Source organism: Ptychodera flava, chromosome 13 (assembly GCF_041260155.1).
Source record: "Ptychodera flava strain L36383 chromosome 13, AS_Pfla_20210202, whole genome shotgun sequence".
In the NCBI taxonomy this organism is placed as follows: Eukaryota; Metazoa; Hemichordata; class Enteropneusta; family Ptychoderidae; genus Ptychodera; species Ptychodera flava.
The window spans coordinates 31,816,339-32,104,696 of NC_091940.1; the positions used below are offsets into that span (position 1 = coordinate 31,816,339).

Sequence of the window (288,358 nt, forward strand, 5' to 3'; positions counted from 1 at the left end):
ACGTAACCCAATAATGACATTCTTTCATATTTAACTAAGCGATTGTGACTTATGTTGTTCAGACCGATTTAATTCGGTAAAAACACTTCTCCGTTTATATTCTGACTTGTGATTCCTGCGAGACATATTATATATCCTGAAAAGCACACTGTTAAAAGACATGAAAATATAGAAGTTGCACCATTTTAAGGTAGCTCTTTGATGAAATCCTTCCACAGCATCGTGATTTATCTTCAACAGACCTCCTTTTATTCACAAAATCCCTCTTCTTATTATAATTCCGTGTGTCTGAGGACCAATCTTCGGTTTAAAAATTAACCTTCATGTGTATCAAATAACAACCATTGTTTGATGTTGAAACATAGAAATATTCTGCTGGTTATCATCGCCTCTTTAAACACATCTTGAAGATTTTTAAGCGCTAATTTCGAGGTTTATGACAGGTAAGTATATAGGGAACAAAAGACAATCCATCTGTTAATATATTCATAAACTTTTGACTTAATTACAAAAATCTGATAGTATAAAAACGTGGCAATTAGTAAACATTGAATGTATATTCTCTCTTGTTTTTGCTTTTCTGGTCATGACAAGTATTTCAGTCATTTCTTGGAATGTGAATGGATGTCACGCTCTTTATAACGGTACAACTTTCTGTCTTCACAGAAGTGTAACCATTGCGCTGACTTTAATTTTCTACAACAAACCCATTCTACAATGGCAAATAAGGCACATTGGAAAGTTGTTTGACGTGCGCCTATTTACTTCTCTTATGGAACAAGCAATTTTGCTGGTGTTGCGGTGCTGTTTCCGCGAAACAAAAATGTTGATGTTGTTTCTGTCAAAAGTATCCTACAAGGTCGTTTACTGCATTTGCATGTTAAAATGGATGATATTTCCTATCATTTGCTCAATGTTTTTGCTCCTATCAATGGAGATGGTCGTTGCATTTTCATTCAAAGGCTTCGTACAGATTCATGAAATATGACTAAAACCTACCTACACCCCAAAGTTTAACATCGCAAATTACAGTGGATCGTAAATTCTACCAATTAATTGCTAGACATAATAAGAAATGCAATGCTTTGTATGAAATCTGTTTTATTTGCTACAGAAACATACCAGAAATATAAAATTGACTTTTAATAGAAAAAATATTTGGATTGTATAGCTGTAATAGCCATATTTTGAAGAGTAACGCATTATCACAGTACTGCAGACTGGCACCTTTTTTCAAATTGTTAAATTATTCTTGTGAGTCATCTACTGAGCTTAACCTGGCTTGTTTAGTATTAGAAAGGCAATTTATTAGTCTTCAAAATGGCGTATTGTAATGTTCAATATTGTCTATCTTTGTTTCTGAAATAAGACAAACATTTACCCGATACCCTAAAGTTTGTATCGGAAATTACTGTTACAGCTAATCTCAAATTTTACCAAAGTTTTACCTAGATATATTACAAAGACAATACTTTGTATGAAATCTGCTTTATTTGCTGCAGGGAAATGTCATAAATATATCAAGACTTTTAATAGCAAAAAAAAATGCCATACTTTTGCTACACATGATAAAAAAGGCAACGTTTATATAAAATCTGATTTGTTTGTTTGTTTCAAAAGTATGTCACAAATATGAAATAAACTTTTAATGGGAAGATAATATGATTTAGTAGCCATTTGGATCATTTTGGTGGGGCACCCAGATATGGCACATGTATTTCAGCAAATTTGCCATGATACGCGGGTACCCTTCCAAATATGATCCAAATGGCTACTAAATCATATCATATTCCTGTTAAAACTTATTTCATATTTGTGAAATAATCGTAATCATACCAATCCATAATCCGATAACACTAGGTCAGAATTCGTATGTACGTAATACAACAGTTGTAAACATAGACACAAAACAGCACAGAACAGAATAACCAGTATTCAAACAAAGTCAAATTCATGAAAGAAAGATAATGGACCTCTGGCCAAAAGACTAAGAAGTGCTGTCAGACGTTTCGAAAATACTAAGCGCATTCTACCCCACATGTGGTACCCGCCATATATCAATCGCCAAGTTAAGCTTATTGGTAACGAAGGCCCAATGTCATTGATGCTATCAGTGATCATTTGTCGAAGAGAGATATAATTGTATTTGTCTACCAGCTTGCGATACCTTCCAAAAAAGCGTTTGACATAATTCTGGAACAAAAACAGATTTCATATGAGCATAGCCTTCAGTATAAAAAGTTAAAGCATTGTAAAAAATGGTAGAGTTTGAGATTCGCTATTGCCTCCCTATATTTTTTTCTGTTAAAATTATTTCTTATTCGGGAGATCCCAAGATTTGTTACAACCGATAACATAGTAACTAACCGATAACGTAGTAATTTTTTCTAACCGATAACGTAGTAATTTTTCCTAACCGACAATGTATCAACAAATTTACCGATAACGTATCAAATCAACTGAGAATATATTGGATGAAGTGATTCCTGGGAATAGATTCATAGGGATAGATCTATCCTCGATCGAACGATCAATCCATTGATCAATCGATTGATTGACCGATTGATCTATCGATGAACTGATCTATCAATCGAGCAATATTTCTATCGATTGAATGAATTGATCGATTACTCGACTAATAGAACGATTGATAAATCTATATATGTATATATATGATATTATATATATATTTCGATGGATAGATAGATCGGTCGTTGCTTAGATAAATAGAGAGATAGTGTATCAAATCAACCCTTAATGTAGCCAAGTGAATAATAACGTATCAAATCAATCGATGATGTATATATTGAATCAACCAATTATATATTGAATCAACCAATAGCCTAGCCAAGTCAAGTAAACATTCCAATCAACTGATAATGCATCAAGCCAACAAATAAATTATTAATCGACCGATAAAGTATTAATAAATGGAAACCAACTGAATATAAATTAGTGGTGTATCTTTGTTTTTTTTTTCAAAATCAATCAGTTACACCTTCAAAGTTACATATACTTGAAGTATACTCTTTTCGTGATATTACTCAGACATCACGAATCGAATTCCATCAATTTGGGTAATGCGAACTAATTATTAGTATTCCTGCAGAATGAATTAAAGATACAACACACATGATGTGAGTGTCTTTATCGACACACTTTCTAAGTTGGGAGGACTTCGAAAAAAAGTCTTCAATATGACCGATTATAAAATTTCGTTACTTACAACGTCAGTATATCAAAATGACGATAAGCCTTTACAAAATAATTGCAATCATACCCATCCGTAATCCGATAAGACTAGGTCAAAATTCGTAATACACTAGTTATAAAACATAGACTCTTGACAGAACAGAACAGAGAGTAAAGTACCCGTACACACTCATGTAACTCTCATTCTAGGGCTGAATTACAGGTAAAATCTAGACTCATTGCTCAATTGAATTCCTTATAATCAAAATTAACTCCTGTATAAGCAAGCCAACAGATTTTGCAGACAACATATTGCTTTTTTCTTTCCTTTTTACCCTTTCTGTCGTTATTCACGTAAATAACTGACGCTAACATTCCATTCAGAACTGTACATATATTTCACTGTTATATTAAGCTGGCAAAATTGTGCGTTGCTGCACTAAAAGTCAAACCACAGAACTGTTGCTATACAAAAATACTAAAACAACACTACTGTGCATTAATCTCTGCGTGCATTCCTATGTCGTTTTCATGTTTTTTGCGCATTCTTGTTGGTTAAAGAGTAAAAAAATGAGGAGAAATTTAAAAAACCGCGTCACCGCATCATTTTTGCAATATGTCTAGTATGGGAACAAACTTAAATTTGTAACAATTTAGGCTAAACGGAAAAAATAAATTGAAGAAAAGAAAATTGGGTACGAGACAATGTGATTACAAATCGATCTATAGATATATCTATCCATCTATCTAATGACGAATTTATCGATCGATAAATCGATCTTTCAATTAATTGATCTATTTTTCTATCGAATTGATAGATCCTTCGTTCTATCGATCGATCTGCCCATCAATTTATCTACCGATCGATTGATCGATCGACCGACCATCTATCAAACATCAATATATAGATCGATCGATCTATCGATTGAGTGATCGATTTATCTAGCGATACATTGATCGACCTATCTATCTATCTATTCATCTATCTATCTATCTATCTAATATCTATCCATCTATAAATCGATCGATCTATCGCTCCCCATGAATCACTGAATTAGATATTATCAGTTAATTGATACAGTATTGGTTGACTTTTCTACGTTATCAGTTGATTCAATCCGTTATTGGTTTATTGATACGTTATCGGTAAATTTGTTGATACGTTATCGGTTAGGAAAAATTACTACGTTATCGGGTTTGATACGTTATTGGTTAGTAACAAAGTTATCGGTTGTAACAAGGCTTCTGAAAAATACAGGTTTGTTATCCGGGGAGTGCATGTAGCCCCTCTAGCCCACGGCACATAAACGTATACTTTCAACTAATGCTGATGATATAAATACTCTTGTTACTCGTAAAACTGAATTTAGGGTTAAAATATTGGTTTTCTGTTTACAAGCATGCCATCAAAAATTATCTATCGTAAGTCTCTCGGGTCTTTTGGTTGGCCCTTGGCGTGGGCGTACTGATCACCTGCTTGAATTTTTTTGGAATAGTATTGGTCTCACGGTCCTTGGTACTTATTTGGGTAACAGTAGTGAGTATTAAAAAAACTGGATTGACTGTGTTAATAATGGTGGGATAGATATGCTCCAGCTATGCCATTCCAAGGCCGCGTCATGTAATAATCCCCTTGCTGTAACAAAACTCTTCCATCTTTTGATTTGCCTCTGTTCTCCTGCTTTTATCATCGATGAAATTCAACATATTTTTCTTGATTTCCTCTTGCAAGGAAAACTTTGGTTACCGAATCAATCAGTTTTTGCTCCATTGAAGTTAGGAGGGCAAAACCTTATCGATATCTTTTAACGTTTGAAAGCTTTTAGGTGAAAATATCTTCAAAAAAATCTGTATTTAGGTCTGGATAATCCTTCATTTTTGTTCTCTGTTACACCTCTCAACTTTTTATAGTCAGTTTTCAGTATGTTTCTGGATGTCTACCTAGATTTTATCTTTAGCTTTTGAATATTATATGGTCTGGCTTACTAAACCACGAAAGAATTTCGTCGATAAGACACAATTGCTTCCAAAAAAAACGTGAAATAATTTCATTAATAAGTTATGGTAAGATGGTGCAATTTCTTTATATTTTCATGTTTTTAATAGTGTGCTTCTAAGGATACAAAATATGTCTCGCAAGAAGCACAGGTCATAATTCAATAGGAAAGTGTGGTTTTTTTTGAATTATTAAAATTGGTCTGTGGAAGATAAGTCACAATTGCTTCATTAAACGTGACATAATTTCATCAATAAGTTATGGTAAAATGGTGCAATTTCTTTGTATTTCCATGTTTTTCTTAGTGTGCTTCTAAGGACACAAAATATGTCTTGCAAGAAGCACAAATCGGAAGATAAGAGGAAAAAATGTTTTTTTTTGAATTAAAATTGGTGTGTAAAAGATAAGACACATTTTTTTGATAAAATATGAAAGATATTCATCAGTAAGGTAAGTTAAAATGGAGTAATTTCTTTAGATTTTCCTGTTTATAATGGTGTGCTTCTAAGGACACAAAATATGTCTTGCAAGAAGCACCAGTCATAATTCAATAGGAAAAAGTGGGTTTTGTTTTGTTTTTTGAATGATTAAAATCGGTGTGTAGAAGATAAGTCAAATTGCTTCAAATAACGTGAAATACTTTAGGCATTCTAAACACTTTAGGCATTCTAAATTTAACTAGGGCGAAAAAGACATCAAATAGTCTACAACGTTTGTTTAAACGTTAAATATTCTGTATATTTTTCTTATTGTGCTTCTTAGAGTACAAAATATATATCTCAAGAAGCACATGTAATTATAGAGGGTTAGGAGAGATCTTTATGGTTAAATGGTGACCTACACTTTAGGTATTTTAAATGTTACAAAGCAGAAAAAGACATATTGTCTACAAAATTGGTTTTCATATTCAATTTTCCTATCTTTTTCGCATAGTGCTTCAAAGAGTACAAAATATATATCTCAAGAAGCACATGTATTAATAAAGGGGCCTAGCGGAAATTTTAATAGTTAAGAAGGGATGTGACCCAAACTTTAGCATTCTTAATTTAACTAATCAGGAAAAGACATCATATTATCTACAAAATTTGTTTTAACATTAAATATTATGTATATCTTACTAATTGTGATTCAAAGAGTAAAAAATATATATATCTCAAATAGATGTAATTATCATGAAAGAGCAGGAGCTAGGAAAGATTTTTATGTTTAAAAAGTTACACACACTTTACGCATAATATTCTTTTAACATTCACTGTTCTGTGTATTTGTATCATTGTGCTTCTTAGAGTCCAAAAAATGTATCTCAAGAAGCACATGTAATTATAGAAGGTAGCTAGGAGAGATCTTTATGTTTCAAAAGAGACCCACACTTTAGGCATTCTAAATTTAACTAAACAGAGTACAAAATGTATATCTCAAGAAGCACAAGACATCATTTTGTCTAAAAAATTGGTTTAAACATTCAATGTTCTGTATATTTTTCTCTTTGTGCTTCTTAGAGAACAATATATATATATATATATATATATATATATATATATATATATATATATATATATATATATATATATATATATATATATATATATATATATATATATATATATATATATATATATATATATATATATATATATATATATATATATCAAGAAGCAGATGTAAATATAGAGGGGAGGTAGGAGAAATTTTTATGGTTAAACAGTGGCCTGCACTTTAGGCATTCTAAATTTAACTAAACAGAAAAAGACATCATATTGTCTACAAAATTGGTTTTACTATTCAATTTTCCTATCTTTTTCTCATTGTGTTTCTTAGAATATAAAATACATATCTCAAGAAGCACAAGACATCATTTTGTCTATAAAACTGGTTTTAACATTCAATGTTCTGTATTTTTGTCTCATTGTGCTTCTTAGAGTGCAAAATATATATCTCAAGAAGCACATGTATTCATAGAGGGTAGCTAGGTGAGATATTTATGTTTAAAAAGTGACACACACTTTAGACATTCTAAATTTAACTAAGCAGGAAAAGACATATTGTCTACAGAATTGGTTTTAATATTCAAATTTTATATTTTTTTTCTCATTGTACTTTTTAGAGTACAAAATATATATCTCAACAAGCACAAGACATCACACAGGGGAGGGATTTTGGTTTAAACTGTGACCTAAAATATGCATATTAATTTTAACTGAACACAAAATGGCATGATTGCTTAAAAATTAGTTTTAACATGCAATTTTCCTAATTTTTCTCATTGTGATTGTTATGGTACAAAATATGTATCTCAAGAAGCAAGAGCCATAACAGAGGGGAGGAAAAAGATTTTTGTCTAAACTGTGATCACTTAGGCATTCTATATTTAACTATTATAGAATGACTTAATTTAACATAATAGGGTGTAATTGATGCGATTTTCCTATCTTTTTTCAGTGTGCTTCTAAGATTAAAAAATATGTATCTCAAGAAGCATTATATGTTAGTGATCCACACTAGGCATTCAAACTTTAACTACAAAGAAATTAAATAATTTTCAAAAACAATGCAATTTTGCTATACTTTCTGATTGAGTGCTTCTAAGGACAAAAAGTATATATCTCAAGAAGCACATCATAATTAGATAAGGGGGTGGGGGATGGTGTGGAGAGAGTGAGAGACATTGTTATGTTTAAAAGTAGGCATCTTACGTTTACCTTAATATAAATTGACAGCATTAAAAATGAGTTTAGCATGATATTCCCATATTTTCTGATTTAGTGCTTCTAAAGATACAAAATATATCTCTCAAGAAGCATGTCATAGAGGGAGGGGGAGAGATATTGTTATGTAGAAAATGTAGGCATTCTACGTTTACCTTAATAGAAATTGACAGCATTAAAAATGAGTTTAACACGCAATTTTCCTATATTTACTGATATTTACTGATTGTGCTTCAAAAGGTACAAAACAAGTATATCAAGAAGCACGTTCATCTTTGAAATGACATCTGCGTACGAGGATGCCCTTACACGCATGCGCACACTTATGCTTTCCCCCTGCTTCTAATCGTGCTTTTCGTACTGTTTTTGTAACCCTCCATTCCTGCACACACTGATGACGACGCCGTTCTTCAAGGCAAATTTGATGACGTTTTGCGGTTAATTTTGCGACAGTCCCATTTACCGTAAAACGAAGTTTGGTAACGCACGTACCGAGAAAAAGTGACACACATTATTTCACCATTCTCTCGAATTTACGCCTAACTATTGAAAAATAAACAGCTGCATGTTAGTTTTGTTTGTGTTCTAAAACGTAAACTGTGATTGGTGTGGCGTATTTCGAGGTCTATATAGGCTATATGGGAGAAGGCTGAATATGTGTTTCATACCCTGGTATATCTAAAACCTTCTCACTCGCTTCCGTGAGACAAGTCGAACGAACGCGCGCGCGCGACCATTTCCTAAAGACGAAACGTACACTTCAGATCATCGTCGAATGAACGCGCGCGCGTCCATAGTTACACCTAAAGACGAAACGTACAATTCAGATGGTTGTTGAGAGCGTCGCATATGCCATCTCTTGCTTTTCATTGTCCCAGGAGGCCCGTGCTACAACCAGAAAACCAATGGTATCTTACAGCAGGGTACTAGTATACATGTAATGACACTGTACAGTAAACTGACTTTGTCTACAAGATTCATATTCTATAATGCTACATGTACAACCAGTGGAATATTCCACACACACATGCATGGACAGTTTATATTCCACAGGCGGCTCTTTTGCCAACAAGCTGTTATGCCAACATGTGCATAATCCGTTTCAAAACCCCAAACCTCCACTTTAATATATGCCGTCAGCTGTTGGGAGATCCTAACAACATGCACACATCAAGTACCTATACACACTTCATAGGACATAAATTAGTGGGATTTTCAACTGAGTACATATAACATGCATGGATCGGTGTGAAAAGGGTACTTTACAAAGTATATGCTATTGGGATTTTCTATAAGTCATTTTATGGGGCTGTTTTATGTGAATCAACCTCATGCATCATGATTTGGCGTATTACATGTAACAGAAATGTTACTGGGATTCTACCTACTGACCTATCTTTTTAACCCCCTTAAGGAACACAATTGTACGAGCGGTACGCGCGCGTGGAATTTGTCACTTCCCATAGGATTACATTGAAATTTGCTGGAAAAGCAATTTCTACTAATGTCATTTTCATGAAAATATGCACAAAGCTCAGTCTAGAGAAATAAATAATACTGATCAAATAAAATTATATGGTCACCGCGCTAAATTTTGAGATAAACATCATTGAATTATTTCGTCCATAGAAAATGCATTGGTGAAAAAATGCTGACTCAGCATTTTTTCTCACAAATGGCAAAATTCATGGTCATTTATCTCAAAAACGAGCGCGGTGACCCCTATATTTTATCACACATTTTGATAATACTTACAAAGGAGAATCCAAAAAATTGACAATTTAGAGAATGACATTACTTTTAATTTTACCGATCGTACATCCTTAAAAATAAATAAAGCAACACAATTGGACAAACTCTGTCTTTATGTCAAATACTGATATAATACTCTGCCATCTACAATCACAGAGTTTTGATCTGCACTATGATCATCACACAGGTGGCACTTATATAACCATCACAATGCTAGCCAGTGTCTAATAAAACCCTAGATAAAATGACTTGCCGTCTGATGGCTGTCAAAATTTCATTTATTGCTTGCTTTTATGATTGTAAACAGCCTAGCTATGTATAAATAACTACTAAAATACGTCCCTCTTGATAGCAGTATAAATGGTACATAAATATTTGATGAATGCGGCCCTTTTCAGGAATGCTATAAAATCTCAAGTGATTGAATTAAATGCCAGATCTGCAGAGCTCAATATCCATTTTATGACAGAGCTGCATAACAAAATAACAAAAGAAAATGTTATAACTTTACATAATTTGTTTTCCCCTGGTAAAATTTAAGATAAATTTTCATATTATTTTCTGTTAAAACAGACATATCACCTCGTCTAACACTCCCAAATATTACCTTACCCACAGTAACCTTCAGTGTTGCACTTAATGAATTTGTGTTGAATATGTAATCCCTTCAGTATTTTTGAAAATTTTATTCATTTTTGCAGATATTTTCTTTGGTTTTTTGATAATTTTCGTCCCATACAACAAATACATTATGTTGAACTATGAAATATAAGCCCTGCAAAAGAAAACTCATTATGGGCACAATATGCAGCGAATTATGGAATTGTGAATTTTGTAATTATTAAATATCAAATTCTAGTCTAGACTAAAATCCAGCAGCCAACAATTGCATTGGACACAACATTACACATACAGCTGTGTCAACAAATTGAACAGGGGTTATTTTGGCATGAAATTTGGAGTAGAATAAGAAATTGCGTTTTTACGAACAGAGCAAAAATACAGGAAAATACATCAGAAGTTAGTATGAGCATGCTACATGCAAGTACATATGCCATGCAATGTAACTGGCATTTCACAGTCAGTAGCTCAGTCAGTCAGTAGCTCAGTAGTCTGTCACCTTATCATGTGTATTTTCCTGAGGTGTAAATGAATTAATTTTATTGCAGTTTGTACTATGATCTTGTATTTGCAGAACACTGGGAAGACGGAACGTTTTCATTATTTTGCCTAGGATCGCATGCTTAGACTTTAACCACCATCACATTGTGGTCCTCCTTCAGGGAAATACACAAAGACATAGAGATTCTATGCAAGTGGGGCTCGGGTTGAAATGGAGACATTTAAAGTTGCACAAGGTGTCAGTGGTTTGACATGATGTTTAAGACATTTATGCAGGCTCATTTTCTTTTGCATGATGTTGCATGGTCCTTGCTAAATAATGTGTTGCGGGCAATATGCCTACATGTATGGTCAGTGTGTGCCTTCGAAGATTTGAAATTTCTTGAAATTTCCTCCAGTCGGCCATCTACCAATATATGTAGACCTGTAAATTTTTGAGTCACAGAGAAAGCACCCGAGTCAATGACTTTTAAAATTGGCTTAGAGAACACTGATCATGTGTGTGTGTTTTTGCCTAGGTCTCTGTTCAGACTGAACAGTACCAGTTCATCAGATGATTGGTAAACCATACATGAACCTAAATTTTCTGTAAACCATGTCATATTCACCATTGATGACAATGAAGTTTAGGCCAAACCATAGTGGTGAAAGAATATGTAAACCACTATGGCAATTTGCAACTGTATCATGAAAAAAAAATACATGGCTCTACGCAAGACTACAATACAAGATCTTGAGATCTACTTTATACTGGTCAGGTCAAATGACAGCGGTTTAATCTGTGTTCACAACTGCTATAACACCATCAAGCATACATATCTCTCATGCAATAAATACAATACAGAAATCCACTGATGTACCTCTCAAAAAAAATACCTTCTCAAAGTTTTGATATTGTAATGTACAAGGGTAGTACTTTTTTATTACAAAACTCTGTATACGTGTAAATTTCTTGATGCAATGTCAAATTAAAACAAGATTTTTTTTTAACTGTACAGAACATGAAAAATACACAGGTAATTATAATAATAAATCAAATATCCTAATCACTGTACAACAATGTCTGCGGTGAAAATTTCAAAAAAAAAGATTGGGAAACCAAAAATTATTATTATGCATCTGAATCTGCAGACAACCAGTATTTTTACAGTTTGATTAGGTCCGTTATTGCGTGTATACACAAATGTTCAACAAGTTGAAGCAGTACTCTCTACCCTGTTACCGAGTCTGACTAAAAAATATACTTTTTTTTTTCAGAAAGACTACACCTCTTTTCAATAGAGAAAAAGTCCTAGGACTAAAATATATATTTGTTATTATGTAGAAGTACATTTAGGTGTTTAATTTCAAAACACTCAAGCGTTTTTTACACCGGTTTCCTATTTGAAAGCCAGTGTTTCACCAAAAGTATTGTATCACGATTATTTGCAATGTCAAATAGACTTCTTTCAATTTATTTTACTTTCCTGAGATATTTTCAACACAAATAAAACTGTCATTTGTGTGACAAGTTACACAAAATTTCGGCACAATGTGACACTTTGCCGAACAAAAGCTTCTCTGCCAAAACCTTTTCAGAGGCAGATTAATTTAAGTAAATCTAAAGTACCAGCTATTTGAAGACAGACCGTAGATTTCTGTCTGTTTTGTTGTGCCATTGTTTCAACTACGGTTGTATTGTGCAGACGTTTACTGATTATGCACACTTGAACATAAAACTTTTGAAATATTTGAAGTCTTTTTGATTCAGTCACAACAGTCATAACAAGTGCTCTATATAATTTCAAAATTTAGAGGGCATAATTTGCATGTTACATTCTCATGCAAATCTACTCTCTTGATGAACTTACAACATAAGGGGATACTCTGGCACCACAAGGCAAGGAGGGGACGCCTATTTTGCTGCAAGGCACTCTTGGAGCACAATCTATCATATCAAAGTTAACGGATGGAATGAAAGTACTTGTACATGTATTTTCAAAAATCTATGGCTGAGATGCAAAGCTAAAGCATCTGCATTGGTGTGGAGATAGCTTGGAAATATTTTGCAGATATTTCACTGTTAAGGTAGTATGCGCCTCGTAAGTGAGAAACTTGAACCTTTGCTCAAAATTTTTCTCAATGCAACTTTCAACCATATTCATACCAAATCAGGAATAGAAATTAGGGGTTACTGTACAAAGTTTGCCACAAGAGAAACAAATTACCTGATGTTTACCTATATTTGAATTTCAAAGTGGCTGCCATTCCTGCAAAAAGTCTAGACCGGAAAATGTAATTTTCGATTTTCGAAAAATACGTTAGTGAGCAAAATCCTTTCTTAAGCGCTTTAAAATGAGCTCCTACAAGTGGTAGATCAGAAATGAACTGTAAAAATATGAGATTTAATGCATCTGTCCCTGAAGCGCATTTTACCTTAATACAACGGTAGGCACGGATTTCATGGTTGATATTTTACCATTATCAACACATTTGCCTCTGGAGGAGAATCTGGCCATAAGCATTAAAAACCTAGTTTGGTAATGTACAGCTTAAATCATAAACTGACTATTCACGTTGTTAAAATAATACATGTATTATGCACAGATGTCAGCATTTAAAAAATATATATCAATCTTGTATATATCAATATTTCATTGTACCCATCCTTTGTGGAGAATGTCAAAACTTTGTTCATTGACAACTGCATGTTAGAAAGAATGGCTAATTTCTTTCCTTTAATGTAGGCAGTTTTACTCTTGATATTTCAAGGTGATGTTTCATAAAAGAAACAGATGATCTCATCCTGGTGTTTGCACAGGATTCAGAACACAATCAGTGCACAAGACTTCAACGAAAAAGTCCACACTTTTATCCAAGCAGACAGGGAAAACAAAATGAAAGCTAGCTCCCGTAGTTTTCAGTAAGCCAGTGGGAAACACAGAAGTTTTTATATTAAACAAAGTGATGATAAAGTGATGATAAATAAATAATTAATCTCAATTATTGATGAATTGTTTTCCTAGCTTTGCAAATTTTTGCTTGCAGTGGAAAGAAACACACAGATTGTGAGATATTTCTCAGAATTTATCAAGAAGTGGATCATTATCTGGCTGCATATGGGCTACTTTGAAGTGTTGATTGACCTGACATCTGGAGTTTCCTTTAAACGAGCACAGCTGACACTTCATCGGTCTCTCTTCTTGCCGCTGATGGCGATGCATCTTCTTCGGCTCTGCAGTGTGATAGTCACAGTTCCAACAGCAGAGAACTGTGCGTCCGGATTCTCTCAGGATTTGCCGGCTGCACTGGAGGACGATGTCTCCAAATTTGATGGGCTCGTCCGGCTGCGAGGTCTTGCTGCTCTGGCTGTTTGTGGTGGTGTTCTCAGTGGGTGCGGTGGACCCTGTTGTCATGCTGAGTTCTAGTGGCAGGTACTTGTCGTGGAATGATATCTGCTGAGTCACTGGCGCCATTTCAGTACTGGCAGCTGATGTGGAAGCAGGTATGTTCCTTGGCAACACTGGGCTACTGGACCCGGAAGTATACGCAGTCTGTGCATTTCTCTGTTGGACTCCATGTGTTTCCCTGGGTGGAAGCCTAAAGGTATCCCTGCTGTTGGCCGGTTGCTCTCTTCTGGGTTGATTACCGATGCACTCTGAGAACGACGAGGATGTGGGGGACGGCCCTGGCACTGGCAGACCCCCTCTGAAGTGGTGGTGCTGGCCGAATCTTGATGTCAGATTACGGTGATTTGAATGAAACTCGGCAATGCCATTTAGTGCTTGAGGAGGTGGTGGATGCGGAGGTGGTGGTGGTGGATGATGAAATGTAGGAGACTCGTATAGGAGTGTTGAATTCATTCTGTTTTCCACCATGTTTGGATTGGGATGCATGGTGAGGAGGCTCTCACTGACACTGGGAGGGCTTGGCAGAGTGGCATTAAAGGGAGGATTAAAAAGTGCTGCATCTTGCTGGAAATGTACCGGTGTGTATGTACGCGGTGACAGCAGACTAAACTCCGTAGGTCTCGGGCTTGGAGGCATGTACATGTGACGATGCATGTGTCCGTAATGTGGGGCGACGTAAACATGTCCAGGACCTTGGTGTGAAGGTGGATGTGCTGGCGCTGGTTGTGGTGCATGTGTTGCACTTGAGACTCCAGACGGTGGTGGTGGAGGTGGTGGGGGGCCTCCAGTGGGATGGGGTGGCGGCAGAGTATGCACATGGCCCTGCAGAGGATGACCATGCATGGGCATCCTGTGTAAATTGTCCAGGGACAAGTTGGCAACAGTTGGCGTAGATGTATTGCAGTAAATTGGATGCATGTACGGCAGATTGACCCGTTGCAAGGAATCAGACGAAACAATACTTGGCTGTGAAGCTGGAATATTGTTTGACACTCCTTGACTTGGTTTGTGGTGCACTGTAACTTTGGTGTTCTGAGGAAGATCAGGCTTGTTAGCAGTACTGCTGTTTCTGGAAGCTGCTGCGGTATGATGCGTCTGTTGTTCTGGCTCCTCAGAGCTTCCACTTTTGGCTTGTGCTGAACTTCTGGCTTTCTGTGAATTCCCTGTGTTTGGTATGGATGATGTCTTGCTGGATTTTGAGTTCTTTTGTTTAGTTCTAGTGGACCTTAATTCCCGTTTGCTACTTTTATCAGACTGCTTATTCTTTGCAGTATTGGGGACTGGGTTTTCTTGGAAGCTTTCCACGGGACCTGACTCAGTTTCAGGTTGGGTGTGACTCACTGACTCTTGCACTGGTGATGGTCTCATGGTTGTTTGTCTTGTCCTTACACCCTGCTCTCTGACTGAAGTTGGCATATTGGACATTTGGGGGATGGATGAACTTGGACTTGACTGATTCATTTGACTGGTCTGGACTCTCGGCTGCTGTCCAACATCTCTACTTTGGGCAACCCCTGACAGAATATTTGACAGTGTAGCTGTTCCTGTGGATGTCCTTGGGTTTTGTGGATTCATGCTGCTGGCACTGACTGATGAGTTTTCTTGCCGTGTGATGCTGCCGGCTGTTTCAGACACTGGAAATGAAGTCGTTGTAATAGGATGGTGAAGAGGAACACCCATTCTTGGCACGTGCTGGTTTGAAACACTGGAATTGCTTGACGAATGGCTGGGAAGTCTGGTAGTGTTCAAGAGCGGCTGACTGTATGAGTTCGCAAATGACGGCACAGTGGACGGTCCTTTCCTCAAGGTGTCACTTCTCGGCTCATTGTGCATGAACCTTGTAGCCCCAATGCCAAACGGGGGTTGTGGGGGCATGTACGTTGTATTTGGTCTGGGCGTTGTATTTGGTCTGGGAAATCTCTGTTGGGGAAAGGTTCTTGTTGTGGAAGGCACTGAGGATAGGGACGGGGAGGTGAAGATTGGCGTAACAGTTGTAGCGCTACTGGTGGTTGCTGCCAATGTATTTGAGTGAATACTGTCATTTTGAAGGATGAAGTGAGGTCCGTTTGACTGACTGCTGTATGGCAATGCTGCACTTGAAGACATAACTGGCACAGAGGGTGGCTGCAATGCACTGGTTGTTGATGCTGGCACGGCATTCTGTGATGACAACGTCACATGAGCAGGCCATGATAAAGTACTACGTACTGGGGCACTGGAAGTCGACGCTTGTGTCCCTGAAGGTAGACTAGGTGGTTGATACTGACTCTGCATATAAGGTGGAAAGCTTCCAATTCCATTTTCAATGTTCTGGGATGTTTGTGGCCTGGGAGGCACAGCCTGCTGGGGTCCCAGCTGGCCTAGAGATGACCTCTGAATTTGTCCTGGCATTGAAAATTGTGCTCTGTTTGTTTCAAGCCTGCCTGGCAACTGTGTTCCATTGCCAAGTGAAGGGCCCGCAGCAGGGCTTGGTTGGGAATAGTTACTGATATTCATGGGCAACGAGGTAGACAATGTTCTTGGAGGAGGCAGCATGTGCCTGGTTTGACTTCCACTGGTATCGTCAGTCCTAAGAGAATGAGCCGTGACATTCGGTACTCTTGGTGGAAAAGCTGAAACATTTTTGGCCATTGAACTCAGTGAAGCAGCAATGGGCATCCTTTGATAAACTGTACTGGTACGAGGCATCGCAATACTACTATGCGCAGAGTACTCACTGTTCAACTCTGACATTTGGTACGGTGCAATGGCAGTGGTAACAGCAATAGCCGAGTTTGCAGTAGTTGTCTGGGTGCTGTTGAAACTTGTCGATGGGACCACAACTGGTCTGGATGTGACAGGGTTTGTGGGAATGTTTGGCATCCTTGGATGATAGTCAGAATAACTATTGACACTGGTAGTGTTCAAACTGACTGGACTTGCCCGACATGTGACAGGCAATGTAGTACTTCCTTGCGGGTGATTCAAATTGGCAGATAGGTTTCCAGAAACACCAGCTTCATGCTGTGTGTTTTGTGCATCAGTGTTTTTCTGAGCAGACGACTGGGAACTTAGTACTGGAATATTATTGGGAAAGCCGGCATAGTTAGGTACTGCTAACGTTGGTCTTGTATCTGCTTCAAAACTTCTCATTGGTAAATGGGATACAAACATGGTAGGTGCTTTTTGCAGTGGTTCCTGCAGAGATATTGGAGTTCTGGCATTTGTAAAGACTGGCTGAAACTGTGTTCTCGGATATCGTGCATTTGTAGCCAGTGACGTAACCATCGTGTTCATGTTCCTTGGTTTGTACATAGTAACGATGGGTGCAGTAGAAACAGTATTTATGCTCTGTGCAGAAGTAGCGGTGTATGGTCCACTTGAACTGAAGGCATGGGTTGCAGTGGGGGCTTCTGTAGTCGCTTGCTTGCCTGTACATTGGAGTTCAGATCCAGCTGCAGTGGATGGAACAGACTCATGTGCTGCTGACATAACTCCTGAACCAGACAGACTTGTACCATCTTGCTGAGTGCTCATGGGAAAGTTCATTGACCTGTTGTGTTGTAGCGCGGTATGTAAGGACGACATGTGTGCATCACTTTGCGAGGCTTGCATTGAATTATTGCTTTTACTAACAACAGGATTGGGCTCCAAGAGGCCAATCGTTTGTTGATGATTTTCACCACTAAATGACTGCGTGTACCTGTTGGAGCCAGCAGGGACTGTGTATGTGGTATTGTTCAATGTTTGAGTCCCTGGTAAAGTTGCATAGGACATGATCTGCGGAGTGTAAACAACTCCTGTACTTGAAGAGACAGTGATGTTGGCAGTTTTACTGACGTCGGACGTCGACACTGGCACGGTACTCTCAGAACTTGAAGACTGAGAGACTTGAAAGTTTGTGGCAAGGTTCCCGCTAGGAATGGCAGCTACAAGTTGAATGCTGGAATTTTGCAATGCTGGTGAAACCTGAGCTGGGCTCACAACCGGTTTCAATACTGCCTGACCACTTGGCAACATGGCAAGCTGAACTTGATTTGTTGGTTGTACGGCCCCAAGCATAACTGGTGAAACGAGAGGCACAGCACTGTTAGTGTTTAATCCAGAGGTTGCCACTGTAACAGGTGGCACATTTATAGCGGAGTTTCCACAAATGGCAATGTTCCTTCCCATTCCGTATTGTTCTGGGATATAGCTCCCTTCTTGTCCAGCTATCATTGCTGGTAAACCCATAGCATTTTTAATGTTAGTGTATGCCGGACTGTTCAACAGCAGACTGTACTTGTACTTGCTTGGCCGCAATCTCAGTATATCCTTTATGTTAGGTGGTAGGTTTGCATTCACAGGAACCTTACCGCCATGCTTCGAAGTAACAGTGGCCGATGAATTTTCTTGGGAAGCTGGCAAATTTCCATATCTCTGTGCTATGGCAATCCCATTCATTAAAGTCTTTGAAGAATTGACATCAGGGCAGCTTGCAAGCTTGCTTTCCAGTTCATTATTGTTGTCGACTGGTATATGTCCCTGAAGAGTTCCGTTTAATACAGTATTGGGACTAGCCATGGCAGTGACATTTGCGTTATTGGCCGACACAGGCATGACCACCTGGATTCCGGTTTCTGAAGGCACACTTGATGCGGAGTTCAATGTAAACACTTTTGAAAGACAGCCATCCAGTTGCCCTCCTGGCTGCAGGATAAACGGGGTGCTGGTCAGAATTGGAAGCCCTGAGTTGAACACCAGCGTTTTGCAGTCAGAGTTCATCACATTTGTAGCTGATGCGGTGTTCTGCGTGGCAGCGGACGTCGTCACCAACTTGACCGGCAGAGTTGCCATGACCACTGGCTGGTGTTGGTCTTTGGCAAGCACAGGTTTTGGAGCAATGGGTTTGAACTTCTTCCGACAGAAATCATCAATGTCAGGACTGTTCAGTTTGTTCCCACTGCTACTTGTCTTTGACTTTTTGTTTTCCTGATCTTTATCATCGCCCTCGGTGTCAAGTTCAACTTGGATACTTCTTGTGAAAAAACCTGAAATAAAAGGGAATATAAGAGATATGTTAGCTGCAGTGTTACTGTATTATAGCTTGGCAAGTCTGTACATGTGCATATGCTTTCCTTCTAATCACATCCTATTTATTGCAAAATTCAAAACGACAAAGTAATAAATGTACATTATACAAATAAATATGTTGAAAATAGCTTTAGGTGACAATTGTAAACACTTGTACAAAATTGACTATGAAGAAGTGACATGTAATGTAAATGATATGTAGTTGAAAATAGCACAGATAGTAGAGTGAAAAGACCACTTTTCACTATCATTATCACTTTCAGTGGCTATTGTAGGAACTTGACAACAATATTACAGTCATCCTCACTCGCTTCCTATATTTCAGTTTGAAATTACTCTCTTCAACAGACTTCAAGAGTTTTGTACATCATGTTAGTTCTGTAAATACTGGCAACAGTATGTAGTGTGCTTCTCCAGTTTTGCACATTGGCATTTTAATTTTAGTTGTTGTGTGTGCACATTATTGAGTGTGATGTTAAGAAAAGAGTTGACACAAAAATTTCATGGAACTATACTGTGAAACGCCAAGAGCACATGTTTGCAGATTTGAGATGTTCGAAAATGTAATAATACTCTTTACTAGAGATAATTTCTTTGCAAGATTTTGTTTTATATGTATGTACAAAAATGACAGTAGTAAAACTTAAAAGGTAAAAGAAATCACATCATACTGTACATGTAACTATTTGGCTTCTTGTATTTTGATAGTACATGTGTTTTAACGCAGTTCAACTCACATCCGTACAAACGTTACTATGAGTATGGAGTACAGTGAAAATTAAAAGCTTTCACTAGCACTCGGTGATGTGAAAAACAAACATCCACAACTATTTTGAGCCAAGAGACACACCCTTCAAGGAAGTAATTTAAAGGCATGCCTGCTGCAGTCTTCTTGGAAAGCTGGTAAAATTATTTTGAGTGACTCATTTGTAGCTAGGAATGAGACCTGAACCTCGACTCGTACAGCCAGGACAGGAGATATTCACTGAAGCAGTGCAAAAATAGACTTTAAACAAGTCACACTTGGCAGGAAAATCGATCCTCTTTCGCCTATGGGGTTGCAGCTCACAATTGCTGGGATGATTTTGACTTAACCTGTTCACCCCCACATCCCTATAAACAGGTCCACACTCACCATTGATAACAATGGGGTTGGGCCAAACCATGGTGGTGAAAGGGTTAAAGTATATCAAGTTTTCAATGAACTTTGAGTCCATGTAATAACTCCACAAGTGCCAAAAATCCATTTCAATAACCATCAATACTAAATGTATATACTGATGTACATGTATTTTTCAATTTATCAAAAGTACGATTCACTATATTTGTTGTTTTGAACTTGATTGTGATATTTTTCGAGACGTCATGGGCACAAAAACAGACATTAAAAATATCAAACTTAGTATGAAGAGGATTAATTTTGCATGATATCAGAGGATTACATGTAATTTTGCATAATATCATGTGTGTTTTTGAGATATTCAAACACTGAACAACATGTTTCATTTTGGTAATATTCAAGACCCTGAACTGTTTTCATGATGTTTAAACACTGCAACTCATCACGGACATATCTCTAGCTAATACTAGAGGACATTTCATTCACACTTCAATCAAATCCTAGATAGGCCATTAAACCAGATGGGAAAACAGAGAAAACAGATGCGTTGGGAAAAATGTAGTCAGTTTGATTTGCACTCTATGGGAAACAAATCATGAAAACAAAAGAATCGCAGGCAGTGTATCCCCATTGTTTATTCCAGACACAAAGTCCCCCATCTGAAATTCACGTGTGGCAATACAAACAGGTGTAAAGTGCTCATGATAGCAAAATCTACAATGGGCAGAAGAATTTTTAAAAACGTATTTGATAGTGCTTTTCATGTCTTGTTATTCAATAAAATCAAGTTCTGTTAAGAACTAAAATTAAAGGTTTGCAGTATGTATGTTTTACTTTTTTATGACCTACCATTAATTTTGATCAAAGTCGTCCCGATAAAAGATTATATAATCCTGCATATTAATTGAAATATTTTCACTGGATTGGAAAACTTCATTCACTTTGAATTGCCAGAGCACTATTACACTACCCTGCTATGTATTTACATGAATGTGCAACTATTTCTGGCCTAGTTGGGTATTGTTGAACATGAGTTCTCTGCCCACAACACCTCAAAAAGTATTTCAAATCAAATTCAAAATAATGACAATATGTACATGTACAGTGAAATTTTTCAAGAACAAAATTGCATATTTAGGTTAGTGATAACAAATCAAAGAGGTTTTGGGAGCTGGAATGTATAGCTTGTTCATAGGTCTTAGTCTCAGCCAGTATTCAATGTTGTAATTGTGACAAATGACACTATGTGGTGGGTTCAACCTCCAATGGTAGATACATGTACATTTTGCTTGCTGGCAATGAAATTAAAAAATCATCACAGATATCATTAACACTCATGGCACTAAACTGTCAAATACATCTGAGAATTTCAGCTCCGTTAACCAAGCCCAGGAAATGCACTTCTACATTACACAAACTCTTGATATTGCTCCCTCCATCCCCAAGTAAAATGTACTGATAATCGACAAGACTGAATGTAATTGAATAGAAAAAGCAACATACGATTTCATAAAATGGCAGAAAAGGTTTGGTCTTCAAATGAGTGTAACACTATTTCCTGTATGGTGCACTTAATACAAGAAATTCTTAAAATTGTAGCAAGAGAGACAAAATCTAAGGGAGACATAGGGTATGGTCAATAGGACAACAGGGAAAATGAAATCCATTTAACTAACGATGTATACAATAATAATTTTACAACTGAGCAGTGTTTCTACAAGGATTTGGAAATCTTGGTGTGTGCTAAGGTAGGAAGCATGGTACCATTTCTGTTGAAAACCTGATAGGTTGCAATTGCATCAATATTTCACAGCCCATGGGAACCCAGGTATTGTGACTGGGTACCGCCCTCAACAGAACACTGCTGACCTTGAGCCTGAAAGTTGCAGTTGACAAGTAACATCTTAAAAGACATGCTGTCTTTTAATGTTTTGTGACTATTGCATCTCTTCCTAAGACGCTGAAGCCATTTACCAAAACTGAAGAACCGTTGAGGAATTGGTAAATAATTTTGATACGATTTTCCGTGAGTGCTATATTATTGCTGTGTGTATGCAGTGAGTGAAATGGGTTGAACGACATTTTGTAATACCGGTATTTCCTGCCATGTATAATATCATCCACAATGCTATTACAAATGGGGCGCAATACCATGTGAGATTCTGAAGAAAATGCAATCGTTGAAGTTCGTGCCAAGTCTATTGTTTCACTCAAAAGTGTGAGGTTGTGTAGTTTGGAAGTATAACTTTCATCTGCAAATTGTATCATTTTGATTTTATTAGTTCACGAGAAGGGTAAGTATTGACGCTTGAGTTGAACATGGAGGAGGTAAGTGCAAGGCTGGAATTTGGGAAAACTACCGAGTGTAGATGAAGCACCCTGAAAAACGTCTGACAATTCCATTTGCATTGATGGAACAACCTTGCTTTTACGAGTGCGGTAATTCCATGGCCACAAAACCACGCATTTATTTGTATACATCGTCCGTTTTCCCAGGCTAAATTACAGAGAAAACCTTGCGAAGCGCTTGATAAGTATGCAAATTTATACAAACTTTAATTGAATGCTGTGATACATGCCGTGTCTGGCGATAAGTGCTATTGAATTGAGCTGGATTTGTAGCCCTACCAGTTATCGCTGTTTTGATGGAGTTTCGTCACGTATTCAGCGTGTCAAGTAGGGGTCCAGACACTTCGCACCAAAACCAGTTCGCCCCACACAACTTCGCCCCCAAAACCATTTCGCACCAAACCACCTCGTCCCAAGTACTACCTCGTCCAAAGCCACTTCGCTCCAAGTACCACCTCGTACTAAAACCACTTTGCCCAAAGTATTATACCATCAACTCGTCCTAAAACAACGATGCCACGATTTATCATAACGTTGATGTTACATGCAACTTATTTTGGCTACCACGGAAACATTTATTGATGCATGAAACCATAAACAGTAGACTAAGAAAAGAAAAAACACCAAACTACTCAATGCTACAACTCGGGTGCCGTGCGCGGAATCGCACGATGTCATTTTCTCGAAATGTGTACAATTTCAAGATTTCACTGTGTCCTGGGATGATAGAAAGGTGATGGAAACTTCGATAGCAGTTGTTGGTTATTTTCAGCTTTACCGGGTGGCGATAAGTTTAGGGCAAAGTGGCATCGTTTGGGGGCGAAATGGTTTGGGGCGACGTGACTTTTGGGGCGAAGTGGTTTTGGTACGAGGTTATTTTGGTGCGAAGTGGTTTTGGTGCGAAATGGTATGGGACGAGATGGTATGGTGCGAAGTGGTTTTGGTGCGAAGTGTCTGGGAATCGTCAAGTACACCTATTCACTGAAGGGCTTCGCCGAGACAATGAAAGTTTGGGCAAAGCACAGCCACCAAAGCCAATAATCTCCCAAACTGTGGTAGAGGCAAGACACCGCCGCCGAAATTTCATTCAAAATTTACACAATTTTGTGCATAATTTAGTAACTTGCATACCGACAGCTTCTGTGCGAATTCCTATACATATGTCTTTGGACCTTCGAACGCTCACAGGGAACTTGGGGACCCCCAAAGCATCTTGACTCGCTCCCCTTTCCTCAGCATAATAAATAAGAGCTGAAATGAACAGTTAGCTACTTACTTTTACCATTTTTGATAAAATTGTCCCCAACTTGTGACTCTTGCAACATTCGTACTCCCTTTGTTGCTAGTTTCCTTTTCTTGCGGTCCATCAGTTGCTGAACGTCCGCTTGTACGGCTTTGCAGGAACCGCTGCCTTCAGAGGTATCCATTTTCCAAGCAAGCAGTAAGGTAAGAAGTTTCTTTTCCCACTCGTCCACGTTGTCGCGGACTACATAAAGTTTCACGTGTGGTGTCCCAAACAAAATTATCGATGCAAAAGTGTACACAGATTCGGCTGTCCTGTCGACAGATCGACCGCGATAGGCAGCTGACGACAAAAATGTCGGTTATATCCCTCGTTCACCGCGATATCCGCGTTGGATTCTTCACTTTTTATCACATGCCTCCTGCTTTCCCCTTCCCTTCGCAAACGAACGAATTTCGGACCGTTTTAGCCATTCTGACTCCGAACTACGTCTCCGAGTAAACTTTTGTTGCTCATAGTAAAATCCGCCATTTTGAACGCACTGCATGCTGGGGCGTAATTAATTAATTATTCATTATTTATTATACGCAACAGGTGCGTATTTTCAGTCACGGTCCCTGCATGCATGACCCACTTACGATACGATACTCACGTTAAAACGCCCTCGCTGTGGAGGGAACGTGTTGCAACTAAGAGAAGAAGCAATTTATTAAGTTGTCGCGTTCCTAAACTGTTCAGATCAGAGAGACAAGTTGTTGCACTGTAACAATACCATTGGCGATTACTTGTGTGCTAACAAAAGCTATTATTAGGCCTAAGGCGTGCAGAGCAATTCCGTAAACCGTGGAGATCCCTACCCCATCCCTACCCCATCATGCGTACACTTCATAGGTCTATAAAATGTGCAAATATGAAGAAAGAGAGATTCAAAGAATGAAAAAAAAGAGAGAAAAGGGGGCTGCGTTTTCATAAGCGTGTGTTTGCAACTTCGGAAATAATATGGTGGTTTCAGTCGGATTCGAACTCACAACGCACGGCACCCAGTCGCCTAGCGACCAAGTAAGAGCGCTTACGTTCAGAGAAGATGCTGCTATATCATATTCTTCATGGCATCCTAACTTGGAGGAAATATTTGCAAAATTATTCAATAAACCATAGACAGTCTCCACTCTCTATGCCAAAACCTCCGGATGAACACTTCTTTTTGTCGTTTACAGGATGGTGTTTTGTCCTATAGCTACTTAAAAGGCTGAGTGTCAATATTTCTGTGAAAGTTTCCCAATTACTCACAGCAGTGAGGTTGTAGACACAGGCCACCAACACTTAGATTACATCGATGATCAGTAAATGGAAAAATATGTAATTTTTAGCTTTAAAGGTATGTTATTTTCGAGCAGTTGTGTTAGTCCAGAATGCTAAATTACAAACTTGGTCAACTTAGACAGATGTCGCATTAGATTTCACAAGAAAAACAAACAAACAAACGAACGAACAATCTCATTTTGCAAACGAATTTAGTTTAGCAAACCTGGAACCAATATTAAGATACAGTTTGAGGAACGTTAAACGTCTGGAGTGAAATCGAAAAAAGATTGGTAAACAAATATTGAACAGAAAGTGAAAAGCTCTTGAAAGACACTTCACGTTCTTCCTATTCGAAAAAAAGATGCGCCAAATCCTGGAAGAAAGAAAAAGTGAATCTGTCACTAACCGTGCACCTCACCAACTTGAAGATATAACCGTACACAAGTTTTCTTTGTTTTTGTTTCTTGTGACGTAGTCGAAGGATACATGACTGAATACACTTTAACCTAATTAGACTAGAACACTTAGCAAAAGTCGATAGATATGGACAAACAGCACTTCGATAGTAAAGAAAGTAAAGGTGCTGTTGTTACGAAGGTATAGTTTATCTCACATAAAGGTTACACGTAAAGCTCCTAGCGGCAACATATCGACACTGGTATATTGAAACAATAAAGCACAACCAGCGACGGTATACCACGAGATTTTGACAAGTTCATGACATATATGCACGAGCGATAGCGAGTGCATATATGAAGTGAACTGGTCAAAATCGAGTGGTATACCGTTGCTGGGTGTGATTTATTGCTATTATATCATAACAGTATATTAAAATTCTGGCATGGAACGTCAAAAACGGGTTTTTGCTCAAGCTGAGAGCTCGCTCGTATACCAGCCATGGTGTATCGCCAATATACCACGGTTCCTTTTGCATCTTGACCAATCAGATCCCTGCATTTGCGCAATCAATATACTGGTATGATATAATAATTATTAAAGGGGAAGTTCACCAAGGATGATTTTTACATATGTGCTAGCTTTGTGGTCACTTACCCCGGAAAGCTATTTTCGCCATTTATAACTTGCACGATTTTTACAAAACCGATAGAAATAGTACAGGAAGTTGCTCATGTAATTTGAATCATGGGAAAAAAGCGCCAAACTTGGAGCTTGCATCATGTGATATGGAAGGCACCATTTTCCCATGGGTATGGCATTGTCCACTCACCCATGCTTAAACCAGGCTGTGCGTATTTACATAACTTTTGTTTATACTGAGTATCCTTGCATAAACGGTGAATCACTTATAATAAACTGTCCACTGTCAGATTTTGTGTTGCTGTTTACTACTGTGTTACTGTGAGTGGACAATGTGGGGGCCATACCCATCCGAAGATGGTCCCTTCCATATCACATGATGCAAGCTCCAAGCTTGGGGCTTTTTTCCCATGATTCAAATTACATGGGCAACTTCCTGTACTATTTTTATCATTTTCGTAGAAAATCGGGCGAGTTATAAATGGTGAAAATAGCTTTTCTGGGGTAAATGACCACAGAGCTACCACATATGTAAAAATCATCCTTGGTGAACTTCCCCTTTAATTAAAACATCAAGATCTTAATTATGGGTCGTTTTTCATACAAACTGGACACACACACAATGTTGGCGGCAAATGCACAAAGTTGAAGAAGCCAATTACCATTTACGAGGATATCGGATGTTTCCTGAGTTAGGACGTAACATATGTTCGAATGATATTAAAACAATGAAAAGAGTTCACACTTATTGAAGGGAACATGAAAATTTCACGTGAGGGGTTTATAAGAAAATAATTTCTTACTACACCCATTTAAACAGTCCAGTCTATGTATGCTTTCTAGACGCCACCAAAGCTTTTGATCGCGTCAACCACTGGTCCTTGTTTAAAAAACTTATAGACAGAAATGTGCCCTGGTATGTAATTCGAATAATAATGTTTTGGTATCGAACACAGTCTTTTTGTGTAAGATGGGGAAAATCCTTTTCCTCACTTTTTACTGTGAAAAATGGTGTCCGTCAAGGCAGTATTTTATCTCCATATTTATTTAATATTTATATGGATGATTTGAGTCTTCGTTTGAAAACTTTAAAAAAAGGTTGTAACATCGGCGGTCTTATTGTTAATCATCTCATGTATGCAGATGACATTGCTTTAATGTGCCCATCAGTCGGTGGGTTGCGTAATTTAGTGTAACTCTGTGAAACATACGGCATCGAACATGATATTGTTTTTCACCCAAAAAATCAGAATGCATGTATTTCATTCCATGTAAATTTGGTCTTGGTACAGATAAGGTCCTACCAATTTATTTAGGGGTAAGATATTAAATGTTGCATCCCAACACAAATATCTAGGTTATGTGTTCTCTGAAAAATTGACAGACGACGCTGATATTACGAGACAAGTGCGTAAATTCTATGGCCAGGCAAATTCACTGATTCGCAATTTTGCACATTGTAATAATCAGGTGAAGGTTTCGTTGTTTCGCTCGTATTGCACTAATATGTATTGTTCTCAGTTATGGTGGCAATATAGTGTAAAGAATATGCACAATATAAGAGTGGCTTTTAACAATGCCTTTCGTATTCTCCTGAGTCTACCACGGGATTACAGTGCTAGAGGAATGCTTGTATCAAACACTGTTCCATCTTTCGACTCTCTCAGACGGAACCTATTGTATAAATTCTCCGTAAGACTGCATAATAGTAACAATAGCATCTTGAGGAAAATAGTGAGCTCCGACGTATTTGTATTCTCAAAGTTTCATGAGTCTTACAGAAAGACAATGTATCTTTTACACCGGTAGTTGTATGTAGCTGGTCTTTTTAACACAGAAGCTTTAACTCTGATTGCGCTTTGTACCTTTTACTTCCCTGTTTTTTTAACCTCCTTTTTCCTTCTTTTTGTAGTTCCAATGGTCTGGGGGGTTTTTTTCTGTTAGATAGGTGTCTACGTGATTTTTTTTAGTGTTATATGGGATGTAGTTTACAAATCCTGATTTAAATAAATAAATAAAAAATAAATAAATAAATTGTCACATAGACTTTCAAATATTAATTGTTACATGTAAATTGACATATCAAGAGCTGTATTTATGTTTAAGATTGGATATATCTTTTTATTTTTACTATCCTATGATAAAAACCACATATAAAACGGCCATCCTATTCTAAAACATTACGGGAGTAGAAATATAACGGACAAGGCAGGAGGACAGAAAAAAACAACGAGTAACCCAAGCGTATCATATGCGATGCACCATGTCTAAGCTTGTTTATCGAGAAATAAAGTCTTTGTAGTACCAACGAACTTTCAACGTCTCGTGCTGTCAATATTGTAAAGATTCCGAGTACCTCTTCTTAGCAGGCCAAGTAATCAACTAAAAAGCACGAAAAAACTATTAGTAATGTACTGTCATGATCAGTACTTCTAGTAGCGAGATGCGCTTGGCAAACCGTGACCACAGTCTACACCTATGCGGTGACTCAAAACTTCCAAAGTGAGCTATGAGGGCGTCTGGGATGGAATTGTCATTTTATCCTGTTATGATATCTTCTCCATCCGGGTTCCTGGTCTTCAGTTTCAGATCAAACTGATCCAGTTTTTCAAGGCGTCATATTGCTAAGTACGCTCCTTTTATTGGAAAAATTGCACCTTTCTGCGCATTTTTCGATTTTTTACCTTCTGCTACGAGTACATGGGAGCCTATACACGTGAGCCTCGAAAGTTACTTTGCGGGAACATCCAAGAGATTGTAAAGCATTCCGGGTTCATCTTTTACCAAACTCAAACTATACCTCTTTAAGTTTAACCTAGCAAAAAGTCAACCCTTCAGTCGCTTACTTGAACATAAAACGTAGTGTGTTCATCCAAGAACAAAAGTTAGTAGTGCCAGTTGTGTACTTACATTAAGAAAGGATTGACGATGACTTCCATTCCATCAAGACAGCTTACAATCTCTTTTTCCAATTTGTAAATATTATATCAAGTATTAATGATGCATTGATTGTATGGAGAAACATTTTTTTATGTAATAGGAGTCTTTTCAAGCAAAAATTCATGTTGATGAATTCTATATGTATTTATTGACATCAAAATATTGGTGAAGTTTGTTGTCAATGATAAAATCTGCCAATGAAATGGAACACAAACAAAGGTTTACCGCACAGCGTAAGGCATCTACTTATAAGTCATGGTGTGCTTTTTATTTTTAAGATATTTAAGCATACGTATACAGTTAACTCTAGATTTAATTACCTATTACTCCTATAGGAGTAAGATCTGTGTATAAGCTGAATGTATAAAAATTATAAGGAATTCATTGACTATAGAAGAATAATTTTCATCGTAAGAACCTAGAAAACTTGGTGAACATTTCCAAATAAACTTACTCAAAGAAATCTTAGTCCCTTGTGAAAGGAAAATAAACACCCTCTTCTGAAGAGAGTCATAATGATGATTGATTTAATATTTTGCTGAATTGTCAAATACCCCGGTATTGATGGTTCAATATCTGACATTTTCAAGCGTACACATTGTAACGCGGTAATGGATTCCCAAAACAGTGATAAGGTCAACACGTGCATGCAGAAAATTGTTAAATTATGTCTTAATCACATATGCGCATTTTAGTTCTGAAAAGTGAACTGAAAGTTGTAATAGTGCCACTTCATGAAAAATACCCGGCCTGGTTTGTTATTTCCATGTCGATAGTGGAACCGAACCCCGTGAGATAAACAAAAAACGAAAATAAATCATAACGCTTGGGGACATAATTTATAAGAGACCGGGGATGAGAAACATACCGTTCCTTTGACCTAATTATGATTTAATCACAAAAGTTTATATTTTCCATCAACTGATTTAACCGTTAATTTGTGTTCAATGAGGACTGGAAATGTTAGAGTATCTTTGAGGCCAAATCATTGTCACTGACAGTGTATAGAATAGTCTCAGCCTCATCATGTATATATGTTGTTTAGGTTTACCGAGAGACGGAAAGGTCACACGACCAGACGAGGTCATGGAGAGTACAGCAGGTGCGGAACTACGATAGCGCCCCCTTACATTCGTCGGAATTTTTACAATCGTTCAGGGCATTATTTATTGAACAAATCAGTGATATTGCTGATATTACTGATATCACGATTCTGACGATTACATATAAACTAGGTTGGTAGGACTGGTTTGTAGACATTTGTTGTGTAAAGGAGCAAATTTTCCATGTGTCGCTGAATAAAAATCAACTGCTATACACCATGTAGTAAGCGAGCTTTGACAGTTTGGGGCCAAGTTCATTCCTCTTTTGCGGAACTTGTGCATGTGTAAATTGTGATACTGGGGGAGTGGCGCACGGTACGGACGTGTAGGTCAAGGGTCACAGAGGAACACCAATTACATGCAAACAACACAGATCAGACAATGCGTTCAAGTATCGAGTACTGGTAGTGGCATGCTCGTTGTATAGTGCGAGTTTCTGATACCCTCATCTATGGCATTGGAACTACCCAGTATCACTTGAGGCAACCAACTCTCAAACAAAAGCGGAATCGAGTGGAATACGAAAGGGCACAGATAAGTAGGCTTATCTTTAGTTTCGAGAGTTCGCCGTTCATATGCCTGTGAGCCTCATTGCACATCAACAACGCAGCGAAGAGCCTCGTAAGGTTGGTAAAAGCATGTTTGTGTTTTCAACAAAATCCTAGTAAATGTGTGTCAATGGAGTTCATCCACCTTCATGTTATGTAATTTGTAAATTTAAAAAAGCAGGATATGTACAATGGTTGACGAGTAGGAACACTCCGTGATGGCGTAGAACTATAGTTATCATACCAATACTTTATCCGCATGAGCGGAGTGTATGCTTTTATATAAACGAGAAGAGTTGCCGTGAGGTCCAAAGTCCGTGCAAGCTGCGTGCAAAATCCCTTTGCCTAGTCCAAAATAATCCTCCATGGTATGTTAGGCAGGGACGTTGGTGATGTCACTGCTTGAACCGACCTCCATGTATATCCAACTGCGAATATTGGATAAGCGTTATAGTATAGGTAGGCCTAACTGTTTTGTAACCATTGAGTACAAGAGTTGTTGAAAGCTATCCAGGGCTAGTCAAAGTTTGCGCTTTGCCTACTAGAAAGTTCAAATACACTACAAGTAGCTAAAGTGTAACATGCTAGTGCCATCATATGACCTTAAATTGTGATCAAAAAACTGATTTGCCATTGTATAATGAGGATATGCAATAAGACAAGATAGGAGACGTACATACGAAAGTACCGCGGGCGTATTACATTAATATTAAAATCACCAGTGCTCTTACGCCTATTTGCGAAGAGGCGTGCAACCATATACCTGGAGAGTGACTACTGTCATAGTGCAATTTCCCAGTCACGGGTACATGTACCATAGAGGAAGACTTCTACGCCCACACCAGGCCTACAGGCGAACAATCGTCCCGAGGAACGCCAGAACCATTGATAGTGGATGGTAGAACGTTGAGATGATGCTGACTTTTTGAACTTGGATTTTAACAGGTTGTTGGCAAACTTTACATTATTCCTAGTCTATTGTATAGTTTCAAATAACTGTACCGTACACTATTGTACTATTGCTATTGTAGTATGTACATTAAATTTTGATTCACTTCGCTGCGCCATATTCCACTTCCGAGCCTGTAGTAGAAAGTTTTTAGCACCACATTGTGAATTCGTTCAAATTTACTTTGTTAGACAAATCATAGAAAATGACTGGTGTTCAGAGCCATGAAGCCATAGCGGCAATAGCGCTGTAAAGTTTTCGTCCGCGCCGGTCTGACTGTGTACTACATGTATTATCGGCCGCCGGGCTGTTGGTATGGGGTTTGTGAACGAATTGTTGCACCGCTTAGACTGTGAATATGATAACTACAACATCGAAACAGATCTAAAAGTTGAACGAAAACATCACAGATCAGACGTTTAACAAATTTCAGCCTTGAGAGTTTTCGAACGGACCGCGTCGGCGGGCAGAACTGCGGGCGAATGCTCGGGCCTTGGAAGTTATAATATGCAGAAGATAGTGCAGGATATGCATTTTGACCAAAACAAGCAATAGATAACACATCTGTATTAAGATAGTCACGTGACCAATATTAACTCAGGCCGTGCCATATACGACGAGGTGCCATTCAAATCAAAGGTAACACGTAAGTCAAAGGGGTTTTTTTGTTCACTGTCCATGGAAATAGGTTGCTTCCGTGTTAGTCTTCCGACAATTGGTACGTTTTTATACTTACTATGAATTTTGTCGAACTATTTCTGAGATTATCATAGCGCGGGCTCACACAAATTTATTACAATGTCTTGATCTACCACCAAAAGATAAAGTAGGAGTTCCGCTTCGGGAAAACGCCATTGAGCAACAAACGCAATTCACGCAACTCGTTTTAAACACGGTCACTGGGGAAACAGTGCTTCTTAACTTTCACACTAATATGAAAAGCTGCTTTGATCAGCTTCTCGGATGTATACAGGCGCTGAAATTTTGAGGAACTTTTGACAACGAAGTCGAATTATTTGTTTCGACGGTATTTTGCTGAGAATTCACGTGAACTCCGCTGGCCGATCGCGACGTCCAGAAGCAAGTCAAATTACTGAACAACAATCGGTCGCCAATCCGCCCAGATTTTCGTTTCTTGTCATCGCCCTGCTTTTGCGTATCCCAGTATGCAGGTCGACATGATTTGATATCTATTAGGAGTACGAACCTGTTCACTGTACAATATGCTGGTACCTTTGTGTACAAGGGAAGGGCTACTGTGTCAGGGGGTGCCACACTCGTTTGAACTCTGCTTCGGAAAGTTTATTTTGTGGACGCTATGGGTCATTGCATACGTTGCATATTAAACACCTATTGCCTGGTCATGAGGGCTATAGCGACCGTCTATTGCCCCGAGGGCCGTGTGTTACCAGAAACACATCGCTATTCCCCGAGGCCGTAGGCCGAGGGGTATAGCGATGTGTTTCTGGTAACACACGGCCACGAGGGGTAATAGACGAGCGCTATAGCCCGAATAAAGACCAGGCTATAGGTGTTTTACAACACACCACATGCTCATGTTGTATTGTTATATAGTTTTTAATGTGTTTTGATATTTTGCACCACAACAATCCATTGTGACAAGTTTACCGGGCGATGTTTCCACAGCGGTTTCAGTTGTACGTACGTGGTACCACTATCCGAAAAACATTCTAAGCATACCTAGCGACATCCTTAGTTGCACTTTAATCTTTTCCGTCGATGAGCTGTTCAAGTTCCTACGCTGTTGGAATGTTGGAAAATGTTGGAAAATCTGTTTCAGAGAATGTGTCGTCACCTATCCCGGACGCACATCACGTTCTAGTCACCCGCCATTGTTGCAAAGCTGCAGACGACACTATGGTCACGTGACCGGGCACTTTTCCAAATTTGGTCAGAACTATTTCCCTAGGGAAATAGCTTTTCAAAAAATACCCTCTGACGTCACTTTTGTCGAACCGATGGGGACTAGACGTATCTATTTTCTCGTCACGTGACGTATTCTGGCGAATCGCGACACGGAATGAGCATGTGGTGTGTTATATTAACGTATAAGGGTTTGTTATCGCGTCGCGACCGCGATTATATGCCGGTGGGTCGCGACCGGTCGTAAACAAAGGTAAAACAATCCAGTGTACGTGTTAGCAGCCTATGATAAAAGTCTTGCGTGTGCAGTCAAGCTAGCCCCAAGTCCATGGTACGGGTGCGGAAGCGGTGCCTGATTGTTGTCTTTGAGTTATGTTTGGAGGGACTTTGGAAATTTGTCATTACTGTGGGCTGTTATGGTAAAGGGCCCAGCCGAGCCATCTCCACTAACCAAGTATGTTCATTCTATTAGGTTGGGCTTGGCTATTTAAATCACTGACCACTTTCCGTGTAGGACAAAGAAAAGGATGAGCTTGGGTCCACAGATTGAGAGTGAGACCATGTCTTTGTCAATGGAAGGTTCCCTTCATTGAAATGATATGTTCATGACAGGGGTAATTTTGTCAATAGAGAAGTATAGTAGTGTAGGGTGATCGAAATTGCAATTTCTGCCGGCAGTAGTCCTGATTTCGAAGTTAAAAATAAATACAACGAGATATCACCCTATACGCAACAACTCGTCACTGTTATAATTGGTTGTTTATCGAAAATCCCGTGTTGCTTTTATGACTCATATGCCTTATTTGGAAATTATTTCATTTTTACGTAAATAATTTTCTTATTTATTTATTTTTTTCTGTATTTCAGACAGTCTCTCTTGTGGACATTGCCGGACGATATTGCGCAAAATACAAAGACGCAATCGGAGTAATCTGTCTTTGTTAGTGTAAAAAGCGGTCGCAGATCGATACACATCATTTTACATGTTGTGACAACTTGTGTTAGACAATCACCCCGCGTCATCGTTTTCGCTCTGGAAACTGTCCTGTGATTTTACTTTCGGTTTCACTCGAAGAACTTTCCCCTTTGGTGTTGTACACTTGAAGCTTGTCGGTAAAGTTGTGCCGTTTGTTAATGGTGAAGTCTCCGTGAAGGTTGAAAATTGAACGATCTGATTTGTGCTCTTTGTTTGGATTTTATTACGAGTTGCTCTTTGTACCGGGATCCACACGATGGTTGCCTACGAGGGAATTCGATTTATCTCCGCGTTGTTGCTATCATCGTCGATGGTGTCGCTTACCGCGTCACAACAGTATGACTTGATTGGAAATACGACGGTCTCAGCCCTGACCACCCAACCCAAGCTGATGAGGTCACTGAGTCCGCTGCCGCCCCTTACATTGGTGGCGGGTGATACTACCGTAGTCAAGTTCAACTACTCGGGAATTTTGGAGGAGGGTTTGGTCTTGGAAGTGATGATCAGAGACCCTCTCGTCATCGGGTTTCTCGGTTCGAACTATTCAAAAATGGAATTCCCACTGGAGCAATATATCTTCGATTCAATAGAGGTTGACCTGGAAGCCCATGCAATCGGTATCACCGCGATCGAAACTAAAATCATTTTCACGGGCGCGAGCACCAGACTGGGCATGGAAGTCGCCGTACCTCTTGAACCGTACGCCGTCAAGGTGCTACGACCGTACATGGAGCTGAGCAAGGCCTACAATTACGTCCTGCTTCCGCTCATCGTCTGCAACAACATCGCACTCGGTTCCGCAGCCGACGTGAAAGTGATGTGGTCGAAGATCAAAAATCCCTTACACATGACCGTGGGAGCGTTCTGTCAGTTCGTCTTGATGCCACTGATGACATTCGGCTTGGCTTTCCTGTTCCAGCTGGATCCCTACACCGCCATTGGCCTGCTTACGGTTGGCTGTGTACCTGGTGACCGACTGAGCACAATTTTGACGTCTTTGATCGGTGCCGACCTGGAGCTCAGCATCACAATGACCATCATCTTCGCGGTCATTGCACTGGGGATGACGCCACTCAACATGTTCATCTATTCCCGTCCCTTCGTCAACAGATCCAATTTGCCCATACACGTCGTTATCCCCTTCTTTGAAATGTTTTTGCAGATTTTAGCCCTCGTCGTTCCCATCTCTGTCGGTTTGCTGATCAGTTGGAAGGTGGAGTGCCTTAAGAAGGCTTTGAAGAAGATCTTGAAGCTACTGTCACTCACTTGTTTGATCGCTACGCTCATACTGAACATGCTCACTAACAAATACGTGTTTTCCGCGCCACCTAATTTGATTCTTTGCGCGTTTCTGGTGCCTTTTCTAGGGTTCAACTTGGCCTACTTGATTGCTAGGATCGTACGCGTTAGTTACATCCCTGGTAAGACCATCGGCGTCGAAACTGGAATCCAGAACAACATCTTGGCAACGGCCATCCTGCGACATTCGTACCCCCAGCCAGAAGCCGATCTTCTGTCGCGGGTTTCAATACTTGCCATCGTGGCCTCGATAGTCGACGGGCTTGTGTGGGTCATCGTGCACAACATTCGGAGTTGCATAAATAACCAACTGAAGAAGCGGAGGGCGAAGAAGAAGCAACGCGGAGACGCCGACGACGATGCAGACCCTAAAACGGCGCCGATGGCGCCCGGCGAGGACACCGACTCCGACGAAGACTTTTACACAGTTAGCGATATAGAAGAGGACGCCGCGAACTACAATGCGCATGCGACGAAGAAACCGGACCAATGGTATAAGAAAGACAAGGAACAAGAAGTCACAGATATGAGAGAGTCAAATGTTTAAACAAAGCAGAGCTTTCCTTACAGTCGCAACACGGCGAAACGTGACAGCTGTGAAAACCGAAACTTTTGAGTGAAAAGCTTTCAGTCTATTTTATGATTTTGCCGCTTTATTTTATATTATAATTATACAGACTACTGTCTGCTCTTACAGTGTTCACAAAAATTCGAAAGTGTGCTTGAGCTCACCGTTTGTTAAAGGGATATAGTCGTCGGAACTGCGCCTGTGCGAGTTTCCGGTTTACAAACAATATATGTCGTGCATGATATCAGGATGCACCTCATTATCATAGCTGCAACATTTAAATTATACGATGATAGATTATGACAGACATGTTTTAACTGTCATCAATCACCATTGTGCCTTGGATACATTGTTGCCGTGGCTCGTATTGGTCCCATGCGACCTTTGAGCGCAGTTCCGACGACTATATCCCTTTAACTGTTTTTCACTGAGTCGAAGTTACGGTAAATTTAAATCTGGATAAAATATGTTTCTATCAGATAGAAAATTGAAGACAAAGCACACTTGTCATGAACATAGAATTAATAGAAAGTGTAATTTTTGTAATTTCATCGCGTAAAATTAACGGGAAAGTTTGTCGCTACCCTGGATCGCTCGGTAATTCAAGGTTCGATTTACAGGTAAAATGGGTATCGTCCTTTCTTGAATGGAATTTCAGTTTTTTTCTCTACAGACATGTAATAAGTTTTGATTTCCCGCCAAGGGATGGAGATGCAATAGTATGGTAGCTGCCAGATTCCTAACCTATTGTTTGTGGTGTTGGTTCTTGCAGAAAAAGCAACGCGCCGCGGATTATGCAAGCTTACATCGTCTTGTTCAACAACCAATGAAACTTACGTTTTTCACAACTTGGCGATACATGTTTCTCGTATTTTATGATAATAGCTCTGTTTTGTTGGCTAGCTTTGCTTTTGTTTTGTTTTGTTTTGAACAGCCCTGTTGTTTCTAAAATTAATACATAAATGTAAAGTTCTGGAATAAGAATTACCATATCATAGGACGCTTTTTCGAGGGCCGTGTCATTCGATTTTATGATGCACGTTCTACCGAAATCACTCGAACAATAAACACGAAATATTTGTCAACGAGTTGTGAAAACGTACGTTGAGCACGACGATGCATCTCATATCTTGAAAGTGCCCCTTACAATTATGCACTTGACTAGTCGCTCAGTCGAAATGTGTTTTTGTTTTTGTTGTGTTAAAGTATCTGTTCACATTCAAAGAATCCACAGCATTTCAAAAGTGAACTGTTTCAAGGTGAACGGCGTCTCTAAATAATCCCTCAGTTGTGATATTTTTTGGGGACTCAAAATCCAGTTATCTCGTGCTTGCCGGAAGGCGCCCTCAACGGGCATGCTGTGATTACATATACTTGACACCCAACAGAATATTTTTTGGACATATAATTTGTATGTAAGACCTGAAAATTACAAGTTTAGCATTTCAAAGACTCCGTGTTGTCATAGAAGGAAGGAATAACCAGAAATGTTACTCTTTGCTGGTAAATAATCGCAGAACCAGAACACTTGGAGAACACAGAGCCACATCCTCCTAAATGATATAAATCAGTGCTTGCCCGGGGGTCCTTTAATTATGAATAAATGTAAACTTAAATCCTAGGATAGTGTGGAATTATACTACAGCTTAGTATGGGCATAGTGTTCCTCAGTCATGTCCCAGAACCCAGATTAGTATTTCCCGAAATGTCAAAGTGAAATTGTGCATGTATAGTAACTATTGTACGATTTGAGTAAGCTTATGTATGACTTCGTTTGTTTAAAGTTTACGTTCGCGGCAATTTTTAAATCGATCACAGGACTGACAAGTTTGAAATATAGGCAGCTATTATTAATCCTCGATGACCCATCATCTTATCCCACTGCCAGAGTAATTTTCTGTAGAAATAATATTTTTGTGTAAATTGATTAAGTACTCTGACGCAATTATAATTGCATCGATTTTAATAATTCCATGTCATGAAAAATAGTTATATTTCATTTTATTGGAATACTATTATTCTGCCGTATCATTTTTCATCAAAAATGAATATTCAGCCCGCCTTCCCTCAGATATCTGTAAATGCACTCGTACTTCAGTTTTGCATGCTGTAGTCTCCTGATCAAAATATGTCTGAAAAAGCTTTCAAAAGAAGTGGCCGGAAAGGCACGACTCGTCCTGCAGACTAAATGAACTTTTTTTTTTGGACCAGCCACCTTTCACATCATGGGCAGTTCGCCGGTGTCTCCATAATCAGCGTTATCCACATACATGCCGGACAGTGTTCCGTCATCGATGAAAATTCATATATTAGTACTAACTTAATAAAATGAATGTCTATTTTGCAAAAATCATGAGTATGTAATGATAGATTGCTTTTTATGAAGGAAATGCATATTACATATAGACTTTGAAACCATTTTCTACTGAATATCGCAGCTGGATCTGTGACGTCATACTATCCCAGAATTATTATTCAATAATTGAAGTCAGGTGGCATTTTATAAAGCAAAAAGTTATTGTGTGTAGTCGTTTCCCAGCCAACAAACAACCAAACAGTAAAAGTTTCTCCATTTTCCAGAATACCTGTAGTTTTAGTTAGGCTACAAAAGCTGTGCAATAACGAGTTGTTATTGAAATCCATGGTGGTACAACAAATAATTGAAACATGTACTAAACGTCAACATTGATATTGTTATCATTTCAGAAATCAGTGCTGTAACAATTTATAGAAACGTAACGATTTTTTACCTTTTCTATGATATTTTAGTAATGTAAAACATAGCTTTAAGGTATTTGTAAAGATCTGGCATTGATATCAAGCAAACATAATTTAAAATTTTAAATAAAGTAAATTTTCGACGATTCACTAAAGAGTTGTGTTGTTTTTATTTTTGTTCATTGTTTATTATCAAGTAAGCCACGAAAACGGTTACATTCGGACACTGTTGATCCGTGGCACTTCACGGCAAATCGTAAATAAATTTGTGCTCTCAACAAATATGGCGGTATACATTGTACAACCTTCATCTGGTGTTATCGCCAAATAAGCTTACTAGATGATATTTCCATCACGGTACAGATGGACCCGATTCCTTAGATGAAATCAAAATTTTTGCGTAAAGGTGCAAACGTCGTTGATTAGTTTGCCGCTATGTGCCACGGTTCAAGGTTGACACAAACACGCCTGCCCAACCCCACTTGTTGAATTCGTGCGAACAGTGCATTGCGTGAAGAATAGAAAACAACCTGTTGGGCCACGCTGGTATTTAATTGTAATGGTAAAATTTAATGATCACCCTGCCATAGAGAAGGAAATCATTAGATTTCCTATTCATTCGGTAAAACATGATTACAACTATTTTGAGATAATTCCACGAGGTGACAATATTTCGTTTTACTTTGTTGATGGCGTATGGGAGAAAAAATGAGAATTTCAAGTTACAGATACCTGTCATTTTCGTGTACATATAAAACACTATGTATGATAAGAAAAAAGTTAACTTCACTTTCTATCGCCATGCCCTTTCCCTTACATCATTCCGGTCATGTTGGTCGTAAATTGCTTTTTACCAACAACGATATTATGTGTAACGCTCGCCGCCCTCTGGAATCGATGAATGAAGTGGACGATAGAGGGCGACCTTCCCATAGGCGTCCGGAAAGGGATTACTTCATGAGATATCGCTTCTCTTTACATTGGAATATATGGAGATATCATAATCTAGTACTCTGACCGCAAAACAATGAATTAAAAAGTAAAGACAGCGATGTAGTTTAGCTCTCTTTTTCACTGATCACAATCTGATACGTAGCAGAACTAGTGTAGGCCCAAAACACTGATGAACCTATGGCGTGTAGTTGATCAGAATATTCTTCACTTATGCTCAGTCTCCCATCGATACTGATCACGAAAAGCCTACAAATGTTTTACCTTTTCGGTGTTTTCGTGTTAAATAGGGTAGAAAACTTGCATTTGCTTCAGGTGTTCGAGTAGTGTCGTATCGATGTAGGCTTTCGGTATGAATGTGTGCACAGGGTACATGTGATGTAAATGCCTATCGTAGAGTATATCTCAAATAGCTTTCCATGTTAACACCTTGAATCTGTTTTCGACAAGAATATCACATCACAGAATTTGCAGAATGGAGTAGTTGATAGAATAATGCTCATCGGAAAACTGCTCTTGCCACAGCATATTCCTCATTTTAAATCCTTTCACAGACTCGTAACATGTCACCCAACAGTACATCTCACAGAACATTGCACTTTACTGTGTCTTGTAAATCCTCTCCATCTCATACAGATCTTTGTCTCTCATGTACAGTTTTGTACATTGCAGGTTACTGTATATCTCGAGTGTAGTTTTCGAATCTATATAAAATGGTTTATATCGTCGAGGGACCCTCTTTACAGCTGCCTGTGCGGGTCGGCTCTCCTTGTACACAGCACACTTCAATTCTGGGCGCATTTATGTGCAGAAGTTAGATTACGACCACAAACTGCCCAACTTGACACAATAAGCAAACAAAAAAAAAATAATAAATAAAGAAAGAAAAATTATGGTATGGATAAATAAATGGTTGTATGGACGCATAGAGGGATAAGGGAGGGATTAGGGATGGACTTATGGACAGGTTCGATAGTTAATAGGCACGGAAAATGTAGCCTTTGAGTGCAATATGTGTTCAGAGTAATGCGTGTCGATTTTTGTGTACCGACTTAAATTCTGTGCGGATCACGCTGCCAAAATTTAACGACGGCTACAGTTATTGTACCGAATACTCAAAAACTACGTAAAACCAAAGTGAAAGCACAATAAAGTAACTAAAATACATAAACCCAAAATTATAATTAAGAGAAAACTTCGCTGACGTTCATATATGAGAGGGGTTCACGCAATTCATGCGATCGCTTTAAACTTCCAGCTTGAATTTCCTGAACGGTCTAAAATTTATGGTGCAATGATGTATCTGTCATTTTCTTGACATCATGACTGATCTCCACTATTGTGACTTGTCTCAGTCCCCCATCCGTTGAATTTAGGGTCACTTTGTCCTCGCTGTATAGTGCCTCATCAATTATTCATGCTTGCCTGCATCTACCCAATGCTATTTACCCGATATCCGATATCATTTGCATAACACCTAGGGTACCGACAAGGAGAAGGTGATATTTCTTCTGGGTCACAAAAGGCAAAGCTCTTAACTTAACAAGTAACAAGTGATGGAGAGAGAGAGAGAGAGAGAGAGAGAGAGAGAGAGAGAGAGAGAGAGAGAGAGAGAGAGAGAGAGAGAGAGAGAGAGAGAGAGAGAGAGAGAGAGAGAGAGAGAGAAGAGAGAGAGAGAGAGAGGAGAGAGAGAGAGAGAGAGAGAGACAGACAGACAGACAGACAGACAGCAGACAGACAGACAGACAGACAGACAGACAGACAGAGGAACAGACAGTCAGTCAGTCAGAGAGACAGACAGAAAGAAGCAAATTGGAAAAATGTCGCGTGACGTGATAATATCAGGGATTTGAAAGGCTCTGTATAGGTTGCGCAAGAAACTATCTAGATAATTAATGCACCAGTATGTTTATTGATTAATTGTATGCATCAAAACATATATTATGACAAATTAAGCAGCCGGCTGTTTCTTTTTAAGAATTTCCTACTGTTATTGAGCTACCTCGTATTTTATTCATCGGCGAGATGCTGCGAGTCTGCATGTTAGCAGGTTTGTAGAAATGTACATAAAAACATACACACGCGTTCCCTTTGTCTGAATACCATCGCAATGCATAATTCAAGGCGTAAAGAAATAAAAATTGAAACAAACACATAAATAAAGGATCGCAAAGTAAGAAGGATGGATCGCGGTTGAGTCCTCAGAGGCAAAGCAATGATGGCAAACTTTGATGTGTTCACTGACTTCGATTGACTACGTGCACTGCTCTCGCTCGGGGTAAACGCAATTTATTCGATCGCTTTAAATGATACGGCCGCGGCAATCTCACGCTCGCGTCGAATTCCCGCAACGACGCACTTTCTGGCTTCGTCTGCCTGTTTGATATTCTAACGGCAGACCAGGCCAATTCCACTTGGACGCACTCTAATTTCGCCCCAATCTCCAAACTTGACATGCGTAATCTGGCCATACGCCAGGTTTGTTCGGATAAAAATTCCCGACTGGATTCGGAATTTGAGCCCTAATTGAAGTAGGCATGGTGGAAATATACATCGGACACGCTTATTGGAAATTAAATGTAAAATGATGTCAAACATAGCACCGTGCATATAAAAATACCCCGGTCACGTGACAATTACATCAACCCATTGTAAAATGTAAAACCAGACTTTTTCTTTCTCTACCGTACATGACGTAATGCCTACACCTCAAACTATCTTCAACTTGGTACATTGCAATGTACATTAGTATAACATGCCACCTTTAAGATAGAGCGCGCCGCGAAACTGAGATTGTAAAAGTCAAGTTTCATCGTACAAATTTTGATACAGGGTAAACAAATGACCAAAAAGTTAAAATTTTAGATATGCAAATTGACCATTATACCTGTGTAAACCCTATGTGGAAACATTAAATTTTCGATTTTCACGAAACAAGACGGCATTTCATTTTACTCTACATATTTCAAAATAAAACAATAAAAGCAGTAGAGACCAGAAAACCATTGTTACATTTGAGAGTCCGAATATCTTTCCTCGAGGTGTATTCTACATTAAAATATTCACCTTTTCATTTCTCTTATTTCAAAAACAATTAATTATGTATGTGATAACTGGTTTGTCATATATTAACTTTGTTCTTAGCTCGTCACATCTAGATAATTTATTAGGTGACATTTTAGTGTTGACAATTACTTTCGAGTGACAGATGCACTTTACTTCAATTGTGTTTACATTCACCATAGTCAAACACTGAAGTGTAAAACAGTCAAAGGTTGGTATACAGAAAATGCCAGGCGCCTAGTATCGTATGTTTGCATCTCAGTTTAATAATGATTCACAGGAAAAGCATGAGAGATATAAGTATTCTGAGTGTCAGAGAGAGAGAGAGAGAGAGAGAGAGAGAGAGAGAGAGAGAGAGAGAGAGGGGGGGAGAGAGAGAGAGAGAGAGAGAGAGAGAGGAGAGAGAGAGAGAGAGAGAGAGAGAGAGAGAGAGAGAGAGAGAGAGAGAGAGAGAGAGAGAGAGAGAGAGAGGGGGGGGAGAGAGAGAAGTATGTGTGTAATGTGTTCGGGTTCAGCAAATTTTAATGTGCCAAATCTTTGGTTTTTCCTCTATATTTTCTTCGCACAAAGAAATACCGCATTAGAAAACCCCGATAGTCATAGTGTGACAGAATACTCCATTATTTGAAACTATACACGGGGTCAAGATCAAAACTATTCGGCTTACGGGCTGAACAAAATGAATAACGCGATCTGCTTGACTAAAATTTCACTTGTACATTTTAGAAATTAAAAGAATCAGTATTACCGAAAGCATGCTCCCTTTGTATTTCGCCGAGAATTCAATGCGTCCTGCGTCAATCGGAGACGATCTCGCGGGAAACGACTCGAAATTACGGATAATTTGTACACTATCATTGAAAACATCGGTGGCGGCATGATAACGAGCAAATTTGTCTGCCAAGTTTATACCATATAGTGTGAACTGATCGATGCCGCTATCATCGCCAATATTCCGCCGCGTGTAACAGTTTTTAGCATGCAACGCTAGTACGGTCCGCATTTGATATACTAGTGTATACAACGGGGACTTGAAAAATCACTCTGGCGAATAACGATAAAGCCATCTACGTTAATTAAGATTCATTGAGAAATGGACCTTCGACACGCGCTGTACAAATCACCGTGACCGTGGCTTAGCGTCGAAAACCCCATTAGTGTTTTTTTTTCAAGAGAGGGAAACGCCGTATATTAATGAAGGAAACGTTTTAATAAGAATCGATTAGTGGATGTGAATTATTGCCATTTTCGCACATGTAGCAATTGGACATCAAACAATGTCAATATGCCATCGACCGACACGACGCGAAACCAACGCGGTCCGTCGCTCGTTGCTACTACTAGCTTGTGCGCGATACCCCTTCTACGATTGGATGTGTTTTTCGCCGAGTCTATGTAATATCTTTTTGATGAGCGCTCATTGTAGTTTGAACCAGTTCCGACAAATGGCATTACTCATCCAGATCAAAATGAGGAATAGTTAGATTCGAAGGCAATGACTTAGGTACATGGCAAAGGGTACCTACGGGGGAGGGGCGGAATCCAACCGACATTAGGGCCTATACAAACAGAAAATAATCTTCTCACGCACTGCCATCTTGCATGTGTGCTGCTCGCTTTTGTAATGACGACGTCAGTCACAAGTGATTTGAACATCGTTACTGTTTCTAATTACTTGTTTGAAAACCGTGGATTCAAGCCAGCGCTACTTTGTTTGGAATTAAATGTGCCCTATCAAAGGAAGAGTGCACATCATGCATGTCAAATCGGCCCCGTTCTACACCTCTACTTCAATGTATACTTATGTTTCTACTTCTTCTGTCTGAAGATTGCAGGATGCATGAAACTTAAGTTACAAATATCGTTATTTTGTACTTGAAGTAATTTTGTGTTATTATATATATATATATATATATATATATATATATATATATATATATATATATATATATATATATATATATATATATGTATACAAATATATCTTTAGGAAGCGCGCTAATAGTGTCATGGTTGTGAATTGCAAAAGTTTTATCATCAACTCCTCTAGTCTCTACCCACTCGCAGTAATGAATGGCCTTTCCCTTAAACAGAGGAGCTATACATTTGAAACAAATTGATGGCATCATCGCACTCAAATTACGATCAAGCGGATTGGAATAAAGACAGTATCAGGAATCTCTCGGGTTTCTGCAATGAAAATAAAAAATCTCCCAAAATAAAATGACGTTTGGGGAATATTGTCAATAAAAATGACATTGAAATCACAGTTGTGTTACATATCTTTTCAGACCTCTCTCCGATTCTGACTGTCTCTGTAGACCCCAAAAATCCTTGAGAAAATAAACAGGACGAGACCTGAATAGCAATTGGCGTGAATCAAGGTGAAACCTATTTTCTAGCCAGTAAATGTCCCCGTCACAAGACCGTATAATTTTACTATTTGGGATATAGACTTTCATTTTCGTCTCCTTCATGAGTGGGTGAAATTTCGACATTTAAGCGATTCTACTGATATAGGCCTCTCTGGGTTTCTAAATGTAATAACTCGTTTTACATTATTTTTTTGAAGTTGGATTTCAGATAATTGGCCACGTGCTCACTTTGGGTGTCAGAAAAGGGCCGGCATACATATTAATGTCCCTTTCTCGGTGCATTAGACAATGAAACAGTGAGCCCGCCTATAAATCACCAGCACGCGGAGGTGTTCGAGCCTATTCATTTAATTTAATACTCGGTTATATATTTGACACTAGACGTGTCACCTCTGCCGAAAATGGCAACGCCCCGTTCGGCAACCGATGCTGAGATGATGGAAAGACTTCTCCACTGCGCCAGAGGGAGGTTAGCCCTTTCAGCTCGACACCTCGAACCTGAAATACAAACCTATAACGCCAGAAAACGTGTAACATTTTTGCATTATCTCGCTTCTTGTGTTCAGCGGCACGCAGACAAAATGCTAAATAGGTGAAAATTGAATTTTCGGATGATTGAATCAGGCCAGCGGGCCCCGCTGTGGTCTAATTGGGATGATCCAGTGCTAGTCATATCCGTAATATCTTTCTCATTTCCATGTTTATTGTAAAGATAAATCACAAAAATACTCCAAAACGACACATATCCAATCTATTCGCACGTTGAGTTCATTACAGTTGTGCATAATACCTTTTTATTAGCAACACACCGTCTCGGGTGGCTTGTTCATTGTGCCGAGCAGACCGCCAGTGACGGTGATTCAAGGATAACGCAGAGTTCGTATGAATGGAGACATGATACCCGCATCTCCGTATTTGCAATACTGCACAGCCGGGGGTGCAGGGATTCCTCAATTCTAGAATACAGTGAACTACTCCAACCTGACACTTCATCGGCTCGAGTAACGAAACCCACGCGAAAAAAAAGCATATACTTCTGAAATTGACATTCATTCAGCGTCCACCCTAGCTTAAGCGCCCTAAGCCGCGTTGGGGATTTGCTCCGTGCGTGTAAGGCAGAAAGTGGCAGCCTCTCGTCAAGGAAGCATACATCGGATCGTTGAAGAGGGATCTTCGTGTTTTTCATCCGAGTACAAGGAGAAAAATGAATTCGGCGCCTATATTCGATCGGAGATATCACCTTCATCGCTAAAAGACCGCGAAATAATAGAGAAAAACTGTGTGTAATTGAGCTGATGGTTATCAAGCGAAAGGTTCGGTGGATTAGACTCGGCGTCGCGGGCGTTGATCAGCGTTGGCCGTACAAACTGGTGCTGTACTAATCAAAGATATTGCGTGCTATTGGTGATATTTTCCTCACGGGATTTCACCTGTCATTCTAAATTGAGACGGATCCCCTACCGCTGTCAGCGCGCAAGGAGCCCTTCAAGTCACCGAAATCAAGGTCACGGCTCGCCTCATCGCCATGGAAACGAACCCGGTCAAGAGGAAGAAAAGTCGAGATTCGACCTGAAGAATTGATCCGCCCGTATTTTTCTAAAACGGCGGAGGCTTTACTTGGGCGCGATCGAGCCAGGGGCACACCGCGAAGTGTCGGTTTCACCGCACCATAAAGAATCAACAAAAAACACATCATCCTCGCTTTTATCACTTTTGTTCGTTTCATTACATCGATACGCGTCCGTGCCGAAAACAATAGAATGGCACATTTACATACGCGTTGAATGTTATCATATGAAAATTACTTAAATATTGATTATTTTTAAAAAAGTAACTCACAGCTTCCATCGTCATTCTATGATTTTACCCGATATGTATAACTACCTACGCAGACACAGATATAAATTCTTTGCTGTCGTCTTCGTGTTTCTCTTTTCCTGGGGCTGGATCTTCCTGAACACAGGGCCAGTGTCTTTGCCAAATCCATCAAGTGGCGTTATGTAAGTACAGATTTTGCGCTTCTTGTTCAATTAATTGTCCCTTTATTTAAACTCTTGAAACAGAATACGGGCAACTGGTTATGTTTTCTTCATCGTAACTGGTAAAATTACTGTATTTGCGCGTTCCTTTGCAGATCTTGTTTGTCGGCATTGTCATTCGCTGTAGCATTTATAATCCGTGTGCACGTGAGATAAAGATGCGCCGATCTGAAAAATGAAAGCGTCTATCGTTAAAATGTAAAAAGCGTGGTTTCAGCCCATACGAAACCTACAATTGGAAATTTTAAGAGGAACACTCGAAAAATATAAAACGTTTCTTCTATAAGATTTGTAGTGAAAGCTATCTTTTGGATCTTTTCATCGACTGAAAAGACTTCAAGAAAATGATGTTTTATATCAGTTGAGTGATAGTAAGTATGAGGACAAATTTGATTTATTTCGAATTACTTGTATGCCCGTTTGTAGCCGCAGGCAACGCTGTAACCCGATCGATGCTGCGATAAAAGGGACGTTCGCATTCAGCTACACAATACCTTTATACATCTGCCCCGGATTTTCCTTTTCTGAAGTCGATGTTGATTCACTCTCATATCAAAGCGATCTCTATCAAGTTTCTACGATCATCGTACATATCGTCAAGAAACTGAATTTGTTTTTTCTGAATATAACATGACTCCAATCGGGCGTTCAAAATCGCAGCTTATCGTCTGATCGTCTCTCGCTTCTTCCCGCTTAGAATCTTTGACCCTATGATTGCCGAGAAATTCGCCTCTTTATCAAGTTCATCAATTCTGGCTGACTGAAGCCTCGGACTCGGCTCCCTCGCCGTGCAAACAAGGAGAGACGATTTCGAAAATACTTCCCCGCACCGGTTAACGGCCATTAGAGTCGAAGAGGGACTTATGTTTGTATTATAGTAAACACTACATTATGACAATGGATGACTTTCTAGGGAGAGCGAGAGTTGACGGCAACGCGAGAGTTGATGATGTTTTAAAGTCAACGCGTTTGTGTGCTGGAAATCGTCTTATCTTTAATATTACTGGGTATCGTTTTCATGTTAATATAAGCTATAGCAAACCTCGAAGTCGCTTCGCGGCTCTCCGGGATCCGCGTGTATCATCAAACCGATTTATCGCTAGCAACGTCATCATGTGGCCATGATCAAATAACGACACGTCGTACCGTGGTGTGAAAAATGAGAAAATGAGAACCGTTTTCTTTCTAACTCACAGTATTGAATTTCAAAGTCCTAGTTTTACCTGCGATGCAGAGATATATTTTCACGTTCATTATACGTTCATAGTGTCTAAGTGGCAGTGAAGACATGTGCGTATTAGAGCATTGCTGTTTGTCTACGGAAGTCTATCTCAATTTCTCCAATATTATCTCATTTCTACCATTTTCATACCTAAGCTTACTACTCATGTACTGTATACTGACACTATCTCGCTTGCCTCTCTTTCTTTCCCTTTACAACGATATATTCCTATCTTTCTCTGACTCTGTCTCTGTCTGTCTGTCTGTCTGTCAGTCTCTCTCTCTCTCTCTCTCTCTCTCTCTCTCTCTCTCTCTCTCTCTCTCTCTCTCTCTCTCTCTCTCTCTACCTGATACAGAGGTAACCATGCGTGTTCTCATTAGTATCGATGGCAATGTTGAATGCCGGCACATTTACGTGTTTTTGTTTGCCATTGAAAACCCCCATGAAAGCCCACATGAAATGAATGATACGCTTTATCTCTTTTGTCAGGCTGAGACATACAGTAGCTACTGGTAACAATGGCCAGGCATTCATTCCGGATGCTCCGCTATTGAACAGACAGCCTATAGAGGGCGTGCTAACACAGGCACGCAGTGGAGTAGCAGGCGACATTACCACTCTGCAGTTGGCAAGCGAAGAGGAGTATCTCACGCTGAAACCATTCAGGATATATGTGTACGATTTACCCCCGCGGTTTAATCGAGATCTCGCGGCGTGCGTTCAGAAAATCGATACTTGTTTCCAACTTGATGAGAATTTCTACGGCATGGGTCCCGAGTTGATAGGAAACAAATCCACAGTCATCAGTTACCGAGACACGCATCAGTTTTCGCTGGAGGTGATCTTACATCATAAAATGCTTCAATCGGAATATCGAACGCTCAACACCGACGAAGCGGACCTTTTCTACATTCCATTCTATCCAGGGATCGCATGCTTCTGTCGATCATATCAGAAGGGCAGTTTTGATTTGAAATCGTTGCATCAAGATTTATGGCGCAACATTACAAGTACATCTCCGTATTTCGAGGTGGGGAAACCGCACGTCATGGCGCTCGGCAAAATTGAGCGCGAACAGTGGAGCGACAGGTGCGGAATTTTAAGGGAATACAATTATGCCAACAGAATTCAGTTTATTGGAATTGAAGAGGAATATAAAAAAGCATATCGGAGTTACTTCAACAGAAGTGAGCAACAACTTCTCGTCGCCCCGTATCCAAGCTACGGACATTTCCTGGAAACGGGGCGCGAACTTGCCGAACAGCCAAATTTCAGCAATTTGCCAAGTGCCACCGAAAGAAAAGTGTTTGCTTTTATGGCGGCGAGCAGTTCGAAAAATCACGAAGTTAGAGCCATTCTCAAGGCCTGGTTGTACAAAACTGACCAGGATTACGAGACATACTTGAAATCAAATCCCACAGAGGACCGATACGAGGGGGTTTGGTACGTCACCCCCGAGTGCGATCACTCGACCAAACTGCCCACAATACAATGGATGCAACACAGTGTCTTCTGCCTACAGCCGCCGGGCGATTCACCAACACGGAAATCTTTCTACGACGCTGCCGTCACGGGTTGTATCCCCGTGACATTCTTACCAGAGCATCTTCTCGTGAAATATCCCTTCCAAAGATTTCTTAACTATAGTGAATTCACCGTGAATTTTGGTCTGGAAACATTTTTAGCCGAGAACGAGGACATCGTCGAACTATTGAAGGAGATCCCAGAAGACGAAATCGAACGTTTGCGAGAAAATCTTGCAAAAATTTCTCCCTTTTTGCAATACTCCTACCCATCAACTGTAAAAAGTCACGATGCTTTCCATATGATACTAAAAGAACTTGGTGCAATATTTAAATTATAGATTATATATATACATATGTGTAAAATACCACAACGTGGCAACAATCTTGTGCAATATTTATAGTTGTAGATTGTATAGGTAACTTCAACACGATGTGCCAATGGCTTTGCTTTCAATTGAGTCCTCCCACCGATGGTTTTCAGATATATTTACTTTGAAAAGTATAAGAGTATTATTCAAAATGATTTCCTTTACTAAAACTTTGTAAGTAAACATACTTTGTGCAATAGGGCAATTTTTCATAACCCAGGCAACAAGACTCTACACACGTCGCAGTGGTATTTTTAGTGGTATGCTGTACTCAAAATGGCCAGTCGCAAATCGGTTCATAATTCAATCAATATGAATAGCTTTTATAGATAGAGTATTCAATCGAACATGTTGGATTTCGATTTGCAAATACTAAGACGTAAACATGATAAAGAGGTAGTGCAAATGGTCAACGCTGGTACTTTTCAATTTCGCTGATTGGCCAATGGACAGGGAAAACCAGTGTCACGTGTTGCAGGGCCGGTTCCGTTCTATGGTCAAGAAAAGTAGCTTTGTCGCAATGGTGCTTATACTTCTGCGTGCCTTTGAAACAACAACGTTCCGCGCCCGCTCAACGCAGGTGATACTTTTACCGCATATCAAAAAGTCAAGCTCCTAAATGAAAATATGACAGGTCTTTTCTTTACTGTCAAATTTCACTTTTCGAGTCCAGATGCGAAATTCATTCTTCCCGCGCCGCGAAATCGCACCTCCAGTAAATTCTACAGCGCCCTCTTAATATTGAGAGAGGCAGCCAAAAATATTGTAACCTCCACCACAGGTGTCCGGAGTTGCCGGTGTACATGCATAGAGAGAATGGGAAGGTTTGACACGATTTTGCCCTCCGGAATCCTGTAGACGATAAAAATCAACGTATATTAACTCATGCAGTCAAAAAAGTACCGTCCTTCGATAAATAAATACCTTTGATGTTTAATGTCCAACTCTGAGACTCGTTCATCGTTATTAAGTCCCACTTTTGGCCCCAAACTGCTGGTCAAGTACATTATCAGGGTCTTACGTACGTCAGACATTTTGAGTTGGGCAAATTACCCATAGTTCAGTGTGGATTAATTGGTGTTATATTTGAACTCGTGACCTTTGCTAAAATATTTTCTAAAATACTTACAAGCTAATGATAGTAAAGGATCCACGACTTGGGTTTGTTCAAAACGCAAAGCTAGACGTTGTAAATCAGTATCTGTAGCCCGTTTGATGGCGGATTTAAATTTAGCGGTTGTGGGTCACGGGTTCATCTGGAATGCTAATGAGAACCGCGGTGCTGCTGTACGTAACAGCCTGATGACCGGGATAACCAGAGAGTTTTGGGCCGATATTGAGACTAAAGGCTGGTTTGCCCACTTGAAACTTGAGCGTTAAAGGCAAGAGGTATTTCGCTATCGGCGTAGACCTTTTATTTGACTCTAAACTCCTTATTTGTTTGGATTCACGGTCCGGCGGGCAAAATCGTGTCAAACCTTCCCATTCTCTATGCATGTACACCGGCAACTCCGGACACCTGTGCTCCCAAGGTCTAGCGGTCCTTCCCTTACAAGCACGTTTTCTAACTTCCTGGTCATTTTGCTCCTTGCAAGACTTGAACGGATTTTGTGAAAATTGGTTCCGTATCTTACCGCGGTGCTACTTCTACAAATTATCAAGCTTTCTTCAAACCCGGTTTGTGAATACTGAAAATGCGCATTAAAATATTAACAGTTGCCACTAGATATGTTTGGAAGGGACACAGGATATAGCGGATGAACAGCGGGCAGAATGGTACTTTTTACCTGTCCAACCACCATGACGTCATCGTGGTTTACCATTATGATTCTGACCCTCACCGATCCATGTCACATGTACCAACCGATTGAAGCTCGTCAGTAATACGCCACACGACACCAAATTCGTATTTTTTGTACGAGCATCGTGATTTCATTCACACAAAGTTTGTGTATATATCCACGGACGTAGCACACAGAGTACCTCCTTGAACCTTAAGGGAAATCAGTCTCCGATGTTTTATCGTTGTTTGTCTGTATTTTGTTTGTTAAAGAATACATGCAAAGAGTAAATAATAACACAGCTGAAACATGAAGAAGTATGTTTGTTTGAAATAAAGCAATGAATTAAAAATAACATGCAAAATGAAAGCCAGAAAGCACGCACACTCTGCCCTGAAAAGTATGTATTTGTCCGGGTTAAGTGCTGGGAACACGATTGGAACTAATTTGGGATAATTGGATTTTCATATTTTTCAAATTTGTCAAAAGTGTTAGGTGCCGTATAGCTGAATGTTGCAATATTGCAAATTACTCCTAAAAACAAGTGTGTAACGTAAAAAGAAAAGCAGATGAGATTGCATTTGTAGATGAAATCGACATTACTTCACCATCCAATTATCCCAAATTAGTTCCAATCGTGTTTAGGCTAAGTTAAAAAGACTGAGTTCCCCTGTGAACAAACCATCAAACATCAGGACAGTTCGTCGTGATCACAATGGTTACTTTTTCGCAGAGAAAGGAATTATATTGAACGTTTAAGCCGGATTATTTTTTTTAGTCAATAAATAAATAAATACATACATATATGTATTTACACATGCATACATGCATAAACATCCATAGCCATTCCTGTAGCGTGGAATATAGTAGAATATATCATTAAGAATGATTTATAAAGCAATAATGTATTCAAAAACTGTGATTATAGACATCTATTTCATAAATAAAGCCTTTAAGGTACAAAACGTCTCTCGTTTGTTTTGTTGGATGAATGCATCTTCAGACGTACAACACTAAACCTCACATACCCGACACAGTTGTAGACTATGAGAACCATACTGTGAATAAAACATAGGTGGATTATGCTTTTAAAACCTTCTCAGTGACTTGCTTCCTTGAGATAGTTGCCGCAAAAAGCCGTGTTTGAGGCAGAGTCTGTTAAATTATAAATCAGATGATGGATTACGGTGGCTATGAAAAGCTAAATCTTTCTGTCATCTGCACGTGTTAACTCACTACATCAAGTTGGCAGAGTGAGTTTCCCCTGAAACTACATTTAAAGTATTAAAACGGTAACAGGATAAAATGTACTTTTTAATTAAATATGAGAGAGAGAGAGTTTTTCTTTACTGATATTAATGTCATCACTGTTTATGGTCTTTACAAGGGTAATAATTTTTGGCCAACACCAGACACATTATTTCAATGTGCGTGGCACATATCAGCTTAAACTTTTTAAATGTAAACCACAGAGAACTCTGTCTGAATAATAGTAAACAAGCAAATAAAAAATAGAACACAAAAAGTAGGAAAAACGTTTCAATAAATGAGACTAGAATCTCCTTGCTATGGCATGACTTTCCTCTAGAGAGGATTGTTTGCTTCTTTACTAGTTTGTTTTTTTACTTGTTTTGCAAGAAATGTGTTTGCTTGTTTTGGTTCCTGACCGTTTTTCCTATTTTCTTTTTATTCTCTAGTTTTTATTTACTTGTTTACTGTTATTCAGTCAGAGTTCCCTGTGGGCAACCTATTATTTTCCTTCGTGTTTGTAAAAAAGTTTCTCCTCCCAAAATCATGTTAAAAACAGTTCAACTTGTCCATATACATTACCTCGAATTTGAATTTATTTGACAAGAGTACTATAATTGCACACTATGCGTTGTGTTGGCGAAGCTTATTTATGTTTCAGCAAATCTTGTGAGGAGTGGGAAGACAGCATCTTTGTTTTCTAAAACAAAGATAATGAACACAGATAATATTCCTTTAAAGGGACGATGGTTGTGATTATTGATGGTATAACCTGGTGTTTGTGTTTACAAGTGTAGTCACAGCTTTGCACGTTTTGACATATTGAGACCACATAATCCTTGACTGGACTGACGTGTATGAAGGGGATGTCTTGTCATTGCACAGTACCGCTACACAGTCCTGTATGAGTGACTTCACGAGTAATGTTAGACAAATCAGCAGGCCAGTAACTTTTAAGATTTCTCAACTCTTCAAGTCTATTTACTTCAGCCGAGTCATTCCCACACCAAATTCAGGCAATATTTAAAATTTCCTACATCAGAGGACATACTTCAAGTCCCAATAGCTGCACATTTTATGCATTATTTTCATTTTGTTTTCATACCAAAGTTGGTTCGTGTAAATGTGCTAATTGGAGGACATGTACAGAAGTATCACTGCACGCTAATTTGAACCATGCCTACGCGTTTTAACAGGTTAAATTATAAATGGGTGCCTCACTCATACAATGGCTCCCTCATGGAAAAGTACTAAAATTGCAGTATTTCGTACACATACACACCATCCATGATCATAAAAGAAACAAGCATTATGCCATTTACTTGACTGCACAACACACAATGGCCAACATTTTGCAATAGTAATCTTTATTTTCTCTGTCACATTAGTTTTTGAATATGGAGGGAAATCTAAAATAATGTTAAAACGTTTGTAATTATTTACAAGCTGCTTTCAACACTTATGACAGCGTTATACACTTTTTCAGTCTTTAATGGGTCTTATTCAAAGAAAACTCTTGGAAAACTCAGGATATTTTGAGATTGGTTTATTATACATTCGCAGCCATTTGGGCTTTAAGTCAGTCCAACATCAAATTTGCAGTGAGCGCACAGTTTGTACCACCATCCAATCATGTGTGTATGATCCCAGGCTATGATGCAGGACTGAACATGAATGCATCATCAGCCATACAGTGGATTGATCAAAAAGAGGCCTGAAAGACTTGTTATGAATGAAGAAACATCAAACAAATATCATATGTAAAATAATTTATTATAAAAAGTTGTATGTGTGCTCAAAGGGCACAGTGAAATACACATACAAGGAGAAAAAAAATTCTGTCACTGATTTCTGTGTATCTCAAATTAAAACATTTTAATAGGTTGAGATCATCAAACCATGGACATGCTTGCTTTTACCAAGTACAAGACAATGTGGAAAACCACCACATGTACAGGTGTGTAAACCTTTCAACAAGAAAGCTGGCACTATCATCTTCAATGTATCAGAGATTTCTGTTTAATGTACAGAACTTCAAGAAGTTCCTTACACTGAAGCCAACACAGCAGTGATTTTGTACAGGATTGAATCTGACATGTCATTGGGTATTTCTGGGAGTCTTCACCGTGGACTGTACAGGGCGGCACATTGTAACGAAGGCCATGTTATAAATTTCACACAACTGCAGAACATTGGGCCAAATTCTCCTTATAGGAGAAATCAGAGCTTGCCTAGGGGGCATAGTAAATACAGAAATACCCCTCAGATAAAGTTGAATAGTACTACAGCTCAGCCTGGTCCCAGTATTCTGCAGTTCTGTGTTCAATTTAAATATACAAAGTGAACATATATTGAATTCTGAAATACAGTTAATTTTTCATTGCATTAACCACTGTGCAAACTATGAAGACAAAGTTTCTCCTGGAGTTTCATGATAACATACCAATCTTTTAACGAAGTCTTGTAAACTTTGTTAACTTGTTATAGAATAAACTGGTTTTACAGTGGTTTGCACAATTGAAAATTTAAATGTTTCGCTCAAACTCTCTGTTGGAAAATTTTAAATCATTCTTCATTGGACTCATGAACAAATATCATGGGTCACTGACCAAATTTTGTCCCAGAGGACAAATTACCGAATATTTACCAACTCTTAACATTCAATATGAGTTGTTACTCTATAGGGAAAAACTGAATTTTTGATTCCAACAAAAATAAGCTGATGAACAGTTTAGTTAATCCATGAGCTTCAAAATTAGCCATAAATGACAGACAAAAAAAGTATTGTAAAAGTTTGAGTCCAAATATCTGTCACCGAGGTGCATTTTACCTTAAATAGTTTTCATCAACTTGTGTGTTACCTGAGCAAAAGTCGGTTTGGTGAGAGCCCTTTATGATTGTCATTGTTGTGACAACACTGCCATTGTTTCTTAAATCTCACCCAGGTAGTACCAGCCTACTGACAAAGCAAAACAGACACGGCAATTTGTGCTGCTAAAATTTGAAAACGCTATTTTCAACCTGGGTTGAAATCTGCCTAGGTGGTACAAATTAGCATGGTAAAAACTGAAACAGCATTGGTTGGCCAAACCATTAAAGCTAGGGTCTTCAATATACAATTGGAACAAAAATTTCAACTTCTGCAAGTATTTTGAAATGTGATTGTCCTTTCTCTTCAAACTGTTGGTGAGGTACTACCACTTTTGAAAGTGGAACAAAAGTCAGGCATCACATTTAAAAATACTGAATGTGTAAATCTGCTAACATAGGAACATAAGAACATTCACTCTTGTATTCATGCTGGTTATACACAGGAAGAAATACACAGGCAGATTTACAGGATATGCCCTATCAAGAGCCTGATCAGTGCCTGTTATAGGATATGAGTGACAACCCTTGTTACGGCTACGGGAAATTCAAGGACGCTTCATTGCTGTATTCACAGGCCTATTTCAGATCTGTCTATATTTACTGTATGATACAGTATTAAAGAAATTTCTACCTGGGCCCATTGCTGTATGTGGACACAGGTTTGAAATGTAACTTTACAGACAGACCTGTATCCAGTGAGGAATTTCAGGGCCTGTTATAGGGTCTATAAATTCACAAAGGTTTCAGAGTTTTGAATATTCTGAGAAATTACAAGTCAGTTGTTTGACAATGTGTGTACCATTAAACACTTCAGACCCTCTGACACGTTTGTATCCAGTCATGTAGAACAGGTACTTTAAGGTAGTATGCGCCTTGAAAGTGAAAGACGAACTATTGCTCAAACTTTCCTCAACGAATCTTTCAACCATTCACTTTCAAAATCAAGAATAAGACTTGAGGGTCACCATGCAAAGTTTGGTACTAAAACAAATTATCCAAGATTTACTGAGATTTGAAATTCAAAATGTCTGCCATCCCTGTGTTAACTCTACGGGAAAAAATAATGTTTTGATTTTTGAAAAACTACGCCAGTGAAAGGTCTTTTTACATCAAGAGCTTTAAAATGAACCCCCACAAGTGATATATCAGAAAACAATTGTAAAAGTTTGAGAGTCTGAACATCTTTCCCTGAGGCGCATTCTACCTTAATGATACAAACATGAAATTCAGACCCTGTCTCACACCCATGTGTACAGCACTTATCTACAGCAATGTCTTTTGAGCATTGTACATAGACTGGAATGAAAGCACTGTGACAGGCACTGCACAGAGCCATTTTAAAGAGGTGAATTTTTTCTTGCTGCATAGAGAGAAATTATTGTTGGCATAAAGGCATAAAAATTATAAAGGAAAGCGACCATAAGACATGAAATCCTAGAGTTGTCAAACAGACAGGTCAGCACAATGAAAGGTTTACTATGAGGCATACTTTGGACTGCTGATTTTTCAAGAGACAAATTGTGGTAAAGAAAAACTGGTTACAACATCTCAACAATAAAGTGCCCATACTCATTTGCAATTGACATATCCTATATTTTGTGATATGATGTACCTTTTTGAAAGTTCAACAACCCTCACACCATGTAAAAGGTCAGAGTTCAGAAGGTGTGATGGAACAATGGATCTACAAATTGAAAGATTTATTTGAAAAATGAGAAAAAAAATTATATACAGTTTGATAAGAAAGTTAGATATGTACTTCCACTGAGTGCCGACTAGTACAGACATCTGTAGGAAAATAACTGACATAGAGGTAAACTAAGATTGCACCGAGTGAGACTGTCATTGTGATAAAATTTGGCCAGGTATTTTCACCATCAGAGGCCTCTGTGTAATTTCAAGAGGCTAATTTTTAGCAATGGGATTCAAAGTCAAAACCTACGAACTGACATGTCAGTGGTAAAAAGAACAATCACAGAGCCACAAAGGCTGTGCACTGACAATGCAGTTCCCACGTTGAAATTCAATATGGTGGTTTTTGACATTATAACCAAACTGCAAATTGATCAGGAAAGTGCAGACATGGTGAGGATGGATGTGGTATGGTTTGCTTAACTCACAAAACTTATGACCACAGATTTGGCACTGATGCTGTGTACTGCCTTTGTGACGCTATAAATACTAAACAACTGTGAGGTATATGTACTTAACTTTAAATGATGGTTACAAATTTTCTGAAGCTAAACAAAATGAAATGATTATTTCTTTTTCTTATTTCTCCCCACTTCCTGCATCCCTACCCATTTCCTTCACATGGTTTAACCAAACAGCCATGGTAGACTACAAGTTTGGTCTATTCCACTGTATGTGAACAGGGTGGGAATGGTCAGCGGCCTGGTGAGTGCATTCGGGGGTACATTATCTCGGATTGGCAAATTTTGAATTTCACAAGCCAACCAAGTCACATCTTTTAAAATCACTCGAGGATAAAAATGAACCGATAATTTTTTTATGTCCTATCCACTTCAAATTCAGCTGAGACATCACAGACAATCACAAATATTCCACAACTGATCAGCTTGGAAGGAAGAAACAGCCAATTAAAAGAAATATATCAAATTACCAAAATAAACAGTTTTTAAATTTTGTGTGTGAGGTACACTTTCTCGATAATTTGACTAATTACTTCATTGACAGACATAATAATGAAGTGACACATTATGACTGAAACTAATTTTGACTGTAAAGAAGTTACTGTCCATCACAGGTGCTCCTGAAATCTATGACAAACAACAGAAGGAACTGTAAATGCCGTTTTAACCTGTCCACCCCCAATTCCCTGTGAACAGGTTCACAATCACCACTGATAACAAAGAGTTTGGGCCAAACCATTGTGGTGAAAGGGTTAGAAAAAAGTTTCTCTTCCATGTACTTGCCCTGTCATGTCACAAACAGAACAATTAGTTAGATATCTGTACAAAAGAAGAGAGTAGAAAATTCACAAATAAATGGAATTCTTAAGAAAGTGAATGTCTTTAAAGGAGAGAAGAAAAAGACTTCTTAGGAGATGATAAAGTGTCAACTAACCTACCATTCCATATTTTGGAGGGTATATTTTTGTGCGACGTTGTTTGTTGTATGTACAGGAAATATGTCTGTAAACACATACATCAGAAATACAGCCCAGTACTGGCGTAACTTTTTCAAAATCTGACAAGCAGTTCGCAGAAATTTGAGGGAAAAAACAACCAGTTTTCCATTTTCCCCAACTGTAACTGCTCTTTTGTCATACATAGTCATAGTCAAAATGTTCTTTTGTGACGATGTACATCTTCCTTTCTCGTGCCCGCTGGATACATTTTTTGATTTCGGAGACGACAAACACCGTCGACGTTAAACATACTAAAAATACAAGATCTGTAAGAAAAAAGGAAAAGGCTTTTTTGAAATTGATGCCGGGTATCATATTTTGTACATTGTGATGAGAAATATCACCAGAGAGAATAGATACGTCCATCATATTCACTGATATTAATAATGACTTATTATTAAATTTGCATACAAAGGCTTTTCTTGTGAAAATGATTTGCATATGAAATGAATACTCTTGTCAGACTGAGATTGCATTGGCTGAATACACGACATGAATATATTTCAGCAACATATACACTCTTCTATAGATTTGAATGAAGTATTTCAATTTTTACCCAAACTGTGTTTTTTTATAATTTCTTTGATTTTAATTGTCTTGTAAAATTGAGCTGGGATTTACGTGTCGTGAAATCTTAATTGAGAAAATTTCATACAAATATTAACTGGATTTAATATAGTAACAGAAGATGTGTGATTTACAGATATATATGCTCCCAAATAGGCTGCAATACTGGTCGTCATATTTTCTGTGAGAACAAGGCTTCATCCAGTTCATGGAGTACTATTTGCCAATAAAACTCTTTTTTACATCTACTGTCAAAAATCAAACTCTGAACCATATATTGGGAAGAAGTCTTACTTTGAACACAAGTCTTTCTCTGTTTCAACTTCAGTAGACTCTATCTACTTGGCTTTGTCTATGTCATAAGGTATTACTAGCAGCCATCACAGTCACGTTTGCAATTCACTCCGTAACACCAAAACAAATACAACACAGAAACTGATGTGGAATACACAATCACACGTCTCCAGGGAGTTTCCCCATGACGCAGTCTATTACCTGATATGTGCAATGCTTCTGTCTGAAACACCGCTTGTAATGGTTTGAAATAAATGACCAGCATCTGACCCAGGATTGATCCTCCCACGGCATAAAGAAACATACGGTTTCTGAACAGGCCAATTGTGAAGATGGATTTGGTCTAGACAAGAATGAGAGTGAGAGAGAGGAAGAGAGACAGTATATAAATTTCATTCATCTGATCACTGATACTGATAGTGTGATTGAAGCAACTCAATCTCACAAAACTGTAACACTGAATGGAATGTAAAAGTGGCCATTTCTTGACTGCTGCTATGTCATGAAATCTTCACAGCCCAAAGTAGTTACACACGACAGCTCAATAGTTTTACTGTCACGATATGATCAAACCCTACTGGGGGCTACTGGACTTATGCTTCGTAAATTGGATGTCAAAGGAAAAGTCTCACTTTGTCACATCTGCCTCTGTAAGGCCTGGTAAGTCAGGAAACATCGTTTTCACCAACCATAAAATCCTGTGATATCTCAAACTCAGAGCATAAACCTGACAAAGTTGCACTAGAGGGAATTCACAAATGCAGTGTGATTTGAATCGCACATAAAAAGCACCAAGATTGGCACTTTAACAACATGACTTGGTCCAAAGCATTTCGGTGATACAAAGGTATTGTTGACCTTTTGACAGCTATACTATTTACATATCTCTCATGTCTGCATTGCATATTTAAACGAGTCAACTATTTTCCTCGATCTGTTTTCAGAGGAAATTGCATGATTTATGGTCAGTAAAAATGACCATTCCTGAACCAACCGAACCTAAAGGCGGCAAAACATAACATATATGAAAAAAACAGCCTTCCAAAGCTCCATATTTAAAGGTCTGTAACATTCACTGACATTCAGGAAACAGTGACAAGAAATTTTTTCTTCCAGACAATTTCAGCCAAAAAGCATAAAGAAAGATAAAAAAAAAAGGAAAAAAAAAGGAGCATACAGAAAGATATCACACACTTGATTTTCTATCTGTGAATTTGAAACATCGAAAAAATTCAGGAAAGTATGACTAAACTTTGTTAAACATATGAGGGAAAGTGCGTTCCGGTTTATTGCTTACCTGTGACCTACTTCCTAGAGCGTTAAACATGTCAAAGAATACAAAACAGGTGAAGGTCATTGTCGTGTCCCTCGGTGTGATTATATTGTCACTCATCTGAAAAACATGAGGAAGGTTGACAGTCAGAGAGTCAGAAAACTAGTGATTCGGTTTTGTACCAGTGTTCAGGACTGGGTGAAAGTCGACAAGAAAACATGGTAGACTTGTGAAGATACTTTGATGACATTGCAAAGAACCTACCTACCTACCACACACCCCCCCTCTCTCTCTCTCTTTCTCTCTCTGCCCCTCCCCACCCCCACCTCCTCCCCCTGGTGGATACAACAATTTGCTTTACTGTGGATGAAATTTAAACTGAAATATCAAAATCATGCAATCCATATCATTTACGATAAACGGGGAAAATATTGAGTATAGGAACATTTAATACACCCCTTCATTTAAGTAACCTTAAACAATTTTTCAAGTATTTATACTCTGTTCAAACAAGTTTTTACTTTTATTTGTCTTCCTAAAATTATTATGTACAAATAAACTCTACTAATTTGGACTAAAATTCAGTTGTCATCAATGCCATTTGACTTTGTGTGTGTTGACCAATCATGAACAAGGCATTTCAGTATGATTTTGGAGCACAGCAGGACATTTTGTTTTATAAAGACCACAACAGTGCCACAAGATACATTGTACATCCAATTTTACAGCATGAACTGCTCAATTCAGAGCAATAAATCTCTGACATTGTTAACTGTTTCTATATTTCTTTACTAGATGTATCGTCAAAATCTAATCTTGCCGTACGGTGGGCTGCATAACCATATGGCACCTAACTGACACATTGTTTTGCACGATTTACGACTTAGTGTCCAGCATTTTTGTTCAGTCTGTTCAACGATTTCATGTTCTATTCCTAAATTCATCATCCAACATCAAGTTTTCTGCAATTCAACACAGCCTGTCTGTTGGCGGTATGTACATGTATTTCAGTCTGGACTACAAAACTTACTTGAAGACTATGAATTCATATATTTCACATGATGTGTTGGGTATTCAGGTCTAGCATTTTATATTTCAACACACTTTAAGGTAGCATGTGCCTGAAAAGTTAAAGACTTAAACTTTGCTCAATGAAATGAAATGAAAATGAAACTTTCAGCCATACTCTTACCAAATCAAAAATAAAAATCAAGGGACCATGCAAATATCAGTTCAAGAGAAATGAATAACCTAACATTTACTGATATTTGAAATTCAAAATGGCCGCCATCCCTGTGTTAACTGTATTGGGAAAATAAAATTTCTAATTTTCGAAAAACTGAGACAGTGAAAATATTTCTTACTCAAAGAGCTTTAAAGTGAGTCCCCACAAGTGCTGTATTAGAAAAGTATTATAAAAGTTTGGGAATCAAAATATTTGTTCCTGAGACGCATTCTACTATAAGGAGAAGAAACAAACTGTGTATCAAGGGCCATTTTCCCTGAAATTCAGCGGTGTGATATAAGTGAATAGTTTTCGATCCACAACACTGTGATCTCACCTCTCTCCAGAAGACATAGAGAGTACCAGCCACTATGATGGCGGACGACATCAAGACATTGGCCATCAGGGACTTTGTAATCATGGGATCTTTGACATTCCGAGGCGGTTTTCGAATCACATCCTTGTCAACAGGTTCAACACCAAGACTGAAAGAAATTTACCAAATGAAGTATTTGAAGATTTGCTGACAAAAAAATGCTACGATGTTTGTATAGTGCACGAATATTAAAAAAATTTTCCCTTACCATAAAATTGTATAAAATTGTAATTTGCATGAGAAATTATTTGGCTACTCTTGGCATTTGTAAACAGATATGCAGCTTATCGCAAGAAATTTTACACAATTTTATATGTTATGTATCTATTCTATCTATATACATAAGTATACATATATAACATATAATATACACATATAAATATATACTTTTCATATATCAGGATACATACAGTATACATATGCACATATCCTTACCAATGTGTATACACATAACACATATGTATACAAACACGAGCAGAAGATAGCGCTGATTGCAAATGAGGTCATTTAACTTTCAAAATTGTCCGCATTTTCCACAAGAACGACAAAAATAAAACCTGCCAGTGTTACAATGGATACTAAAGGTCACACTATCTCATTCGACAGCCACGCAGACAACAATAAAATTTGTCCGAATTTTATCCGATGTCGTGTGCGTGTAGCTACATTTAGTAACAAACCTGAAATTGGGATCAGCGCTATTATATACATTTATTCTGGTTTGGATTTCAGTCCGACATTGAAGGGAATGTGATGCTAAAGCACCAGGTTTATATAAAATGTAAGTTTCTGCTGAAAAGAAAATAATGATGAAGTAGCTGCAATTCTGAATTCCTATGAAAATCTAGCGCCATGCCTTGCAGCTATCTGAATACCTGTATGACAGCTATAAACTACACGTTATTAAATTGTTGCCAACTAAACAAGGTCTGTTGTTGTTGCTCTTTATGACCTCGGCATGAGATGCAAATTGAAATACACATGAATATTTCACAACTCAGACACAGCAAGACTCTGAAATTGGCAACTCCGCTTGACTAGGGTATCTTGTACGATATTACGGTAGCGGAACAGAAAGTAAAGGAACGGAAAGTTGAATTCCTTTATTCATCGTAAACGAACTTTGAAAGTGACCTCCCCGACACACATTGCTATTCCGGCTCAGCACTCACAGCACATCAATCTTATTGAGTACCTGAACTACTCCATGCAAATCAACGCGAAAAAGGTGACTTCGGGGAAAAGCTAAACGACATCTCATGAGTTATCAATCACCGGCAGAAAAAGACAGCCAAAAGGATTTTCACAACGGGGAGTCACCCTTCGAAGTCAAACTCCGAAGCAAGGCGGCATATCTATAATCACAGCACTTTTGTTCACAAAACTTCAACACTTAAAGCATTGGAATTAATATACACATGATATTTTGACGACATATAATTTTCCCATCGATTATGATAGCGGAAAAAGCCAAAGTACATGTGTTAACCTTTGGAATTTACAGAAGGAAGTGTCCACTAATGCCTGTTTGATATATGAGAAGTGATTACTCTCAATTGCTCTCTAGCTAGCTCCCATGAATTACCGTTTGACCCTCTTGTACGTGTCTCCAGGGCTTGGCTAGAAACAAACAAGAGGTCTCAAGAAATTCATTTAATTTTGTCAGGGTGATTGAATACAAAATCCAAAATTGAGTCAGGAAATTGCTGGCAATACCGTAACCTCTGAAAACTAAGTCAGAAGACAATAATGTCTTCTGATCAGGCCATCCTATATCTGAGATTGCCGTTCTCCATTTCCATGGTTACAATGTCACCTGCTATTCAAGACATGCAAGTATGTAATTTTCGAGGCATATAATTACATTCCACCTAATTTAATGTAATTATCAAGTGTGAAATGTTATTTCAACCACGCTACTTCGATAGTTTTGGCGTGTGTAATATTGTAAGAGCCGAACCATTACACAATTTTTTAGAGTGAAAAAAATTCCAAATCTGGCCAAACTACATGTAAATGTCTTAACATTAACAATAACATTTCTATAGCCACCTCCACATAGGGATTTCTAAAGTGTCAAATACAATTCTTTTCCTTGGGTATTAATGGGAATATGGCTGTAATTTTTGATATTTTCAGTATTTTGGTTTTTGAAGACAAATACATTTTTTTTCCTTTTAACTACAGTGTGTTGAAATACAAAGTACCGGCAATACAACACCACCACATGGAGTAAATTTGCATTAAGTTAGAACATGCCTCGGCGACAGATAATCGGACTCTTAAATTTCTGTAATTCTCTTCTGATCTACCAGTTGTGCGGGCTAATATTAAAGCTCTTGGAGAAAGAAAAAATTTTATTGTCTTAATTCTTTAAAATCCAAAATTTAATTTTTCCCCATAGAGTTAACACAGGGATTGCGACCATTTTGAATACCAAATATCGAAAAATGTTAGGCAATTTGTTTCTCTGGTACCAAACGTTGCATGGTGACCCTGATTGTTATTATTGATTTGGTAAGAGAATGGTTGAAAGTTTCAATTAGGAGAGTTTGAGCAAAAGTTTAAGCCTTTCACTTTTGAAGGCGCATACTATCTTAAGTAAAGAATTCTGGTCCTAACAATAAGATGAGGTTATTACAAAAATACTTCAAAGGATGCATGAGGACATTAGAATATCGTATCACCCGACGCGATGTGGAGGGCGATGCGCGGCACTAACATCCAAGGGCATCCTTTGCGGTATTTTCGTAATAACCTTACTTTTACACATCTTACATTCATGACTGGGGCATCATCAACTGACAGAGTAGAGAATATTTTGTGTCACAATAATATTTCTTCCCATTTACAGTACAATTATAGAACATGGTCTTAAACGCACCTCTGATAGTCTGTGCAACTACATATACAGAGTGTGAGACATATTCTCACAGTCATTCAGTGGGACCATGGAAACCGCCTCAATGTCAATGTGCAGAGGCATTTACAGAAGCACCGCACTCCACACACCTGGAAATCGTCAATATTACTGAACCTCCATTCTACCATATGGCTTTTTTAGCAAAATCCTATTATTAACGATGGTAGATGTGCGATAATTTTGGCTATTGCACAGACACAAGTTGGGTGTTGAACTAAAATTTATATTAAACTTGGAATGAAAAGAAATACAACCAAGAAGATACATAAAACGTTACAGCTAAACAGACCATTAACCACCTGTTGGAGATCAGAAATTTTCTCAAAGACCACACACACACACACACACACACACACACCATAATCCTTACCTCTGTGCAGGTGGCCCATCCATGATGATGTTAATCCACAGGATCTGCATTGCATTGAGTGGATTTGGAAATTGTAACATAGTAGCTAAGGCTATTAATGTCAGTGCCGCTATACTCCTGTGTAAAAAAAAAAAATACAGAGATTATGAATTACAAAGGTCATTTGGAATACATTTATTGATTTTCTAAATGATTTCATAATAATGTGACAAAGAGAAACTAGATTAATTGACATTCAACTATCTTTTTATTTTACACTTCTTTGATAAACATGCTTTAACAATAATATTTTTTTTATAATATTTTTTTTATTAGAAATGTACTGCTTTTGATTGACTTTTGTACCTACTGTAGCTTTCCATTTTATTTTAATATTTCTTGTTATTTTCCTCAAGACGCACTGAAATTGTCGTCCAAGGCCCTTTAACATTTTTGTGTGGAAAATAACGACATGAAATGAACAAATTCTGATCATTATAAATTACTTGTGACCAAAAAACCTGAAAAAAAAAATCGAAAGTTACAGCTAAGGAGCTAAGTATCTTATAATTTTTCTGGAAACTGTCTGTATGTAATTGGAAAATGAGAAATATGTATATATCTTTGGAAATGTCACAGATATTAGAAAAGTCTGGGTACAGACATTCTTGAGCATTTTGAACAGATGTTTCACCCTTCTATTCTCAAATTTTGCGTGATCCTACTGCTTACTGTGGCAAGGTTCTCTACCTCTGTGAAGGGCAATCGAGGTGAGAGGGTCAAGGAACTTTCGACACAGACAATGACTCACTTAAAGATGGATTAGGAACGCTGTCTGCGTCCACATTCTGTTACTGATGCCAATTAAGACAAAGGATGTTAACACTTTGTAGTGAATCAGAGCCAATACTTCTGTTTATAAAGTATGCATGGATTAACTCTTTAGACGAGCGTTGTCAAGTCAATTATTCGGATGCGACGTCAATCCACCTGGTTATGCTATACACAGCTGTCGTGGGCAGGCTGCACATTTCCCCAGACAGCTGGAATCAATACTATATGCAGAGTGTAGAGTTTGTTCTTCAATACATGCAAACTGTGAGTACTCCGTCTCCTGGCACTCAGAAGATGCCTTGTACGCATTCAGAGACAGACACTCATTTCATCATTGACATTCCACTTACGGTCAGAACAGACATTTTCATTATAAAATAACAATTACAAATCCATGATGATTGTTTCATGAATAACTTCCATGATTACGAACCATTGTTCAATGAGAGACGTAATCATAATCTGGTTCGTTCAACTTGTCCATACACACAACATTACGGCAATTAGGCCTGAATGCAGTTTGATTTGTGCAAAATTGACAATTGATGGGTCAATAGAGATTGACTCAAGTCTTTTGTAAATTCGATTGAATATTGATGAAATTAAGTAGGCAACTGCAAGCCACAATTTCCTGTCCTTCTTTGGTTGAACTGATCATATCTAGCTTCAGAAAACCTGTTAAGGTAGTATGCGTCTTGAAAGTGAAACACTTAAACTTTTGCTAAAACTTTTCTCAAGGAATCTTTCAACCATTCTCTTTCAAAATCCAGACTGAAAATCATGGGTCACATCGCAAATTTTGGTACTAGAGAAACAAATTACCTGGCAACATTAACCAATTTATGAAATTCAAAACGGCCTCCATCCCTGTGTTAACACTCTGGAGAAAAATTAATTTTCGATTTTCAAAAAAACTAAGATGGTGAAAATTTTCTCACATCAAAAGCTCTAAAATGAGCCCCCCATAAGTGGTAGATCAGAAAAAAATTATAAAAGTTTGAGAGTACGAATATCTGCCCCTGGAGCGCATTCTACCTTAAAACATTCATATGCTTAGACTTGAGCCATGCTTTATAATTGGAAATATTTGGGTTGTAATGCAACAAAAAAGGCTGACACTGAAATGTTAGAAAAGACTTACGTGCTAAGTTGAAAACGGACAAAATTTTTGATGTTATAAAAAATGGCTTTCCCCTCTTCTATTGCCGACATGATGGTATGGAAGTCTTCATCGACCAGTATCATGTCCGCAGCCTCCTTGGAGACATCGGTGCCAGTTTTACCCATGGCTATTCCTATATCAGCTGCTTTAAGTGCCACTGCGTCGTTAACACCGTCGCCAGTCATACCGACTACACAATCGTTGATTTGTAGTGCCTTGTGTTAGAAAACCAAAAAACCAAACATATTATTAGATTTGCTATATCTGACTAAATACACTTTAGAAATATACGTCTGGTGGTAAATACATGCTTCAGGCCTTCAACCAAGCTCTGTGCGATGGATTGGCTGCACATAGTGTGCATAAAACCTGCGGAAGAGAATGAATAATGTGTGCCAAGTATATCAAATTGGACCTAGTGAAATAATAAAATGAAACTGTGATAGAAATGAAAAATACATGACATGTTGGCAGTAATCTAGATGTTCTTAGCCTCTACACTGTCATGAACGACGATAAATCTGGAAATATTTCTTCATAATTTATGGGGAATGCTTTGTGCAACACATGTAAATGTCACAGACAATCTGAAGTCTAACACACAAAAACTGGAAAGAAAGTTGAGAGGGCACAGACATGTGAACACAGTGCAAATGACAACTGCTAGCTGGGTGATATATGATAAGAATTGATGAGAAACACTGTTATAAATCACAGAGGCAGGAAATGGAACTATGTAAAAAATAACACTTGTTGGAAAATAAAAAAGACTCACCTTTACAATTTTCAGTTTGTGTCTAGGACTTGCTCTGTAAAATACTGAGATCTAAATTTAAAGAAAAACAACATCAAACTGTATTATTCTGTCTCTTTTACTAGATTTGTTGTATTCAAAATTGATATTTCTGCCTAGAGCATGTGTGTGTCATTTCCCAACTCATGCAGATGTTTCTGAATAGAAACACCCATTTAACTGCCTTCCGACTATAAGGTATTTTTTCTGTACCTTGGTGTTGCCATGGCGATCACACAAATCAGTATATGGTATGAAAGATCGTTTACATCTATTTTGCATTATGTTCAAAAATGACTTTTCACACACTGCTCACAATTCCATGCAAAGCTTTAAAATTCACAGTTTACGATTTGATGGGCATTCTCACCCAAGAATGTTCTCGTAGATTGAAGGAAGATTTATCAGGGCTGACTCAACCAAATTTCCAGAAATTTCTAAATTTTATGAAGAGAACAATGAGCCAAGGTGACAAACGTCTGAATTTTGGATGAAGAGAACAATAACCGGGTCTTGTGATATTTTGTTAAGCTTTAATATCCACTTTTGAATAAACAATGCAAAATTTATCAGAATCGTATTAAATTTGTCATTCTTTCAGCCTATTTTAAAAACCTAATACATAACTTCATTTCGCTTTAACAAGACTTCCATTTGCATACACACTTTCGTTTTAAACTGAGGTAGTTTAGTGCAATTTCTCTATTTTGCATTTATTCCAATTTTGATACACTGGCATATCATTCCATTAACTGGGTAACTGCTGAAGTGATGGCAGATAAAGCGACTTACTTTGTTGATAATTTTCGCTAACTGCTCTATATCAATATCTTCTATCTCTTCACCACTGAGGGCAGTGCTGCCCTGCGCAAAAATGCCAAGTCTGCTGGCTGTGGAGGAGACATGTACATGTATAAGTAGGGATATTTCATCATGATCCCTCAAGTCATGCACTGTGTTCGTACATGAAGGTGTTGGCATCCTGACACCTGTGTTTGCTCAAGGAAAAGTGTTTAATATGCAGTTCCTATTTTTTTCAGTTGTATGCAGCTTTAAAGTTGCATCAGCTGTAACTTTTGAAGTCTTTTTCCAGTATTTTATTCAATTCATCAAATTCTGTTTCTCGTTCTAGTCCTAATGTCATGTCAAAATGCATTGTCTTCAACTCATTGACATTGCCTGTATATTAGTGTGTGATCTCCTAAGTTATTGCTGAGAACTGAATTTAAGTCTGGATTAGAATTCAATTGTTAACAATAACAATGCATATTGTGTACAATGCACTGCAATGGCAAGGCTAATATACTTGGTATTTGTGATTGTACTGCCAATAATACTATCCAAATCAATATCTTTAATTGTTTTGCAGAATACTTGGTATTTCAACATACTTTAGGGACACCAAGAAGAAAATGTAATTCCATATCACTCATTATTATATCATGTACAATAATGAAACTCTTTGTACTCTGCACTGAGGAAACCAAATCTTTAACTTTTGAGACATGGTGCATCACCCTGTGACCTTTGACACGTAGTGTATCACAGACAACATCCAACAGAAACAAACTTTATATTATTTGAAATTAAAGTGGGGGATAGGGGCATGGCGGAGGGAGTTAGTCTGAACATTTTTGGACACAAATTTGATATAATCCATATCACTCATTATTATACATCTACCATCGAGAACAATAGAATTTAGCGTGCGCTAAAAAAGCCGTACGGACTCGCGCCCGTTCCGTACGGCACGGTTTCAAGGCGCCCCATTTCCTGCGGCTGTATCTGCGCGTTCACTGTAGAACGGTTTCAAGGGACCCCTTGGACGAGTGCCAGAACAAGTCTCGCGCGCGCTCTGTACGCGTGTAGTGCACACACTCCAAAACTTGCAGAAGCGCGTCCGAGGTAGCGTTCTACACTGGCGCGATAAAATCGGAAGAAAAATTGTTGACATTGCACGAAAACGGTCACTACTCCGACATTTTGATGCCCCGATTAGGAATGTAAGATGTATAATAATAAGGTTATTACGAAAATACCGCAAAGGATGCACTCGGACATTGGCGCCTCGCATCGCCCTCCGCTTCGCGTCGGGCGATACGCTGCGCCAATGTCCTCGTGCATCCTTTGCGGTATTTTCGTAATAACCTCATATTATTATACCGGTACATGTACAATAATGAAACTCTTTGTACTCTGCACTGAGGAAACCAAATCTTTAACTTTTGAGACATGGTGCATCACCCTGTGACCTTTGACACGTAGTGTATCACAGACAACATCCAACAGAAACAAACTTTATATTATTTAGAAACTAACCAATGGCTATGGCTGTCTCTTCTGAATCACCAGTGACCATCTTGATGGCGACACCAGCACTGATTAAAGTTTGAACAGAGTCTATGACTCCTGGACGGGGTGGGTCGATGATGCCTACCATACCGACAAATGTGAGTGCGTTAGGGTCTGCACCCACAGCCATACCAAGTACTGTCATGAAAAGACAAGAAAATCTTATTAATGATGGAAAAAGTAGCAGCTTTTTTCCTGTACATGCAAGCAGCCGATACATCTGATAGTGGCAGTATGGTGTACTGTTACGATGCCCCATATTCAATTTTTTGTAAGCTTGGTCGAGAGAGGTTGATAGCTTGGCTCGAGAGCTTTACAGTACGTCATCACCTGTGTTCCAAGAGTTTATGTAAATTTCATACGGTGGACATTTTAATGTTGCTGCCGACCAGGTGTATACACGAATATATATAGACACGTTCTCAAAATACATGAGGAGACTGCACAACATCTGAAAGGAGCTCGCCTGTCTGACTGAGATTGCTGTACCACGCCTGTCTAATCTGAACGTATGCTGACTCTCTGGACGGGAGGTTACAGAAAAAAAAGGGCAGATATCGCAGGGCAATCAACGATTGTTTCTTCAGTAGTAACGGAGGAAGAGGAAACCGCTATTGCAAACGTCAACACGAAGTTGTGGACTGTGTACTGAATGCCACGTCACACTAAAGACTGGACGGTTTGATTGAAACCACACTCCGCGACTTTTTGTGAAAGGACTGGTTAACACTCATAGCTCTCGACCAAGCAGGGTAATTTTTCCATAATTTTGAATTATTTGTGAGTATTTTAGTTTCTATTAAATAATTATGGTTACTATTGAACTCCATAGTGCGCTTCTCATATTCACTGCCTGTGTGTGGTAATTTCTACCGTAACAGTACCTTATATTGAATGTTTTCAGATGATAGCAGATCTTACAGAAAAACGCTTGAAGTTTTCAGTGACCTTTTGCTATTAAAGTTCTATTTGGTTGAGTCTTCCATTGAGACACAATACAAACTGACTATACTGACACGGTCAAAATATCATACAATATAGTTATAGCTGAGAAAGGTCAAGTCTACCCAGTAAAGTATACTGAAGTCGTGACAAGTGAGCTGAGGCAGTTAGAATTATTATGTATCTAGCATGACAATTCACTAAAAGTAAAGTTAATTTTCTGAAATGAGGAACTTTCAATTATAGAACACATTAGGCCTATGTACCGTATACTTTACACATAAAACTGTCACTATATATTCATTGTGCTCTGCCTTCACACTAATTCACTTTGCCATTGCATTTCTTATAAAAGAACCACTAAAAATGGACAGAAAAATTGTTTATCAATCTTGTAAGGGTAACAGGATGCTTTCCCCATTAATATTCACCAACCAGCACATTTCCAACCCACCTGTTGGGGCTAGGGTTAGGGCTAGGGTTAGGGTTTGCATCAAGTGGGTTAGTGTCTATGGGTACATGTCTCAACCCTGCGTAAATAAACCAACCTCTGAGTCCTGATCTTCCCATCATTTTGGCTTCACCACAATAACGTCCAATTTCCACGTCTGTCATGGGCAAGGCCTTTCCGTTGTAATTATAAGTTTTACACTGTGACAGTACCCTCTCCAGGGCACCTTTCATGAAGTACAGCTCCTCATCCGACGGATGGTTGACAGTCTTACACTTGACTGCCATCCATTTGGTTTCCGAGCTGAATGGAATTTCCATGGTTCTCAGGTACTGATCACGGACACCCTGCATATCCATCTGCAATTGGAAGACACTGACTTGTAAAACCTCTCAACGTTATACACTGGGGTTGATCCTATGCTTTCTATCATTTCTGGTATAGCTGGACACCTGATATGTGGGAATGGGGGGGGGGGGGGGGGGGGTTAATAGAAGGTTTAAATGTGTTCATGGAATGTTAATGATCGATAGATAAACTGATCATGAAAATAACTTTAATTGATGTTTTGTTAAGGTAGGACTCCCTCAGGGACAGATCATTAATACATGTAGTTTGACTCGAACGTTTAAACAGTCTTCAGGCCCACCACTTACCACTACAACAATAGAATGGCAATTCTATTGTTGTAGACTACTGTGACAAAAAGATGAAAATACTGCGACTGACAGTGAAACACCATCTGTGACAATACATGTGTAAATATGTATTCCATTACATATTTATGTGAAAGCAGTACCAAAAGATAAACTCTATTCTGCAAAGATAGTCTTCATTTAAGATAGAATGTGCCGCTGGGACAAACAGGACTCGCAAACTTTTACAAATCTTTTGTGATCTACCACTTCTTGGAGCTCATTTTGAAGCTCTTTGCGTGAGAAATGTTTCCACTGTCTTAGTTTTTCAAAAAATTTTATTCTTCCCCACAGAGTTAAAACAGGGATGGCGGCCATTTTGAATTTCAAATATTGGTTAATGTTAGATAATTTGTTTCTCTAGTCCAAACTTTGTTCGGTAACCCCTGATTTTATTCTTGATAAGGTAAGAGTATGGTTAAAGTTTCACTAAGGAAAGTTTGAGCAAATGTGTAAATCTTTAATTTTTGAGGTGCATCAGCACTACCTTAAATTAACTTATAAGTAACATATGGGAAAAATTGACAAAAACTACATGGAAGTACGATATCTGTGATGAAGATCAAAAACAACTGAAATATAATGTACTATGACCTGGACAGTGGACTGAAGTTGTTCAATGGACAAAATGATGAGGCTACGGAAGAAGCATAACAGACCAAAGTGAGCTAAGACTGACTCTTACAGATGCCTCTTTAGTTGTACAGAGTAAAAGTCATGCAACACTAGTAAATCAATTTTAACATCTGTCAAGTTCAAAAGTTAACCCTTAACAGAAAGAACAACAATACCCAAAGACTGGCAAGACTAGATTTTGATTGAAGTGTGTTTTGAAGAAATTTTATTTCTGTATGGCATGCGATAATAGAGTGAAGTAATGATTGGTTATTTTAAATATGATACTCATTTTACAAATAACTTTAAATTAATGTAAGATAATGACTTACAGGACACAGAAGAGTGATTACAGGAAAATCACTCTTGCTTTTGGATTTTGAAAAAGTAAAATTTTGACCTTACCTTCATGGCTAGTGCTAGCAAAGCGCCCTCTGTAGGTTGGCCATAGAGCACTTCATTACGTATTTCAGAATTGTTGCACACACATCCGACCTGGTCACAGTTGAAAAGGAATAGTACATGCATTATGATATGTGTAAAAAAAGCAAGGCATGAATTTCCCTGTCTTTGTGTCTGTCTGTTATGTTTTCAACATCTAATCCACTGTGTATGTTTAAAACTTTTGGATGCAATATGCCATTTTTCTATTAACCCTTTTCCTGCCGTACAGTGTCACTTCCCCATCAGCCAACTCAGTGGAAAGTGGTATTGAGCCAAAACCATACGTATTTCAACCCATTTGGCTTCGTCTGTTCCAACAGCTTTAGTCCATAAAAATAATGTTTACGTATCTGCGATTTCAAGTGCCTTCAAATGTTCAAATTTTTGTTAAAATGCACCAAATGGGACATATTGTGCTTCACCAGTTTTAACGAACTTGACCAGATAGTGAAATATGAACTTGGCACGAAAAGGGTTAAGATAAAAAGTTAGATTCAAGAGAAAAAAGCAAATGAAAAAATGTCCATTTTGTTGTTCAGATGAGATATTACCGCCTGAATGTGTCATTCTGATCACAGTTATACAAACAATTATTTCTGGAATGACTATATGCCTTTTTCAAATAATTAGATTATATGGATGGTATAGAAACAAAATACATCACAGACTGTCACTGCAAGAAGAAGGTTCTTTTGTAGAGTTGTCGTACCTCCACAACCCTGGCTATGGATGGATGGCTATACTCTTGAACTTCTTTGCTCTCACTCATGATCTCACCGATGCCGTTGTATCCAACACCAGTCACCTACAAAAGGGAAGTGTGGTAGGATGAGCGGAACTATATGATATCACAAAATTTCACAACGACAAATAATGTAAAACAAGCCCGCTGGTGTATGCGTAATTTATCATCAGTAGGACAATTTTTAAAGCACAAGTCAATGTGCTGCAATTTCAATAATGAGTAACGGAACCTGAGAAATGGATGGCTTTTCCAGCACTGATTTCTTGATATCCTTACCTCAGCGTATCTTCCATCTGATGTATAGAGAGCAGTGGCTGTCATTTCATTCTTTGTGAGCGTTCCAGTCTTATCAGAACATATGACAGTAACGCAACCTAGTTAAATCAGAGACAAAAATATCAAGATGAAGCATTTGTTGGAAATGTCATTGTGTCATTGTTGTAGGTGACAAACTGCGTTTCAATATGAAGCTGATCATGTACTTTTTGTCATAAGAAATCATGGGACCACCAAATTCTTTTGTTTGAACCAGCAGCTTTCGCCTTCCACTGCTCTGATTGACCAGTAAATACTATGTGGAACGCTCTTGCATTAATAAAGAATGTACACAGGAACAGAAATCTATCCTCCAAAATGTCTGAATAGTGCTGATACCAGTTCAGGAATACAAAATCCCGTTTCCAAATATACACATGTATTAATTGTTGATTTTCTTATTCTCAATTCTTTTGATTTTCTTATTCTACACTCTACAGTCATGTGCAATGTTGAGCGATGATGAATTCAAAAATGTGAACTGATTTACAGATAAACTATCCAACATTATTTTTTTTTCATTTCACCCGAAGTCTTGGAAGATTGAAGTCATGATGAAAAATTGATCAACTGATTCTTTGTAGTAACTATGACTTTGTGATTTGACACTTACCTAACGTTTCTACAATGGGTAGTTTCTTGACTATAGCATTTCTGTTAGCCATCCTCATTACGCCAAGCGCTAACGTAACAGTCACTACGATTGGTAAGCCTTCTGGAATGGCTGCAACTGCAAGGCTGTGAGGAGACACGGATAAGAAACAGAGTGCTGATTGTGTCCATTGTATGTCGTGTACTGGCTGACTGTAATATCCCTTTGAACCCGGCTCGGACGAAAATGTCCACATGATGTCATAGGGTACCAGGGGGTCAGGGTGTAAAGGGTTAAGGTATACTGCACCTCCAGGACAGATATTCAGACTCTCAAAATTTTACAATTCTTTTCTGCTCTACCACTTGTGGGGGTTCATTTTCAAGCTCATGATGTAAGAAAACTTTTCAGTCAAGTTTTTCAAAAATTGAAAATTGTATTTTTCTCCATAGAGTTAACACAGAGATGGCAGCCATTTTGAATTTTAAATGTCTGTAAATCTTAGTGATTTGTTTCCATAGTACCAAAATTTACACGGTGACCCTTGATTTTTGTTCTTGATTTTGTAAGAGAATGGTTGAAATATTCCTTCAGGAAAGTTTGAGAAAAAGTCTAAAAGTCTTAAAGTCTTTCGAGACGCATACTACCTTAAAGAAGTCAACAAAGTATATAGCAAGAGACAGACACATCTAACAAGTATTCTGCTTCAACATATTATGTCGTGATTGTTTAATAATGTTCGCAATATATTACAATACCATACCACCTCTAAATGTTGCAAATCATTGTGATTGTGTTGTCAACATTCATGAATGTTTATTATTTTAAGGTACATTGTATAAGGACAGAGTGAACACCATAAAATAAGATAATCACAATTGTGTCTTGCGAGAAGTGTTGTAGACATACCTGACACCGATTGTGAACATGTCAAGTAGTTTTCTGTTCTGTACCCAGCCAAGGAACATGATGCAACCAATGATACAGAATGAATAAAATGACAGCTGTTTACCAAGGATGCTCATGCTCTTCTGTAGAGGCGTCTTTGGAGCCTAAAAGAACACACAAAAAATTTAACAAATTTTGTTTTTTTTTGCTTTAAAAGGCATCTTACTTATTTGCCAACTAGTAGCTTTAAATTATCCTTGCCACAAGATAAAGGAAGTCTCATCTTTCATAATATTGACTACATGCGTCTGATATTTACAAGGAATCCTTTTGCTCTCAGGGGGCTACATGAAATTGGCCTTTCCAATGGCCCTTTCAATGGGGAAAGAATTGATTAAATAGGTGTACTAAATCATCCATTCAAAATTGATTTCTGATTAAAACATATATTATAACAACAACACAATGAGAGCCCTGGGAGATACACCCAGCATTCTATCCTCAAACCCTGATCCTGATACAGCTCCATTAACTGTAACTTTTCATGTATTTTTTCATTATTTTTCGTTTGATTGTAAAATATTGTTTCTTCTTTTATTTCCAAATAACGCTGAAATGCTTAGTCAACACTGCTTGTATGTGATATTAAATTATACCTTTATCAATACCAGCAAATTTTCTGATGTCATATCCCCAGATTATCACTGATAATATATCTAATTATCCAGCATTGTGGCCCCAGATGTTTTCTGCATCTACAAATTCCCTGGCATCACCAAAACTATAAAATAATAGCAATTATGTACCCCCTCTCCAAGCACATAATGGACTCAATCAAACTTTGCATTCTATAATGTACTTGGCTTCACCTTGTACATTATGTTGTCAAAAGTTTGCTTTTCTCCATTATAGGCCAGAAGGGGGCACATTATTGCTTAAGTAATGTCTGATATTTTTATCTTGACTAAAATTCATTGACAACAATGAAATGGCACATAGCACTCAATGTGTTGTGTCTCTAAGTCTAATACAGTGTATTGCAACATTCTTCAAAAAGGAAAAGGAGCTGTACTGGTTCTCTGGAACAAAATTATGAAAATATTACGAAAAGTTAAGAGCTATTGTTATCTTTGATTTTTTACTTATGATTTAAAAGTTTTAATTACCTCTTGGGCTTGCATCATTTTGAAAACTTCACCAAATTGTGAATACTCCCCCGTTCCTATGACAACACCCTGAAATGAAGTTAGAAATGTATATGACATTAGTTGACTGCCTCTGGTTGTATGAATCACGCATTTTATCAGCGTTTTTTTCACTTGATTGGGGGCACATACTGTTAAACCTTTGGATTGTTGGGCAAACTGCATATGTCTGTTTACTATTATGTATCTGGATAAAACAGAGTTACCCTGTCATATGGACTTTGATGGTGACTAGTTACTGAGAAATGAATTTGGTCTAGTGCTGAAAAGCATAGATACATGTATCAAGTACATGTTATCTTTGAAAATTTCGGTCATGGACTGAGATGCTATTTTTTATTTTATCACATGAACTGGCCCGAATTCCCACCTGTGTGACGTAGAACAGGACGGATAAGAAATCCGAATTACCCCTGTTGTACGTCATCAACTGGAACTTTTTTCTTGCATGGTACCGTTCATACATGCGGGTCGCGACGTGAACATAGACCGATTTGTCGTGATCGATGCCGTGCTCTCATGACACTTTTTCAAAAAAGGTGACCCGATAAATCCACACATGGAAACACAGAAGGCATGTCCAGCGAAATTTCGAGTCGCTAAAACTATAGCTGTTCCCGAGAATCGAATGGGGCTACCGCCGATCCAGTCGAGTCGCCTCGTAAGGCTCAATGTGGACGTCGTACCTGGCGATCCCGGTTGGCGATAAACCTGAAATCTTCACCTCAACGGAAGTTCAACTGAATAAATTATGAGTACAGTGTAATCTTCGGGAAAGTGACATACAGGCACAAGCATAAAGTCATTCGACTAACAACGATAAATTTCCTTCATCATACAAAAAATTCCGTAAATTCTTGCTCGGAATCAAACCTCTAGTGCGGTGTAAGGCTGTAGCGCTAGCGAAGACATCAACTGTTGAGCTGTAAATGCATTGCAGCGCTGTGGAATCCGATGTACTTCGAAAGTTGACTCAGATAACACTCAAAACAGATTCCGTCAAGTAAAATTAGGATGTATCTACGGGTGTGATATATGTCGCTGCAAACATCAAAGTCGAAAACACTGACGACCGAGATCAAGATAAACGAGTTGACACCGGCATTGCAGAGACCGGTGACGGCAGCGTTGCTGTGGGCATAAACATGCAATGAGGTACACTACACTCTGTGTGTCATCGAACGGAATCTTTCGCGCTCGCCACGGTCGTAAACTTGTGTGATATTTTGAAAAGCCACGGAATCTCTGAGAATGAGAATTACTGTGTCGTTGTATTTACTTCATAAATCTATTTGTAAATATTCTGAATAACTCTCAATACTATGGCTATCCGTCGCTAGCACGATGAAAGTTGTGTCCACCGTACCGATGGCTGACTTGCCTTGGCATCGGTACAGCGCGAGACAATGATTGACAGGTTCACGTGACCGAATCCGTACATCTGATTGGTGGAGATACCATTTGATGTAGCAAATTTCAGCTTGATGGGATTTATGAATGAAAGTATCTCCTGGGTGACGGGCCGCTTTACTCTTTAAACGAAAGTAATCTGCGTAAGTAAATCACAAATCGCGACGAAATTCATGCAATTTGTTACGATAATTTTGATACATTCACGTCAAAAGAAAAATAAGAAGACTGTTCATGTGATAAATATATAATTCCATTGTATTTTTCTCTGTTCGACGTCATCGTATACTCGTGTTTTTCGCAGAGCCGCACAACTTCTTGCCTTCGGCTCGAAGTTGTACGGCTCCGCGAAAAACACTCGTATACGATGACGTCAAACAGAGAAAAATACCATGGGATTATATATAAGTATTGACATTAAATTGCTGTTTACATAGACATGACAGCGGCTGTCCTGCACAAGGACAGTACATTTGAACATGAATGCCTGTAGAAATGCGGTGTATATCAGACATGCAGGATATCACTGATTTAAAGTGGACATCGTTACCATGACGCACAAGGGATGAAAACTTTAGGGTTACAATTGGGTATTCACAAGAGCACAACAAACTAAAGGCATATTTAAAGTTCATGGATCCACACATATTTCCATGGTCATGTAGAAACTGTTTTGGACAGAAAGTTGCAAGCCACTGGTTATAAGATCTAATCATCTAATGGGTCTGCAACAGACATGTGATCAGTTTCACATCACTTGATTAGAATACTGGTATCAAGAATTTCATGAGTGACAGCCATTTCTCATTTTACTACTTACCTTCCCCCTGCCACATCTAACCAAAGTACCCATGAATCCAATGTTCTTCTGCGTTGTCAGCTTGCCATTGTTGTGTCTCGGTTGCTGAACGGTGGTTTTGTTGGTGGGTTTTGTTTCACCTGTGAAACCGGACTCATCAACAGCTAAGTCAACAGCCTTGAAAGTTAAAGAAGAAAAAATTTCTCCACAGAGTTAACACACGGACAGCGGCCATTCTGAATTGCAAATATCGGTAAATATTACACAATTTGCTTCCCTTATACCAAACTTTACACAGTGATATCTGATTTTCATTCTTGATTTTGTAAGAGAATGGTTGAAAGTTTCATTTAGGAAAGTCTGAGCAAAAGTTGTGTGTCTTTCATCATAATGAACTCCTAACATGACAGATTTCGATTTTATTGTATAAGTCCCTGTGCTGTCTCATGATGAATTCTACAAGGATGTGACCTGATCTAGAATTGTCTAAAGCCAGATGTGTCCAACAGTGTGATTGATTCAACACTTAGCATCACTTACTCTCAATAATTCAGTAAGAAATCATGTCATCAGGAAGTACTCATAAAATCTTTGTCTTTAATTTCCATTTGAATGTACCCCTTAATGATGCAAAGCAATTTTCACATTTTCTGATATTGTCTTTTGTTCCTCATGAAGGACACTTGAGAAGCACGAATGGTCTTCCGAAGAGCATACATGTATGCAAGGTGGCGTGATGGACACTGATGTTGAGAGAAATGCCACTTCATCAATAAAGGCAAAAAGTTTACAGACAGATACATATACTGTATACATATAGACACTGCAGCTTCATGCCAACTGTAGAATTGCTCCGTCACACTGACCCATACCATACTGTACAAACACAGAGTTTCCACTGTAACAGTTTCTGAGGGCACAGAATTATTTGTAGCACAGTTGAAATCAATGCTGCAAATCAGAGCAACACATGATGACTACACTGTATACACAACTACTGCACTAATCACTGACAAGGTTAGACTTTGTGATACCGAGTGTTTCAATAACACTGGTCACAGAGAGTATATTATTAACTGCTGGGGAGCAAATGAGAGCCCCACTTGCATGCTGACACGTATCCTGAATTAGCCTTATCCAGTTTATTTGTAGGCTGGAATAATTTTTTCATTGGAAGGTTTTGTATGTACTTGAAGACCACCGGCTACATCTGTAATCTGTATTTGTCTGAGGGTGCTTTTAATGGTGAACGAATACAAACATACATGTACCCCAGTGTTTCATCTAGAGAAGGCGACGGGGGGGGGATTCCCCCTCTGTTGACATGCTGGCACCCCCAGGTAATTTGTCAAGGGGGGACCAGCCCCCATGAAATGGTGCGAGTCACATGTTAGAGATACAAGTATCGGTAGAACATATGAACTGGTGAAATCCCCCTAACTTTTCTGGTAAAGGGGGAAAATCCCCCCTGTTGATGCCATCCTGGATGAAACACTGGTACCCCTAAGATAGTATTAAATTGTACTGTAGCTTAGCATGGACCCAGTGTTCTGCGGTCATCCCAACTTGGCTCCCTAGTTTGATATGGTGATATTTGTAGTATCAACTTCATTTCTCTGACAGATTCTTCTCTCATCCAATTTTCAGCAGTGATGGGTTTTGAATCACCTTGATAAATTGGATGGATGATGTAACTCACGGGATACATAGATAACAGGGTTATCAGACCTGCAGAGCCACATGGCGTTTGAGAATTGGAATTCACACTGAGTGATGAATGGTCCAGTTCTAATAACTTCACACACAATTGATGTCTTGGTTGCATCAGCTCTCAGCGCAATGCCGATGATTGATGGCAAATGCTTGCATATTGCCATGAATGATGGTGAAACTAGCACTGGTTGGGATTGTAGGTTTGCTACCAAATCATACATTATGTGAGAAACATTTGGCTGCTGCTACATCTTACATATTCAGAAACTTTCATCTGTTAAGCATCTCACTGCTGCAGCTTAAAGTCAGGGCCCTTCACATGTGTTTTTTACAGATTTAATTATATTATTAATTGTAACAGAGCATGATTTGAGTCACTCTCGTGCATGTAATATCTGCAAATCATGCAAATTTAACTTGTTGGACTTTCTGTCGGATGCAGCCGATGTGGCCTGAATGATGCTATTTTTTAGTAATGACAATCCTTACTCAATCAACCTGAGCTAGTTCGAGCTCTTTCAGCCATTGGATGGTCACCAGCACACACAGAAACCACAAGGAAAGGTTTGAGAAACGAGGTTCTAAAGCAGTTTTTGAGAAATAATGTTTACAGACAGACAGACTGACATATGGACGTACAGACAGCAGAACGACATCAGTTCCCCTATATAAACACCAGTGCCAACCTTCTTACTGAGACTGGCATAACTTACCTCCAGTAACCTCATATCTGCAGGAACCCTATCACCAACAGATAATTGCACTATGTCTCCGGGAACTAGACTACGAGCTAGAAAATCTTGAAGCTGGCCATCTCGTATGCTGTGAAATCAGACATACAATATTCATCTAATGAAACTTCCCGTAATAAAAGGGTCTTTTAAGAAATATGATAAGGTGTATTAAATTGATATTTATCAATATGAACAAATTTTAAATGACAGTTGTCTTTATTGGAGAAGGTTTTAATATTATTGTACACTCATTTTAATCATGATATTGTCTGACCATTTATCTAATCGTCTCAAAACGGACGAACTACGAGCAGACCTATGAGCTCGTACGAGCGAAGTACGAGTGACGTAATGTGCTGTACTTTCAAAGTACGAGTGACGTAATGCAGGTCCCAAAATCGACAAAGTGAGCGTCAAGCTGAGCAAGGAAAAACAAAAACAGCGTCGAACTGAGCGTTGAAAAAAAAAAGACAAAATAGGATTCGAAATGAACGTAGAAACATGCCAAACAGAATGTCAAAGAGGGGTTGACCCGTACGTACAGACTCGTCCGAAAGTCAAAGCCTAAAAGTATTCCTCCGCACTGCACTGAACCCGCTCTCACAACCAAAAAAATAATCATACGAAGTTCACACCCGCTCCTACTTCCGAGTTTCAAATATACACAGAAAATGTGTCTAAGCGTTCGTTTGTCGTAAAATCCTTTCACATAAACAAAAATCTTTAATCCATGGAATACAACATAGTCCTAAGCGTATTCATAAAAAATTAGGTCAAAAGGCATGTGTGACTTATAGCTTGCATACGTCACTCGTAATATGAAAGTACGAGCCAGTACATGTACTTCTGCTCGTACAATGTCAATTTCGAGACAATTACATACCTCGTCTGACGGAGTATGTGATTTCTTTACATATTTTCAGCGACATAATATAAAGTGGCTTCTACAATTTCTCCTTCTTTACACAAACTCATACCCATCCTTTGTTATGAGCTTATTTTTCTGAGACCATCAGATCAAAGAGTATCCATGGAGATATTTTAAAAGACAATATCAGTTTCATGCTAGTTTGTCTGTAGATGCTAGTATACCAGTCATGTTTATCACTCCAAACTTCAACAGATTTGGAAACCTTATCTGCTCTTTTTTGCTGCTAGTATTGATTAAGCAAACCATGAACTGTGTGGACCAGTATCTCGGAGTATCTCAGGGGATTATACCAGTATCCTTTCAGTGTGTTTGAAAGATTAATAGCAGAGATCTGTATTATTCAGGTGATGTGCAGATTACAAAAAAACGAAACTGAATTTAGGTTTCAAATTACTGAGCAACAGCTTCAGTATACTATAATACCGATGGCTTCAACTGCTGGTAGATAAAATGTTAAAATGTCTGTATAATGTTAGTTAACATTGCTGAGATGGTATCTTGAATAAGCAGATATAACTTTACAAGAAAATAAAAATTGAATGATGAAATTTAGACATTTTAAGTCATCCATATGAAATAATAATCTCTTTCATGCAGTCGGCATTTCCAACACAGAATTTCTGATCTATTGAATTTTTTCTCCTTCTCATACATGTCAAATAATGCATTCATATCACACTGTGGCTGGATGTTTATCTAGGTAATATAAACTAAAATGTTCCATCTTGATGAAAAAATGCATTAGTGAGTAATAACTCAAATACCAGGTCGGCCTGGGGGAATTTTAATACGGCGGATTTTTTATGACTCAAGATTGGACTCTCATTCAAGTACACACAGTACAGTGATAAATTGGGTCCAGTAATGAAAAGCATAGATATCAACTACAAAGAGACAAGGCACAAGAGAGTTCAAAATGATGATCTAATTTTGTGCTATCTTTTGGTTTTGCTATCGGTCATTCTTGATAAAATAATGAACAAAAACTTCTTGACTCGCATTTCCATTTTATTCCATACACAACGGTGCATGTTTTTCCCACTAGGATTCAGAAGAAAGACGTTATTTAATCAAATTCAGGGTGAAATTTGCAGAAGCTTTAGCGTTGGATATGCCGGGCAAACAGTACGGTGTCAGCTGTTAGTGTATGCAGGCCATCATGACGAACAAAGCCCTGCAATTTGTCAGTGTGATTTCAAACCCTGATTACCGACGCAATGAAGAGTGAAAATCCGGTTCTGCTTGATTACACCGACTATAAATTTGACACAAAACATCATTCACGAGAGTTTCACGAGTAACTATCATCTCAAGCTTCTCTCACTCAGGGAAGAGCTTATTTTGATGATAAAATATTCTCCAGTGATTCCAAAGGTTGCTTTGTTGTTGATTAATAATCCTGTATGCACAGAACTCTACTTCTTTAAAAAAACTTACTGATTCAGAATTGTATTTTGTGGTAAAAACTATGCACTTACATAACAACAAAAAATACAAAACTCATTACACTCACATGCTGCATCCAATGCACTGATGAAATTTTGGTTTTGTAAAACAAATATCCACCATAGACAAACGCAGTGATTCTCAAAATATTGGCATTCACGCTAAAAGTAGCAAGAGAAGTACAATATAAACATTATTTCTACTCACCAATGGCATGACGGAGGGACTAATTTTGTGAGTGCTTCCAGTGATTTTTCTGATCTGTACTCCTGTGGACGGAAAACGTGGAAAAAATTTGCTAAAAATGACAGCTAAAAATAGCGTGTCACATGTTACCCTAGTCAAATATGTGGCATCCACACCGGTAAATATGCAAATATCAATGAGATTTATGAGTTGGTCATGGGATTATGTGTCAATTTTTAGATCATTTTCAGGGACTATTGCTGTTTAACCAATACTAAAGATCACGTATGCTAATTTTCTTATTTCTCTTCCATCACAAGGAAACCACTGTGAGTAGTTTGGTCTGACCCGGAACTATCTTGGAATTCAAATGTGGATTGCAACTAAAGTGGTCAATAAACTCTCCTATGATTACAGTAATACGCATTTCATATGCAAATATTCGAAAAATGTAAATTGAAACAAAAATAAATATAGTGTACTATCTGATGTGCACGAATATTCTGCATTAATAATGGTTCATTATCTCTGGTTATGCATACTTAAACAATACTCATTGACAAACTTTGTATAAATGAATCCAAAACCTGTCATGGTTCAATCATTACATGAAACTGCTTTTCACATATGTACCTCTTAGGATTATGTCGAATTACATTATGGGTCAGTACTAACTATTCGTTAAGCTTGGCTGCATCTTTCGATGTATTTGCAAGACTTTTTGTTCTCTTTGTGAAATCCAGTTTCTTGTTCTGGTTAAAAATCGTGATGAAGTGCCCAGTGTTCGACTCGTCAACACAACCTGTACATGTGTGTGATGTTCAATCGATGTCACGGTCGACAAATTATTTTTTTCTCTGGACCCAGCACTGGAATTCGCTTTTTGACAATATCATTGTGTATTGACCACAATATATGCCAAACTAGACTTCATTTATAGACGATACATTGCATGCTGTAGAACATGCATTGTGCTGGCAAGGCTTTTATAGAGGAGACAAACTTTTACGGAGAAGAAAAAAATTTTTTCTCAGACAAAAATGATGAAAATATCTAAAGTTGAGGCTGTAGTCCCTTCACATCTGGCAACTATGGTAACTGCAGTAAATGGGTCCAGGTTACACCAAGTACTGCCACAGAGGGCGCCCTGCATGAATATAGTTTAACAGTAACTGACATGATCAATATGATTGCTGAACATCTGCCACTGGAGATAATACAGATTTTCTACACATACGTCGGTACCTTCACAAGAGACAGCATATGTATCTTTTAGTAATTACTTTTTAGCAATTCTGTGATATATAGCAACCTACGTGTAATATTAGTGACACTGCCATAGTTTGAAAACACTATCCAGTTCATTGGCCTGCACGCTGCAGTGGCCGATTGAAGTCTCGAGTTATCAATAACACTGTAAAATGTGCATTTGCACTATCTTATTTGACAAATGCTTTAAACAGGCATTTTAAAGCCCTACTAGCTGTATCTCTTGAAATTTGGTGACCTCAAAATATCTTTCTATTCTCTCCTGGTTTTCTCTGAATTCTACCGTCTGAAGGGATGTGGACTTTTACTGCATTAGGAAACCATTCCTTTGTGAAACATTTGACGCGTAAATTCACATTTTAACGGTCATTTTGATTTCCCGCCATTTTCAAAAGTTTGGTAATATTACAAAGGAAACATAACATTCAATGTCAAAGTTGAAAACATTAACCCTATGCATTACATTGAACTACTCTGTGCAGTTTATGTGAAAATTTCAGTGCAGATATGCACAGTATCCACGGTTTTTGCTTTTTCACAAGGGGCTGCGATTCATTGAGTGGGCGCACATTTAATCGCAGTGTAATCTTTATCTTGTTCAAAATTGCACATACAGTCCCAGCGGGTAGTTAATAATAAGTGTACTCGCACACCTAAATTAGTACATGCGCACAAACTTATTTTACTTTGAAAGTAAAATCATAAAAATAATGCTAAAAGACACAGCTAGTGGGGTTTAATTGGCTGTCAAAACAGAACAACATACAGTTGATATTTAACACAGACTTAAAATGCAGTGAATTTGCAGAGCAGGTACAGTACTGGTATGGTATTTTGCAAGTTGGAAATTTCCATAGCAAAAACTTTCAGTAATAATTATGAAATTATAGCACTCTATGGGCCCTCATTACTTTCAGAAAAAAATTTTTCATTAAAATAGCATTTCAGCATGTTTATTATATTCCTTATCCTCAGGTCGAGTGATGGAAAGTTAGATAAACTATCATAATTGGCCATTTTTGCCCAGCGGTATTATCCCAGACATGCAAAGTAGCAGCACTCAAAATCTGAAAAAGTTTTGTGCATGATCTTGGCAATGATATTTGTGAAAATGTGAAATTCTGCATAACTCTCTCACATCACCCTGAAGTGCTATCAGTTTGGAATATGAACTGCATCATGACATTTCACTGAGAGACGGCACTTGTACTCTGTGCAGTACTATGGTATTTGCCAGACATGTAATCCACCATGTATGCCTGGTAAAAGAGTAGAGCAGCCAAAGTTAGTGAGAGAGGAGACCAGGCTGCAATATTTATATGTCCAGACGACCCTGTTCACCCTGCACTCAATTTACAAAGTCCCATAACTCAAGAATAAGCAATGAGATTAAAACTAAGATTAATTGGTTAAAAAGTGGACAGCTTGGGTTGGAGGGTTGCCCTCAGTTGGATAGGTCAAGCCTCAACAATTGACATGTTGTAGTCAAAGTACTAGGATACAAGCAGCATAATTGATATAAAGACTCATTAAAATAAATCTGAGAATCAACATAAAAAAAATATAAATAATAGTTTTTTTATCTTGCAGGGCGTTATGGATGACAAAAACACAACACATACATGTAGTATTTCAACAGCCCTGATTTGAAGGCCTTAAAAACTAAACATGAGCCGAATTTTTTATGAGGTGCAAACACTATCTCTATTTAGTTCTATGGTGTCAACCCTCTCATAAATTTAGATTTGACATTTGAATGAGAGGAAACACATTGAGTTCTTCGAAAATACTCATGTCAACACAAGTCAATCTGACATGGGCAGTTTGACTTACTCTGGAAAAATTGTTTTAATTTTGAAGACACTAATGACAGAAAAAATTACTAATCTGCTGAAATATATCAGGTTTCAGAAGTATGAAAATAGAAATACCTGTTCTAATAATTTATGGTACACATATTTTATAATGATGACAAGTTTTCATTTTATATATATATTTACAAATGGAAAAACATTACACAACACATATCAGAACAACCACTAATTTGCCAATTTTCATATTTGTGTTGTACTGAACATCACTGTTCATCTGAAACCTCTGGAAAGATATGAGAAATGAATGTTGTGATGTGAAACAGTTGACAGACAGGGAGTGTAATTGTTGATGTCCACAACAATGACACCAGTATATATGCAGACTGGTGATTGGGTACTGAGCATAAAACATCAAACCAAACAGTTCTAGTGGTTGAGATATTTTAGGCTGCCTACTCACTGAAAATTGAGCACACTTTCAGCATACTTCAGTCTGGTAACTGTGACCTATGACCTTTTGGGAGAAACATGGATATACATGACTCTTTCTAAAAATGATAAACTTATACCTCTGTCTCATTGTTTTCCTATCTGGAACTAGACTAGCTGAAAGGAACTGCAGAGCAATTTCATGAGATTTGTGATCATTAGATAAGTAGTCATCAATCATTGATCACTAGGGGATTTCACGTTGCTTGGTAGAAATTGAAGAATGAGTTGGCCGTTTAATTAAAGAGATCTGATGAGGTCATGTTGAGGCCATTGATCCAAGCCCAGGACAAAGGAGAGAGCAGTGTGAATTACTGTCCTGTTTTTACAGAAGATAACACATTTTACAGAGTTATCTTAGCAGCCATTGGTTTGCTATCTAGTTTCTCCAACTGTGGTGTCAGTCACGGACACCTGTTCTTTGAAATGCATGGGTATCACAATGCATTATGGGTACTCCTACACTACATATACTTTTTCAAACTCCTGTACAAAGAAGTCAAGGGGCAATCTTTACTCTCACTTTCATATATATATTTTGGAAAATTGTAAATCACCTTGAAGAAATTATGGATTTCAAACACATGAACTTCTTTGTGAAATATTTACTCTTCCTCAGACAGACATTTGGCAAATTACAGAAAATTTAAGCATCATTTATGACTGTTGATGTTCTGCCATGTTGCAATGTTGTCTTTCTGATTTGTCAACATACACACAGCCAGCTGTCTGCCAGTTAACGTAAGGCTTCTATGACCATATGGTGGACTTCAATATCTCTCTCATTTTGGACAACACAGATCTCAGGGTATTGAAAGCACAAGGCAGATAAGCAAATATTAAAACTTTTTCTGGACATAATTGTGATGTTTTACAGAGGAAAGGATACACCTTGTGACATTTCTTTTGATAATTTTAATCTTACAAGAAATTCAATTTTTTTCCCAAATATTATTCCCATCAATCCTTGCTGAGAAATAATATAGTCACACTGTAATATAAGAACTGTTCAAAGGCGTACTGTATGCAGACTTTGAGGGCGTAATGTCTAGAATACATTATTTAAAAATTACATCAATAAAATAATTGTGTCAGGTGTACAATAGCTTCAGAGGCTAGTCTCAATGGCCAATGACTGAGCACACTTCACTTGGCAGCGTAAAATAAATCCCTCCTTACACGACACAAAATGAATAAAATGTTTGAGAAAGATGGTTACTGTCCCCTTAATGTTTAGAAGCTCTTGGGAAACAATATAGGGATATTTATGTTAAATTTTTGTTGTATTCCTTTCACTGTAGGCTTATGACATACATGTATGGAAGTAAACTTAGTGAAATTATTTATCATTGAGATGACCAAAGAATCACATATTTTATGTTCAGTATTCCTCACATCCATAAATTTAGGTCGGTGTCAAGAGAATGCTTTTAAAGAGCACCATATATTTACTTTATTACATGTCAGTGCGTATGTGTACACACAATATTTCAAACATACTGCCCGCACATCATTTACATTCAATGGACCACCATCCTGACTCAAGGATAAACTCTTTTGCAGGACGAGTGGTGGAAATGGAGGTGCTGTCATTTGTATGGCAGTATAGATTTTTCACTTTCTGCTTGATGAGCATTGGAATTTGAATAGAATATGAATATTAATTAATTTATAGTCAATGACTTCATAATGAAATATGGGTTAGTCAATTTCATCTTCATAATAAGAAAAATTACTATGTCAGCAGTTTTTGATGTTTTTGCCCAAAGGAAAAGATTGAGAGTAACATCATATTCTAATTTCAGCTGTTGCTAACGAGGCAATGTGAAAGGTCTGGGGAATGTACTGACAGTAGACACGACACTATGAGCAATGCGCTATGCAATCCTGTGGAAATGGTCAAATATAAATCCATCAACAATATTTTTGAAATTTTAAAATTTGACACACATCATTGTACCAATCTTCTTTCTCTAACCCCTCCCCCAAAAGTTTAAGGGTCAAGGTTCAAGATTTTACCATTTTAATTCTGAACTTTCTCTACAAAGTCTTCAGGGTACTATAAATGTTGAATATGTTATTATAGTGAACTTACCTGTACAAATGCCACTGTTACAACAATGATGATAGCCTGAAAGAAGAAAATAAGACAAGCTTACTATAGTAACCTTCAAAAAGCCATATTTTGTAGTATTTTTACAATCATGTGTACAAACCTATTAAACTTCAATTCAATTCACTTCAATTCAATTCAATTAGCCAGCTGTAAAATTAAATGAGATCAGGAACCAGAAATGAAAATAACTGGTGATAATTCTTAATGAAGTGAGAATTTTAGCTTCCCGTTTTCATGGAACATTTAAACATTTTTACATTTAATACATCTATTAAAAACACTGCAATTATACGATGTCACTCAAATTTGATCAGAATTGGTATATACCAGTATGGGTACCAAAGATCAACAATAAATGTTGTTTCTATCTGTTCAGTGCAGGAAAATTCTACGTTGATGTTATGACAATGATTTCTGCACAGTACAACCAGAAAAACAACAGGAAATATTTAAACCAGAAAAACAAGAATGACAAAAGTAATTAAGGCCCGAAACTTTAGGTACTGGAGGTCAACTTTAGCAACATGCATAGCAGAAAGGCAGCTAGCCCCCCTCTAAGTTTGACCACAGACGGTCTTCCTCCCCTCTACTGACGGTCTTCCTCCCCTCTACTGTCTATGGTTTGAGAAGGTCTGTTAATATGTAACAGTTCATAAACAATGACAGGAAATGACTCAAGTCAGTGGAGTAAGCCTGTTTCAAGCCTGTTTCAGAATTTCGCTTTTCCTTACCTCATTTGCACATTTTTGACACTGACGTGTTCATTTGAACAAATTCACATCTCAACCCCTACATCTACCTGTACACCAAATACTGAGACAGTAGCTTTGGCGCTATGGGAGCCTTTGCGTGTGACGGACATACATCCGCACATACCCACAAATATACAGACACAGACGCCACTCAGACTCATCATATAAGCTCTTTTTGGTATTTATATATAAAACAAATATGAATTAAAAATCAAAAAGTAAGGCATGGCGTTATAAAAACTGAACCACATTTTTTTCAAGTCTCTGATTCGGATATATGCACATGTCAAAACATCGTCTGATGTGACAGCAAATGTCAGCATTTTAAAATAATCCTCTCTGGCTTTCTAACAGTCAACACTCAAAAGAGAAAGACATTTACATATAGGCCTTTGATAATGACAAAAAGCAAGCGTTTGAAATCATCCAATAAACTTGAAATTAAATGTACTGAATGCAGAACTGCTGAGAAATTTGGTGCAAAAGCACAGCTGGTGATCTCAGTGCATTGTTAGTTAGGCGTATAATGTAATAGAATATATCATGGGAATACACAGCTGTTCGGATTACAGTCCTTTGATGGTGGCCATATTGTACAGCTGATAATCCATGCGCTATCAAGTATCTGACACACTATTCATGATAAATTATGAATGATATCTGTCCTATCCTATCCTATCTCAGAAGTCCTGTTATATCCAACCCTGATTATCTCTCTCTGGTAAAGCACAAATCTGTGCACCACATTTTTCACATATTTATAGATTCTCTGCTGAAAATTGTAATAAAGTTTGCCTGATAAAAACTCACGCTTTCCCATGGGAAGATTTAGATCAGGAAACTTTCATTGGAATAGACAAGCCTTGACCTAAAACACATTAACAGGGAAAAATACACTGTATTACAAAGGCTAAATGCACCTGAGGGACAGATTTTCAGATTCAAAATCTTACAATTCTAAATGAGTCTACAACTAATGAGGGGTCATTTTGAAACCTGTACAGAAAAATAAATTTTCACCATTTCACATTTGTGCAAATCAAAATGTTAATTTTTTTCATAGATCTAACACAACTTTGCAAATCTATCTATCTATCTATCTCTATGTGTGTGTGTATATATATATATTATATATATATATATATATATATATCACAAATTACTTCAAGTACAAATAATATCTGATATCATATTATTATCTGATATTATTATTATATCATTGTCAGATATTATTACTTTGTGATTGAATTTGTGTTATTTCATATATATATATATATATATATATATATATATTATATATATATATATATATATATATATATATATATATATATATTAAATGTAAACTTGAGATACTTTGTTTATTTAGACCTTTTATGAACACATTTACAATTGCAAGGAGTAATCATGAGGGAATAATTTAAAGCTTCCTTTGGCAAAGGATAGAACAATTTAAACTTTCCATTTATTACGTACGTGCATTTCCTTGAATTTTGTTTGAGTAGCTTTGCCGGCATATGATTAGGCTGTCTATACTTTATTTGATGTCGATGGAGATGTGTTTGTTCTATGCAATGGCATTTCAAACAGGTACTCTGAAATAGGTATGCCACACGTTCATGGCCAAGCCGCTAATTGTTGAAGTTACATAATCTCTATCCTTGGTAAAAACAAATTTTGCAGACTTTCTTGGAAATTGCTGATTTAACAACATAGAAATAACCATTCTCTGTTTTCTGTGTCATCAAGGTGTATTTGTACACTGGATGAGTTAGAAATCAACTGCCATTAGCGGCTTAGGAGGACAAACAGACACTGAACAAAACAGGAATGAATGTAAGATATGAGAGAGAACTACTTTGCTTATTAAAAAATTTGTTTCTTTGATAAATGACCACTCCCTGAACTGTGACTTTTGATGAATTTTCTAGTATTTTTGTTCTATCTGTTCCATGACGTTTCTTTGTTCAACTCCTAAACTTGTGTCCAAAAACCCTGTGTTCAGCTTATCAGCACAACCTGCACTTGTACTAATACTCTTTGTTCACTTTTACTGCAGAATTCTAGTCCAGACAAGAATTTATTTGTCAATAATCTACATTGCAAGTACTTAGCATTTTCACTGTAATTTGGGAAGAAGAATAAGAGATTGTGTACAACATTTGAAAATACACGTATTGTCAAAAATTACAATCATCATCATTGTAGAGCAGAATTATAATAAATTTCTGAGTAAGTTTGGCAATAAGGTAGGTACATGTATACACCCACACATAACCTAATCATATTAACATACAATTTTATTTGATAGTCCGTTTTAAAGTGAAGCTCCATAAAATTGTTTCTAATCATTAATAATCTAACCTTTGATCAGTGGTAACTTATCATTGAAGCCACACTTTTCTGTTGGTTTCCCATATTAATAAAATCACAAATAAACAAAATCTGCTTCTGTGATATTTGTAATCAAGCAGTAAATACAGGAATATGAGAAGCCTATTCAACAACATATTGTTTTATGGTTTGCAATCTGTCATGGCATAGTCTCAGATAATCTGCAGTTTTAATAACACAAAACAGAGTGGTACAGAAATTGAGACTGACATTTGACCCCTATGACATGTTCAATGAACAATACAACAGCAATCTGACTGAAACCAATGGACCTGACATTTTGAATATTCACAAAGCATATGTATCTCAAAATCACAGTCGAATGGGGTAAAATTGAAATTTTAGACTGCTTTTCACACAATCAATATAAAAAATAGCAGGGTATTGCAATTTGTCATTGATCTTAAGAATTCTACAGGCACATGCTGCAATGATTCACTAAGCCATCGACATTAACTTTACAAAAACGCTGTACCATAATAGCGTAAATGTAAATACTGAACATTGAAATATCGGCACACATGTATTGATGGCAATGGCTCATTTAATACATTGTGTTCGACTTGTAATAAGTAATTTTGTGTGAATTTTGGGAAAATAGGTTGAATGGTTTGTGTGACTGATGGAGTGCCATTCATAAAAATTCAAAAGGCTCCATGGGTATTTCTAATGTTACTCTGCACAAAGGTGTACATATTTCTTTGAAATCCCACGAGACAAAGGTAGAATATGCACATTTGTTACTTGTGGTAAATTTGATAATTACGGAAACTTTATCCTCGGGGTACCATAAACAGAGCTGAATACTGTATATCGTTTGAGTGAAATATTTATCTCTGTCAGTAACATGTATGTATCGATAAGTTTGAACTCAAAATACACCAGTAAAGTACCGGTAGTCATCAGGGATAGGATATAAAGGTCTTCCACATTAGCAACAATTTACCATGGCGATATTTGAAATACAATGAACCTGACTCTCAGGAGACATTTCTTCCTACACTCTAGCAAGGCTTTACATGTACATGTATTGTGTAACAAAGTTCTGCATGGACTTGCTCTCATTTTAGAGGCTTGCAAAACACAAGCAATTCCATAAGCAGTAGGTGTTGAAGTATTTTTCAGTATTTTTTGTTTGTTTGTGAAATGTAGCTTCTTGCTCTACTCCCAAAATCATGTTGAAACGCATGATGTTCAATTTTGTCAACACAGCCTACAGTATGTAATTTGCAACGTTGTTGCTTACAACTGAGTTTTAGTCCTGGCTAGTCTGGAATTCACTTGTCAACAATATCACTGCATCTTGAACATAACAAGTTGTATTCTCCAGGCTAATATTTTGTACTTCAAAAAATATGTTGAGAAGGAGACTAGGAAAATGTAGTTGTTTGATTACACAAAAACAATGCTACTGTCCCATCAGCTACCATCCCTTCTCACCCTGCACCACAAATGATATGTAGTTTGCTTATTGAAGCCAAAGTTGAGTGATTTGTTGTTTTCAGCTCTTCATAACACAAGAAACCCTTTTCAGTTTGCTTCAGCAAAGCACACTAGCAAAAGTTAATAACGTCACACTTCAATGTGTACATAATCTAAATCCTATGAACACAGCACTTCATAATGTCAAACAAGTAGGTTAACAGGGGTCAGAGTTCACACTCACTTCTTTGTAACCAACTTGTTACCTACAAGACCAGGCTGGCATACTCTTAAGTAAACACAGCACAGACATCTCCTAATGAAATCTACCAAGCACACAACTGATATGTTTGGACAGCCTGGTACTTTGTGTTACCAACTTTCATTTTCTGTGTATTGATAATATGAAACATTCATATTATGACTCAATATCTTAAAAGTGAGAGCGTTTGACATTTCTGTTCCGAGCTGAGATAAAACTCAAAGTTTGATTGTTCAAACTTTGACTCCGTGCTGAGATTTCCGTGCTCTAATTTTAAAATTCGAACAGCGGAAATGCTGAAAACATAAACGACAACTTGCACACCGACTTCCGTACAGAGAGACAATATGCCGATATTACATGTATTTAATACCATTGTTTATCCTTTACATAATAAACTACAGGATGTTACAGTGTTGGTAATGTCATGCAACACTCACTTGGTCCATAAAAATTTGTTTTCCTTTTTCCTTCATCAAAAAATTTGACCCTGCTATAATAAACGTAAATGCTTGAACACTTGGCCATTTGTACTAGGATATGTACAGTAGCATACACTGTGCATGCATAGTACACGAAATATTTTCCATCCCTGCGTGTGCATCATCATCATCATCATCATCATCATCATCATCAATTGTTTATTTTCAGTAAAGTAAGTTCACCTGTGCCAGAAAGTGGAAAGCTGAATATAATTAACATTTGTTAATGATTTAATTCTTTGAACCCGGCTTATATAACAGATACAAATTTTTCTATGTCTAAAATTGCTGCCATGATTATACCAAAATTAATAATATGCAGCCACTTATGGAAATTGAAAATGAACAATATATTCTACTACATGTATCTCCCTTGATTGTAATAGATAAACAATTTATATCAAATTTAAGTTAGCTATAAATGATCTAATTTCCTGCTACATACTGTACAATGATACAAATGTGCCTATTTGATAAAATTTGGCTGTTTTTATTTTAATTGACAATCAACTTTTGTGTATAGGTTTACTGATCCAGAAAGGTTAACTGCTGCTGAGAATGAATATCATCTCGGCTAACCAATGAGTGAAGAGAAAAGACACATGAAATGTACGCATCAGTTACTATGATCGGTATGTTATTGATGCCACACATGGAAATACATTTCATGAGTACAGTTGCCGATGCATCACATTTTGGGTGATAAATTTCATCACAGATGGAGTGGATCATATATTATGAAAGCACAACTTGAATACGAGCTATTCTTTTCTTGACATTGAAGGGCTGTATTGAAAAGATCAACCCCTGAATTTGATGAGAAATTTAAATACTAGCATATTACACAGCTGTAGTCAGTTGTAGTTAGTTAGGGTAGGTGCAATATGATAGACACCATCCTTTTTGGGTACCAAGCCTTTTCTGTCAGTGTGTGCTGCCCTCCAACACGCAAAGCATTTCAAATAATTTGAGGTGGTTATATATAACAACTTTCTGGAAGAATTCCGGTGCGTTGGTCATGGACTGAAACACTCACAACTGCTAACTTTCTTGAGATACAATTACAAGGAATTTTTGTGTGCCAGTTGTGACTCATGCTTGCTTACAGAGTATCAACTCTGTGCTATAATTGCTGGGGCTACATTAGACTTTCTATAAGTCTTTCACGATCTGCAAACTGTTATATAAAAATAGCATTAATTAAATTTTTCCAAATGACTTACCACTGTGATGCTGAAAGCGTCATCGTATTGGCTCATTAGGATGCTAACAACAGCCGATGCCAATAGTAGCATAATTAATGGGTCTTTAAACTAAAATGGAAGACAAAAAAACAAAAATTATTACAGAATGCTCCAAACAGATCATCTTCCAGTTCCCTAAATTGAAAATAATATTTCTAAAGGTATCATTTGCTGAAACTGCTGACAGTGTGTGCTGCCCTCCAACACGCAAAGCATTTCAAAAAATTTGAGGCAGCTATATATAACATATAACTGTACTAGTATTTTCAAGAATTTTTTCAGAAGTTTGTAAAATCCAGTTTCTTGTGCTACTCCAGGAATCATATTGAAATGCCTACTATTCAACTTGTCAATACAGCCTCTGATGTGTTTCAACGTAAAAGTTTATTGCTGACATTTGAATTTTAACCATGGCCAGAATTCATTTGTCAGGTACAATGTACAACCATTGCATATTGTGCACCCATGCACTATGTTAGCTACATTAAAATTTCATGAGCACAGTTGAGGCCGTAATATGTAACAACTTTCTGGAAATTCCAGTGTGTTGGCCATGGACTGAAACCCCAAAACAGCCAAAATTAAATTTCCAGGAATGTTTAATAAAGGGGAATAAGAAAATCTACTTATTTCATAAAATGAAAATATCGAAAACATTTCCAAAAGTCCACTGAAATGGTAAGAGGATCTCTGCTGTTGAAAAAAGCTAATATCTGCCAAAACCTGTTTTGCAAATTTGTGATCCCCATCTCTTTTGAATTGTACAAAGGGCAGCCAAAGAAATGTTCTCACAGCATGATGTCGAAATTTTCATATTCAATTTATATGAATTATTCTGAAGAAAAGATGTCCTTGGGATTGTTATTATGGATACTGAGACACCATGTAATTGTACCACTCTAACAGTCCCATTATCCGTCATTACAGAAATGAATGAATTCATTACTAAAACACTAATGACCATTTGACGGAATAATGGCCATTTGATGAACAATTTGGCTTATTAGTGATCTTCACAAACTTCAATGATGATAATATACAATTGATAAATAAACAAAATTAATCTAAAGTCCTCGGGGAGAAGCTGAGAGATAGCCATATGGCAACATTGCCTTTTGATAACAAGTACAGTACATATACTTTAATTTGGCACTTTGTGAGGCGGTTGTGCACTGCGTACAGTTACTAAAACACTTATCGGTGTTGAGAGATTCTTAACAAGTGTAATCTTGAGTTTACAGTACACTTATGAGAGATTTTCTTTTTTGCTGGTGGAGTGGTCATAAAATTACTTGCAATATGGAGTTGTCGTATGTTCAGTGCTTTCAATGTTTTTTCAAAAACATCCAAATAACTTGCAATGATCAGCTGTTCTGCTTGACATTTTGCGGCTATGACAATTATCCAATCCGTGGTCTATCAACAGCTGGTTGTGCTTTTTGACTGTACCTTGTCGCAACAGTGCGACACTTGGAGTTAATTGAGAGGTTTAGTTCCACGTAATTACCTGCGCATCTGATGGCAGCATGGTGATTTACGTGCATTTGTGATTACATGAGAATTTTCAGTTTAGGGCAAGAAAAATACAAAGTTTGTTTTTCATCCTCACGCATGTCAATTCAGACCCTCCGCATCAACCTTTTTTCTGCTCATGACGAAATAAAATGAAAAAAAGAAATGCAAAAATACGCGACGATAGTGCATAACAGAGTGCTGTATAAAGTATAACTGTAAACAAAATAACTGACACTAACATTCCATTCAGAAATACACACACACCCGGGTATGTCACTGTTATATTAAGCTGTCAAAACTGTGCATTGCTGAACTAAAAGTCAAACCACAGCGCTGTTGTTATACAAAAATACTAAAGCAACACTGCTGTGCATTTATCTTTGCATCCATTCCTATGTTGTTTTCATGTTATTAGGGCGTTCTTGTTGGTTGACTAATAAAAAAACTGTGTCACTGCATCATTTTTGCGATATGTCTAGGATGAGAAACAAACTTTTTATTTTTTTTTGGCCTTAGATGTGCATTACATTTGTTTTTGCTGCATTTTGTCTTTCAAATATGCAAAATTCATGTAATATTTACATAAAATTGATTTCTTTACATGATGACTACTTTTAAAACGAAACAGGCCATTATTATTCATAGTATTCAAATTTGTATGAGCAGTTCCAGTTGGTGGTAAAAATACCAATTTGAACACATCCTTAGTTGAAAGTAAAATTATGAAAATAATGCAACGAGTTGTTAGATAGACACAATCTAGATGCTAATCGTTATGGCCAGTCTGCAGTCTTGTAGTCACAGCCATATGTTCAAATTTGTTTGGCAAACAATGAGTTGTGTGAATAACATTTCTGTAAAAACACAAATAATTCATACCTGTAAGCAAATTTAACAAAGTTAATTACGAACACAAATATTTACACTGAACTGCTTAAAGGTCAAAGGTCAACGACGACGTATCGATCATTTTCCACTTACTTGCCCGATGTATTTCTTCCAAAGGGGTTCATCTTCATTAATGTCAAATTCATTCAAACCATGTATTTTCTGTCTCCGCTGTGCTTCAATTTTGTCCAGGCCAAGTTTGGCACTTGTGTTGAGCCTGTGGATGATGGTTTCAGCCGGCAAGACGGATGCCTCACCTGCCGGAATGGTCTGCATGCTGGCCTCCGAATTCGAGCTCTGCAAAATGAACACAGTTAATCACCTATTTAATATCACAATCATATTCCGTGTATATATGGTTTTATTTATAGCTATTTTGGTCGAATCTGTTCACCTACATGTACATGTGAGTAGAATCGGAGCATTGTGACAGCACATGCAGTTCAGATCTGCCATACCATGGATGCCATATGAATGCACTGCCCTGGTGTGGCAAGACAGCCTGTAAAATAATTGGAACTAAAAAGAAATTAGCAATTACGGAAATTGATGCATGTACCTACATGTAAGCAGTGAAACACATAAATGTATGGCTATTATGCACAATTTAGATGTTGCACTGGTATGGCTGAAACTGAATGCTCACTGTAGAACATATGGCTTATAACTATGGGATAACACTTTACAAGTAACATCAGAATAATGGGCAGCCACTTTATATGCACACTTGCACAGGCCAATTGTTTGAGTGTCGTTGTCACTGGTTACCACTTTCATGGCATGAATACGACTAAAATTAATTTACAGAGTTGTATGTTAAATGTGAGTGCCACATTTAATATGGGTGCCACGTTCAATGAAAAGTAATCAATCTTCATAGCTACAGCACTCTGTAAACAAGTCTGCAAAATAAACTCTCAGGTACTCATACTATATCTACACTGTAAGAGTTCCTTTTAATGCATTTATGATGCAAATTTTCATATTTGCCATCCAAACAGTGGAGACCTAGAAAAGTGAGTCATTTTTCAGAAATCAATATGGATTAAATTTTAAATGGATTAATATCTTGCAAAAGCTATTTGCAAATACACAAAAAATTAACACAAATGTTGGAGATTAATAACACTTGAATTTACAATTTTACGAAACTGAATGGTAAAGATACACATTACTAAAGTTGCCTAAATTCTGTTTCAAAACCTGGAAGTTGAAATTGGAAAACAAAAAGTTTGGTAATTTGACATTTAAATGGTAATGCTTACTGTAGGTGTCATCTGGTACAGTGTACGTGTATCTGTGGACAACTTTATTAAATTTCCATTCAGTGAATGTTGCCAGGTCTTGTTCTTTATATAGCTTAATATGTCAACATAAGCTAGAAATATAATGGATTCTTCGAAATTTAATCTTCAATGTCCTGTTGGATCAATCATGCATTGGTGCGAAGGATGCACACGCATTATAGTGTACAGGCACCAGCAACTCTTGCACAAGATATTTAAAATGCATCAATTGAAATTTGCATGTCATTTCAACCTGTCGCTTGATATGCACAGTACAAATACTGGATTTTGTGATGATTTCAAAGATCGGGCAATATTACGATTTGTGCCCAAGGGATGGTGTTCCTTACCGAAATTTCATGATGCCCAAGCCACAGGTGAGGGCATCATCAATATTTTGGTAAGGATCATCATCCCTTGGGCAGGCCACAAATCATGATATTGCCCTCACTGTCATGTGTTATTTTTTAACTGTCATTAGCATTGATGGCTCTGATGATGACCTGGAAGCAAGACTATGGTAAAATTTCCATGAGGTAAGTGAAGATTCACAGCCCATTAGACCGTTTCTGTGAACAGCAGATCTGTTGTGCAAAATTTCTGCATTCTCTATAAAATAGAATCGTAGCCCGATAGGCCAGCGCTACACTGCCAACATGTACGACAGAAAAAGCTGGTGCACAACCCATGGGCTACAATTATTGCAGCTAGCATATACCGGTAGTTTGACCAACGACCCACTCCAGTGTGTTTCCCTTACATTTCCTCTGAGTGTTGGTACAGCAGTGACAACTCAGGCTTGTTAGCTGTGGTTTTACCTCCACTCAACATGTACCTGGACACATCTCAACTGTGTTGCCGAGCCACATCAAACAACTGTTAAGCACTCCAAGTGGTTTTTAGTCCAATGACTAATTTTTCAAAAAAATACTACCATTAATAGAAATATGGTTCCATTTCAAAGAAGTGTGAACTACCAAAATATTGATGAGAAGTTACAGAAATGTTCACTTTTTACTTCATTTAGAAAGCTTTGCAAACTTTTGACTTTGAGTCACCTTTGAGAATTCAGTTAGCTAGAAGACTATATGTTACGGAGGTTTCATCAGAAATTCAAGTTCACATGGCCCTACAGAGCCTAAAGACAATCAATTTTACAATACTTTTCTGGTCTGCTACTTGTGTGGACTAATTTTGAAGCTTGTGGATTTGTTTATTTTATTTTTCCTCACAGAACTCACAGGTATAGCGGCCATTTTGAATTTCAAATCATACATTTTAGATAGTTGGTCTAGTAATCCTAAACTTTACAGTAACCCCCGAGTTTTCAATCTTGATTTGAACAGAAATTGGTTTGAAGTTTTCCGGGGGAAGGTTTGAGCAAAAGTTGAACACTTCCTGTTTGGAGGCACCTAATACCGTAATATATATTCCATAGATGACCTAAATGCATAATAAATATGAAAATGCACACAAATGAAAACTACAGCTTGGTTTTCACTTTACAGAAATTGCTGTTCTTGGTGATCACATACCACTGTCATTTGATTGTGGAAGATCTGCTTTTGTGAACCATTGAACACACAAATTGAAGTTCACCTATATACAACCTACCTGAGGGCTGTGAGAAGAAAACTAGGGCTGATATTGGACTTCTACATGTGACTGCATGTACACTGAGTGTGGAGTAGTGTAATTTCTAGAGGCATTCTCTCACACAAAAGACAACAAAACGAAACCTTGACACCGAGAACAATACTGGCAAGACAACAGGGGCATTCCTGGCTATAAACGGCAAAGCTAGGCAATTCAGTGTCATGATTTCAACACAATGACAACAGAGAATCCGTAGTACAACAACACTTTGTACAGCTAGCCATGCTGTCCTGGACAAAAATAAAAGCTTAGTTAGCGTCTGTGTTGCTGGGTAATTCTCTCTATTGAATTCTCTCTATTGCATTGAGTCGACCATGGTTGCACCATAACTGTTTCTTTGAACACCTTTGAGTCACGTCAAAATGGGGACAATGCAGTCTGGGCAAAGAAAGCTATCAAAAGCTGGGGAAGTACCCCATTGTTAACCTGGCCTACTGTTTTTATCAGTTGTACATTGCCCTCATGAATGTAAAATATTTCTGAACGCCAAGTTCAGAATTTAGTTGAGTCCACCTGAGTACTGTATACAGACGTTACATTTTCTTTTCATGCATAGGGGATAACTTTCTTGATAAAATGTTAATTTGGCTAAAAGACTCACTGGTCAGTTGTATTTGACCAATAAGACTCACTGGTCAGTTGTATTTGACCAAAAGACTCACTGGTCAGTTGTATTTGGCTAAAAGACTCACTGGTCAGTTGTATTTGACCAATACAAATAACTATAGCACAAAAAATCACAAACTGTACCGTGGTAAGGGTTTACACATAATGCACACATATTATCACGATAGAAATTTTAGAAATTTCATCATAAACAGTACTGAAAGATCTTCAATTGAATTAAATCATGACATACTACCATTCATACTAGTACATTCTGCTGTATACAGTTTGCTGCAAAAAAATCTAATTTTAATTTTGCTACATTCTGGCTGGTAGGGTATCTTTTAATATTAAATTCATGCTCCGAAAAAATTGTGAGGGTAGTGAAACTGCCACTTGTTCCTGACAGATGTTGTATAGACTTCTTTCAATAAGACTGTACATTCAAACAGTGCAACCGTACAAAGTACCTGAAACAAACCATTGCTAGCAATTCACACTGCAGGGTGTGTAGGCTTGACTGATGCACCGCATTTTCAATACGTTATCAGACATGAAATCTTAAACATGGTGAGAAATTTCCACATGATTCCTACATATTTCTTTGCAGAGTGGAAAATTGCAAAGTGGTGTATTTGAGAAATGCCCGGTTTTCTAAACACCTGCTGATCATATTTACACATTCCACCACATTGACCGTTTCAAAAACGACCTGCCAGGGTTGCATGGTACAGACACAGTAACGTAACGCATACCAGTAACTAACAGATTCTACTATGGTGCTGAGTAAACCATGAAATAAATGGTATTTCTTCATTTGTTTTTTCTTCCCATGTCAAAATGCTAGACTTCAACTTGTCCTCACAGCCTGTATGTGTGTAAAATCTGATGTTATTGTTGACAACTGAATTTTACAGTATAAAATATGAAATTCATGTAGAATTCATTCTGACAACCACACCATTGCATTATCGTGTGCACAATGTATGGTGTTGACACACTTCACCAATAAGGACGTAAAATATGTATTCGTAAGGAAAAGCAGTGACAGTTTATCAATTTACAAAATTACAGTCATTGTTCCTACTATTCTACAGAAGTACACATCTGTCCATGACATACTGAAGCAATCTTTGTAAACAGCACGTTGTAACTGTTAACAACTTCACCACAACAAAGGGATGAAAAGGTGTTTAGTGTTTATTGTATTGCCATGGGTATTCCCTGAGACAGACAATGGAATGATAATATCTGCAAATCACACTACTAGAGCAGAGTTGGAGCCGGGATAATCAATCAAACTGGAACTACATACGAGATCACGTTTTGTGGTTCAGACAGGTTGACTGAGGGACTGTGGTTGACTCAATCGATTGTGTGGTTTAAAATAGTAAAAAAGGACAACAATTGCATTGGACTCACCCACAAGTTATTCATGCTTGGAAACGTTTATATCACCGGAAAGAAATGAAACGACAGCTGTCAGTAATATTTACACTCTCCCATTCTGACAGGGTCTGTGAATACCGGTAACCACTGCTCAGTACTGACAAGGCAGCAGGCCAGCACAGAGTATGGCACTGCTGGTGTGACAGAGATCACACAAATCTGGCCGGTTCACAGATCAAAGCATACAATCTGATCTGCATACAGCAAGTGTTGCGTTACGTTACTGGCCCCATTCACCAATGAGGAGATCAAAGTAAATTACTACACACAGCTTTGTCAAAGTACTGTATAGATCTCTCTTCTATTGTATTTCTACTCCCACTGATGGTCTGATTAGTGTTTACGTTCACAGGACAAACGACTGAACTCTGTGATTCACAGACAGTGTGGGCCACTGCAATAACTAACACAAAAAATAATACCTTTTATTCGAAATACCTTTGGGACAGCTGATACCAAATTCCAAACAAGTTCACCTGCCTTAGTACCTGGAAGTACAGTTGCATCTAGAACAGCATTCCAGTATTGGTGATGTGATTGCAACACAAAGTACCAAAGTTCAATATCAAATATAGATCTAAAGATAAAAAATCGATGATTTAGTACGGTTACAGCCTAAGTGCCTGTACATGTATCTTTTATGAACTTTCCAGTATTTTTTCCTGTCTGTAAAACGGTTTCTTATTCTCCTATCAAAATCATGTCAAAATGGCTAGTGTTCAGCTTGCCAGTATGGCAGCTTGTGAGTCAAAACAGTGAGAGGGATCGTTGAGAGTATAATATCCGACATTATTGAGGACAACCGGATATCCTGGTGGATTGAATTTTCATTGGTAAACAATAGCATTGTACAATGTATACAACATATCGTGTTTTGAGGCTAATAATAATGTTGTATTTCAGTACACATTTGGAGGAAACAATATGAAAGGAAATGTATCTTCTGAGCGATGAAAATAATGCCAAAAGGCACTGTAATTGTCACTTTATGGGAGAATAAGAAGATACTAATTTTGAATCCTGGTAATTCAACTGTTCCTTTAGATTGTTTTGTTGATTGAGAACCTGGTAAAATGACGAGACAACCCTAGTAATATTTACATCCTTACTCCGTCACTGTACTGAAAAAAAAAGATGGTATGGTTGTCGCCATATATAGGAAAATGGGGCACAAATACTGGTTGGTAAGACCATAGTACAGTCACTTTAAGGCAGAATTTACAGAAACTGCTTACAATATACCAAAGACTAATATACGGCCCTTTTTTCTCGATTATCAGTTAAGTTTTTGCAATAAATCAAAGAAGGAACTCCCATACAGTCACACCATCCTGCAATGTACTTTTTTTTCACTTGAAATTTCATCATATTTGCTAATGGAATAAAATTTACCAATCATGGGGACTGTTAGATTGAGTGTTTACTTTGACCATCATCTGATCTACCGTTTCACAAACTGTCAACATCACCTTGTACATCGATGAGATTTGTCCTTTTAACATGCAACTGAAGGTACCAAACTGTCCCACACACAACTTCCCTCCAAGAGACTGCAAACTGATACATATGAACTTTGACCCTGAGTTCAGATGGGCTGCACTGATCACAAAATATTGCCTGACCCGTTAAATTAGGGCCAACCCGCATGTACTGCACCATCATGTATTCCCCTCACTTTTCCATGCTGTGTCTTATGTAACATTATTTAGACAATTGTAGATTGTCAACAGACCTTTACCCAACTGTCTAGGCAAATAAGCAATACTGTACACTGACTGGCCCACAACATGACCAGGAGGGACTGTGACTGGCCTACTCACAGGTCAAGTGTGGTTGTACTTGTAGCAAGTTTACCCATCATCTAATACTCAAAACCTCTCAGAGAAAACCATCGGGTCATACCAAATTTTGGTGCTAGATGGGTCAAATTGTCAAAGCAGGATTTTATCAGTGTTAGATTCTATTTCTGAAACTAGCTTCCCTTTTCTCATTAAACACAGTTGCAGTTTATCATAGTATGTACATGTACAATTTAGCCAACAAGCAGCTGGGTCATAATGTTTTAACAACTGTAAAAACTTTGCTCATGTTCCCAGACCTTGCATTTACAGCAATGATATACTGTGGAAATGTCTGAAACACCTCAAAGGAGATTTATTTATTATGATTGCTCTATATTTCTTATATCAGTTGCCAATCTTCAAGGAAGAACCTTAAAAATAATTGTGGCACAAGATAAGTGATGTTCCATTGAGGATCAACATGGATTTTCACAGAATAGTTCCATTCTGAGATACGGAAATGGTAGGATCTGAGGTAGAGGGTGCCAATCTTTTTCTATGGTCTAGGTTTTATTTCATTTTTTTTCTTTCTTTTTGCTTGATTTGGTGACACGACTCTTGAGACTGTACAAAGTTACAGACTGAGATTAATGAACACCTCAAATTCTAATTTGCCTCAGTGCTTGAAAAACTACTAGTGTCACAATCATACAGTGCAGCTCAGAAAAGCCTCTCCACCTCACTCTTGCAAAATGTCAATATATGATGTCAGATAGTGGTCTTGCTTGTATGACATATAAATGTCCACAAATACCATCAACTAGTTTCCCTGACTTAAACTCCACAGGCAAAGCGCAGTAGTCTAATAAAATTATCTTTTGCCAAATGCTTTGCCAATTTCTTTGTGAAGTTTCCCTGATACATAGATGGACACCATATGTAATCAGGGGTAGAGCAAATCGGTGCATTGCGTTTAGATCAATAGTAGTCTCAAGGCCAAGCAAGCACTGAGATTCGAGAAGGCCCTCCAGCCTAGTTTGACGGTCCATTGCTGTATAAATATTTATTACATACCATGGCAGTTAACCAGTCTTAAAAGTCAGGGATCAAGGCAAGATGTTCGTTGGTCCATGCTGTATATCGTACAACACTCAGGATTTGCTTAATACACTGTTGTATGAATAATGGAAACTCAAAACATATAGACAGTTTGATGCACTTGATTGGTCAGTTTTTGGATTTGTCACAATTACTGATGTGTTAATTTTACAGATACATATTGGAGATGGGGGAGGGGGACAAATAAAGCAAAAGTATTGAAACTCCAAACAAGTATTGTTGACTTCTGTTCACAAAGTGATGGAGGGACAGTAGGCCATGGATGCACTGTTTGATGTCTATCAAATAAAATCTAATATTAACAATAAACAAAGGATGGCTGATGGGATATGATAAATATTTTTACATGTCACTTATATTGGAATATTTTGAGAATATTTTATCTCCAACAAAATCAAACTCAGTATTTTCAATTCAACGCATAATTGCTTTCTCAAAACCTTTTCAACTGTTTAGCGAATATAACAATTTTCTCAAGACATTATGAAAATAATGAACATATATAATCTTAAGTGATGGGTTTATGTTTGTTTTGAAATGTTACTGGATCACAATAAGCCAATAACTCGCATCACTACACGAGATCATCCACAACGGAGGGACTGTATCATATGTGGATCATCTGATGTGTACATGTGACCACACAGGCACTGGGACTCAATGCAAGTGACGGTTTGCTTGCATTGAGTTGATGCATGTATTGTAACATTCCGGTTCAGTTTTACAAATCTACAACGCGACTGTCACATGTGTAACATTTACCCATCCACTTCCATGATTTAACGGAGACATGTGGCTCTCCACGGGTCTACATAAACACTGCAGTCGGTTTACACAGCCTGCTCTTTGCTAACTGGGACAGACAGACAGCTACCAGCTAGAGTGCATGGGATTGGGAGCACGGTCTCTTCCTACCTCAATGCTAGTACAGTATTCGTAGTTCATTTTATGAGCTCAGTGAGCTCGGCTGCGACTTTTCCGGTTAACGTCATTTCGTGGATCCAGGATGGAGTGCGAGATGGACGACATACACTTCATTTTACATGTTTGCCGTGCAGTCAGAAGATATCGAAATATTCACTTACGTTATTGTCCGCTGGATTATCGTGATACTCTCCGAATGTTGACGCGCCGTTAGTGTCAACTGAGGTGATGTCACTCGGTGAATCCTCTAAATCCCTTGTCATTGTTGTTCTTTGGGTAAGAAACATTCATCGTGGTTGAAGAACATCACCAGGTGAACAAAAGAACAGAAATATTATCAGACTGCATATGATAAAAAAGTCTAAAGAACACCTTTGAGAAAGGAAAAATACATATATCTTCCGGCGAGACCCGGTTTGGCGATTCCTACACGCACACACGGGAACTTGTAAAATGGCGATAGCGCATGCGTTCCAACACAGAGGTCAAAGTTAACCGCCAGCTGTAGTGATGAGAAGGTGGGGGTTATTGCAACGTCACCCACCTCCGAGCTCAGACATTATCTCCGTCCTTGTGGCGGAGCAGGTCGGAAAATCTGCACAGGTCTCACGTATGCGAAGTAGACATTAGCAATAGAGAGCGATCAACTATGTGCGACCAATCGCCATCGTAAATGGACGTCTTGAAGATTTAATAATTGGTTTGGAGACCATGACCCACTCCATGGTTTTACAGTTAGGCCCTAGGCCCATTTTGTTTTTAATACACAGAAAAAGTAGGGGATTTTAGATTTTTCTCTCAATCCCTTCCACGGTGATATTTCATTATTTTCCAAAAATGAAAACTAGGGAAGGTTGAGGTGGTATTTTTAAGGAACAAAAGGATCAAATAAATCGAATTCTTGTTCCCCAGCATCTTGCGTCTAATGTGTATCTGCGGTCATTGGTCAGTGGAGCTCAGATAACAGGGGGCTAGAAAGTAGTTTTAGATTTAGATGGGTGAAATCTTTGAATCTCAAGGTGAATACATGATGGCTGTAGCTGAGGGACAACTTTTGGAATATAAGTTTAGGGTCATTTATAGATCTAAGTCTTGCAGATTTTCGCATGGGTTATCCATATGCGTATTAACAGCTACATGAAATCATACTGGAAGTTCACCTTGACTTTTATTCATTCATTCTGCACCAGTTTTGTAAAAAGCATACCAAGCAATGAATAATGTTTTATATATTGTGTATTTCTATCACCGGTAAAATTCAAGAAGCTGCCAAACTTATTTCATACTACATTTGTACGTTTCTGGATACACTGGTATACTTATGGTATATGATATAGCATTGAACACAATTTCATATAGTGATTTTTGCCTGCATTCCATTTGTATTCATTCTTGAATTTAGTATTTGAAATAAACACCCCTTATCCTGAAACTTTCACTCATTTTACAGATTTTGCCTCAAATTCTACATTTACTCACCATATTCGTGCGTTAAAAAAGTGAAAGTGCATCTTTTTCCTGAGATGCGCTGATAATACATACAGAAGGGGCAATAAACCGATGAAGTGACTTTATCGAATTCTTAACGTACCACTCACATATGTTCCCGCTGTTCACAAATGCATTCATGTTTCTACTATTGAGATTAAAGTGTTAGTAAAGTGTTGTCTTTTCGTATAAAGGGGCCAACCGCCTCCGTAAATGTTCGTTGTCGGAGCGAGCTATTCCCCCGTTGGTGGCGCCATGGGGAGTAACAAGGTCTGACAAAGAAGGCGTTTTGAACCTGTAACTTTTGACATTATGAGGTACTACGAGAACAATTATCCCAGCCTACACTCATAAACATAACGCTCCCTCTATTTTTCCAGTTGATTGATAGTCGAAAATTTCGAAGAAGCTCATAACTATATCAAATGAAAGAGATGACATTTTTTCATGACAATAATAATCGGTTATGTGAAAAGCGAACCTGCGATTTAGTTACGTACATGGTATAAGAAAGATCACGCGTTTTGAACATCAACGTGTGGGAGAATCGAGCGGACTGACAATGTGTCATTCCGAACGGACGAACTGAAATGGAATGAGATACCAAAAGGCAACAGTTGATGGATAATTTTCTTTAGTTGTATTCTTTCCTTTATGAGTTTCATTCCTTATTGTCAACTGCCACTGGATTGTTATAAAAAAATTCCAAGCTACCGACCCCGGATATCGATAAGTTCACCTCTCAGTGAGCTCAGAGGAACATATCAGCAGCCACCTGTATTCAAACCTTGCGCCTTGAGACAAATCTTTCCATGCAAGTTGTTGGTCTTGTTTATCATCTCATAATGAACTTTCTCCATGTCTATTTCCCGGTAAACGATTTTAGTTCACGCCAATTTAACCTCGGCGACATAAGTATTTCAATTTGTCCAGGAGTGTATATCTCTGACAAATTGACCTGAATTGCTCTTAAAAAGGGAATTTCCAAGCTATACATAGCTCTGCTCTCATAAATGCACCCAGTGGCCCAGTAATCTTGATCCATCCAGGTACTCAAAGTGTGTTTCGACCCTGGTCTTATCCAACTGATCTTTCCTTTTTGTATTCCACCCTATTCTTTTCTGTGGTGTTTTTTGACATTCATAATGAAACATAATGCATAATAACCCTCTTCATTGTAAAATAATACAATGTATTCAACAATAGTTAGGTCCCTAATCAATTTAAGCAATCGTTTAATATATAACTTGCAGCACATGGGGGATTCCCCAGCTATACATAGATATGGTATCACAGACGCACCAAGAAGCCTTGGAATATTGATTCGAACCAGGTACTGCTATCGACCAAGCGTTCTCTCGTTGAATATTCCCTCTGTATTTCTACAGTGTTCGTGAATATCAGAGCGGGATCTTTTGCCCGTAGGGATCCTCTGTGGTCATATATAAGATTCATCACCCCCCCATGGAGAATTTGGAGATACCTGGACCAAAGATGAGTGACCAGAACTCGGCCAAAGAATGGTAAGAAAATATTCCGATTTTTGTAACCCAGTATCGTGTATCCATATCGACAGCGGCATCCTAGGAGGAATTTTGAGATAATACCGCGTGTCGTTATTTTCCGATTTCCTTTTAAGTGTAAGAATTTGCTATACATTTCAATAGCAAATCCATTCAAATATTAAACAAGCCATGAACATACCATATCATTGCACATCGCTGAATATATAGCCAGCTAATTTTACAAGCCATCCAAAGGGGGTTTCCCATTTTGTCCTCGCAAAATGTCTAATCTACAATTATGCATTACTAGTATTTGTAAAATGATCTCACATTTGCAAACGTTTGTAAGTTAGTTTTACTAGAGACTGTCCACGTAATCTATAAGACACAAATCAAATCTTGGTCTAGTTAGCGTATATTAATAGATTCGACGCTGTATTGTAGTAGCATAATCTATTTTTATACCAACCTTTTGACCTCGCTGATGTGCAAACTGATCGGATTTACTTGTCACTGACATTAGCAGTCAAAACCGTTCTATCCTCTCGCCCACGAGAAATTGACAGTATAAATCTTGAATATATCTGAATGTCTTCCATGCTATCGCCAACAGTCTGTCAATTTTTCCGAAAGTTTGTGCCCAGTTGATCGAGTATACTAATAGCAGAGAACTTTTAACCGAATTGACACTGGCAAACGCTCATGAAGTGTATTAAAATAGGAACAATGTGTTAACTTTGATTTCGCACCTGTTCCTGTCTTACAACTGACATGACAACAATTTCATTAAAACGCAGAATGACTGGGAGTCCAAAATATACCCCAAAATTATATATATATATATATATATATATATATATATATATATATATATATATATATATATATATATATATATATATATGTGTGTGTGTGTGTGTGTGTGTGTGTGTGTGTGTGTGTGTGTGTGTGTGTGTGTGTGTATGTATAAGTTAGATTCTGCCTTTCGCTTTACCTTAGTCGCGCGCGGGGTCACCCTGTTTTCAAAAGTTGGAATATATGGGGGTCAGCCACTTTTTGACGTCGCCAAAAAACAATCCCCCCAGGCCGAAAAAACTGACCATTCCCCAAAAGGATCAACGAATCATGAATCACACTAGCGTTAGTATCAGATTAACATTGATGGCAGGTCACTTGATTACCCAGTTGAAGTGTTATAAAAGTGTAAATCACTAAAGCCCTTCTGGCTTTCTGTCAATGAATATAACTATTTATTCAACTTGCCAGCACATTGAATATTTTGCAGCAACTTACAATTTGAGTGATATTTTTGAAAAATGTAAAATCTACATCAATATAAAGATGCCGGGTTGATGTGATGTTATCAGCAGTACGTGCGTATTTTACTATATCAAATACATACTGTGCACCTATAGGACCAGTTTGATGTTGGTAAGGACCACGATAGGTGGTCTCCCGACATATCCGGCACGTCAAATTTATTATGAGTTTGAGGAAAATGTTTGATTTTTTTAATGCGCCACTGAGAAGGATTTGAGAAAAGGGGGTGTCTTTTTCAAAAATCTTCCGGCCAGTCAATGACCCTAGAGCTGTTTGAGAGTGTAGCATTAACCCTTTGAACACTAACCCCTGGTAACTATGACATCACGCATCTGATTTACACCACACCGGGGTGCAAACAACAACTCTATAAGTGCATTATATGTGTGCAGCATGTGGACTACTAACAGCTCACCGTACACAAGTAGGGCACTATAAGTCTACCTCTATTGTCCTGTTCTCTCTCTCTCTCTCTCTCTCTCTCTCTCTCTCTCTCTCTCTCTCTCTCTCTCTCTCTCTCTCTCTCTCCACCATGTTAGCACGACTGAAAACAACAAGGGAATGGAAGGTGGAAGTTACATGACAATGTGGAAGGAATCGGCGTTTAAAGGCATAGGATTCTTAAAACGTCTTGGTAATGTTTTTAATTGCTGTCTGGTGTCTTACGTGCTCACAATGGAATATAAAATCACTTAAATTCCTGTAACATGCCACTTGGAAATACAACCATTATTTAACCGTAATTAGTTTCAGCTGTAGCCGTGGCCACTTTGGTGTTGAACAAGGCTACTTGATACAGACAAAAAGTCTGCTTGTACAAAGGCAAAACTAGCTCTGTCTGAGGCTCGGGTAGTATAATGAGAGTTTACGATTGGCACCCTGTGTTCAAGATTAAGATACAATGTAACATTACCATGCACTGGTCCATGTACAAATCTTTTTTATTTCAACTTCCTCAGACAAACTGTCTGCATGCATGAGGACATACAATGTTGTCGACTTTGCCAGCTGGCTACAGCTGAAACTAATTAGTGTGAGCAGTTTTATTGCAGTTCACTGCAGTGGCTTCGCACTCTATTACTGAAAATGGTTGTAGGGTTGACAGGTTTAAAACTCTATAACCTTTTTTCCGCCTATGACCCCAGGAAAATACCAGTACTTAGAGGTGTAATTTTCGAAAATGCAAAAAGTATCGGGTTGGGAGAAGGAGGGTTGTTGGAAACCGAGGACGGTGCATTTTAATTTTGCTCTTGAAATGTTATGGTAACCGATGGACTACAGTCACTGTGGAAAATGCAAGTTAAACTTGCATTTTCCACAGTGACTGTAGTCCATCGGTTCCTGTAGAAAGTAGCTAGTGGACACCATTGTACGATTGACTAATTGATTGATTGATTGACTGACTGACTGATTGCCTGATTGATTGATTGATTATTTAGGTGATCACATTCTATACCAAGAGGGAAAACGCAGTACCATTGGCGTTCATAAATGTTGCGATTTATTCCTAAAGAAACATAATGTATAAGAACTCGCTTCATCGTAAAACAATACAACGTATTCAACAATAGTTATTGAAAGCCATAATCACCACATGTCTAAAACGAGCAAAACAATCAGTGATTTCACTTAGACAACGACACAGATGCTGCAGTCATATTTCCAAGTTTTGACTAAAATTTCCCAAAAGTATCAATAGACAGCCTTGTATGTCGCTAACATGTTACATTTTTCGACCCCAACAAAGCAAAGACACTCCTTTTCAAAGATATAATCAAACTGGAATGGCCTAGATATGCAATTGGATGGAAAAAAGATGAAGACACATTCCCAAAAGACGATGATGAAGCTCTACGTAAGTGTGAACTGAATAAAAGCTTTTAGGGAAATATAAATGTTTAAAGGGATACGGTCGTCGGAACTGTGCCTGTGCGAGTTTCTTGTTTACAAACAATGTATTTCGTGCACGATATCTGGATGCACCTCATCATCATAGCTGTAACATTTAAATTATACGCTGTAGATTACGACAGACATGTTTTGGTGTCCAATCCATGCCAAAATTACTACTTTGATTTTACAACACAACATGCTATTTCACAACTCAACATGCTATTTGACAACACATCATGGACTTCCAAATCCTATTTTACAACTCAACATGCTCTTCCCAATTTCATTTGACAACACATCATGGACTTCCAAATCCTATTTTACAACTCAACATGCTCTTCCCAATTCATTTGACAATTCAACATGCTATTTCACAACTCAACATGCTATTTGACAACACATCATGGACTTCCAAATCCTATTTTACAACTCACTTAACTCAACATGCTCTTCCCAATTTCATTTGACAACACATCATGGACTTCCAAATCCTATTTTACAACTCAACATGCTCTTCCCAATTTCATTTGACAATTCAACATGTATTTCACAACTCAACATGCTATTTGACAACACATCATGGACTTCCAATCCTATTTTACAACTCAACATGCTCTTCCCAATTTCATTTGACAACACATCATGGACTTCCAAATCCTATTTTACAACTCAACATGCTCTTCCCAATTTCATTTGACAATTCAACATGCTATTTCACAACTCAACATGCTATTTGACAACACATCATGCACTTCCAAATCCTATTTTACAACTCAACATGCTCTTCCCAATTTCATTTGACAACACATCATGGACTTCCAAATCCTATTTTACAACTCAACATGCTCTTCCCAATTTCATTTGACAATTCAACATGCTATTTCACAACTCAACATGCTATTTGACAACACATCATGCACTTCCAAATCCTATTTTACAACTCAACATGCTCTTCCCAATTTCATTTGACAACACATCATGGACTTCCAAATCCTATTTTACAACTCAACATCCCATTCTAAAGCTAGCTCTGCGGAGCAGGGCAGTGTTACTGGCTATCGAACAAGATTCAAAATGGCGGACGCGAAATGGTCCCCTCGCACAGAGAGAGAAATGCGAACTTTGCACAAGTCTAAAAATGCAGCTTAGTACATTGTGTATCTAAACAAAATGAGCGTGCTCGAAAACTAGGATCGATCACGATTATAAATTAAAAATTGGCTGTTTTTGGAAAAGAAACTGCGCGCTGCAATCAGCAGTTTTGTCTATTGTGCACCGTGCGTGGGAGGCTTATCGTGAAAGACCGAGATTTACTATATGGCGCATCTGATACGGATATGGTCCCATCGCATAGAGAGATGAAAATAGGCTTTGTCTAAGTTCAAAAGCACAGCTTAGCTCATCGTGCATCTAGACAAGTTGAGCGTGCTCAAAATAGGAGATCGATCACGATTTTGGGTGAAAAAAACCGATTGTTTTCGGTGGAGAAACTGCGCGTTGCAACCAGTGGTTGGTTTTGCCTATGGCGGTCAGCAAGGCTGTGGTGGGAGGCCTTTAGCCGGCAAGGGGTGGACCATTGGGGAGTGGAAAATTTTCGAAAAAAAATTCCCACAAATTTCAATAAAAATAATCAGCCAAAGAACTTGAGAAAAACAGATGACGCACTTAGGTAAAAGGAAAAAAAATCCGTCAAAAGTTACTTTCTGAAACATTTTTATTTTAGTCTGCATCAGATATACTATGATTCTTTGGCCAAGAAGGGGGGGGGGGAGGGGAGATCTGAAGGGTATGATCGTGGCCAGTAAATGAAGTAACTTTTTTATTTTATAACTTTTTGTTCTGTTTCATCATATGTTTTTCTTTCACTGAAGTTTGGCATCGTAAAGTAATTCGAGATATAAGATAATATAAAAATCATATCTGTGATATCGATTGTTAACAACTGTATTGTGGGTCTTTACACTATGATTAATTAACAAGAATTCAACAATTCAGGCAGCTTGCATCGGTACATAAAATGGGAAATATTCACCAACCATATGACAAACAATCACTTTCTTTGTATTTCACTATTCAACGAAACTGATTTCCATTGTAATGTTTAAACTTTATTTTACAATTAAACATTACAAATCCGTATTTTTCTTTTCAAAATTTCATTTGTACACTTGTCTTGACGGTTGAATACCGTGCGTGTGAAATGCAATAGTGCAGAAGAATACGGATAGCGACATTACAGCGACCTCTATCGGTTGTTATCCACACAGTCTTTCTCGCGAAGTCCGTTCCAACAGAGCTTTGACCCTTGTCTGGCCCCATATTCGTATTTTACATCTCCGCTTGCTGAGGCTTAGTTGTCAGTTGTCATGGCTGTAATGTCGCTATCCGTATTCTTCTGCACTATTGCATTTCACACGCACGGTATTCAACCGTCAAGACAAGTGTACAAATGAAATTTTGAAAAGAAAAATACGGATTTGTAATGTTTAATTGTAAAATAAAGTTTAAACATTACAATGGAAATCAGTTTCGTTGAATAGTGAAATACAAAGAAAGTGATGTTTGTCATATGGTTGGTGAATATTTCCCATTTTATGTACCGATGCAAGCTGCCTGAATTGTTGAATTCTTGTTAATTAATCATAGTGTAAAGACCCACAATACAGTTGTTAACAATCGATATCACAGATATGATTTTTATATTATCTTATATCTCGAATTCTTTACGATGCCAAACTTCAGTGAAAGAAAAACATATGATGAACAGAACAAAAAGTTATAAAATAAAAAAGTTACTTCATTTACTGGCCACGATCATACCCTTCAGATCTCCCCTCCCCCCCCCTTCTTGGCCAAAGAATCATAGTATATCTGATGCAGACTAAAATAAAAATGTTTCAGAAAGTAACTTTTGACGGATTTTTTTTCCTTTTACCTAAGTGCGTCATCTGTTTTTCTCAAGTTTCTTTGGCTGATTATTTTTATTGAAATTTGTGGGGAATTTTTTTTTCGAAAATTTTCCACTCCCCAATGGTCCACCCCTTGCCGGCTAAAGGCCTCCCACCACAGCCTTGCTGACCGCCATAGGCAAAACCAACCACTGGTTGCAACGCGCAGTTTCTCCACCGAAAACAATCGGTTTTTTTCACCCAAAATCGTGATCGATCTCCTATTTTGAGCACGCTCAACTTGTCTAGATGCACGATGAGCTAAGCTGTGCTTTTGAACTTAGACAAAGCCTATTTTCATCTCTCTATGCGATGGGACCATATCCGTATCAGATTGCGCCATATAGTAAATCTCGGTCTTTCACGATAAGCCTCCCACGCACGGTGCACAATAGACAAAACTGCTGATTGCAGCGCGCAGTTTCTTTTCCAAAAACAGCCAATTTTTAATTTATAATCGTGATCGATCCTAGTTATCGAGCACGCTCATTTTGTTTAGATACACAATGTACTAAGCTGCGTTTTTAGACTTGTGCAAAGTTCGCATTTCTCTCTCTGTGCGAGGGGACCATTTCGCGTCCGCCATTTTGAATCTTGTTGGATAGCCAGTAACACTGCCCTGCTCCGCAGAGCTAGCTTTAGAATGGGATGTTGAGTTGTAAAATAGGATTTGGAAGTCCATGATGTGTTGTCAAATGAAATTGGGAAGAGCATGTTGAGTTGTAAAATAGGATTTGGAAGTGCATGATGTGTTGTCAAATAGCATGTTGAGTTGTGAAATAGCATGTTGAATTGTCAAATGAAATTGGGAAGAGCATGTTGAGTTGTAAAATAGGATTTGGAAGTCCATGATGTGTTGTCAAATGAAATTGGGAAGAGCATGTTGAGTTGTAAAATAGGATTTGGAAGTGCATGATGTGTTGTCAAATAGCATGTTGAGTTGTGAAATAGCATGTTGAATTGTCAAATGAAATTGGGAAGAGCATGTTGAGTTGTAAAATAGGATTTGGAAGTCCATGATGTGTTGTCAAATGAAATTGGGAAGAGCATGTTGAGTTGTAAAATAGGATTTGGAAGTCCATGATGTGTTGTCAAATGAAATTGGGAAGAGCATGTTGAGTTGTAAAATAGGATTTGGAAGTCCATGATGTGTTGTCAAATAGCATGTTGAGTTGTGAAATAGCATGTTGAATTGTCAAATGAAATTGGGAAGAGCATGTTGAGTTGTAAAATAGGATTTGGAAGTCCATGATGTGTTGTCAAATGAAATTGGGAAGAGCATGTTGAGTTGTAAAATAGGATTTGGAAGTCCATGATGTGTTGTCAAATAGCATGTTGAGTTGTGAAATAGCATGTTGTGTTGTAAAATCCAAGTAGTAATTTTGGCATGGATTGGACACCATACAGACATGTTTTAGGTTCCATAAATCACCATCGCACCTTGATACAGTGCCGCCATTGTCGTATAGGTCTCATACAACCTTTGAGCGCAGTACCGACGACAGTTTCCCTTTACAGTAAAAATCGTGCTGTGAACTCGAGCTCGCCACTTTAAGCTGCCACTGATGACATACGAATACTAGCATTGAAACACAATTAAATCTTGAGTAATTTAATTATCTCTTATTTTTACCGGTCTGGCTTAGCTATTTGGAAATGAATTTTGAGGATCAAACGTAACTGATACTGCGGTTGGGAATGTGAGTTTACTGAACGACCGGTATCGCGTCCATCCAACCATATGTACATTATTATTCATTTGGCGGGCGTGCTACGCATTACCGTTAAAATATTAGGCAATCAGGTTAAGCGGCAGCAATCTAATTTTACGAACCAGGACCTACTCTACCATTGAAAGTTGGGAATTCTCTTGGGAACCTTTGACTGTGTTCGATCGCCAAACTATGACAGTTTGAATCGATTCGGAAAACAGGTATATGCAATGCAATTGTGTCCAAGTCCGTCACTAATAATGTCTTTGAAATAGGACATCTACACTTGACGTTTCAGGATAGGTCATTTAGCTGTAATTATTCACGAATTTTCTATTGTTTTATTCTGTTTCTAAACTAACGCCACTTTTTATTCAACCTCTCAATACAACATGCATGTATGTTATCGTTGAATTTTAATTTGCTTTGGAATTTACTCGTGAAAATAACACTGCGTATACTGTACATATTGCATAGTGTTTGAATGCTGCTATTTTACATTTCAATATACTTTAGGTTAGACTGGAAGATCCGTCGCTCGAGGGCGCTGGCTACCACCCCCTTAAGAGGAGGGGAGCGTAGGGAGCTTCCTCGAGGGATCTTTCAGTCTAACTTTCGGTGGGAGAATAAGAAATTAACGTGTTTTATACAATGAATATAAAGATAGTGATATCAAAAACTACAGCTATCACACCTTCAATATATTCTGATGTCGGATAACTTTTGAGTTCTATCAACCATTTCTTGCGTTAAAACCACATAGCTGTATCATTTTCGGCTTTGGCGTTTTTCCTTAATAGACGGTTTGGAATCAAATATAACTTAATATGTAAAACTGCTTTCTGAAATGTGACAAGGGAAGAACTTTCAAACATTGGCAGCGAACACACAACTTAGTTTTAACAACTTGAATATGGCCGACGCAAATATACGCGTAATTTAATCCTGAATTTATTCGACCAGATCCATCACCAAGGATAGTAGTGACATTTACAAAGACTCATGGCTTTTTATATCACAGCGTTGTTAATACTAGTGAATGTTGTGACGTCATTGGTATTCATTATCACTGACAATGTATCCGATTATCCAGCTTGCGGCCCAAGGTGTTTCTTACATCTCCAAATTTACTGACATTGCCAATGCTATAGAAACTAACAATAATGTACCCCTCTCCCGGCCCATAATCGCCTCAAGCAAAATTTGCATTCCATAATGTACTTGGCTTCTCCTCGAATGTCGTGCAAAGTTTGATTTCGTTCATTATGGGCCGAGAGAGGGGTATATTATTGCTTAAATAAAAAGAATCCAAAACATCTGTCCGAGGATTGGCTGGTAGTTTTTAGTATGTAAAATACCAAAAAGAAAAAAAAATACAGCTAAAAAATACCAAAACAAGAAAAAATACAGCTTTGTTTAAGGTAATTCTCTACTTCTTATTTTAGAAGTACAAGAATCCAAACAGCTGGAACAAGAAAAAACAACGTCATTGGATCCACGTCTTGAGCTGAAAAGGACAGATAAATTATGTCTCACCAAAGTCAATGCTACTGCAATTCCAAAATGCGTCGACTTTGAAGAAACAGAATCGTCACCAAAACAAGATAGCATGGTCAATAAACAAACGACAGGTTTGTTATAAACATTTAGTGACCGCTGATACAAATACAAATAACTTCAAATCATCGTTGAATGCAGCCAATGACTTTCTTTAACAATATCAGCACAAAAGATAGACCCAGCCGTAAGAAAAGTTGTGTCCCATCCTCAAATACTGATAGAGCTTGTTGCTTGGGCTGGAATCTTGGCCAATTGTACTTACAGTACTGTTTGCGCTGCTATTCTGTCAGTTCTGGACAGCATGCTATCAAACAGCTTCTGTAACAGTTTTATGTTTGAACTAAATAATAACAGTATACTGTTGTTGTGTTGTAAAGAGAGTTAGGCGAATTGTAGGATGTTCTTGACGTTTAAAGGAAAAATAGTAATAAAGTCAATCTACCGTTCTTTATTTTGGCGGAAATCAGCTAAGAAGTCGTCGCCAAGAAGAGAGAGGCGACACAGACTCCGGAGATCAACCTCGGCCTCCTATCCGGAAGAACGATCCGACTTGTCCGACAACAGTGATTTCGAAGCCGGTGATGGAAATAATGAAGAGGAAAATGTGAAATCCAAGGCAGATCGTTCCAGATATAATGGCAATATTGCCGGCAGTGGCCGACGAAAAGGTAAAGTATGTTAAGACAAGATAAGTGAACAAAATAACGTATAATCATTATCATGGCACTCTCCTCAAGACAAATTATCTTGTCTCTCGTCTTGATACAGACAGATCAAAGTCGAAATCAGCCTCAGGTACCACAAAGCGGCGTGTTAAATCTTCTCCGAATTTGGCCGCCATGGCGATGCATGCAGACGACGAGAAAGTCTTAAGCAGAACGGAGCGGTGCCCACTGGTTGTTGACACTGCGCTTGGCTATGGAAACACCTGTTTTCCGAAGCTGATAACCAGCCCTGCGATCCCATCGACTGTAGCACCGAAACACTTCGTATCTGGCATCTTTGATGAAAATGGTGGACATCTGGTGTTACCGTGCATGGAAGTCAACCTATTCATCCCTCCAGGAGCCTTGCCACGCGGTAAAACTCAACAAATATTTTTGTATGTGTCTCTTGAAGATCGTCATCAGCCAACATGTTCGCGGTCAGAATCGCAAGTTGGTCCAGCCATCATCTGCGGACCAAATGGCCTTACTTTCCAAGAAGACGTTTGTCTGACTTTCAGACACTGGATGACTGAGAGTCACGAAGGAGTTCAGGTATCACCCGTCTTCAGCGCCACAGATCTCGACCAGCCTTGTGACTATCAACCTCTCGTGGATCCCTCAGTACCTCAAGAGTGCCAAGCTGCGATGTGCCTCTTCAACGACAAAAACAATACTTGCACCATACTGGTGGATCACTTCACTGGCTATTCACTCAAAAGCAAGTCATCGGAATCGCACGGAGACTCTCAAAGAGCCACCCAGTCTAACCCAGACAGACAGTGGATATGTGTTATACCATACATCGCCTTGCAAACTGACATACAAATTCGTGTCTACGTGAGGAAAAACTCACCGCAAGTTGAGCGGGTAAGCGCACATTGCATTTTGTCAGAGTGTCGTAGACGTACTTGGCTTTTACATTTTAAACCACATTAAAATGGTCAAAATATACAAAAAACACGATTGGAACTAATTGGATCTTCATACTTTTTAACATTTTTCAAAAGTGTGAGGTGCCATATAGCTGAATGTTGCAACATTACAAATGAATCAATAAAAAAGTGTGTAATTTAAAAAGAAAAGCAGATGAGCTTACATTTTGCAGGTTAAAAAGACCTTACTTCATCGTCCAATTTATCCCAAATTAGTTCCAACCGTGTTAAAATAACAAATGGTGATCTTTACCAGGATGTATGGAAAGGTTTTTTTCTGCGGAGGTACTCATTCGGGTACTGCTACATTTAGTAAGTTGTGGACACAAATAATTGAAGTATGGAATTAAAAAGTAACACATTAAGGGGGAACTAATCCAATCCTGACGACAAAACACTTTAACTAAACTTCTTATCACCAAAATATAGGCTCCAGACGTTGTAAATTGGAAGTGATGATTTGCTGGCTTTAAACAACGGTGGCATTTTTTTTCACTGACATTGTCAATGATAGGCAGCAATTTACAAATCGTTTTCTTTTTGTCATATCAATCTTACAGGATGTAGCAGAGGCTGAAAAGACTTTGGGTACACCTGGAGAAAAATGCAGTCCTACAAAGAGGTTTCCACTCCTGCTAAATCAACAGGATGTTTCAGTTTCTGTCGCCAATGTCGAAGATGGCTGGTGTCTTCATCAAGAACATCTTAGGGAGCAGGTGAGTATTGTCAACATTTTTGGAGAACTCCGAGAAAACTTTGAATAAAATGTATGGCGCTCGAAGAGGAGTGATCGTTTCGCATCTGATCGTAGCGAACTTACTATCGGATGATGGTGAATTTCAAATCCTGGCCAAATCCGAAGTAACAGACTCACTATCCGGGGATGCTGAGTTTGAGACTTGAGGCTTGTGCTGTGCAATTGTGAACAAAGCATTTTACTGCTCATTGCTTTGTCGGATGTAATAGATACGTCATCCTATAATTTAGCTGTAGCACTGCGGATGATGGAAAAAACTAAAATTTTACGAATGAAGATAGAGATACCCACTAGTTGGCTTTTAAGTGTGAAGAACGAGTGTGTAAATGAGAGAGAAAATTGGAATGCTTGCACCAAGATCCTTAACTTTACATAAAGACTCTGGTATTCGAACAGTTCTCGACTAAATATTGAAAAGCAGTATCGAAAAGTAGCCTAAAATATTTCTAACATATGCTAACAACGGATATCGAAGCGAATTAAATCATTTTTACAGAGATTGTTCTCGATTTAACATTATTTCTGCAAACAAATCTGTGCAATTGTACACTTCAAATTGACAATTCACTCGAGGCGAGCAATTAGGCCTATGCATCAATACTTCATAGGATAAGCATGGTGCTTGTCTGAACAAAGACCAGGCTTGACTGAAAGATCCGCCGTTCGAGGGCGCTCTCTACTCTCCCCTCTTCAGAAAGGGGGGGGGCGTAGCGAGCGCCCTCGAGCGACGGATTTTTCAGCCTTGGACTAGCCTAGTTCAGGCAGAAAATCTTCCATATTCCTTACAAGACTCAATTTTCATATCGAAGATGTAACTGACAAAGTTACGATTTCATTACAACTTAGAAACTACACTACGACTGCCTGTGCGATATTGGGGAGGATGTATGCGATTTTACGTTCAAAAAGAGGGAATCAAAAAGCTGTGCTGAATCAGCTTCATCGAGTACATTTCGATGTTCCATAATACTTGTCCAGTTACAAAATGGAAACAGCAAAGTTGAGTTTAGTGTGACTCAAGATTTGGACAAGGTAAGCTTGTTTTGTCGTGTACTATGAATAGCTATGAGAGAGATGATGATGCAACATTAACGGTAACACAGACCCTTTCAAATAGGCAATGGTTAGTGTAACGTTTCATACTACCACGCAGAACACCGTACACACATTGAAAGAATACAAATCTACAGCCATGGCTCGAGCTTTAAGGTAGAATGCGCCTCGGGAACAAATATTGGGACTCTCACACCTTTACAATTTTTTCACTTGTAATGGCTTATTTTAAAGCACCTGGTGTAAGAAAAATTTTCACCATCTTAGTTTTAGAAAATCCAAAACATTTTTACTCCGTAGAGTTAACGCCGGGATGGCAGCCATTTTCAATTTCATCAGTGAATTTTGAGTAATTTGTTTCTCCAATACGAACATGTTCGATTTTGAAAGAGAATGGTTGAAAGATTCCTTGAAGAAAGCTTGAGTGAAAGTTTAAGTCTTTCACTTTTGAGGCGCATACTACCTTAATCACAGTTCCTCCTATGGAGGGACTGGGCCTAATCAAGAAAACGACCTTGCATGTAGTCAGCATATGTATCCTATTGGACAGACGTACGATGTCAATGGAAATTCAATAAAGCTTATTTTGTTCCACTTTAAATTAACTTTTGTCATTTGACGTAGAGATCAAATACTATTACTGTAAAATATTGATATGCCAAACGGGTAAAACAGATCCTGAAATAGAAGAAGTGGGAAATATTAGTAATTATCAGGTTTTAAGTTTTTTCGCCGATTTTCTAAAGAATTTATCTCTGATAAGTTAGCGTTTAGCGTTGTGCCATATTCTAGCTTTAACTATTAAGGTGGTTGGAAAGGCTAGAGCGTCAGTTATAAATTCAACAAAACTATTAAAATATAAAAGTAGTCAACATTCTCTGTGGAATAAAACAAACTAGACATTTGGGCACAAAGGCATTGCAGAGTTATAGCCTGTTAAAACTTTTGAAAAACTGACCAAATAAGAAGGAGTTGGGGAGTCCTTAGTGTATTAACTATGGTAGAGGTCCCCTAGCTTTTAATAAAATGTTTGAAAAGGGAAATCATTATTTGCTGTTTTTCAGGAAAGTTTGACAAGGTGGTGCTGGCATTCAGAATGAGTGACTGCTATTATAAATGCATTTTTAGATTCTTTGAGTGTCAAAGAGGTGTCAAAAGTGAGATTACCAAAAAAAACTGCTCTATGACTTCAAAAGAGGGGTGCAAATATGGCTTGTTTTCAACATTTTTGACAGAATAACAGTTTTCCTACATAATTGTATACCAATTTAATCCAACTTTGAAATGAGATATGGACATGGAATTTTTACAGCCTATTAACAAGGTTACAGATAAGATTTGTACGGCACAATTTTCTTGTATTTTAAGTACTTTTTGAAAATAACATTTTGAAATTTGAAAGAATTTTTAATAATTTTTTTATATATAAACCCATGTAAAATCATGAACAAATTTTATTTACAAATCCTGCCGTACAAATCTTACAATAAATAGTGTCAACATGTTTATAACTAATTTGGCAATATTAATACTATTCAATTATTATGAAATTCAAATATGTAAAAAAAATATGAAAAATTAAATTTTAATATTTACTGGTGTCATATTTCAAAATCATGGCTGCAAATATACAATTTTATATTTTTTGGAGAAAGTATTAACTAAGGGAGTTATCCTGAAAATTTGAACTAAATATCTTGATTCTAACACTTAAAACTTGACATTAACTCTGAGAAAGGAATTGGTGCAAAAATAGCCTTTCCAACCACCTTAATTGGAAGCTTATCACCGTTTTAGGGCTCGCCATGCTGGATTCCTACTGTGCGTAAAGCATCTCTGTCTGTAGATACGAGACACAACATTAGTGCTTACCTGGACCCCGAACACCCACTGGGAAATGACTGGAAGAAATTTGCCGATTGGTTCGGACACAGCGCCAACATCTACATCGACATCGGCAAGCTTGAGTACGAGTGGGTGACGAAAGTGAAAAGTCCAACGCAGAAATTACTGAGTGTATGGGAGAGTTTGAACTTGACTGCTGGAGCTGACGGTAGCCTCTGTGAACTGCGCAAATTCTTCAAGAGTATAAAAAGAGATGATGTCTTGCAAGAACTTCCGAACCATGAATGCGATGAATGCGTTGGTAATTTTTACGAATCGGGGTACGAGTCCTCATCACAGCCGGGAACGCCGGAAATGAAGCGGAAATATAATCACACCACGGTAGTAGTAAAGTAAAACGTGGACAACTGGGATTAAGTAAGAATTTTACACCATTTTATTCATTTATCTACATGAAGCGAAGGAAAAATTAACCATCCATGTAACTAAAGTATGACCCTGACCTATATATGAACTCACGCACGCGCAACAGTGCATTGTCCTGAACTAAGCGGGGAAATTCCCTGCTGAGCATGTTTATACACGTTCCGAAGGTGTACGGGAAATTCCGTGTGAGTCATCACCATCAAACTAGCCTATATAAAGGAGCCCCGTTGTCAGTCCGGCCGGCCGGTCGCGGAGTCTAGCTGATGTTGAACACGAAGTTCCTATCGGGGCGAACTTGTTCACCTGATAGATAAAATTTTAGTAATTTCCTCTGAACTTAAAATGTGACGGAAGACCATTACTTCAAATAATATGAGACGTTTCAGATGAATGGTACTGATATCTAAAGTGTTCACTCTTTTATCTCTACGTACAAATGTAGTTCCTAAGTCGTTCTCTATTCTATTCCCACCAACAAAACATTCAATACTCATTTCCCCTCCCCGATCTTTATCAATACTTATGATAATATCACAAGTTGTTCTGTTATCTGTTTTCATAGCATATATCCAACCAAATCGTCAAATTCATCTCCAGTAGCTAACTTTACACATCTAATGAGAACTGTACCATGTTGAAGTATTTTCATATTATCAGTCATCTGTTGATTTACAGTCTGTAAAGTTAATTCAGCTGCCTCATCACCGACACTTTTAAGACCAGTTTCTTTAAAGTTGTGTCCCAAAATAATCTAACTGGAACTCCGCTAGCTGTATACGAGCAATAATTCTCCCCCTCGTTTATCCACCTTCTTAGTGTATTATCTGCCTTCATTATTGTATTAAGAGGACTAATTTTAAGGTGAATCGGTATACCAAGAAGTGCAATGTATGGATTCGTAGGAGTAAGCCAACTACGAAAATCTAACAATTTATATTTGTTTACATTGCTATCAAAATAAATCACATTCGGAGTTCCTGGTGGTTCAGCAACACCTCCTGCAATTTCACTACCCAATATATCTAAGATGTTACGCGGCACATTATAAGGCATGAATTTCTGACTAGCCGAATCCCATGTCAGAGCAAAAGGAGTAGAATCATTCGAAGCCTTTGTGGCGTCAATTACAGTTTCATCAATGTCTTTAAGTTCGGAAAATTCTACAGCATGCTCGTGGGATGCACGCGGCATTGGCTAAAACGAAATATTTTTCGCGGTCTTATAACGAAGGACGTAATCCTTATTATGATTAGCAGCCATCTTAGTATTATTGTTAACTTTAACATCACTCAGATCTTCAAGCTCAAGATTTTGCATACGAATTGTACCTAGACCAAAGCCACTTGGATCAGACATAATTATGTTATATACAGTGAAAATTAAATAATACCTTGTAATATACAATACACAGTCATGGCTTCAGCTATAGGAATGACAGTTCTCGGTGCTGTATTAAATGCAACGGCATTCACAGGAGGAAATATTATCGGACAAAAGCTTTCTGGGAATGGTGAGGCTCTTATTGAAGAGAAAGTTCGACATGATAAAGCATTAGAAAAATTTGAACATGATCGCAACGTCTGGTCAGAAAAAAGATTACTACAGGCTGACTGGGAAAGAGAAAATCAAGCAAAGGATGCGCATGCTGCGGCAGAATTAAGAGATACAGATGCAGAAATCCTGGAAGAAGCAGAAGCGGTGCAAAGCAACTCTACGTCAAGTCCAGCGCAAGCGTTAGCGCAATTCTCAGATTATTATCAACCCAGCCCTGAGCAAAAGAAATATGAGATGATCTATATTGCTGGAGGATTAGTCGTGGGATGGTTTATCTTCCGATAGGGTTACACCGGTAGGGGGCTCCTTCGGAACGCTTCAGAACGACTACAGCAATTCAATACAAAAGCTAATTGGCCAGTTATTGAAATCGATCATGTTCCCATCCTGATCTGTTATCCAGATACGCATTGAATTCATGTAATCTCCCCTTTTCTCAATGGCATAGAAATTGCTCCGTTTTTAAAATCGTAAAGTAACCTTTTCACTTATTTCTCTCGTATCCCGGATGGGAAGTATTTGTAAACAGTTCGATACTTTCCCCTGTATGTATCCTCCGGAGGCACCCGAACCAAATGAAACATAATTTCCAGTAACATCAACTACATCTGAATGAACTATATATTTAGTGACTGTTAAGAAATCCACTTTCTTCGGACTAATAGTACTTTTTATAACTGGGTTGTCCTCAGGTTTATCTGAAAAACCAACTACGTTGGCAAAGCTACCTGTAGCATTGAAATAAACTTTAACATCTTTAGCCAAAGTTAGATAAACATGGTTTGTCGGCAGATGTTTTTCAAAATTAATTTTTTGCTTCAACCCGATTGCTTTGTTTAACGTATCGATATTGTAGTTACCTGGACGTATTGATTTAGTCTTCTTCGGTTGGTCACCTTCTTGATATTTTATTACATTATTCGTCGATGTTATGTTATGCCATGAATTATATAGTCCGCACTCTAGCAGTCTTATCTTCGTAAACTGTGTCGTGTCAATACAAGGGTAAAAATTAACAGTAACAGGTTCACCTGTTTGACTTTCAATCCAAATGATCATTGTTGTACGTTGTATGTATATATTACTAAGTATAAATTTCGATGAATATTATTATTAAGAAGTATAAGGTTCTGCAGGAATAATATTTTTCTGTTCAAGAAGATCTTTGGTTGCAACCGCGGCAGCAGTCGCACCGCCTAATTTTGCCAATCGAGTCAAATTTGGCGACTTGGATCGCCAACCTCTATTTTCAGAAATTTGCTGGAGATCATAGATATCCCATCGCAAGTCCTGCGATTACAATACCATCGTACATTGTGTTTACAACTGTTTTAATATCCATGATTGCTGACTAGTATATAAAATAAAAAATAAAAATAAAAAATATGGGGAGTTAATCCATCTCATACAATGTAGAGGAGCTGGGAACACCCCCCTCCCCCTCTCCCTCCCCCTCCCCCTCCCCTCCTCTCGGAACCCCTGTCGGAACTGTTCCGGAGGGAGCTGCTACGTGCTCTGTTTTTTCGCTTTCTGGGGAGGATCTTTTCGAATGGGACAAATATGTCGAGCACGCCCCCAATATAGTCCTAATGCAGTCAATGAAACTCCCACAATTCCTAAAACAAGATAACATTTATTATACCAGCGTGAATTATTATCACACTGTTCTTTCATTGTAGGCGGTAGGTCTGCTACCGCATCATTCCCCTCCCCCCCTCCCTCCCCTCCATTGCTTTTAGTTTCTTCTCCTTGTTTTTCCTGTTCCATTCCGCTAATTTCTTGCCCGCAGCAACTCTCCCTGGATGCTTCGGCGGTAACGTCACTTTCTCTATGTTGCGCTGTGGCATAGCCGGAGGCGGGAAGGTCGTCCCTGATGGAGTCGTTTGCGGTGTGGGCTCCGTCGGCGGGGATTCTGACGGAGTCCCTGGCGGAGCCGTTTGCTGAGTCGGCGAAGTTGAATCCATTTATTTCAGGTACTATATTAAACCCGATTTTTTTAAATTTAAATGTTTACTCGTAATTAAACCGGTGGAAATTAGAGCAATCAGGGGCCCCCACGTGTACCCTATCCGTCCTGATAATCGTTTTATTTCACTGTTTAGAATAAAATCCTTTTAAGATCAGTGGCATAGTTTATCTCGATCATCGATTGGAACTACCTGACTAATTGCACGGGCTCCTAGATCTATGAAACTTTGAGTGATGGTATCACTTATAAGAGAACTGTATTTCGCTTCGTACATTTTGAAGGCTTTAACCACCGTTTCATCTTTCCATTTTTCTACGTCAGCAACTGTAATCTCCTTACCAAAAAATAACTTGCTTTGACCACTTGCGATGACACAGAGTATTTTTCACGTTTTGTCTCTATTATGGATTGATTATTGTCCGAAGGCGCCGAAGCCCCTTCGGAACCGTTCGGAAGGGCTCTGCCATATTTGCCGCTGCCGATGACTTTATTAAATTCTCCATTGTTTGCAGTATGTTATCTATTCTTAGTAAAAAATAAAAAATTCGTTTAAACCTGAATCCGAAATAAAGTATTAACATAGTCTGGAATGTTAGTACCCCTAACAGAACCGTACCGACAGGGATTCCGACAGGGATTCCGGAAAAATTCTCCTCCATTTAAATCTATCTGTATATAGAAACACGAATAATGAGTACAGACTTATTCCCAGTTGCTTTTCAATTGAATAAGACGAGCATACCGACAGTACAGCATGCTGATACCCCCCCTTCCAAACCGGACGGGGGAATAAAACCTATTCTCATGGACTTAGAAATATATGTAACGCCGACAGATAAATTTACTTTTCATCCACGGGATATTTTAAAGATAACGTAATCACTCATCGATCAGCGAAAGAAAGTAATGTCTGGCTGGGCGGTCCAAACATGAAATATTGGGACCAGCAACTGAATTTCGCTGTATGGTGCAGCACTACTGGTTGTGGTATATCATTCGCCCATCTCTTCGATAAGAAATTTCCTCCGCAAATACGATCATTCTGCCGTTTCCATGTATACTTTACAATACGTCGGATCCTTCACGAAATGGGCGTTGCACTTCCAGACGATACCCCCACCTTCAAAGCGGGCGACAATCCGTACAATCTCGTCCAATATGAACTTCTATGTACAGAATTTGGAAATATAAGTCCAACGAAGTCCGACTTTCGTTATCGAAAAGGTCAAAATAAAGGTCTTGGTTATGGATATGAATATTACACTAATCGTGGGCCTGTTCGACAGCCAAAAGCGATATACAACGGTCATGACTTTTTCCTCTCCGCCGACGGAGGCGTTTTCTATACACATACAATTTTGGAAAGAAAAAACATGTACTGCCCGACAAAGACAGACCACACTATTATTTCTTCCGAAATGATGGATCGGAGGGACAATACAATAGTTTCATTCCTCTGAAGGGAGACTCGGGACTAACAAAGGCCGGTCTCGCCCGCCTCAATGAAAGTCTTGAAGCCTACGTATATTGCATACTCGGCGCACAAGCAAATATTCGTAGTACCATAGTGGGTGATACTGGCAGTGCACAGCAAGTCCGAAAAGAATTCGGTGTTCTCCTCGAAGATGAAATTCGTAATACCGACAAAGTAATTAGTTATAGGCGATACCAAGACACAATAATGAATACTGGTGTCAAACTTGATATGGCAGTCTCACCAAATTTACTTCTCTTACCGTCTGAGATGGTCATCCTTTCGGCCCTTTAATCGCAGGTTATAATAATGAATTGCAATACGCTACAGAATCTATGGTCTTCGGGTGAACGGTGATATAACACGGAAGTTCGAGAAAGTGCTGTACACGAGATGGAGGGGAGGGATCCTGTGAAGTGGCAGGACGAGCCCGGAGAGTCACCTCACAATGACACGACTCGGATTCGGTCCCCTCCCCTCCCCTCCCCGGAACGGGCAGCATCTACGACCAGCGTAGACCCTATTCACGAATATGGTAAAATTGGTTTGTTATCTTTAGCAATATTCATTACTATTGTAGGTACTGGAATAAAGTCACTAACTATATAGTTCATTCAGATGCTGTTGATGTGACTGGGTTTCATCTAACTCGAACCAGTAACTTAAAAGAACTAGAAGAGATTCATTAATTTACAGTATATAGATCCAGAGGAAATGTCAATATACGTAACCCACCATTCAACATGATTATAACTGGACCGACATATTCTGGCAAAACAGAATTTATGTTGGACCTCCTCACCGGTCCGTACTTAAGGAAATTCGAATATGTGATATTCATTTGCCCAACATTCATGAATAATAAAGCGTATAATAGAAGATTCATTTTCACCGATGATAATGTGTTTATATTTCCAGTCGGACTCGATGCAGTGGATGATACATTAACCTACGTGCATAAAGAATGGGCCGGCACGAACACTTTAATAATCCTCGACGACTGCGCCTCGTCCAAAGATATGAAGAAGCGCAGTAACGTTTTAGTCCAACTTGGTTTCAGCGCAAGACATGACGGATTATCTGTCTGGGTTCTGACTCAACAATATACTAGTATTAGTAAACCATTTAGGGAAAACATACAGATGTTAGTACTTTTTTACACACCGAACAAGATAGACAACAAAACTATTATAAAAGAATATGGAATGGAGGTGTCAGAACGGGAAGCCGTGGACCTAATCAAGCAATTGAAATCCAGACCATTCAGTAAACTAGTATTTCGTTTACGGAATCCGTACGACATAAAATTATTCGTATAATATAGCAATTATGGAAGCTGAAGCCGAAGGCTCCGCTGAAGGCACTCTTAGAGAATTATATTACAACCCGAAAACTGGTTTTGGAGGTGTACAAAAATTGTATGACGCAGCACGGGCCAGCGGACTCCACGTCACTAAGAAAGAGGTGCAGGACTGGTTAAAAACTCAGCTAACTTATAATCTACATAAACCGGTACCTCGTACTCGTGGCGCCTTCCGGAGGGGCCGACGCGTTTTTGTAACATCGATAGACTCTCAATGGCAAGCGGATCTCGTGGAATTCCCTCCCCCGTTCGCAAAAGAGAATCATAACATTCGATACATGCTAACAGTAATCGATGTACTCAGTAAATATGCCTGGGCTAGGCCAATACAGTCAAAAACGGCCGATGACACTCTGAAGGCACTACAAGATGTGATTAAGAAATCTGGGAGGAAACCCGACAAACTTCAGACAGATGAGGGACGGGAATTTACTAATCAGAAAATGCAGGGGTGGCTCCAGGAGTCAGGCATTCATTGGTTTCACACCTACAGTGACAAAAAAGCTAGCGTCGTTGAACGTTTTAATCGGACCCTCAAGACGATGATGTGGAAATACTTTACATATAAACAGACACGTTCCTGGCTCCCCATTCTACCCCACCTTCTCGAGAATTACAATAACACCGTACATGTAAGTATCAAAATGAAACCCAGGGACGTAACAGAGGAGAACGATTGGCAGGCATTTTATACACTATTCGGTCCTGAGTTGGCAGCCGGGGGAGCCAACCCTGAATTCAAGCCGGGAGAACGGGTCCGAATTACAAAATACAAGACCACTTTTAAGAAAGGATATTTACCAAATTGGACAGAGGAGATTTTCGTGGTTTCAAAAGTTGTGTACGCAGCTGGCTTGGAACGCCACCAGTTTACAAAATAAAAGATCTGAATGGAGAGGAAATACTCGGCACTTTCTATTCTGATGAACTTCAGAGCGCACCTTCAGAACGTGGTGCTGACGAGCTGTACAGAGTAGAACGAATTTTGAAGACGAAAAAAATTAGAGGAAAGAAATATTATCTGATAAAATGGAAAGGTTATCCAGAAAGTTTCAATAGTTGGGAGCCGGAGGAAAATGTTATTAGTACTACGTAAGTACTTCGTAAGTTCCTGTGCTGGTACTACGTAAGTACTTCGTAAGTTCCTGTCCATGGTACTTGTCAAGTACTACGTAAGTACTAACGTAAGTATTTACGAAAGTTATTCAATAAGTACCATGGAAAAAGTCTTAATTTCTTGAAAGCCGAAAGTGTCAGTTTACCACCCCACTTCCACCCCCCACCTGGCCAAGTATTTATCATGTACTGTCGTAAGTAATGTTCACTTACTGCATCTTTTTCGGCCGATATGTGGATGAGGTGGTACCCCCTCAGTTCCTCCGGAGGCACATATTAAGTTTGCAAGATCTTCAAAACGACTTCTCATGTTACCACAGTCCGTTCTTTCGAGTCCCCCTTTTTCAGCTTTATCGATAAGTTCTGGTTGAAGTATAATGTACACAACTGACATAAGCCATAGACAAGTAACTTCAAAGTCCGGTGTTACAGAACCGTAGGGTTTCATAATGTCAAGTGCTCGTAGGTCAAACGAAGCATTATAAGCACACACAGATTCACAAGCGTTAAGAAGTTTGTGTAGGTTCTTTAGTGAGACTCGAGGTTGTTCTAGTTGTTCTTGACCAGGTGGGAAGTACGCTTTTTCAAGTTCCTCCTCCTTGAAACCGTCTATTAAAAATCCCTGGCTGCCGCCACTCCATGCAATTCCAAAGTCAAAAGCTCGTGGATATTCTACTGGTCCGACTGTCTCAGTATCAATTGTTGGATTAAGTATATTCTTGAGAACGAGGGGGGTAAGAGCGTTCCGAATTACCAAACATGGAAGTCTGTAGTCGTGGCAAATTTCTAAGAAAGTCTGTTTGAACTTGTTGTGAATCTCTTCTAGTTCTTCTAAGGCGGCTATTTCGTACGACCTGGCTCGAGTCAACACATTCCGCCTGCAATAATCCCAAGGCATATCTTTGAATATGATAATGAAACTATGTAAATGGTCAAATGCTCTAGAAACAATCTTTTTTTCTTCCCACTCCGTGGAAACGCCCCGGATTCGAGAAAAAGTCAGATGTTGAATTATGGAAGAGTCACAAATAATGTAGTGTTCTGAAGGGGAACCCTCCTTCCCCCTCCCAGCGGCCCTCCTCCCAGCCTGACATTGTAAACTAAGCGTATGTTCTATAAACTGGTTCTGAAAATCGGCAATCGAAACAACGCCATTATAAAAGTCGGCAATGTTGCTGGAAAAACTAGTGTCAAATTCTGGTACGTGATACGGATCCAAATTTACTGCATCGTAACTCTTACCACTTCCAGTTGGTCCATTTATGAATATGTATGACATTTTGGGATACTATATCATAGAAAAATTTTTTTAAAATTATTTTTTATTAAGATATATACGATAAGACAATGACAATCCTTTCTATTTCAACTGCAATAAAAATACTTGAAACCGGAGAAAACATCAAAATTGATGATGGAGGCAAATTAGTATTTGGTGAATATGTAGATCCTTTCATATACGTAGACAGTGAGCTAGAAGTAGTTTTCAACATCGGACCTAAATATGGTTCGGGAGGTGATCCTGCTACATGCGATGGGGTGTGTGTCCGTTGGCAACCGAGTCTTCAAAAGTTTACTGATTTAATAATATTCCGTACCCTAGGTGAAAGTTTCGATGCAAGCACTGCTAAAAGTTATGCTGCAAGCCTGGCCGCTCACTCCAAGAATACTATCGGAACCGTCACCGAAGGAATCCTATCGGAACGACCTGCGGATTTTACAATCCATCTAAAGTGTATCAGAAGCGAGGGAGCGAGGGGCCTCAGCCAGTGGCGTATTTTAAATTTCAGTTTAAAAGAGGGAGAGGGGCTCACGATTTCGCTACATGTATTGATATGGTTCAAGAAATTGACTGCGGTTTTAAAACAGTGAGCCCGTTACTACCAGTCCGAGAAAATCCTGCTATTGTACCTCGTAATATCCGAAAAGGTAGTAAGATAGAATTCTTAGCATTTAAACCGCGCTTAAGTAAGCGTGCTCTTTCTTTCACTGTTGAGAGATTAATATTTTGTGCTGCGCCTAATAAACCAGAAATTCAAGATGCGGAAGAACTAGTCGACTTAGAAAGATTAGGCGAGATATATAAACAAATAAATGCTGCCAAAAATATTATAGTGGATTTTGATGACCTATCATAGAATAATATTTTTCATTTAAAAAATTTTTAGGATAGTATATATCATAAAGATTATTATGGCCCGTCGATTACATACAGCATTCAAGGGAGCAGTTTTACGAAAAGAATTTCCTGAAGTCAAGCGAGTCAAGGATATCGGGGAGCTGGTGGATATTGAAGGTATGGTTAAAGGGGGAAAGATGTACTCTGTTTTTACCGAAATGGAAGTCAAATTATCGGATCCGAAAACTGGTAATACCACAACGCGTTCATTGTATGTTAAATTAAATGATACATACACAAAAGATGTAAGAGGATCGGGATCGGATGTGGGGCAACAATTAATAGATCGCTACGATCGTATGCTTGATACAATTGAAAATGTTGAGGGTTCTGGTCTCGTTCTCGAGGAGATACTTAATTTTGAAGTAATTCTAGTAGAAGTTTTACTCGGGGCTGGAACGCGTTCCGAAGGGGGAGCTGGCGCAGTCCAACTTCCCAGATGGTTAAAAAATAAGCATTGTGTGAGCGATCTGGTGCTACCTTCGGGCAGCGAGAACTGTTTTCAATACGCCATCGTAGCAAGTTTAAAGTTGGCCGACCCCGAGTTTCGTGAAAAGAAATGTGGTCAGGTAAGGAGAAAATGGAATACGTACGCCCCATTTATGGCTGACTACTGTTGGGAAGGTATTCCCACGCCCACGCCCGCCGATCTGACTGTATTCAGGCGCTTCGAGCAGCAAAATCCAGGCATCAAACTTCAAGTATTTCAGATCTACGAAAATGATCCCGCTCCCCCGTCCGACATAACTGTGTTATATAGTGCCCCTGGCGGAGCCCCTGACGGAACGGAAGGTGAAGCCCGTTCCGAAGGTGATAGGAATCAAATAGCAAATATCTTACTGATAGTTGGCGAAGACGGCGGCCGTTCTCACTTCGTACCAATTACTGCGGAAAATCGCCTTCGTAATTCTCGTACTAATCGAAAGAATGAGCGCAGACGGAAGTGTATTTGTATGGTTTGTAAAAGAGGTTTTAAGTCAACAGAAGAATTAGAAAAACATCAGGTATACTGTGGAACAGACACTGCCCAGCCAGATTTTCCTAAGGAAGTGTGTCAATTCGAAGGACATCGGAAGAAGGTTCCCGCCCCCTACGTCGTCTATGCAGATACTGAGGCAATTATTGAGAAGGGGACCGGCCGGCACATTCCAATTTGTCTTTCGTATGTTATGGTGGAACGGGGGTGGGGACCTTCGGAACGAGGCCCGGGCCGACCCACTGTTTATGGTAAAAGAACATTCACAGGTCTCTCCTGTGTTACAGACTTTCTAAAGGATATGAAAGAACGGGCCGAGTATTATTCGAAATCGTATTATTGGAAAATAATACCGATGAGGGATCCTTCTAATTACCGGCGCGACGGATGTGATCCAGTCTGTATTGCATGTGGAGAGCCGGCAGGATACCGAGTAGTGAAGGAGGAGGCGACCTTCTATTGCGAAGGATGCCGGCCGTCGAGAACCATTCCTATCTACTTTCACAACCTCAAGGGATACGATGGTTCTTTTATTTTGAAAGAATTACATGAAATCGTTACCGAAGGAGATGATGGGGGTTCCGGACCAGAGCCTAAAATCATAGCTAAGACGAGCAATGGAGGAATTATGGGTCTCTCGAAAACATTTATTTTTCACGCCTCAATTGTTGTTGCCGGAGGGAAGAGGGAGATAAAGAGACGTTTCTTTTCTATAAAGTTTATGGACAGTGCTCAGTTGATGATGGGGTCATTGGCGAAGTTGGCAAAAACTGTGCCGGAGGATGGGTGGACGGCGGCCCCACTTTCGTACCCGGACATTCAAAGGGCGAAAGGTTTCTTCCCCTACGAATATTTAGACTCGGTTGACAGACTGGGAGAGGGTGAGCTCCCGGAGAGAGGGGAATTTTATAGCGAATTGACGGAAGAGGGGATTTCAGAGTCCGATTACGAACATGCTTTGCGAGTATGGGACGAAGTTGGATGTAAGACGATTCGTGATTATATGGAATTCTATTGTGAGACGGATGTTCTCCTTCTTGCTAATATATTCGAAAATTTTCGCGACACATGTTTAGAAGCATATAAGTTAGATCCGGCCCATTACATGTCAGCGCCTGGCTTGACATGGGATGCTATGTTACTTTACACGGGTAATAAGTTTAAACTCATTCAAGATGCTGAGCAGATGACTTTCGTACAACGGGGAATTAGAGGTGGTATCAGCCAGTGTAATATTCATTATTTACAGACAAATCATCCGGCTTACGCTGCCCCGCCGGCGGGAATTACGATCCAGAGAAGCCGGTGACCGAAATAAAATATCTCGATGCAAACAATCTCTACGGCCTGGGCAATGAGTCAGGCAATGCCTACGGGCGGACTTCATTGGATGACGATGGAAGAGTGGGAGGAATGGGCCGCCGAGGGGGAGCGGGGGCCGAGCGGCGGAGCTGGCGGAGCGTGGGGACCTGGCGCCACCTTTCCACCAAGTTTTCTAGAAGTAGACTTAGAATATCCCCCCGAATTACATGAAGAACACAGCGATTTGCCATTAGCACCGCATCACTATGAATTTCCGAGGCAGGGCGGTCGACTGATTACAAGTGTGATGGATAGAGAGTCCTATGTCTTACACTACAAGTTGCTGGAATTCTATCTTCGGATGGGAATGAGATTGAAAAAGATTTATCGGGTGCTTGCTTTCGATGAGGCTCCATGTCTCGCGAAATATATTGACTTTAACACTAAAATGAGGGCAAAGGGGAGGACAGATTTCGAAAAGAATTTCTATAAGCTGATGAATAATGCAATGTTCGGTAAGACAATAGAAGATGTTCGAAAGTACAGAGACTTTAAATTTGTTTCGGACTGGAACGGCACGGATAGTGGACGTAAAAAGATTCAGAAGTATAATCCAAAGATGAAACATATAACTTTCATAACTTCCGAGAGGATGGCGATTCCTGCGACAGTGCCCTACTGGAACTGAAAACGGATGAGCATAGATATGTAAAACCAGTTTTCATCGGCGCCGCAGTACTGGAACTTTCTAAGCTGCTTATGTATGAGACGCATTACAATTACTTTCGGGCCCAGTTCCCTGGAATACGATTAGCCTACATGGATACTGACAGTTTTGTTTACAGTGTACCAATACCCTCCCCGGACCCGGACGTAACTTTCAATGATATAGTCCGAGAAGATGTTGAAAAGAATGGTGAGAAGTCTATATATGATACTAGTGGGATGAGTGGACCCAACTTTCCGAAGATTAATAAAAAAGTGATAGGTAAATTTAAAGATGAGTTGAATGGTGAACCTATTCTTGATTTTGTTGGCATACGCTCGAAAGTGTATGCTTTCGAACTCCAACTTCGGAGACGAAAAAAAATAAAAGGGGTGAAAGATGTTTGTGTTAGAAAACATTTGAACTTTGAAGATTATAAAGATCTGTTTGAAACTGGGAAGAAGCCGGAGCCGGCACAGTTTGTACAGTTTGTACGGAAAAAGGCTGGAGAAATCCGTAGTGAAAAGCGTAGTAAAATCATGATGGCGCCAAATGATATCAAACGTGTGCAGTTATACAATCCAGACACGGGCGAATGGCTGGCAGAAACATGGCCGATAGGACGGACGACGGGTTTAAAATTGTAAAGACATTAATCTACTATTTTCAACAGTGACCTGGGCATCACTGATAACATAAATGTGGGCAAATATATTATCATTGTGAGCGTCATCGCCAACCCACGCGGTATCTTTCTCAGGATCTCAAGTTGAATTCCGTCCTTTGTGTTAATTACTTTTAAACCATTTCCATGAAACTCAATATCTTTAAAGCTACGCAGATCGATAAACAAACAGAATTTATTCTTCAAATAATCGGCCTCATCTATATCAATTTCACACCAATCTTTATCTTCAGCAAAATACCGTCGCACCTCTCGCCAAATTGTCTTGGTATCATCTTCTGAGCGTACACTTATTTGCAATGCCTTCAATCATTACAGACACAGATTCAATGGATGGGTTAAAGAAAAGTTCACTGTTCAGTTCTGACTGATTCTGATTTTTAGTGAAGAGTATAGCGATACCTCTAATGCTACGTCGTGGTACATTTATATTTTCATTGATAACCGTGTCCGATTCTTTGAATGGGATTGTTCTAAAATAATGTATATGCTCGTAAAGGTAACTTTTTCCACCGTTGTAATAACCAGCAGTTGACCTCGCGAGATTGAGGTCAGAAATTGTCTCGTATTCCATTTGAATGTTTTTAATTTATAATTGGTTGTAATCAGTTTATTACTGACAAGTAATTGGGGGGCGGGTGCCAAAGTAATTTCCCATTCAATATGACTCCCTAACGCTTTTGGATATGCAACTCCATGACCTGTCACGAGGGGATGAGTGAGACGAATAGCATATTTTGTTTTATATGTGTCAAAAAGTAAATTATCGCCCACGACGGCAGCATCTGCATCGGTCGAACCGCTTCTTAATTTTCTTAGATTTTCGTTCTGAATTCCGTACAGTGTCATGTTAGTTCTCTCCTTTTATGTTTGAAGAGATCGCGATAACATTCAATAAGGTTATATTTATTCAAATCGAAAAGTGTCTGGCCCTCAAATGTGAGTTTCATACGCTCCACCAAATTTTTGCAACATTTTGTACTACACGGGTAGTTCCACCTCCCATTACTTCGAGATCAAAAACCAGGTCGAAAGTATCTGGAACTAAGAGTACTCCGCTTTCTAACTTTGGACATCGTATGATAAGTGTCTGGCCTGGATCTGCCTCACTTGGATTATGAGCAATCACGTGATGAGTTCTTTCTGACTTCGTTCCATTCGGTATTCGGTTGGTGAAAGTCGGGTGATAATGTTCTATCGTACCCCATTTTTCGTGTAATGTATATAGTAGAGAAAAAAATTACAGTTAAAAAGAAATAAATCACATCTTACATTTCACTTCGTGTATATATAACTTAGAAGAAAAATCACATCTTTACATAAATATTTCCGTCTGCCTGAAAGATAAATCGATTGCCTGTGTCGCGAATCAATCGAAGAACAATATTCTTGGAGATGATGAGCCTCTTGGTCATCCTCAGTATCCTGGAATACAGCTATGAATTCTAGTCGCTTAAAGAAGTTAGTCTTTTGACATTCCTTCACGAAAGCTAATATGTTATGATATAGATTATCATCTTGAGTCGGACACCTGGATTTGCTCGAAGTATATGTCGATTTACTCGTCGGAGTTTGCACCATTCCAATTCGACAGAGAAACCAAACAGGTCTTTATTTTTAGAAAGAAACTTTGCAATATTCTTTTCACCAAACATGTTGATGCCATATTAATACATAATTTTATTTATAATGACTAATGTTAATCCAGTTAAAAATATCCATAGCTGTTCTCCAACAAATCCGACCACCGATCCTGCTGTTTTTAATAGAAAACTGACAAGGGAGCCGATTAAACTGGTATTGCAGCAGCACTTTTTGCAGCCAATGTTTTTAACCATTCGCCAATTGCTTTACAATTTCTTTCGCTTTTGTATATACTTTGGGCGGACCTGAACCTCCTGCGTTTGCTCCTCCTCCCCCTGCTCCCCTGCTCCCCTCCTCCTCTAGTCACAGCCAGGGCAATTGTTGATATTGTCATTCCAAGGGCAGTCAGTATTGCAGCGATTGTTATACCATTTCGTTTAAATAACTCTGTCAGCTTCAGTCTCAGTGATAATTCTGGATCAGAAATTACATCACGAAGAGACCTAGTCGTAGCTAGACTTTCACGTGCCTCACTGATCTTACCATGTTCGTATTCAATTCGATTGTCAACTTTAGCTTCTCTTGTTATGAGTTCAGCTAGTAGTTTTTGGCTTTTTCTTTTCCTTGGGTGCTCGTTTCAGGATCCTTTAACTGTTTTTCAACTTCTCTTTTCTCTAGCCTTATTTTAACTTTTTCGTTGTTAAGGTCGCCAAGACGCATATTCGCAATCCTTAATTCATCATTAATAGCTCTATATTCTGGGTTTAGATTGTTCCATTGTTCGATTTTATTTTCAAAAGCTTGTATTTTATCTGCATTACCAGAAGATCTTGTCGTAACTCTGTCAGTTTATCTTTGTATATACCCATGTCTTCTGGCGTCATCTTCTCAGCCGGTATTTTATCGTTTTCCACATCTACAGAATACAATGTACGACTCACATATTCGGGCTCACTATATTTATATACTTTGTTTACAAATTCAGAACCTCCTGCCTTCTTTTTTAATGTGGATTTCTCTAAAAATCTACTTCCTTTATCTGTTGTAACTCTGATTTTTTTATAATACAGATCATTACCAATAATCTCAGCATTCATAATCAATTCGTTTCGTGCATACGTATTAGTAATATTATATTTGTCTAAGAGTTGTTCAGCCATATATTGTGTAAGTTCTCTTCTCTGTCCAATCAAACGATCAACCTGTGGGCTAGCAAGGAAAGGATCAGCTTCTGCAAGGGCATTATCATCGTCTATAAAGAATGTTTCAGCAGTAGCGTCATCATCATTTAAATTTGCATCATCTAAATCCTGGAGTGGTATATCTTCTCCTCCTTCTGCCATATTGTATTTCTATATTACTACAATTATTTTTATAATCCCTTACATATACAGTAAAAAATGCACATCTCAGTTGTCGAAAGCGTTGAACATTGGCTGATTACATAGAAAGAAACAAGTGCTGCATATCGACGAAGTTATAAATTAATGGGTCGAATTGATATGGCTCTTAATATTACTAAGGGAATTCTTGTAAGCTCTGCTGTAATAGCAGCAATTCCAACAGTTCCAGTTCTTTTAGCTTTAACTCCTATACCAGGTGTTATTATTGATGTGATACAAGGAAAAACGGGTGTAGCAAAGAGACGAGAGAAGTATAAACATTATTATGTTCAATATAAACAGCTGCTTACACAAATACAAGAAAAAGGTGCAACCCTTCGGAACGAGGAGGCTCCGGGGTCAGAACTTATTCAGGACATATTTCATCAGGCGCTAGAAATTCAAAAACAAGAAGGATTTAGTCCACCTCTGGAAAGATACTTAAGACATTATGGATTGAATGGATATGAAATTTAGTTCGCACCGATAGGAACTTCGTGTTCAACATCAGCTAGACTCCGCGACCGGCCGGCCGGACTGACAACGGGGCTCCTTTATATAGGCTAGTTTGATGGTGATGACTCACACGGAATTTCCCGTACACCTTCGGAACGTGTTTATACATGTTGTGTATTTAGGTCAGACAGAACAAGTTTCTACATGTTCCCAGCTACTGTATTGCGCAAGTCCAGGTCTGACTCAGCAGGGAATTTCCCCGCTTAGTTCAGGACAATGCACTGCTGCGCGTGAGTTCATATATAGGTCAGGGTCATACTTTAGTTACATGGATGGTTAATTTTTCCTTCACTTCATGTAGATAAATGAATAAAATGGGTGTAAAATTCTTACTTAATCCCAGTTGTCCACGTTTACTTTACTACTCACGGTCAGCGTTAAAGCTGCTGTCATGAATGCATATAAGAACAAAAAGTAGCAAATCTGAGAGAATAGGAAAAGAATATGAATCAAGAAGTCAATCAATCAATCTTAATTATGCCAATTTATGCAAATAGCATTGCAGCAGTGACACACGTATCAAGACATCCGTTCGAGTATATGTGTAACTAAGTGATGAGTGATTTAAAGATAAGCAGTACCTTCTCCACGAAGCCATACAGCCATAGCATTCCTTGATATATCTAATAATATCCTTATTTGATAGACACATTACATAAAATGTTCTCCTAATATCTGTTCGTAAATATACAAAGTGATTTTGCAAAAAAGAAAAACATAACTTTTTTTGAAACTTTCATTTGCACGTGTACGGAATCTCCCGATCAATGGACTCGACTGGGCATCTCCGTGCTTTCATCGCTCTGTTTCATTCCCCGGCCCTTCAATGGGAAGTCAAACCATGGCTATAGACAGGAAGCAAAGCAGTCAATGTCCACCCATAATCAGGGTGTGATATCGATAACAGTTTCGTAAATCACAAATCATATTTTTAGTATTCTGAGCTTTCCGTTATTCCGTTATTTCTCGTGATTTCAAAGCGTTACCATCATGTGCAGGAGTTCAGACAGACTTTTTCTGACCTGTTTATGGTTGATAGACTTCTGTCTTGTTTGTCGTGTTAAATGACAACAATAACAAAAGTAATCACATAATTGAAATAGTTTACTTGAATACTGCTACAGAAATGACCAAACTTATATTTAAATCAATAATTTACAACTGTCTGATAAAACGAGTCTACTCTCTTTTTTTTTTTGCTTTAAGCTGTATATATTTTGTAGGGAAATTTATAGATATATGAACTGTAAAATTTTCAATATTGTCTATTTTCTTTGATAATATATATATACAATTATTTCCTATATATAGATATCAAAGTATATAATTGTGGGAATTCTGTATATACTGTGACATTTCGAAGGGAAAATAAACTTGCTTACATCTATTATCAATCCCTATGTTTACGTGTTGTTGTTTTTGAAAAAGAAGCAGCCTGCATCAAATTGTAAAATGACCTACTCCAGACATGATATCTGTTCAGATTAAGTATGCAAGCGACCAGAACTGAACTGATGCAAAAAAAGTTCATTTTACTCACATAGTGGCGGAGGCATCAAAAGTTTTAAGCCCTGTCATGAAATATAAACCATAACATCTTAAAACAATATACCAAGAGTTAAAGAAAGTTTGATTGCAAAATATATGCATTTTGTTCGTCGACATACACAGAAAAAACAACAATTTTTGCAAGTAATATATTAACTTCATCTAAGTATTTTGTTTCTATGGTTTAGATTTTAGAAAGCCATATATCAACAAAGAGTAATACTACATGCCACTGATTTTTTTTCACCAATTGTTAAATCGACGAATAGTGCAAAATGGCATGGTATTCTGAAACTCTTACCCATGCTGGCATATTTTGCTTCGCATATTACACAGGACACAAGTAAAGATATATAAACCCTTGGATATGAACTAAAACGGCTCTCCTGGGACCTCAAGCTGTATACTCTAGCATTGATCCTCGCCCTAATGACCTCCTAGGTTACTGGTGACTGGTGCCGATATTCTTCACTCTTTTACTATTTACTACAAATATAATTGGGACGTTTTGAAAACAGAAGGGAAAAAATATATTTACCTTTGATTTTGTTAAATTCTTCCCCGTACACAGAGTTTGCACAGAAAAATAGCAACAACTTTGAATTTGAGGTATTGTAATTGTGGATATTGGGTATTGTGGTTCTCCAATCAAGATTTGTTTAATCATAGACAGTTGAGAGGGGGGACCTCTGCTCTCTATAGTTTAATGTATAAATATTTCTGTACATAATATTAAATTTCCGGGTCGACCCGACCTCACCCTTAGAAATGTCGCTCTAGCTGTGATAGTTGTCGTCTTGTGACTCTTCTAAAATCTCCTGAGAATACTGGTTCACTGTATTTTGTAGTTCAGTATCTACTGCGAAAAAGCTGTCGCTACCACTTGCAGTGACCAGTGTCCGTCGTGCATGATGGGAGGGGTGGAGGGGGGGGGACTGTGGCTGAACAGTCAACTAATGAGATTGAAGCAGACGACACTGGACGTCCCATCTTAATAATTATCCCGTCATATTATACCGCAAGAACACGCCAACATTGCGCACGACATTGTAATGTGATGGTGGCTCATTTGCACTGATATCGTTACGTACCTTTTGCGTGACGCGCCTCATATATATAAAAAGAACGCACAAAGCCTAACTATTCCAAACTAACCTTCAAGCAACCCTCTGTAATGATAAAAGTTGAAAACATATTTAAGAATTCATAGTTAAAACGTCTGACGTATAATGTGCCTGTCAGTGATGTCATTAAAATATGCTCATCCAATGTTTGGAATTTCTGTGTTTCCATCGATGTCGAACATGATACTTGATACTCAAAAACTCGGAAAAAACTCTCCATTGGTTCTTTTAAATTGTATTCAACATTCTGCAAGCGAGAAATGATAATTGAGAATTGTACTTTTATACTTTTCTAATAAGCACTGTAACCCTTCTTTACCAATAAAACATTTACCGATAAAACATCTTAAAATGCAAGAAAGATGTATTTCGATGTATTTCGAATGAAGAAGCTGCCTCCTATGTGCAAAGCTATAGAGCAAATCTTGAATACATGTGGTGACTGAGAACAAATCTCATAGCTTCACTGTATCCCGTGTTAATCATTGTTTATCGTGTTAATCGTTGTTTATTGACATGGACAATTTAAAAAACGATGAAATTACAATTAAAATACACATCTTCATATTGAAACGGTATTTGACCATCGAGACATACATACAACAAAACCAGCCTTAGTCATTAAGATTAACCTTCAAGGTGCATTTTTATGACGCTTAATGCAAGTCACATAGTCCCAAGTGTCATATACCTATTACCTGTGACAATTGTGCTCATCAAAAGATGAGTCCCGGGCTGATATTAGAATAGCTATCTTCATCCATTTATGCACACTAAACCCGTGAACTTCGAATTAACAATAATTAACAATTGCATTATTTACCTATTGAAGGTGGCGCTGCATGTTGCCAACAAAGTTTTTTTTTTCAAAGGAATATTTCTTATCTAAGATGACAAGGAAATCCCCTCATACAATATATTTTCAAAATGCAGAGAATGTAAAGTTTGGTATGGTATCAATGATAAAAATAAATTTAATTAAAAAACTTGATACTATTTTCTGAAATGTAATATTTCACTTGAAAGAAGAGTATATGTAGGAAAAAACTACCATTTTATTTTGTATCATCTATCCTCATTCTAAGATGGCTTGGGTTGAAAGACTGACACTCAAAAAGTGATTAAAAGCATGATTAGCAAAATTAAAATGCCTTTTATTCAAAATGTAAGAGCTTTTTTGCCAAACAACATTGGTATTTTGTGATATAGCATTTTAAGAACACATTGTAAAAATTTTAGAAAATTTGACCTCAGCCAGAGTGGAATTATATTCTTTCAAAATCTTGAATTGGTAGTAAAGGGAAGCCAGGAAATCGGGTGATTGCATACATTTGCATAAATTAACACTTCTTTATCACGCAACTTACGACTGCTTGACAAGCTAAAAGGTGGACCCAACCAATATTTTAATCTTGGGTTAACAAATTAATTAAAATTCAATGAATATTTGGAAACGAAAGGTGATCTTTTAGCAAAATACGCTGTGTTGGGTGCAGCGCCCCCCTGAAATAGGCCATATAATGGCTTTCGATGTTTCACAGATGCTTAAAACGCACGGCGCGAGTTTGATAGAAAACCTTATAGATTTCATAGTAAATTTTCCTCTATCTCTGAGAAACCACTTTGTTTATTAGTTTCCTTGCCCATTTAAAAAAGTTTATATGTAAGTTTAGTTTGTCATCATTCAATCTATTTTCAAAAGATAGGATGATAATCTCTCTCTCTCTCTCTCTCTCTCTCTCTCTCTCTCTCTCTCTCTCTCTCTCTCTCTCCCCCCCCCTCCCCCACCCACACGCGAACGTGCAGCTTTGTTACTTCATTAGGATCACAGCCCGTCAATCGAATAGCAGTAAATTTTCGTTCTTCTTTTTATTGCTTTATAAGTGTTACAACACCCCGGGTACCACTTTTATCCATTTGCCTTTGTATTGTTTGCGCACTGTCCCTGTGCGCAATTGGAGAATCCCCCCACCCCCCCCCTAAAAAAGTTAATCAAACAAACTAGACTCAGGAAAAGGAATATGCGTAATGTATACGTTGTCGACTTTTCTATCTTTTACAGATGCAAACTGAGGGTGTAATTTTACCCTTTCAGTCTGTTTACAATTATACATCATGTCATTGTATGATTCGGTTATTCATCAGGAATGAGGGCATAAGAGGGCGCAATTCCAATGACTCTGAAAGGGGCAATTTTATGACTCCCTCAGTGGTCATTTCCTCTTAACGATATGGCGCTTACATGTAAACTTTGTAAGATAATATAATATATATGAGAGTCAAAGCTCTCTCTCAATTATTCGATACTCCTGTGTAGAGTCGTTGTTCCTCGTTTCTGTATAATGACTTTCTCTTTAAATTCATATCACGCATATTTGCTTTCGGTTTCGTAATATACATGCTCGTTATTGAAAGGGAATTCCCCGTGCCACGATGACGTGGCATTCACAAAGTGCATATCATACAACTGGACTTTGGACATTTTACTGTTCCAATTCGAGTTCTCTACCGCCAATCAGTTTAATTCCCCTTTCTCTCGTTGTCTTTGTGCCCGTACACTGTTGCGAATAGGTTTCAGTGGTCATACCGATCAGCGTTACAGTATAGGGGCCTCACAGCATGTGCGACCGGACTCCTTCCAACGAATGGTAAGAGCCTTTTACTCCATTTGGGATATATGCCAATAACGAGATACCATTATGATTGTCTTGTCACGGCATAATTATTGAAAATCGCCAAAATCTTCGTTGTTATCGGAATGTAGATCCATATGCAAGGGATGTGCTATTTTGATAAATTACCTCCATTTTCCCTGTTATAGCTTATTATCTTTTGTCCAGCATACCTTCAGAGGCCTACATAAAAGCGTCCATTGTAATTGCACTTTATATGCTCAGCGTCACAGTGGTATCTATAGATTTCATTTATTGCTCTTCAGGAGTGATGTTTTGACAAACATGGCCTGCCTCTGATATTTCTCAGTCGTTTATTTGTTAAACGCTGAAATCCAGCAACTGATTTCTGACAGACTATCGGAAATAATAAGCAGCATCTGCAGACTTAAAAACGTTTAATTTCATTGTTGACGTCAAAAACAAGTAGCGCTTGTTATCATTTTGTTGTTGCAGCGGTGACAGATTAAACGTTCGATACACAGCTAACAATCACTCTAACGGGTGAATTCACCTCCAATCAGGCATTTGATTATGGAATGTACCACGTATCTAATGTTTGATATTTTCATGGATGGATTCATTCAAAACGAAAATGCACAACATTTTTGGCAGTATTATCAAAAAGTGATACGCAACGAGCCTTTTCAGTACCATACTTTTTGATGAAATATACACAAAGCTACAGTGTACTGTCATCTACTAGTATCACATGGAAGGTCAAGTTCTATGACGTGATCAGGACTATCAAAAACAAAATGAGAATATTGAAATGTATGGCTCTTTTCAATATTTTCAGTTTTCATAAGTAAATTGAGACATGCAACATTTGTGATAGTACAACATGATTGGAACTAAATTGGAATAATTGGATCGGCACAATTTCTCAAGAATTTTAGAAATTTTTTCTAATATTACACCACATTTGCTTTCCTTCTTTAAAATTGTATTAAACATTTATTATCTGTTGAAATGTTATGAGTAAGAATCAGTGCATGACTGTATCTAATGCAACATTGTTCAAAACATATGAACAATATTCAATTTTGAATGGAAATGTCTCAGCTTGTCTGTAGTTTCTTCATTGCTGAAATATTAGTACTAATCTCAGTTTGTCACTTTGCCTCGACCAAAATGAAGTTTTTCGATTGATTTACAGTCAAGTCAGTCAGGGTCATTGAAAATATGCCCTGGCTCAATTTAGTGTTTATCAAGCCCTAAATTCACGAAAAAGTCAGGGACATTTTAAAAGTGCCCTGGCTCCAAAGTCTTCAATTAGAGAAATTTAATACATTTTGTCTCGTTTCTTTATAACATTTACACAAAAATAAATCTTTTTCAAAAATACTGAATCTGATGAAAGAGGTATGCAATAATCATTGTGTTTTAGTTGTTTTGTTCAAGGAGAACAATGTTTCAAATTTTACACTATTCTTTCATTTTGTAAAATTTCAGCAGTAAAAATTTCGATTTCCTTACATTTTCCTAATAATTACTCTCATCCGATTTTTCAAATTTAGTTCCAATCGTGTTGTATAGAAATAACAAAATTCCGTCCCTTCGGTTAGGTGTGAGAAATATCCTACCGAATCGATCTTTCCATGGTTAAAATGTGGATTCCATAAAAAATCCGCAAAAAACCCCGACGATCTTCCATCCAGTCGTGATATCAAATGGTCCGTCCCTCATGGACGTGGGAACGTACTCACTGGCACTTGTAAAATGTGTATCTGTGTTAAAGCTGTGAGCAATCTGAGTCCACTGTGTCCTTCGTACGGTACGTAAAGCCTAGGGTCAAACACAGGACACACTGTCAGTTTATGAGTGCCCGAGGCTCCAATCTGGTGGATTACGAAATCCGTAACTGATCTGTGTGTGTATAACTGCTGACTCTAGATCTGGTGAGTCATGCATGATTAGTCATTCTGTTCTTGTGATAACTTTTTGTCCGTTTGTAACCGCTTCCTTCTGTCCTTCACTCGCCCTCTCCCCTCCAATGACCCAGCTGTCAATAGGATGGCATTAATGGCATTAGAATAACGAGAGAATTCTGCTATTACCTCACAAAATAACCATCAATCACAGAAATGAAAGAGAGAGACACACTATGTAGCCTAGGGTAGAATACGCCATGGGAACAAATATTCGGACTCTAAAAATTTTACAATATTCTTTTGGCCTACCACTTATGAGGCATTATGTGAATCTGATGGAGTAACCAACGTTTTCATCGGTTTAGTTTGTGAAAATGGGGAATTTTATTTCTCCTCATAGAGATAACACAGGGATGGCGGCCATTTTGAATTTAAAATATTGGTAAATATTTGGTAATATTTTCTCTACTACCAAAAGTTGCACAGTTACCCCCGACTTTTATTCTTCATTTTGAAAAAGAAATGTTTAAGATTTGCTCGAGGAAAGTTCGATAAAAATTTAAGTCTTTCGTTTTCGAGGCGCGCACCACTACCTTAAGAGTAGTCCTACTGGAAAGTTTGATGCATATGTATGGCAGGATGCGCAAACAACAAGCCACTGTGATATAGCTGTCATCTTTATGTCTCCTTTTCATCATGACATGTTTGCATGTACGATGTTAACAAGTCCTACTGTAGCTTTGAGTGTTTGTTTCTTATCATAAATTGCATCTTGAGTTGGAATAAAGCAAAGTGATTGAGCCTGACTGCATGGACTCCTTGTTGTACAGCTATCGGTTGCGTATAAACAGGCATACAATGAGCACCTTGTTAATTGTAGGGCGGGGAAACAAACTCTCACCTGCATTTGAGCCTTTTAAGCGACAAAAATGGTTTTAAAGGCTTCTAAAATATACAGATTAAAAAAAAGATTGAAATTTTTTGTGAACCTAAAGTCGAGTTTACGTTGGATGAGACAACATCCTAAGAGACACGACTTTCCATTACTGATCGTTCGAAATTAAATTACAATATTATACTGTGTAGACTAATTGCACGACTAAGAGGGAATCCCGGCTTGGAAGAAATTTGTTGTTGTAAACTTTCCCTCCAAACAGTTTTTCCGAATCACTTTCCAGGCAGGAATGTGATTGGAACTTTTTTGTCTTCCTTTAAAGTTTATATATTTTTCAATAAAAAGTATACTTCCGAAAGTAAACGCGACGACAGACCGTCACGTTTGCACTGATTCGACGGGGGGAAGGGGTGCTAGGGAGATACACCAACGATAATCATTCTCATGTTGAAGAGGCCCATATACAAACCGTATTTCGGCCTGGAGGGGACATTAGGCCTGATATGTAATGTTGTCTTACTTATATCTGTGCATCATTATTTGAAACTTTCAATGCGCCCATCATAGCCACACAACAGAGACACAACTTTTCATAAAAATACTTGCCAGTTCATAACTTTTGAGTTTTTTCCATGATAGGACACGTTTATCCCGATAAGCAATGACAGACGCGTTAACACCTCTCTCTTTGTCTCTCTCTCTGTCTCTCTCTCTGTCTCTCTGTCTCTCTGTCTCTCTCTCTCTCTCTCTCTCTCTCTCTCTCTCTCTCTCTCTTTTTCTCTCTTTCTCTCAGTCATAAGTATAGGTGTATGTGCATGAGCGGAAGAAACAACGACATGGAAGATGGAAAATGTAATGCTACCTGTAAATACAAGTGTGACCCATTTTGGGCTGTGGGCAATAACTTTGTCAATCAACTAGGTAATACTATTTCATTTGCTCTATTAAATATGAACACATGACTTTCATCATTATCAGTTCTTTTAGCGAGCTATGATGAGTCTTTTGACTGGAAAAGGCACTAGTAATCATTGACACAAGTTCACGACAGTTTGCTTGTATACTACTATAAAATAATACAAAACTAGGTATGATTAGCTATTTAAAACAATCAAGAAATATTGTTATTCACTAACTTGAACAAAGTCAACCATGTTAGGTCAATGCGACCGAAGCCAACCTAATTGCGCGCGCTGTGTTGTAGTCACTGTCGGAAGTATATCGATTGTTATATAAATCTATATCTTTCTCCAATAAAGTGAGAATATTACACGGAGGAGTAATAATCATGATGAAGAGACCTGCGTATATTACTGTGTGGATAGCAAATCGGAAACAAGACAGCATTGCCGCGAAAGTCCAAAATCTGTACTGGCAGGATTTTCGGCTGCACACGGAGAACATATGGCTCAAATGTGACTTACACGAAGGTAATTGGTTTATAGGAAACGACTGCATTTTTTCGGAGCATGATTTGTCACCACAGAAAAGCATGAAATGTGCGATTGCTTTACATTCGTCCTTTGGCTGGAGTTACATTTTAGCCCCGGATAAGTTCAACACCTGGTTCGAACTTTCAGGACGCTACAGGTATTAACGCTTGGGCCCACTCGTCGGGAATGTGTTCCGCGCGCCGGATGCATGCAAGATCGACGCTTTGCTTGTGTGGCGATCGTTTGGCGAATTGATATCTTAAGCGGAACTAGATTCACAGTTCCTCAAAATAGTTCGACTCGCGAATATTGATAAATATGATAACATACGACTGGGCCATCGTTCGATGTAATAGCATTGGTCTTTTGATGCCGTTCTTAACGGATTTCAAAAGCTTTGGTGCGGATGTTGGCAGCCTGTGTTGTTTTAAACTTAACTCCTATAAGTTTATATTGCAGAAAATAAACTCTGTATTAAGCGAGAAGGAGACAGAAAAGTGTCCCAACTGACGGATGAGCAGGAAAGTATAATACGCATCTTCCACCACAATGCTGCCACAGAACACTTTGAATGCCGCGGTAACGGCGTGACAATGTCTGCATACGAGGGCGACCAGCAAAGCAATAACCAAAGAACAGGTCAGTACATGTATTTATTGACTGTCTAGACACAAACATACAATAAGTGTTAATATTGGTCTCATAAAAATGATATCATGAACGCGATTGGAACTAATTTGGGATAATTTGATTAACGTATTTTTCAAATTTCTCAAAAGCGTATATGCCATATAGCTGAATGTTGTAATATTACAAATTACTCATAAAAACAAGTGTGTAACGTAAAAAGAAAAGCAGATGAGCTTACATTTTCAGGTTAAAACGACCTTCCTTCACCACCCAATTATCCCAAATTAGTTCCAATTTACGGTACTCAAACTTTCCAAAAGCAAACTTTCAACCGTTCTATTTCAAATTCAAGAATATAATTCGGGGCGCCGTGCAAATTTTGGTATTATAGAAATTCAAAACGGTCAATACCCATGATTTATCCCTATTAAGTGGGAAAATAAAATTCCTGATTTTCACAAAACTATTAAGCCGTGATGAAAACTTCATTTACTCCACAAGCTTACAAACGAACTCCATCATGAGGGACGTAGGTCAAAAGAATATTATAAAAGTTTGAGAGTACTAACTAACTTCTGTCCCCGAGGCGCGTTCTATCGCAGCAAAGCAATCTTATTGAAATCCGATACAGAGGTGAGTCCGTCTTTTACGATGTCGTATTTAGGTCTTTGTTTGCGGGCTCCTCCCCACCGCAGAAACGAAGACTACAATACGACAGCGCAAAAGATCGACCCATCTCTAAATTAAATTTTAATCTTATGACGTATAGTAGTGTTTGCTGACTTGGCAAAGGACAAACAATAAAAAAAAAAATCAAAACTGCGAATTGAAACCAATGAAATATATATAGACCCTAACGATTTCATCAATTGATTCTGTCGTCGGTTGTTTTAATTTGATTACATCATATTTTCGATTTACGCCATAATCGTGATCATTATAATTAGTAGCATTATTATTTTGCATTTTAGAACCCACCACAAAGCCGCCAAAGAGAGAAAGACATTCAAAGTTTCGTCGTAGAGCGAACTCGTCTCCTTTTCTAACCGACTGCAAACGGGTGGATCGACACGGAAAATCCACGGCTCCTATCGACAGCGATGATGAACCTTGTGGAGACAGCCGTAAAGGTGACAACAATGATACTGTTGGTCCTTAAAAAATTGCCGAAGCATTAGCTAGTAATACTATCGTAATCCACTTGTAGAGAATTATTACCATTCGGCATCTCTGCCGTAAACAAACAAACAAGCACACTGAACGTAACTCTTTTTCTTGTACCACATTAATTACATATTTTACATTCTAGAATCAGCCCAGAAGACGTCGCGGAAAGAAAGATATCCTTTTTTCCGACAGAGGTCGTATTCCTCCGAGTCCTCTTTTCTGACCGGACGAGTGGATCGAAAGACTGGTGTACTCCACGATGGTGAAGATGAATCTGGTGGTAACAGTGGCAATGCTCATGACTTTGGTAAAACGACGAGGGGTCTTTTCAAATTTCTGACGACAATTATTGGAGGCTGTGTGCGCAAAGGTATACTTTTCCCTTATTTTGGGTTAAAGTCAGGTGAATGATACAGTGTCACTTCAAAATTAAGCCAAAATTCCTGTGGGTTCTCCTTAATTAACAGATCCAATCATAAATCAAATGACTAGTATCTTCCTAATTTACTTGTTTATCGCCTCTTTGCAGAAAAGCCTAAATTGACACCTGTTGACAACTCGAAGACACTTCAAGAAGAAGAAGAAGAAGACGGCGTCGACAAGGAAAAGTCAGAAAGACCTTTATCCACCCTGTCTTGCAGTTCTTCTCCTAGCCAAGGAGAATCCGGTCTACCAAAGTTGATCAAAAACCCTGACATTCCATCCAGTGTTGTGTCAAAAAATTACATATCGGGCATCTTCGATGAAACCGGTGGCCACCTTGTCTTATCTGACATGGCAGTCAGTTTATTCATCCCGCCCGGTGCCTTGCCCCGGGGTAAAACTCAAGAAATATTCTTGTACGTATCCTGGGAAGATCGTCACCAGCCAAGGTGTTCTAATCGTGAATCGCAGCTAGGCCCAGCCATCATCTGCGGACCAAATGGCCTTACTTTCCAAGAGGACGTCTGTCTGACTTTCAGACACTGGATGACTGACAGCCGCGAAGAAGTGAAGATATCCCCCGTCTTCAGCGCCACAGATCTCGACCAGCCTTGTGACTACCAACCTCTCGTGGATCCCTCAGCACGTCCAGAGTGTCAAAGGGCGATGTGCCTCTTCAACGACAAAGACAATACTTGCACCATACTGGTGGATCACTTCACTGGCTTTTCGCTGAAAGGACAGTCACCGGAACCGCGTGGGGAAAGCCGAGAAACATTCGAGGCTAACCCAGAAACACAATGGATGTGTGTTGTACCGTACATTTCCATGCAGACTGACATACAGGTTCGTCTCTATGTGAGGAAACATTCAACAGGAGCAGAGCAGGTAAGAATCCATCGAATGTAGTCTAAAACTAGTTGTGAAAGTGTGCTAATCAAATATTTATATTTATATGCAAAAATATGTTGAATGCCCCAGAAGGGGTTTCGTATCACATTATATCGCGATCTTAATTCCTTTTTCAATAAATTGATGTTGCACAGGCAGTAGAGAAAACTGAGAGATCCTTGCGCACACCGGGAGAGAAATGTAGTCCACTGAAAATGTTTCCCATGTTGCTGAACGGACTGGACATCGTTGCATCTGTGGATAATGTCGAGGTTGGCTGGCATTGTTATCCAAAACACCACAACGCCATGGTACGTATTACCCCAAACATGCAAGTATCAGTAGTAAAAGGCCAAAATATGTGTCTTGGTATTTTACTTGGGTAGAAGTGATACCATAACGGTTTTCATTCCTTTTTATCCACGCCATCTTCCGACAAGCAAAGCTCAATGACAGGATAAGGTACCCACTACCAATTATCCAATGAAGCAATGAGGGGTAAAGTGCCTTACTAAAGGCACAACACCATGCTTGAGTCTCTAACTCACCATTCTCCGACAGTCAGTCCGCTACTGCTGGATTTACTGGACCTCAAACTTACCATTCCCGGATAGTGAGTGCGGTACCCTAACCACTGCCTAACAATGCCTCAGTTTTCTTTTCCTTTTTAGCACGTTGTTACTGTGATAGGAATGCAGCCCCATAAAAAGAGTCTTTTTGTCTGTATAACGACTTTTATCAAGCCACGATATCAAAACTGAAAACTTACCAACTTCATAATCATTCTAGGCTCTACGCTACAACTGTCTGAGTGAGATTGGAGAGGAAGTGTGCGAGTTCACCTTCAGGAAGGAGGACCCGACAAGCTGTACTGCAGAATCCACTCCGCATCCGGGTACTTTCCGATGTTGCATTTCTCTTGTTCAGTCACAAAACGAACACAACAAAGTCGAGTTCAGTGTCAGTCAAGATTTACAAAAGGTGGGCATGTTTTTTTCGTGTGTTACAAGAATTTAAAAGAATTTAAAGTTTATGGAAAAATTAGAGCATCGAAAGAATGGAAAACAAACTGAGCAAATACTTGAAAAAACGGTAGAGGAAGGAAAATGAGAAGGGAGTACGTGACAGAAGTATAACAAAACAAACACAAACAAAAAGCAAACATCTGCTTTCAAGCAGTGAGAAAATGTTACAGATAAGTTTGAAAGAGTAATTGCAAGTGTTAATGGCTGTACAAAACCATTACTGTTATTCGCCAGTTTTCATAGCAGTGAGATACTAGGTCTATATAGTAAGTATTATGTACCCAGAATTGGTGTACATGTCGGTAATGATTAAAAATTGTCCTCTTTCTTATTTTCTTCCTTACTAGAGCTTGGTTTATTGTAATCCTGGTATGGTGCGTAAACCGTCTCTGTCCGTCGCTGTGAGACACCAGATCAGTGCTTACCTGGACCCCGAACACCCACTTGGAAATGACTGGAAGAAGTTTGCTGAATGGCTAGGATACAGCGCCATCATCGACGGACTCGAGTACGAGTGGGAGAAGAAAGGGAAAAGCCCGACGCAGAAATTATTGAGTTTATGGGAGAGTATGAACCTAAGTGGAAAGGTCGGTAATCTCTGTAAAATGCGCGAATTCTTCAAGAGCATAGACAGGGATGATGTTCTGCGAGAACTTGCAAACCGTGATGTCTCCATTGCTGGTAAGGCCCTGACAGAACTTCCAAAGGAGACGAATGTCGAGGATTCCGGATACGAGTCATTAACAAGTCCCACCTCACCGAAATCTAGACGGCACTTCAGTTTATAACGGGAATGTGCCAGACTTCGAATTCGGTCATTGTGAAAGTGCACACCATGAAAGTATATTCAAGCTGTGATATACACTGCCTGAAAAGTTTTGGGATAGTTTGAGCCTAGATTGCATAGTTTAAACGATTGGTTGATCGACAATAGATTATCTTTGCACCTGGCCTTGGTAAGACCGAGTCGATTCTTTTTGGGTCGAGCCATGACTTGAGAAGCTGTTCCAAGTTATGCATTACCTGCAATAATACTAGTACCCATGCCAAAGACGTTGTTAGCTATCTGGGGGCTGATTTAGATCAGAGACCGAAGGGTGACAACATGGTCAGACGCTTTATCCAGAAAGCTAATTCCAGCCTCAAATTCCTTTATCGTAGACGTAATTTGCTTGATTTTGACACTAGGAAACTTGTAAGAAATACTTTAATCAATTGCATTTATAACTATATATGTACGTATTGGTATTCAGATCTTAATGCAAAAACTAAAAGCATCGCTTACAAACAACACAAACTTATCAGATTTGTTTTAGATCTGTATCCCGCACATACACAGATTCATACCACTCATTTTGAGAAATTAGGCTTGCTACCAGTTGAACAAAGAGTAGCATATTTAAAACACTTATTGCTTAAGATGAGTCATGGCCAAAGACCACCTAATTGTCTTCAACAGTACTTATGAGAAAAAATGTTCACAGATATACCACTCGACGTAGAAATATTTCTGTTGAAATACCACGTGGAGCCAAAGTCTAATGGGTTTCTTTATACTACTATGGAATAACTTAATGTTGTCTAAAAATTGTGCCTTGAAGGTAGAATGCACCTGGGGAACAGATATTCGGACTCTCAAACTTTCACATTTTTTCTGATCTACCACTTTTGGGGGTTCATTTTAAAGTTCTAGGTGTAAGAAAAAATTTCACCATCTTACTTTTTCAAAAATCGAAAACTTTAGTTTTTCCACATAGAGGTAACGCAGGGATGTTGGCCATTTTGAATTTCAAATATCCGTAAATCTTGGATAATTTTTTTCTCTTGTACCAAAATTTGCATGGTGACCCCCGATTTTTATTCTTGCTTTTGAAAGAGTATGGTTGAAAAATTCCTTGGGGAAAGTTTGAACAAAAGTTTGTCTTTTACTTTCGAGGCGCAGACTACCTTAAAAAAGTAAAAATCTATTTACATAGTGTATTTGTCGCAAGATCCAACGATGAGATCCGTTAACTTGGTTCCGCGTTTTGGTATTTTTACTTAGGTTATTTTGTTTGATCATTGTCATTTGTTTTTTGGTTTTGGACCGCAGTAGAAATGTCTTAAGACTTTTCTGTAGAATACATGTAGCTGTTGATCGTGAGTTTTATATATGCCATTGTTCATCTGTATTTGTATTATATTTTTAGTTTACTATTTGTGCAACGTAAATAAAGAAACAAAAAAAAGTGGCTGAAAGCAATTGTTTTGCTATGGACTATGTGACACCCTGTCACAAATTGACCTGGGATAAGAGAGCGCCCTCAAGCGGCGGATCTTTCAGTCTAACCTGAGATCAGCAGGCAGGGAATAGACACTTTGAATAAAATGATGATCATTAAGATTGGAACAAAGTTTTTAATCATCTTGCTTTTCCTCGTGTCGGTAGAAGACCCTCTGATATGAATTCGATTTTCACAGTCTTTTTCAGGGTTGGGCCAACAGAGTAAAAGCAGTGGCAGTTGCAGTGCTGTAGCTCGAAGTTTTGCCTGAGTATGTGGGTCGATTACGACATAAATGCAAAGTAAATACTAAGAAAAGTTTTGTAGCATTATTTTTAAGTCTGATGTTAGAAAGCCAAGAAAAAAGAATCAACAGACCTGATTACATGAAAAAGCTGTCACTTTATTTACATGGCTACCACAAACTAAAACACTGTGCTCTAGAACCATAGGACTATGAATATAGCAGTATGTAAATTGTGTCCTGAAAGGAGAGAAAATTCCCATAAATGAAGACAAAAATTAGGAAATATTGAGGAAAAAATTGTGCAAAAATACCATAAAATTCCTTTTTGATATTGTGCCTCACATGATTATTGGAAAGTAAAATTCTGTAAAGCTATCCCCTAATTGTCACAATCAATCTGGACAAAATTACATTATCATAACACTGGTACCTATTGAAGGTAGTATGCGCTGTGGGGACACTTAACTACATATACTCTAATTTTCACAATACTTTGCTGGTCTGTCACTTATGACGTGAACTTGTATTGAAGATTGAGGAGCATAGAAAGTATTCACCATCTCAGTTTTGTGAAAAAAAAAATCAGACACGGAATGGCAACCAATCATATAAATTTCAAATATTGATAATTTTGAGGTAATTTGTTTTTCAGTCCTACACTGTGTATGGTGAATCCCTGATGTTTAGTCTTGAATATAACAGAGAAGGGCAGGGCTCCCGCTACCTATTCGCCAATTAGCCAAATGCGAAAGAAAGTTGAAAATGGCTACAAAAATTCCTGTTTGGCTAATGTAGTGGCTATTGAATTCTTTGCTGCGAATCCGTAGCCTCTGCCACTCGGGTAGCTTGGTCATTGGCACTCCCAGCAGAACACGTCAAGGAGTGGCAGGGCTCGTTTTCGCAGCAATTGAATTCTTAGACCTCCTCAACAGAAAACTACAGCTAACAATGAAATGTTGTTAGATTTTGAAACAGTTTACCCTCCTTCCTACAAAGTTGCAATGTATTGAAACAGTTTAATCTTTTCTCTACAAAGTTCCCTGTTCAATAGTTGAATTATGTGATTCTGAATGATTTTAATATTTTTGTAGATTCCACCAGTTTAATGATCTAGAAGTGAACATCACCAGACATTTCTTGATGATATCAAAATATCAAATGAAAATATATCTGGGCTAAAATGTTTTAATCATTAAAACAATGAATGCCCTCAAACAGTGAGTAATTTAAATGAACATATATTGTTGTGTCTTGTTTTACAAGAGTTTTGTTTTGCCCAGCCCTTTTTGTCTCAAGAAAAGTACGTATACTCAAGATGCTATTTCAGCCTGCTTGATCACAACTATGACATACAAGTAAAACCGGGGCCTTAAATACCACAATAATCGTATCTACACTGCCATTGTGCTATACCATAAATGCTGTCTTCTGCATGGAAAATTGTTTTACTTGTGTGGTTCAAACATTTAGGTTATGGAAGACTGCATAAATTTGCCACATGAGAAGCCTGTAACATATGACAAGCTATCATACTGTGAATACTAACTGAATGTGGCAGAAATATTCAATCTGTACCTCTTGTAATATACACTTAACATTGCCACCAGATTTTTAGAATTCAATTGCTATCTAATTTTATTTCTGGTGTTGAAAGTTTACCACCAAAAATGAAAAAGGACTTCTATCCCTCAAATGTCATAAAACACAGATTACAAATGCAAAAACAAAACACATATTTCTTTAATGTTTACCACCAAAAATGAAAAAGGACTTCTATCCCTCAAATGTCATAAAACACAGATTACAAATGCAAAAACAAAACACATATTTCTTTAATGTAAAAACCATCATGAACATCATACAAAACATCTTGATTTGTAAAATTAGGGACTCCTGAATGACGAGAAAGCTGTTGCCACACTTGAGATCATAAACTGGCTAAAAGTTACTCAAAATGGCTAAAAGATTTTTGATTTGGCTAATGAGTTGGCTAATCATTTTGGTGACTTAGTGGAAGCCCTGAAGGGCTTAACCTCTCCTCGAGCAAAGCATGAGAAAAAGTCAAGTCTTTTGGATTCAGTCAGCGAATTTCTTACATGCAGTTGTCCTCATGTAAAATTCTCGAAATTTATGGTAAATGTTTTCTTGTCTTTCTGTCCAAGACTAACATATTGTAGGCTAATTCATACTTATAAATCAAATCTTGAACAATTGTGGAACCACCAGCTCTATTACCACTTGAAGAATTCTAGTCGTTTCATCATCACAAATGTTGCAATATCATGATAATTAACATATTTTAATTCACTGACCACCATCCAATCTAAAATTTGATGCCTCAGCTGTAAACAACAATTGATGAACAAAAGAGGTGACTTGTTTATAGACTAGTTGCCTATGGGCATTAGCCAGCTGCCATCAATTCATCTGGTGTCTGGCTAGAAATCAACGCACTGATGCAAGAACTTCTACGTTGTCTTCACTACTTCACTTTGATGGTAATGTTTCCACTACAAGCTGTGTCAGGTAGCGCAGTACTTGATGAATGTACACATCAGCAAGAATCTGCCAAGCAAAGTATAGAGGACAAGTTATCATTTTACTTACATGAATGAAACTTACCAACAGTGCATGTGTGTAGTTGTGTGCAGCTCACAAATGCCTTTAAAACTTTACAAACGCTATATCATTCTACATAAGATTGCATGTTGATGTCATAACTTTTGATATCCATTTCTCGAAACAGACAATAAATGATCCAGATCTAGGCTTTATCCTGGTGAAATAGTTGATAAACGGTAATTGCCGATTCCTCGATATTTGATTTTAGAACACTTAAAGAGTCAATTTCAGTTTTTTCTCATCCTCATCGATAACATATCATGTGCATAATATTTCATACATAAAGCATTTCATAATTTTTTTGAGCTGGAATTTCTCATTATTTTAACTGCAACAGCTGGACACTTTGATGCTCATGTAGATCTGCCATTGATGCACAATTAATGTTTGCTGACAGTTTTGCAAATAAAGAAACAAAAAAACAAACAAACAAATAAATATCAACAAAAAATCACACTAATTTTCAATTTGCCTGGTCCAAGAGATGAAGAACAGAATACAAATTCATTTCAGATTTATAACTCTCCTTTCTCTTTGTGGTACTCATGATATACAAGCATACAAGAACACCACACTATCATTTACTGTACCTTTAGTCTTCCTTCCGTGCCCACAAATGCAGCATTGCAGCCAATTCTACTCAACATCAAAGCCTACATAAAATACATTCAATGAAAAGTATTAAAGTTTTACACATCCACCCTGAGTGAGCACATGTGAGTCTGACAACACTCATTTCAGAAGAAAAATTAACTCTTTCAGTTTCTGCATGTACAGTCGTAGTAACCTTATGGGGAAACTCATCCTTAGAGATTGATCACATCCATGAACATATTTCTTACTCACTGTCTGGCACCAGGCAATTATGTCAAAGCAAACTCCTGTTGTGTTTTCATTCGTACAGGTAGATAATGACAACAGCATGATTTTTACAAAAATCTTTTTCACAAAAATACAACAGAAATAGAGAAGAGTACACATTCTAGGTTTAACTACTCACAGCTAGTTTGATTTTGAAGTGAAAATAAAAATGTGATTCCAATCCTTGGATGAATGCTGACATTTCTTCTATGGTGAAGTCATCAGATGATCCATCATGGATACTGTTGAATTCAACAAAAAAGTCATACTGGTTACAAATTTCACTCTTGATTGGATTTTCTCCATTCCCAAAAAGAAAAACCTGAGTGTTGAGGTAGTTTCGTAACCAACAATCACATTCTGTCAATTTGCACATTTGTACTCGAAAATTCCATCCATTTTGCTTCTGTAGTTCCCAGTACGCAGGGCCCACCACAGAGACAAGGATAATTGGTGTATAGCACAAAATAAGGTTGTAATAGGAGTAGTAATGAGAGCCCTGATTATTATTATTATTATTTTATTTTTTAAAAGCGCACTACACTGCATCTCAGTGCTCTTTACAAGACTAATGTATTTCTGAAAAGGTAAACATACAGGAGGACCAAACTGTTGTGCTTTGTGACACAGCAAATATATGGGCACAGCATTGTCTCTGAAGACTTTCTGACATGAATTATGTCTCTTCATTTACAATATGTTCTATGAGTACACTTATAGAACACATAAACGTGACAAGAACCATACAGTCTTGTCTATTTTGTAAATGCCCTCCAGTAACACCCGGCTTGATTACTGTTTTTAATCTGGGTGCTTTTTGTGTGGTCTACACAGCACGTGCTGTAGTCATGACTATTCACGTCAGCTGAGACTGTAAAAAGGTACAGTTGCCCTTGTCTGATGGCGCACTCAGCTCTGTCCTGGAATTCTACACTAATACTGGGCTATTGGCATGCACAGTGACTGTATAGTCACGTCTTGGCACTTAAAATACGTTACACTGATACTGACAACTGATGCTTTTAAGCCCACGGAAGCTGTAATACTCAATTACATATTAAATGTACCATATATAATTGTGCAGTCATTTGAAAGTTTTGTCAGACTTATTTTGACTATTACGACCTTGTACATGCTGATTAATGTGCACAAGGAAAACCTGGCATTATCCTTGAAGGTATCTGACTCTATTTCACTATAAACTATAATACTATGGATGGATTAAGTATTTAAAAGGCTATAAACTGCATCCTTATAAAAGCCAATAAAGTACTCATACATCATATGTGTTACTACATATATGTACAATGTCCTTGGTGCAGCATGACTCGGATAATATCTGGGCTCTAAGATGCACTTGAGTGTAAATCCTGTTTCTTTGGAATTACATCAAGGAAAATATAAAGATGAGTAATCGTACATTTATATTTTGGAAATCTCATGTTATTCCTGTACAGTAAACGTTGCAAAATGGATTACGTTCGCTTCAGTTCTGAAGATGACATAACCACACAGTGTGAGGGAAATTTTATTTGGAGAAGTCGATGGTGACTACATATAACCTTGTTATTGAGTAGTGTTCTAGAATAAAGTGAATGGTTTCATTCAAATGAAGTCTTTGTAAAACGACCTTCTCAGGCAATCAAAAGGGAATAAGGCCCCTGGAGATCATCCAGTGACTTGATTAAAAAATATCAAGACAAGAAAAAGGAAAACAGCCACACAAATGCAGAGATACTGTGAAATTCCTTTCGGTATGTATTTGCATGACAAGGACAAAAAAGACGATGTTATTTTCACACTTACCTGTCCCAGATCATTTTGACATCTTTGGCAGCTATCGTCATGGAAATTGTATTGAGACCTTTGACCTCTTCCGGTAAAGTGTAGAGCAACTCCAAAGGGTGTGCTTTCATCATGGTCATCACAGAGTTATTTTCATCTGTTCAGTTGAGAAAAGACATCTGTTAGATCATCTCTGTACTCTTTAATTTTTGTCCTGTTCAAACATTTTCCGATAAATTAGTTTAAAGACAGCATAGTAGCTGCAAATTTTGATACAATTTTTTTTTTACTTGTCTTCTGTAAAACAACTTTATTTTCTTATTAAATTATTATCCTGAAATGTACAGCATTTACTGACAAAATTTGCTGTGTAACAATATGCAATATCATTATTATTGAGAAATGAATTCTAGTTTGGACTAAAATTCAGTTCACAAACAGAGCTAAAGCAAAAATGAAAAGACATCCACAGTAACACTAACAGCTAATGGATCTTTAAGCATACATGTATATACACATTCAAGGTCATTCTTGGTACCTGGATGCTTCGGTAAGCACACACAGTATGCCCAGGGCAATTGTCATGCAATGTACCTCTGTGAGTATGGTATTCATGGCATTGTGTTGCATTTTGACTAAAAGAAGCAAGTGACTCTTTGAGAGACTGGTGTGGCTGTTTTATATTCTATTCAATTATTGAGAATGATTGATCATTTGATCATGTTGAAGTTATCAATGATACAGTATTTAAAAAAAAAATTAATTTGACTGCAAGAATGCAATAGCATACACCCCGGGGCACACTGAGGCCAGTTCTGAAGTCAGCTGACAGGGCCCTGAGTATCATCTACATGCGTACTATACAGAAATGAATGGAAAACCACCAATAACCAAAAACAATAATCATCAACGATGGCATAATATTAGTGCACACATGTTTTACTTTGATTTGATACTTAGTGACTCACAGCTCAAATCTCTAAGAATGAAATCAATCAATCCTGCCTCTGAAGAAGAAATTGTGACAAATGATGGAAGCTGTGAGAATATAATTACAAACGTGCTGAAGTAGAATTGACACCGTAACAAAATAGTGCAATCCATTTTCTTTCCTGAGTGAAGACTTTAAATTTCACTTGCATTAGGTAGAGCTCATTCCTGAAAATTCCAAGCAGTATTTTATGTATTTTTGTATTTGTATTTTAAGTCTTTATTTAAAGCACTACAGGCCACCGGCCCAATGTACAGTATAGAAAAACAAAATACAAGATTCTAGTACGCTGAAGGTCAGGGGATCAACATGAAGTTTAACGTGAACTACAAATTGTGTATGAAAATATTTAAGTACAGTCAGTCTCATTTAGAAACAAATGTCTCTTTTGAAACGCATAAAATATATATCGAGCAGTGTTCCTAATAACATCTGGTTTTCTATTTCTCATGAAATGAATAAATTTATACTGAGATAATGGTTGCTGTGTGTATTTTATGCCATTCAACGGAGTGACTATTTTGAAAAAAATTGAACATCAGATTTGACATACCGTCCCCAGTAAGACCACTCCACATTGCTGCCATCCAAGCCAACTCCATTGGAGGGAATCGCATGTTATTGATACAGCAGTCAAATTGAGTCTATAAAATTCAAAAAAGTCAAAAAGAACTGGTGAAAGAATGATGCAACTGTGAAAGATATCCACTTTGAAGAAAAGAGATTTATGTGACAAACTATCAGAGCGGCAAAGTATGGGTATGGACTCAGTGTTTCTTCTGTCCAATTTTCCTACATGTAAGCCAAGACAGTGGAAATCCATCATTGGCAAAAAGCTTGCAGAACACTAAGTTAGCTTGCAATACTCTGAGAGTCCAAAACAATAATCCCCTAGGTTTCACATACTCCCTGTCTGCATCTAAAAAATTGAAACATCATTCATTACACTAGGATGGTATTCATTTATGCAAATGAGATAACACACTGATTCTGTATAACTGAATATTCATTAACCATGCATAATATTTGCTACATCTAGTTGAGGAATGGTGACAACTTATAACACACCAAGTCAGATGAATATAGTCGACTGTACACTGTATTGATTGTGTCAGTCTGGTTCCTTCTAACAATACATCCTACTGGACACAATTTGGCAAAACTAAATTAAACCAGTGGATATTGAAAACTTCTATGTGTTGAACAAGGCAGTGTAATTTCTATTACGTACCTGTAACCAAGAAATGACATGTCTGGTCACAGCCACTGTGCCTTTGACTAGGAGCACTGGTAGATGGACAAAACTCTTCTGTTTTGCTATAAAGTCTGTATCTATTTCCACAGAGCAAAGTATGCCAGTGAATATTACTTTGCCTTCCTTGCTTCCGTTTGGAGGCTTGGCTCTGACAGTGATCTCAATAGCTTCTGCATCATCTGCAAAAAAGGAAGTGCAAATAATGGAGTTTGAGTATGCATCCCATAATCACTGTTACTTGTAACTCTTGATAATATTAGTCACTTTGGTTCTTTACTTTATCAACCATTTTCTAGGTCAACTACTCTACAGAATGAGGAAGTACGCTTTGCCAAAATTGTCAACACAGCCTGTACACCAGCCTGTACATCCTGTAATCACAGTTACTGGTAACTCTTGATAATATTTGTCACTTTGGTTTTTTTAATTTATCAACCAGTTTCTAGGTCAACTACTCTACAGAATGAGGAAGTATCTTTTGCCCAAATTGTCAACACACCCTGTACATCTGTGCGGTATAATGTTATTGTTGACGACTGAATATTTGCCTTGACTTGGAATTCCCATTACACCTCAAGCTTATACGCACCATTTTGACACGCAAAATACAGGGTATTTCAGCATGCTTTACTTAGGGAGGACGCTTTGACAGTGTGGTCTACACATACTGTATGACCAAAATTAAAAAAAAAGCTGTCAGAGTAACAAGAAATGAGGTTGTAATTTTTGAAACAGAAAAATGATAATTTTAAAGATGATGTTCTCACATCTTCGTCAACATGTTTGATGGATAAGATATGACCGAATAATCTTCAAGGTATACAGTCACCTGTGACCTACATATGCCCATATATGGTCAAAGGACGTTCCTTGGTATTCAAAATGCCCATGTGTGGGCACTGTTTTTAAAAAGCGGCCACCCGCTTAAAATCTGTGATTGGTTAGATTGTCTCTTTCCGTAGTAACTCTTTCCGTAGCAAAATTGGAACAGGTGACAGTATATCTTTCAGGACTGGAGAGTAATAAAACTGTTGAACCATAATTCACCCAAGATAAATTGCAGTACTACAAAATCACTAGATAAAATGTACATGAATATGTGACAATGCATTGAATCATGGCAAGCTAACAGAAGACTCCTTAGCTTTCACATTCTGCAGCATCAGTCCTAAAAGGGTTTTTTATGAGGTGACTAGGATATTTGAACTGGCAGACATAAATACAGCAATTGATGTTGGTCGTTGACAGAGTCTAATTGTAATGATTACCGTCGCTAAAGGAGACTCCGCCCATGGTCTGAAACACAGCCTTGTCACCAAGTTCACTCTGTGTGTCCACCGCCAAGCCTTTCTTGTTTTCCTTAAAAAGAAAAACAGCAGAACAGTATAAAATATTTTGAACTGGCTACAACAAGTACCAGCATGACATTTTATCTGAGGTAAGCACCAGGGAGTCCTTTAATTAACTTTTGAAGATTTCTGAAGTCTTTGAGTCAATTTAGGAATTTCTTGAAATTTCTGTTCTTGATCCAAAGACCAGACATATAATATCTGGAAATTTTGCTGAAACACACTGCTGAGCTAAGGGAAAATCAAATCAGCTCAGAGGGTACATTGGTAAACAAATTATTTACACAGGACTGTGAATTACAGTAGCATGAGGTGTAAAGTTCAAATTGTGTGATGGACTTGTTGTGAGTTAGTTCCTCATTCTCTTCAGTTTACTGACTTGTAGTACATGACAAAATATATACAATACCACAGAGGGAGTGAATGAAAATGTCACGAACCCTTGACGTTGGCATGATGGATTTAATTTATACAAACAAATGCTGAAAATCCATTTGGCCTTTATTAAAATGATTTGTTGCAGGCACGAGGAGACCCCCTCTGTGGATAGAGATGTCACATGAATTTAAATAGAAAGTAAATGAGTCTACTATATATTTTCCTAGGGAGGATGTACAAGTCATATTATCAAAACTACGTAGTACCCTCCCCTAAGGTATCTTTTCATGATTACATGTAAATTATTACATCTTATTTCATTTTAGATTCTCTTCAAATGGGCAAAGATGAAATAGAGAGTGCAGTCATCATAAAATGTACTGGTTTAATTTCTTCCAAGCATGAATGTTACAAATGTTTGGAAGAGAAACTCACTGCTAAGAAAATAAATCATTGTGAAATGTTCACATTAAAAATACAACTGAAAAGGTACTTACAACCTCTAGATACATGGATAGTTGTCTGGAGTATTTCTTCAAGTCAGGTTGCAGATGTGAAAACTTGTAGAGAGGTGTTACTCTATAAACTCTCCAAGTCTTTCCCACCAATTCTGTGGTTGCAAGTGAAAAGATTGGTGACGTAAACAACTTTACAATTGTACTTGTGGACAATAAATCTGTAAACCATAGATCAAGTTGGACATAGGCTGACTACATATAGATCTTACTTAAATTTGGGTCATTTTTCTAGAATTGGAATCTATAATAATGAACATGTAGAAACTTCTTCACATTATGTAACTCAGAAATTACCAAAATGAATATGGTGTTCCACAATCACCAGATATCCTTGTGAATATCATGAATGGTACACCAGCATCTGTAACCTATGGATTTCCATCATATCGATGGACTTAGAATTCAATGACAGTCCAAAACCTATAAATTTATGTGCGATAAATCTACTGAACTATGCAACGTCCTCTCTGTGTAGGTTGAATTTTTCTTCTGTATGTTTAGCTGATGTGTTGAAAGCATACTTATATGTAGTTTGCACTTAATTGTAGAATACGGTGTGTTTACATCACATTCTGAAATATTAATACTATATTTTCAACTTGGATGTAAAATTTTACTTTAAAAGTGTGTATAATACTGTTCATCACAAAATACTGGGATTTGTGTCGCCATGCACTGTTAATTATGTTGTCCTCAATGCTACAAGTCTCATACAGTACCTCTGCTGTACAATGTAGTCCAATACATATCCCTGTATTTTGTGAATAACCAGTTGCCTTATTGTATCTTTTTAGTGACAGACCCATACATACTGTGGTAATAAAATATATAATTATAATCATAGATACGATATAAGGTGTACATTATAATGCAATATGTTTGCTACGGTTTGGGAGCTCAGGGGATTGGTTTGAGAAACCTGGAACCATGTCTGTGGCTTTTCAGTAAGAGTGTCGCTGTCTATGGGAACTTTGCTAAATCAGTCTTGGTACAAATACATGTATGTACTTTTTGCAGTTGGAAAAAAAATACACGCAATATTTACCTTGTGCTCTGGAGAGAGTTTCTGTCTCTGCATCATGCTGTGGAATTCTTCTCTGTCCCTTGCCTATGACAGAAGAAAACCCCAGAATTCACAATATGATGTATTCGAGATGCATTATAGAGTTGAATAAACCATGGCATTGCTTTCCCATTTATTGACCAATGTTTAGGATAACCATGGAGATAGTTTCTACTTCCATTGAATAATGATGTGCTGAAATCTGATTGAGTGATTGATTTACCAAGATACTATCTTAATCCTTCCAAACATACAATTATAAACACAACAGTGATTGAATTGTGAAACTAACTGTTAATGTTACAGTTTTGAGAAAAATAAAACTTGTAAATGAAAATATACCAACTTTTTAGGTCACACTATACATTTCAATGAACCCTTTTCTCTAAATGTTACTATTAAAACTTACCAGACTGAATTTTTTGTAATCAAACTTCAAAGATCAAATTATCTTTCATGTGTTCCATTTGATTAATTAATTAATTAATTAAATCTTTCTTTCAATGTCCATCAAAAGCAACAGTGCCTGCACAAGTCTGAATCTTTCAGTTTAATCAACACTAAAAATAACGGATGTTTATTTTTGAAATATCAAAACTACACCAATTATCTTTTTGTTATTAGAAACTTGGATTTCCGATTTTTTTGGATATGCCATGAGCATCAACAACGATAAAACCTTGGATGTAAAAAATAGAAGGATACAGGACAGCCCTATAATCCCTTTCACACCTATTGTTATTTCTTTGTCTACGCTGGTCTTTGAAGTTGTGGCATGGTTGCCGCGATCAGGACGGCTCAGACACACCCACTTCACTCACGATATCGTGTACATCAAATTATTGTTGCCAAATTCATAAAAAAACTTTTCAAACTTGTGAAATTGCTTGTGCTGAATGCCCAGACTGAACAGACCTCAAACAAACCAAAGACTGAGAAAATCGACTCATATTTGACCAAGTTATGACTATTCTTTTGAACCGACTTGGATAAGTCCTCATGTTGTAAAATCACTCTCACTTACAAAGGATCGAGCCGCGGAGTCTGATTTTTTTTTAATTAAGAGGTTCAAGGTATGAACTCTTTAGAAATGTTTGTCCTAAGTGCTGGTTCGCCTGGCCGTTGAAGTTATCGTATTCTAAAGTTGGGCTACAATTGCGGTACGCCGATAATTTGTCCCCATAGGATTGCATGCAAATGCGTTCGTCGTTCTTGACATGTTTCACCCATTGAAGTCACGTTTCTAGACGTTCAGAGACATCGCTGAAAAAACTGTTACGCCAAAAATATAGTCTTATATATAAACTTTCCTGTCTGGTCATGTTTGGCGGTCTGAGTGCCTGGCCGAAAATTCCCTGGTGATTTTTTCGCCGAAGTTCATTGCGTCGCGTCACCATTCTGCACGGGGTGAGGCATTGTTCGAAAGGGGGAAAGGTTATTACACATGCGCAGTTCTTGTTGTACCGTGTTTACGTGAGACAGAAAGTGAACCAGGAGCTATGTATTCGATTGTTTTCCTCCTCGATGAGCCGCTTATCATCGTTAAGATAGAAAAAGGTTGTAGTATTGCTACAACAACATTACTGGCACGAAAGACGCTATTTTTACGCTGTCTGTGGTAATGCACGAAAAGACTCGACGTTTACCGACGGCAACCCGAAGGCACGCTATGAATAAAATAACACGCTAATCCCGTTACGGGATTACGAGATAACGAATCGGCGGCAACTATCCTTGAACAAAGGATCAAAGGACTGTCCTGTATCCTTCTATTTTTACATCCATGATGAAACTGAACTTGGCGAAAAAACGTCACTTACTCTTCAATCTCCTTGACCTTGGTGTTTTTGTGTACGGAGTGTGTCGCCTGGCTGGCCATGGTGTAACGGTAGCATTGGCCGGGGTTTGGCTTTTCTGGGAGGCAAGCTGAGGAGTTACCTGGGATTCAGTCAGTGGAGTCCTTGATGTTGCCATGGTGGCCTGAAAGGCATGTAAGTGTACACAAACTTGCCATTTGAATGTGTACTGACAAAATGTAAATCTGGCAACATAAAATTTCTTTTTAAACTAAACATGTTTCACATACATCAAAAGGTCAGAGGTGTTTGTAGTGTCTCTGCTACCTCCATGCTTTTATTGATAAAAGGCCTTGCGTTACAGTGTAGAACAAAATCATACTCACTGTATCAGTGTAAATGACATAGACAGGCTTTGATTTTGGTTTGGGTAGTTATCGGTATTATCCGAGGGATGTTGGGAATTGATGCTACATTTTCGTGAGATGGCGCGCCTAAACCTAAAACTTCTGCGATCCGTAGACATACCGCTCTCTAACAACACAACTAAAGTAGAGCATCGTTGCCTCACTCGACGAACCACAACAACGTAGCAAGAGCGTAAATGACATAGACAGGCTTTGATTTTGGTTTGGGTAGTTATCGGTATTATCCGAGGGATGTTGGGAATTGATGCTACATTTTCGTGAGATGGCGTGCCTAAACCTAAAACTTCTGCGATCCGTAGGCATACCGCTCTCTAACAACACAACTAAAGTAGAGCATCGTTGCCTCACTCGACGAGCCACAACAACGTAGCAAGAGCACTGCAGTGCAGCCAAAGCCTGCACTGCAGTCAAACTCTCGAATGTACTTATTGGACACAGCAAGCGCAACGGATCTTATAAACACTTGCGTATGAAATATAAGTCTGAGACAAGTGCTGCACATTTGAACCAGCTAATTTGACCTACCTTTGGACTGAATGAGTGTGAAGCTTTTACTTTACATGTTGGACGAACAACACTGATGGACGTTTGGGTCTTTCCTATTTTAAATACGGGCGCCCTCCTATCCCATTATGCAGTTCGGCTGTCATCCTCGTTCACGCAATCATACTCTTATCAATGATTACTTTTCACATTTCTATGAGAAGAAGGTAAATAAAGAGATACTTTGTATAAATTTTAATGTAACACATTCTTTTTGATACGAAAATGACTTCAAACTCTTCTAATAAACTCTGAAAATTTTTGAGTATTTAAAGTTGTGATGACCGGTAGATTAACGAGTTTTCAAGATGGCGACGCCCTTGAAAACTGTGTGTTTACCTGGAACAATTTCGTGTCGTATCGCGAAATGGAAAGTCAAACCCGGATCAACTATAAGCCAAGGAAGTGTTCTTGCCCTCTACGAAACAGTGAATTCAGAAAATGGGGACAACAGGCCTGTCGAGAAGCTAAAATTGAAGTCGAATGAGGCGGGGACAGTACAGGAATTAGTGGCGAAGGAAGGTCAAACGATAACCCCTGGGTAAGGTTTCTTGTCTCTAGCACAAATTCCATGCGCCATTCAATCACCCCAACATGATGAGCGTATTCCTAACATTTTATAGGATAACATTTCATTTCTATCGTCTTTCTACAAATCGTAGATATCAGTTTCGCGTAAGGTCGTGACCTTTGACCCCACAGATTAATTTGTTTACAAACAATTTTTTCAGGACCGTGTTGATGTACTTGGAAGGATGTACGCACCCGACAGTAATGAAAGATATGTGTGCAGAATGTGGAGCAGATCTTAGAGTGTAAGTATTGTCAAGACTGCACACTAGGGTTAATGATATTATAGACTAATTACCATATTACACAATACTTTATAAATAGCATGAAGCGCATCATTTATATATTCCAGCACTGTGCAACATCCCACTTAAGAAAATGAAAGTACAAACTTAATCAATATACATAAACAAGAGACGGCTATCTTTAATTTTTTAATCACCAGACAAAAGTTTAAGAATTTTTAACCGATCACAAGACATGACAACTATATTTCCATGTATACATGTGTCTGAAAGGGAGTGTAATTTCTGTTGTAGTATACAGATCTGATAATGTAATTCAAGGTCTACATAGGCAACAGCGTGTATATGCTTATCTCATGATCTTTTTAACACCGTAATTTACAATCACAAGTGTCTTTTGTCACTTTACATGAATGTACGGTACTATATTTTTTCTCTCATTTTGTCCTTCAGCACTGATGGTCATCCGGGTGAGCGTTTACAGCCATCAACAGCATCAGTGGCAATGGTTCACAGTGTACCAGAATTGCAAGTTAGCCAAGAGGTAATTCCATGACATTTACAGACAAACTATTGAAATCCGTTTGTGTGTTTTTTCAGATTTGATTTTTTTCAGCACATTTTTTCAGTGTTTTAATGTAACCACGGAGCATACATATGTGGTATGTAATTTATGTAATAGATGACTTACGACATTGGACCAAGATATTGGCTAGTGAGCAGTAAAATAGTTGTCTCCATCATATTTCATAATTGTATTTAATATCTAAATCAGGGCTTTATTATTTCCCTCATATTTTGTGTTCTTGTTGTTTTTCTTATCCATCATATTTAAACCTTGCTATGCATGCCAACATCAAGCGACACAGTGTACATTCTTCATTTCTTTTCAATGATATTTTTGTTTTCAGCAAGCAATTCAGCTTGCAATGGCAGATGAACAGCGATTACTGAAGAGCAGGAAGCTGGTCTGTATAGTTGACCTTGACCAAACAATAATACACACTACAATGGATAACGTTCCACAAAATTTAAAGGTAAAATGTAGAGTTTTCCCACCCAAACAAATGTAGTATTTATTCTCATTTTTTTCAGTCTTATTTCTGATCTTCAAAATCACACAGTTCCGTACATCTCACACCCATTGTTTTTTATAACCTTTTGATTTACAGTCGTTCACTTCTGAAATACATTCGTAATGTATAGTTTCATCTCCAATTCACACTTAAAATACGATGCATAGACCTACCTTGTAGAGTGTTCCTTTGTCTGCATTTCTGCCAAGCTTGTTCAACGTTAATATCATGGTTTTAGCTTGAACATCCAAACATCAGTGTTTCTGATAGAATCAGGACTCATGACTCTCACCTTGATTTAATTCAAGACTTTTATAAACGTCAATCAAAGATTGAAAAAGTTTCAGGTAAATTGAAAAGCTTCACTCCTTCAAACGTTTCGAGTGAATCACTGATACCCATAGGAGTCTTTACACAGGCAGTGAGAATATTTACATCAGGAAAATATTAATTGATCTTTTCAATTTTTCTAAAAAAATCTGCAGGATGTCCATCATTTCCAGCTTTGGCCAGGTCCGCAATATCCGTGGTTTCACACACGTGTAAGACCAAGGTGTAAGGCGTTCCTTGAGAAGATTTCCAAACTCTATGAGCTACACATATTCACATTTGGTGCCCGTCTGTATGCCCACATGATAGCTGGTTGCATTGACCCAGACAAGAAGCTGTTCTCTCACAGAATTTTGTCCAGAGACGAGTGTTTTGATCCCAATTCCAAAACTGCCAATCTCAAGTAAGTTTAATCTATTACCAAACTTTCCATATTTGATTTTTTAACAAACTGAAGCACACATACTTGTCAAAGTGATAGATCTTGCTCCTAAAAATTACTCAAAACACATGAAATTGTCACCAAACTAAGTTATTTCCATTGACCTCTCTACTAACATAAAAAATTAATAAGACCAAGCATAGACAGGTGGAGCGGAAGAAATATTAATTTACACTCCGATCACTCCATACTCTTTTTTAAAATTTGCCACTTTTCGCGTGGAAGAGTGCCATGTATTGGACACATATATGTTTTGCCTTTGGTGTAGTGTACCAGTACATAGTCCAGAGTGCTCCATGAAAACCTGTCTCATTTGTGTACAGGGTTTGTATATCCTCACTGGTGGTTATTTTTTTGTTGACATGTATCTCACTGCTGGTTTAATGTTTGACCTTGTCATCGCCTGTCTTGTTACCATGCATTGCTCCAGGTCCATCTTTCCATGTGGTGACAACTTGGTCTGCATCATAGATGATAGAGAAGACGTATGGAATTTTGCTCCCAACATGGTTCACGTCAAGCCATACCATTACTTTGAAGGTACGGGAGACATAAACTCCCCAACGCCAGCCAAAGACATTGAACAAGCAATGCCAGGTAAAACTAAGATGCCGAAAGAAGGTGACACTCCATCCATTCCCGACAACAACAATGTCAAAGGTCAAGAAGATGTTGTCTGTGAGAAAAATGAAGAGTCCTCAGAGAGTGATAAGGACAAAGAGGAAGAGGCAGAAGAGGAGAAAGAATCTGTTTCTGAAACAAGAGAGGACGAAAATGGCAATTCTGGAAAAGAGGGAGGTGATGCGGACAATCAGGAGAATGTTGAGACTGAAAAGACTGAAAAAACAGAGGAAATCACAAAGATGGACTCTCAGAAAGAAGGGGAAAGCAAGATGGATGACAACACCGTCTCCCCAAGCTCAGAGAAAACAGACAAAAATGGGGTTACTGGAGAAAAGAATGAGAAAGGTGATTCCAAAGTGGATGTGGACAAAGATGAGAATGATTTTGCTCCTGACCAAGATGACGACGATTATCTTTATTACCTTGAAGACATTTTGGAGCGTATTCATCACAAATTCTATGAGATCCATGACAGCCTCCAAAAGAAGCAAATGGACTCCATAGAAGCTGAAGTTCCAGATTTGAAGATGATAATACCATCCATTCGGAAGAAAGTTTTGATAGGAACAAACATTTTGTTCACAGGTGTGTTCCCAACGAACATGCCGCCGGAAAAAAGCCGAGCATGGAAGGTTGCAAAAGCTCTGGGAGCCAATGTTCAAACTGCCTTTGTGGCCAAAGGGAAAGACAGTAAGAACCTAGCCAACGCTACCACACATGTTGTGGCTGCTAACGCAGGCACTGCCAAAGTCAAACAAGCTCAGTATTCAAAAGGCGTGCACATTGTCACACCAGAGTGGCTTTGGTGTTGCTATGAGAGGTGGGAACGTGTTGACGAGAGACTTTTCAAACTGTTTATTCCAAAACCAACAAGTTCATCCTCGAGTAGTCGAAGCAGTAGCCCCCCTCTCAAAGTACAGGAGCCAAAGGCAGAAAAACCTCAAGAACCGCCTTCGCTTCCCGTGTACGATCCCGTCACTGGTAAGAGAGTCAGGAAAACTATCAATCAGAGCACCGATCAGACAAAACAACCAAGTCTCAGCGCAGGCCCGCCTAGGACTGGGTTGAAGAGGCCAGGCCAACAAGATGACAATTCGCAAGATCGAGATATGCTTCAACGGATGTACAGAAGGCAGCCAAGCATCTCTGAAACCATCAATCCACTCTACAGTTTCTCATCAGAAGAACTGGAAGACATGGACAAGGAGGTTGAGGATATCTTCGGAGACAGCGATAGTGAGAGGGAGCGGGAATCTGAATCTTCTCCCAGCAGTGATCCAGAGACACTGGGAAGCACAACGAAACCTCCATCGTCGTCCAGTGAGGAGAGCCTTTCCGGAGAACATCCCAGAGGATGGCGGAAAAAGAGACGTCGCCGTGCAACAGATGAGGAGGAAGATGAGAACCTGATGTCAGCCAAGTGTGCACGGCTTCAGCGTGACAGCAGTTCAAGTGCAGGGTTGAGTGAAGAGGACGTAAGCAGTGACGAAGACAAGATGGCCGCTGCTATTGATGATCTACTTACCTATAGCAAAAAGCTATAGTCAGGCAAAAAAACTGTCCCTGTGTATTTCTTCGTAAGAAGCACTTTTGTCTGTACATATGTAGTTTAATTATTTAGTCAGATCATCCTTTTTTTCTCTAGCAGCAACCACTTTGCATGATTTTGTCTGTAAAGTTACTGAACTATATCAACCTGAGACGATGGAGATCTAAAACCATCTGATCAGTCCTGTTGCCCGGATATTAAAGACCTCACTTCTTCAGCTCAGCTGAACAGAACACTTTCAGAATAGGTGATGCTGGCAATGCAATGACTTCTTAGCAAAATGATGGCATGTATATCCACAGCCAACCTTATCTCCCCAGCTGCCACATTGAACATTTGAATTAGAAGAGACACAGTAAGAGACTGAGAGTCAGGGCTTATCGTCTGTGCTAGCTTTCTCGTTGATAGTTTACAAACTACAGATCATGGTTTAAATTGTTAAACATTGGCAAATTTTGTTGAAATTGAGGCTCAAAGCGTAAATTCTGGTCATATGAAGTATTCTGGTCATATGAAGTATTCTTTCTTCTTGTATACAAGTCTAACTTGAACTCAGGAGTTTTATAGTTCAGGAACTACTGTGAGCAAGAAGTGAGTCGTGGGTATATGTAAATCATCAATCAATGTGTAAACATTTCTTACAAATCTGGTCAGCATCATATATAGGTTTTGTAGTCAACCAAACTTGTACGCAGTATATGGCATCCCGACAACACCCAGCTGTATTTAACTTTACAGAGTTTAGGGCTTGGGTCAAACATTGGTCAGGACTTGCAAGACAAATGAAATTCCTTCAAGATTGAAAGATAGAAGTACGACAATACAAGTCATGCCCATTAATATCAATAACTGTACATTCTTGTGGGAAAAATTTCCCCAAAAACAGTATTGAAGATGAAGCTGACAAATGTTGTACGCCTCACAACTTCACATGAAAGCCAATATTGCTAAATCGGCTGAATGTGATGTCCTGTGAAACGTACAGTGTACTGATTGAAGCATAATTGTAACAAAAACGAGAAATGGTCACACCATATTCTCTCCAAACATCATTTTGTGGTGCTGGGAAAAAAATTTAGTTCTAGCAGTCAACAGTGAGCAGTTGGTTGCAAACATTTCTCAGGACTAACAAGTCCCAAGTTTTCCGTATTCAATTCAGTACATTGACTGGGCATCCAGATTGAGCCATGTACAAAAGTGAATTTCAGACCAGAGGATTTTCATTTGTCCATGTCCTGTAGTGATTAAAATTTCGTTGACAGACCAAATACAATATACCGCTATATCATAGTACCTACAACACAACATACCATTTGTTTTTAAAAAAACAGTGTATAACTTTTCATGGCCTCTGTATAATGTACACATGTAAATTAAATACATGGGGGATAGGTAAAAATTTAGATGAATATTAAAAAGGAGGAAAGATAAATCCAAACAAATCAATGTACACCCCTGTTTTTTAGTAGAGAGTAATATCAGAGCCATGCCATCAATGCTATTTTGTCACACAGGCACTGATGAATGCCTGGCATGGGATCCTCATGAAGGATTAGCTTGTAAAGGATTAGTAATGATTAGTGGGTGGAAATAAGCCAAACAGTGGACAATAGGTGACATTTTAGAGTACAAGAATTCCAAATATTCAAATATTCAGTGCAGGAGCAGTTCTTTATAACATATTCAGACGTCTTTAAGGTTTTGTTTTTTTGCAATGACAATTCAGGATGGTGAACCTGGTTTATTCTTGTGTCAAGGTTTTTTATTTTACTACAACTATTGTAACAACGTAAAATATTTTTTTGATACATAGGCTAGTTTTGACTACTTACAAACAAATCTAGAGTCTAAGCATGGAATATTATCACAATGAGCAAATGTACATGTATAGTTATGATTTTCCTGACAGGACGTGTGAAATAATTGATAGTTTTTGCGAGTGTTTTGTAAATCTTTGTACAGTATAGTATTAGTAGTGTTTATCCCGAAACGGTAAGTTTTACTTTGTCAAGCTAGGCTTTAATTTGATAGCAACTGCTGAGGTGTATGTGTTTATGCCTATTGCTGCTGTTCAACTACAATCCACAGGACATTTTGTGTATCTTCCTAAGCGTTTTACTGTGAGATCAGAAGGTGACGTGGTACAAAAAAAATCATTTTAATGTCAGTGTTTGACGGTGTAAGACAAGAAGTTGATTCTCACGAAGAGGATGTGATGTACCTGCCTGATGTGATCTGTAACTTAACCCTTTCACCCCCAGTTCCCTGTATACAGGTCCAACTTTACCATAGAAAACAATGGATTTGGGACAAACCATGGTGGTGAAAGGGTTAAATCTAATTGGTCCAGTCTTGTCATGGCCATCAAGTGCATTACTACAACTTGGCCACTTCAATATGTCGTCTCAATGTTGTATGAGAAACTTAGATCCATATTTAATAATATTTTTTGTTGTCTGCAGTAATTCTAAACACAATAACTGATTATGTTAGTATACCTATCCTGCAGTCAGACTATTCCCTATGCCGTGCATATCAGCACATGTATTATGGTGATACATCGCTTAAAAGAGAAACTTTTAAACTTTAAACCATTCTCTTTCATAATGCAGAATGAAAATTAGAGGTCAACATTCAAAGTTTGTCCACTTTTAATTTTACTTTGGAAAAATTGAAATGCAAAGTGGCCTCAAAACCCCTTTTAATTCTAAGGAGGAAAAATTTGATTTTGACACAAAACTACTTTTGTATGCTCCAATGGCATCAAAGTGATTTCACACTGGTAGCAGACACTAAAAGTATTGTCAAAATATGAATGTTTGAAAAACCTTCCTCTGTAGTAAGTCAATTGCCCTGTGACAATTCTATTCATAAACAATAATAACAATACCATATCAGTTTCCATACCATGCTGTACCGACAAGGAATGCCAAGCAGTCAGTATCACTTGCAACCTCTTATTCATTGCAGTACAGTAGTACCGTTTGCGGAAATGTAGATAGAAGTATTTGTGTTCCTGTGCATATGTTTATCCACATATATTGTGTTTGTAATGCTAAAACATGATTTCATCACCGCTTTTCCATTTTCCATGGAACACTGCTTTATTTCATTCTTGAGTTGGCCTATTATAGAACTACTGTAGACCATAGATATCTTTAAATAGCTTACTCACATGAGACAGACCAAACTACCAAAAATAACATCAATCAACAGCCACTTTATATTTATATCCTCAAGGCATGAGAAATCTGTTCCCCCATTTGACATAGACTGTAGAAGGGAAAATTCTGCTCCAAAGTCTATGGTTTCAAGCCACTGACAGGTCATAACACCAGTGGGCACACTCACCAAGATGGACTCAACATACACAAAAGTTCTGATGTACATGTTGTAAACATACAAGTAGGCAGCAATATGCATTTACACGGACATTAGGCAGCATTTTTACCCAAACGTACATTCCAGTTCATAAGTGTGTCATTTTTGGATTTTTTTTCAATCTTCACTCTTTCTATCGTAACCAAGTTATTGACTGTAAATGATTTCCAGCTTCAACTCTTCCTTTTTGTTGCTGTTTTCCACACTTCTGACATTTCTATGAAATCTGTAATGAATACATGTAGCATGTAAAGTCAAATTAAAATCAGTGTTTCATCGCTTCTCTATGAACCTCATTCCCAGATAATGATTTATTATTATCTGCAGGATGTGTTTTTGAGTATGCGTAAAATAGAGAGGTTGAGATTGCACCCATGGGGAACACAATGCAGAGTGGCTTAAGCGGCTCGCGCATGTAACGGTTTGCACAGCTCACACACCCAGACTCACAGTCGCATTGACTGGAGAATTTTGCTTTGATATGGCGTTAATAGAACACAGTGATAAAAACTTGAAATACTTGGATTTTAATTTGAATTCGAACAACAGTACAAAGCTATGGGGTAAAACAAATGACAATGTTGATTTCAGAAGCCTTGAATTTCGACATCTGCTGTCATCTTAGATTTCACAGCAGGAGGTACTTTGGCTATGTTCAGCACAAACTTGTATCCTTTTTGTTACCTAATTATCTCAAAAGTAGATGGCAATCAATAAAAGCAAGCAACAAAAAAAAACGAAAGGAATGTTAGTATGGAACATCAAGTCTAAAACCAAGGAAGCATAAAAATCTCTCCTAGAATAAGTGTGTGAAAAATGGCTGTTTCACATTGAAAACAAATGCCAAACAAGAGAATGATGACATCATCAGATCATGATAAAACTGCGCAGTAAACGATGACTATCCTTTCACATTCTGCTAATATGCAACCTTCATTTCTCTAATAACAGTAGCTGTGCCTTTTGAAATGAGATTCATTATTTCTGTTCCAGAAAAACAAGCCTATTTTCTTTCACTTCTCTCTAAAGTATGTTGAAATACAAAGTAAAAGCCCTGCACACAAATTGGATTGCACACAGTGTTCAATGTTATTGTTGACAAACAAACATTTGGACTTGATTATGGGATAGAACAAGAATCTCCATTTTACGAAATGAACAAATATATTTGAAAATACACCAAAAGTTATGTGTACAGTTAACGGAGTAAGTCGCTATCCTTTTTACTTCATTAGAATATTTCATGAGAAAGATGATTTTATTCTACTGACTGAAACATGCATAGCCATGGACTAAACTGTCACTCTGTGATAGATGGAGTTGGTAAATACTTAAATGATGTACTTGCTGGTAAAAAATGCATGACTGAGGAAAATAAATGTGCAATATTGGAATATTGACGATGAGTCATAATCAAAATATTTGCATACTGAAACATTATTCATAAATTCACTCTGCTTCAGTAAATAATTTTATGTGGCACATCATGCATTAGCAGATGCAATATATGCCATGACGCCTCCAAAAGTAAGTTTAAGTCATGTCAATAAAAAAATATTGTCAACTGCAGTTTCCAAATCAACCCCTACAGCAGGTGGGAATACTCAGTATCCAGCCCATCAGTGCAGCCTAGGTGTCTGTATCCATCAGGTATATTTTGTATTGTTGACATTTGGATTTCAGTCTGAATTTGTATTCAATCACCTCCAACAAGAACACTGGATATTGCGGAGCATATAACAGTGCTAATTGCTAAACAACCAACCAAATACATGCTTTCTCGCTGCAGGAACTATACAAAAATTGTAGGTTTATAGTGTGGTGTGAAATAGAACTCCAGCAGACATTTGAAAATCTGACATTATGCAGTCAACATAATAACTTCAACTTTTCACATGAAGCGATTACACCAAAAGAATGTCAAGCTGTTCAATAATATCCAAGATTGCCCACACTTATTAAGTGAATTCATTACCAAATTACACCCCCTCCCCTTCCCAATAAAAAAAAATATGTGTTTACTGGTGTCCTTGGTAAGACCATTCACCCCTGTCTACTGGGATTTAAATGGAGGGTAAACATTCTCGCCATCAACTGCACAGCTTTGCTTACAGCTGAAATTACAAATATTCACTATAGCCACATGTTGTTTACACAATACCAGCAGTGTTTTTACCTTTTTTTTAATTCATCCTGTGTAGGCGGCCATATGGCCTTTCACTAGAATATGCATATAATACCCACCTAAATTTCTAGTCTGAAAATATTTCAAACCTTCATAATAAAAAAAAACAACCATTTTTTGTCATTTGTAATTGCCATTGACGAGATCAACCACTTTATGATTACTTGTGATTTGCACTTTGATGATGCTCCCTAAAGTATGTTCTCATATAATAGCTACCTTGCTCATTCAATACATTTTACTAAAAGGCCTTTAACCCTTTCACCCCAGTTCTCTGTATACAGGTCCAACTTTACCATAGAAAACAATGGATTTGGGACAAACCATGGTGGTGAAAGGGTTAATGTCAGTGAAGGGTCATTTGAGTTGTTTGCCACGCAGAACAATACATATCTGCAGTGGAATATGAGACAATATTTCTAAATTCTTGTACATGGTGAAATGTGCGTAAATCCTAAAGTGCTAGTGTTTTTTCCCCATTTCACTGACTGACTGACCTCAGAATATCTCCTTGACTGCCTTACTTAAGTTTCATTTCCAGATGGTTTTGACAGGTTTCTTCAGAAACAAAGAATACAGTAGCATGCCGCATGCCGTGCCCCTTGGATGTGTTGAACGATCAGATTTTACGAAAAGTATCTCTGTGAGAAAGAAAAATATGATATTTGGTACCTCATCATTGGAATTTAAAACATAGGGCCAAAGTCCCTGAAGCTACTATAGACATGGATACAAAATTAAGTATTTCCTGACTGTATGAAATTATCTCACTAAGGTCATCCTAGGGACTTGTAAACCAAATATTAAAGCTGTCTGACCAGCGGTTTTGAAAAAACAAGCGACTCAACAGTTGACAGAGTTTTGCTGTGTTATGTAGAGAATAACCTTTTGTGACACATGTATTGATGGAGAAGGTGGATATCTTTGATAGCTCATTTCAGGATGGCCTGACCATTGTAAGTAAGTTCTGTTGAATAAGTTGAGACTGTACGTACTCAGAGAAAGCGCACTGAAGAGACAAATGTTTGAAACTTAAGAAGTTCAAGGTCATCAAAAGCATTGTAAGGAATCATGTAACACTTTCATTGCACTGTTTACACAGATTGCATAATTGCTATAAATAGCACATAAGGAATCTTACAGCCCAGCTTTACCATAAAAACCCTATCACTTTGACCACTCTTTTAATTGACCACTCTATTTTTTTCCTCAAAAAGTAATTTTATTTTATCCTTACCAAGTCAACCATAAACGGAAATTAGAACTTTCTCTATCTCTATTTATTTGACCACCCTATCATGACAAACTATTACGAGCGATTTCTTTTAGATAACATACAGGGCACAATAAATGAGGGTTCAGAATATGTCAAAGTTGGCATTCAGGAAAGTTGCCTTTACATGTTTTAATCCTCCAAGATGGTAGCATTTCACGATGACCTGTCAAAAAAGTTGAACTTTCTGATAATTCTACACTAAAATTATTTTGGCTTTGATGATTCCTAATTAATTCAATTATTTAAAATCATATTAATTATTTTTTTCTGGGTGAATTGATAGGGTTTATACAGTACAAGAATTACATACAATGTAAGTCAAATTTTGACCAAAATGACAAAAAATTCCTTAAAAATACAGATTTGCATATTTCATCACAATTTGAACAAATCTAAGTTGGGTTATCCCTAGGGACCTGTATACCAAACAACAAAGCTGTCTGACCAGCGGTTATGAAGAAGAAGATTTTTTACCAAAAACGCCTTTTTTGGCATTAATTTGCCTATTTTCAACAATATCAAAAAATTAAAAAAAGTAGTTTCTCAAAATCATATTTTAATCTACACCACAAATATCAAATCAGTAAGTACTGCGGTTCTCAAGATATTTGAGTGGACGGACGCCTCACAAACGGACATACATACATACATATACATACAGACTGACGACGGACGCCGGACGGATACCTATCCCAATACCTTCTATAGACTATAGTCTATAGTAGCTAAAAACTACCGTACATAGTTGTTTCCAACAGAATCTGTGATGTGATTAAGGACATTAGTTGTGAAGTAATTTTTGGATAGGTGCTGTTGTTAAATCAAAAATACGTAAGATTGCTCCAATTTTCTGTGCATTTTTAGTACAAGATCCATTCAAACTCTGTCTTTAAAGAAGATCTGTGTGCTCAAAAATTCAACCATTCATTTTCAAGTTGCTTATTAGGCCAAAAAAAAAAGAGAAATGTTTCTGGTCAGCGCGCGTGTCACTTGAACAACAGCATGTCACCCTTTTTTTTTCTGTTTGTGGCCGGCGGCCGTGGCTGCCACCAAACCAAATGGCTGAAGAGAAAGAGAAAATTCTTTGGGGACATGATCAGTGACTGCATGAACAGTATATATGTGACTATATTGATAAAACTATAAAACTGACCCTCCTCCCTCCTTGAGGCAAAAAAAATAAAATAAAATGCGCGTCGCCGCACCATTTTTTAAGAAAGACCTGACCAGAAACATTTCTTTTTTTTTTTTTTTGGCTTACATGAGGGAAACCGGTGAAACCAGAACTGCTGACTGTAGTGCAAAGTCTGTTCCAATGATTGCAATATGTAGGAAATTCTATTGATATTTCCTTTATGTTTTCTTTCCTGTATGCAGTTAGAGTTAAAGTGCAAACACTCTGCAATGGTCATCCATTACCCAAAGTCCTTGTAGTAGAGTCTGGAACTCTGCTTATTAACAAGAATGGTTTTCTTTATAGACTAGATCTGCTGAAGAATTTTCCAGTTGACTTTTTTTTATAGTGTGAAATCACGTGTCCTATAGCAGCAGTGAAATGTAAATATGAAAGAGGGTGGTTCGTATCATGATGGACTTTGCGTATGGAATATCAATTTTCTTGAAACTAAAGAGACATCTACAGGTTTAGTATTATGGTTAATGCTGTAACTGCCCACAAGACACATGATCTCATCTCTCCAGTACTGGATTTTGCAAAAATAAATAAAATGGGAATTCCCCAAATCCAACTTTGCTAGGAACAAACACCTTAATACAGTACAGAAATACTGAAGTGCTGGGCCTTGAGTCGATGGACTGCCTTTCCATGATACTTTAATATCCTGGGATGCTATTTTGAGTGAAAGCTTCAAATAGTGTTTCGGGAGGATTATAATTTTTCTACTGCATCAGTTTACAGCTTCTTGTAAGTTTCTGTTCTTTAGAGAAACCTGTCTGTCTTCACAGATTGGATCAATTATATTAAAACCACACCCAGTGTGCAGTTCTTTCGAGGGTAATTTTAAACACTCTACTTGGAGGACAGTAGCATTGATGATAGAGTTCATATAGTTGGGTTTAAAATTTGGTTGTTAGGATAACTGATCAAATTCCTTTTTTGTTTCTTTAGTCACAGCTTTAGCTGTTACAATTTACCACAATGAGAGCGTATTGCACAGCATATGTACACATGCAGTACATGGTTATAGAATATCACAGCTGTCACAAAGCATATAGTTTATGAGCAGATTTAAAAATTCAAACACAGACTTCATATTAAAACCTGGGAAAGACAGCACCACAGGCTGCTCTGTATCCTATAAATGGTAAACTTCATGCAAAAACATCAATAGACCCAATATTCTCAGGTGAACTCTTCCAAAACAGATTTTTGATCAATTTGTTTAATATCGCCCCTCAAAAATTGTGGATATTAGCATTTCCAAGGAGTTAATTTATTTCAATTATTGTTTAAAATTATGGAAAATTTTATTCCATACCTCACATTATCATTTTAAAGTGGAGAGTTGAAATTCAAGGACGTGCGGTGTGGCGCCCTCTAGTGTTCAACCAGTGATGTAATTTTGTTTATGGACAACGTTGAAGAAGTGTGTACATTATGCAGAATTACTGAATATCTTAATGATATTGACATCACCATCACCTGTCATCACTTATCTCTCAGCTGTTTATCAGTACATGTTGGTAAAGTACGAAGCTCACCTCACAAAACATAACTTCTGGACTGGTAATTTAATTTTTGAAAGAATTTGTCTAAAATGGGAGTCACGGTATGTCAAGCTGTGGGAAAGCAACGTAAACCCAAAGCAACAAAAAGTTCACATCACACATTTTATTTCATGCTGAGGTATAAAGTCTTAAGTTAGGAAGGAACTCTGCTAAGGCTTGAATCAGAAAGTGTGGTAAAAACTACAAAATGTTCATGTCAACATTCACAATACACACTGGCAAACTTTGTGTTTACTGTCAGTTTTTCATTTGATTTCCACTCCTGGCAAGAGTCAATCAAACACATGGTAAATCGCATACCTATCAAGGGTACGAGGAAAGTATTTGTGTGAATACGATGATACATATCTATGTTAAAAATACTCATTTCATCATCACACTGGAGTTCCTTCATTGAGTTGGCTATCTCCTTTCATTTCCAACTGATTGATGTCTTTTCTGATTTGTTCCATGTTAATGCCCTGTGCCGTCTCATCAGTTCCTTGTACATCAGTGTCTTTGACGGCATCAAGATATGAGAAATATGTACACCTTCTGCCTGTCACAGGATCTACGGTCCTTCCAACTTCATAGACAATCTTTTCCAGTGAATGGTGGATCAGCTTTGATCTTGGTACTGGCAATTCTTGTATTAACACAACATCACCTGCTTTGAGTTCCTTGCCTTCATCAACATGCACATAGCACACTTTGGGTTTGTTGAAGTACTGTAAGAGACATGAAAGAATCATTTTAGTACTTGGTATATGTATGACACTGAAAGCATACCAGTACAGCATCAAACGACATTTCCTGCTTGAATTGAGAACTATAGTAAAATGTCTGGGGAAATTGGGACATTTTTTATATTCAGTGAGTCTTTTATAATGTGTATATTGAGTTTGATTGAAGTAAAGTCTACCTTTGTCCAGACAAAACATTGGCAAAGAACATTGGTGATGACGATGATGATGTTGATGATGATGATGATGATGATGAGGGTGAATTGCTTTGTTTTAAAAATTATCTTCAGAAGGGGAGGGACACTTTGATACTATCAATACCATGGAGCCTGAGGTAAATCTTTTTCCCTCCATGCTACTGCACTACAACACGCACATATATGCCATGGAGGTCAAGGGAGAAGAAAATTGAAGGTGCTGCTAAGATATATTCTAAAAATAAAACAAGGGAAAAGTATTTTGGTTCATTCACGTTCACATGCATTTACACTTAGAAGAGGTATTTGTACGCCTTTCCCTCTATGAATTCTGAGAACAAAAGACGTTTTACAACAAGGGTGCATCCATGAACACCAGATATGAAGCCTTGATGAAGGGATGGATATAACACTTGAACACAGTGATATGCCCAGAACCAGAACGTGTACAGTACATTCCTACCTTCATAACATACTCGTCGAGTTCCAAGTTCAACACCTTCACTTTTGCCGTTCTATCGACAGTCTTACCGAACACTTGGCCTAAAAGGAGCCGTAACTTTGGAACAACTTGTTGTGCCATTTAAAATGTCTAAAGGAGGAAAGTTAATTGATTTTCAATGAGATTTGGAGAACGCAGCCGATAAGTTCCTAGCACTGAGCAGCATGTGTATGTTAGAGTGAAGGGTTATCACGCATGCGTATTGTAACAACTTACCTGAAAACTGACAAAATGGCAGACAATCAAGAGAAGGGAATGTCAATATTCTTGGACGTGAGTACAGTTGATAATGACGCGCCAGTCGTACAAGTTTCAATTATTGTGACAGTGTATATTTGAGTAACCGCTGTGGTCCTATCCCGGGTTCTATCTACTTTGCTCTAGATATGATAAGAAGTTTGATATGCCGGTATGCCACTGTCTCACGGCAGTTGGTAGTTTGTCGCAGGGTGACCGGACGAGAGGCCCTCCTATTCCCTACAATGGGGCTGACACAAGTTTTCTAAGAGTGAATGCTCGAAATCGAAGGCATAAAGGGGGACCCAGGTAGTGGTAAATTGTACAAATTCACCTTAAGTATGCAACAGTTGTGCACATTTATGTCTATGAACAAGGTAATGACGTGAAAATCTTGAAGTTTACGAACACATTTTGTCAACAAATGTCAGACGGGACGCCATCTTGGAAGTCGTCTACTCGCACGCGAATGGTCACTATGAGAGATCGCCTGAACGGAAACACTTGCATTTCACAGTGAATGTTGTGAAGACTAGGAAGTCAAGATGAGTGCAAAAATTTCCTAAAAGGTTTTTTTTCTTCCAAGAAACTGCTGACGAAATTTTTACTTTGAAACGGCTATGACTTTTGGCATCATTTTCAAGGAGGGAAGAAATGGCCATGCGGGCAAATTGTACCTTATATATTTTTCTACTTGTTTTGTGCTTTAAAATAGCTCAGCTATGCAGCGCAAATTAGCGCCCACGGTTTTTTAAAAGCAGGAAGTAAAGTTCGCAATAGTGCCGTACTTGAACAACGTGCTTTTCACTGGTGCGCACCTGTCTCTGACCAGAAACAATGGCTTGTATCCATGATACTGTAAACACAAAGGTCAGCCTAAGGACAATCTTCCATTTTCTTTCACTGTGACTCATCAACCCATACAATATTCTCACAGAAATAATTTGGAAACTATCAATGCACCTTTCACGAGACTCATTATTGTACAGTTAGTCATCTTTGAGCCATTTTAACAATATTTGATCCGATTTTTGGTCATATTGTCTCATTATTCCTCATTACAATATTCCCAGGGAAAGAATTTGGAAACTTTGATTTTCCAGAGGCTGCCAAATTGTGATCATGCTAATTAGCCAAATTATTTTTGCAGATTTGGACTTTGTACCAACACTTTCAACAGGTGCCATCAAGATTTTGGCAAAAAAAATCAGTTTTAAAAATCGTCCGGTCTCCCGGCAGTTGGTAGTTTGTCGCACGGTGATGGGCGGGGCCCGTAACGCAAAGTGATATCTCGTAATCATTGTATCGTAACAATTCCTAGAAATGCAGAATCATATGATACAGGTACTAACTACACAAAAATATTAGAGTGATATGGAAGCAGTGCACTGCAGTCCATAGTTTACACTGACAGCAACGTCACCCCATCCGTATGGCTATATGTAGTGCGCTGATTGATCATGCACTGTTGTTGGCCAATCAGATGTCAATCGGCCAATCAGAGTGTCCCATGGTTCGGCAAGTTTTCCGCAGCAGAGAGAAGTCGTGAAAAACATTATTGTATCTCAGGCATGGCTGTTTAATATCCACTCTTTATCTCCAAAACTCATCGCAATAAACTTTGCCTATTAAACCGTTACACGCCACTATAATTTCATCAACTTCTCTTATTTCTTGTTTTCAATCTTTTCATAGGTGTTCAGGAGAGCAGATAAAAATGGTACTGGTTAATTTTACATTACTTCATTTTCCTTTACTGTATTATGTAAAGTCATGTAAAGATTTGAGTTTTTTCCACAATAGTAAATACTTTTTCAGGGAATGTTTGTTTTTCAAAAGTCAGCAGCAAATAATTGTACAGTTTACAGAGTTTGATTATTTTTATTCTTCTCAAACAAAGTCATCATTTTTGTTATGTAGATGATAATGCATTATCGCTAGAAGAATTCAAGTCATTCTTTGCTGATGGAGTTGTGGACTCGGAGGAACTGGAGAAACTGTTTCATGAGATTGACACTCACAACACCAATAACATAGACACTGGAGAACTGTGTGGTAAGTGTGAGCCATAATTTTCAATGCATGTGGTCTAAGATATATGTAGATTAAAATCACATTTTTGTTTCATAGCACAGGGGGGGGGGGGGGGGGGGGGTTTAATTGGCAAGGCAAACATTACAAAGCTGAAAGTTATATAACAGTATATTAACAAACAGTTGTAGGAGCCACTGTCAGGGGAGGTACCAGAAGTATATTTCACAAGATCACGGTCCCTCCACACTGTGACAAGATGTAATGTCCTTCTGAATAAAAATGTGAATGAAGTTCCCTGTTTCCATTAAATTGACAAACCTAGAATAGCTCTGATTGCAATGACATCGTTTTCTCTCTTATTAATATGCATAGATAAATATCTGTCCGTATTTGCCACACAAACAATGAAAGTAAAATCTGCTAATGTTACAATGGCTACTAAAAGTCACACTCAATATTCATATGAATTTATGGCTCAGACTCCAAGCTGCAATAACAGCCATGCATACAACAACAAAATTTGTCCGATTTTTAGGCAGCGTTGTAAAGTCGCGTGCGTACAGCTTTATTAGCTCCGCTGTCAGCGACGCGGAGCTTATCAAATAGGTTGATTTTCTGTCGTCGTCCGTCGTCGTCGTCCGTCGTCCGTCGTCGTCCGTCAACAATTGCCTTCTCCTCTGAAACCGCAAGTCCGATTGCTTTGAAATTGTATGTGCAGTTCACTTGGGGTAACCTCACTTGAGTTTGAACAAATCGTGTGAAATTTGCATATTTGTATTTTTGGGGCATTTTTTGGTGTTTTTGGTAAAAAAATCTTCTTCTCTAAAACCGCTTGTCCGATTGCTTTGAAATTTGATATGCAGTTGACTTAGGGTGACTTCAGTCAGATTTGTTCAAATCGTGGTGAAATTTGCATATTTGTATTTTTAAGGCAATTTTGTCATTTTTGGTAAAAAGATCTTTAAAAATCTTCTTCTTCAAAACTACCAGTCAGATAGCTTTGATATTTGGTACATATGTCCCTAGGGATGATCTTTTTCAGATTTGTTCAAATTGTGGAGAAATATGTAAATTTGCATTTTTAAGGCAATTTTTGCCATTTTTAGTCACAAAATGTATTTCTCAAAAAGTACTGGTCTGATAGTTTTGAAATTTGGTATACAGGTTTCTACAGATGAACTAAGTAATATATATTGAATCTCTGATGAAATCTGTAATTTTGTAATTTTGGGGCAATTTTTGCCATTTTTGGTGAAAAAATGTGTATTTTCAACACTACTCATCTGATAGCTTTGAAACTTGGTTTACAGGTTCCTGCAGATAAACTGAATGATATTTGTTGAAATTATGATGAAATCTTTAATTTTGTATTTTTGGGGCAATTTTTGCCATTTTTGGTCAAAAAATGTGTATTTCCAAAACTTGTCATCTGATAGCATTGCAATTTGGTATACAGGTTCCTACAGATCACCTTCATGATATTTATTGAAATTATGATGAAATCTGCAATTTTGTAATTTTGGGGCAATTTTTGCAATTTTTGGTCAAAAAATGTGTATTTCCAAAACTACTCATCTTATAGCTTTAAAATTTGGTATACAGGTTTCTATAGATGAACTTAAAAGTATTTATTGAAATTATGATGAAATCTGCAATTTGAATTTTTTGGGCAATTTTTTCCATTTTTGGTCAAAAAATTTGTTTCTCAAAAAGTACTGGTCTAACAGCTTTGAAATATGGTATACAGGTTTCTATAGATGAACCAAATTTAATCTTTTGAAATTATGATGAAATCTGCAATTTTTGTTTTTTGGGGCAATTGTAGTGGCCATGTTTGGTCAAAAATTTTACTCTCAAAAAACTACTCATCAGATAGCTTTGGTTGACATGTTCTTAGGGATGATCTGATGTGATATATTCAAAGTATGATGAAATCTTCAATTGTGTATTTTGCAGCTATTTTAGCCACTTTTTTCTGGCCACTGCATTGAGCTATCAAAGATTTCCACCTTCTCATCAACATGTATCAAAAATAGTTATTCTGTACATAAACACAGCGGAGCTATATTGGCCGCTAGGTCGCTTGTTTAGTAAAAAAGCTGAAATTGCGATCAACGCTATTGTACAAACTTAGAGATGGAAATAAGTCACATGTCTACAGACATCACTCTGATGACATCAAAATATTTGCTCATATGACACCAGACACATTTTGGTCATTGACAGAGGACATCCGATAAAGTAGATCAAAATACTTAGCTGTAATTCTTAAGTCTGCCTTTACAACACCATTATCTAAGTTCTTTATTAGTTTGATAAGAGATTCTAACTTCATACTGCTTTCTTCGACAGCATATTTCTCTCAGCACCTTGGTCCATTCAGGGAAATATTTGCAGCATTGGAGGATGTGTCGGGGTCTGTTACCAAAGCCTTACAATCCACTGCCAAGGTAAAATGCTCACTGAATATTCATTCACTCCAGATTGGAAGAAATGGGTGGCTTGTTGTATCTCTAACTTCATTTATTCATTATGCTGGTAAATATTTGAGACCCCTTCCCATGTTAAAAGTTGCATTTACCTCTGTTGTGTGTGCAGTGGTTGATGAATGCTGACCATCTAAAAGTTATTGAGGATTTTTTGCTCATGGTTTACTCACAGACCAATATTAGGCATGTTCCATCTGTGTTGGGAGGAGGGACACCATGGTGTATGCCTTTCAAGAATATAATACCATCTTTGATCGATTATAAAGATTTTTCCGAAACAAGTTGAGCTGAATGACATCAGGGAGCAAAGCTACTGGAAAATTTGTCTGTCAAACAACTTTATTTTATAAATTTTCCTGCCTCCCAGTTCATTCCTTTTTGTGTATTTCTTCCTAGAGCTACCCAGAGGCCTCATTCAATGAACAGTTTAGTACCAGATTTCTACTGAAAGAAGTTGTGAATCAGCTTAGTGCTCTACAGTATCCAATCGATGCAGCATCTGATCACATGGAAGAAGAGGCAATCAAAGACAGGTCTGTATATACATATATACATACATATATATATACTGTATGTATGTGTATAGAGAGAGAGAGAGAGAGAGAGAGAGAAAACATACAGAAATAATGAAAGTACAAGAATTAAACCTTTGCACAAACTGTCCTCATTGAAACTTTCAACTATTCTCATATCAAATGGAGAATAAAAATCAGGGGTCAGTGTGCAAAGTTTGGTACCAGGGAAACAAATTACCTATCATTTACCGATATTTGAAATTCAAAATGGCTGCCATCCCTTGTTAAATATGTGAAAAGGGAAAATTTTATATATTTGAAAATGTTATTGAGTCTTTGAAGGAAGCTTATTTTTTATTGGCTTACATTGCTTTCCCACAGACCAACCAAGAGTCAGGCAGAGAATGTAGAAGCCATCGTTCCTTCCAAAGCAGGATGGATCAAGAGAAGAGAGAGACAGCAAGCCCTTGCCACTCAAACAAGTGTCCCTTACGAAAGTATGAATTTCAGTCAGCAATAAGTATACTAGACAAAGTCCCACTCTCACTGTTTGTTTATCAACATAAATTTGACTCCTTTCATGCAAACCTTTCATTCTCATTGCCCTGTGTGTAGATCCACCCTCCTTATTGAAAGGCCAGGGCATATACTATAGTCTGTAGGTGAGAGAGTGAAACACAGAGAGTTTCTATGAAATATGCATCCATGGCCAGAAGTCGGGATTTTTTCATTTAGACATTTTACATTTTAGTAGAGCATGTTTGACATGTTAGGTCGGAACTAACGTGACCAAAAAAGCCAAACTTGCAAACCTATCGTGTATCGTGCATACCCAACATATCCGCACCTATCGTTTCTAAAATGTCTAACGTGTATGTCAGGTCGGAACTAACGTGCCTAAAATGCCAAACGTGCAAACCTATCGTGTATCGTGCAGACCTAACGTTAAAGAACCTATGTCTAACATGTATAGCATTTTAGGGCGTACAAATAAGTCCTATTCTATCATGCCAATCATGCAACCTATCGTGTATCGTGCACGCCCAACATGTATGCACCTATCGTGTCCAAAGTGTCTAACGTGTATATCATGACTGTAAACGATCTGTCTCAAGATTCACGTGATGGCCTACAAACACGGTAAGGTCTAACTCTATCATGCCAATCGTGCAAACCTATCTTGTATCGTGCAGACCTAACGTGTACGGACCTAAAGTGTCTAAAATGTCAAACGTGCATGTCATTTTAGGTTCACAACATGGGTCAAAATCTATCATGCCAATCGTGCAAAACTATCGTGTATCGTGCAGACGTACGGACCTAAAGTGTCTAAAATGTCAAACGTGCACGTCATTTTAGGTTCTTAACATGGGTCAAGTCTATCATGCCAATCGTGCAAACCTATCGTGTAACCTGCCGACCTAACGTGTACGGACCTAACGTGTCTAAAATGTCTAACGTGTATCTCATGACTGTACCATTCAACTTATCTGGAGACCCTAAAATGACATACACCTTAGACATTTTAGACACATTAGATCCTTACACGTTAGGTATGCACGATACACGATAGGTTTGCATGATTGCAAAATCTATTATGCCAATCGTGCAAACCTATCGTGTATCGTGCACACCTAACGTGTACGGACCTAACGTGTCTAAAATGTCTAACGTGTATGTCATTTTAGGTTCTCCACATGAGTCAAACTCTATGTGCCAATCGTGCAAACCTATCGTGTATCGTGCAAACCTAACGTGGTCAGCACCTTACAGGATAGGTTTGCACGATTAGCATGATAGATTTTGACTCATGGACATCCTAAAATGACATACATGTTAGACATTTTAGACACTTTAGCTCCGTAAATCTTAGGTCAGCACCTTATACGATATGTCTCAAGATTCACGTGATGGCCTACAAACACGGTAAGGTCTAACTCTATCATGCCAATCGTGCAAACCTATCTTGTATCGTGCAGACCTAACGTGTACGGACCTAACGTGTCTAAAATGTCTAACGTGTATGTCATTTTAGGTTCTCCACATGAGTCAAAATCTATCATGCCAATCGTGCAAACCTATCGTGTATCGTGACACCTAACGTGTACGGACCTAACGTGTCTAAAATGTCTAACATGTATGTCATTTTAGCTTCTCCACATGAGTCAAAATCTATTATGCCAATCGTGCAAACCTATCGTGTATCGTGCAAACCTAACGTGTACGGACCTAACGTGTCTAAAATGTCTAACGTGTATGTCATTTTAGGTTTTCAACATGACTCCAATTTCTATCATGCCAATCGCGCAAACCTACCGTGTATCGTGCAAACCTAAAGTGTACGGACCGAACGTGTCTAAAATGTCTAACGTGTATGTCATTTTAGGTTCTCAAGTTGACTCCAATTTCTATCATGCCAATCATGCAAACCTATCGTGTATCGTGCAAACCTAACGTGTACGGACCTAACGTGTCTAAAATGTCTAACGTGTATGTCATTTTAGGTTTTCAACATCGGTCAAAATCTATCATGCCAATCGTGCAAACCTATCGTGTATCGTGCAGACGTACGGACCTAAAGTGTCTAAAATGTCAAACGTGCACGTCATTTTAGGTTTTCAACATCGGTCAAAATCTACCATACCAATCATGCTAACCTATCTTGTATCGTGCAGACCTAGCGTGTACGGACCTAAAGTGTCTAAAATGTCAAACGTGCATGTCATTTTAGGTTCACAACATGGGTCAAAATCTATCATGCCAATCGTGCAAACCTATCGTGTATCGTGCAGACGTACGGACCTAAAGTGTCTAAAATGTCAAACGTGCACGTCATTTTAGGTTTCAACATCGGTCAAAATCTACCATACCAATCATGCTAACCTATCGTGTATCGTGCAAACCTAATGTGTACGGACCTAACGTGTCTAAAATGTCTAACGTGCAGACTTTTACAGTGTTTAGTCATGCACGTTTGTCCTACACGTTTGGTTCTATAATGTACAATGGCATACAATTGCCCATAGCACGATAGCTTCAACAATGTGAAACGTGCATTTTTACCAACTACTGGCCATAGCTCGAAATATGTGCATTAAGCAAGTGGTGTTGCTGTGAACAATTAAACATTCTCACTAAAACGCGCCATACCATTTACTGCATTCAAGGTTTATGCATAACCTCATTTTATTGAAAAATAAGCATTACATTTTTGGATTATGCCGATCAAGCTGCCTCTATTTTCTGTGATTTTTTCCACCTCATCTGACCTAACTCCTAACCTTTCTCAAGCTTTGTCAACATAAAAAGATTCCATGATTCATCATAGTTGATTAAGAACTCAAAAGACATTTCGGTTTCAGGTCTTGTCGGACTCTCAGGTCAAGTGGAACGTCTTCAGTCTCTGGTTGACAAACTGGAGCACAAGGTGACCTTTGACCCCATTGATGAAGAGGTTGTTGCCGAAGATGATGATGAAAACACTGTAAGTGTAAATTTCAGCTTGAAAGACTAGACAATGTCAACATTTTGTGTTATTTGCATTTCTAACTGAAGAATATACCTCAAATCCAAAATCTCTGAATCACTTGGTCATTCTGGAATCTGTTCAATGACTACTTTTATTCCCATACCCTTTCTAATGAGTTCACCCTCATCATAAAAAATAGTAGGACTGAACCAAAGTATGAGGGCCCAAGGGTCAGTTTTGGTGAAATCCCAACACATACTGTATACCCTGTGATAGCTTGCGTCATCCCAAATCACGTATGAATAATTTTGTATTTGATGCCCATATACCCTATGCATCCAAGATGCAAGGTACATAAATATTCCCTATTGAAAAGGAATCGTTACCATAAAATTTAAATACTGAAACAATGCTCATTAATATAATTTGCATAAAGAAATACTAATCCACCTTGCATCTTGCACTAAGTGCCTATGATATCTTGCCACATCTCAAAATCATGTGTAAATAATTTTGTATTTGATGATTTTTCACTCAGGTTGTTCTGGTGTGTCGCAACTTGTATGTAGATGAAGAAAAGTACAAGGAATTCAAAAGTAGTCTCACTACATACATAGAAGCGCTCGCTAAGGAAGATGGTTGCTTAAAGTAAGGATTTAATTTTTGCTGTCAGTTCAGGGTGAACAAAAAATCTGCGAAGTAACAGTTTTTCTATATTTTTTTGTGTTCAGTATGATTTAATGTCATGGTTTACGATCCAACATGACAGGCGAAGGGTATGATGCAAAATAGACTTGATTACTTTAATGTGTGCCAACAAAATTTTACAAAAAACCAGTTAACTATTTAGACTGAAAGTGATGCATAAGATGTGTTTTATTCTCATTAAATATCTATCATATCATACAGTTTCATCTATGCACAAGGATTTAACTGAAAAATGTGTTCCTGAAATGTTGCTTTGATTTATTTCCATCAGATGCCAAGAACTTCGAAACTGTGAAAGAAAAAAAACCTTGGCAAATCATTATTGTTCGCAGATGACAGGTTGGGCTAGGGTAAACAGGCTTCTTAATGATTTTCACATTGATGTGTGGTCTAATTGTGGTTTTGTAATCACATTTCATTTTGCAGTATCAGTGTCCGGAAATACTCTGACACAAATCACTTTGTCCTGTATCAAATATTTGATTCCATCGACTCATGGAAAAGGTGAGCCGCTCACATCTATTTGATGGCACAATTTACAATGAGAGAGTGCAACAACAGTCACAGCAAAATACATACATGTATGTTACAAAATTGTCATGTGAATTGAGTCTCCTGCAGAAAAATCGTTACATGTATCTTCAGATGGTGGATGTTTAGGCCTGAAGAAATCATTGCTATATTTGCTTGCCAACTCATCACATCAGATGCATTCTTTGGGTGGAGAGATACCACTGCGTCATATTATAATGGATCTTCCTCAGTTTTTGTCAGAATGCATGAATTTATACTTGCGGAAATATGACTGTCAACTGTGCTATTGCAGATAAGAAATCACCATTAACAGGGTCTCCATTGATCTCATTATTTTTCATTGTCTTGGGGGATTGTTTGTTGTACCGGGTAGTGTTCATGTTTCATAAACTAAAGCCACGGTTCAATACACTATGTAGTGCATTTTTCATAACTCATGCTGTCTAAATAATGGCAAAATTGACCCTGTGACATTGCACACAAACCGGTGGCAAACAGCAGAAGTGTAGATAAATGTATAAAGATACTTGTAGTATGCTTCTCAAGACTGAAAGATTCAAACTTTCATTCAAACTTTCCACAAGAAAGCATTAAACCATTCTCTTTCAACATCAAAAATAAAAAAGTACGGGTCACCATGCAAATTTTGGCACGAGAAGCAAATTACCCAGAATGTTATAGATTCTTTTAAATATAAAGTGGCTCTTATCCCCATGTAATGTCTACGGGAAAAGATTGAATTTTTCGTTTTCAAGAAAATGAGACTTAAATTTTATTCACTCCGTAAGAATCCAACTTGCATCTTATCAGCAAGGTATTCCAAAACTTTGAGTCCAAATTTTTTTATTTTATTTTTTATTTATTCTCGTAACAGCGCCAGCTGGCAGCCACTTACAGACAAGTAAAAAAAAAAAGAAATATAAAATATAAATCTATTTAAAGACAAAATTGAAAATGAAGAAACTACACACAAGAAACATACGACAGAAAGATTAAAATCACACAGACAAGACCGCAAAGATGTTTGTTTTGTAAAGTTGCATTGAATTGGCAAAGATGCCAATAATACTTGTACTGTTGAGTGAATTAAATAAGCGGGAAATGCGACCAATGAACCTTCTCTTTGTAACGTCTCTGTAAATGTCTCTCCCTTAGGTGCACCCTACATGTACGTTAAACATCAGAATATGTGTGTGTTACCTATAAAGTATGAAATGGTTTTATTAAGCTGTTGGCTTTGTGATAAAGATATCCACCAGATCAGATTTGTTGTAATATACCTACATCAAAATTGTTCTTTTCTTTTCTCCCATAGTCACTTTTCAGGGAAAATTTCGAAAACATTCCAACACAACAATGTAGACTACTTGGAAAAACCAGAGGCACTTAACACCATGGATATTCCAGGTAAGTTTGGATGATGAATCTGTGCAAAAGAAGAAAAATGGATCTTAATTACTTGACATGGACCATTTATGTGGTGCTTTAAAAGTTATTTTGATGAATTTTAAGTGTTACTGCCAGTTTCTGGTCATGCTGAAGCCAGCATGTAAGATAATGTTTTATTGTACACAGGTTATGGTAGGCATGTGAAGATGTCAGTCACCAAACAGTGTAGTTTTAGTAGGAGCTGATCTGTTAGGGACTAAGATTGACCCATCTGCTTTATTCTTTTTTGTTTCAGCAAAATGGTTGGAAGAAAAACGAGAAGCTCAACAGTGAAAACTGCATTTGAATTAATTGAAGATTTACACATGAACATACCGTTCCAAACATCGTCAAGTTTATGCAATATTATGGAAAAATTAGCAATCTCTGAATATTACCAATTTTGTAATCAATGTCTTTCTACTAATGGAAACAAGCTGTAAAACTTTAGGACCCTGCTGTAAGCCTGTTTGGAGATGTACCGCTGGGAGACTGAAATGGTGTAATTGATGTTACCAAAAAAATTGGACCATCAAATAATATTTAGTCATAGCTAACTATACATGTACATAGCTTGAGAAGATATATCCAGGGTGGGCGAATCCTATCAGTTTTGTGATCCCTGGCCGTGTATCAACTCAAGACTAGCAGTCCTGGAGTCTAATTTGCAAGTGCTGCAAATATTGTCTATCATTCAAGTGGGTTGATTGGTCTTGTTGACTGGTCGAATGACAAAGTCAGTGCTCAGAGTCAAAACTTTGGTGGGTACTACACAGCGGATGACTTGATTTGCCCAGCCTTGCGTGTGACAGCTTAATTGAAGAGTACCAGTACCAAAGAATTTTTGTCCTAATGAAATAATCCCTATATATTTTGATTTTTCTCCTTTTTGTAAACTTCTGCCACTAAGAATTGGATGTAGATGTCAGTCATTTGAGACTGTTCAGTTTGTGGCAGCTATCCCTTTACACACAACTGTGTTGACATACAGTTTGGGAAATTCATTAAAAATAACAAGCAGCTATCAGGGCATGTCACTATAGAATGTAGTTTGTCCAGGCAAAACTGAACCTGCCCTGATGGTTTTTGCTATGCCTCTCATCTCAGCAAACTGAACAGTAGCAATTATTATTATTATTTCCGTCTGCTCATAGGGCAGACAACTGTAACTTTCACCTAGACAGCTATGACTTTACCATCTTTTGGCAGGCAGAGAGGCTGTCAGTTTTGATTTACTTTGTGGTATACCAAGAGGAACTTGCTAAAATGCAGGAGTCAATATTAGTAAAACTTGCCAACTTTCCTCCTTTAGCAAAAGACACAGCATTCTCAATGTCGTAGTAGAAAGCGCATATTTCTGTAGCATTTAGTAAAAAAGGTTTCTTAGTGTCAAACATTCTTTTTCAGAGTACCATATGCCGTCTACCTTTTTTACTATTCTTATGATGATTTCAGACTTTAATGGTTAAACTAGTGTGTTTTCATTTTCTACAAATGTGTCGAAATTGTAAGGTATTTATCATTTGTGGTGTATAAACAGTCCTACACGTCCAGTTTGGCTGCTTGAAATCTTAAAGTATGTTCTGTATATATTTCCACTGCCTCTATGCAAATAAGCATGACTTTTCTCTGTAGTTGCAGCATTGTTGTTTATCGATATTTTTATAGTCAAATGTTTCTTTATACATCTTGTCATATAAATCTCATGTCATCGTAGTAAATTTTCCCTTACTTCTTGTATGTTCAGAGCTAGAGTGAAACTTAATTGTACACAAATGTGCTCTTTAAGCTAAAAAGACATAACCCAGTGAGCTTTCACTAATGCAAGAAAGTCCTATACATTACAATTACTGGTATAGGGCATCATGACACAAACAGATTTCCAGAAAATCTTCTTGAAGTTTTGGTGAGTTCATTATTGTAAAAGATTTTTCTGCAAATGGTCTCAATAGTCAGTTGATGTGTTAGTTCCATGAAGGATCTCCTATTCCACCATAGCTGAGCAATTTTCTGTACTGACATTCATTGCAGAGAAATAGAGTACAGGCTTGCATAAAGTGCATATTGAAAAGCCGTACAAGAAAGAGGTTTATGCTCGGGTTCTAATCTGTATGGCATTTTATTAGCAATTTGAATAAAGTGCATTGGAGCATTCGATAGCGTTATCTCACTGCTTAGCTAAGTAATGTGACTTACTTAAACAACTTGGCCTCATTTGTTTACTTTGCAATGAAAAGAAGAGTGGATTCTCTCTCAGTAGTGTAAGTACTTGAACAAATGTTCATATACTCACACTTCATCAGATAAAGTTTCATTGGTAAAGAGTTTTTTTTTTGAAGTGAGAAAACTTGACATGTATCAGAGCAGCTATGTGGACGATGTGGTGTCAGTGAAGCGCCCTCACTCGCCTCAAAATCTGTACTTTCATTGCTTTGCATTTTTAATAAACATTGTCTACCGTATAAAATGTATGTTTAGTGTTTGTGAACTCGTGCAGTGGAACCATTTAATTTGATTTGCTAGTGCACCATTCTTCAGTGAAAATGGATGAATTTTGTCACTGAACATGACAACTGGCGTGAATATCACATGGTAATGAACAAATTATGGGGAACTTTAAATGTGTTCACTGTAGAAATAGGCCTGACCATTAACATTTATTTATGTACACATATGCATATGATACGAGAATAAAAATATAAACAGCAAGTACTAAATAGAATATAAACATCAAGTAATAAAAATGTCAATGCATTCGGGATCTTTAGATAGATATAAATCTCTAATCCTAGAAAATCAGTATCCATCCAAAATTGCAAATGCATGAAACATTCTGTGTACTCTATGGTTTCTTATTCCTGTTGATACGCTGCGACGCACTGTCTTGTCTATATAACATAGGCCTACAGTAGCATAGGCTTCGTTCCGGATGTTTCACATAATTTGCGTGACATGAACAATTTTCGAAAATGCCCAAATAAATTATCTGATAACATTATAACAGAACTCGCATGTCCATAAAATTTGACATTTTTAACACAAATAATGACGTTGATGAGGTGAAAAACAAAACCTTTACCGTCACAATTCGGAAGGCAGGCAAAACATTTTCAACATACATCATGCGCTGCTGTAGAACGGCACTTATAGAGTTTTCCGACTTTAAAAGGGTGAATATAATGAAATGAGGGTCTTTAGAAAAAAAAACTAAATGAACTTGCGGAAAGGAGAAACTGAAAGATAGGCCTACCCACAGAGAAACATATAGACAGAGTGGCAACACTTGCATGCCTTTTGTTCCATGGTCGTCTCGGTAGACTATTGGCTTTTCATATTAAAATGAGCTTCAAAGGTGTTAAACTTTTTGGAGGCTTTGTTTTGTGGTTGGTAATTACACGAGATTATGCGAAAAATACGACGAGATGGCATCGTACTGCCAGTCGCTTTGCAACCATAGTTACTTTTTGAGCTCTCAGGCCAGAAACACTGCTTCACGCCAATTAAAACATAACACGCCAGCAGTTTCATAAACATGTCCTTCCTTGACGCACGTGTAAAAGACGGTATGACTGACCGTAAATCATTGAGTAAAACCAGACAGTATCGATAAAAGACTTTCAAATTTGGTTCAAACACACTCATTATATATTCATAAAAATATGAGAGGAATTTTTAAAACGGTAAAACTCACTTTCCTGAAGCTCAAAACACTCCCGTTTTCGCCAGCACGTCAATTTGCTCAGCACCACACGACAACAACAACACAAACTTTGCCGAACATACTTTCGTTTAACAATTGGCGAAAATCCGAAAATTACCGAAGGATTCATGGTCGGCACTCTTCGGAAAAGAGAGGCGAGAGCAACCTGAGGCGAGGCGAACATGGATGGGTACGTAACCGCTTCACGCCTTAAACAATACCCGTTGCCACTCTATCTATCTTTCTCTATGGCCTACCGTTAAAGTTTAACAATTTAAAACTGAAGTCGATCAAAACCAATCGATTGATAATACTGATCGAAAATAACATAAATGCAATATTATTACAAACAGAAAAGTATGGTGAAAGACAGAGGTAGTCGAAGTCATAAACATTAACGTACATCATCTCATTTACATTTCTTCGATATGTTGCAACAGATAGGATAGAATTTACTTTTTGTTACAAGAAAATCATGCTAAGGGTGAGAAGCTTAATTGAAAGTGATGTCGATTTTAGGTCATTTAGGCCTAAATTGATACTTACAAGTATTGAAATATATACGAATCACGTTTCTGTTGGTATCATACATTTCACAATCGGTGGCTTACATGCACGATGAGTACCGATCTCCAAGACATTGATGTGTTATTGGTCAGCCGCTCGACACACGCGTAGCGGAGTTACAGTGACAACGCGTGACGTCACACAGGATTCGAGAACGAATCCCATTCTGAGAAGTGGCCGACATGGAACGTAAAACACCGCAGGTGTTACCGTGCCATCGATGACAGAACATCGCAATTATTATAATGCCTGTCGGACAAAGTCCAGCCGCTGAAAGCATCTACGGAAGCGAGTATAAAGCAGGTTTTCGTCTGCCACCCGTAAAATTCCATCACCAACTGCCCTCCCTGACTCTAAAAGACGAACCCAAGCTACAGCCACGACAGTTTCCGATCGAGCCCATCGGACCACATCGCAGACTGAAGAAAGAGTTCGAATGTGGTGGGCCGGGTCTCGGACTAGGAACAAAGAAACTGCCAACAATAAAGTAAGTCATTTACTTCCATTCTTTATCCGCCTAAAGTTCTAGCGAATGCTGCATCGTTAGTGCACTTTCAAGTTGTTGCCAGAAAGAGACGGGATCTCTTGCAACAATTTGCCAATGATCCTGCCAATCTCGACAGACGAAAGTTATTTTCATGATATATTGTCATGATAATCAGTACATCTAATATCTTTTAATTGTGTTTCTCTTACGAGTATCTGTAAGAGTTGTAAATGAAGCTTTCTTTGATAAACTGGGAGCATGGAACAGAGGGAATAAATATAATGAACGAGCCACAGCCTCTGCAACCCGTGAATGCAACCTACGTATAGTACCTGCAGTAACATCACATGATCATGATAATACCAATTGCCAAAAATGTATGTAGCCGCAGTAAGCGCGTTTCAACAAACAACAACAACAACAACAACAACAACAACAATAACAACAACAACGAAACTGCGATAAGGTGTCGCAATTATGATTGTTAAATTTCATCACTGAAAAAAAAAATTTAGAAAAGAAACTTCCTATTTGCATCGTTTTTTTTTTATTCTCCATTTCTTATCCGCGAACAACAGTCGGCCCGTACCCTGCTGGGCCACTGTCTGGTACACCTGTGCGTGTCCTGTCAGAACTTAAGCCGCGTGGTCGATACTCAAGAAAGTTTCCTTGGGTCCAGTCCGAATATTCTGTGGGATTTTTCTCTGAACAAACACCATTTCAATAGACAACGACATGTTTACATAGACCACCGTTCTTAGTTTGTTTCCGCTATTGATCACACACCGTCTTATGCGAAAAATAGAAATCGACGGCCGCGCAGTCTGTTCAGGTTCGATCGTCTGACAACAGTAAAGGCAGGATTACCACAACACAAACATTCACAAATAAAATTTATCCCAATCTAGGGATACCAATCTAGGGATAAAAGCATAAACGTTGTATTAGTTTAGTGGCTTGGCATTTTTGTGAAACTTGAAACTCTTGCTTTTACAGGCATCGAATAAATGTTAGGCATTGGAATAAATATGTAAATTGACGATCGACGCATAATCCCTTTGTGCGACTGCTTAAGGTATCGCAGTTCTCAATGCCCAGTTCTCGCATCAGTGCCAACGTGATTTTAGTCTTTTGTCCTCCTTTGAAAGTTGCGTCAAGTTAATCAATTTGTTTAGAGATAAAGCTTATAATAAACATGCCTCTTTAAATTGTACTTAAGCTCAAATTATATTCTCTTTAAATATTTAAAAACTTGTTCGTTCTCTGTATTCTCTGTCATAGTGTTCACAGACCAGTATTGATCGAAACCTTACTTCAAATAGTTTAGTCTGCATGTCAAAGCTCTTTCGTCGTTACAAGGTTGACAAAGAAACCCGGTCGGTGACTTAGAACTGTTATATCGTAATGCATGATCAAGAAATTACCCGGTCTATTTTTTTTGGGTGGGGGGGGGGACGTCATTTTCTATTACATTAAAAACACATATCTGAAATTTATTTGTTGTTGACTGTCATCGGACATATCTAAATAAACAGAGCAATATGCAGCTCCTCTGGCGTTCAAACGATTTAACTCCTTTCTTGAAAGTTTGAACGCCAGAGGAGCTGCATATTGCTCTGTTTTTTTAGATATATTCGACGACAGAAAGGAAAATGTAACAAAGAGCATAAAGACCAATAAGTCGTATTCAAATTTTGTTATTTTTCTTCTCATTTTTATTTTTGTTATCCTTTATTTTTTCTATGTTCCGTACACATCATAGATGTATACACCACGTCTATGCAGCAACCTATTTAGCAGAGTCCCATTTTACAAAATTAATCTGAAGTTACGTCTAACTTTGAAGCAAAGAAAGGACGAATGTTTCACATCTTTCGGATATGGAAGAACGAGACGACGTTTAAATATTCCCGTTTAATATTTAGGAATTTTGACCTAGACCTTTGAGCTACGCGAGAGTTTGCTCAGTTTGCTATTCATTGTGAAAACTCCTTTCGCTACCGGGTTTTGGTGCGTAGGTCCGCAGTGGTCGCTATTCAATACCTCCTTTGGCCGGGACGGAGACGCTATGATGGAAAGGCTAGGTTTACAACCTTCGAGCAAAACTTCAAGACACTCTCTACACTCTTGTCATTGTAAACTCAACCTTTAAGTTACCAGTCGCTGATAAAGGATCCAATGCTTTCCTTTATTTCACAGATTTCTTGATCCCAAACCGATAGTACGGACACCAGCGCCACAGAATATTGTGAACGAACTTCCACCGCCATTGCCGACCGGCAAAGTTAGCATCATTTCTCAGGAAGATTTCAAAATGCGATCCAAGTTGGATAAAAGTAGGATAGAAGAGCTGAGCAGTGCGTTCAAATGGACAACGACAACACGGCAACTGATGAAAGAAGCTACCATGCCGGTCACAAAGGTACAAATATGAATACTGGGATGAAATTTCCGTTTTTGCTTTTCTGCCCTGCGAGTTAATTGAATTGAAAATTATGATTAACACGTTTTGAAATTTATGAAATCTGAAGATATATATATATATATATATATATATATATATATATATATATATATATATATATATATATATATATATATATATATACCCATTGCAGCTCAACAGGTGACGAATATTTCATCCGTGCGCAATTTGTAGTAGACCCCCTCGCCTAAGGGGACATTCTAATAGGGAGGATGTAGACGTACGTACCGCGAATTTTACCCAATTTTCGCCTTATGTCTTGGAAAATGAAAGAAGATGGAATTTCTTAGATGTGACATAAAATTTAGAGAAAGTTTTACCTCCTTGCAGGAGGCAACCGATAGTCTAATCACATGTATTCATTTTGTCCCAGTAAAATTCGGTTACATACGTTTATCGTAGACAGCAATCGAGTTTCACAAGGGTCAGCCAAAAGAGTGCGTTTAATATACTGTATAATGCTAATAACCTACACTGTTAAAAAGAAGCTGGCGCGCCTCCCCTACCTAATGTGGATATTTGCAATTTGCGATGCCTAAATGGCTTTTAATTATCGTCTTCAGATTACACCGCCGCAGACAACGCTGGAGGCGAACGCCGATGTTGTCAAACATCGCCCGATCAGACTGGAATCCGAACCGGCCGATTGGCAAAGAGTGGCGCCTGTATGGGACAAGATACAAACTCGATGCAAGACAGACAGCAAAGAATTGCCGTCGATAAGGAAACCATGTATTAAGAAGTAAGTTTAGTTAAGTGGATTGTTATTAGCGCGAATGTTTCAATACTCACTTTCATTACCCGTTGTCCGTGGCAATTTCACCTCAGAGCTAAACTATACCGTTTTCCGCTGGATGCATTTTAACTTGTCCACATTTACCGGTATATAGTTGACCAGTCTTGTCCGTAGAATCCCAAAAATATTAGCCAGGAAACGTAATATATTATGTCAATATTGCTAAATGATGTCAACATTTACCCGTAGTTGGCCAGCCTTGTCTGTAGAATTCCGAAAATATTAGCCAGGAAACGTAATATATTTTGTCAATATTGCTACATGGGTGTCTGTAGCATGTTCCCATGTCAGCACAGGTTAGTTAGAATTCACCGTGTTCAGCTTTTCCGATACGAAACCTTTGGTACAACCTCGCTGATTTTCATTTCTTATATACGGAGATAGTTCGGGCATGATATTTATAGGGCAGCCTATAATTCATGTAGAGTTAACAAATACCATGATCGTATCTCAATCATTAGGTCCAAATCGAAAGCCAAGGTTATAGATGTTGACAGCGGAATTCAGAGTCTAGTGAAAAATGGACAAATTTCCACACATTAGTAAGTATAATTACTAGTATTTTAACCTCTGCGTAATTCAAAACACATTTGCACATGATGATGCCTATAATCAAAAAGAATTTTAAGCGTCCTTCGACGCAACCCTTCGGTATACATACACTTAACCCTACCTGTAAACTCATTTCATTTTCAGTGTGCGCCCATGTCCTGGATATGCTGGCTTCGTTCCGCGTTCACAGGTAGAAGTACCTCCGCAACAGAATCACACGAATTTACGTACAAGCAGCACTCAGAGAGCCAGTTACAGGTAATAGTGACAAATAGCTTTGCTTTTCGCATGGTGTTCGTAAAAGGCGTACGTTACTCCTCCGTTCCCCGGTGAACTCTTAGAAACTTGCTTGCCTCGGGCAGCTCACACTGTGTGAAGCCAATCTGACCTGCTTCAAACGTGAAAAACTGCTTCCCAAGACTCATCTGCACATTAAAATACTGTTAAGTTCCTCAGACATAGAAAAAAATGCGTTATTTTTAATCTAAGGTCTTCCTGATGTCACGGGATCCAAAATAACTTTTTAAAAGGTTTCTTTTGATCAAGCTTCTTTCAAAACGTCATACTACAAAAAAGACCGTCCTTTTGAAACTGAATTATTGCTTTTTCCCCACGTTAACGTTCGAATTTTCTCTTTTGCCAGGCTGTTTCCGTTGGATATATACGAGACAAGGAAAAAGTTTGCGCATAAAGCACCCTTTTCTCGCACCGTCACTCTGACCTACCCATTCAATCCCTTCAACAAAGTCGAATGTAGGAAGTTTTTCGACAACGGTATCGATAGACCGTGGTGAAAAAGGATATACAACTTAAAGGTTTTACGTTTATTTCGTCAAAAGTGTCATATGAATATATCATGATGAATTGTAATTTGACATTTCGATATATCTAAAAATAAAATAGATTAAGCGTTTCAAGTTTCAAACACTTTTCAGTTTTTTCTTCAGAGACACTTTTCTTCTGATATGTTTAAAACGGAGTGAAGTATCGTTGCTGCAGTCAGAAATGATGAACGCTCGTTCCTTCCCCGGCTCGACTCGTTGACTGCTATTAAATGCCCTGGCAGGGTCAATCGTGATGTTGAACTTGCAACTCGTCAATGTTGCTTCAGATTAGAAAACATCCCTGCTGCTGCAGCGTCTACGGCTTATTATGTTCATGGTTGACATCGACAGACTCTTTTAACGTTCAGGTAGACAACTAAAAATGTCGGCAACGAAGCAGCGTCACTTATCAAAATGTCAGTGGTGGAGAAATCAAACGATTCATCGCAAATCAGGGGCGAAAAAACACAAAATCACAGTGTTTTGTACTTTGAACATGTGTTTTAATACCCCGTATTTCTCTATGCTTCATTACCATTCCACTTCTGCGTTTCGGGGATTTGAAAATCAGTTTTGAATAGCTGTTTTTTTGGTTTATGTTGAAAATGGTCCTGTCCCATACCCATGTCACATATGGAATATGAATTCATAGTAGTAGTATACCAATAGTGTGACGTCATTCTATACGGATAACAAACAATATCCTTGGTGGCATTTGTATATTTGTTGTTGATGAGTTCTTCAGGTTCCCGTGCTTTTAGGATGGAAAATCTTTGACGTCACTTTTTTCAAACAAGTGGGGATTTGTCGTATCTGATCTCCTCGTAACGTTACGTGTTATGGTGAATCGCGACACATGGGCATAGGGCGTGGTATCATGGAAAAGCGTTACGTACGATGAGTCCATTAAACTCGAAAGCTAAGCCCCCTTGCTTGGATTTGTCGCTCGTCTGGTATTATCGTGTTACGTTTTGCCTCTCATAATGACTGAGTCAGTTCACTTTCGTCTTTTTTCTCGATACTGTCAAAATCTTATGACCACTTCTTGGCACATACGTGTTTTTCATGTACGCATCTCAAAGTCGCTGGACACTAATTACATTTCACATACACATTTCTTGTATCACATCACGCTTCTCTTGCATGAATGAGAGAAAAGCATGAGAAAATTATATGAATATAATAATAATAATAATAATAATAATAATAATAATAATAATAATAATAATAACAACAACAATTATTATTATTATTATTATTATTATTATTATTATTATTTTTTTTTTTTTTTTTTTTATTTTTATTTTTATTTTTATAAGCAAGTGATTGTAGAGTGTTCCTATGCTTGTAATATACGTCAGGCAGACTTGCTAAAAAGACCTCGTGAATTTTAGAATGAGTCTTTAATGAAAACATAATGTATTTTATTCTATTCTTCCCCGCCGTGATTGCAGTAAAAGGCTTGAGTGAGCAATGTTCAGCAAATACACGAGTTTTGGTCCGCAAGCATGTAAATAATTGATCATGCAAGCGATTTTTGAAGACACCGTTGTTTAGGACGTCCTCCGAAATATATCGAAGACCAAGTCAATGTCAATTGTGGAGTTTTATCTATAATATAAATTATCAAAGCTTCGACTACGACAATATACATGAACAGTAAAATATCCAGTCAAATCTGTTATAGATTGCCGTATGACAGAGTGTAATCTTGTATCATTGGCTTGGTCCTAAATCTCCAAACTCGAATCGGAGACTTTAAAAACGAGGATATTCGCATTCTTTTCATTCTATGAAACAACCAGCTCTGTTGGCGGTATACGCAACCGTCCGCGTGTTCAAAGTATTCACGTCACACGTAATGGTCCTCCAAGAAAAAAATGTCAAAAGGTAATTAATTGTTATCCGTCTTGCTGAGTTTCTTCATCCAGAATTGTACTATGAAGAAATCGATGATTTCCAAGAATGTTACCATGCTTGCTCCAAAAAATAGGCCAAGAGATCCTCCGATGTCACCTTTAAAAACATACATTATGAATAGCTACATGTGTACATTTCGTCTCAATTGCTGTACTGAAACTCTAAATCTTCAATCATACCATAAGACAAACTAGTTATTTTTGCCACTAATATAATGTTTTAAAAGGCAGACACATGTGGGTTTACTCCGTAAAATGGCATCGAGAAAGCTAACTATACCGGGTCATTCTGACATCGAGAGAGTTATCCATATATACTTCTCCATTCTGACAACCTATCTTTGTGTTTTCCAGGTATAATTACAATTTTTCTTTAAATCAAATTTTACGGATAGATAAGACAAAACCCGATATATAAACAATCTCGCATGACATATGAATGCTATTACGTTGAGGTGGTCCAGGAGAGCGTTTAATTATATATTTATATTATTCCGCACAATTTGACACTCACTTTATGCTGCGGTTTCGCCATTGCATATGTGTGATACTCAGTACCTGATAACATTTTGTTGAATTTTAGTTCTTAATTCAAGCAGTCTATTCCATCAGCGTATCTTGTAGCTCACGTCATAACTACATTTTCGATGTCTGCAGCTGCTAAACTTTCTTTTACAGGATGCGTGGGGGGGGGGGGGGGTTGAGGTAAAACGCCTTTTGTAGTTTTGTTTGCGTTCGCGCGTACTTTAATTATACACGATCTCTGATAAAAGTGACATACGTACAGATAAGGTTGAATGAGTGATATCCTGGCTGCTGTACAATCGTGTTCACTTTCAGGTCTTCGAAGTAAACAGTAACCTTGGACAAGTTTTCCCTGAAGAAAAAATGATTGAAATTGTGTTAATTGAAAAATAAAATATTATTGCTTCGTATTTGAAAGAGAACGGCGGTAGATACTAATGAATAACTAATTGAAGGTGGAGCTGCACGCCAACACAGTTTTTTTCGAATGAATATTTCTCATCTATAAGATGACAAGTAACCACTCTCATATAATAGATTTTCAAAGAGCAGAGAATATCAAGTTCAATGTGGTAGCAATAGTTTACTCGAAGGATGAAGGGTGGTATATTTGGGGTAAAAAAAAACCAATTTTGGTATTAATGATAAAAATTAATTTAAGTCCAAAACTTGACACTATTTTCTGAAATGTAGTATTTTATTTGAAAGAAGAGTATATGTAGAACAAGTCATTGACAATGACATAGTCCCTACTTGTAATAGGAGTATTAGTCTTGATGGGACAGGGAAATGTGGTCATTAAGAAGTATCACTGGAGTGTATATGTTGAGATCTATGGGCCCATAGGTCTATGTCGTTGTTCCCAATTTGAAACATGAGGCATGTCTAAGTTATGGTTCTAAATCGGGAAAAAAGATCAGACCTCTAGCTGTATTGGCCAGCCAAGAAATACATATGCGCATAATCAATGAGGTACAAGATGTGACATCTTAAGGTCTAATATCCTAACAAAATTGAAGCGTATAGAACTTGTGGTTACTGAGTTATGCGTATATATGTATAATCAAGGTCAAAGGTCATCAAGGTCACGTGACATTTTGAAAAAAAAATTGTATTGCTAATTAATCCCCATATGCCAAAAATCAGACCTGTAGCTCTATTCGCTTGCCCAGAATTAGATATGTGCATAATTAATAAGGTAAAGCGTGTGTTGTCATAAGGTCTCCCATCCTACTAAATATAAAGGACATAGCACTTGTGGTTACTTATTTATTGACATAAACGTATATTTTAGGTAAAAGGTTATCGAGGTCACATGACATTTTGTCAAAAAATTTCAATCCTATAGTTATCCCTATATACCAAAAATCAGACATCCAGCTCTATTGGCTTGCTTAGAATTAGATATGTGCATAATTAATGAGGTACAATATGTGGCGTCATAAGGTGTCCCATCATACCAAATATGAAGAGTGTAGCACTTGTGGTTACTGAGTTATGGTCAAATATGTATATTTGAGGTCAAAGGTCATTGAGGTCACGTGACATTTTGTCAACAAATTGTATTGCTAAGTTATCCCTATAGACCAAAAATCAGAGCTCTAGCTCTATTGCCTCGCTCAAAATTAGATATGCACATAATTAATGAGGTACAATATGTGGCGTCATAAGGTGTCCCATCATACCAAATATGAAGGGTGTAGCACTTGTGGTTACTGAGTTATGGACAAATATGTATATTCGAGGTCAAAGGTCATTGAGGTCACGTGACATTTTGTCAAAAAATTGTATTGCTAAGGCCAAAAAAAAAAGAGAAATGTTTCTGGTCAGCGCAAGCGTCACCTGAACAACAGCGCGTCACCCTTTTTTTTCAGGTTTTGTGGCCGGCGGCCGTGGCAAACTACGTACTGATTGCTATGACACCAAACCAAAACGGCTGAAGATAAAGAGAAAATTCTTTAGGGTGCATGATCAGTGACTGCATGAACAGTATATATGTGACTATATTGATAAAACTATCTGACACCTGAAACCGTGTCACCACTCGTCTTCGACTCGTGGTGACACGGTTATTACGTCACTCGTATTTTCTTCGCCAAACGAAGAAAAATTAGTACTAGTAGGGGATAATTATAATATCTAAGTATCGCGTTTGTTCTAAAATTGGAACAATATAAAAAAACGCACAGCATGTAGTTTTTGCATATTGCACCGGGTTCGCCATCTCTCAGTTCAGCCGTTTTGTTGTCACGCATTTCTGTCAGTTTGGAATAGCCGTAAACAAACACTTCTTCAAAGAGTGGTACGTAATATTCTGTGAAGAGGCTGTCTATCAGATACTCGATGACGTCAGATGTAAGATTCTCTGCGGCAAAGATGCCCCGCAGGGTTGCATTCAAGTCTCTCCAAGGATTCGCCGAGAAGTTGATGTACTTTGCCGTGAGCAGGTCTTTGGTTTCGTTGTACACTATCGAGTTAACACTGTCTGTCTTATTTCCTTTGAGCGATGCCAGTGTGTGTAAAAGAACCTCAAAAAACAGATCACTGAATACATCTACGAAAAGCCGGCCCATCAGACTTTCCAGCATGAATGAGTGGAATTCAGCTGAGGGTATGAGTTCAGATATATTCTGGCCATTGGCCTCGATAGTATAGTATGTCTTGATGATGAATCCTTCAATGTTCTCAAACATGTCCGGTGTCTCTTCTGATGAGTGATCCCTGAGATAGATAAATAGGTGCAAATTGTGGCGTCAGTCAAGAGAAGAATCGCTGAATTAATTTGTTGGATTGTAAGAAAGAGTGCATTATTGGAATAAACATAAATTTTCAGCAGAAAAATTAAGTGTGTTCTTTCACTTACAACAAGTAGTATGCCAAAGCTTCATCGCAGGGCCAACTTACAGAGTAAGCTAAGAGGTTGGCGTAAATAGTAGACGGGTAGCTGCTGTAAGACAGTTTGGTCCCATAGACAGTCTGCACGCACGGCTCTTCACAGTGTTTGCAAGGATCGACTTTCAAAGCGAACTCTTCTGAAAGTAAATAATGAACACGATGCGATGGGAACTAATTCGGGAGATTTGGATGTCGTTATTAAAAGTGCCCGGAAATTACAATAAAAACAAGTGTATTGTGAAATAAAGAAAAGCAGATGAGCTTACATTTGCTGATTAAAACAACATTACTTCACTATCCAATTATCCAAAATTAGTTCCAATCGTCGAAAGTCTTTGAGCGCCACAGTCATTATTGTAACCTTATAGAATATACCTAAGTCAATTTTTGTCACATTTGTGCCCAAATTTTGATAAAAAAACTGTGAAATGTTGCGCTCATTTGGTCCAAAATTACCAGAAAAATTGCAGAAAAGTTCATAAAAGTTGGTAAAATGTTGCACTGAAATTTTGGTGGGAAAAATACAGCACTCAAAGGGTTAATAAACAACGGTCAGAAGTGTAAGAAAGTCAGTGTTGCAAAAAGATCAAGCCGTTGTCAACTTTTGCAGTAATAGTAATACGTGCTTAGTCCAATTTGCCTCATGTATGTAAGATCGAATTATAAAGTGTGAAAACCTACCTGGTGTCTAATAGTAACTAACTACATAATATATATACATATCTATCTATCTGTCTATCTGTCTATCTATCTATCTATCTATCTATCTATATATATATATCTATCTATCTATCTATCTATCTATATATATATATATATATATATATATATATATATATATATATATATATATATATACAAGTACAAGGTAATAACAGCTGTTACTTACGTTTTATGCATCCTGAAATCATCAGACAGAAGTGAAAGGGTGTTTAGCTCGAAACTATCATTTATATGGTTGGGGAAATAAATGAGAGCGTAGGGCTAAAAATCCTTTCAGTACTGTCTGATGATTGCAGGATGCATAAAATTTAAGTAACATATATTATTAATATTATTACTTTGTACTTGAAGTAATTGGTATTATTATTTATACTTCAAGGTATTATAACATATTATTGCTAAACTACTTCAAAAGAAGTCTCGTGTTTCTATCTTTTCCTCTGTTTGTAGATAAGGGAGCCTTCAGTACTTACAGGGGGTGGGCCGGGGGAAATGTGGGGAGGGTCACATTTTAGACAGGAGGATAGGGGGAAGGTCACATTTTACGGTACCAGTGTGCGCGGAATTCCCCCTGCCCATCCCCTGTAATCACTGAAGGCTCCCTAACGACTTTCTAATCGCGATCCTTAGCGCGAATAGATTTAGACCTATTTTCACTGTTACGTTAAATGACGATGATGATGTGGACGTGATTGAAGATGGCTGCATAAGATAACAATGACAAGATAGTGTGGCATGACTCATCCTCACATTTACGGAAACGCCAAGCAATTTCGGAAAGATACTTCAAACGTCACCCATACTCATAAAAGCGCTGACAGAAACTGCTAAAGACCACGAGAAATTTTCTTTGAGAGGCATCATTCATTTAGCCTTAATACCAGCGTGGTCCTGGACAACACTTCTTTAGCTTAGTTCAGCTTAGTTCCTAATTCGTTGCTTTATTTGTTAGTCCACGGACTTACCACATCCATGGTTGGACTCATCTTGGTGTCTCATCCTTAGTATTAAAGTGCCAAGCTTAACCTTACGTCTTGGTCACTGACTGATTGTATACCTACATATATCCAGCTCAAGTGCCCGATACTCCTTTCTAAGTCAAGCAAGTCCTAATCCTGTTCAGAAATTCCTCTGTCATTGATTTTTTCAAGCATTTCTGAGAAATCCTACTCGGATACGAAAATAAAAGAAGACGCATCTACCCCTGAAGTGCATAATTATGGTTACATTAGCCTTTCAACGTCTTTTATCATATAGGTATATCAATTAAAAAAAGGTTTTAATTAATTAAAAATATTTATTTTGCTGTCACAAAAATCGATCAAGTAGTGTTAGTGAGCAGTATGCTTACCCATTTTGCTGAAGTAGCAGCTCTGTAGCATGTATGGGGAACAGTATGTTGCATTTCCTGTAATGAAGAGACAGACACTATACCAACTTATTTCCATCTAGGTATGTTTCAGTCGTATTGGGCTGTGATTTTTTACCTGACTCACTCAGCCTCGAGTTCAAACATGGCGAAGTTCATTTGCATTGTATCGATCAACGTTCGGGTTTTAATGTGGACGATACATCCTGTTTAATATAACTGTAGGGTGCACGTCTGTCAAACGATAACGAAACTTAAAACTGGAAAAATGATCAACCATTTTACTCATGTGTGGTGACAAACATTTTGAATGAATTCGACACAATGTTTTCAAAAATAAACGGAGGGATAGGTAAACATTTATCGCCAAAGTCCCAAAAACCTAACCTTTTACTTTGACAAGTAGCTGAAGTAATCCTACAAGGGGAATTTAGTATACCTGGCATGTAGAAATATCTGCATCCACACTGTTCGACAGCATAGTCAGTCTCACACTCCATCCAACACTTCGACAAAGAGTATGCACCATCGAAGTACTTCAAATTGTTTTCAACGTCTTCAACGCAGTTACCGTAAGGCGAACCAAGATTTGAAATCTTTGAAACGAAAGGAACTTACAAATGTTGGCCATTTCTAATATCAATGTAATGATATTGTTACCGTTTCCTTGTGTGGTATATGAACTCAGTAATTTTCTTTCTTTTTCAGTAGGGGCCAACATTATAAAAGTATAGGTTGTGGTGATGATAATTATAATGTTGATGATGATCATTATCGTCATCCTCATTATCGTCATCTTTGACCAATTTTCTTCTGGTAATATTCATTCATAAAATAGAATGTCAAAAGCGAAATTCTTGCATGAAAGCATTTGATTGCCATTTTTCAATAACATCACAAGAAAATAATTCATAGTGACCGTCTTTTAAAACTTGTATGACAAGTTTTCATCATTTAATAATATGGCAGCCTTTCAACCCCCACTGATGATCAACCGTTGTTGAGACCGTGACGGGTGCTCTGTCGTTTTGACGTGCAGTTTATCGACAGAGCACACCATTTGTCCATATTAATAACCAAAACTAGTACAAACATGTTGGCAGTAAAAAAACCAAAATCACTAATAGTTTGTATTGTGAATCAATAGTTTTTTAATCGCAGTTATTACCATAATATTCTTTAGGCTTTTCAGTTTTAAGCAATTTGTGTCGTCAATGCATTATTGCTGATCATAAGTTTACACAAAAGTTGCAAGCGTCTATCACAGAAAGGAACAATTATCCAATAAAAATCGATGTTGCTATTTGTGCTGGAACATTATTAAACGATATAAAGGCACTCGCAAGTCTTGTCATGTATTAACATCGTAAATTTCGGAGTACTGCCATAATCACCTGATAAAAACCATTAAACATTACTTTGTATAAAATCGCATTTTTGATAAATTAGTATGTTGCTATTCAGAGCAAAATCTGTAAATACACATGTTATTTCTGAAGAAAGGTAACGTTATCATAGCCATGGCCTCTCTGTGGAGTGCTTGTCCCTGTTGTATTGTAATTAAATACTGGCGAACAAGACTGACTGGACGGGGTTAACATACAATTGTCTTAAGATTTGGAACAAGCAAAATTCCGCTAAAATTCATTATGTCTTGATTTGATATAAATGAATGTTCATTAACTTGACACTAGTATCTGTATATGACAAATTTGGCAATATGCGACAGAAGTTCTGATTACTGGACAGGTTAAGGCTGCATAATTAGTGATAATCTGCATAATTGGTGATTTTTAAAAAAAAGAGTTCTGTTTCCAGAGAGACTGCGCCAAATTTGATGAAACTTAGTACAGATGTTTGTCACATAGGGTCCTATGAGCACAAAGTCATATGGCAATTTAGGGTCAATTGACTACTAATTTGCATATTTAATGAATGTTTATAATTCTGGTAGTATGTCAAGAAACACTGACTCAAACTCGATGAAACTTAGTACAGTTTTTGATCTCTGACTGCTGTAATAATGTGCAAAGACATTTTACGGTACAATTTCAATAAATTGCTAATTTGCATCATTGATGAATTTTCGTAATTAAGGTGATATGTCTAGAAATACAACAGCATATTTGATAACACTTTGTACAGATGTTGATTAACTAGAGCTGTAATTGTAGTAGTATCTTGTAAATTGATTGCTAATTTGCATATTTAATGGATTTTTGTATTAACGGTGAATATCCAGAAGCACTGCATCAAATTTTATGAATCTTGGTATAGATGATTATCTTACAGTGTTATAGTAGCATGCACAAACATTTAGCAACATCTTATCAATTTAATACTAATTGTCATAATTAATGACCTTTCATAATTAGGGTGGCAGGCCACATTGTCTTTACGTTTTCACCACCATGGTTTTGACTAACTCCATTGTTTTCTGTAGTAAAGTTGAACCTCTACAATGGGAAAGAAAGGAAAGATTAGCAGACTTTTGATATTTCGAGAGCCAGTACATGGTATACCTAATTCTGTCCAACTTAGTAAAAGGACATAACCCTATGCCTCCATACTAATGTCTTCTTGTTTACAAATCAATCCAACATGGACACCAGTCACATATGGGTCTTTGGTACCCTAATTGCTTTTTACGGGGATCATATTAATTTCAATTTAGTTACTTCAAGTGACATATTCCCAAATACGTGATTATGAAAAAAAAGATAGTGTAAAGGTCTAGTTTCGAAAACCATTACAGATAAGTTTAACAATAGCACGTTCGAGAGGCTTACTACTTTATAAGTGAAAAGGAAGTATTTACCTTTAAAAAAGAAAGTCTTAGTGCTTATCTTCTTACTAAAATGAAGTGCACAGACTAAAGACGAATGCCGTTTTAAAAGCACAACTTTGATTGGCCTATTTATGGTGAACTGACATAAATACGATGGGCAGTTAATTGTAAGGGCACTCGGTCAATAGAGGACGCAGATTCTTATAGTTTGGTGATAGATGTTGCATCTATATAAAGGTGATAATTGTTTAGAATACTGCTGCATATATATGTACGGCATACTACTATTGAGGGGCTGTATCATCAGCGAAAACGTATTTGACTCAGTCAAGGATCATTTGGTTATGTTGCACATGATGTATCTTCAGAACCTCACTTGCGAGGAGAGTTGATATTTTGAAAAAAAATATATAAATCTGAGTACAAGTTATGTGCTCGGGCTCTAAAATGTGACAAGCTTTACGGGAATCGTTTGGGGCGGGAACTGTAAAATTCCCAGTTACTTGCGAATTAAAGAGCAAATTAACGCTTTTAGTAGAGATCAAAATCTATTCACGATTATAGAGCGAGGAAAACACGTTGATATTATTAATTTGTTAGAATATACACCCGAAGAAAATTATCTTGCTCAAGGATGAATAGCCCCTGAATCTCCTAATGCCAATAATAATCTTATTATTTCGAGTTTCAAAGTATCGAATATAATCATTTAGTTACCTTTAAGCACAACTCAGACGGAAGCTTCTTTTCATATACCATTCACATAAACAAAACTGACTAGTAAGCAACTTATTCCATGTTCATTTCATTTGCATGAATGAGGCAAGCAATACAAACGGGCTATTTGGATATGTATCAGAAAGGGCGTTTTCACGATGTTTTCAAGTATCAACTATTTAATGCTCCGGCAATTTTGGTTTTTGACACATCTAATCAAGCCTATATATATATATATATATATATATATATATATATATATATATATATATATATATATATATATATATATATATATATATATATATATATAAGTCTTGTTTGCGGATTTTTTAATCTTTCTGTCGCCAACCAAATTGTAAGGGCGTCCATTCGTCCAAGCCTTTGTCAACAGAGACTAAATATTCCATCATGATAAAAAGTAAATCCATAAAAATATTTGAAATTTTGAATTGCAACCAATATTTGGAATGAGCAAAAAGCATTACCAATCTAGACTTTAATCCAATTGTCGACGCCGTTCCAGGTGAAAGCGATAGGCCGTAACTGGCGACGTTTGGTATTTCGTCCTGCCCATGAACCATCAGACGAAATCCTACATTTGAGCGAGGAGCTAAATATTGTCTCTCATTGACAAATAAAAGAAGTTGTAAGCCGTATTGCTGGCCTGAAAAGAAAAAGGCATAGTATTCCTCTTACTAGTTTCTCGTTTATTTTGCGGATAATCTAGACTCGTCATCTACAGAGCAAAAGAAGAACGTTGCCATACACACTGTAAAACACAAAGACAAGAACCTTTTCATCCCAATTTGTCACTGCATTAGAATCACATCGCAATGTCGCTTTAATGCTTCTTGTACTACTTAATTAATAGTGAAGCTCTGAAGCTAAAAAACCAAGTGGACATCAGTTTTTTCTAAGAAAAATGACGATTATATTCACGGATGTTTCTCATAGAAACCACTTTATACTCACCTGCGTTTCGAACTTTATGAACGTAGTCCTCATTGTCGGAGTTGAAAGTGTAACATATTCCGTAGTTTGTAACAACTTTCGTGAAATTCTCGGGTCCGCATGGCAAGCCTCCGAATGAGCAGCTGGCATATTCAAAAGGCAAAATCTTTGTAGATAACACTTTTCTCCTCAAGATTTTTAATCTGCTTGAAGTATTGTTCACAAAGATGTTTGAACCACATAAAGTACAGCGATTTGATAAAAGTTGCGGGCAATTTAAATTTCTATAACAGACAGAAGAATACGTACCTGTCCAACATTTGGAATTCGAGTATAACACGTGATTGCAAGATATTTAGTACAAAATTTGCTTTTAAATTGTGAAATGGTTCACTGAACGAAAAATTAAAAATCACCTTCTCAGCATATTCTCTACGGAAGGAGCACTGCCATCAATGAATGTAAATTGATTTTGTCCGTCTCCATAATATTGATCTTCGGGAGTCAAAAAAGTGGCAAACTTTGCTATCTTTTCCCCGTCCACTGTAAACAGTGTATACAGGTAAGGGAATATAAATTCAAACTCAAATACCCCTCCTAGAATCCCCACCAGGTTGTCGTATCTGTTGAAAAAAAATAATGACACATTTAACAGATAAAAAATAACCACGTGTCGAACGGTATACTTCCTTTAAACCGGGTTATCCAGTGCAAACTACTGTATCTGTAATCATTTTCTTATTGTTGTCTACTATACTGAACGGTTTGAGTAATTTGTGGTCAAAATATACCGGTTACTGGAATAAGTATCTAAACATTGGAAATAGCACGAATACAGTATTGAAATTAATTTCAACTGAATTGTCCGGGATGTTCTAAGTCTATAACGGTGTTGTGTGGAGCTCTGTGAGTACTGTGGTCAACAATGTTTGACTCATGATTCACATACAAGTATAGGCTTTTATCGTCCACACGGAAAAGAAAATCTAAACCATGAAGGCAGAAGAGAGTTTCACTTGTACCTACGTAGCTAATATTTCCATACTTACTCGAACATGTTGTTGTTGCATATTGTCACAGCTGGAAATTTAGGCCTGGTGTCGGGCTCTTCAAACTTGATGTTAACGTTGACTGGCCTTTCCGCAAACGACACAATTAGTCTGGTGATTTGATAGAGGAGTCCAGACAATGCGAAAAGAACTATCAGTAACCAAAGCAACCTGCAAATAGACACACGTGAATTCAAGCCTATCCATGGTTAACACTTTAGGAGAGTATGCGCCTCGAAACTAAAATACTTGGACTTTTTATCAAACTTTCCTGAAAAATCGTTCAAGCAGTCTCATTCCTATGGAAGACCGGTCACGACATGTGACATGCGAGTTTTTTTAAACTGCGACCTCAGGGAGTTCTTAAACTGCGACGTGCGAGTTGCAAAACTAATATGGCGTTTGCATACATGTCATTTCGTTCTCCTCCTAACGATGGATTACAGAGGTAGAGACGAGCTTATTTCTGCATATTTCTACAATGGATACACCTTGGGAGAAATAGCGGCCACGTTTGGACTCCGACATGTACGGAAGACCAGTCACGACCTGCGACATATGACCTGCGTCTTTAACTGTGATCTGCGACCTAACCTTAACCCTAACCCCTAACGCTAACTAACCCTAAGTTATGCCGTTACAATTTTTCTGTCCCTTGGCCCTCCAGGGTTGAGAGCGAAGTAAGGCTTTTTACGAGAGAAAACCTAACCCCTAACCCTAACCTCTACCCTAACCCTAACCGCAGATCGCAGTTTTAAAAACTCGCATGTCGCATGTCGTGACCGGTCTTCCATACATTCCAAATCAAATCAGAATTAGGAATCACCGTGCAAATACTAGAGAAACAAATTACCAAACATTTACTAATATTTTGAATTCAAAATGGCCGCTATCCCTATTGAAGTCTTAGGGGAAAAATTTAAATTTTGGATTTTCGGAAAACTAAGACCATATAAACTTTAGTCACTCCAAGAGTTTCAAAATGAGCCCCAACATACGTTAGATCAGAACAATATTTTCAAAATATGCGAGTCTGAATGTGACGGGGTATCTACATGCGTGCCACCTCTAAGATCAACGGTGTTCACAAAACATTAGCCAACTTTTGCGGTATCAAATTGGGACGCTAACCCTGTCAGCCATAAGTATCGCATTTTGCATCATTCACCAAAAACACAACCACCTCATGAAGCAAACTTTTCGCAGAAATCGGCTCCTATTTGAGTGAGGGATGCGGTAAAATGCATTGTCTGATGACAATAGGACACGTAGTGACTCACCCAATGACAGCCTGGTATTGTTTACATGTGCAAAATAAAGCGGGCCTTTGTTGTGTATTCAACTTACGTGTGTCGCAATTATGTGAATTTCGAAAAGTCTTTTTTGACGAATTAAGTCTGTAATATCCATTTGCATTTGGTTCAATCAAAAATTATCACATGGTCGTTCTGCAAATGTATATGTGATACGGAGGTATAAGATCATACAAGTCAGTCACTTTAATTGTCACTTTATTGACAAAAATGCACTGGAAGGAATTTCAATAAAGTCGATTCCATTGATATTAAAACACACATTCAGTATATTTGACATGACTACGATTACAAATAAGTAACAGATTTCATGCCGTCCATACATTCATTGTGGGAATATTTATGCACACATATACAGTAACTGCATTCAATAATAAGTTCAATATTTGAATAGAGTGCAATTAATCTGTCAGCGAAAACGACAGCCAACATATACATTAGGACGTCAAAACACGCTACAGGTGAATACAGCGTTTGCGACAAACTGACAACCGGGATAAATTTTATTTGAAATTTGCTGTTTGAATTACTAGTGTCAGAAAGAAGGTGCAGTTGGAGGGCAGTCAGGAGTAATCTACTGTCGGTTAAAACACACGATTACTCTCCATGCATACAGCCTATGATTTCTCCTAACTTTTATAATTCTAGGTTACATTTCGTTCGGCAAGTTGCAGTGAGGGAAATCAAATATTGAATTCACACAAAGGATAGTTTTTGGCGACTAAACAAAAATGCAAACAAAATACCCAGCAGTGAATCAAAGAGCGACCGACAATAATTGAAATTTATAATTAAAGATACCTTCTTCCAGGTGAAACATTGACGTCACCGATGTATTTCACACCAGAAACGCCCGCTTCTTGTGTGAAAGTTCTGAAAACTCCCGGCCGTTTCATGTCCTCATTTCCGGTTTGATGGTCACTTTGCTCTGCATTACTTGTGGTAGGTTCATCCGGTATTCGCTTTACGTCGGAAAACTCTGCTTCATAACCCAAATTGTCCATCTGAAGAACCGAATTGTTTCCATTCAATCTACTCATATCCGCTATTAACCCGACGTAACCGGGGAGTGTTGTTTCACATAGTGAGGTTTTCGTAATGAATCACAGCTATTGCTTTCGCGCTGCTCCGAACACTGTCACAGCAATGTTACCTAACTTTTCAAGCATTGAGCAACAAAAGACCCGTTTGCGTCATCATCAACATTTCAAAGAGGGTCACGTGACACCTGACAAAACGCTATGGAACTGATTGTACAGGAAGTACCGTTTGAATGTGATCGGATCCCCTGTCCATATATTCCCTTAACTGTTCAGAAGGCTCATGAAGTCAGTCTCGTAAAGCTTAAGTATAGATTGAATGACAGCTAAAGACATTACCCGGCGTGTGGGTTTGAAAGACATGACGGTATTGTCGATTGATGATTGAAATATTTTTATACAAATACAATTTTCTTTTTTTCTGCTCAATTCTGTCAGGCTGTCGAATTTGTCGTGACTGAAGAAAGAAAATTACTTTCGTGACCGAAAGTGTGTCAATGTAGAATCTTCAAAGGTTAGAAAGGGAGCTTTTTGTTGTGGTCGACGTACACAATAACAGGCCAGGTCGAATTAGTAAATTGTCACCATCGAGGTTCCCTCCCATCACAAGCGAAAAAATATTTCCAATTTTAAATTAATTTTTGATGTCCTCCGCATTTATGATCCATAAGTACTAATCTCATTTTCCCTGACGAAAACAATACTTCTGTGGAAAAATAAAGGAAGTTTATCTAGTATATCGGACTTACTGGGAAAAGACTTGTGAATTTAATGGTTTAAGCCATGTATTTATTTTCATAAAGTATCAAAAGGATTCGAGCGGTCGTCAGGAAATTATGCTTTGATACACTTCTCCATTCATATTCATAAAATCCGATGCAGGCATTTCGTGACTCCACAATTATAGTAAAATAATGTTTCTTGTATTTACTTGTTCTTGTTGTCGTATGTAAACAGATCATCAAGTATTTCGTATCTGTGGTGAAATATAGAATTTATGTTAGCTGTATCTATTTTGTATCACATAAATGTTAGCCGGTCGAATCAATCAGGGTAAAGTTGAAGTCTTTTCTGTAATTTCATACAATGTTATGCCTTGAATGTCTATACAGACAAGATTGCATATATAATGGTCATACTTCTAGATGGTAACAGCATACGATGAAATGCATATAATCAACTTGATTCAATTCCAGTCTTTATGAAGTTGTTATGAAATGATCGTATCCGTAGCGTTTCCATGATTTGAAAGTACCTTTGAAAAACCAACACAAATTTTATGATGATGTTTTTTCTCCTAGCATAATACTAATATGTATGTGTGTATACAATATATATATATATATATATATATATATATATTTCTATCTTATATATATATATGTATATATATATATGTATATATATATATTTCTATCTTGTCATATATACACTATCTTGTCTACAAGGCCAGAATTATAACGTTAATTAATAAAAAATGAATAGATCGTGTGAATAATTAAGTTTTCGTAGGCCTGAATTTCTTTTAAACAGTCACACACCTTGCAGCATTACTTGTCCAATGTATGCAGTCTTATTCAAGTTTATGTGAGAATTAACTGTCTGTTCTGCAAAAGAAATTAATAACATTTGTTTGTATAAGTTGACGGGTGCTTGAACTTACTTTCATAAATAGCGATGGTTTCATAGCATTCTCCAGTCATCATGAAGTCGTTCTCTGGGATGAAATATTTTGAATATTTTCCATGGAAGAGATAGTCGACGTAAAGCTGATAACCATGATTGTTTTTGAAAGCGGGAATACATCATTCAGGATGTAATCAGTAGCATTGCCTACGTAGATTATTTGCACAGAAAAGACGCAATTATTCCAGTAAAATAATTAACACCAAGAAACAGTATCAGTCGATCATGTTTTGGAATTGTAGAGATCTTTGGCTGATCAAATCCGATAGGGCGACCTCCCGTCTGCGGCTGTGCGTTTTGGAACCATTGTCAACGGGCCAGTTGCTATACTCAACATATCTAAACATCACTGGGGCATATCCAAAATTTTCAAATAACGGCTGTACCGTAACTGGTGACCGCATCCGAGGCAGCTTCACATGAATGAAGGGACGCAAAAGTTTATTTCGCAAAGTCTTGCAGTGATTAGAAAACTAGTGAAAATATGAACACGCATCAAATGCTGAATTTGCTTCATATTTGCTCGACATTCATTGCCGAAGGAATCAGTTTACCCACTCTGTCAGACTATCATGTTTTAAATACGTTTAAATATTTGCTTATTTAATTAAGCCATGAACCAAAATTCAACGATAATAAAAAAAAAGTTAAATAAAGACATATAATCATCATAATCCGGATAATAGGTTAGAATGTCAGTATAGTGTCCAGTGCGACAATTTTGCGATGAAAGCATACAATTTTGCAAAATATCATTAAAAATGGCTTAGAATGCTATAAAAATTCACAGTATGGGTTTCATTAAGAAATTAAATTTAACTTTAGGTGTATGCTATGTGTTTCCATTTCAGTTATTTAGGGCTAAGCATGTGTTTAAGAAGAACTGGAAGGTGCTTTGATTGCTCAGAAAATGTCACAATTTAGTAACTAAGGTTTAAAAAATGCAATGTCAACCGCTTTGCCACTTGCTTCTGTGACAACCATTTTGAATTTCTAGTCATCAATTTGTTCCAAATCAAATAGGAAATTGCTTGGAATGCCGCGGAAATTTCACACTGTTGGTTTCGTATGTCACTGTGGTCGCTGATTTTATGCCCCTTATTTTTCTGGCAGTCATTAGGGGTTGAATGTATCATTTTTTAGAAACACCACTGAAAAATGCTTTAAATGCTGAAAAATTCTAGAGTTGTAAAAAAAACCGAATGCTGTTTCCATGACAACCGTTTGGGGTTGAGAGTGTTGTTTCCTATACCTTATTGAATTGCCTGGGTTGCTGCAAAAATTTCACAATGTACAGTAGGTGTTAAGTCACAATAAACAAATTTGACATGTTTTATAAGGCCATATCTTTGTATCGATAGTAACCACTTGTTAGGCCGCGTTCAAAAAAAATGGTGAGGGGGGGGGGGGGCTGGAGGAATCGCGATTGAAATCTTATTTTTTTTCAGATCCCCCCTCAATACCCTCAAAAATTTTCAAGTCCCCCCCTCAATACCCTCAAAAATTTTCAAGTCCCCCCCAAAAATTACCATATAGCCGCATATTTATTAGGAATGCACGCAGAGTAAAAAAAAACCATGTAATGTGTCGTTCTGCACGCAAATGTTCAACACTACCTCTTATCAGCAGGTTGTAGAGCCATATACCTAGGGCAAGTTCTTAAATTGATTCATTTTAAATGCATCAGTGAACTTTTTGGATTTCTCAGTCTAAGCCGATTTGAGTTTATCCAACTCTGGCCAGTTCAATGGCACCAGCTGAAAAGCACACAAAATGACAATCATGAGAGAGTATGAAAATTGTGTATTCCTAGCTACGTTTAACCAAATTGTGAAAAAATGAGCACAGTGACCTACCGAATTTTTTTTTTCAAAAGTACAAGACATATACAACTTAGATGCCACTTATAAAATGTTTTACAAAATTGACAATACTGGAAGGTTAAATATTCCATGAAATTAATGTTTTAATCTCAGAAATTTTGGGTGTAATAATGGCAAATTGATAACAAATAAAACATTCCATTTAATCACACATTTTTCCATTTAAATTACAGTCTTTACTGTTCAGAGTTTTACTTTTGTGTTATTGGTACAATGAGATGTGAAAATTTCATTCACTGCATGAACTTGAAATGAATGGTTTTATATATTGATTTTAAGTGATTTTAGAAAACTGGCTTTCATCGGATCAAGTATGGTGACCCCATCTTTTTTTTCTAATATTTGATTGTTCTCATATGCCAGAATTCAAAAATTCATGGTAACTGTTAGTCCCCTAGTCTTCTATGTGTTGCTCTCTGGCTGGATCTTGTGTAGATGTATGTTTCACTGTCAATTGAGTGTCCTATGACCGAAACTCTTCTTAAACTACATCAGAGTCAGAGCTACATGTATCACTGTCACTGCCAGTATGTAGTAGCAGGGCAGTAGTTGTATTAACTTTCCATTTTGACAATATTTTCGTTCAGTTTACACAATTGTGCTCTTGTTCTACTCCCTACAGAATGTTGAGCTATCCAGTATTCATCTTGCCAACACAGCCTACGTGTAACATGCATTTGCATCATTCAATTATCACCAATATTTAGACAAACGGGCTTTGTTGACCAACTGAATATTGTGTTTTTCAGCAGCATGCTGTAGAAAGACACCAAGAAACTGTGTTTGATACATTGCATAGAAATATTGAACAAATTATCAACAGTTATAGCTCCTACCCTATTACAAGGCCAACTTGTTCTATGAAAATTTAATAGCATTCATACATTTTTAGACTTTTTCGAGATTAAAGACATAAAATATGACAAAACAGTTCTAGATTTTGTTTAATTATTACTAACATTAGAACCATTGGACAACATCAAAATGTTGGGAGTCAAAATATTTTCAGGTCCCCCCCCCCCCCTTATAGGCAGAGCAAACTTTCAAGTCCCCCTCCCTCGACTACCCCCAAATTTTCGAATCCCCCCCTGAATTCCTCCAGCCCCCCCCCCCCCTCTCACCACTTTTTTGAACGCGGCCTTAGCTGAAACTATAAAATTGCCCTGGATTTTATTGACAGTATTTTTGACTGTAACAAAAATTTATAATACGGTTATCATAAATTTAGCTACAAAAATAAAATGGATGTCCTTTGTCTTGCAATTGTATTGTTGTCTCCGAGTACACCAACGACGGAAATGGGCAGTTTCTTTGTCCAAAACAGTACTGATAAACAGTCATGCGGGCACTTCTTTTGTGTAAAACAGTACTGATGACTGGAATTAATAGTGAATTGGGGGAGCTTGCCTGATAAACTGTCAAATATTGAAAGATGGCAGCAAGGTTCACACAATAGGCACAAGACAGAGAAGTTTGATATTTTTACATGGCTGCATATATGTATGTTTATGTTAAGTGGCAAAGATAACCAGGATCATTATTTTGTCCTTCACATAAAGATACATCTCTGAAAAAAATAAGTACAAAAAACATGATTTCATGTAAAGTCACCATTTTATTGTACTCCTGGTAAGTTACAGTAAATATCAACATTAGAAATGTTAGTTTCTTGAAACAAGGGTGTGGTGTATAACATGTAAAATAACAACTGTTGTTTTAAGGGAACAAGAAAGCATCTTTGTCACTATTGGTATAATACTGTTTTTTTTTAACTGTAATTGAATTCTTCAACAAAAACAAGTCAACAGTTTCTTGTTCAATAGAAAAGCAGTCATGTATTTTCCAACAGAGCCATTTCAGTATCCTCTTTGATATGTTGTAAGAATGAGAAAGGAGTGACTGCAGGCGAGATTTGCCTAACTAGCAATATATTGTGGTGAACAACAAGAATCAGCTGGCTTGTTTTGTCATACATACCTAACTAGATTACCGCAGAGAAGGATTTTGGTACACTAATGATTTTAAAAAGGTGTTGTAAAACTAACAAAGTTTATGAGTGGCTGCATTGGTTGGCAAACCCTGCCTCACTCTCCCCTCAGTAAATATATGTTTTTGTAAAGCTACACCTTTTCCATTATTCTACATCCATACAAGATGGCTTTACACTACTGATCTCCAATGCTATTTTGCATTTCTCCGTAAACCCTAGACTGAAAAATCCATCGCTCGAGGGTGTTCTCTACACTCCCGTAGACAGCGCCCTCAAGTGATGGATTTTTCAGTCTACATAACCCCCCCTCTCCATCTGTTTTTTAAATTACTTAAGCTTCAAAATTTTAACAAAAGTGTGAAACCATACACAGGGGAGGGGGTCTTGTATGACACTTAAAAATGATGTCCAGGTCAAAGGTCAGATCCTGGATCTCACTTAAAAAATGTAGACAACACCTTAACTACTACAGCTACTCTTAAATAGAATTCGGTAAATAATGTGAACATTACAAAGAAAATTGTTATGAAAATAAATATCCTATTGCGTTGACATGAAATATTACGACCAGAATAGTATTTCTGGATTCCAATTCATATATGTACAAAACAGAATAGCTAAACCACATTTTGCAAATATCCTGCCACACACTCAACCTACATTTGTGTCGCTATTGAGTATTCCTTCCATAAGGAATCCCACATAGCAAAGCTCCAGCTTTTCATGTCCTGACATGCTAACCCTACAACATATAGGGGTACATGGTTTGGTGGAACTTTTTACCTGAAATTGGAAATCCAGCTGAATAACATAAATATTCTAGATCTGAACTTTTTTGTTCAAATGAACAATAAAACTATATTTCTACTATATATGCTTTCTGGCCATATGCCCTTTTTCAAAAGCTGTGAAGTCAACTCGGTGAAAGCATCTGCTGCAGTGTATATTTCTGAATCTTGACAAAAATACATGAATCTTGACAAAAATACAAGATCTGACAGGCTGTGCCTCTTTGCTAAGCAAAAAATGATATGACATCATTCTGACTATGATGCAACACAACGCTGTCAGGAAACTTTCAAGAAACAAAACAGTTGGACAGAGTTTGACAGATAACCTTGGCACCTGGAAAAGCAGCAACTGGAAATATCACATGCACAAAGCTACATGTAATTTCTCCATCCCAATGAAGCCATCCTCAATCGATACAACAAGCACACACAAAACAAATATGTCAGATTGCCAGTTTCGAAGAACCAACAGTAAAATGCAACATGTTTTGAGTTAAACTCACACAAAACAATTTTCCCGATAACTTTCTGTACGGCTAATGTTTGTCTGAATTATCTTGCAAAGAGTGCACCATGCTTCAATAAAATAATTTCTCGCACAATTTATGTGGACCACATTCACAACATGCCATATGAAAGAAATAGAAGCCATTTTGTGATCTGCTCTATATGGAGCATGTGGCAAGAATTCGTGCATGTTCACTGCAATTCTATGCACTAAATGAAGATCTTGGAAGTTCTCTCTCAAAATTAACATGGCTTAATTATGACAAATTTTACTTACAATTGTGTTATTACTCTCCCTTACAGGTTTCTCCTAGAAAAAAACCCCATAATCCTACACATACTTTGCAATGATTTGCAGTACACTGTCAACCAACACATGAAACAAGGAAAGGTTTTGAGTTGCTCTATCTTCCTAACATATAACAAATTTTACTGGGATCTCATGCTGGTTACATTATTCCCCCATGAAATAATTTCTTGGTCCACTAGTGCAGGTGAAATATTTACTCATCTCACAGCTATGTGTTTGGTTCACTCTCCACAAAACAGAAAGTTTACTTTGAGTATCTTGGACCAACTAGTAATCTTTGTCATGCAGGCATAGCTATGCATGATATACCCTGTGGCTCTTTACTAAAGCTATAACGAGACTAAAGCTTTTATGATATTGATCTCAGTCCCTTGTGATGAACAATTAATGCTGTACACTTATTATTGCAATTAAGTGAAATGAATTGAGCAAATGGCGCCTACGCAAATACACCATTCTCTGAATTTTCTCTAATGAAAGTAATGAACTGTAAAATATCACTCTCCTGTCGGGGATTACACTGTACGTGTTACAGACTTTGACAGCAAATGCAAGCACATCCCTTTCCCCATATACAGGTGCGTAGGTTTGATCATCATTGTTTTATTGGACTAAAATGAACCACCGGACATGATATAGAGGGTGGTATAAGGAATAGGGAGGGCTGTTGGGAACAGCCTCACAGGATAAGAATGAGTTAACGTTGTAGTTAAATAACAGATATCAAGGAAACACCCATTAAGGTCACTAGCCTGTAAAAAAAACTGAAAACGAAATCGGATTGTTCACTCATATGTGCTAATTCTGCTGCTTTCCACAGAAAGAAATCCAATGAGAGGGGCCATTATACAGTAGATTATTTTAAGTGTCTGTGGAAATATTATGAAAAAATTTACCTAACATAAAAGTAATATGTTACATGGGATACAAAACAATAAATTCTGAGCTTCTAAGCTGTGTGAATGAAAATGCTGCTTGCAGAGTGGATGCACTGTTACATAAAATTTTGTGGCAACACAGTGGTAGACAGGATGATATGAAAAACAATAATTACAACTTCACTTTACCTTCTAATCAATTTAAATGATATGTATATATCAACAGGAAAGCAAGAAACCAGATTTCTTTCACAGAAAAAATAATTCTGACATTTGCTCCATCCAAAGTGATTTTTTTCACTTTCTTTAACTTTGATTTTATGATGGCTTATAATTTTACTTGTTATTGGTTTATGGACCTTTAGTACAACAATTGATTTATCCAACGTCCCTCCACAAAATCTAATTTTTACGAGTAAAGAAAGCCGCCAGCTACAACAGAAAAATTTACAACCAAACTTATAAACCATACATTCCTAGCAGCACCTACTCAATAAATTCACTTAATACTCTAACTTCATTCTGTACAAGTTGAATACCATACTGAAAGCAAACAGGAAGCCTGACCTATGATCATAAAATAAAACCAATTGGGGAGAAAGAAATGAGGGCAAATCTGTGCAGTCAGAGAAGTATCATACGTATTAGCAAGAATTTGGCTAATTTTACATATAGGCCTCAAATTCTTAGGAATGAACATCGAAAAAGATGGAGCTTGCATATCTTTTACTTCAACATATACAGATAGTACACTCTGACAATTTCTACATTGTAAGCATATATGATTACAATTTTAATGCAGAGAGAATGGAAAAGTCCGGAATTCTATCCAGCTGTCATGGCAAGTCTCATCCGTTATGGGTGTACATAGTTTGTGAAAGATAATTACATCAAAGACTAGAGCTCCATAAGATTTTATACTTAAAGATGTATGAAAGGAGTTGATTCTCATGGACTAAGGTTATTTCTTCAATATAAGACACATAAATAATGTTTTTTTTTGTATTTTTGGTGGAGTACAAGTATTCCTTGGACAGTAGGAAGGAAGGCATAGTGAATGAAACAACCGTCCCTGATCTATCAGTGTTACAGAGTCAAACTATATACTCAGTTATGGAACAGTGCAGTGATGCATGATATCAAAGACACATGGATTGTAATTTTTAGCCTATGGCAACTCTTATAGTGAATTAATAAACTGGGAGAAATGGGGCTTATTCGTCTCTCTGGTGTGAAGGAAACGGAGGAGGTGGAAGGAGGATGGACATAAGCTGTGTGGAAGGAAATATTTACAGGAAAACTTCAACACTGAGACCAGGGAAGAAACAAGATGAAAATGTGACTACCTGAAATCTGACTTTAAATTAAAACTGTTTTGAGTTGGAGTTCATGGTTACCAACAGCAACCAATCAAACACAAAATGCACGTTTTGATATACAACATGCATATTGCGAACTGAGCACTATTTCCATGCACTAAAATACACTGTACTTCAGGGAAGACATAGGGTGTCAGACACACACATACATACATACATATACATGGGATATGATAATTTATGGAAAAATACATATTTTAAAAAATTCTGGTATCAAATATTTAACATTCACTTATCAGATTCTTGTTTGATACAGAAATTCACATATGTCCACTATTATTCCTGTTTTCAATTTGTTTCTGGTCAGTGTACACATACCATTGATATATTTGCAAAGCTGCGTAATTGTCTCTGAGTGCAGTGTTACCCTGATCCAACACTCAGTATAGTTCTAATCATTGCATGGTGATTACCACAGAGCTGCATCTTTCTTTCCCAGTGGCAGCACACCGCTTTTCCTTTTCTTTTCCTTCTCCTTCTTGGCATCAGATTTTCTGCCACCGGATTCCCTAATCCCTGAATGCCTGTACACGTCCGATTTGGTGCCCGTAGCCGGGGAGTTCCTGGCATTGACTGCATTGCCGTTGGGCGCACCAGGCTGCATCGGCATCTGCCGTCCTGACAACCGCAACCATCTTTCATCTTGTGGATGCAGGAAGTCGCGTCCCTGGGGTGTCACAATATCTAGTCTCAACACTCCTTTCGATTCCAGGATAATTCGCACTAACTCTTCGTGCTTGGCCCATTTCACATCTTGGTCACCGATTCGAACAATGAAATCACCATCTTTCATTCCACTTTTCTGAAAATAAAGGATATTTCAGCTAACAGACTTGTAAAGACTGGTAAACATGCCTCATCTTTTGGTCTTCTATCAACATTGAAAATTACCAAAACGTATACTCATAAATAGAGACTCAATTGACGAAATCATGTTTTATATAATATTTTGACACACACACACACACACACAACACACACACATATATATATACATATATATACATGTAATATATATATATATATATATATATATATATATGTATATATATATATATATATATATATATATATATATATATATATATAAACATTTTCACAAATACCATAGCATCACCCAAATTTATTGTTATCAAATTCAAAGGTGATAGTAGACCTGTTTACAGTGAATTAGAGTAACAAAAACCTGCATATAGGACACAGCTTCGCTGGCAAATACGAATAGAATCATGAAAAAAAATTTGAAATCTGCTAACGAATGAGTGCACTTATTTCACATCTGCATAATATCTTCAATAGCAAAGCTTTTTGAGCTTCAGTGATAAAAGATCATGGTATTCAATCACCCGTCTTTGTTAATATTTTCCATTCTACAGTATTTGAATATTGTAATTTTGCCATATTCAAAACTCACTATGGAAGGAAAGGCAATCTGGTGTGTAATCAGACAATTTAAATTCCTTTTTGGATAAGTAAGCCAGACTATTCTAAAGTACTGAGGGGGGAGGGGTGGGGGGTAATACCATATTTAAGTATTAAATTGAGTGGGACTCACACTTACCATGGCAGATCCATCTTTGTCCAGACTGGCAACAATGACAGGCGAGTCTCCCCTGACTGTGAATCCAAATCCATTTTCAGTTCTCTCCATTTCAACTGTGCGGGGTGCACTCCACCTGTGTTTGGCTGAGAAAATGGCCAATGGTCCCTGCAAGAAGTATAGACATGTAAAGACCATTTTTGTTTTTGCTTGAGGGTGCATGATTCATCTTGTGTTGACTTATTCACTTTAAAGCCCATCCATTTCAATCAGCAAATTTTTGCCCACTGGTGTTCAAACAAACAAGTTACCCCACTCCCCCTCCCTCCCCCCAAAAAAAACCCCAATAACAACAGTATTTAACTTATTCGCCTTCACGATTTGGCCCAAACCCATTGTCACCAATGGTCAATATGAACCTGTTTACTGGGATCTGGTTTGAACAGACTAAATCTTGTTCTTGTTCTTAGGGGTCTGCTTTCTGCTTGGAAAAGCTTAAAACGTTTGACCTTACATTAATTAAGACAACTACTACACATTTAGCTATAACATATGCACCGTGATTACAAAGAAACCACAATGGTTAAGTCAGAATTATCATGTTGGGGGCATAAAAGTTATGATTAATTAAAATATTGTAAATGAATAGCACTTTGCTGTATCCATTAATGAGGCAAGATTTTGGAAATAAATATTTGTTTTACAGTGGAAAATATTAACACCATTACTCTATAGGCTGCCTTTCTTTAAGTTGATTGAATGCAATCCTTTAAGGCAATGGTAATTACTTCAGGGAGTATCACATCAATTGCTAAACACATGCTTCCCTAACAAACAATAAGCTTTTTCTGGTATTTATATAAATACCAAATATGAGCTAAAAACTGAAAAGTTGCCTCTTGGTGGCACTGTTCCATGGGACCTAAAATCGTACCTGGAAACCTCCTGCATTAATTAAACACTGCCTCTTGGTGGAACCTGCTTTATTAATTATGCACAACTGCACCTTTGATATAAATTAATGACAACAAACTTACCAGCCGATGGAAAATATCCATGACTTTGACAGAAGCGAAATCTGGTGAAACAATCTCAGCTTTTTGTGCTGTCAATGCTGCAGAGATAAAGAAAGTGTTTGTATGTGAACATATTTATCATACACCATTTAACATCATGGGCTAAAGTAATGAAGAGTTCAAAACTTTTTCAAATGAATGGTAAATTGCCACATACATGTATAGGTAGCCAGAAAAGAAGAATTGAAAAGGGTGTAATCCAATTCATGAGTAATACAATCTGCGTTGAGCACTACAAATGAACTCACTTAAGGCAAATAATGACAAATTTACATGCATGTGATACATGACTGTATGGGATGGGCTATATGGTTCATTTTTTGCATCCAGCATTGGACATGAAAACAATGCGGGATAAATGTGACTGTTACAGTTGTATCATCATCATCATCATCATCATCATCATCATCATCATCATCATCGTAGCCACTGCCATCATCATCTTCATCAGTTGGCACATTTCAATAACACAAATATTTGACACCTATCATTGTAAAGTGGTATGACACTGACATCTTTCCATCCATCAAAACTATTTTCTTCTAACATTTGTTGGAAAATAAAAATAAATTACATACGCATAACTTCAGGTACAACCATGACATCATAAAACTCATCTTCCTCATCAATCTCAGAATATTTGTTCATCGACCTGTCATGGGCATGTCGGAGAATTTCCCCAAGTGTATCGATTTTCCGTAGCATCTTGCTCATCCGGTGTATCCTCATGGCTTCTTCATGTGTCATTAGTGCTGAATGTAAATGGGCTTTTGCTGCATCGGGACAGAGACAGAAATTTGTTTGTCATTCTTTGTAATCGCCAATCCCATTTTCTCATACGTACAAATGAAGGTCAGACGACATCATTTAAATTGGTTATATTTTATCATGGCACACCAGTCAAGATCAATGAGGTGTGTCAAGTACTTTTTTTGCCATGTCACCATGGTTTACTGTAGCTTTCAGTTTGCAAGTACAAGTTTGATAATAAGATGCAAGGTCATGACCCTTGACCTGACAGGTATTAGCTTTTCTCTGTTGAAGTACTACAGGAGTTCGTTATGATGTGAGGCAAACGCAGAAAATGTATCACCAACAGGAAGCACACTGCACAAACTGAAAAGGATACTAAATACCTATGTATGAATTTGATATCTAGAGAAACAAAAGTTTACTTTGGACAGCACAGACATTGTGCATATCATATTTTGCATAGCTGCTAACACAGTAGCATTTTACATTTGCCAGAAAAAATAAAAGATTTATTCTTTGTCGCTAGAAGCACTGCTTTTCACCTGCTACTTGACAACAAGTGAACGCTTTGCAAAGTAATCTGCACAGCAGGCTGTTATATATCATCAGTTTATTCTTGTTCAAATGATTTAACCCTTTCACCACCATGGTTTGGTCCAAACCCATTGTTATCAATGGTGATTGTGGACCTGTTTACAGGGAATTGGGGTGAACAGGTTAATAGTTGTTTCAAAATGGCAAACTGGTTTCCTACATTCTCTAATGCACTGACAATGAATGGTGCAAAACCTACATACATGTTTGCAACAGGGATGTTACCTTCATGCATGGTATACGTACAGCTGAAAATCCTGTTACCAGTTCAGTATTTCTGCAATTGCTCAAATACTCTGTTATCATTTCAACATCGGGCACAATTCTATGGTTGTTGGATAGAGCTAGAGGACTCTGAATACTTGTCTCATCTCAGCATAATCTCCACACATTATACAAGCTTACCTAATCTTTTCCTATCTTCTGCATTCTTAGGAATATAGACTGGAGGTGTGTCTTCCCGCTTGTCAGTCTTGATATGAAGTTTTGGAAATAAGCTCTCCAAAACATCTTGGTCACTATTATCTGTGAAAATTAGAAAGATTCAACCATCAAGTAAATCCTTGTATCTCAGTGCCCTATCATTTGTTTTGTGGATACTCCAAACTAGTATTTTCTAACATCAATCACCTCTGTCTAGGATACCAGAGTACTCTATATGAAGAATATACAAATAATGGCTAAATCTGTTATCAAAATGTATAATTGATTTAATTTGCCTTCGAGATCTAGCTGCCTATCTGTGCTCAGCTCTTAAAAATGCAAATCAGTCACAAAAATTTAACGCAGAACTTACCTTTTTTGGCAAGAAGTCCCAACCCCACATAGTAATGTGAGAGAGCTTTGTAGTGAACAGATTTGACCAATGCCAGTGATATCCATGAGTATGGCACGTAGTCTTTGACAGAGTCCATAGTTCATTGCCTTATGGACAGCCATGTAAGCTCTGGAGACCTAAAATATTAAAAAGAAACAAACCACATCTTTACCCTATACTTAGAATCAAAAATGGGGTTTCATGCATTCTTGAAATCATAAGATGACTATTTTTTTAAAGTATTGTTTCCGTGTGAAACTTTCTTTCAAAAAATTCATATCAAATGATATAAATTTTCACACTGATAGTTCAAAAAATTTCTTTTTGATTGTTTTTACCTTTCCATATGGTTTGTGATAAAAAACTTTTTTAGCCATATGTAGTTCACTATTTAATGGGTAGCTACTACTGTGTGCAGAAGCAGTGACTGCAAATCATGTATACAACGCCCTCTACAAAGCTCAACGCCCTCTACAAAGCACACAACCCGATTCTTTTGTCTTTTCAGAAGACCCGTTCATGCCCTAAACCAGCACTATATCCTTGGCACAGCAGATGCGTTTAAAGTAGTATACAGAGATATGTAACATTGCAAACATCACAATGAGAATACATCTTACGAACACAGTATTCAAATTTTTCATGACAGGTCTGTTATTTATGATCACATTGAATTTAAGGAGTAAATAAAAGCTAAGAAAACCTGAAATGACATCACTCACCATGGCTACTTCTTGCCCAACTTCAATGCAGTTTTTCAATGTTTCATCTATGCCACCCATCATCCTCTTTTCAAAGACACACTCTTGGACCTGAGCCTGAAGAAATCAACCAAAAAAAGAAATTTAACAATATCTTGTAACAAGTGGAAATAAATTACACCATATGCAGCACTATACTTTAAGTGTCAAACCCAGGAATGAGGCCTTTTGCCCCTATTTGCCAATAGAACAGACCAACTTTGCCATAGACACGAATACTGTTGTACCAAAATTTGGATGTTCAAGGGTAAGTAAACTTGTAAACACACACATGCACATTACACATACCCTACCCAAAGCATCCCCACCCCATTCCAGGACAGATGAGGGCAGTAACATTCCATAAAACGAGTGCTTACCAACATGAGTAATATCAACATATTGAGGACTGAACTACTCATATCCATACTTGGGGCATGACTAAAATTGTCTGTTAAGTAGCGGAATGCACCAGCGGCTTTCTGGAAATTTTCAATCGCTTTTTCAATTCCTTCTTTCCCAGTACGATCCTGAAAAGAGAAAGGAGTCAGAAAGTGATCAGTAACTCACTCAAAGAAAATAGAAAGAGTTGATTCAGTGAGACTCTAACATGTACAGGTATCTCTATGGAAGCTATAGATATTTCAGGACAAGTAGACTGAAGGAGCCACTGCTCAGAAGTACACTCACCTGTTTGGACCCCAGCTGAGTGTATAATGCCCCTATGTTGAATAGAACACTGCCTTTTTCAAACGCAACAGTCTTTTGGGCTGAAGGAACACCTGTGAGAGAGTCATACCTGGAAAACAAAAAAAAGAAAATGGAAATCAGTCTTTTAAAGGGATGAAGTCATTATTTCAGGGAAGTTTTTTGTCAAGGAAAAATGCAATATTCCATTAAAACAGTTATAGTGTGATACAATGATAGTCAAGTAAACCATCACTGTACTGAATGTTAAAATTTGCTAGCTTAACTGTCATCTAATACAAGCAAATACTTCCAGTTTATGCATGGTAGACACCAGATAAATGTTTCCTCATTCCAAACATTGCACTGTGAGCTGCAATATTTATTTTTGATTACAATAAAAGGTTTAAAGTTTCCTGTAGGAAATTTTGAGCAAAAGTTTAAAACTTTCAGTTGCAAGTTTGAAGATACTGTGGAGTATGAGTGTGATGTGATATATAAGTATATGAATATGAAACAATTATAGCTAGTCATCTTCATAAAATTTGCATAACTTAAAAACAATACTCATTATTACACTTGTGTAAGTGAATACAATTTTATGTTGACTTTCATAAAATCCATGTGAAAACAAAAAATTGAGAAAAGGGGAAAATATGAACTTGACATGTACATACCAATGAAAGTATATTCCTATGTGTCTATCTGGTGGAAAGAACCTATTTTCTATGAAATACAGCTGATTATAATATTCAAATAACAATTCTAAGCCCTCTTCATTTCTTCTCGGTGTTCTCATAGCCTGTGGTGAGCAAGAAATAAAACAAAATGTTGAAGTAAAATTTGCAGTGAACTGTTTAAAGGAAACTGGGCTTGAAAATCTTAAGATATGGGTACGCATGCAATCACAAATAACATTGAGAGACAACTGGGGAACAGCCAAATTCTTTTCTATCAGAGATCTTCTTTTTATGTGATTTCAAGTATATATAGTATGTAACAAGCTACAGCCGAGATCAGCATTTGAGTACATATGCAGAGAGATTAGGAGTTACAGTGACTTTCTATGGCATTATTATGATATGATCTTTTCGTTGAAGTCATATTTACCTGTCTTAATGCCATGAAATCAGTGATCTCTTTTTCGTACGTGTCACAGTCTTCACTGTAATGTTCTAAAATAAAATCCTGTGAAGACAGACAGTCCATTGAGGGTGAGTTATAGGCAGTCAGGAGTGTTTAAGCATCAAGACAGCAAACTAGAAGTGAAAACCGAGTGGCTAGTCCATGATTCTGCATTTGAGAATGGCTGATTAAAACGAGGAAAACATGTTTAATTCCATTTACAGGAATAATTAAATGTCAACCCTTGCCGATGAAAGCACATGCTCTCGTTTTAATCAAATTTTCTGTGAACTGACTGTGAAATCTGCGTCAGAAAGTCGCATATGCATTCCACTTTTAACCCAATTCCAACCTCTAAAGTGCAATGTTTGTGTTTGAAGTCAATTTCACAAGTTGATACTACAGTACAGAAAAGTACATGCACTTAGCATTAACAGGTCCAATGCTATACACTACAAACCATCAAATCAAATTAACTGGTACACAATTTGTTTGTTGTCAGGCATGAATTCAGAAAACAGAACTGTGAGTACATATGAATCAGGATAAGACCTAAACAGAAAATAAACAGAACAGGAATGAATATGTCATTGGGTAGGCTTTCAATGTATATGTCCCTTCAGAATCTATCTACAAATTTACTATACTGCTATAAAACAGCATTTTCCTTGAAGGGGCAGTGGTCTGGTAAATGTAACTTGGCTATCTCCAATTTTTTTATCAGAATGCCCCTCAGAACAATACAAGGGCAATTATTTAGGTAAACAGTATGCTAGCATAGTTTGCTAAGCCATTACCTATATTTACAATATACATACCCACTAAAACACAACAATAACAAATTGTTTATATTATGATATTTTTAGCCAAACACACCTTCCACTGTTTACAACATGGTACATGGTACAACATGGTGTATTTAATGGCTTGACCATATGTTTATGAAGCTCTTTTCTATTTGTGCCATGTCATTTCCTGTGATGCACCTAAAAGCCCCATTAGTTGAATCTTTTTTTGCAGTTTTTTGATAAGACGTTTTGAAATCAAATGCAACTTGTGTAAAATTGCTTACCAAAGTGTGATCGCAGAACACTGTTCAAACATTTGTGATGAAACAATCACCTTAGATTTTAGCAACTAAGTAATTTTTGGGTTGAAACTGAAATATGACCACTACTTAGTACGTGCAAGCGTATGAGTTTAATCGACCAAATCCAGCATCAAGGATTGGAGTACTGACGTTTTTAACCCTTTGAGTGCTGCAATTCTTCTCATCAAACTTTTAGAGCAACATTTTATTAATTTTTGTGAATTTTTCTGTTATTGTTTTGATGATTTTAGACCACATGGCCATTACATTTTATTGGCTTCAGTTTTTTATCAAAATCTTTTGCAAAAATTGGAAAAAAATTGACTGGGGTAAATTTTATAAAGGTAACAAAAACTGACTTTGGTGTTCAAAGGGTTTTAAAGACATATGTATCAAAAGAGGTCTCCAAAACAACTCTCTCAAGATAGGATGGTATTTTTTGCTAGCAAAAAACAGAAAGATTCAGCGATTAAACAAGGCTTTAATGCATTAATGACACAAACAAAACCCTTTCATCTAACGATTTGTCTTTTATATATTAAATGCATTCAATGTTGGGCTATTTTTCTGAATTCGAGGAAATTTTATTCATTGACGAAGTACAGAGCCAAGATGCATTAAGGCACATTTATCAAGCATAAATGACTCTAACTCAGCCTTGGAAACATTACAGCAGCACCAAGTACTCCATAACAAACACAACACTACAATCATGTGTCAAGTAATCCAATATGGTACACACTACATGTAAATCTATTTCTGGCCTTGTCAAGTCATTTATGGCAAAGCACACAGGGTGACTGGCCTGTACATGGGGTGACTGGCCTGATGAGCACACTTGTGAACTTGTTGAACCCTTCTCTGACAGTTTTATCTTTTGTTTCTCCTTGGAGAAGGTTACTTTTCAATCATTTCATGTACAAGAGGAAGTCTAGAAACTACATGACATCTGTACTAGCAACAGTACCACATTCTGCAAATCAAAAGCCATCATGGTGAACTTGATTTTGGCAATGGTTTGATTTTTTGTTTGGTTTAGTTTTTAATTAATGGGTCGTGTATTTATTTGTTTGTTTATTTATTTATCTATTTATCGAACTATTTATAAACTTAATTTTATATTTACAATGAATTTGCATAAGAAGGTACTCCAATTGTGATACCCTGACATTGCAATGTTCATAATTATCACACTTTTTGCTCGGTAACCGATCAACTCTACCATCTACTCTTTGTTTTCTGAAAGACTGCATTGGTTGACGTGTTACGTCAGATTACCATCACACTAAAACACAGTTTGTACAACTGATCTTTTGACTGAAGTTTTATACTGACTATGCTGTCATAAATTCAGCATGCAACCACGCATTCATTTCATGCATGTATACATGTACGGTATGCTATGTCATTTTGTGAATGTTGGAATGGTACTGACATCTGACATCACTTAGTTTACAGTTTAAAAGCCCCCTTAGCTGTTTCATTTTGCATTTTACTTACAGAATAATGACATCAACTATTCAGAGAGATGTTTTGGACTCCCATAATCAAGCCATATCGTCTTTAAAAATGTCACTATTTCTATCTTATTTTTGATGATGGATTTGGTCAAGTAAAATTAAGTACTTTATATGCATATATTTGTGGTAGCCTGAGTTGAAACTGAAATTATTTTTCTGTTGTAGTCTCAATTGTGTGTCAATTGCAAATGCCTGAAAAATGTTCTTTGGACATACACTTCTATGTAGGTATGTATTGTTACATCCCTGTAAGTTGTACTTGATTTCAAACCATTTTATTGGGGCAAAAATGCAAAAAGATATAGCTAATGAAGTTTTCAAATTGAACTTTAAGTTAAAATGGTCAATTCAATATGGTCATTCAACATATTGCCTTACCAGGAGTGAGCAAATCTAATGGTAAAATATTGGGAACTACACCAAATTTGTCACTTTGATCTGTGAATATATGTACCATACCAATGATCCCACAAACCAGCGAACACTAAATGCATGTCCATGTTAAAGAAAATATTGTGGAATTGCAAACTAAACTGGGACCATTGGACTCCTTGTTTTTGGTGAAGGGATCACAGAATACTGATAGAATTTACTCACTTCCCCCCCCCCCCAAACCCTAGACCCCTTAAAGTAGGATCAGTACCATAAACAGAAGTGACAAACTAACTATTTATGGATTTTTCACAACACATCATTTGATGAGAGAGATGAATACCCTGTAAAACACCTACAATTCATTGCTTACCATGAAGGGAATGGTGAAATCAATATCTTTGGTCTCCTTGAGGCCCAGTGGAATCATGGGTACACTTGACGTCAGGCTGTCATTTTGGTAGGCTTCCACATCGCTGTTCAGCTCTTCTAGCTCTTCTTTGAGCAGTTGTAAATTGGAGTTCACAAAACTGAGTTCTAGGGCTACCTGTTCCTTAAGCTTCTTGTTGCTTGCTGCCCTGTTTCAGAAAGACAGCAAAAATGAAAAAAGAAATACAATTAGGCTTTTTCAACAGCCTGTAATGAAGCTTCATGTGACTATACATTATACTGCAATAACATCCTAAAAGTCACACTTATACTCATGAACTGCCATTCACCTCTGCAATATGCAAACCTTACATGGGCATTTCTTATAAAAGTCATACAGAAGTTACATTCTCCAAACTTGAAAGAGTGAAACTGAAACTTCTTGTAATAAGGTTAACTGTTCAATATCTGTGCAAATGGAATCATTGGCTGCCAAAGAAAAATGTAAAGTGTTACATTTTGCCCTTTCAGTAAACTTTAATTTAACAGTGTGCATTTAAAGTCAATACACAAATTGAAGAAAGTCATGGTTTGACCAACCACCACTGTTTTCAGTGTTGCAGCGTTGGACGGGAGACGTAAAACTCTCCCAGTTTTGGTCTTTGAAAAATGGGCTTGCATAGGATCATGTTACATTTGTTACACAGTCTGCAAAATCCTAAGTTTTGGTATCATCAGCTGAACTGTTTTACTGCACAAGCTGCAGCTTGTCATGGTCATAATTGTCAAAAAACAAGGCCCCATTGATTATTTCCTTGAAGATAAACCACAGTCACAAGCGTAAATATAGTGTGTGTGTGGCATTTCTATAACAAGTCTGTTTTCTTGGCCTGGTTAATCTTGCAGCACAAATAGGTCACAGCAATGAGGGCATGAACAATGCTTCTAGCATATCATTTGCTCCTTCTATGAACAGACTATATTGTTAATTTTTTTAGACGCCAACGCAGCTGACCTGGATTTTCAAATATGTGAAATACAGACAGCACATATATGCATACAATACAACGCTTTTGCAGAACTGGGACAACATGAGCCACTTCTCCATCTCAGTATCACTTATCAATTTACATGTATATTGGTTGCAATAATACAAAACAAAAGTAAGACTGAAGATGAGTGGACCCAAAATTTTGTTTTAATTTTTGGTAACCTAGGGAGTCCACTCATACCATCACTTTATATATTATTTAGAGCCGAAACAACAATTCCTTGTAGTTCGCAATCAAAGGTGTGTCAACTAATCTCTAGTCGTCCCAAAACAAAACAAATGTAAATTCCTCTAGGCATACCAGTATGTTGTGCATGTCATTCTCCCCTGTGTCATCTACCATGCATGCTTCTCTCATTTATTCCAACACCAAAACCACTATCAACTATACATTGTATCAAACCCGGAGAAAATGTTAAGTGCCAGTACAAATTTTAACAGGATTGTACCTGCTTGATGAAGGTGTGCAAAGATAGCGGTGGATATTGCACATCATCAACACAAGTTATTTTATTTTTGTCATCTACAGTTATGCAATGCAATGATTATGTAACATTTTGCCAGAAAGATTAATATTGAATATGTTAAATTAATGATAAAGCAACCTTTCCAACAAGACGAATTGAACTTATATATGTATACAGGCACTTGCTATGACTGACTGTGGTGATTGTCTGATACATACACCACAGATAATTGTACAGTAATTGTCTAAAGAGGGTTCAATGATTGTATAAACATAGCGTTTATTTTTAGAGCAATCAACAGTTTATTTAAACATCATTAACAGAGAGGTTTACTGGAATACCCACTAGGATGGATAACATGTTTACACTCCCATTTTGTAATTGCATCACAAATTTCTGAGGAACTAAGGACATTCACCGACAGGACACAACTGATGATGAAGTGTATTTCAGTGTCGAAAACATGACAGCCAGTACTACATGTGCAATAAGTACCATATAAATAAATGATAAATGTGTCAATAAATAGAAGGAATCGTAGAAAGAGAAAAAGTCCAAGCCAAAGAATTTGCTGGCATTCATTAGTTCATTCTTATTGAAAAAATTTTCCTCCATGTCAAGGAATTATGATTTCCAGTTTTAAATTTGCGGCATACATTATCTCACATTAAAATTTGCAACATGTAAACTCGCACTTGCAAACAAACATTCTGCAACAAGGATGTAAAAAAAGTTGCTGTACAAACACAAAATATCAGAAATGACAGTTTGCCGTCATCTTCATCTATGCTACTTGCAGTATGAACACTTTGAGTCAATTTGGAAATTGCAAGAAATTTCTTTTTATCAGCCTTTATTCTAAGTGTGCACTCAGAGTGCATCAACAAGACCTCTTTTGAAATTATTGGTGTGTCAATTTAGCTCAGAGTGCAGACTGACTATAAACAGAATAAGTGGCAATCACAGTATTTCCGTTCATAGCACACAGCAGTTTTGACGTCAAGTGATTTAGAATATTGAGATTCGAGACTTCAAGCTATTGCATGGTTTTTCAACTCAGTATGATCGACCGTTTTCAAAAATTGAAATAAGACTTTAATATTATTTTCATTTTTGTTTATATTAAAAATAAATACTCATTCAGAATAGTTTAAAGATAAAATACACACTGGTGCATGGCAGAAGAATTCAGTCATTGTTTTAGCATGAGGTACATTTAACAGTAAACAGACAGACAAACTGTGAGACCCAACTGTCAACGCTGAACAATAAGATATCACTTTCAGTTTCGTGGACAGGGAATTGACAGCAGAATGTCCAGTTAGTAGATACAGAACACAGAATGCAAGTTTGTACACATCTGACGACAAAGCTATGGTTGCAACAAAATGTGAACAGAAATTCTAGTTCATAAGCATCAAAACTTGAAAGTACTACATAATGTGACAAATCCTTTCCAAACCCTCATGAACTAGTACGGATCCATGGTTAGGTAATTGTCTATTGTGACTGGCACCCAACCCGGACCTGTCTGTTCAATGCAACAAAACAGGAATTTCAATATCAAAAGAGGTCTACTATCTGTTCGATGATCGTGTAGAAAGAGGATATTCTATTTAGAAAGCATTATGACAAATGAACGCATTTATTCAACACATGGCAGAGCCGGAAGAAGGAGTCAAACTGTACCAAGGCATACATTTCTGTACATTTGGGAAAAATTGAAACAGTCGGTATATTACTGAAAAAACTGATCAAGTTGATTTTGGAATGAGGCACATATTTGTTTGAAGTTTGAATTGTTCAATGACAAAACTATTAATAACCTGTGAAACTCACACAAAATGTTTCTAAACACTGACAGCTCTTTGGAACAGTGAAATAAGAGACTAACTCATGAATTAATCTGAAAATTATTATTAGAATCTAACTTTACAAACAGGATCAACACTATCTTGATCACTACTCTGAATAATACATGCATAACTTCATTCCCTATACTACATTCAGTTATAACATAGTATCATATCATAACGAAGATCATCCTATGTATATTTAAATAGGATGGTTTTAAAATCAAGTGCAACTTTTGTAAATATGCTTACCGAAGCGTGACAGAAAATTGTTAAAAAACTGGCAAAAAAGCAAAGCTTAGATTTTAACAACGAAATACTAGTAATTTTTGAGCTGCAACTCAAATATAGCAGCTGCATATATATATTGTAACTTCGTGCACGATCGAATCCATTTGACTGAACCCAGTGCCAAGTATTGGAATACAGAAATCAACGAAATCAACGACATCTCTCTAACGATTGGGAAGTGTTTTTTTTAAATAAATGCTAAATGTTACAGCTAATGAGGCTTTAATCGACTGCTGTGATTTTGCTTTCTGTTTTCTGTCTGCTTTCTTTTCAGTTGACACCCTCAATGAAACCAAGCTAAGAGTTGGCTACGTTGCTGACGTGGACAGTGCTGTATGGAATCCCATTTGACCAATCCAGCCCAGTACTTCATCCTCTCAATGAATTCCCTGGCACAACTCCCTCCATATACATATAAGTACGTATTAACCAGGCACACTGATTGAGTTCAATGCAAATATTGCATAGCAAAGGCACGGTTTTATAGACAGACACGACTCTACAGGTATCCTTTGAGAAGCCACTGATGCATGTCAAATAGCCATCAATCGTCCATCATAAATCAATATAGCTACACAAAGTTGACAGAATTTGTTTCCTGATATGACATACACATCTCATTTGACCACAAGCTATAACCCAAGGCAATTTTACAGGAATTCAAGACTTTATTTTCCTGATCAAATCATGGATGGAGTTTCTTTAAACATAATTAAGACAAAAAGTTGTAATTTTGACCTATCACTTCACTGGAATGTTTTTGTTTACAACATAATTTATTCATATGATGATGTGAATGTTCTAGACTTCAATTTTGCCGGTGAAAGTAGCAGACTGGAACTTCTTACTGTATAACTGTGATGTAATTACCCGCTGACAATTTTTGATAACGAAATTCAATACTTTGTTCATATAATACAAGTGTGTACTGGCATTAAATTTGTTCATACTGAGGCAATCCAATTTGTGCATTCTGTTTTCAGAGCCAGTCAGCAGGGTTTCACAATACCACAGCTTAACAGGTGGTCACGCATGAATAGGAATTGGGGTTGAGGTCAAAGTTCACACAATATTCTAATGTGTAATACAAATAACAGCATGATACAACAAGTAAGAATGTGAATAGCTTTGTTAAAGTGTCACCACTCAAGCATTTTCATGGCAGTTTTCAGGCTCTGATGGGAAGTAGAGAAATTGCAGATATACAGCCTTGAAGCATTGTGCAAATGGTCATGAAATTTGCAGTAATTTTGCATAAAAATGGTTTACAATGATGCTAGACCTTGTTTTAAGGTCCACAAGACTTGACAATTGAGGATAGATTCTGAAGTAGAATGAAGTGGTTTGACGGAAAACATACCTACAGCAAAATGTTTAGAAACACATTGAGACTAACGGCATTGTTGTTACATTCAGTAAACGATCTGAATTAGGCTTCCTACATTTAGGTCAAAAGACAGTAAACAAAATGACCGCAGAGAAGGCAGAAAAAGAGTTAAAAGCAGTCATCCATACAAGTATCTTATCCTGAGCCCAACTTAATCATCTGGAACTCGACAAGCAAAACGACATAGCATTGATTTAATGGAGCAGCACTTTAGAGTTTGTTAATGGGCAGGACATGTTAAGTTGTGGGTAGATGCCATGTCTAAACACTTGATGCACAGCTTTCAAATAACTGTAAGAATGAGATTGACACAATGGCTTTAAAAGCTGGAATGTGGCAACAGCTAGCACTTACAACAGCACAACATATGCGACTGAGTCTCAAGGAAAAAACCGACCATATCGACAGAGATTTTGGTGTACTGTGTATAAATTTGCAACTTCATTTTATTGCTACGTAATTTTCTTCGACACTTTGAATCAGGCCTGAGTTTTGATCATGACTTTGTGTCAACATAAACTTGCTGTAAAAGGAAAATCATAAGAGAGAGAGCTAAAAATTTGAATAGCTTATTTACTATAATTGTAAATCCTACATCCAAACAACTTTATGTGTAGGAATGTGAGGGCCACATACAGATGAATGTTTTTCAACAGCATTGTATTTACAGACCTTTGCATGGTGAGGTACATACTCCACCAGCTCCTACCCCTACCCTGCTTGAAGAGTCAAGGATATACAAATCACAAAGCGTCAAGCAACTGAAATTTGCCATTCATTTAGGATTATTTTAAGTGAAGAAAACATCATTATTTCATACCAATTAAAAGTATCTGGTATTGACTACAATAATAATGCAATTAGAGTTACTTTCGGCAGAGAAAGGTTGGACTCCACCCAGTACCGCACAATCAGTTGTCCAACTCGGGGATCTATTATAGTTTGATCAGCATTGGTCATGCATTTTATAATAGGATCAAACAGCCTGAAATTTACATACTGTATCCAAAAAGAGACACATTTGAGAAATATAGATCCAAAACTCAAAACCCTACCTTTCAAACAAATTTAAGTCCCCTTGGAAAAGTTTTTTTTCACAACCATGTACACATTTAGATTAACTGCACTGAATTTTTTCCTTGCTTGCTCATAAGTACTAAACTGGTAAAACGACTGTGTGCTAGGCATGGTAGAAAGCATAAATATCCGTAGGATCATAAAGTATGCACTTGTACTGTACAGCTCTGACCATTAAACTTATTTTGTCATGATTATAATATAATAAAGCATCCCTGCATGTAAACATTCAAGGTGTTGTTATTTTCATGTTGAATGTCGTGCGCTCAAACAAAACAAGAGAAAATAATAATAAAAAAGTGCACCACATCATTTCTGTAAGAGATCAAGAATGAGAAACAAACTTAAATTTTCAAGCAGTGAAACATCTCAAATTCTTTCTACTGCAGGGCTTGATGTCTACTTGTATTTCATTATGCCACCCACAGGGCTGTTGGTAATCAGGGACAGGATACTCAAGCTTTGACCTTTTCCACCCCATTCTGGCTACTTTGGAAAAAAACAATGAGATTATTGTATTTCAGAGGGAGTTTAAAGTCACACAGTTAAAATCTTTCTCCAAGGAAAAGACAAAGATAATGGGATCCACATGCCTGGTGATGTTTCAGTAACAGGGAGAGCTCAGTTAACTGTGGAAAAACAAAATGAGTCATGGTTTAAAGAGTTTTTGAAAAGTAAATGCCCCATCATCTACCCTCAGTTGACTTGCCTATCAAAGGTTAAAAAAAACAACTTTGACAAATACCAGCAAGGGTTTTACATGTAGCTGAAAGCATCATTTAACTCTTGACTGACTATTAATGCAGATAATACAAATACCCACAGTTCAATGCTTCAGGATTCATATTATCACGCATGGTAGTGAGGAAGTAAACCTTGCAACTACATGGGTTAAAGGGCTTTTTAACAATTCTGGAATTTCATGTATTAACTTTTTGTTGGAATCAGTATTGTAGTAACTAGTTTCTTCTCCAGAATAAAAGAGGCCTACATTTTTTTCAGATGTACTGTATAACTGTGCCATGATGACATAGATAAATTAGTGTCAGTGCATCATTTCTGTGTGTCAATGAGAAACACACCACAGAAGGTAACTGCATCTGACGATGCCCCTTAATGTCATTAAAAATGCATCTGACATTTTTTTTGTCATTTCCTACTTTATATCTCCCCATTTATTGTAGTTAAAAGCCACACTTTTTCAGTGTATATCAAAACTTGTACATCATATAATAGAGATGAAAGATCCAAACTGTTTGGACGATCACTGAGTATCAAAACAGAAAACCATACTGTTTCATTAAATTTATTAATGTCAACTTATGCACTCTGGAAATATCACTTTAGTCAATCTCATTACTGAATTACCCTCTTAATTAAGTTAAAACTCATTTGAGAATTCAAAGAAAACAAAATAGTGAATGGAAATGATGCAGATACCCGTATTGATTTTTAGTAATATTTTGTGTGCACATCATATTTTCAATGAATTCTGTCCTTCACATTTTGGGTGTGGTTTTTAGTCATACTTATACACTTGGAAATATGGGAGTGTGATCCTGTGAACATTCAAATGACAGTGTAATCAATTGTAACAAAATTGACATCTAAAGCTTATTTAGGATGACAGTGGCTGTAGGGTTCTTTCTATATATTTTTGTCCATAATGATCTAGTTGTAATATGCATGGTTTATAATGATTTGGGAGAGAGTTTGTTCAATTTTTTTGCTTTGTTTGACTACATGTACATCATGACTTATAAAAGGACAACAAAATTTCAGTGCAGTATAAGCTTGGTTTGCAAAAAATCAAAATTAAATTATTTTCATCGTTAACAATATAATACTAGATACTCAAGTGTTTGTCATCATCAATTTTAACAACACTGCAGGACTACACATTCCTGTGATGAGAGAATTTATTTCAAGAGAGTTGTCCTATAGGAAAGCAGTGATAAAGAAAGGCCTGGGGAATACAATTTTATGGGACACTTACAAAATGATCCATCGAAATTTAAAATATCAAGAAGAAGTTGACAAAATTCTGCCATTCAGCATCCACACTGGCCTGGATACTTCAAACTGAGGGCATAACACTCTTCCTCATTACAATGCCAAACTTAATATCCATTATCCATCTGATCTACCATCATTCACCAGGTACATAGTGGGAAAAATTGTGATGCAAGCTCTGAAATTTTCGAGTGATATCTAATCCCCGATTAAGAGTCTAATTCATACAATGACTGCTATTGAAACTTTCAAAAGTGATGGCTCCCACTTTTGTTAATACCTAGTCTCTAGAATGTAGAAATGTCAACATAGCAAAGAACAAAGTAAATGAGGACAGAATGTGATGGCAGCCATTGGATTATTTCAAACAAATACTTGTATGTGGATTTTGTTAATGTGATATGTTTACAGTGCCCTCCAAGGCTACAGCCATGATACAGGTCTTGTATAATTTTTACGCATCAGCAGATATGCATCTGTATCAGAGGTCTAATGCTGAAATTCCCCCACCCCTCCATTTAGAGAGATACCTTCAGCAGCTTTTGCAAACAAAAAAGTGCATATTCTGAGTCCCTTTATAAGTTTATAGCTATAATAAAAGTACAAATGTTGATGAAATATCAAGTATGAGAACAGCACCATTACTACATACACTGTAGTTAAACTCCTCAAAGGGTACAGTTACCTCATCATAACAGCCATAGCAACCATTACCATCATAAACAGAGGCACAAGCAATCACAATTTTACAGCTTGATAATAATTCCAGATTACATAACCTGACACTGTTCCAGTGTACGCAGGTAATAAATTCTGATCAATTCTAATTGTAGGGACCTCCTATAAAGCATTGCAGATTTGTCACATTGTTGTCAGTGAAATTTACACATTTTGTGTGCTTGGCACCAGTTTTCAGGTTTTCAGATCTGCATCATCACCCTTGGGAAGAATGTGCACACCTTGAAATGTGTCAAGTATAATATGCTTGATGTGATGCAGGTGAGAAGACATACACATGAACGTACTGAGAAACAAAAGTGTGATTATAAAAAAAAACCTGAAAGCTAGCATCTAAAGACAAATTTCAACTTGAGTCAGTCATCCAGTCTTTCACACTCTGCAAATGAAAATGTGTATTCAATTGATTGTTAAATGCCCACCTAGAAAAACTCTGCTTGACATCAAAAATGTTGTCATTTTCATACATTATTTTCTGTAAAATGGCAAATTGACACAAAAGGCATGTTTTAATTAACCAGCGCTGCACATGTTTGAAAAATTTTGCATTTTACAGCGTAGAAAGGCCAAGATGCTATAGACTAATGACTTCTACAAGACGGCAATAATACAAGCCTATAAATAATGCATCAATTGATTGGCCCAGCTATTAAACGCTTTCATTTTACCTATAATATGCTAGACAGCACCGTGGTTTGAACAAAACACTACCATCTCATTAACATTATTGTGAAAGGCCTACACAAGAAGAAATTCAAACCAACCATAGATACAAAAGTTTCATTTCATACATGTAGTTTAAAAATAAAAGCAAAAGCTTCATCAAGGATACTGAAAAGGCAAAATTAATTATAATTGTAAAAATCAAAGAAAATTGAGGATTTTGCAGTGTATTCAATGTGGACAGAATTCTTTCCATTTCTTGACAAGAAGTGAAAATCATCAGCAGTAAAAGGGAAAAAAACTGTCATTTTTGTCAGAGTTTTCACAATTTTTCCTCTCCGTAGCACATACCATTTCCTTACTCTGCTCCTTAAACTTATGTAGGAATACAATATATTATTATACATCTACCATCGAGAACAATAGAATTTAGCGTGCGCTAAATAAGCCGTACGGAACTCGCGCCCGTTCCGTATGGCACGTTTCAAGGCCCCCCATTCCCTGCGGCTGTATCTGCGTGTTCACTGTAGAACGGTTTCAAGGGACCCCTTGGACGAGTGCCAGAACAAGTCTCGCGCGCGCTCTGTACGTACGTGTGTGTAGTGCACACACTCCAAAACTTGCAGAAGCGCGTCCAAGGTAGCGTTCCACACTGGCGCGATAAAATCAGAAGAAAAATTGTTGACATTGCACGAAAACGGTCACTACTCCGACATTTTGATGCCCCGATCAGGAATGTAAGATGTATAATAATAAGGTTATTACGAAAATACCGCAAAGGATGCACTCGGACATTGGCGCCGCGCATCGCCCTCCGCTTCGCGTCGGGCGATACGCTGCGCCAATGTCCTCGTGCATCCTTTGCGGTATTTTCGTAATAACCTCATATTCTTGAGGTTTCGCAAACACAATGTGTACAATATGCAAATGTAATTGTTATTGTTATTGCAATATGCAAATATTATTGTGATACTATAATGTCACAAACACTATCAAAACAGAATATCATGATTGTTCCATGATTATACACAGGGATATTTGCTTTAAAAAGCAGAATTTCAATTAAGGTTGATTGATGTGAGAGGAAATGTTGTCAGTGAGATATGAAACCTTCATCAAGTTGTTTGGTTTAATGTATCCTTTTATCGTAATGGATTCAAATAGCACATAGTATTTTTTTAAATGCAATTGGCTAAAAAGAAGAGAAGAAAATGTACGTTCAATTTAATTATTTTACATTGAGTTTCTCAAGTAATCATGTAATAGCAATTGTGAGATGGTAATTGTTGTAATATGTCAACTGAGATTCCAACTTTGTCATTCTGGCCTAATTAATTAATTAATCACAAGCACTGTCCAGTGCTGTCCTAGTGTTTCAATATTCCCTGTCTTTTATCATTTTGCGTATTATCTTGCTAATGAATGCAGCTACAACTTTCAGGTGGTCCAAAGTGTTGTATATATTGTGATATATCTCACTACAGACTTTTATCAAAACTAACATTTACTAAGCAGTGTACCAAAGATTGTGCTTAGACACACTCATGTATGTATATGTAGCATGTGTTGATGGGTGAACAATACTGTTGTGTCGATCTGTTTTGGGAGCAAATAGTGGATAGACATTGGATCAAATATTTATTGTATCTGATGGTTGAAATGCATCATCTTCATTTTCCCTGTCTGTACAGATGATCAAATCATCTGATTGGACAAAACAGCATTTGATGACACAGCAATATCAGTGAAAAGTACCAGCCAGCTCAACACTATACCCTCTGGTTATGTCTGGCTTTTTTTACAACAAATGCACCCTCTCACAATTTAAATACTACAACACACATGACAAGACCTGCTAATTTGCAGATATCCCAGTGAACTACTGGTATGCTTGGCAATAAACACAATGGGCACAATGTGCAAGTTTTGACATGAGCAAAAGGTACAAGTTGTTTAAGAAGCCATACAATTCTAACAGGTGGTAATTATTAGTGGGTGCTAGACTTAATAACTAGGTCCAAGTTGCGCAGTTCAAATATAGCACTGAGCTTAGTTCAAAACTTACTGCCAAGTAAAGGCCAAATAAAAATAATCGTAAGTTTATGGTAACATGTCTCCAAATATTAGGGTAGGTAGGTTTGTAGATTTTTAAAATTTTTGTTGTCGGCTGAGAGCAATAAATATGGTAAAATTAGGAGAATTTACTCAAAATGTTTTGAGTACACCACAATATTTTTTTGAAAATTGAAACAAAATATCTAGGGTGGGCGGGTTTTTCTAGGGTAGGTCGGTTACGAGAAAAACATTTGTTATTCATTCGGCCTAAATAAAACAGTTAATTGAACCAAAAGAGATTTATGAGCAGATTTTATACACAACCATAAAAGTATAAAGCCAAGTGCCTAGAAAACTGGCAGATTATTTTTTGATGAATCCAAATAACCTAATTTGCATATTATAGTTATTGCGTATCTTTTTATGCCATGTCTCACAAATATTTAAATAAACCGTTGCACAAAAGAAAATTATGATGAAAATATTTTACTTTCATTGTACCTGTGCTGCCCCATTCTATGGGATAACTTCACTTTTAACAATTTACATAAAAATGTCAGTTAAATCATGTGTGGTTAAATGAATATCACATGAGATAAAGGATACTGATTAATAATCGGAATTTGATATTTTGTTAGGCGGTGGCATCCGTTGATTAAAACTAAAAACTAACTTAACGCGTTTGTAGTAATCTTCAAGTTGGTGGAGAATGATGGAGACAATATCAATATTGACGGATAATTTGCCCACAGGGAGCTCCAGATCCACACATCAAACACTTCCTAGCCACTCAGTATCATGGGTAAAGTTGAATATATCCTGCCATCCTAGATTGATGGTGATTAAATCTGTTTGCAGGGATGGTTACACCCAGCTATGTCAACATACTTGAGGACATGATAACTGCACAGGGTATTTGACTAACCTAAATCATACCTCCAATTGTTAATCGTCACTTCAGCAGCCCTCCCATTAATACATGCTGTTAATAATTTAAAAGTTTACACAGGAAAAACATTGATAAAATATTAGAAAATAATCACTAAATCGAAACATATAAATATGTAAGATTTCAAGTCAAAAATTAAGAAAAGAGACAAGTTTTTTGCAACTTTGTTTACTTCTACACATACACGTCAAATTGTATTTTTGGCACACAAGAAATTTAGCCATAAAACGATAAAATGGTCCAGCTAGTGAGGATTAATCAATGACAGAACATTATTTTGCTATATAGAATTTATTTGCAGCACAGTAATGACAGATAGCTTTAGGGAACACTTTTTGAACATATATTATCTTTGTATGTGTGCTTTATTTAGCATCATGATGCTCCATCCATGCACCGAAATTATTTATATTTTTAGAGCACATGACTTATTTTTGCAGGCACCAAGAAGAGCTATACACATACAGCTTTCACTGTTACATTTCAAAAACATCAGCCTACCACCTTTTATTAGGTTTATTTGCAGAAATGTCACCATATTGTGGGAAGATACACAGACCCTGACACTGATAGGAGTAAGGGGAAAAATCTTGCATCTACCACATGTACGATTCAGATATGCTTTAAAATGGTTAAATTTTTGTCACAGATTTTAACATCTTTCTGTACAAGATCAATCTTAGTAAGATTTCTATGATAAAATGTTAATTAATAGAAGAGGGAGGTATTAACAGTCAACATTACCATACACAATAAATAATTCTACTGCCCAGTTTTAAGCTTCGGGACAGATCCAACTCACTGATTTCATTGCTTGCATGAAAAAACTGAGCAATGAAAATTAATCAATATGACAACATTGCTTAATTACATGGCATTACATTCAAAATTATGAATGGTAATGTATTACGCATGTGTATTCAGGAAAATTGAAATTTAATCTACAAAATTCATCAAATTACAAGAATGCAGCTTCCAGAATGTCAGTATAGACTATTTAGGTAATACATGCCCTGAAGCATGTGGACACTTTCCACTACAAAATGTTCAACTATTCTCTTCAATATCTGCTATAGAATATAAATCCAAAGTCAGTCACCATGCAGATTTTGGGATATAGAGAAAAAATACTACAAAACAACATAACTGAAGTTTATTGACATTTGAAATTCAAAGTAGCTGCTATCACCATGGTAAGAATGCTGATGGTAAAAAATTCATGTAGCCAGTCATACTGTAGGCTTAAAAATGAGTCCACGGAGGCAGCCAACCAGAAAAGTATTACAAAAATTTGACTGTCTTAAAAACAGTCCCTGGGGTATGTTCTACCTGTAGTACGTACTTCAAAAGTGAAAGACTTAAACTTTTGCTCAATAATTTCCAAAATGAAACTTTAAACCATTCTCTTAATAATAAAAATTGGGAGTCTGGGGTGGGGGTGGGGGGAGGTCAATGTGCAAAGTTTGGAACTAGAAAAACAAATTACACAAAGTTTTGTGATATTTGAAATTCAAAATGGCATCCTTGGCATTCTGTGATAAAAAATTAAAAATTTGGATTTCCTTAAAAAGTAAGATGGTGAAAATTTTTATTTCTCCAAGAGCTTTAAAGTGAGAGTCCAAATATCTGTCCCAGAGGAGTATTCTACCCTAAATTCAAATCACATTTAAACTGAAAACTTGGAAAGTGAAAATTCGCCTTAACATTTTGTATGTCTATGCTTTGCACCATGCCTGCAAGGTTGTAGGCTTTTGCTGTACACATGTCAGGGTTGTCAAGTTGAAATTTAATCTTGTTGTTCACAGCAGCATGTACTACCAACTTCACATTTGTGATATGCTGCTGACCTTAAAGCTCAATTCTTCACTATTTATATATGCAACCTCAGTTCGTAGCTAATGAGACAGTGAAACTCTAAATTCATAACAAAATAAATTTCACATTTTCACTTTACCCACTGTGGGTAAAGTGAAAATTTGAAAATTATTTTGCATTGAAGTTTGAAGGACAAATGTGACTTGAGGCTGAATGTAACACTAGCTAGACTCACTATAGATTTTCAGTGTTGTTGCAATTACGCACAGTACCTATTCAGTGGCTAGTTTCACAAGCTACATAGCATGAATACTCTGTCACGTATTAAACTCATCCCAAGACTATTGAAATCTCTTTTCCTCCTTTGTGAATTGAAATTGAATCCGATAATCTGCCATGATGGAATAATAACGCAGTATCATGAGAAACACTATAATCCGTCACCATCCAATGGTGTACTAGTATTACCTGTCCTGGGTAGTTGTACTGTGTAAATTTATCCTCCACTACACAAAAAGCATATTGATTTTGTCTCAACTTTTTGATCACACAGAGATGCAGTCAAAACCAGTGGGCACTTTGTCAAATGCACTGATTTCTTGGGAATTCTGCTTTTCAACTACACAACTTCCAAGTTTGCTTGACAATACTCCCCTTCCTGTTCTACATACATGGTAGTATGACTACATGGAAGAGGAAGATTGGGGGAATTCCAGGGAACCAAACAAGGCCAACTTCACAATAACAATGCATTAAAGCATTGGTGTATTTTTGACACTGTTTGACTAATATTTCACCAAAATTACTTTTTCACTCTGGAACAAAAATCCAAATCATTCAAATTCGAAATATTCAGCTGAATACAACGTTAGCTGAATAAACATGCACATGGAACAGATTACCATCGCAAAATGTTTTTGAGAATGTTTCAATCATCTACCGATATAATTAGATATTGCCTGTATCTGGTAATTTTCCTTTTTATATCAATGTACACTCTGGTATTAGAAACAGTTTTTTCAATCTTTGTATAAAGTTTTAATTACAACTTTGATAATGAGAAAACCTACTTCCAAGACAAAAATTGTATGCTTGTAATTTGTTTTCATTTTTAAAGCTAGTTTTCAAAATTGATATGTTGAACTTCATAACCACTTCAACTTCATGTCAAATATTGATTAATATTTCAGAGAATTTTGATCAACTTCATGTAAAATATTGATTAATATTTCAGAGAATTTTGATCAACACATGACATGGTCACTTTGAATTTCTTTCTCTCTGTTTTCAGGATAGAAATTTCATGAGCCCTGATGTCAAAAAGAACAGCACTTCATCAGAATCATTCCATGATCATATCAAAGACCGCATGCAAAGTACTGTAAGCAAATATTCACAAAATGGACAAAGAGAGTAATCAGATACTCCGCATGATCTGTGTTCCTGGTTTGCTTTGAGGAACTTGTTCATTTTCAATCATCAAAGAAGTGTCTTTGTCAGTTATGCAAATAAAAGTAGATGGAGATATTCAGGCAGAGTAATGTCAATATCCCGTTCCTGCAGTTTTGTCATCAATGTACATGTAGTGGTGCTGGAAGATTTATTAATATGTGACACATTATCAAACTGTACACTGACCTTAACCATGTCCTAATATTTGTATAGAGGTGTCCTTGCTCAGGTCACAAGATATAACTTATTATGGCTTTGTCAAAATACACAAAATATTTCAGATTTTTTGCAGCAATAATGTGAACATGTACAAACTTATCACATGAATATTTCTTAACTTGAACTTTTGCAGTGTCCTGTCTTACACAGGGACGTGTACATAATACTACATTTTGGTATATTTCGTTTTGAAAGACCAGAAATCCCGATATATTAAACATCTGTGTTTTTCAGGTATATTTGGCAGCTTTGGCTGATATGTCTTGGTGAGATTTTAGTGGCTATATGTATTTTGCAGGTATTTATATATTACCTAAATCTGGGTCAGACTAGTACTACTTTTGTCATTGCAACATATGGTTTTTCTGATCTCATCAGGGGTATAAAGGAAATTTTGCATAATGCACCAGAGTTGTACAGCTTCCTGCCAGTCGAAGTGATATTATGGTGAAAATGTCACAGACAGGATATTAAAACATTTGACAGAATCACTAAAGAGTTTAACAGTTTAATCATTGATGCTAATGCACTCCACTTTGTACAATTTTGAATTACAATCAAGTTTGAGCAGAGGAATTTCGAAACAATTGATACTGAGATTATCACATCATGATTACAGCTCATAGCAACGTATGAATAGAAACAAATTGTGGGCGCAATTATCTATTCAGGTCAGAACTTTGAGCTCCTTGGTAACAAATGATGTTTAATCTTTCTTTGCATTGCTAAATATTTCAGACAAGAAATTGACAATATCAATAGAGCTAATACTACCAATAAAGATCTTATACCGGTATATCATCACAAATCAGTTGGACCGGGATGTCTTCCTAAATAAGAGATGCCCTAAAAATAAACGGCGAGGTCTTTTATAGCAGCATAGCCAACATCTTGCAACACTGAAATAAAGTACGTTTTCAGTATCATCTCCAAGAAATGTTTTTCGGATTCCAACTGTGTGACTACAATGTCCATGAACATGCTCAGCTGGGACAACTCAACTCTGTGCAATTCTGACGAAACATCAAAGTCTAATGCCAAATTAGATTTTAATGAAAAAAACAGCAGGGAGGCATAGGCCATTCAGGATAAGACAAGCTGACTGCGAAAACAGCTTTTTTATGCTTTCTTACCTTCCAGGATTTCAGATTTACCATATGTTCTCAGTCAATGTGTGACAGACATGTCTGCAATTTTGACCCTTGAACAGTTGGGCAATGTCTACTGTATGTGATAAGGATTCAAAATGTAAAATATTTCTTTAAAAAATATGTGATGGTAATTTCCTTCGGCACAATCTTAGATTACTTTTCCACTCACTTCCTATTTTAAATATAATATGTCTTCTGCCATTTTTAATCTAGTAATCACAGTAGTGTGAGATGTCGATAAACACGGAAACACACTTTGTATACACATATGTGGGAATATGTGCAAGACAGAATACCGCTTGTGATAACGAATGCTTTATAGCAGGATTGGTCCATATTAATGTTATTGCAAAAAAATTGATGTCCTAAAATTGCACAATTATTTTATTCTTTAGGCATTATAAATATTATTAAATTTTAACAAAACATTTGTTGTCATATCTCCATACTCCATCTTACATTACCTCCCCATCAAAAGAAGTGACTGGGAGTTATGTTTTGTCAAACTCTGATCCATCAAACTTTGATCCACAGTTTATCTGGATGGAATTTTAAAGAGCACTGTTATCACAGACACACACATGTTTCTTCTTGTTCTACTGGCATTTACCAGATATTGGTAGCTGAAACCGTTCCAAATATTTCCTTCTGTGCTATTAGCAACTCTAAAATTTAAACTTTAATTAAAATCAAAACATGCAATTTTTCTTCTCTTTTGTGAATTTGAGATCTGGACAACCACTATCATAGGAATAAAAGATCAATAATGCAAAATTTTAACAAGCATGTCATTCAACTATGAAGCGTGTAAGTTGTTTTTTTACAATTAACCCATCAACCTCTGAACAAGGAATCTTTATGCCTTGAATGCTAAAATACATTGAACAAAGAGTTTGGGACATGTAATATTCATTGTGCTGATCAAATTCTAACTGCATGTTTCGCTTTCAAACCAGAGAAACAACGGCCAGCCAGTTTCTTTTAAACTTTCAAAGTTCCTGGACCACAACACCTGATGTATCCACCAATACCTAAATTCATCATGATGGTTGTAAATATGGCTAAGACTGTACCTTGATCAGACATGATGTGTTCAAAATATCGCTGAATATTATGTTTGGAAATCCCCATCTGTATAGCACTTGTCAAAAATGCAGCAATGGAGAATTCTTCCTGCTTGTTTTATGTCAACAGTATAGCCTCATGTATCAGACAGTCTGGCAGTTTCAGCTATTACAATACATGTGTTTTTAAATTTAGTGATAATTCTGGGAAAGATTATTCACTGATAGCCTTAACTACGTTGAATTCAACTCTTTCAAATGAATTATCTTCACTTGTAGAAAAATGTCTTGCCTCTTCTACTCTAACTAAGTAAAGAAGACCATCCAATAGAACAATTGTATGTCCCACTCATGCAGTTACATTTGAATATGAAACACCATTAAACCACTTGTATGTCACGTCTTTTTTGGAGGCAAATAAAGTGCTTCCCAGGAATACCTGGTAATACCTGTAATATAATTGGGGTTTTGTAAACATTTGTTTATTCTTTGAAAATAACACTCAAGGCTGAGGAACTTTTCTATAAAAAGTGTGGCCCCATCATTTCAACTTCTTTTAAGTGAGGTCAATTGGAATTTCATTTAAAGTTCCCAATAATCAACAAACTTACTTCGGCTAAAGTTTAACATCAGGTGTAATATAAATATCACAATTATTGTTTATGTAAAATGCAAAAAAGTTACAATTATTGGATTATCACAGCTGTGTATGAGATTCTTGGGCCACGATAGCATGTTGAATGACAACATTTTTCTCTAACAATAGAATTGTTCTCTTGAGTTCAATGTTCAACCTTTGTGACATTTTGTGATTAAAATGTCAAAAGATAGGTATGTGCTCCTTTCTGAGTACATCTATTTCACTTCCGGTGTTTTATAGAATGGTAGAGAGTCCTCAATGTTACAGTGGTTGTAATTCATTCTATCTGCATTTCTTCAGATGCTGAACACACCCAAAGACCAACTCTCACTCATATTACAAATTTCGGCACAGCATGCAAGGTCCATTTTTCAGATTATCTATACAATTTAATTATCTATACACTCCTTGCGTCAACAAGGTCAACATTTCTGCTTGAATGTAACTATTTATCATACAATCGCAATTTTACAACATTTACATCTTTCGTACTTTACGGTACATTGACCCTTTCCTAAATAAAGTTGCTGACTGGGTTTGCTGTGTCACAAATGATATTGGAGTGAATTTATAAAATATATACCACTCAGAATCTAAAACTAAATAAAGTCAATAAAGAATTGATAAGAATCTAAGGTTAAGATTACCCCTCTCATTTAGGATCGATGGTATGGTTCAGTTCACATAATTGATAACACATCACATTGTTGTACCTTAATTCACAATTATTACTATCTGGTTACAAGATCGACATTCAGGTTCCATGTTTCCTTAGAGAGGTAGGGAATGTTCCTTGCCAAATGTTACAGGAAAAAAGTCAGTCATAGATTAACCATCGTAAAAATACAAAATAAATTTGGGAATTCATACCATTGTGACCTTAAAACACTAGTTGGTTAAAAATTACTAATTTACTGGCCTGTCATGAAAGAAATGGATGGTTGGTAAGGTGCCTGAACTGTACCCATGGAGGGCAACCTCCGTGGGTACAGTAAATTGTGTGAGTAAATGTATTTTCAGTCACAACACACTGGCCACCATGGGCATTTCCGAAAAAAGAGATAAATATCCTTTTTCATAATCATAACATATGAGTTCTTCAGCTTTCCTGTTCAAATATCAGAATCAAACGAAGATAATCCAAGTTGACATACATGAAGACAAAGGTCGATTTTTTTATGTTTCATCATATATCAAAAATGGGAAGGTGTGTGTTGTGAAATACTTTCATCATGAGATGAACAGACTTGAATTAATATTTCCGTATTTAGTCTTTATTGATCGGCTGGCAGTTAATAACTGACACAGTGACTCAATTTGCGATCAATATGTTACCTACAATCAGCCGTAAGGTACATGTACACACCCAGGAACTGATTTGTGCTTTGACCAGGCGCGGCGTTTCACCTTGGGAGTTGAATACGTCGATAGCCGTGGGTGGACAACAGAAATGAAACACGCATGGTTCGTGTTGCTTTCAGGGCAATGACGTACACGAAAGCGACAGCTCAGGTAGAAAGCCTGAGCTATTCATAATATGTATGCATTATTACTCACTTGAAGAGATTTTCAGCACCGGCCCGCATTCGCATCTCCTTGTTGATTTGGTAGTTCAGTTTTTGTCGCCTGTTTTGCATTTTGCCGCGTACCGTCTGAGCGAGTGGATCTGAGCCCTAAACAAACAGAAAGAGAGAAAAAGTATTAGTATAGCGGGGCGCTGGTGTACGTGAAGGCAGTCACACCAAACACTTTTGTACAGGGTCCCCTCTCGTTTGTACTGGATACTCTTCAGTCACAACTGAGCACAACACAACAGCGCTGTCAGCAGACTCCTTGCGCGTTGACTAGTGTTGGCATTTATGTTTGTTTGCTTATTTATTTTGGTCAAATTAAGAAACAAAATACAAGACAAAGGTCTTCTCAGTGGCAATATATGCATAGGTACGACGGAAATGTTGAATTTCTTTGCAGTTCCGCTGATAGCCGTTTTGTCATTGAGAATCTGAAAATCAAATAACTGTCCTTTTTTAATAAAACAAAACATGGTTTACACAAAACGGCAGTTCTTACCTTGCGATGAGATTTGCCATTTGCTTCTACGCCGTTCGCAACTACTTCCGTCATCGTCTCATATCAGCAAAACTTAAAACTTACGTAACTAGTCGAGAAACTTCTCAGATGGGTATCGCGTTTGTTGTCCTCCAAGAGCGTCGTCGACGACTACTCCACTTCTGTTGAACTACGTAGCAGGGCTTCACTGGAAAACGCCCTGAGAATAATTTTGTGACGTCACATATCAGGGTCAGTATACCCTCTTTCTAGCAATCATTTCTAGCTCATTGTGTATCTGGTATAGATAAACGACATGGCTGCTTAATTGATTTAATAACATTTTAATCAAGTGAAGGGAATTAACATTGAGCAAACGTTTTGTAATCGAATGTTACGACTTACGTTAAAAAATATACCGAGAAAGAGGATAGTATCTTGCGCCCTCAACGTTGACCTTTCTGGAAAAGACAAAAGGTGGTGGCGGTACGCATTCACACATGTTCTGTTTCCAATTTCACATTTAGGCATGCGGACGTCGTGACACTCCGTATTTTGTCAGTTAATTAATAGTAACCACTGGTCTTTTAAAAAAAATGTCAACCGCTAGAAGGAGGAAAGGCGAAGCTAACACGTCACTTGGCACAGCACCGTCCGTTTGGCAGAGGGCGTTTTCGTCAAAATCGGAATGGAACGACAAAGTGAGTCAGATTGTTGTCTAGTCTGTACTCAACTATAGAGGTATTTCCTCCTTGCCTCCATGACTCAACATACGATTTCATCAATTGCATATGACCTATTCTATAATGCTTAAGTCGTCATAACTAACAACATTCATATATTTGCATGAAATTGTCACACGTGAACTGTTTAAAATACCTTCTATTGATCAAGGAACCCCTAATAGAATTTTTAAGAGGTTTACCAAAACTACTCCGTGTGCACTATGACTAGTATGAGTTCTCTCAGCACTGCATACAGTAGCTCTTTCCAGCTGGTGCACGTGTAGTCGTATCTTCAAAACCTAGATTGCAATCATTTATAAGACAACGTGTCATTCCATATAAATCATAACTGGTCAAAGTATAATTGCTTATCATTCATAATCGAGGGCTATTGTTCTGTGCTGTAAGCATCATATCCCCTGAGCTATGGGAGTGTGGGTAGTGTAAGTACATGGTTATTTGCTCATCGAGGTGGAGCGACTACCTCCATGGTTAGCTATAGTGATTTCACAATCTGTAGCAAGCTGCTAATGGCCAGCCACAAAACAAATCAGGTCATACAACCGCTACAACTATTGTGGCTTGTCTGTGGTGACCATGATAAAACCAACATTCCAAATAATTTACAAGTCACTGGATGTGTTTCCTGAACCAGTGTATGTTTAAGCTTTCTGAATGAAGTGTCCCTACTATCTTTTATGCTGTGTTCAGCGCAGCTAAAAACACGTGCATCTTCATTCATTTATTTATTTGTTTATTTATTTATCGATTGATTGATTTATTTGTTTTAAGACAAGCTCAGATAGTTCAAAAACGTAAACAGGAATTTGTTTATTGAAAAAAACAAACTATGGAATACCATTTAGCAAAATATAAGAAAGCTAGGAGAATCTTTCAAAAACCGAGCAAGATGCATCCTTCTAAAAATTTCAACAGTAAGTGCCACTTTAAACAAAGTTTTCATTCATTCTAGTTGAATGAAGAATCTAAGAATGGTAAGCAGTATGATGATAATAATAAATTAATATATTCTTAAAGAAAGTCCTTGGGATGATTTAATGAAGGGTAACTCTAAACATGTCATGTATGAACTGTACATTAATAAAACATTTGTGTAAACACTCCTGAAAAATGGTTTTCAATTGTTCTAGCAAGATCTATGCAATTGCAAAACTTGCAGATTTTCACTGACTTGACCTGAAAGTGAGTTTCTTGTTGAAGGATGTCACCGTTATCTTGTAGGTACTTGTATGTTTGCGCTGTTTGTGAATGATTGGACCTTATGAACTCTTATATTTTCTTTTCTGTACACTGTAGGATGAGTTTTTAGATGTTGTGTATTGGATGAAACAGATTTTATCAATCCTGGTTGGAGCAATATGGGGCTTCATTCCATTGACTGGTATCATTGGAATAGGACTGTAAGTACCCAGTAATGAAGGTAGTATGCGCCTCAATAGTGAAAGACTTAACTTTTGTCAAATATTCCTCTATAAAACTTTCAACCATTCTCTCTCCAAATAAAGAATGAAAGTCAGGGGTCACTATGCAAAGTTCTGAACAAGGGAAACAACTTACCTAAGGGGCCGTCGATAATAAAAGCTGACGTACGACAAACATAATTCTTTCGGTTGGGGATGGGGAGGGGGTAAAAGCTCATTTCGTTTTGTGTGCGTCAAAATAGCATAAGGATTTTTGTCTATTGTTTTCGAAGTGCAACTTTGCAGTGAGAACGCAATACTACCTTTGCATTCATCGAGAACAGAATTACCACAAAATATGGAGGCAGAAAAGACAACGAAAAGACATAAATGTGAAATAAAGCTTGTGTGCTTTTTCAATGTGAAAAATGTACATGAAACATTTTCCTACATGCGAAATACATTAAAATGTTCTGTGTCTTTTGAGAACACAATACTACCTTCGCGTTCATCGAGAACAGAATTACCACAAAATATGGAGGCAGAAAAGACAACGAAAAGACATAAATGTGAAATAAAGCTTGTGTGCTTTTTCAATGTGAAAAATGTACATGAAACATTTTCCTACATGCGAAATACATTAAAATGTTCTGTGTCTTTTGAGAACGCAATGCTACCTTCGCGTTCATCGAGAACAGAATTACCACAAAATATGGAGACAGAAAAGGCAACGAAAAGACATAAATGTGAAATAAAGCTTGTATGCTTTTTCAATGTGAAAAATGTACATGAAACATTTTCCTACATGCAAAATACATTAAAATGTTCTGTGTCTTAAAAAGTGAAACGTGTAAAGTGAAAGTTTATTAATTAATGTGCACTTCAGGTATTTTTTCATGGGCGTGCAGATTGGAGAGGTGCATGTGGGTTTGTCAGAAACGGCAGCATAATACCAAATTGATTTTGCATAAGAATTTTCATTTTGAGGGGGGAGGGAGGGGGTTTCAAGTAAAAGGAAGGAATTACGTTTCCTGTGCGTCAGCTTTTATTATCAACGGCCCCTAACATTTTCTGATATCTAAAATTGCAAACTCCAAGGGAAAAAATAAAACTAAAATTTTCAAAAAACTAAATCTGTTAACATTTTTCCTATTCCGCAAACTTAATGAGCCCTTACAAGTGGTAGATTGGAAAAAGAATTGTAAAAGTTTGAAACTCTGAATATCATGTTTTCTGACACTTGATTTAATTGACATTACTTTCTGAACCGTTACCACTGGTTTTACAACATCTGTAGAAACTTGAATCCTCAACCTTTAACACACTGTGATACCACCCCCTCTTTTGAATGACAAAACTATACACCACTTCTTATTTCTTTACCCAGATTTGGGGCAGTGAATACTGTTGTCACATATATCTACACAATGACATTTCAAAAAATAGATGAAGATGAGTACGGAGGAATTTGGGAAATCATCAAAGAAGGCTTCATGTCGTCATTTGCCATGTTCTTGGTGAGTATCAGACAGTGTCTGCCAAACTTAAGTGCAAATATTTACTCAACACGTGCTTGTTCTATGGACAGACATTTCATGCACAAACACTGAACAAGCTGGCATGACATATTACACAAAGACCTGTCCTTATTATTCGTTGGAATTTCAAACAAAGTCACTTTGTGCAAGGTATTCAACAAAATTTAAAAATATGTTCTTGGATTTACTATTTATATGATATATACTGACAGGTACATGTATGTATAGCAGATTCAGTAATTAAAACAAAGTCCCATACCTCTTGTGTAAGCCATAGTAAACAATGAAATGCAAATCTCTATATACAATAGCATAATTTCTGAAGTCTGTCATGGTATTTTGTTTAATTTGATATTACATATACACTTTTATCAAAGAAACTTGATGTTTTTCTCCATGTAGGTCTGTCCTATGTACTTTTTATGAGGTCTATCATTAAGGGGCCATGGATAATTAAAGCATGCGCATGGTCAACGCAACTGAGTGTATTTGGGCTCAAAACCACTCCCCCCATCCCCCTGAAAGTTTGGAAATGCAAAAATCCAACCCAGTCCTATTTTGTATCATACCTACAATTGGTAATTACGTCGCTATATGAACATATAGTGTATTCAATTTGGTTCAAAGCCACAATAGACAGCATCCAGTCACCTGGCAGAGAAGTAAAAGACACAACTGCTTGGCCAAATCACTCATGCAAACGCTCCCACCACCCGTGGCATACTCCCTCAATAAATCAATCTTTGTTCAGCCCCAACTCGACAATGACGCAATTAAATGAAGTGAAACAGTGTATCCAAAATGATTGTTATTTTGCACCGTGCACTGAACCATCTGTTTATCAAAAGAACGGCATAGCACTGATGCCGTACTGGCCTGGTACATGCCCAACAATACAGCAATATTTTGCGATACAGTAAAACGTGGAGTGAGATGTTGCAATATAAAAACTTGTAGTGCGATTTTTGCACACAGTAATTTAAATACAGCCACACCCCCTACCCCCTAAAAGCGGAAGTTGCTTTTTTCCATGTGCGTGTATTAATTAATCATGGACCCTACGCAAACAATGAAAAATAAATCATTACCATTTATTCTGTATCTTGTCTCTTCAGATCACAAACTTTCAGTTTTGTACGAATCTGAAGTGAATGTATTCTTGCTGATGTATTAAAATCTAAATTTAAAAGAGTTCCAGAATTTTTATCCTGTACTTTTACAATATTTGAAATTGTACCTTTTAATGATATGTCATTTTGTCGTCATATGTTCAAGGGTTGTAGTGACATAATAAGCAAGATATGATTTTGACCACCCACAATACAATAAATTATGCCATATAAAGCAGGTAGAGGAAAGCACACATACATTTCTTGTCGAAGCATCTGCAAATACATTTTGTATATCTCATATTATTTGATTGTTCGGCTCTTTCTTTCTCTCTAGGTGGCATGGATCTTTGTTTACTCTGCATTGCACTTTGATTGACCTTTGACCTCATCTGACAAGTCAACAGACAGCCGTGCACCAACTCATCTCATCAACAGTGTCAAAATGGAAATGCACTGATAGCTTATCTGTACTTGAAACCCGTCTTTTGCTTCTTTATGGGTCGAGCAAAAACGTTCATGAATATTTGCAGAAGCTTCCAGATCAGAGCAGATGTGCACACCATGGCTATATATACTTGTCAGATGTATCGTTATTACCATACGTCTTTAGAACTGAATAATGTGAATGTTACCGTACTTGTATGTCATCTTTCTTGTCTGTATTAAAATTGCCAAATGTAATAGTTAACTGCCATACATGATTTTGATACGTTCATTATACTTGTCATCATCGTAGACAGCTTTTTTTCACTCAGATCTAGAGGGTTGTTTGACTGCTAGAGGGCGCTGTTCAATACCAGCAAATTCTTATGCACATTGTTGCGAATGTCAGCTAGCACGGTTCAATGCACGTGCCCTTAAAATCCAATTACCCCTTAGCATAGAAACCAAATGTCCAGTACTCAACATTTTGTGGCCATTATGACAATCATACACATGCTGTTTGTGTTTAGGCCTAAGTATTCATTCCCCATTCATATGAGAGCCTGATACAATGTGTGAGCAAAGTACACCTCTGTGAAGAAAAAATATGATAAACTTGCATTTATTACAATTCATTTCTAAAGAGATCCTGGACATTTTGGCAGAATTTCCTTTAATATTTTCTTATTATTTGTGGCGAGGGAAAAAATGAGAAAATGCATGTAGAGTTAATCGTCTTCTTCAATATTGGCATTTTAGCAACATTTCCCTAGAAAGGTAATTAAAACAGCGTGATTCTTACCGTACAAAAATAGTAGACAAATAAAGATGAATGAAAAAGTAAGTTGTGCAAGGACTGTGCATTGAGAACAAACTGCGTGATCGAGAAATCCTCCAACGCCCAAAGTGTATGACATGTTAGCTCCGACCTAGACTGGCCCATTATAATTATCAACATTATCAATTATTATTGGACGAACTGCTTCAATGCAAGTCACTGTGCACGTATTCGTGTATTCGGTTCTGGGCGAAATATCACAGACTGGTGTAATGGTGAATTATATTGATATTAAATATTCATGAAATACAGTGACGACATTACCGGCCTGAACACTTCAGGACGGCCTTTCATCATATTTTTACCAACATGAATTAGTCAGTTAAATTTTAGACTATATTTTACGACTCATTACGGGCTATGGAGTCGACATTGGTCGTGTACACCGTTTGCATTTCCTTGCAAAAGTTCTAGAAAAATCCGAGACATTTGTGTAGATTTTTAGACTATGATAACGTCCATGCAAAATATATGTCTTGCACACGGCATAGGTGCGCGCCCGCGCAAAGCCATACCTCAGCTTACTAAAAAACTGACAGAGACGACCAGGACAGTATGCGGACCAGCCAAGTGTTAGAGCTGCTTTGGAGCGTAAACTTACCACGTTTCCTCGATAAATTTTTTTGGATGACTGACTGCAGAATAAAAATGTTTAATTACTGTTGAATACCCATGTCGAAAACCTGCTTGTGTTTCATAGATTTTTTCAAGTGCATCTACCCAATCTGCCCAAAATGTAAGACGATTATTCAAAATCGAAGTGAAAATCTTACTAAATATGCTCAATAAAGAAACCCCTCTGTAATTGTCAGGAGAGTTAGATGAACAACTTTAGAAGAGGTACAATGATTGCCTTAGACCAATCTTTTGGGAAGATACCAGCATCAAATAGTCTATTGAAAAGGATATTCAAATATGGTGTCAAAAATGACTTGTGGATTTAAAAAATTCTCCCAACAGCAAGTCAGGACCAGCTGATTTGCCATTTTTCAATTTTTTGATAGCCCTTTCAATTTCATCATTTGTAATAGGACTATTTAAGAAGTCCCAATTTAACTCTGATTCGTGGTTTACAATGTCATCTACAGAGCTTATCATACTATCTAGTTCATCAGAAAGGGAAAAGTCATCGTTAACAGATACATTACTTTGAAATAAATTGTTGAAATAATCGTAAAATACATCGGGATGGATGTCATTTTGGACTTGACGCACAGACATACAGCGCCTTACAGAAGCCCAAACTGTTTCGAATCTGTGAAAGCAAGAATGGACAATTTTGCCTTTTGTTCATTTAAAAAAGAACGTCTTTTGTTTCGACAAACATTTCTAAATTCATTTCTGGCATCTTTATACAATTTCAACTCTGCTACTGTTATCTCTAAATTTTCTCTGGAAACAATATTTCTTTTTCTTTAACGAAATACACTCATTGTCAAACCAAATAGGCTGTTGTCCATGATTTGGCCTGGTCGGCGAAATTTTCTTTACCATGTTACAGTGTTCAGCAGCGTACATAAAGGCACTGCCAAGTTTATCAATAAAATTCGCTACACTAAAATCACGCAATAGAATAACGTCTTCAAGACCATTATTTGCCATAAACAGCTGAACAGAGTTAGAAAAATCAGTCTCTTTTTCAGAAACCCATGAGCATTTATGTAAAACTCTATTACACATGTGATCTGTACTGATAACATTTTGTTTCACTGACACATTTGAAGCTAATGAAAATGACAAAGGAAAATGGTCAGATTCACTGCGTAGTTCTATAGAAAAGGATTGAACACTTGTGAAAAGTTCTGAAGATACCAATGTGTAATCTACAACACTTGCACCCGTGTTAGCAGTACATGTAAATTCTCCCTTATTCCGATCAACACCACACTCTACCATTCAAGAAAATACCGAGTGTCGAATTCCTTCAAAAGTGGCAACACCTGGAAGAATTTATCACCCTGATCTCTATTTACCTCTACACCCAATAAGCACCGGGACTCACGACAGTTGCACATCACATCGAAGACACTCGCTACACAGAACGCAGGATGGAAGGCTACAAAGACGATACTTCAAATAGGCAAAAAGAGGCTACAAACAACACAAACATTCACAGCAACGACGATAGGTCGGGTTTTCTTCCTATACTACGGTACAAAACCAAACCAAAGGGTCTTTCAAAGGCCATCGCACTTCCCTTAAAGCCCGGCTCGAAATGGACTGGGATCATGATTAGTGCCAAGTTTGGTTGGGCGTTTTGGGGCATGGCTCTGCATAATGAGTCTGTTGGTAACGGTTGCGATCGTTCGCATTATCTGCGGATCTGTTTGCTCTCAGATCACGCTCAGGCTGGGACTAATATAGATACGTACAGCCTTCGTTTCGTGGTTCGTTCCAGTTATGCCATGGCAAATATTCGAAATAAGAAAGAAAGGAAAACTATCAAGAGTTTGCTTGAATGAATTTACCGAAGTTTCAGGCCATATCAACGTTCATTATGTGAATGATTCGGCTACTGACCGCCATGTACATTCGGAATATTGGCGCCGTCTAAAGTCGATTAATTATCAAAAAAGTAAAGAACTTATAGAAAATTACAAATAACCTGAAATTGGCAATTTCGTATGGTGAATTACCGATGAACGTCGACTAAACTGTATCCACCTGAGTATGGAAGGAGGAACATGTCAGGAAAATGGTAGGAAATAATAAGTAAACGGCGACGTCATGACCGATCGCTATTAAAATCAGAAAATAAAGGAAGTTCACAACATTACGTACGGGTCGATACTTCCTTGAATCTCGTGTACCACGATACCTGTAATAGCGATAACGGTCGGCTGCTCGGTTGCTTGGCGGGTGACATCGACAACTCATCACGAGTTATGTTTATTTTCGTAGCAATTGGTATGTCAAAACCTTACCAGCTTTCCGAACACGACATGTCACTTACACGTGTAAAAACGACCGTTTTCGTGGCCCATCATATACATCCAAACCAACTGTTCGGTTCCGTCAAGTTCGACTGTAGATTTGGAAGTTGTTAAATACGTGGATCTCTTCGACTGACTATAATTAAATTGATCATGGAGGCTACCATCATGATTTGAAGGTTGTTTTTGATGCCATTTTCGCAAGAATACATCTTACTACCAGTATAGTCCTCTTGCTAAGTCACGTCTGAAAATGGTTCCCTTTCGTGATGTCATTGCACCATAAATGCTAGCAAAAGAGTGTATGACAATTTACACAAAGCATAGACCCTAAAAACGGTCCGTTTTTAGGGTCTATGCACAAAGGTTTCATCCTTTGCCCGCTGATATAACTCTAAGCATACTCATGGTTTGTTTACATCGTAATTGTTCTCGTATGCCATGCACAACAAATGTTTGATCAGTTTACACCTCTGCGCGTCACCGAATGATTGACAATTGTTTGAATCATGGAACAACTGCCTTTTGAGGGCCATTCTCTTTGTTCAGATGCGATTTCTCCCAAGTCGTCGTAGTTTTAAAAAACTTTGTAAAACTTTGCGGATACCTGTATGGCCTAGGTGTTTGCTAATAATTTTTGTTTGAGAATCGTTTAGGCTGATTTTAAGGGAGCGGTCTACCTAGCTATTGCCAGTTGTCACTCAAGCGTCATTATGAATTTTCAATGAGTTGGGGGCCTTTTATACCCCACACACTGGTTTAAATAGCACTACCGAAACACAATGGCAAAACATGATCACACACGAAATTGTGTTAAAAACTCAGAAACAGAAAGCGTAATAAAACTAAAAAAGCAAAAATAAATGCACAAAATGACAAACAAAATATCTCAAACACAATATTACAACATACCAAACATAAACGAAACACAGTGACCAACAAAAAAATGGATTTACTAAGAATCTTTCTTCACACAAATCAAACAATTATAGAAATGAACGCTCTTTGCAAAGGCTTGAAATTAATTCCAACATCAAAAGGTCCAAAAAGAATCAATCTCCTAGAAGACACAAATAAATTCATACTGAGAATGAGACTCCGATACATAATACGACGAAAAAAACTCAGAAAAATAAATTCAAACACAAGTCCACAGGGACTCCACAAACAACACACGAAGCACAAGACACAAAAATTAGCTAGAAGCTACGGTTTACTCTTGTTAGGATTCTCTTCCTTAACGCAAAGCAAACCATAAGTTTATTACAGAGAGGTATATGTGAAATACTACATATTCTGCTGCTCCTAAATCCCAAGATACACACTTTCAACTTTGTTTTTCTTCTTTATTGCATTACGTTTTTAAAAAATATATAAATACCTTGTAAAATTGTTTGGAGGAACATGAACTTAATTATTGGTTGTTGAAACTAAGCAAATTTTACAATTTACATTTCATATCCGATATAAAACCTAATCGATGTTTTAATATTGATTTGTCGACATTAAGTTGTATACCAATGGTAAGGGGATTATCTGGGCTTTCTAAGAATGTATTGTTTATAGTACTTTGTTGTTTTTGTTTCCGACTAGGGGTAAATGTATTACCCCTAACCCATTCCTATTTTACCACTGAGGGCGTGACAACCCCCTACAAAATAAGTCGTCACACTCTTACACACCATCAGTTAAATTGAAAATAAGCAGATTATGACAGCTGAGAATACTAGCTAACAGAAAATCATAGTGGGAAAAATGCCTTAGAGGGGATGATTTCGATACCTGGCCAACGGACTAACTGTTTTGTGCATATTGTTCAAAAAATCACTTAAAATTGACACAAACTGAAAGACTTAAGCTTTGTAACTTTCAAATATGCAATTTTTCCAATAAAACTATACATGATTGGAAAGGTCTATTTCAGAGCTTTCAAACAGTATAACATTTATATGGTTTCATAATTCATGGTTCACGGCAAAACGGGAAATATTACCCTACCCCTTATATTATAATTTTGTTTAAAGAAATCACTTAAAATTGACACAAACTGAAAGGCATAAGCTTTGTAATTTTCAAATATGCGACTTTTTCCAATCAAACTATACATGTTTGGAAAGCTTTCAAGCAGTATAACATTTATATGGTTTCATAATTCATGGTTCGAGGCAGAAAGGGAAACATTACCCCTACCCTATATGTTGTAATTTCGTTCGTAGAAAATCACTTAAAATCGACACAAACTGAAAGGTTTAAGCTTTGTTACTTTTAAATATGCAATTTTTCCCATAAATCTATATATTTTTAGAAAGTTCTGATGCAGCACTTTCAAAAAATGTAACATTTTATGGTTTCATCATTCATTATTCGAAACAGAAAGGAAACATTACCCCTACCCCTATGTCACACAAGGATATATGGCATACCCCGTAATAAGAAAACAAGCTCATGCAACCACTAAATCTCAAGACACATACTTTTATGTTGTTTTTCTTGTTTATTGCACTGAGTTCTTCCAAAAATATATAAATACCTCATGAAAAATTGTTTGGAGGAACTGGAACTTAATTATTGGGTGTGAATTTAGCAAATTTAACGATTTGCGGTCAATGGCCGATATAATGTCTAATCGACGTTCTAATATTAATTTATCCCTATTAAGTTATATATCAATGAAAAGGCCATGATCTTGGCTTTCTAAAAATGTAACGTTTATAGTATTTTATTGTTTCTGTTTCCGTCGAGCGGTAAATACGTGACCCCTACCCCATTGTTGAAATCCAAGATGGCGGCCAAGATGGCGCCAAATGAACCCCATGGGACACTATTTGATTTTGGGAACATCAAAATTCATTAAATATAGACCCAAAGGATTACAAAAATGTAGGTTAAAAAAATACATCCATAGGGTGCATGGGAACCCTACCTTCCGACTAGACTATATAGTCTACCTTAGAATATTATCAATATCATCAAATGCATACTATTGAGAACACCTTCAACGAATACCTATCAAGGACGATTGCTTTCGACTTCGTCGCTGTTTTTCTGTCAAAATTACGACATGCACACGTAGTTTTGTCGCAATTTTATACGTTAAATACTGATACACAACTCGCACACAGCGATATCGACAAAACCTTGAATAATAAGCTCTAAATATCGAACTTCAACATTTCACGTTCAGAGGAAAATCGGCGCCTCTCTAATTCGAATTTTACCCGCGAATTTTACAGCGCAGGAGGTTACGCAGAGGTGATGAGCGCTACAAATGCACAACGCGAAGCTACAAAAGACTTTTTTTTAGTCCTCATTCACATGAATTTTTAATTTCATGTAAATGTCAATGAGTAATTTTTATTGCACTGAGTAAAGTACATGGTGCAATTGTTCACCGGTTACCATAGAATCGCCAAACAAATAATACTGTCAAAATATGTGATCGTTTAGAAAGTAATTCGTTAAATAGATATCGTGAAAATAGCAGTCCTCTCAAAACTTCTTATTTATTATCAAAGTAATACTATTATGTTTTACTGGTAATTGTATGGAGAAAAATGATTTACAAAACATTACGGACGAGACAGAACAGAACACATTGACAGGATTTCTGATGTCGAGCAGAAATGCATTCTTATGAACTGAAGTCTGTTCTCAAAAGATGTCAGACCTCAGAAGAGGTACAGCAATATTTTATTTGACTCACATGAGTATGATAGACATTTGTTGATACCAAGACCTGTTTGGCAAATGTATGTCAAAACGTGGAAATACATCAAAGCATAGCCTCGCTATCAGAAACGACTTTTTGTTAACTAACGAATATGATGTTCATAAATAAGGTTTTGTTCCGATTTTGTTCCGATTGATAAATTGAAAACAAACATCAGGATGGAAATGCTTCTATTATCAATATCATGAAATGCATACTGTTGTGAACACCTTCAACGAATACCTTGAATACGCCGAGAAGTAATCAAGGACGATTGCTATCGATTCGCCGCTGTTTTTCTGTCAAAATTATGAGATTTTGCAGCGATTTCATAAGTTAAATACGGATACACAACTCGCACGCAGCGATAATTGCAAAACCTTGAGTAATAAGCTTTAGAACTTCTACATTTCACGTTTAGAGGAAAATTGGCGACTTTCGAAAGTTACCCGCGAATTTTAGAGCGCAGGAGGTTACGAAGAGGTGATGAGCGGTACAAATGGACAATGTGAAGCTACAAACAAACCGTCTTTTTGGTCCTCACTTACATGAATTTTTAATTTCGTGTAAATGTCAATGAGAAGTTTTTATTACAGTGTGTTTGGTATCTGGTGCAATTGTTCAGCGGTTGCCATAGAACCGCCAAACAAATAGTACTCAGTAAAATATGTGATCGTTCAGCAATTAATTCGTTACATAGATATTGTGAGAATAGCAGTCCAGAAACGACTTTCTGTTAAAGAATATTACGATCATAAATAAGGTTTTGTCCCGATAAAAGTAGGCAATTAGGCGTAGCAGCGCATGCATTGATAAATTGAACAACTATTAGGGTGAAACTGCTAATATTCATTATATATAATTTGAAATCATCTGTTCTAAATGTGTCGATTCATATCAAGTTGAAAATCTCGAATACCGAATCTCGATTGTTTCGCAAAGTCCAGATGTATTTGTGGCCACTTTATTTACATTTTACAAAATTAAAATTGCGTCAGATAGCTATAATACGAGCTATATTGATAATTGTTTTGTTTCATAAGTGCATATTTCTCTCAGCTTTGACACACCGAATTATTATCGACCACTATAAGTGCATATGTCTCTCAGCTTTGACAAACCGAATTATTATCGACCATAAATATAACAGATTCCGTAAAATTGAATATCGTGATCCATCCGGGTAATCCGGGGGTTGGAGGAATTTCATGGGAACCTCTGAATTTCGAGTAACTCCCCTCCTCCGCCAACCATGACGAATTTGAGTGACCCCCTCTGTAACACAGAGAAAAGTTAAATATCAATACTTTTATTTGTAAAATTTACAAAAAGACAGCAATAGTAAAGACCTTTCAAATCCTGCTGTACCCTGCTTGATTATCATCGGTTATCTTACGACGGTTGAAAAAGGTGAAACCAGCAAAATAAAATTCAAAGTCGCAACAAAATATAGATATAAAAGCTCACGCTGTAACCAGTATCCAACCATATAGTATTGTTTACTTTGGATGGGTATCATGACAGGGTTTTCACTAAGATATCTGACAGGGCAGAATTTGAAAGTACAGGCGGAGAATACGCAGGAGGCTGAGAGGGAAAGTGTCAGAGGGGGTTGTCCCCTCTCTTGCGTGGAAAGGTTGAGGAATTGAAGTGTGCAATGGTGCAGTGTAGTGTAATCTGAGAGTTTTTCCAATTTGTATTTTTACTATAAACACTATTGGAACTAATTTGGGATAATTGGATCTTTATATTTTTCAAATTACTCAAAAGTGTTAGGTGCCATATAGCTGAATGTTGCAGTATTACAAATTGCTCATAAAAATAAGTGTTTTACTTAAAAAGTAAAGAAGATTAGCTTACATTGGCAGGTTAAGACGACTTTACTTCACCATCCAATTATCCCAAATTAGTTCCAATCGTGTTTATAGTAAGTAAAGCTGATAGAACACCCGAAGGGGAAAGCACGAGGGGAGGGGTGACCCTCCTCTCGCATCGAAAATTTTGAGAAATTGATGTGTGAAATGGTGCAATCTGAGAGGTGTTTCAATTCATTTTGCACCAAAAATTGAGTAACCCCCTTCTTTCTCTCTACATTTAGAGCAACCCCTTCGAGCTTTCAATTTTTTGAGTGACCACCCCTCACATTTCTCCGACCCCCAGGCCGTAAATCATGACCGCTCCCTAAGAGATGCTGTTACTGAGGATTTTACGAATCATATTTCAAAATAAGCCATCGACTGTTGTCTTTCATAGCGTTGAGCTACATAAATTATGGGTTGTTGCTGATCCTTGGTCTCTGAAAACGATTGCTGTAAATTTTGTAAAACGTTTATTTTGGGAGCGGATTGTTTTTTAGGGGGGAGGGTGTTGTTTGAGATTTTGTCTTATGTTGTTTTTGTTGTCTAACGCGCAGCACCAACGACCTACGACAACAGTTACTTCACTGTTCTGAACTTAACAGTGTGTACATGTAACACCACGGACATCAAAGGTTACATTTCTGCCAATTGGCATGCTTTCAATATCTAGACCCTCCATTTCATTTATTTTTGAGCGTATAGGGAAAGGGCTCACGGTCTAGCGTATATTGGCGCGTTAAAGAGTGTGAAAACCTTCTTGCCGATACGTTGATAACCTGTCATTTCCCATCGGTGTATACTTATCATCACAGGCTTTTCGACTCAATGCAGGCGAATCGCCAAACCGTCACTGATGCTATTATATTGCGGTTATAGAGTCGAAATTAAAGCCAGTGCTTACCATCGTCACGATATAGTCACCTTTTCTGACCCGTCCAGAACCAACTCGCCCGAAACAAACTCGCCCGAGTCCAACTCGCCCGTTACCAACTCGCCCGAAACAAATTTTTACTTATTATGAGTACCTCGTTCTGACTCCGAACAACGTCTGAACACAGTCTCTAAGTGGTCTGTCAGACGCAATATTCACGACACAAGATACTTGAAATCGACAACAACAATCGGCCGGGCCAAAATACACCTGCTGAACATGTACAGGGCCGTGGCTAATGCTATTGCTTGGTGATACGGTACCGCGAATGACGGCTTTTGCTACTGCGTAGAAAATGTTGAATTTGTGACGTATTGGAACTTAATTTGTAATTTTCACGTGACAGAACAATGTGTTCTTCATTTAATTGGAAGAAGAGCAGTTTATTTCGCTAAAAATGTGGTGAACTTTGGCGAAAAAAAACGTCCTGCGTTTCAATAGCCAATTTAGGCGCCTGTCAATAGACACTTCGCAGGTACGTGGAATCTATAACATCAGATATATTATTACTACATGTGCATCTCAAACAAGGGCGAGTTGGAATCGGGCGAGTTGGTTCTGGGCGGGTAGGAAAAGGTGCGAGTTATTAAACTGTCATTCACATAGAGCAGCTGGCAATGAAAACACATTGTCGAGTCACTTTAGTATTGCCTCATTACCTAAAAAGCACATCATTAAAAAGGAAGGTTCCCATAGTGATATAATTTATTCGTAGTCGAGTGTCATTTAAACACTGTGCGATGATTATTTCAGTAGTCGAGACTAAGCTAAGGATTGTGAGGAGAGTATTCGACGTCACTGTGTAAAGAATTTGAAGTCGGAGAGTGGACTGCTGCAACTGCGAATGCCTGAATGCCACTGAACAGAAGGATTGGCCATGAAGAACTTTAACTTTATGGTAGGTACTTTGGGGTCGTTGATCATGAAAGCTGACGCACAAGAAATTCTTATTGCAATTTTGACTCACGCAAAACGAATTGGGTCTTGTCCCTCCTCCATAAACCAAGGAATTACGTTTCTTGAGCGATATCTAAAGCAGCAGGAAGGTCTCGGGCCACTAGAATTGGTAAATGGACTACGGGTAATGGTTGCATCCCTACCAGTTTAATATCTCTGAAGGAAAACGATTTTTAAGGGAAGAAGAATTGGTAAATGGACTACCGATAGTGGTTAATGCCTACGAGTTGAACTCGAATATCTCTAAATCAAAATATTTTTAATATAAAACTGACGGGCGTATACGCGCTCCTCGAAGGTCGGAGGCGGGTGCCTATATACGTATTCATATAGGGTGGAAGGCGGCTGCCTATGTATATAAAGCTTTTTTGCAAACCTGTTTTATCTGGATGGGAGGGCCTTCTCTAAGGGGCAAGCAGGCCAAAACGGTTGCCCTGCGTACGATGCTGTGTTTTCCCGGCGTTATACGGCCTCGCACTACAGCCCTGCTAAGGTCCATAGACAAAACCGGGGACATGCGGCCCCTCTTTGGACCGCGCAAGAAAAACTACTTTTCTAACTGCTTTCAGCCGAAATCAACTCGATTCCGATCTATGCCCATCTGAATCACTAACCCGCTCACAGACTGCAAAAAATTACTCTCGTGACGTCCAAAACCATTAGTTGCCGGCGATGCACGTTCAAGGGCCCAGTGGCCGGCCGTTACATACGGACGCCTTTTTATGATGGGGTGGGAGCCTCCATTTACCAATTTCAATGGTACCATCACCCCCTGCTACCTATAAAATAGCACTGATTTCATACTAAACGTAGCATAAGGGAGCGTTCAGTTTTTACGGCCTGGGGGGGGGGGCGGCAAAATCTTGTCGCCGGTGTTCAAAAAAATATAGACCCCCCTGCATTTTTCGTGAAAAAAAGATGACCCCCCTTTGTCAGACGAAAATATTTGGTGACCCCCCCCCCCCCCCCCCCCCCGCTGAAAAATAACCAAAACCCATATGTCAAATTTACCCGCATGGTTTGGATTTGAACTACGGTACGCGGCGCACTTTATTCGTGTAGCAGAGATGCCAGTGCACAAACTTCTCAGCCACATCCATTGAAACGTCTGTTAATTAGGACGACTGTAAGGCAATTTTTAACTTCGTTTCCATAGACAACTTATGTCCATGGACATTGTATAAAGTAAACTTTATTGGAGTGGTTCGCCAAAGGCAGCCCTCGGGTTAAGAGGGTCATGGGCCATAACGTAAAGTCAACTTTATTCTAGTGGGCCACCAAAGGTGGCCCGCCGGTAAAGAGGGTCGATCATGGCCATGGCATAAAGTGAACTTTATTGTTGGTATTATGTTTCTGAAAATGTGGTGACCCCCCTTTCCTACCAGTGAAAAAGCGATGACCCCCCCTTTGCGGATTCCAAAATTATGATGACCCCCCCCCCCTGGATTTTGCCGCCCCCTCCGGCCGTAAAAACTGAACGGTCCCTAATGACGATGGAAAGTTTACACCATGTTTTAGACGAAAGCAATGGTGGGTTTGTTGCTCATTCTTCCTCAAGTGATCTTGTAAAATAAATTACTAATTTTCGTGATTGCAGAAGATTTGGCTATCTAGATATAAATGACAAAAAATCGAGGAATTTTTACGTGCAGCACAAGCCCTTATTCTAAAACCAGGGACACCGAAATATATAATTACTACACAATGACCGTTTCTGTGCAATTTTTCAATATGCCACCTGTTCATGACACCGACGTAAGTTACACCATTTGATTTTAACTGGTTGCAACTGGTTTCATGCAGTTCAAAACTTACATAGTTTAACCCAACCCGGCGCACACTTTATTAAAAAGGACTGTGCAACTCCGTAACTTCCATAAGGGGCTTTGAGCATGTAGTGCTTTGCATCGCTACATCTTAAAATGAATATTCCTGTCTGCCTGGTAAATATGACTATTCTATCTAGTCTTCTGAAACAGTTGAGTTTCTGGCATTCTTTTACAAAGCTAAGAATACTCTAAGATAATTTGTCATCACACAGCCGTCGATTAGGATTTACTTTAAAGACATGCCCGTTTGTATTATTCAGCCTGCACCCTCTGGACCAACACAAAGCCAAAAATGTCGCTGTTTATATTCTTTTCACATAACCTCACTATATTTGGTGTCTATATACTTATGATTAAAGTATTTCAACATCAAAATTCCACATACAGCAAGTCCGCAAGTCATATAAATGGGTTACCAATACTTTGTACTGCCGAAAGGGTGTAATTGTTTGTCAAGTTGCGTTTTGTCATAACGGCGTATGGGGTGGACAGTCCTAAAAGGGGGCCAGGGACTAATTAGTGCCTGTGTAAAGTTCAACGCTGTCATCTGTCACACTTACTTCCCGCTCATCTGCATAGTGTCAAGTCTCTTTTTCCAAATCATAAATCATTTGCTATTATTCACGATACTTTTCAGTATCTGCTAGGAACATTTCTGAGGCCGCATAAATACCTGGGGATGAGGAGGGAGAATTGACGGGGGACTTGAAATATCAAGGTTATGTTTGAGGGCACTTGAAGAGATTTGGGGACTTAAAGGGGACTCTAAACAAAACTGTCTCTGATTGATATGACGTAGGTGTTGGGTTGCAAATTTTAAGCTCTAATGTTTGGCTAATTTTTTTTGGTGGTTTACCCTTGTGTATCGACTGCAGTTTCTTGTTCTACCCCCTGAAGCGTGATGAAAAGTCCAGCACAGCAATATGTGTACAGTCAACATTGTTGTTTAAAATTGAATTCAAATCTGGACTAGAATTCATTTGTCAACACTAACAATTATTACGGTCTTTACACATGTATAGTATTTACCAAACAGACTTTTATATTCCAGCATCATGCTGTGGGGATTTGAACAAGAAACTGCAGTCGATACACAGAACAAAATTACACGATTGGCCAAAAGGTACAGCTAATGTCCCGTTTAGGCTGCGTTCACAAAAAAACAGTTAGGAGGAAAGGCCGGAGAATTCATGGGGATTCGAAAATTTCGGGGGTAGTAGAGGGGGAACTTGAATTGAAAGTTTTGCCTTGCTGTAGGGGAGACCTGAAAATGTATTGTTGCCTTTTACTATTTACGATACCAAGGTTTGTAATTAAATGAAAATGAACAACGTTTTAATGTCATATAATTATTCTAATATTTGTAATAATTGAACAAAATCTATAACCACTTTGTTGCATTTCATTACTTTTGTCTCGAAAAAATCTAAAAATGTATGATTTTTGTAAAAACAAACAAACAAGTAGGCCTAGTATCGGGGGCAGAAGGTCCAACTGTTGATATTTTTTCAATATATCTATGCAATATATCAAACAGTTTCATGCTGTGTCCTACAGCATGCTGAAAGACACAATATTCAGTTTGTCGACAAAGCTTGCATATTTAAATATTGGGTGATAATTGAATTAGAGTCCAGACTGAAAGCAATTTGTCCATGATACAAATGCGCAGTAAATATCACAGACTGTGTCGTGTAAAGTGGCCACGGGTGTATTAGGGATGCATGCAAGAAAAAACTAAACATATATTTGGTAGTTTGTTCGCATATGTCGACACTACCTGTTTGTGGAGCCATATTCCTAAGGCATGTTCTGAAATTGATTCATTTTTAAACGCATTAGTGAATTTTTGGATTTATCAGTCTAAGCCGGCTTGAGCTAATCCAACTCTGGCCAGGTCAATGGCACCTGCAGAAGAGCACACAAGATGACGATCATGAAAGAGTATGCCAATTGTGAATTCATGGCAATATTTGCCAAATGTGAAAAACTGAGAACAGTGACCTAGCAAAAAGTTTTTTTTCAAAAGTACAAGACATATAAAGCTTAGATACTACTCATAATTGACAATACTTGAAGGATAAAATATTTCATCAACTAAACGTTTTAATCTCTGAAATTTTGGATGTAATAATGGCAGCTTTTGTAAAGAACATAATTTCATTTAGGCACACATTTTTCATTTAAATTAGAATCTTTACAATACAAAGTTTTACTTTTGTGTCATTTTACGATGAGAATGTGCAAAATTGAGAAAATCAAGCATGGCGACTCTATCTCTTTTCTTTAATTTTCTTTAATTATTTTATTTAATTATTCTCATGTGCCAGAATTCAAACATCCGTGAAAAATTTCAAGTCCTGTGGTCTGCCATGTGTTTGCTCCCTGGTCTGGTCTTGTGTACAAGTATGTTTCCTGTCATGAGCGTCATGTGACCCAAACACTTCTTCAACCACATCAGAGTCGAAGGTATCTCTGTCACTACCGGTATGCAGTGACAGTGACACTGCTCGAAGGCAGTAGCTGTATAAACTATGATAATTATGACAAATTTTATTGAATACCTATCACACCTTGGAATCGACAAATGTAAAAAAGTTAAAAAGGAACAAAAAATGTTAGGTCCCCCAATAGGCAGAGAAAAAGTTTCAATTCCCCTCTACTAACCCAAAATTTTCAAATCCCCTTTAATTCCTCCAGCCCCCACCCCTCACCTTTTTGTGAACGCGACCTAAATATACTTTTTTGTATTATAACTATGAAATGAATGTAAAATA

At 37.5% G+C, this 288,358-nt stretch overlaps 14 protein-coding genes across 17 annotated transcripts; 8 read left to right on the forward strand and 6 right to left on the reverse strand.

The window, feature by feature from the left end:
• Positions 1-11,656: 11,656 nt before the first annotated feature.
• Positions 11,657-24,460, reverse strand: LOC139148175 (uncharacterized). Its single transcript, XM_070719483.1, has 2 exons — positions 23,954-24,460; positions 11,657-19,165 (listed from the first exon to the last, which is right to left on the reverse strand). Exons 1-2 carry the CDS (start codon positions 24,102-24,104, stop codon positions 13,827-13,829), a joined length of 5,490 nt encoding a protein of 1,829 aa, XP_070575584.1. The 5' UTR covers positions 24,105-24,460; the 3' UTR covers positions 11,657-13,826.
• Positions 24,461-30,643: 6,183 nt separating this feature from the next.
• Positions 30,644-39,403, forward strand: LOC139148176 (ileal sodium/bile acid cotransporter-like). 2 transcript variants are annotated; one of them, XM_070719484.1, is made up of 2 exons: positions 30,644-30,932; positions 34,555-39,403. In XM_070719484.1, the coding sequence occupies exon 2, from the start codon at positions 34,920-34,922 to the stop codon at positions 36,507-36,509; it is 1,590 nt and encodes a 529-aa protein (XP_070575585.1). In that variant the 5' UTR covers positions 30,644-30,932; positions 34,555-34,919; the 3' UTR covers positions 36,510-39,403. The 2 variants fall into 2 exon arrangements, with proteins under 2 accessions (XP_070575585.1, XP_070575586.1); XM_070719485.1 differs by lacking the exon at positions 30,644-30,932 and adding an exon at positions 32,283-32,521.
• A 7,054-nt stretch (positions 39,404-46,457) lies between these two features.
• Positions 46,458-52,994, forward strand: LOC139148177 (uncharacterized). Its single transcript, XM_070719486.1, has 3 exons — positions 46,458-47,637; positions 49,388-51,573; positions 52,112-52,994. Exons 1-2 carry the CDS (start codon positions 47,495-47,497, stop codon positions 50,760-50,762), a joined length of 1,518 nt encoding a protein of 505 aa, XP_070575587.1. The 5' UTR covers positions 46,458-47,494; the 3' UTR covers positions 50,763-51,573; positions 52,112-52,994.
• A 2,581-nt stretch (positions 52,995-55,575) lies between these two features.
• On the reverse strand, positions 55,576-110,038 carry LOC139148178 (calcium-transporting ATPase type 2C member 1-like). Of its 3 annotated transcripts, none has more exons than XM_070719487.1 (23): positions 109,732-110,038; positions 100,843-101,046; positions 98,326-98,415; positions 91,770-91,805; positions 86,124-86,185; positions 83,519-83,627; positions 81,114-81,269; positions 78,845-78,913; positions 77,700-77,842; positions 76,812-76,936; positions 76,160-76,257; positions 75,848-75,943; positions 75,100-75,189; positions 73,482-73,743; positions 71,959-72,129; positions 70,432-70,529; positions 69,622-69,672; positions 68,826-69,061; positions 66,872-66,988; positions 63,540-63,687; positions 62,002-62,097; positions 60,906-61,047; positions 55,576-60,109 (listed from the first exon to the last, which is right to left on the reverse strand). In XM_070719487.1, exons 1-23 carry the CDS (start codon positions 109,855-109,857, stop codon positions 59,979-59,981), a joined length of 2,856 nt encoding a protein of 951 aa, XP_070575588.1. In that variant the 5' UTR covers positions 109,858-110,038; the 3' UTR covers positions 55,576-59,978. The 3 variants fall into 3 exon arrangements, with proteins under 3 accessions (XP_070575588.1, XP_070575589.1, XP_070575590.1); XM_070719488.1 differs by lacking the exon at positions 109,732-110,038 and adding an exon at positions 105,720-105,913; XM_070719489.1 differs by lacking the exon at positions 109,732-110,038 and adding an exon at positions 101,313-101,370.
• On the forward strand, positions 102,389-127,686 carry LOC139148569 (netrin receptor UNC5B-like). Its single transcript, XM_070720056.1, has 10 exons — positions 102,389-102,571; positions 112,447-112,581; positions 114,423-114,517; positions 115,631-115,738; positions 121,882-122,067; positions 122,464-122,664; positions 122,765-123,570; positions 124,196-124,351; positions 125,239-125,424; positions 127,243-127,686. The coding sequence occupies exons 2-10, from the start codon at positions 112,523-112,525 to the stop codon at positions 127,684-127,686; spliced, it is 2,241 nt and encodes a 746-aa protein (XP_070576157.1). The 5' UTR covers positions 102,389-102,571; positions 112,447-112,522.
• Positions 127,687-149,601: 21,915 nt separating this feature from the next.
• Positions 149,602-160,435, forward strand: LOC139148181 (netrin receptor UNC5C-like). Its single transcript, XM_070719491.1, has 10 exons — positions 149,602-149,842; positions 153,429-153,556; positions 153,895-154,065; positions 154,528-154,707; positions 155,670-155,828; positions 156,008-156,235; positions 156,395-157,176; positions 157,335-157,490; positions 157,969-158,160; positions 158,552-160,435. Exons 1-10 carry the CDS (start codon positions 149,814-149,816, stop codon positions 158,990-158,992), a joined length of 2,466 nt encoding a protein of 821 aa, XP_070575592.1. The 5' UTR covers positions 149,602-149,813; the 3' UTR covers positions 158,993-160,435.
• Positions 160,436-160,847: 412 nt separating this feature from the next.
• LOC139148182 (centromere protein L-like) lies at positions 160,848-174,410 on the reverse strand. Its single transcript, XM_070719492.1, has 11 exons — positions 174,284-174,410; positions 173,355-173,514; positions 171,517-171,579; positions 170,451-170,563; positions 169,495-169,585; positions 168,203-168,405; positions 167,525-167,615; positions 166,002-166,137; positions 164,335-164,437; positions 163,925-163,987; positions 160,848-163,277 (listed from the first exon to the last, which is right to left on the reverse strand). The coding sequence occupies exons 2-11, from the start codon at positions 173,506-173,508 to the stop codon at positions 163,200-163,202; spliced, it is 1,095 nt and encodes a 364-aa protein (XP_070575593.1). The 5' UTR covers positions 173,509-173,514; positions 174,284-174,410; the 3' UTR covers positions 160,848-163,199.
• Positions 174,411-174,589: 179 nt separating this feature from the next.
• LOC139148179 (RNA polymerase II subunit A C-terminal domain phosphatase-like) lies at positions 174,590-179,451 on the forward strand. Its single transcript, XM_070719490.1, has 6 exons — positions 174,590-174,842; positions 175,033-175,116; positions 175,570-175,660; positions 176,028-176,153; positions 176,678-176,925; positions 177,395-179,451. The coding sequence occupies exons 1-6, from the start codon at positions 174,610-174,612 to the stop codon at positions 179,130-179,132; spliced, it is 2,520 nt and encodes an 839-aa protein (XP_070575591.1). The 5' UTR covers positions 174,590-174,609; the 3' UTR covers positions 179,133-179,451.
• Positions 179,452-188,711: 9,260 nt separating this feature from the next.
• Positions 188,712-190,331, reverse strand: LOC139148184 (small ribosomal subunit protein uS17m-like). Its single transcript, XM_070719495.1, has 2 exons — positions 190,110-190,331; positions 188,712-189,434 (listed from the first exon to the last, which is right to left on the reverse strand). Exons 1-2 carry the CDS (start codon positions 190,227-190,229, stop codon positions 189,102-189,104), a joined length of 453 nt encoding a protein of 150 aa, XP_070575596.1. The 5' UTR covers positions 190,230-190,331; the 3' UTR covers positions 188,712-189,101.
• LOC139148183 (N-terminal EF-hand calcium-binding protein 1-like) lies at positions 190,288-204,033 on the forward strand. Its single transcript, XM_070719493.1, has 11 exons — positions 190,288-190,421; positions 192,081-192,105; positions 192,306-192,440; positions 194,772-194,869; positions 195,305-195,441; positions 195,805-195,920; positions 198,786-198,907; positions 199,431-199,540; positions 200,027-200,104; positions 201,450-201,541; positions 201,819-204,033. The coding sequence occupies exons 1-11, from the start codon at positions 190,344-190,346 to the stop codon at positions 201,854-201,856; spliced, it is 1,029 nt and encodes a 342-aa protein (XP_070575594.1). The 5' UTR covers positions 190,288-190,343; the 3' UTR covers positions 201,857-204,033.
• Positions 204,034-206,023: 1,990 nt separating this feature from the next.
• On the forward strand, positions 206,024-211,053 carry LOC139148759 (protein SPMIP7-like). The gene is made up of 6 exons (XM_070720218.1): positions 206,024-206,316; positions 208,516-208,738; positions 209,365-209,543; positions 210,059-210,139; positions 210,294-210,407; positions 210,793-211,053. Exons 1-6 carry the CDS (start codon positions 206,075-206,077, stop codon positions 210,941-210,943), a joined length of 990 nt encoding a protein of 329 aa, XP_070576319.1. The 5' UTR covers positions 206,024-206,074; the 3' UTR covers positions 210,944-211,053.
• A 1,507-nt stretch (positions 211,054-212,560) lies between these two features.
• LOC139148185 (acid-sensing ion channel 1A-like) lies at positions 212,561-226,353 on the reverse strand. Its single transcript, XM_070719496.1, has 11 exons — positions 226,027-226,353; positions 223,913-224,083; positions 223,280-223,486; positions 222,885-223,006; positions 222,398-222,576; positions 218,844-219,000; positions 218,387-218,443; positions 216,281-216,449; positions 215,605-216,138; positions 213,678-213,769; positions 212,561-212,989 (listed from the first exon to the last, which is right to left on the reverse strand). Exons 1-11 carry the CDS (start codon positions 226,263-226,265, stop codon positions 212,868-212,870), a joined length of 2,049 nt encoding a protein of 682 aa, XP_070575597.1. The 5' UTR covers positions 226,266-226,353; the 3' UTR covers positions 212,561-212,867.
• An 8,967-nt stretch (positions 226,354-235,320) lies between these two features.
• LOC139148187 (rhophilin-2-like) lies at positions 235,321-267,534 on the reverse strand. The gene is given in 15 exon segments (XM_070719498.1): positions 235,321-236,491; positions 237,251-237,397; positions 238,267-238,343; positions 238,884-239,078; positions 240,058-240,177; positions 240,449-240,510; positions 240,512-240,606; positions 241,192-241,287; positions 241,590-241,739; positions 241,900-242,008; positions 242,574-242,698; positions 243,007-243,084; positions 246,377-246,581; positions 266,815-266,930; positions 267,328-267,534. Coding segments are annotated over 15 exon segments (2,022 nt in total). The 5' UTR covers positions 267,382-267,534; the 3' UTR covers positions 235,321-236,098.
• A 220-nt stretch (positions 267,535-267,754) lies between these two features.
• On the forward strand, positions 267,755-272,796 carry LOC139148186 (GEL complex subunit OPTI-like). Its single transcript, XM_070719497.1, has 4 exons — positions 267,755-268,007; positions 269,349-269,452; positions 270,840-270,969; positions 272,437-272,796. The coding sequence occupies exons 1-4, from the start codon at positions 267,903-267,905 to the stop codon at positions 272,476-272,478; spliced, it is 381 nt and encodes a 126-aa protein (XP_070575598.1). The 5' UTR covers positions 267,755-267,902; the 3' UTR covers positions 272,479-272,796.
• Positions 272,797-288,358: the final 15,562 nt, after the last annotated feature.

What these genes read in the sequence shown, in the direction of transcription:
- LOC139148186 (XM_070719497.1), top strand. Translation starts at nt 267,903, where the DNA reads ATGTCAACCGCTAGAAGGAGGAAAGGCGAAGCTAACACGTCACTTGGC. An exon ending in AATCGGAATGGAACGACAAA is followed by an intron (nt 268,008 to 269,348) that starts GTGAGTCAGATT and finishes TGTACACTGTAG; the next exon opens with GATGAGTTTTTAGATGTTGT. An exon ending in GGTATCATTGGAATAGGACT is followed by an intron (nt 269,453 to 270,839) that starts GTAAGTACCCAG and finishes TTCTTTACCCAG; the next exon opens with ATTTGGGGCAGTGAATACTG.
- LOC139148183 (XM_070719493.1), top strand. Translation starts at nt 190,344, where the DNA reads ATGCGTATTGTAACAACTTACCTGAAAACTGACAAAATGGCAGACAAT. An exon ending in CCTTACAATCCACTGCCAAG is followed by an intron (nt 194,870 to 195,304) that starts GTAAAATGCTCA and finishes ATTTCTTCCTAG; the next exon opens with AGCTACCCAGAGGCCTCATT. An exon ending in TAACACCATGGATATTCCAG is followed by an intron (nt 201,542 to 201,818) that starts GTAAGTTTGGAT and finishes TTTTTGTTTCAG; the next exon opens with CAAAATGGTTGGAAGAAAAA.
- LOC139148185 (XM_070719496.1), bottom strand. Translation starts at nt 226,265, where the DNA reads ATGAGTAGATTGAATGGAAACAATTCGGTTCTTCAGATGGACAATTTG. An exon ending in CTGCTACTTCAGCAAAATGG is followed by an intron (nt 216,450 to 218,386) that starts GTAAGCATACTG and finishes ATTTACTTTCAG; the next exon opens with AAGAGTTCGCTTTGAAAGTC. An exon ending in TCACTCATTCAACCTTATCT is followed by an intron (nt 212,990 to 213,677) that starts GTACGTATGTCA and finishes ATGTTTTTAAAG; the next exon opens with GTGACATCGGAGGATCTCTT.
- LOC139148177 (XM_070719486.1), top strand. Translation starts at nt 47,495, where the DNA reads ATGATTTTACCCGATATGTATAACTACCTACGCAGACACAGATATAAA. An exon ending in AATCCATCAAGTGGCGTTAT is followed by an intron (nt 47,638 to 49,387) that starts GTAAGTACAGAT and finishes CTCTTTTGTCAG; the next exon opens with GCTGAGACATACAGTAGCTA.
- LOC139148181 (XM_070719491.1), top strand. Translation starts at nt 149,814, where the DNA reads ATGTGCGACCGGACTCCTTCCAACGAATG. An exon ending in TTGTGGAGACAGCCGTAAAG is followed by an intron (nt 155,829 to 156,007) that starts GTGACAACAATG and finishes TTTACATTCTAG; the next exon opens with AATCAGCCCAGAAGACGTCG. An exon ending in TCAGTCAAGATTTACAAAAG is followed by an intron (nt 158,161 to 158,551) that starts GTGGGCATGTTT and finishes CTTCCTTACTAG; the next exon opens with AGCTTGGTTTATTGTAATCC.
- LOC139148184 (XM_070719495.1), bottom strand. Translation starts at nt 190,229, where the DNA reads ATGGCACAACAAGTTGTTCCAAAGTTACGGCTCCTTTTAGGCCAAGTG. An exon ending in TCGACGAGTATGTTATGAAG is followed by an intron (nt 189,435 to 190,109) that starts GTAGGAATGTAC and finishes TGTCTCTTACAG; the next exon opens with TACTTCAACAAACCCAAAGT.
- LOC139148176 (XM_070719484.1), top strand. Translation starts at nt 34,920, where the DNA reads ATGGTTGCCTACGAGGGAATTCGATTTATCTCCGCGTTGTTGCTATCA.
- LOC139148182 (XM_070719492.1), bottom strand. Translation starts at nt 173,508, where the DNA reads ATGGCAACATCAAGGACTCCACTGACTGAATCCCAGGTAACTCCTCAG. An exon ending in GAGTGGTCTTACTGGGGACG is followed by an intron (nt 166,138 to 167,524) that starts GTATGTCAAATC and finishes TCAACTGAACAG; the next exon opens with ATGAAAATAACTCTGTGATG. An exon ending in GCACGGAAGGAAGACTAAAG is followed by an intron (nt 163,278 to 163,924) that starts GTACAGTAAATG and finishes TTTGCTTGGCAG; the next exon opens with ATTCTTGCTGATGTGTACAT.
- LOC139148178 (XM_070719487.1), bottom strand. Translation starts at nt 109,857, where the DNA reads ATGTTTCTTACCCAAAGAACAACAATGACAAGGGATTTAGAGGATTCA. An exon ending in GGAAGAAATACATCGGGCAA is followed by an intron (nt 98,416 to 100,842) that starts GTAAGTGGAAAA and finishes CTTCCATTTTAG; the next exon opens with TTTAAAGACCCATTAATTAT. An exon ending in ACAAACTGAAAATTGTAAAG is followed by an intron (nt 69,062 to 69,621) that starts GTGAGTCTTTTT and finishes TTCTAACACAAG; the next exon opens with GCACTACAAATCAACGATTG.
- LOC139148569 (XM_070720056.1), top strand. Translation starts at nt 112,523, where the DNA reads ATGGAGAATTTGGAGATACCTGGACCAAAGATGAGTGACCAGAACTCG. An exon ending in AGGATTCTTAAAACGTCTTG is followed by an intron (nt 114,518 to 115,630) that starts GTAATGTTTTTA and finishes ACCCCAACAAAG; the next exon opens with CAAAGACACTCCTTTTCAAA. An exon ending in AGACGATGATGAAGCTCTAC is followed by an intron (nt 115,739 to 121,881) that starts GTAAGTGTGAAC and finishes TTCTTATTTTAG; the next exon opens with AAGTACAAGAATCCAAACAG.
- LOC139148759 (XM_070720218.1), top strand. Translation starts at nt 206,075, where the DNA reads ATGCCTGTCGGACAAAGTCCAGCCGCTGAAAGCATCTACGGAAGCGAG. An exon ending in AGGAAACCATGTATTAAGAA is followed by an intron (nt 209,544 to 210,058) that starts GTAAGTTTAGTT and finishes CTCAATCATTAG; the next exon opens with GTCCAAATCGAAAGCCAAGG. An exon ending in GGACAAATTTCCACACATTA is followed by an intron (nt 210,140 to 210,293) that starts GTAAGTATAATT and finishes TTTCATTTTCAG; the next exon opens with TGTGCGCCCATGTCCTGGAT.
- LOC139148179 (XM_070719490.1), top strand. Translation starts at nt 174,610, where the DNA reads ATGGCGACGCCCTTGAAAACTGTGTGTTTACCTGGAACAATTTCGTGT. An exon ending in AATTGCAAGTTAGCCAAGAG is followed by an intron (nt 175,661 to 176,027) that starts GTAATTCCATGA and finishes TTTTGTTTTCAG; the next exon opens with CAAGCAATTCAGCTTGCAAT. An exon ending in ACGTTCCACAAAATTTAAAG is followed by an intron (nt 176,154 to 176,677) that starts GTAAAATGTAGA and finishes AAAAATCTGCAG; the next exon opens with GATGTCCATCATTTCCAGCT.
- LOC139148175 (XM_070719483.1), bottom strand. Translation starts at nt 24,104, where the DNA reads ATGGATACCTCTGAAGGCAGCGGTTCCTGCAAAGCCGTACAAGCGGAC. An exon ending in TTTTATCAAAAATGGTAAAA is followed by an intron (nt 19,166 to 23,953) that starts GTAAGTAGCTAA and finishes CTTTTATTTCAG; the next exon opens with GTTTTTTCACAAGAAGTATC.